This window comes from Lepidochelys kempii, chromosome 5 (assembly GCF_965140265.1).
Source record: "Lepidochelys kempii isolate rLepKem1 chromosome 5, rLepKem1.hap2, whole genome shotgun sequence".
NCBI classification, from domain to species: domain Eukaryota; kingdom Metazoa; phylum Chordata; order Testudines; family Cheloniidae; genus Lepidochelys; species Lepidochelys kempii.
In genome coordinates, this window is record NC_133260.1 from 128,679,496 (window position 1) to 128,954,720 (window position 275,225).

A 275,225-nucleotide genomic window follows, 5' to 3' on the forward strand; every position below is an offset into this window, starting at 1 on the left:
CCCCCCTGCCGCCATATCTTCCTTCACCACCACCACCCCTTTTTGCCACCGCCCCCTCCACCAACCTAGCTGACCATCAACACCTGCTACTCGCCCCTCGACGGGGCTGCTTGCTTCCTCGCCCACCACCATCCGGGACTGTTTCCAGCAGCGAGCAAGGACTGGAGTGAGCCCCACAAGCATTCGTGGGTGCACTCCCCCCTCCTTTGTTTGGACTTGGCCCCCCTCCCTCAGTTGCATTTGGGTGGGGGGGTCTCCCCATTACCCCCCAGCCCAGTTTTTTTTTCCTCCCTTCCTCCCATAGCTCCCCGGAAGAATCTTCCTTGGTTGTTTGCCTGCCCCACCCTGGCCCCATCCTAGGATCCTGGGTCTGTTAGTGTGCCTACCCTGCCCTAACCCTTCCAAGTTTGTCACTCTGCCCACCCCGCCCTTCCCTGGAGTTTGGTTCCCCCCTGCCTTTGTGCTCTACTTGCCCACCCTCAGTTGTTTGCTGTTCCCCCGACCCCCCCCGCCCCGCCCAACCCACAGTCTGGTGTGCCCATGTCCCTTTTCAGAGCGCTTGTGCCCCATTCCCCCCTTTTAAGTTGTCTATCCTGATCACTGCACCTCCCCTGACGCAATTGTAGTCCTTCCCCTTCCAAGTGCAGCCGGAGGAGCCGGCGCCCCGCCCTGCGCCCGTGATTGTCCCCCTCTCCTTTGTTGTCCCCGTGTCCTCCTGTGGTTAGCGCCCTCCTCCCCTGCCTGCAGCCAGCAGGGAGGAGTGGTTGCTTCTTCCCTTCCCCCGGTGCCCCCCTCCAGTTCCCCCCCTCGCCCACGCTGGTACCCTCCCTCCTGCATACAGTCTAGCGGGGGGAGTGGTTGGCCCTGTCCCACCTTTCCTACTCCCACTACCCTGTCTGTTGGGCCCTCCTCCCCTGCCTGCCGTCTAGTGGGGAGGAGTAGTTGTCCATTGTCCCACCCCAATTTAGGGCCTCCTCCTGCTTCTTTCCACCATGGCGGAGGACCCTGCCTCTGCCCCTGGTCCCGACCCTGTCCCTGCTCCTCCCCCCGCTGCTCCCATTGTTCCTCCCCTGCCACCACCCTTGCCCGCCCCAGCAGCTACCCTCTCGGCCACCACTAGCCTAGACTCCGCTGCTGCCATGGCTGCCCCTTCCACCGGCAAAAAGGGCCAGGGGAATAAAAAGGGCAAAGGCCCCACCCAGAAAACAAAACCTCCCGTTGGCGGGGCTGCCCTCCCTGCTGCGGCCCCGACATCTGCCGTGGCCCCTTCCTCCCCAGCCGTTCCCTCCACCGGCTCTGGGGACGCTCCATCCCAAGCCCCCAGAGCGTACACCCAGGTGGCTGTTGCCCCCCCCGCATGCCGCCACGACATCTGCCCCGACTGCCGCCTCCGGTACCGTTCCTGGTGGCTGGGGCCCCTTCCTCTCACTGACCAGGAGGCACGGCGTCCGCTGCCTCCTGGTGTCCGCCTCGTCCCACGTTGAAACGTACGTGCGGGCGTTGGCAAGGGTGGTAGGGCCCACGGCCATTGTGGCGGCCTCCAAGATGTACAGCAAGGTTGTGTTCTTCCTAGAGTCGGAGGCCACCGCTCAGGAGGCGGTAGAGAAGGGCATGGCGGTGGGGGGCGTGTTTGTTCCCTTAGAACCTTTGGAAGACTTGGGCGTATGGGTGGTATTGACCTCCGTCCCGCCCTTCCTGCCCAACATTGCCCTCTTGCCTGCTCTCTCCACCCTGGGGAAACCCATCTCCATCATCAGCCCTCTCCCACTGGGCTGCAAGGACCCCGCCTTCTGCCATGTTCTGTCCTTCCGCCGGCAGGTGCAGATTCAAGTGCCGCCGGCGACGAGTGGCAGGGTGGCGCTCGAGGGGTCCTTCTTGGTGCCCTATCAGGGGGCCCATTACCATGTCCACTATTCGACAGGGGAGGCTTGGTGCTTCCTCTGCCGGGCGATGGGGCACGTCCGGAGGGACTGCCCCCTGGCCCGGCCCAGAGGAACATCCGAGACCCCCGAGACCCGGGAGGGCGCCGGCCTGTCACCGCCGGCGACCCGGGCAACCCGGCTGCCACTGCCACTGCCCCTCCTCCCATGGAGGAGAGGGTGGCGAGACCTCTGCCAGCTGAGGGAGAGGGCTTGCCCCAGGGGGAGGTTTCCCTTCCTTCCGTTGTCCCACCCTTGCCGCCCCAAGCCCCGAAACGATCGCCCTTGCCCCCTGGCCCTGCCCCTGCTAACCGGCCCTCCACCTCCACTTTGGAGGGCTGGGTGCTCGTCCGGGGGAAGCGTAGTGCCCGTAAATCACGGGCTCAATCCCTCCCCTCTGACGAGGAGGGAGAGGAGGCCCCCCGAAAAATGCTGCAGAGGGCTGATGCTGTTACATCTTCTGCCGTGCCTCCGGATGGAGCTCAGCAGGGGACGCTGGCTACGGCAGCCATGGCAGCAGACGGAGGTGTCACCGCCCCCCTTGTTGAGTCCCCTCCTGAGAAGGCCTCTGCAGGAGTTCCCCCAGCCCCTTTGCCATCTGCGCCCCCCTGCTGTTGTCGATAGCAGAGCTATTACTGCCCTGGCTCCTGATGGGGAGGACTCTGGGGCCACGGGGACTGGATTTACCTCCATATTCGAGGAGATCAAGGCCCTGGGTCTGACCCTGGTCACCCAGGGGGAAGACAACCCCCAGTCAGCGGGCCTCAATCTGGGTGGTGGCTCAGTTCCACCACCCCCTCCTCCTTCTCCCTGCCTCTCACTCCCAACCGTAGCCCCCGCTCTGGTCCTGGGGGCACCCCTGGCTCTCCCTCTTTGTCCAGCCGCGGATGGCACCTCACCTGAGGCCGCTGGGCCCCTAGAGGCGACGGCCAATGCCGAGCGGTCAGGCCCCGAGCCTGTGGGCATGCCCTCTAGTGCCCAGACTCAGCGGTTGGCTTCCCCTCCGGAGGGGGGCCCCACAGAAGTTTCCATAGTGCCTGACGCCGTGGCTGCGGGTGACGTACTGTCCACAGCTCCCGTGCCCGGCATCAGCGAAGGCCCCTCTCTGACCCCTGTCACGTTGTCCCCCAATCCCGGCTGAGAGGAGCTGCACCCCGATAACCCGGCTACCAGGGATCATGAATCCATCGGTGTCCCCGTTCCTGTTCCTATCCCTGCTTCCGGCCCCCTTTCTGCCCTGGTCCCAATGTTGGCCCTTGTCCCTGATCCTGTCTCTTCTTCTGTTCTCGGCCCTGACCCCGCCCCTGCCCCGATCCTGTTTCCATCGCCAGTGAGTCGCTTGCCCCCTTCCCTGCCACCACCCATACTATTGCCGAGGCTGTCTCGTTTCCTCTGTCTACGGACAATCCTCAAGGGATAGTTTTCGTGTCCCCTCTTCCCAACATTATGGGGGCTGCACTATTCCCTCCGCCACCCCCTCCCGTGCCAGAGATGGGGACGGGCTGCCCGGCGCAACTGCGCCGAGGTTCTGCTCCATGCTTGCCTGTCTCTACAGGCCACGAAGATGTTTCAGGGGCCGCACTGGAGGATGACAGCGGGTTGGTTGCCGCATCCCCCTCTGCGCTGAGGGAAGAGCTGCGCCGTTTCCTGCAGGACACTTGTGGCTCAAAGGGGACTTCCATCATGTCCTCCAGGCTGTGAAGGGCCTTTTGGGGGAGGGGAGAGGGACCGGGAGGCAGGGCCTCGCGGCCTACCGGCAGGTCCGTAAATTCCGCAACTCCCTGATGACCTTTGGGGTTGAACATGGGTTGTTGCGGGGCCTGCTGGAGGCCGTTGATTCCCCTGCCCATGAGGATTCACCCCAGCCCTCACTATGAAGGATACCATCTTTGCCACGCTGAACACCAGGGGCTGTAGCGTGGGTCTCCGCAGGAGCCAGGTGCTCTCCTTTCTTCGGGAGGGGGGATACTCTGTGATCTTCCTGCAGGAGACCCACACAGCTCCAGCCGTTGAGGCTAGCTGGTGGCTGGAGTCGGGAGATGAGGTTTACTTTAGCCACCTCGGGGCCCGTTCAGCTGCGGTGGCCACCCTGTTCTCCCCCAAGCTACGGCCCGAGGTGCTGGGGGTAGCCGAGGTCGTGCCAGGTCGCCTGTTGCACGTCCGGGCTTGCGTGGAGGGGCTGAGAATAAACCTGGTCAATGTTTACGCCCCGAACGCAGGCCCGGAACGAGTGCGGTTCTATCGGCAGGCATCGGCCTTCCTCGGCACCCTGGATCCTCACGAGTGCCTGGTCCTGGGCAGGGACTTCAACACCACCCTCGAGGAGCGGGACCGCTCAGGAGTCGAGACATCCCAGGCAGCCGTGGGCGTCCTCAGGGAGATCGTGGATCATCACTCCCTGGTGGGCATCTGGTGCGACCACCACCCGGACGACGATGTTACCTTTACTTATGTCCGGGTGGAGGGGGATCGGTCTCGCCACACCCGGTTGTACCGTATTTATATCTCACGTTTCCATCTGGCACGAGCCTACACCTCCGGCATCCGGCCAGCCCCGTTCTCGGATCACCACTTGGTGACTGTGACAGCCTCTCTCAGTCCGGAGAGGCCGGGGCCGGCCTATTGGCATTTTAATAACAGCTTGTTGGAGAACGTGGGCTTCGTGGCGTCCTTCCGGGAGTTCTGGATGGCCTGGTGGGGGCAGCGGCATGCCTTTCCCTCGGCGAGGCAGTGGTGGGATGTGGGGAAGGTGCACGCATGGCTCTTCTGCCGCGACTTTGGAGAGAAGGCTTTGGTTTCTTTGACCATGGGATGGTGTTCCATGAAGGAGGAGTGCTGGGCAGAGACGGGCTCCATCTTACAAAGAGAGGGAAGAGCATCTTTGCCAGCAGGCTGGCTAACCTAGTGAGGAGGGCTTTAAACTAGGTTCACCGGAGGAAGGAGACCAAAGCCCTGAGGTAAGTGGGAAAGCGGGATACCGGGAGGAAGCACAGGCAGGAATGTCTGTGAGGGGAGGGCTCCTGCCTCATACTGGGAATGAGGGGCGATCAACAGGTTATCTCAAGTGCTTATATACGAATGCACAAAGCCTTGGAAACAAGCAGGGAGAACTGGAGGTCCTGGTGATGTCAAGGAACTATGACGTGATCGGAATAACAGAGACTTGGTGGGATAACTCACATGACTGGAGTACTGTCATGGATGGTTATAAACTGTTCAGGAAGGACAGGCAGGGCAGAAAGGGTGGAGGAGTAGCACTGTATGTCAGGGAGCAGTATGACTGCTCAGAGCTCCAGTACGAAACTGCAGAAAAACCTGAGTGTCTCTGGATTAAGTTTAGAAGTGTGTGCAACAAGAGTGATGTAGTGGTGGGAGTCTGCTATAGACCACCGGACCAGGGGGATGAGGTAGATGAGGCTTTCTTCCGGCAGCTCACGGAAGCTACTAGATCGCATGCCCTGATTCTCATGGGTGACTTGAATTTTCCTGATATCTGCTGGGAGAGCAATACAGCGGTGCATAGACAATCCAGGAAGTTTTTGGAAAGCGTAGGGGACAATTTCCTGGCGCAAGTGCTAGAGGAGCCAACTAGGGGGGACGCTTTTCTTGACCTGCTGCTCACTAATCCGGGTAGAATTAGTAGGGGAAGCAAAAGTGGATGGGAATCTGGGAGGCAGTGACCAGGAGTTGGTTGAGTTCAGGATCCTGACGCAGGGAAGAAAGGTAAGCAGCAGGATACGGACCCTGGACTTCAGGAAAGCAGACTTCGACTCCCTCAGGGAACGGATGGCCAGGATCCCCTGGGGGACTAACTTGAAGGGGAAAGGAGTCCAGGAGAGCTGGCTGTATTTCAAGGAATCCCTGTTGAGGTTACAGGGACAAACCATCCCAATGAGTCGAAAGAATAGTAAATATGGCAGGCGACCAGCTTGGCTTAATGGTGAAATCCTAGCGGATCTTAAACATAAAAAAGAAGCTTACAAGAAGTGGAACGTTGGACATATGACCAGGGAAGAGTACAAAAATATTGCTCGGGCATGTAGGAATGATATCAGGAGGGCCAAATCGCACCTGGAGCTGCAGCTAGCGAGAGATGTCAAGAGTAACAAGAAGGGTTTCTTCAGGTATGTTGGCAACAAGAAGAAAGCCAAGGAATGTGTGGGCCCCTTACTGAATGAGGGAGGCAACCTAGTGACAGAGGATGTGGAAAAAGCTAATGTACTCAATGCTTTTTTTGCCTCTGTTTTCACTAACAAGGTCAGCTCCCAGACTGCTGCGCTGGGCATCACAAAATGGGGAAGCGATGGCCAGCCCTCTGTGGAGATAGAGGTGGTTAGGGACTATTTAGAAAAGCTGGACGTGCACAAGTCCATGGGGCCGGACGAGTTGCATCCGAGAGTGCTGAAGGAATTGGCGGCTGTGATTGCAGAGCCATTGGCCATTATCTTTGAAAACTCGTGGCGAACCGGGGAAGTCCCGGATGACTGGAAAAAGGCTAATGTAGTGCCAATCTTTAAAAAAGGGAAGAAGGAGGATCCTGGGAACTACAGGCCAGTCAGCCTCACCTCAGTCCCTGGAAAAATCATGGAGCAGGTCCTCAAAGAATCAATCCTGAAGCACTTGCATGAGAGGAAAGTGATCAGGAACAGCCAGCATGGATTCACCAAGGGAAGGTCATGCCTGACTAATCTAATCGCCTTTTATGATGAGATTACTGGTTCTGTGGATGAAGGGAAAGCAGTGGATGTATTGTTTCTTGACTTTAGCAAAGCTTTTGACACGGTCTCCCACAGTATTCTTGTCAGCAAGTTAAGGAAGTATGGGCTGGATGAATGCACTATAAGGTGGGTAGAAAGCTGGCTAGATTGTCGGGCTCAACGGGTAGTGATCAATGGCTCCATGTCTAGTTGGCAGCCGGTATCAAGTGGAGTGCCCCAAGGGTCGGTCCTGGGGCCGGTTTTGTTCAATATCTTCATAAATGATCTGGAGGATGGTGTGGATTGCACTCTCAGCAAATTTGCGGATGATACTAAACTGGGAGGAGTGGTAGATACGCTGGAGGGGAGGGATAGGATACAGAAGGGCCTAGACAAATTGGAGGATTGGGCCAAAAGAAATCTGATGAGGTTCAATAAGGATAAGTGCAGGGTCCTGCACTTAGGACGGAAGAACCCAATGCACAGCTACAGACTAGGGACCGAATGGCTAGGCAGCAGTTCTGCGGAAAAGGACCTAGGGGTGACAGTGGACGAGAAGCTGGATATGAGTCAGCAGTGTGCCCTTGTTGCCAAGAAGGCCAATGGCATTTTGGGATGTATAAGTAGGGGCATAGCGAGCAGATCGAGGGACGTGATCGTTCCCCTCTATTCGACATTGGTGAGGCCTCATCTGGAGTACTGTGTCCAGTTTTGGGCTCCACACTTCAAGAAGGATGTGGATAAATTGGAGAGAGTCCAGCGAAGGGCAACAAAAATGATTCGGGGTCTGGAACACATGACTTATGAGGAGAGGCTGAGGGAGCTGGGATTGTTTAGCCTGCAGAAGAGAAGAATGAGGGGGGATTTGATAGCTGCTTTCAACTACCTGAAAGGGGGTTCCAAAGAGGATGGCTCTAGACTGTTCTCAATGGTAGCAGATGACAGAACGAGGAGTAATGGTCTCAAGTTGCAGTGGGGGAGGTTTAGATTGGATATTAGGAAAAACTTTTTCACTAAGAGGGTGGTGAAACACTGGAATGCGTTACCTAGGGAGGTGGTGACATCTCCTTCCTTAGAGGTTTTTAAGGTCAAGCTTGACAAAGCCCTGGCTGGGATGATTTAACTGGGAATTGGTCCTGCTTCGAGCAGGGGGTTGGACTAGATGACCTTCTGGGGTCCCTTCCAACCCTGATATTCTATGATTCTATGACTACACCTGGTGCACCACCCGGCGGAGGCATGCGGTGATAGGGCAGTTGGAGCGGGAGGTTTTAGAGCTAGAGAGGCGTCTCGCCTCCGGCCCCGAGGATCCACCCCTCCGCGCAGCGTACTGGGAGAAGTGGGAGGAGCTCCAGGCCCTGGAGGACCATCGAGCCCAGAGCGCTTTTGTTCGATCCCACATCCGCCTCCTTCGGGAGATGGATCGCGGCTCCTGCTTCTTCTATGCCCTGGAGAAAAGGAGGGGGGCCAAAAAGCACACCACCTGGCTCCTGGCAGAGGACGGGACCCCCCTCACGGATCCGGAGGAGATGCGTGGAAGGGCCAGGGCCTTCTACACTAACCTTTTCTCCCCGGATCTGACCGACGCCGATGCCCGCAGGGTGCTCTGGACCGAACTCCGGACTGTCAGCGCGGGCGACCGGGAGTGGCTGGAGCTGCCTCTCTCTGGTCAAGCTCTCGGAAGCCCTCCGTCGCATGCCCACTAACAAATCTCCAGGCATGGATGGGCTGACCGTGGAGTTCTACTGCGTGTTCTGGGACGTCCTCGGCCTGGACCTTGTCATCGTCTGGGCCGAGTCCTTGCAAAGCAGGGTCCTCCCTCTCTCGTGCAGGCGAGCTGTGCTCGCCTTATTGCCAAAGAAGGGGGACCGCCGCGATTTACGGAATTGGCGTCCCATCTCGCTCCTCAGCACAGACTATAAGGTCTCGCTGCGGCTGGGGTCCATGCTGGCAGACGTGATCCATCCCTACCAGACCTACACCGTCCCGGGCCGGACCATCTTTGACAACTTGTATTTGGTCCGGGACCTCTTGGAGATGGGGCGTAGGGATGGTCTGTCATTCGTCCTCCTGTCCCTGGACCAGGAGAAGGCGTTTGACAGGGTGGACCACGGGTATCTCCTGGGCACCCTGTGGGCGTTTGGCTTCGGGCCCCAGTTTGTGGGCTTTCTCCAAGTGCTGTACGCTGACGCGGAGTGTCTGGTCAGGCTCAACTGGACCCTGACCGAGCCAGGCAGCTTTGGGCGGGGAGTACAGCAAAGGTGCCCCCTCTCGGGCCAGCTGTACGCTCTGGCAATCGAGCCCTTCCTCCGTCTCCTCCGCCAGAGGTTGACGGGGTTGGTGCTTCGGGAGCTGGAGCTGCAGCTGGTCCTGTCGGCATACGCCGACAACGTGCTCCTTGTGGTCCAGGACCCGGACGACCTGGTGCGGGTGGAGGCCTGCCAGGCCATGTACTCGGCAGCCTCCTCTGCCTGGGTCAACTGGGTCAAGAGCTCTGGCCTGGTGGTCGGGGACAGGTGGCAGGCGAGCTCCCTCCCACCCGCGCTTCAAGCCATTCGGTGGAGCGCGGGTCTGTTGCTCTATATTGGCGTTTATTTATCAGCCACACATCCTTCTCCGCCGAAGAACTGGCAGGATTTGGAGGCCAGGGTGGGTGAGTGGTTGCGGAGATGGACAGGACTGTTCTGGTGTCTCTCCCTGCAAGGGAGGGCGCTGGTGCTGAACCAACTGGTGTCCATGCTCTGGCACTGTCTCAACACCCTGAGCCCGGCCCCGAGGATCCTGGCCAGGCTCCAGAGGATGGCTCTGGAGTTCTTCTGGCTGGGGCTGCACTGGGTCTCTGCAGGGGCTTTGAGTCTTCCCCTGGAGGAGGAAGGACAGGGCCTGGTTTGCTTGCTCCAGGCCCTGCAGAGGCTCCTTTATAGTGCAGGTAGTCCGGCGTGGAGTACGTTGACGCACGCCTTCCTCCGCCGCCTCCGAGGGCTCCAATATGACCGGCAGCTCTTTTTTCTCCATCTGAGAGGCCTTCCGCGAGACCTTTCCGAGCTGCCAGTCTTCTACCAGAACCTCCTCTGGACCTGGAAACTTTTTTCGGCGACCAGGTCATTTGTGGCCACCGAGGGAGTGGACCTCCTCGCGGAGCCCCTGCTATACAATCTCGATCTTCGAGTGCAGGTGGCAGAGTCTCCCGCAGTGTGTCGGAGGTTGGTCCTGGCAGAAACCACCAGAGTTGGAGACCTCCTGGACTACGACAGGGGGGATTGGGTGGAGCCCCGCGCGCTTGGACGCTGCATGGGGCTTTCCACCCTTCCGAACCTTAGGCGCGTACTCCGGGAGGTGAAGGCCGCCTTGTCACCCGATTCTCTCGCTTTCCTGCGGCGAACCCTGCGAGAGGGTGCTCCCCGCCCACCCCTCACCCCTTTCCCTCCGGACATTTTTCTCGGGCTCCTGTTCCACCAGCCCTCCCGACCTCCCCGCTCCCACACTCCGAGCTGGCTGCACACCCTGCAGCTGGTCCGGTTTCGAACCGCGCCCAGAAACCATCTGTACACACTCGTGCTCCATACCTTACATTTCCTCACCCTCATGTCCCGCCCCAACACCAAATAGCGGGACTATCTTCCACCTAAAGAGGGTGAGGAGCCCTGGTGGGCCAGCCTTTATTCCACCTTGGTCCCACGGCCCGCCGGGGACATTAGTTGACAGCTCCTTCATGGAGCCGTGAGCAAGGGCATGCACCTGGTGCCGTTCACCCCTACACCTGAGGCCTGCCCCTTTTGCGGCGTGAGGGAGAACCTGGCACACACCTGTCTTGAATGCGCCAGGCTGCAGCCCCTATTCCGGCTCTTCCAGAACCTCTTGTTGAGGTTCTGGCTGCACTTTTCCCCACACTTGTTCCTTTTCGCACACCCTGTCCGTGGCCACACAAAGTCGCGAGACCTCCTCGTCAACCTCCTCGTGGCTCTGGCCAAAGTCTCCGTCTACAGTACCTGGAGGAGGATGTTGGACGAGGGGGTGCTCTGTGACTGCGGGGCCTATTTCCGTTCCTCCCTAGTTTCACGCATCTGGGCAGAGTTCCACTGGGCAGCATCCGCTGGCTCCCTCGACAGCTTTGAGGAGCAGTGGGCACTATTCAGGGTTCTCTGCTCGGTGTCCTCATCCGGCATCCTTAATTGGAACCTTTGACCCTCACTCCTGTCCCTGTTTTTCATTAGTTGTCCCCCGTAATCAGTTGGTCCCTGGGTCCAGTGGTCCCTCCCGCTAGGCTGGGGGAGGGGCCTTTAACAGTGGGTGGGCTTGCACCCACCCACTTCCTGGGTTTTTCCAATACGATCCTGCTACAGGCAGTACCATACCATCCACCCTTACTTCTGCTGTGTTGCGAGCGGTGGCTCTGCCTTCAGAGCTGGGCTCCCGGCCAGCAACTGCCACTCTCCAGCCGCCCAGCTCTGAAGGCAGCGCCGCCGCCAGCAGCAGTGCAGAAGTAAGAGTAGCAATACCACAACCACCCCCTACAATAACCTTGCGACCCCCCACAACTCCTTTTTGGGCCAGGACCCCGACAATTACACCACTGTGAAATTTCAGACTTAAATAGCTGAAATCATGAAATTAATGATTTTTAAAATCCTAAGACCCTGAAATTGACCAAAATAGACTGTGAATTTGGTAGGGCCCTACCTATAGACTTTTAATTACACCACCATTGCAAAAGCTATTGTAAAGAGCTTGAATACAATTTGAGGACTTCAATAGCACAGATATAGATGTGAGGTTTTTTGGAGGAATGGTGGGTGAAATTCTGTGGCCCGCGTTGTGCAGGAGGTCAGACTAGATGATCATAATGGTCCCTTCTGACCTAAATATCTATGGATCTATGAATAGTTTTGGGCGTGGATTTTGATGATAGTGCATTTATCGCTGACAATGCATCCCACATGTCTAAAGCTTACCTTCAAGTGCTTCAGAGATTCCTGCCAAATTCGTTTATTTTATCTTTAGCCCTCACATAGTAGCTAGCCCAGGCTAGTGACATCTGGAGGCCCAATTTCCCAGACATTTAAGAAGCTAACAGGCAAAAGTTTTTAAAATTTTGAGCAGAAAATTGCATTTTAAAGAACATCCACAAAGGGCAGGTGAGGCTGTGGATTCAAATCCTCCTCTGAAATCGCCCTGTGAACCATTCCAGCGACTGCAGTGCTGAACCCTCATTGAATAAATAGTAGTCCTGCCTTACCAAGCCAAGCCTCCAACTGGGATGCTAGCTCTAGTGTGTAGTGCCCTGTGAAAGTGTGGCTAGAGCTGCAGCTCGCAGCTCTTCGTGTTTCCAAAATCACAACATGCCACGCCAAGGAAGTAGCCGTGGCCCTTGCGGAATATGATCTATTGCTCTGACCAGGGGGATTTCTAGGTTTCTTTGTAGCTTTCTTCTTTGCACAACCAATAAACCCCTTAGACATGCATAACGACTGGATGTCGGGAATCTGGGCCTGCAGCAGAGGCGGTCTCCAGGCAACGGCGCTTGAGCCTTCCCAAAAGTGGGGTGGGCCCTACCTCCCGAGGCCCCGCCCCCACCCCTCCTCTTCCCCTGGAGAGCCCAGGGCAGGTGGAGAGACCCAGGCTCCCCACAGCTGCCCATGTGACTCTCCACAACCGGGCTCCGGCCAGGGGGCGGGGCCTTGGAGCCTCAGGCCAGCCATGATAAGAGCCACGCGGACAGCTGTGGGGTACCGGGGTGGACCCTCCACCTGCCTGCGGTGCGGCAGGTCCAAGAGCAGCCCCTGGCCTGTATCCCCGCCCCCTTGGATCCTCCGCCCAGGGCAAGTGGAGGGTCCATGGCTCCCCACAGCTGCCTGTGCGGCTGTTACCATGGCCGTACTGCAGCTCCAAGGGCCCCCTGGCCAGAGCTGGGTCGATTTCAGAGCCACACAAGCAGCTGTGGTGAACCGGCATGGAGTCGCGGACCCTACACCTGCTTGGGGTGGGACATGGGCTGGGCACTGCTTTCAGTCCCCACACCGTGGGCAGGTGGAGGGTCTGTGCAGCTCCCACAACTGCCCGGGCACCCCGGCCAGGCCCCACGCTGGCCTCGCTGGGAGGTGGGGCCTCAGGGGGAAGAGGAGGGGAAAGGGGTGGGGTCCGCCCTGGCAAAAAGTGGACGGGCCATGTCCATCCACTTTCAAATCATGGGAGGGCTATGGCTCCCCCGGCCTCCCCAGTTCCAGCGCCACTGTCTCCAGGCTACTTAATGAGTGCTGCGGGCCTATAGTTAGCTCCATTGCCTGATTGGTTGGAAGAGTCACCAGACCAGCTCTCAAACCCAGCATCTGCTCAAAGCACTCACCCACGGCTGCAACAGCTCCTCTGCTTGCTTGTTCCCAGCCGTGCTCCTGCTGTGCCTCGCCGCAGGTAACAGGGTCCTGATCCTCAGCTCCTATTCCTGACTGCTGGCTTCAGCGCTGACCCTTGGCTCTGGCATCTGGCCTCTGACGTCAGCTGCGACTCCTCGGCTCCAACTCCTGCTCTGACCACTAGGCACAACCACCCACGTGCCAGTCACTGATGCCGGGGAACTCTGTAACTGGGAGGGGATTCTCTTTTACTTTCCCAGTGGAGAAGTGGGACACCAACATGAGCCCTCAGTTTTCCTTAGTCCCTTTACCTTTTTCCCCTGAGGATCCCTGACCAGGGTGTTTTCAAATCCATGTACAGACCCAACCGTGGATCCGACTGATGTGCTGGAAAGGGGGAAGCAGACAGTGCCAGGGAGTCTGAAATTGTCTCCAGCCTCTTTTTTGGCCACCATGTTTGGAACCAATATGCTTGTTCCATTTGGGGTACGACCCTCCGTAGGGGCTTTCCTATCACAAGGTCCTTTGGTTTTGGGGACAGAAGGAGGTTTCACCATGGAGGCCATGGGGTCTGAGGGTGTCCAGGTGTGCAGATGGGCTCTGTTAACAGAGGCTGCCCCCTGCAGGCTCCTGCCATGCTAAGAGATCAGCACTGATGGCTGCGGATCCGGCAGTACCATGATCTTGGCCTTTTCCCTGCTAGCAGAGCTCGGTACTTTGGGTGATCTCTTGTACTGTTTTTTAGCTCCTGAAGGAGCTGGGCAGTGCTTACAGTATCCTGAAGAATGTGAGAGAGGCTCTCACATCCACAGGAGCAGCTTTAATAGAATAGTGGGTGCCCTGGCTTGATATTTTTTTTTTAAACTAGGTCTACAACCTCTTGTGACCCCTACTTTAAACACTGGTGCTGAGGCAGGCTTATCCATATGTTCAAATCCTTTAGGCTTGAACCAGAGGGCTTGGCAGCTAAAGCTCCCTGGAAAAGCAGGTTTTAATGCCCCTTAGGAGCTCTTGAGGTGGAGGCACTGTGTGTCTGGGTGTAGCGCAGCAAGCTGGAGAATCTCTCCCCACTTCCCAAGCAAATCAGGCACCCAACATGGGTGTCTGAAGCAGGCAATGCAGCAGGCCAAGAGGCCCGCCTCTTAAATCCTGGCCAATTCCCTTTCAGCTCCATGGATCCGGGCTAGTACAGGGGAGCTGATCAAATCAATCAAGATATAAACATGAAACCCTCTGGAATGAGTCAGAGCCACCCAGCAAGGTTTCTGGTCCATCTGCAGCAGCAGCGGGAAGGGGCCCAGGTGGGCAGAGTAGCACACCCCCTTTTATAGCCTGTTCAGGAACAGCATAGGGAAGGCCAGGAGGGGGCAAGAGAGGAGGCCCACGAGCACTGCCATTAAACCCACCACTGCCAGCGGCCCCACCAGCACACCCTGTGAGCGGGACTGTGCAGAGGCCACCCGAAGAACAAATCAGTCTGCTGTAGGGGATGAGAGGGAGCAATGCTTTGCCAGTCAGTAGTGATCATAGCTTGCAGTGCTGATGTGGCACGTGGCGAAGGCCTGCATTACTCCCCCTGCCACCTGCAGGCCTCGCTCGTGGGGCTCCCTGGCATTGCAGCAGAGGAGTGCAGCGCTCTGTGTTTGCTTGGCTTTGCAGACTTTGGCTGACAGAACTTGCTGTGCTGGCTCCAGGCTGCAGAGCGGAGTGTTTCATCCGGGCTAGCACTAGGACCCCGTGGGGTGTGGAGAAGGGAGCAGAGAGGGAGTGGTTGTGGGAGCAGAAAAAGGAACTGCTTTATAAACTGGGCGGGCACTCCTCCTGCTGAACCAGGCAGGAAGGGAAAGGCAGGGACAGGCTCGCCCAAGGGCAGCTGTTGCACCCAGAAGAAAGCAGCCAGCATTTAGAGCGCCTGACAGGAAAGCAAGTGCTGTGCACTGAACAATGTGCCCAGGGTCTGCCCCTCACACCCTGTTGCTGCCTGGCCTCCCCCAAGAGAACCACCAGAGACAGGCGCTCTGACTGTTCCGAGGCGGGGAAAATGGATGAGGAAACAACAGGCGACTTGGAGACCTTGCTGGAAAAGCCAGAGCCGGCTGAGCTGAGGAAACCGGTGCTCTTCAGAACTTACAGGCGGCGATGGTTCCTGCTGGTGGTGGTCTGCCTGCTGAACTGCTCCAATGCCATGGTGAGTACTGGTGACACTGCCCTCAGCGCTTACACCTGTTTTCTTGTGGAATCCTGACATTCTGGTCCGGAACAAGCCTGCCTTTCTGTGACACTGGTGGGGAGAGAGCTCTGTCCCAACTAGCATCTGCAGCAGACGAGCTTCTAACAAACAAAGATTTGTCTTAATGCATGACCTGTGATAATAAATACACTGTGTCCTAAGCACCTGTCTAGGCAGCAGCCACTTAGGATTTGAAAAGAGCAGAAACTTTACTCAGTGTGATGAGCTAAAAGGCGTGGTAACCTTAGCCCAGGCCGAGAGATTTCACAGCAAAACTAAAATATGGAGGACACTATCTTCAAATGGATTTAACGACGAGGAAAAAATCTGATCTAAGCAGCCTGCCGAGGATTCCTTTGGGAACTTCCCTGGTCTCGTGTATTTACATAGTTTGTCTGGGAAGTTACAAAGAACTATTTTCCATGGCAACCTAACAGCAGCAAGCGTTAGACAAAACCGAGCTGGAAAATACGCTAACAGAGCTGGTATAAATTTAACGGGGTGCTTGGTTAATCATGCCTGATTTTTGTATGCTGCTTTTATTATTTTAAAGTGTTTGGAGAGCTTGGATGGGGTATTTGAATTGGAATCCTGCCACAAAGGCCTAGTTCACACTAGGAAATGCTTGTCAATACAGCTATAGATATAGCCTAGAGGCAGCTTGTTCCAGAAAAAGGGTGATTTGCCAGCATAGTTGATGCCAGTTCCCCAAATAAAATAAGCTGTATCACTGATATAACTGCATCTACACTAGGGGCTTTTGCTGGTATAAAAAAATTATATAAAAAAAAAATCACATCCCTAAACAACATTACTACACTAGCAAAAGTTTTAGTGTAGACCTGGCCAAAACCTTGTACCTTGGTCCAGGACTGGCCTTGGCAGACCTGTGGGGGGAAGCCAGGACTCTGTGTCCTTGGCTCACAGCAATGTTTCTTTCTCTGAGAAATTTCAGTCACATTGCAAGAGGAAATGAAAAACCTTAAATCATTTTAAAGTCAAACATCCTTGCCAATGTCTTGTCTGCAGTGATGTGAACATGGATGGCATCTTACTTCATACAAATAAGAACATAAGAATTGCCACATTGGGTCAGACCAATGGTCCATCAAGGCCAGTATCCTGTCTGCCGACAGTGGCCCATACCCAAACTTTGAGGGCGGTGTACAGAACAGGGCTGTTGGAGTGATCGACCTCTGTCTTCCCCTCCTCACTTCTGGCAGTCAGAAGTTTAGGGTCACCCATGGCTACCCCCATGGCCCTGCCCCTTCTACACGAGGCCCCACCCTCTGCAGCAGGAGCCCTGAACTTCCTCCCGTGGCCAGAGAAGTCCTGGGCTTGCTGGCTTGAACCTTCCCCCCCCAACCCCCTCGCCACCAGAGCAGCCCCTGGCTTGCCCCAATCCCGGGCCAGCTGGTTAGCAGCACCAGGTCAGTGTCCCACTGCAGAGCCTTCCCTGGCCTATTATCCCTGCCATCCATGGTGTCACCCAGAGTATGGGGTTGCATCCCTGACCATCTTGGCTAATAGCCATTGATGGACCTATCCTTCATGAACTTATCTAGTTCTGTTTTATGGAGTCAAAGCTCTTCAGCAAGGAACTCAAAAGTAAGAACTGAGCACACTAGAAGACCTAAACTTGCCATCAACCAAGTGCAAGTAACGAGCATCTTTTTGTCTTGAACATGCTATTTTCTTGCTTCTTTTCCAATCTGCATCACAACACTTCCTTTCTCACCAGCAAGATACAACATGGGACCCCCCGGAAGTCTGCTTGCCGTAAAGCAAAGTGGCTAGCAACAGAAATTACAAGATCACACCAGACTGAAATGGTGCAAATTCTATTAAATGGCATTAATGACACTTGCTACTTAAAGGAGCGGCTGTGCCCTAGGTACACTGAGTAGCTCCTCAGTCTGCAAAGACCTAGCAGGATTAGTAACGGAGGAAGGTGCTATTCAGCATGAGCAAGGGTGGCACAATCTAGCCCATAATGTTTTAAAGATAGAGTTGGAAATAGCTTGGCATCGGTGAATGGGCATTAGGCTTGGTTTCCTCACTGGCATAAAGCAACAGGCTCATCTAATTCTCAGAAAATGGACCAAATGTGCTTCCTTTAGAGCCTCTTATGAGCTGTTTGTTATGATCCAGGTTTAGAAAAATTGGATTTATTGGACAAAGCAGGCGTCTTTTCTGTAAGGGCTTGCCTGCCTTATAAGTACAATGGAGTTATTGTGTGTGCTTCAATGCTCTGATCTAATCCTGCCTTCAGACGGGATTGAATTCTGCCCTGGCAGCACCTTTCCACAACTGTCAGCTCTTGTGCGCTCACTCCCACTACCCTGCCCAAGTCTTGCAAACAGCTGTGCACATGAGCAACAATCCAAAGGGGCTACTCGTGGGCCTGTGTTTACAGGATTGGGGACCCTGTTTGTATAAGTGCATTCTCTGCATAGCTCTCCTATACTGCCTCAGCCACGGATCAAGTGGTTTTTGACATGCACGCAGAATGACACCAATAGAAACACTGCTAATGCCTGGGAGAATTAGCTGAACTGCGTTGCACAGATCCTGGGGCCCTGTTCACAGAGCAAAACCAGCATAATGAACACGAACACAAGCAGGCAGACAGGCAGTCCGGGGAGCTCAAAGAATATCAAGAGCTGGAGAAAGGATGCAAATTCCTTGTGAATGTTTTATTATAAAAGTTTTGCAAGACTTGTAATATTTGAAAATGGCTGCCCAGTCCTACTAAGCTGGCAAATAAAGAACTAAGCTTTAATCAATAAACAGGTACAACTTTTATTCAACCAGTGCCAGCAACAAACAATTGAGGTGCAGTTGGAAAGACTTAGAGCCTAAACTAATGAGGCCCAAAGTCAATGGGAGTATTTTCATTGGACTTTGGTGGTCAGGTTCTAAAAGCAAGGGGCCTGAAAAGTTACTTGTATGCTTAAGTGCTTGCAGCAGAACCAAGCTATAAACACCATACATTGGCTAACTGACAGCTTGCATGCATGGGCATGCAAATCATTCATAGATATTAGCAGGATTTAAATATGATATAAGAAGAGAGTGATTGGGAGAAATAGGATGAAATTAAGAAAGGGAAACTCTAGGTTAAATATCTTGAAAAACCTGACTGTTAGCTCTAAGACTGTGGAACAATCTGTCCAGGGAAATGATGGAAGCCCTGTTTTTTTGAGATCACAGCTCTAGCAAATACGTGGCAGGAAAGGGGATGGAGTAGATGTAGGAATGGAAGGTTTCTGGCCAATGGGAGCTGCGGAGCCAGCGCTCGGGGAGGGGGCAGCATGCAGAGCTTCCCTGGCCACCCCTGCACTGAGGGGCCGCAGGGACATGCCAGCCACGTCTGGGAGCCACGCAGAGCCAGGGCAGGCAGGGAGCCTGCCTTAGCCCCGCTGCACCGCCGACCGGACTTTTAATGGCCCAGTCACCAGTGCTGACCAGAGCTGCCAGGGTCCCTTTTCAACCTGGTGTTCCGGTCAAAAACCGGACATCTGGTAAACCTACTTCATGGCTATAAGGGACAGGGCATTGCCAGTCAGTCTTATATGACAGGGATAAATCTTGCATGCAGATCATGCATCCAAGTCATGAAATGGTCTACAAATGCAATAAAAAATAAGGTATTCAGAAGTTTAACAAATGTGGGCGGGGGGGCACTGAAGACACTCATCTGCGGCACCTTTTGGTCTAGGACCGGCCCTGATCAAAACTGTATGAATAATGGACACTTAAAATGGGTCCCCTCCACAAGTATGCAGATATAAGTCTGGGTTGGCTTTGTTCTTGGTCTCTTTCCCAGCCCCAGAGATTCTAACCTTCCTGCTGCCCAGTCAGTCTCTTTGCCACCCTCCCGACACTGGCCATGGCATGAATGAAACTCTCTCACACAATAAGTCCCCACGCCAAAGACTGAAACGTGGTAAAATGTGTGTTTTAATAAATCCGTAAGTGTAGAAACGCTGCGATCTTAAAACAGAAATAAAACCAGTGAGGAGAAAGGAAACCACACACACACACTGCCAATTCAGTCCCATTCGGTGCCAGTCTCAGATTGTCCTGCAGTGCTTATGTATCAATGATTACAACCTTGAAAAATCAAGATAGAATTATTGACCCTCCCAAAGGTGCTCTCTCTGCTCCAGCTGTCCACAGGGATCTCCAATGTGACAGGAAAAAAAAAGAAAGAAAGGTACTTAGGTACATGGTGTAATAAAGTGCCCATGCAGCTAAACACACTGGCACCAATTCCCCGTTGCTCTGCACCTTGTCACGTACAGCCGTGCACAGTGGCTGTGTGCCACTGACATTCTGCTCTCGTTGTGCTGTGCGCCCATTGTACAGGTGTGCAGAGTGGTGGGGAATCGGACTCACAACACTGACTTAGGACTGAGGCATAAGGAAAGCTCTTCTAGCAAAATGTCACAGATCTTATTACCCAGGCCTGTATGTGGTATCTCAATCAACTTAAGCCATAAAATTTGGTACTCTGCAAACTTGAAAATGTAGATATTGACCCAGTGAGTTTGGGAATTTTTAAAGTAAAACTACAATAATTTCTATAAGACCAATATACTGTAGGAATCAATGGGCTTATGAAGCTCCTTCCTTCCTTAGACTATGCAATAAATTGGCCTTAATTAAATTCCTTGCCCCACAAAAGCTTGTGACTGAAACAGCCACACTTGTAACCAGGCAACAAGTAAAAATGTATTGGGAGGGAATATTCTGGCTTCAGGAAAGGTTGTATAGAAATAAAGTTAGGGTGAAGCTAGCTATGTCTAGTTAGCTAATTCCTTTAAAAGGACCAGCCTAACTCCTCTGCCCTACACCCAACTGAGTCTTAAGTCAAAAGATCATGTAAGAAGTTTCACCTAGAACTCAAGCAGCAAACAGAAAAAGGGAGACCAAATCCAGAGCAGAAAGTCCATCCCCTGAGCCCTCCCAGGTCCTTGTGCCAGAGCTGTCGTTGCTCAGTTGAGGCCAGTATTGCTGACAGATGATTATAGGAGGAACATGAAACTCAGAGGTTATCAGTGTCTCTCCGGAGCTGGCCTGATTTCCACAGACATGGGTGTGGCCAGACCTCCTGATGTGATCTGACTCGTGAGCCTGGAGCAGGAGGAAGTTCCCACAGTGCTGTACAGTACTCCATAGCTGGACATAACGCCCCAAAGGGTCCACACCCTTCTTGTCTGGGTTATTCTAGATCGCATGCCCTGATTCTCATGGGTGACTTTAATTTTCCTGATATCTGCTGGGAGAGCAATACAGCGGTGCATAGACAATCCAGGAAGTTTTTGGAAAGCGTAGGGGACAATTTCCTGGCGCAAGTGCTAGAGGAGCCAACTAGGGGGGGTGCTTTTCTTGACCTGCTGCTCACAAACCGGGTAGAATTAGTGGGGGAAGCAAAAGTGGATGGGAATCTGGGAGGCAGTGACCATGAGTTGGTTGAGTTCAGGATCCTGACGCAGGGAACAAAGGTAAGCAGCAGGATACGGACCCTGGACTTCAGGAAAGCAGACTTCGACTCCCTCAGGGAACGGATGGCCAGGATCCCCTGGGGGACTAACTTGAAGGGGAAAGGAGTCCAGGAGAGCTGGCTGTATTTCAAGGAATCCCTGTTGAGGTTACAGGGACAAACCATCCCGATGAGTCGAAAGAATAGTAAATATGGCAGGCGACCAGCTTGGCTTAATGGTGAAATCCTAGCGGATCTTAAACATAAAAAAGAAGCTTACAAGAAGTGGAAGGTTGGACATATGACCAGGAAAGAGTATAAAAATATTGCTCGGGCATGTAGGAATGTTATCAGGAGGGCCAAATCGCACCTGGAGCTGCAGCTAGCCAGAGATGTCAAGAGTAACAAGAAGGGTTTCTTCAGGTATGTTGGCAACAAGAAGAAAGCCAAGGAATGTGTGGGCCCCTTACTGAATGAGGGAGGCAACCTAGTGACAGAGGATGTGGAAAAAGCTAATGTACTCAACGCTTTTTTTGCCTCTGTTTTCACTAACAAGGTCAGCTCCCAGACTGCTGCGCTGGGCATCACAAAATGCGGAAGAGATGGCCAGCCCTCTGTGGAGATAGAGGCGGTTAGGGACTATTTAGAAAAGCTGGACGTGCACAAGTCCATGGGGCCGGACGAGTTGCATCCGAGAGTGCTGAAGGAATTGGCGGCTGTGATTGCAGAGCCACTGGCCATTATCTTTGAAAACTCGTGGCGAACCGGGGAAGTCCCGGATGACTGGAAAAAGGCTAATGTAGTGCCAATCTTTAAAAAAGGGAAGAAGGAAGATCCTGGGAACTACAGGCCAGTCAGCCTCACCTCAGTCCCTGGAAAAATCATGGAGCAGGTCCTCAAAGAATCAATCCTGAAGCACTTGCATGAGAGGAAAGTGATCAGGAACAGCCAGCATGGATTCACCAAGGGAAGGTCATGCCTGACTAATCTAATCGCCTTTTATGATGAGATTACTGGTTCTGTGGATGAAGGGAAAGCAGTGGATGTATTGTTTCTTGACTTTAGCAAAGCTTTTGACACGGTCTCCCATAGTATTCTTGTCAACAAGTTAAGGAAGTATGGGCTGGATGAATGCACTATAAGGTGGGTAGAAAGCTGGCTAAATTGTCGGGCTCAACGGGTAGTGATCAATGGCTCCATGTCTAGTTGGCAGCCGGTATCAAGTGGAGTGCCCCAAGGGTCGGTCCTGGGGCCGGTTTTATTCAATATCTTCATAAATGATCTGGAGGATGTTGTGGATTGCACTCTCAGCAAATTTGCGGATGATACTAAACTGGGAGAAGTGGTAGATACGCTGGAGGGGAGGGATAGGATACAGAAGGACCTAGACCAATTGGAAGATTGGGCCAAAAGGAATCTGATGAGGTTCAATAAGGATAAGTGCAGGGTCCTGCACTTAGGACGGAAGAACCCAATGCACAGCTACAGACTAGGGACCGAATGGCTAGGCAGCAGTTCTGCAGAAAAGGACCTAGGGGTGACAGTGGACGAGAAGCTGGATATGAGTCAGCAGTGTGCCCTTGTTGCCAAGAAGGCCAACGGCATTTTGGGATGTATAAGTAGGGGCATAGCGAGCAGATCGAGGGACATGATCGTTCCCCTCTATTCGACATTGGTGAGGCCTCATCTGGAGTACTGTGTCCAGTTTTGGGCCCCACACTTCAAGAAGGATGTGGATAAATTGGAGAGAGTCCAGCGAAGGGCAACAAAAATGATTAGGGGACTGGAACACATGAGTTATGAGGAGAGGCTGAGGGAGCTGGGATTGTTTAGCCTGCAGAAGAGAAGAATGAGGGGGGATTTGATAGCTGCTTTCAACTACCTGAAAGGGGGTTCCAAAGAGGATGGCTCTAGACTGTTCTCAATGGTAGCAGATGACAGAACGAGGAGTAATGGTCTCAAGTTGCAGTGGGGGAGGTTTAGATTGGATATTAGGAAAAACTTTTTCACTAAGAGGGTGGTGAAACACTGGAATGCGTTACCTAGGGAGGTGGTAGAATCTCCTTCCTTAGAGGTTTTTAAGGTCAGGCTTGACAAAGCCCTGGCTGGGATGATTTAACTGGGAATTGGTCCTGCTTCGAGCAGGGGGTTGGACTAGATGACCTTCTGGGGTCCCTTCCAACCCTGATATTCTATGATTCTATGATTCTATGATTCTGTACAGCCACACACTTGCTATGTGGTTCTGACCCTGACCTCTGCAGAAAGATAGATCAGGGTTGATTCACCCCGAGGGGGTGGGGGTGAGCATCCACCCTCTTAACGCCAAGAGCGGGACAGATGACAGTGCTGGTTCCAGGGGGGGCAGTTCTAAATTCCAGCCAGGACTCCATAGCTCCCCTGCTGGTAGCAGGTGGCAGCTCTCTGTACCTTTGCGTCCGGAGCACCTCACTTGCTTTCTGGCTGCTTCAGCCAGCTCTGGCCTCCCAGTGTGGCTAGGGGTGAGTGAGCCCATTCTGGGAGGACATCCTGCCGACGGCAGAAGGCAAGGGGTGAAGCTGCACTGCAGAGACTCAAAAGTGCCCCAGAGTTAAGCTACTTGTTCGCTGCAGGCTAGGGGCCCAATTCTACTCCCAGTGCATGGTGCAAGTCTCACTGACTCCACTGGGATTGCACCTGCGTAACTGAGCAGAATCTGGCCCTCAGCCTCTGGTGAGAGAGAAGTTCTCTGCCAATGACCTCATCATACTAGTGAGGGAGGGAGGAGCTAGTTGACTTCATGCAGAAGGACTATGCGTGTATGGCTGAGTAAAACAATGCAGCCAGCCCTGCCCAGCTGGCTTTGAAGTCGGAACAGTTTCCTGTAAAGCCAAGCCCTGACTCTGGTGCACAGCATGGTGTTAGCATTTGAAAGCCTGCAGAAACAAACCACATTAGCTGTACAAGCTTCACAAACACATTGCCAGGTCATGCAATGATACCTCAGCCAGACAGCAGCAAGCTGATTTGCCTGGAGGCTTTAAGCCCTGGCTGGGATGATTTAGTTGGGGATTGGCCCTGCTTTGAGCAGGGGGTTGGACTAGATGACCTCCTGAGGTCCCTTCCAACCCTGATATTCTATGAATTGCCTACAATAGGTGCCCCTTTAAATGAATGCTGTAAAATGGCTTCGTGTCTAACCTCCTAATTTTGGCATGCTCACTAGTGTACCAATCAGTTAACATTTCTGACTGACCCTCCCAGCTGCCTGATGCTTGGGTGTCTTGGAGTTGGCTGAAAATGCTGTCCCTGTTGCAAAAGAAACATTCCTGTAATGTTTTTGAGAGGGCTCTAGCTAAATGTAAGTGTGAACTGTCAGCATGTGAGCAGTCCTCACGGTAGCTGGCTACTCAAGGAGGCAGAGAAGAGAAAAGATGGCCCCTCAGCCAGTGACTGCCTGGGTGGGGAAAGGCAGCATGAGAGGAAGGGGAAAGATAGTCCCGGGTGGGATTTCAGGCTACCTCAGAATGGATGGAGAGAAGGTGAGTCCTGAGTATGAAGTGGGGATTGCCAAGAAGATAGGGGGCCTACAGGGGGAACAAGGCAGGTGAAGCACCTCGGAGGTGGAGGAAGCAGAGACCTGCGGTCGCAGTGGGGGGGGGGGGACCCCCCTCCTGGCTCCAGCGTGGGAAGGGTCCTCGGGTGGTGGGCGGGGCCAGCTGGGGGCTAGCCTCCCCCAGCCGGCAGTTCACTCCCCACCCATGCTTCAGTCTAACCCAGTATGGCCGTTCTTATGTTCAGAATGTAGAAAAAGCAATGAGGAAAGCTTACGTCACAAACATTTTGAGTGTAAAATTAGCATGACTGGGGTTGAGTAGAAATCCAGTGCTTTGCAAGAGTGAACGTTGCACATGCAAATATAAACTCAGCTTGGACTCCCAGTTTCAGATCTTATTGTACTTTTCTGTAGAATAGAGGGGCCCAAACTGGACCATGCGGTTAGAATCCCTCTAATGCCGGGACGTTCCAAACCCAGTCCAAACTCTTCTGGGCTCAGGCACATCCATACGATTGATTCAAACACAAGACCCCAACAACTCAAATTGTGGGCAGAGTGCGGTTCTGGATTTCATCTAATTTGTTAGGCAGATATGATTTCCTACGAGAACCCAAGGGCTACGGAGTTACACTCTCAGAATGGCACAATTGGGGCAGGATATTCCAGGCTGCAAGGAAGAGGTAGGCGGATCCAAATTCCTAACAGCGTTGTTTTCCTGATGTGAATCACCTCACACAAGCCTAAAAGTGTTAATTCTCCCAAACACTGCAAAATATTTCCCTGTTTGTACTATCACAGTATAGTTCTAATTAAACATTTCTCTTGGCTAGCGAAGCAGCAGTTCTGGCCTCTTGACACTTGGCTCTTTCCTGAAGTGAGTCCCTCTAATCTAGCTGGCAATTTTAGCAATCACACTTCCTCTGAGGCGGGGGTCCTTTGCACAATTACTTTGATTATGGGAACAAGTGGAGCCATCTCAAACTCTCAGTTGTACAAAACAAAATTCCACCATGCATGTTTGTAGACCACAGTACATCTCATCTTCTGAGGCAGTTGCTGCTGGCACTTTGTTTCCCACACATCAGAAGCACTTTCTACAGAGTTGAATGCAGTGCCATACAGCGAAGCGATTCTTTAAGTAACAAGTTTTAAGGCAAGGATGCGCATACTGTGGCAACTTCAGAACATCTTATCATCTCCTTTAAAGCTGTAGCCATCCTAAATGTTTGTCTGATAATCCTCCTCCACAAAAGATGGACAGATGGATGCACACCCAAGCAACGTTGCTGTACTGCACATTTAAAAACCATTTGATTTTTCTGGTTCCACGGGTCCATGCAAATTATCTTCCTTTCAAAGTTTTTACATACTGTCATTTTTAAATTCATAGAATCATAGAATATCAGGGTTGGAAGGGACCCCAGAAGGTCATCTAGTCCAACCCCCTGCTCAAAGCAGGACCAATTCCCAGTTAAATCATCCCAGCCAGGGCTTTGTCAAGCCTGACCTTAAAAACCTCTAAGGAAGGAGATTCTACCACCTCCCTAGGTAACGCATTCCAGTGTTTCACCACCCTCTTAGTGAAAAAGCTTTTCCTAATATCCAATCTAAACCTCCCCCACTGCAACCTGAGACCATTACTCCTCGTTCTGTCAACTGCTACCATTGAGAACAGTCTAGAGCCATCCTCTTTGGAACCCCCTTTCAGGTAGTTGAAAGCAGCTATCAAATCCCCCCTCATTCTTCTCTTCTGCAGGCTAAACAATCCCAGCTCCCTCAGCCTCTCCTCATAACTCATGTGTTCCAGTCCCCTAATCATTTTTGTTGCCCTTCGCTGGACTCTCTCCAATTTATCCACATCCTTCTTGAAGTGTGGAGCCCAAAACTGGACACAGTACTCCAGATGAGGCCTCACCAATGTCGAATAGAGGGGAACGATCACGTCCCTCGATCTGCTCGCTATGCCCCTACTTATACATCCCAAAATGCCATTGGCCTTCTTGGCAACAAGGGCACACTGCTGACTCATATCCAGCTTCTCGACCACTGTCACCCCTAGGTCCTTTTCCGCAGAACTGCTGCCTAGCCATTCGGTCCCTAGTCTGTAGCTGTGCATTGGGTTCTTCCGTCCTAAGTGCAGGACCCTGCACTTATCCTTATTGAACCTCATCAGATTTCTTTTGGCCCAATCCTCCAATTTGTCTAGGTCCTTCTGTATCCTATCCCTCCCCTCCAGCGTATCTACCACTCCTCCCAGTTTAGTATCATCCGCAAATTTGCTGAGAGTGCAATCCACACCATCCTCCAGATCATTTATGAAGATATTGAACAAAACCGGCCCCAGGACCGACCCTTGGGGCACTCCACTTGATACCGGCTGCCAACTAGACATGGAGCCATTGATCACTACCCGTTGAGCCCGACAATCTAGCCAGCTTTCTACCCACCTTATAGTGCATTCATCCAGCACATACTTCTTTAACTTGCTGACAAGAATACTGTGGGAGACCGTGTCAAAAGCTTTGCTAAAGTCAAGAAACAATACATCCACTGCTTTCCCTTCATCCACAGAACCAGTAATCTCATCATAAAAGGCGATTAGATTAGTCAGGCATGACCTTCCCTTGGTGAATCCATGCTGGCTGTTCCTGATCACTTTCCTCTCATGCAAGTGCTTCAGGATTGATTCTTTGAGGACCTGCTCCATGATTTTTCCAGGGACTGAGGTGAGGCTGACTGGCCTGTAGTTCCCAGGATCTTCCTTCTTCCCTTTTTTAAAGATTGGCACTACATTAGCCTTTTTCCAGTCATCCGGGACTTCCCCGATTCGCCACGAGTTTTCAAAGATAATGGCCAATGGCTCTGCAATCACAGCCGCCAATTCCTTCAGCACTCTCGGATGCAACTCGTCCGGCCCCATGGACTTGTGCACGTCCAGCTTTTCTAAATAGTCCCTAACCACCTCTATCTCCACAGAGGGCTGGCCATCGCTTCCCCATTTTGTGATGCCCAGCGCAGCAGTCTGGGAGCTGACCTTGTTAGTGAAAACAGAGGCAAAAAAAGCATTGAGTACATTAGCTTTTTCCACATCCTCTGTCACTAGGTTGCCTCCCTCATTCAGTAAGGGGCCCACACATTCCTTGGCTTTCTTCTTGTTGCCAACATACCTGAAGAAACCCTTCTTGTTACTCTTGACATCTCTGGCTAGCTGCAGCTCCAGGTGCGATTTGGCCCTCCTGATAACGTTCCTACATGCCCGAGCAATATTTTTATACTCTTCCCTGGTCATATGTCCAACCTTCCACTTCTTGTAAGCTTCTTTTTTATGTTTAAGATCCGCTAGGATTTCACCATTAAGCCAAGCTGGTCGCCTGCCATATTTACTATTCTTTCGACTCATCGGGATGGTTTGTCCCTGTAACCTCAACAGGGATTCCTTGAAATACAGCCAGCTCTCCTGGACTGTATTTGTGTCAATGTTTCTATTGCAGTCAATGTTTCTATTGCAGACAATGTTTCTATTGTGTCAATGTTTCTATTGTGTCAATGTTTCTATTGCAGCTGTACTGGCAGCTCTTATAAGAAAGCTAGAATAAGATCCTATCTGCAGGGTCTTCCTTGCTGAAAAATAACTTGTTTTGGGCCTGTCTCTCTAGTCCAGGGGTGGGAAAACTATGGCCCGCGAGCTGGATCCGGCCCCTTGGGGCTTTGGATCTGGCCCGTGGGATTGCCCCCATGGTGTCACAGGCCCTGTGCCACTCTCAGAAGCGGCCGGCACCACGTCCCTGGGACCCCGAGGGGGAGGGGGTGGAGCAGAGGGCTCCGTGCGTTGCCTTTGCCTCCAGGCACCGGCTCCCGCAGCTCCCATTGGCCGGGAATGGGGAACCCCGGCCAATGGGAGCTTCGGGGGAGGTACCTGGAGGCATGGCAAGGGCAGCGCATGGAGCCCTGTGCCCCCCCTCCCCCAGGGGCCGCGCAGGGACGTGGTTCCGGCCACTTTTCGGGCGCGGTGTGGGGCCAGGGCAGGCAGGCAGGCAGCCTGCCCTGTCCCCAGTGCGCACCGCTGCCACCCGGGCAGTCTGCCCTGGCCCCAGTGTGCACCGCTGCCACCCCAGAGCCGCTTTAGATAAATTCCAGAGCCCAAACCCCTCCTGCACCCTGCCCCAAGCCCCCTGCCTGCACCTCGCACCCCTCCTGCATCCCAACTCCCTACCCTGCACCCCTGTGCACCCCAACTCCCTGCCCTGAGCCCCGTCACACCCTGCACCCCTGTGCACCCCAATCCCCTCCCCTGAGCTCCCTGTCACACCTGCACCCCTCTTGCACCCCTGCCCTGAGCCTCCTCCTGCACTCCGCACTCCTCCTGCACCCTAATTCCCTTCCCTGAGCCTCCTCATACACCCCGCACCCCACCTCTGCCCCAATCCCTTGCCCTGAGCCCGTTCCTGCACACCTCACCCACTCCCACATGTCGCACTCCCTCCCACACCCCAACGCCTTGTCCCGGCCCTGCATACAATTTCCCCACCCAGATGTGGCCCTCGGCCCAAAAAGTTTGCCCACTTCTGCTCTAGTCCCATGGCTGATGTGAACATCAGTTCCGCTGTCTGAGTTAGTGCATGTCAGGGGAGAAAAGTCTCAGCCTTTAAAAATACTTGCCTTGCATTTAAGAATATACTTTTAGCTTCCCGCTTTTAAATATAGGAACCTCTTGTTCTCCAAGTGCCTGGGCACAGGGGAGAGATGGCATATTTTGACCTGTCAGCAAGAGCGTCTTTGAACTAGTTTATTGCTCGTGTCAACAAAGAATGAGAAGCAACACACTCCGGGCGACCATGCATGGATGGGACTAAGACACGAACTCAAGCTCTGGCTCAGACACTGACTAACCATGTACCCTGGAGCTACACTCTAAAAGGCAGATTTTTATGGCTTGTCCACTAGTTCTGGGTGCCTTGGTCTGTGGGTCCCATCGTGCACAGCGAGCACCTGATGTTGAGGTAGATGAAAGCAGCAGGGTTCTCAACGTGTTTGAACAATCTGTCCCCTTTAAAGCATCAAGCTGAGCGCTCAGATGAGGCACCCAAAGCTCGTGGACCCTTCTTGTGTTGGCTTTCACCGCTGTCCGTTTCAATATGGAAATAACGCTCCTGATCTCACCGGGTGCTTGGGAAGGTTCTTAGGGGAATAGGCTACTCCGGTGCAGGAGGCAAGTGTAATGTGGTTTTTAGCACTCAGTGTAAGGGAGGGGCAAGCTCCTGCTTTCTGAATTGCTGAATGCTCCAGAGGAAATGCGTCCATGACTTCACTCACCAGCCAGTGGCTGCAGGGCTGTGCTGGGGAATAGGATGTTACACCTCTCCCAGGGGGCTGGAAACAGCAGCTGAGGTTAGCTCTGACTGAGACTGCTCTTCAAGGAAAACACTAATCTGTGCTCAAACCTGCTTATCAAATGTATCCGGAGCATATTGCACTGAAAGCTGAAGATTATCTTTAAGAGCTGCAGTAGCTTCAATCAAATTAAATGTGGCGACCCCCAAATTAACTGGTCAAAAGCCTGAGACTGAGAGAGTTCTATAATCTGTTAGGGTCTTGGTCCTGTCTCAGCTCAGGGGGCTGGACTAGATGACGTCTCAAGATCCCTTCCAGCCCGACATTTCTATGATTCTGTGCCATCTCTAGCTAAAATAGGCTTTGAATTGAAATGTTATGTGGGATGACTTCTCAGTGTTGACCAAGTGGTCTTGAAAAACATTGAAACAAAGTCTACGCAGGCATTTTGAAACTCAGACAATGCCCCACATGTTTCAGTGTGGTTGGATGCTTTCAGGGAAAAGTTGCTGGATATTGAAAGGTGCTGAGCACCTGATCGCAACAGGAATTCTGGGCACTCAGCAAAGCAGGCTGATGATCCAGGTGCCTCAAAGTCAGATTTGGGTGAAGAACTTCAGGCACCAAGTTTGGAGAAATAGATCATAGAATCATAGAATATCAGGGTTGGAAGGGACCCCAGAAGGTCATCTAGTCCAACCCCCTGCTCGAAGCAGGACCAATTCCCAGTTAAATCAACATGCTCTTATTCCTGTCATGGGAATGGAGGCGGAGATGGACTGACATGCTGGATGTAATGAACCCCATTATACTGATAGTCTGTAGTTACTCTTCTCAAATGGGTGAAAATTTTAAACTGTAAGCTACCAGAACTGTCTCTCACTAGCAGGGAAACGCTGTGTGAGACCAACTCTTCTCTGGCAGGGTAAGACTTCCGTTTAAACCAGTTGTTGACACCGATCTCATACGTGCAAATTATGTGAGAAAAAAAGCTCTCTTTTTAGGGCTTTGTAGCAACACCGGTATTTAAATTCACAAGACATTGTACTCTGAATGCAAACAAGCTGATGGGATCAAAAGGCACAGCGTGAGCACTCCATTAGCCTACCTAATAAAACACTATTCATATAAATTGCCTAACAAACTACGTTGTAGCTACCCAAAGAATCTTCATGAATTATGCTACCTCTACTTTTGGCGATGTGTAGCTACACGCTGCAGCAAAAAGCAAACTGCATCCACACTGCGGTGTGTAGCTACAAGTGTCAGTAATAAGCTCTGGCAGGGGGGAGGCAGCAGGACACTACACAGTTAAAAATAGCTGTGTAGACAGGCAGGCAAGGCTTGGGCAAGAAGAGAACCATATGTATGTATTCACATACATACCCACACCCTTCCGGTGTGTCTTTACTCACCTAAGATGTGCCTCACCATCTACATCACTACTTAAACCCCTGCTGAGGGGGGGAACAGGGGTCCCACCCGAGTGCATACTCTACATGCCACCAGAAGCGTGTGGTATACACATAGCTTTAGAAACCCCTTCAAAGGGCATATTTTGACGTCATTTGGATGTAAATGTTAAATCTCAAAATTGGGGTGTTTTTTAAGAAGGATCTTTGTATTATCCCAGTGGGGTATACAGATAATTCCATCAGTTCTGGTTTCTGCAGATATAGTGGGGGAGGTTTAGATTGGATATTAGGAAAAACTTTTTCACTAAGAGGGTGGTGAAACACTGGAATGCGTTACCTAGGGAGGTGGTAGAATCTCCTTCCTTAGAGGTTTTTAAGGTCAGGCTTGACAAAGCCCTGGCTGGGATGATTTAACTGGGAATTGGTCCTGCTTTGAGCAGGGGGTTGGACTAGATGACCTTCTGGGGTCCCTTCCAACCCTGATATTCTATGATTCTATGATTCTATGATCTGCTACTGACATAACAGGAAGGATCCTGTAGTTTGCTACAGTGCTTGGCCTGTGCCGCCTGCTAGACTTGCAGTTACAGGTAAATGGTGCTCATTGTGAAGATGAGATGCCCAAAAGGCTCTCAATCAATCACAAGGGGGTGCAGGAATTACTTGGTGAAATCATATGATGTGTGCTACACAGGAGGTCAGATTAGGATTATCATAGATGTGTCCCTTATGGCCTTAAATTTGGCATTATAATCAACAGTATTTTGCATTTTTAGAAAAGGAGTTCTTGTGGCACCTTAGAGACTAACAAATTTATTTGAGCATAAGCTTTCGTGAGCGACAGCTCACTTCATCGGATGCAAGTGAGCTGTAGTTCACGAAAGCTTATGCTCAAATAAATTTGTTAGTCTGTAAGGTGCCACAAGTACTCCTTTTCTTTCTGTGGATACAGACTAACATGGCTGCTACTCTGAAACTTGCATTTTTAAAGGAGACAATGATAGCGAAGAGCAGACTATAAATACCTCTTCCCTCATAATGGCTGGGTGTGTATAGTAGAATATCCAAGTAACATTCTTTGTAGCAAACTCCAGAGTGTCTCTCAACTTGCAGCTGTAATAAGTGGTTGAGGGCCAAATTCAGTCATGATAACTCGGGGAGGGGGGACTTACTTGTCTGTCTAATAGACTGTAGGCAATCTAATGGGGCCTGCTCAGCTTTCTTACAGTAACTCAGTGGGGTTACTCTAGGTTTACACCAGGGTAAATGACAAAACTTGGCTCAGGAAGTCCTAAGCTGGTGATGTAAATACCATAGAAAATGGGAATTACACAAGTTTAGGCTCCCTACCATCACCTCTGAATCTGACCCAAATGGTGATCGTCACCATGGGGGGGCACCTGCTCTGAAGAAGACTCAGTGTGGGACATGGTGGGGGCAATGGCAGACTGGCCCTGCAGTGGAGCGTCTGCATTCACGTACCATCCAGTGTCTGTGCTCCCACCCCTGACACTGAGGAGTGGGCTAGGAGCCATGAAAATGCTCATCACCGTGACAACAGCAGCAACAAAGATTCTGGCCTTTGCACTGGACTAGCAGGTGGATGGGGGCTGATTTCCAATGGGGGTGAAACTGCATCACCACCTGGTGTCCCTCCAAAGCACAAATCATGCAGGGATTGTACGGGGAAAAGCTCACCCTGGCAGACTGAGTGTTAACTCTTAACCTCTCTGTTCTGTTTTTGGCAGCTGTGGCTGACGTTTGCTCCAGTGGCTGACAAAACAGCAGCCTACTTCCACATCTCCATGGATACAATTAACTGGCTGTCCCTGGTGTACCTTCTCATATCTATCCCATTTGGACTGGTGGCAACCTGGATTCTCGACACCGTGGGACTCAAGTGTGCTGTAAGTTTAAATGAGAAGCTGCATTAACTAACTAAAGTTGGGGTTATTGTGTATTTTTGTATATGCAAGCATAATCTTTGCTAACTAATACTCAATGTACGTAGCAGCCTAAGTCATGACATTCTGACTAAATATTGTGTGAGATGAATGTACTTAAAACTATCCTTCCTACCTTGCAATGAATAGAATCTGGTCCAAGAGGAAATGAAGTGAGAAACAACAAGAAAAGAAAACAAAGTAGAGTGGAAATTATTGTCTGATACCTTCCCCTTTTTCTCTTTAGGACCACTAATTTACATTTCTCCCTGAACTTCACTTGTTTGTATTAACCAGGAAGTCTTTCCTGATAACTTGAAACTTCATCAAGTTACCATGAAGCATTCGGAGATGGTCTCTGCCCCGTACCAAACAAACTTTAGTCACACATGAACTCGATCAGAGTATTGAGACCAGATGCATTATGGAACCTGAACGTCTGTCTTTATTTCAGACATCCAACTGGGATTGGTTTTGTTGCTCATTTACCAGTGTCTTTTGAGGCCATAAGCTTCCTAAATTAGCCAGGACTAAACTTGCTTGTCATGTGAGAAAAGGTGGCTTCACACTACCTGAGGCTCAGCAGACCTGAGTGCATCTTTCAACACATGCAAGCCCCAGTCAGTTGATGGCTGTGGTGAGACTGTATGGAATGAAAGAGGAAAATAAAACGAGTGAGTATTTCCGATGGAACCACGATGCTGCCAGCACCTCTGCATGTGTCTGAAGGAGAGGGAAGGGATTAGGAGCCTGGGACATGTCAGATTGGTCACCTGGAGTCATGCCACATCCTAGAACTTAATTCCGTCTCCCTCAGTCTGCAGCTAAGTCAGCAAGTGACTCCAGTCCCTCTTTACGTGTTGTAGGTGATGCTTAGCGCTTGGCTGAACATGGTTGGAAGCGTCATCCGGACTTTCAGCGTCATCAGCTTCCTGAGTCTGGGATCCCTGACCTACATGTACCTGTTCATAGGACAGTGCCTCTGTGCTCTGGCCCAGCCACTTGTCATATTTTCTCCAACAAAACTAGCGGCCCTGTGGTTCCCAGATCACCAGAGAGCTACAGCAAATATGATCTCTTCAATGTGTAAGTAACAGCTACAAACATTCCGAGCTGGAGCGAGGTCACTCCATAGCAGAACCTTCCTGTGGTATACGTTGCCTATGGAGCTGTATTATAGGGACTGCGCAATGTGTAAGTGAACTAAAGCATCACAAAACCCCATGAAGTAGGCAGGTATCTCCACATTGCAGATGGAGAACAGGTCATATGACTTACTCATCACATGGAAAGTCTGGAGTAAAAACCCCAGACCTCACAGTCTCTTCCCTCTGCCTTAGCCACAAGACCATTTTCCTCCTGCAAATCCCGTGCAGGCTGCTACTAGCTCAAAATAGTCACCAAATCTTAACTCATAACTTGAACCCAGCTCCTCAAATAAGCAGGTGTCCAAATCACTACTGACTTGAACAGCTAGGTGCTTTGGCAGTGTAAGGGCTTGTCTACATGGCACCGCAATCTGGACTACAGGGCTATGAATTGTAGAGTGCTCTGAAGTGTTAACCTCTAATTGCCTCATGTAGATCCTGCTGGTGTGAACAGGGTCCTCCCACCTTGTAATTAATACACCTTGATTCTGTGAAGGAGGAAGATTAACTGCAGGAAAGGTTATGAATTCATATTCATATGAAACCATATTCATATGAAAAGGAAAATAAAAATAAAGAACCCAGAAGAAAGGAAACCGGATAACTTAATTTTCTCCCTAAATTTGAATAGTTAGTTTCCAAGGTGCTAGAAAAGGCTGTGAACAGAAACTAGTTCATCATAAAACATTACACCTAGAAACCATCCTTAGCTGTCGGTTTTTGCCATTTGCAGAGCTTACTTCTCTCCCGGCACAGTATTGCTACCGACAGCTCTCTCAGTTGCATGCAACAGCTAGTTAAAATCCTTAAAAATCGAAAGCATCCCTGCTATTCTCCTGTTGAATAAATGTGCACTGGAAAGGTACATACTACAATGAATATTGACTATCTAGCTGATAAATGTCAACATTCCTGAAAATCTTTGAGCATTTTTAAAATGTGGGATATACTCTGTGTAGTGTGTGACGAGTTCCTGTTATTTTTAATGGGATGTTGGAAAGTTCCTTTGTGATAGTTTGAAAAATAAATGGTTGTTTTTCTGTTTAAAAAAAAATCACCTGTGTATTGAGCTGTCAGATCTAGGTATTGTTCATTACCGGTAAGTATGAGAACAGTAAGTGTACCATGCAAGCACACCAGAATACGATAGCTTGCCCAACACCTGCTATTTCTGTTGGCTCCCCACTGGCCCTAATTAACCAGTCTAAACAGACTCTACTGTAGTCATGGAAAAAATTGAAACGGCATTGGAGGTAGCCTGGATTGTCTGGCTGAGCTGCAAGGTGCTTATAGAAGTCTATAAATTGTTCAAATTTGCAGTGAAAACCCGTCTCAGATCTGGTTCTTAAATCTGCTAGCTGTGTAGTTGGATAATTGTATTACACCTGTGAGGTGAAAGTGCAAGCGGGGTAAAGTACTATTAGATGTTCGGCTAGTGGCAATGACTGCGGAGACATGATGTTGTAATATACCGGTACGTTTGAAAGTGGGTCAGCTAGTACAGAGGTATGTTGTATTTTACTTGACAAAGGAAATGCGAGTCTGCACTGCATAGCGTATGGGCCTGTACTAGCACTGGGGGCGGTAGGTGAGAAGGAATGAAGAATTATTTAAAGACTAGGATGGATGTGTTTTTTTACCATGCTTAGGGGGAACAATTAAATCAAAAAGTTAAGGTGACACAAGAACAAATGGAGGTAAAGTGGCCAGGAATACCTTTAGGCTGGAAATTAGAAGGAGGCTTCTAACCATCAGAGGAGTGAGGTTCTGCAGGGCCAAACACCCCAACTAGCTTGAAGAGGGAAAGCTTGACAAGTTTATGAACAGGATGATAGGACAGGATTGCCTGCAGTAGCAGGGGACTGGACTTAATGACCTAGGAGATCCTGCCTAGTCTTATTTCCCTAGTTGAATTCCAGGTAAAATTTCTAGAAAAGGCTAAGACACTTAAGTATTTTTGTGAGTTTTACCCTCCAAATGTAACCTTACAGATGTCTTGTTCCTGATCCCCTCTGCCCCTCCCCCCCAGCCATGGTTTCATTTAAACTGAGGATGCTGTGAAATGGATGTCTCATGACATTTTGATAAATGTGGAACATTCTCTCAATTTATATAGAAAAACATTGTCTTTTTTATTTCAATCTAGCTAATCCTTTGGGAATTCTTACCGCTAACTTGCTGTCCCCTGCACTTGTGTCTGAAGAAAAAGATATACCACTGATGGTAAGCAAAAGCTGATTAATTAGTATGCAGCGTCATTTTGGTTTATATATTCAGTAGCATTGGAGTCAGGCAACCTGGTTACGTGTCTTTGCTTTGGGTTTCCTAGCTTGGACTGTACGTCATCCCTGCAGTCACAGCCTGCATCCTAGCCACGGTTGGTGTTCACGACAAGGTCCCTCCAACTCCACCATCAGCAAGCGCCACATATTCCACCTCGCAGCCATTTTTCACAGGCTTGAAAATGGTAAGTGTCATGCAGAGAAGTAAGCCCTGGAATCAAACATAGCATCCTAGAACTGTAGGGCAGGACATGACCTTGAGAGGTCACCATGTCCAGCCCTCTATGCTGAGGCAGGAGCAAGTGTACATGCTGCCTGGCTTCCATGGTGTCATTGTCACCCTCAGCTATCCTGTTGTTGTGGGCAGGCCAGCAGGTGGGCGGGTGCTGAGATTTGTTGCCCAAGTAACTGGAACCTATTTTTTTAAACCTACATTCTGAACTTTGCAGCTTCTGAGAAATAAACCATACATCATCCTGATGGTCTGTTTTGGAGCAGGGATTGGGATGTTCACCTGCTTTTCGACTCTTCTGGAACAGATCCTGTGTGTAAAGGGGTATTCAAATGTAAGGCCTTTTTGCATCTTACGCATTATTTGTTATACGGTTGAAATGAACCTCCACTAATTAGTGATCAAAACAAGATGAAGCCACTTGATGTGGTGCACTTGTCTAAACTAGCTTATCAGTGTCTGAGATGTACCAGACTAGCATACATCAAGGTACATCATCAGTCTTTAAATACGATACGTTATCTGATGTTTAATTCGTATCCTTGGTTGTGTCACCACTTGTGAATGAAACTCTTCTCTTGCTGGATTTTACTTTGTAAAATAAAGGCTTTTAATTGATTGTAGAGGGGTTAAATGCAGCTAAATGCAGTCCCTTATGATCCTCTCCCAATATGCAAATATGGGGCAAAGGCTCAGACAGAGGTGAGAGGGAACTGGAAACTCAAAGCAAGGTGGACTGGGTTATTTCATTGCCGCATGTGTCCTTAGCCAAATGCACATGAGCAGAGGTGGTCACCTCTCGGCTACATTTATACCCTCCAATAAACATCTCCCCCAAAGCCCTCTCTTGTGGCTCAGCCTTGTATTTGTCTCCAGCACCTCAGTTTGTGCAGCATGCAGTCTCCAACCCAGCATGGTCACAGCAAAACTCATAAGTGCTCCCTCCATTGCAGTAGGTGATCCCAGGGCAATGGGAAGAGGATGTGAGCTATGAGTCCTTCTCCCTCAATTCCAGGCATGTTTAAAGGGAAGTTCGGAAGGCTGTGCATGGAAGGCCATACTGGCCCTGCTGGCTAAGGCGGCCAGATGGAGAATAAACAATGGTGTTCTGCATAGCTAGGCAAATCATGACAAAGCACAGGAGGAATGAGATGAGGAAACTCAGAAGGGAGATAAGGTTGAGGAGCACAACACACACACATGGGTACCACTGTACGTGGTTCTCTGTTCCTCTGTATTCATGAAACGTTGCCCTGCAAGTCGCTGTCTAGTAAAAACAGAGTAATATCGAAAATGGGTTTTTTACCTTTTGAGGTACACGACCACCACTTAAAGAGGCTCCTATCACATTCACTTAGAAAGCAGTAGTACATGCTTAAGAGTAACAGTTGTTTGCTCTGGGGGAAATCAAGCTCCACCGTTCTATGTATACAACGTTAAAATGACCAGCCTAGATGCACTTACCCAGTCTGCTTTTATCCGCATATGGTCTTACTCCACTCCCGTCTCTACGGGATCTGAGCATTTCCTCCGGACACCTTTTGGGATTGTCACCACCTGGGCCAGTTGCTTGCTATTCTAGATGCGTGTCCTGGGGAGGTTTTCAATATTGGTATGGATACAAAGGAAAAGCACGTTAAATAGACTGGTGGCCCACAGCCTACTGTTCATAAACCTGTCCGTGTGGTTAAATATTGGTAATGTAACTAACTCTCACCTCCTAATAGTAGTTGCTCAGACACTCATTTCTATTCCCCTGTAGTTCTTTGCAGGCCTGAATGGTGCATTGTTCACTGTGTTTGGGTTACTTGGCGCCTTCCTTCTGGGACTGTACGTCGACAAGACCAGAAAATTTATAGAATCCACCAAGGTCTGTTTCTGCCTGACTGCACTAGCCAGCATCGCATTTGCAGTAGTAAGTTCTGCGTCACACTTCCTCTTGTCTGCAAAGATGTAGTTAAAGCCCATTTCTGCAGCTGTCTGATAAAACATTCAGTAACTCCCAGTGACTTCAATCCGCTACTAGGTCACTTTCACTGACGACAATTCTGTTTATTAGGAATAGGGTTCTTTGTTACAATATAACTTGGGGGATTGTTCCCAACGGATTGGGGCAGTTCAATGAACACCATTTCCAGAATCTGCCACTAACTCAGTGTGCAACCTTGGAACCGTTGCCTTGTCTTCTTCAATCTGGAGCAATGGGGTTAATTTATTTAATTCCCAGGAACGTTGTGAGCATTAATTAACATCGGGGCAGTGCCTTGTGAGCATAAAGCATTTGAATTGCTAAGTATCATTAAACACCTAATCCTGCCTGCTGGCTCTGACAGTGGCCAATACCAGATGACCAAGGAAGGCAGGGAACTCTGTGTAATGCATCTAACTGGGCAGCCCATCCCACAGAGACCAGGGTTAGGGGAAGTCATCTCCTGAACTCAGCTAGAGATCAGTTTAGGCCCTGACGCATGAGTGTTAATGGCTTTTATCCCAGGTAGCGCACAAGTCCATACATTCAAAGATGATGGAAATGTTTGCCAGAGACAGCAAAGCCCTCCTACATGTGGAATTGCTCCAAGGGGAATCGAGCACAGGACTGTAAAGTAGACATGGCAAGCGTCAGGCCATTTTTGTGGGTACGGCTGGTGGCAGGCTCTTAGTTCTTCGATGGACTGATACTAGAGCACTAGATCCATAGCTTCTTCTGTCTCTAAAATCTCAACATGCTCCACAAACATGACTGAAATATGCCTCACAATACCCCTGTGAGTCGAGTACCTTTATAACCCCACTGTAAAGAGAGGCACAGTGACTCGCCTGACATTGTACAAGATGTCTGTGGCCAAGCTTCATTAGACCCCCAGATCTCTCAGTTGATGCCTTCTCCACAGGCGGATCCCTCCTTCCCTGAGGGGGTGATAAACACAGCATCCATCTGCACTCAGGCAGTAGAACCTCAGAGTTACACACTGACCGGTCAACCCCACACCTCATTTGGAACCAGAAGCGCGCAATCAGGCAGCAGCAGAGACCAAAAAGAAATGGCAGATACAGTATTGTGTTAAACAAAGTACCAAAAAAAAATAAAGGGAAAGTAGCATTTTTTTCTGCATAGTAAAGTTTCAGAGCTGTGTTGAGTCACGGTTCAGTTGTAAACTTTTGAAAGAACAGCCATAAGATTTTGTTCAGAGTTATTAACATTTCAGTCTTACGAACAACCTCCATTCCTGAGGGGTTCTACTATATAGATACAGAACGGAAGTGATGCTGATCCAGAAGAAACAAAAAACCACTTCCTAATATTGTACTAAAATGTTGGGGACGGTGAACTACTTAAGCTACTTAGAGCAGAGTTAGGTCTTTTTGCCACGTGTTTGTACAGCACCTTGCCCAATGGGGCTCTTGCCCAAGGCTGGGGTTCCTAGATGCTGTGACAACACAAACACCTCTGTTAAAATATTGCCATCCAAATCCATTGGGTACTCTGACAGTTTTGATGGATATTGTGGATGCACAGAGTCTTGGCAGGTCCCTGTCTGCCCAGTGCTCGTAAATCAGCATGTCTGGGCAGGATAGGCCATGTGTTTGGAGCATTCTGGCTACAGACATGCCAAAGAGTCCACCTAGTGTCTTTCTCTGCCTCACAACTCTCTGCACAGCACTGTCTCAAGTAGCGTCTGGAGAGAAATGAGACGTGTCAGGACCAACTGTGCAGAGGAAAGAGAAGGCCCTCTCCCCTGGAACCACCTGACTTACCAATTTAGCTCTTTTTTCAGTGGCTGGACTGGGCTCTACTTTTTACCACTCGCTCTGAGCTGGGGTGAGCTTGTTCCACACTGAATTCATCAGAGCAGTTGATGGAATTGGTTTGGGGTTTTTCAAATGCCCCAGGGACACAGACAGAAAGAAACTGAACTTAAACCCTGGTAATTTTCTGAGCTCCCATCTCTCTGGAGGCCAAACTGAGCCTCCACTGGGTCATTGCCCCTGCACGAAACAAAAGCCTGACTTTCCAAAGTGCTGATTCCCCCCACACACACACACACTCACACACACACTGCCCCAGCTCCATTGACGTCAGTAGGAGCTGCGGGGGCCAAGCATACAAGAAAACGAATGTCTCCATCCCCTAACACACAGTTCCATGCAAATAGGTCACATTTGAGAGCTTTAGGGAAGGTGGGGAGGCCGCTAACAGAAATGGTAAATACCGTGGACTTCATATTGGTGACTGCCTGATGTTGACTCGAAGCACCCCGCAGACTTGCCATGCAGCTGTGCTGATGTAATGCCTTGCCACTCTCTCTCACTGCAGATGTCTCAGTTCAGGAATCAAGCCATTCCACTGGCTCTGATCAGCTCGCTGTTTGGGTTCTTTGGCTTTTCTATCTACCCCATTGCTATGGAGCTAGCGGTAGAATGCTCCTACCCCGTGGGAGAGGGAACATCCACAGGCTTCATTTTTGTTTCAAGGTAAGTCACCTAGTCAGACTCAACAGAAATGTATGGTTTCAGAGTAACAGCCGTGTTAGTCTGTATTCGCAAAAAGAAGAGGAGTACTTGTGGCACCTTAGAGACTAACCAATTTATTTGAGCATGAGCTTTCGTGAGCTACAGCTCACTTCATCGGATGCGTACTGTGGAAACTGCAGACCATGTAGTTCAGCCATCAACAGCAGCATCTTGCAGATAAAGAACAGCAGAGCGCTATGTTCTAGTCACATTACCAGTTTCTTCCACCTCCATTACCTACGACAATGAGTGAAGTCAATGCTGGTAGCAGCCAGCTGTCAGTATGTGGTCTGAGGTGGAAGGTAAAAGGATCCCAGCTGCTCTGAGAACGCTGGTTGATGCTGTACAGCTGATTCACTGCAACTGGCCGTGATAGTTTCATGTTGCTGGAGGGAGCTATTCAAAGGAGTCGCTGCAAAAGACAACTAGCTAGACGTAAAGAGAGCTGTGGGACTGGTGTATGGGAGGGGACAAAGAGAAAGTCCAGTGGGAGCTCAGGATCAGTCCCGCTCTGTGTGAAGTTCGGAAACAGCCTCTCTTAACAGCTAGCTTTGACACCTGTTGAGACAACACTGCCCCGTGCTTCAGTTTCTAGCCACTGGATCATGATGTACCTATCTCAGTCTAGCAGAGGGAGGCCTAACATGCCCCAATGACTGGAAGTTGAAGCTAAACAAATTCAGACTGGAAATATATCATACATTTGTAACAGTTTGGAACAATTTACCCGGGGGTGAAAGTAACTTAAAGGACTTACTGGTATGCCGGAGTCCTGAGCAGGGGGCGTGGCCTCAACCAGAAGAGGCGGGGCCTTTAAATACTCAGGGCCTTTAAATCAAGATTTAAAGGCCTCGGGGCTCCAGCTGTGGTAGCGGTGGCTGTGATCCCCTGGCCCCCAGAGCTACCAGCTGCAGAGGCGGCTGGGAGCCCCCTGGGCTCAGGGGCGATTTGAAGGGCCCAGGCCACCACTACCACAGCAGAGTCCCGGGCCCTTTAAATCGCCGACAGAGCCCCAGGGGCTCCCAGCTGCCACTGCTACCCCAGGGTTCAGGCGGATATTTAAAGGGCCTGGGGGTCCACTGCGGTAGCAGCGGCTGGAGCCCGGGGCCCTTTAAATCACTGCCGGAGCCTTGCCACTGCTACCCCAGGGCTCTGGCAGCGATGTAAAGGGCATGGGGCTCCGGCTGCCGAAGGGAGCCCCGGGCCCTTTAAATCACCAGCCTGGGGAAGTTGGTCTAGTCCGGCACGGCACACCAGCTCTTGCCGGTATGCCTTACTGGACCATACCGGCTTACTTTCACCTCTGAATTTACCAAAGGTCATGGTAGATTCTCCTTCACCAACCCTTTTAAAATCAGGATTGTATATTCTTCTAAAAAATCTGTTCTAGGAATTATTTTGGGGAAGTTCCTTTGCCTGTCATGCAGGAGGTCAGACTAGACAACCACTTCTGGTCTTGAAATCTACGAAGCTTTGAAAACCTACTTCCCCAGCAAAAAGAACAGATGATCCCTGAGCAGTGGGGAGAACTTCAAGGTGAAGCATAGAGGATGTTGCATATTGCTGTCCTACTGGCCCAGATTTGGTCAAAATGCTCCTCTGGGACAGACAGAAGTATGGTGGCATCCGTCATGAGTCAATCACACTTGGTCTTCCACTGGCTTAGATACCTATTTAATCAGTTAACGGGATTGGAACATTTCCTTCTACAGTCGCCTGGCTGTGTCTTGGGCAACGTGCTTTAGAGATAGGTTCTCCTTTAACGGGATGCAGTAGTGCTGAATTTACAATGGAGATTCTGACATTACTGCTCTGGGCTGTAGCCGGGGGTGCACTTGCCCACAGGCCAGGAGAAAGATTCAGGAAAACAAACACAGGGCACCCTCCAGAGTCTAAAGCAGGGATTACCAGACCTTTTCACAATTGGCCTCTCTGTTTGATTGGTTGTGTGGCTTGTTATGGCCCCACTCCAAGATGAGCAGGGTGGGAGCAAGTTTTTCTTCTGCTCAGTGGAGCAGTGGGGAAGAGAATTTTAAGCCTCTACCACTTGCCAAGCCACCACTTTTAACAGTCCAAAAGGGTGTGGTTTGACAGGAGGTGTGGTGGCAGCCGTGGCATCCTGTTATTCATACTCTAATGCATATCTCTGGGATGCAATCCTCCACACACTAGAAACACTGCCCTTTATGTAGGCTTGTGTGCTTGGTTAAGTGCTCGTGGTCTCTGCCTATTGTACATCTGTGTATAAAATTTTCAAAAGTACTACATTACTGGATGTTTGTTAATTGTATTCTTGTCTACACACGAGACAAAGGCTTAACCTAATAACTGCCTTTGGGTAGCTTCATCATACCAGACAAGGGGATGAAAGGCCCTTGGAGAATTAATCATAACTGTCCCCGTCCCCGCTTACAGATGAGAAGCTAGCTGTGCAAGGGGAGACTCCATCTGCCTGAGGGGTGGCCCTGCTTTGGCTATGGGACTGATGAATCAGGACTAGGAGATTAGCTCAATGATGGTTTGTCTCTGTGCAGTCAGATCCAAGGAGTGATCTTAATGCTTCTAGTGCAAGCCCTCACGGTGCAGATTTCCACGGCTCCATTCTCTACCTGTGACATTGAGGAAGGTGGAGCGTTAGACTGGACAGGTAAGTGCCCCCTTGTCTTAAAACGCATTGATGTGTATAACTGAGGGGTGTCCTACCCGATCCCCAGGCAGTCTATGACCAGAGTTCCTTACTGTGCCACGGAATGGATTCCTGTTGGAATATGCTTCATTACCATCCCTTGGGCTGACGCTGGGCTGGCCAACTGGGAGCCAGCAGCTATTTCTCACACCCCACTTGCTGGTGCTTTCCCTGCTGTCATTGCTATGACAGCAGTTTCCAGGTGGGAGGGTGGAATGAAAAGCCACGTCGGATGCCAATAATGTTGCTAAACAATCCAATTTAAACGGTTCCCTTCCTCCCACCCTGGAGAAGCCTGATCCCTTTTTGGAGCTTCATGTAACTGACTTGCAGTGCGTGCATGTCTCCAAACACTGCATGTCTCACGGGATCTCCAGCAGAACTCTGCAATTGCACAACTTGACAAAGCAGCAATACTAGGCACTACAAAACCGGGCAGCACGACACAGCCGTAACATGGTACAACAATGGAGACAATTCTGGGGGTGGGGGAGCTGGAACAGTGGAGTGAGGATGGAGGTGGCAAGGGGACGAGATGGGCTGGCCATGAGGCAGGGGCTAGCTGACCCACTATTAGCAACAGGAGCTGAGGGAGCTTCCTCAGAAGAAGAGCTATGGCGGTGCATTCTGCTGTGCTGCAATGGGGCATGAGCTCGTTTAGGAGCTGCAGAGCTGCTTAGGGAGCCCGGCTCTATGAAACCTTAGCCCTGCAACCCCTTTAGCTGATGCTGTTCCCAATGTGCCACTAACTCAGTCTTCATAATCTACTAGGATAGATAAACGCCATGTCCCCCAGTGCTGCAGCTGCATGGCTTGTCATGCCTGAACTTCCTAAAGAAACATGTGTGGACCTAGTGTCCCTCACCAGCTAGAAGTAGACAGGCAGCAGGAAGGAAAGCCTGTAGCAGATACTGGACCTGCCGGCAGTCCTACAGCAATGACACAAACAAGCATTAACACCAGAGCAGACAACAAAATCATCCAGGACTGCCTAATAGATTTTGCTTTTCCATCGCAGCATCACCTTCCTTAGATGCAAGTTGGGCATACGGCTGTTAGCTGCAGAGTGCATTTAGTTGAAAGCATAGTTGGCCTGTATATGCCAGCAAACTGTCCTTTCGTGTTACAGAACAAACTGCGTTAAAAGTGTGTTGCTTGGGTTGCAAAGTCAAGCAGGCCAAAGGTGGGGAATGCGAGATTTAGTTGCCCGTGTAACCTTAATTCTGCCCATCGGGTATCCATCCTGTGCATGAATGAGGCAGGGGTCCTGTAGGAAAAAGTGTGATCATGTAATTAGACTATTGTAATGCACACACACAAGGGGCAGAATTAAGGTTGCACAGGCAACCTTGATTCTAGCATTTCCTAATTTTTGAGTGCTTTAACTGCACCCTAATCAACTCCTTGTTCTTATAACAGTTTTTCTAATGTAATTTCCTAGTTTGTTTACCTTTTAAAAATATTCTGTGATGTGCAGCAGTTTTGCATCCCTGCCCATCCTGGCTAATGGGGGAGGGATAGCTCAGTGGTTTGAGCATTGGCCTGCTAAACCCAGGGTTGTGAGTTCAATCCTTGAAGGGGGCCATTTAGGGATCTGGAGCAAAAATTGGGGATTGGCCCAATTGGACCTCCTGAGGTCCCTTCCAACCCTGATATTCTGTGATTCTATGATTAATAGCCATTGATGGATGTATCCTCCATGCAAATGGAACAGTTCTTGGAGGGTGTTCCTGAGGAAATAGAAAGGTACATCCTAGATGGGAAACCCAAAACTGTAATCGAGGCGGGGGAGATTGGAGCCAAATGGGTGGAGGTGGCAGAGAAGAAAAAAACTGGTCGCAGTTGGAACGGATACCAGAAGGGACAACCTCTTACCAGGGGCTGCCCAAGGCCCCACCTACCCCCCAAGGAACCCTCCAGCCACCTTATCGTCCCGCCACACTGTTCTCCAGCAACCCACCTCGCCCCAGTGACCCGTCAGCTGGACGATGTTTTAAATGTAACGAGCCAGGGCATTTGGGCCCAACTGCCCCAAGAACCCCAACAGATTACAGTTCATTGCACCGGAATCACACCAAAGGTCCTCAGGCCCAGATACCTCCCAGATACCCTTGGAGCAGAGGGAAACTGTGAGTGTGGGCGGGAAGAAGGGCACCACATGGAGGGACACTGGAGCACAAGAGTCAGCTATCCATGCTTCCTTAGTGGACGCCAATTTAATCAACCCAGAGATCCAAGTGATGATTCAACCCTTCAAGTCCAACTCTTTCAATTTGCCTACAGCCAAGTTGCCTGTCCAGTACCAGGGCTGGTCAGGAACATGGACTTTTGCAGTCTATGATGATTATCCCATCCCCATGCTGTTGGGGGAAGACTTGGCCAATCATGTGAAGCGGGCCAAGAGGGTGGGAATGGTCACCTGCAGCCAGGCTAAACAAGCCATGACACCTAGCTCTGTTCATAGTGTTGCCGGCACCCAGTGCCAAGAGGCTAAACAACAGCTTGAGTTGGTTCGCTACCCGGTGTGCTACACCCAATAATCACAACGGGGTGGAGAAGCAGAAAAGTTTATTTGCAGCTGCAAAAAGGTATAGGGAGAATAGAATCTCAAATCCTGCACACAGAGCAGGAAGTTACACAGGCTTTTATACAACCTTTTTTCCAGCATACTTATCCAATAGCAAGCTGCTCCAAGTATCCATATAGCCAGCCAATCCAGTTCCCAGCTAGTTCCCTTGTTCTCTGTATCATTTGTTAAACTATACATAAAGCTGCTTTATTCAGCATTGTTCTCCCATATCTGCCCTGTTCGGCCTTGCTTACTTTCAGGCAGTCTGACTCTGCAACATATTGTTGCAGATCCTCAGCATAACTGCTGTGAGCGCCTCCAGGCCGGGGGGCCAAGGACACTAGGGCCTAGTACGCAGAGCTGCTGCGAGTGCCTCCAGGCAAGGGGGGGCCAAGGACACTTGGGCCTAGTGCGAAGGGGCTTCATCGACTCTTGTGGTCTTCCATCCCCTCGAGTTACCTAATGGCCATGCCCCAGTGTCCCCAACAACTTCCTCCTTTGAGAACACTCAACAACCTTGGCTCTGAGTTTTCTCAGTTGGGCTACTTATTTCTTTACAATACGACTTTGCATAAGCACTTTGTGATAGCCCTGAAGAGAATGACTTATTAACTTCTGCAAAAGGGCCCTAACACATGATACTGAACAGCATAATACCAGTAATACAAGCAATACAGGAAAGAGAAGTTTCAATAACAGGCTAAATAAACCACCAAGCCAAGACGACAAACCCCAGCCTGAAAACAAGATTTGCAACCAATCGCTCTCTGGGGCAGTATAGGCAACCTGTGCTCTGGCTCGGGCATGGGCCTCAGCCTTTACCACCTTTTCATAGATCTCATAACTGCTATCATTTACATATACACAACATCGGGGCCCGATGAGGGAACCAACCCCTCCTTGGGATGCCAAGAGATAGTCCAAAGCCAGCCTGTTTTGGAGGGAAAACGTCCTGAGCTGCTGTACCTCTTTCTTTAGGCCACTTTCTCAAGTACCATTTGCAGCCTTACAGTATAGCGGCCTATGCATGCCATGGCTGGCCCGGTAAACAGTGACACTATTCCCAGTACAGAGCACCCTACAAGCTTCTCGGTTGTGAGGGAATTCTTCATATTGCCCTCCAATGCCGTAGTCAGTCATTGCAGGGTCTTTTCTCGTGACTCAACAGAGGTGTCTCGGGCATTTCTAATCTTTCCTTTGGGCAGTGTGGCAGTTATTGACAGATGAGGAACTCCATGAGCTATATAACAGCTACCTGTCCAATTGGCTGGCAGCACCTTGTAAGCCTTTCGGCCACATACAAAATAGTGACCTTGTAGGGCCCAGTAAGGACTGTTTTTTTTAGAGGATTCCTGGGATATTTAAGGCTGCTTTGGCTGCTTTTCCAAACAGTTCATATGCCCCTAAGGGGGCATCCCATCCTCCTGATTGGGTACAAGTGGGGGCGTTTCTAATTGTGCCATTCAAATTACGCTCGCCATAGGGACCTGTAGTGGCTTGCTACATTGGAGATATTAACTGGACGGCAAGTTATATTTCCAAACCTTTCTTTTGTGGTAAGAGTATTTGTAAGAGTTTCCCTAAAAGGGGAGGAACCATTACACCCACACTGTTGGCCTCCCCATTTGGTCTTTATCCTATACCCATCAGCCCACTGTGTAATAACACAGGAGCTTTTTCCCACAGGACGACCACAGTGATCAGACTGGTTTCGGGTAAAACATAACACTCCCTCAGTGAGTACTGCAACTGAATACTCCTGGTCCTGATAGGTGGCTTGCTGTAAAAAAGTCTTATTCCAGAACGGCGAGTCCGTTCTTTCCTGCTCTTTGGTGGCAGCTAATTCTGCTAGGGTCAAGGGCAGCAAGTCAAGGGGCATTCCCGTTTTGGGGGACAGTGGAGTTGGAGCACATACCCAGCAATCAGTCTGGTTTGTTAAAGTAGCAACATGGTGTGCAAGCGAAACAAAGGAGTTATGCTTCCGATATGCACAGTTTGGAAATAACAATACAGAGAATAACAATGTTACCCAATTAATTATCACCAGAGTCTTTTCAACCCAGGGTCTCCAGTACCTGGGTGGGCCCATTTTAGCGTAAAGGTGCCTGCTATTTGTGTCTTTTAAACAGTAGCTTTAGCCCGAGATCATCACTAGATGAGGAGTCAGCAGGTTGACGGTCCACTGTTCTGCTGACGAGGGGGCAGGTACTGCCTTCAGACAAGAGTGATGGATCCAGTTCTTGTGTCCCTCGATCTTTGCCGCTTTATGGGAGATCAGCAGGATGGTATAGGGTCCTTTCCACTTTTCCTGGAGAGGCTCGTCTTTCCAGGTACAAACAAGCACAGAGTCACCGGGCTGTAAGGAGTGGATGGGAGAGTCCAAGGGGAGAGGCTGGGAATCCTTGGTATACCTGTGAAGAGAGAAGAGAACAGCAGACAGGGAACACATATACTGTGACAAAAAAACATTACCAAGCTCCCATTCCCCTGACAGAACCGGGATGCCATTCATAGGCCATGCCCTTCCAAACATAATTTCAAAGGGACTAAGCCCTAATCTACCCTTTGGGAGAACGCGGATACGAAGTAGGACAAGGGGCAAAGCATCAGGCCATTGCAGTGAGGCTTCTTGGTGCACTTTTGAGAGATGCCATTTAAGGGTCTGATTGATCCGCTCCACTACCCCACTGGCTTGCGGTCTCCAGGGCGTATGGAGTTTCCAGGGGATCTGTAAGGCATGTAAGATGCTTTGAATGATTTTTGACGTGAAGTGTGTCCCATTGTCAGATTCCATCCACAGGGGGAGTCCAAAGCGAGGAATGATCTCCTTAACAAACTTGGGGGCCACTGTTCTGGCAGTGCAATTACGGCATGGGAAGTTTTCTGGCCATCCGCTGAACTGATCCACTATGACAAGGAGATATTTGAATGCTTGGGTCCAGGGAAATTCAGTAAAGTCTATTTGCCACACTTGTCTGGGGCCCGGAGTGGGTTCTAGGGCAGCTGGTGGCACAGGATGTCCCGGTCGGGGGTTATTCTTTTGGCAGACTAAGCAGTCCGCTTGTACCTGGGCAGCCAGGGGTTGGAGTCCGGAAGTGATAAAGTATTTTCCCATTAGCTGGATAAGTGCTTCCCTGCCAGCATGAGTGGTTTGATGTAGTTTCTGCAGCACTGGCCGGATCAGGCCCTTTGGTAAGAGGACCTTCCTTTCTGGGGAATGGAGCCATCCCTCCTTTTCCCGGAGACCGAGTTTGTCAGTTAGCTGTCTCTCCTCCCCAGAGTACTGAGGGGTTGGAAGCTCCCCTACTGATGGGATAAGGGCATGCATATGGGCGTTCTCAGTCTGAGGGGATGGCAGGGTGGCAGCATGCTTAGCCTCTCTATCTGCCCGGGCGTTACCTCTGGCCACATCTTGATCCTCCCTTTGATGGGCTTTACAGTGTACCACCGCCGCTTCTGAGGGAAGTTGTACGGCTTCTGGGAGCTGGAGGATTTGGGGCCTGTACTTGACTGGGGAGCCTTGGGCTGTCAGCATTCCCCTTTGCTTCCATAGGCTAGCATGAGTATGCAGCACACCAAAAGCATACGTTGAATCAGTAAAAATGTTGACCCGCTTTCCTTTTGACAGTTCAAGTGCACGGGTCAGGGCTATTAGTTCGGCAATCTGGGCAGAGGTCCCAGCAGGCAAACCTTCAGCTTCCACAGTGTCATGGAGGGTCACAACAGCATAACCCTCCCTCCTTTGCCCAGTACTGCTACCATCAGTGTACCACTCATAATCTGCATTTGGGAGGGGTACATCCTTTAAATCCGGACAGCTGGAGTACTGGACATCTATGAGCTCTAAACAGTCATGTTTCTGTTCCTCTGTTTCTGGCAAGAGAGTGGCTGGGTTAAGGGAGGGGAAAGGCTGTAGGGTGACTTCAGAGTTCTCTAACAGCTTAGCCTGGTACCGAACAATCCGAGCCTGGGTGAGCCAAAGCCCTCCCTTTGCATCCAATAAGCCTTGGACCATATGGGGAGTATAGATTTGCATAACCCCTCCCAATGTTAGCTTCTCGGCTTCCTCAAGCACTAGGGCAGTAGCTGCGACCACCCGTAAACATGCCGGCCAACCCTTTGCAACCTGATCCAGTTGCTTAGAAAAATAAGCCACGGGATGTCTCCATGCTCCTAACAGCTGTGTGAGCTCTCCTAGGGCCACCCCCTTTCGTTCATGTACATACAACTGAAACAGCTTAGAGAGATCCGGCAGGCCCAGAGCCGGGGCTTCCATCAATTTTCTTTTCAGGATTTTAAATGCCCTGCCAGCCTCTGGGGTCCAACAGAAGGGGTCATGATCTGCTCCTTTTACACAGTCGTACAGGGGTTTAGTCCACAGTCCAAACTCTGGGATCCATATCCTGCAAAAGCCTGCCATACCCAGAAATGCCCTGAGCCACTTACAATTACTTGGGGTAGGAACTTGACAGATAGCTTCCTTTCCCTTTTTTTTTTTTTTTTTCGCTTGAACGCTGACGCTCCCCTTGCCTGTAACCTGATTCCTTTACCTCAGACAACAGAGTTCTCAGGAGGATATTACAGTTGTCCCAATCCAGCTTATGACTACTAAGGCACCCTTCAAAGACTGAAATAAACCTGCTTGGGTTCGTTGAGAATTCCCCAGCCTGTGTTTTAAAAGCTGCTAAGTCTATTGGATTGAATGGCACATGGGTGTAAACTTACATAGTGGTAGCCTGACGTCCGTCTGCCCCTGGGCAAGCCACAACAGTCTCTGTAAGCAAAGGATAGAGTCCCACCGAGGGGGCAATCTCTGTAACCCGAGGCATCCTACCCTTATAAGGTGGCGGTGTGGGGGCCGAAGGGGACACATGGGTGACTTTAATTTTCCTGATATCTGCTGGGAGAGCAGTACAGCGGTGCATAGACAATCCAGGAAGTTTTTGGAAAGCATAGGGGACAATTTCCTGGTGCAAGTGCTAGAGGAGCCAACTAGGGGGGGAGCTTTTCTTGACCTGCTGCTCACAAACCGGGAAGAATTAGTAGGGGAAGCAAAAGTGGATGGGAATCTGGGCGGCAGTGACCATGAGTTGGTTGAGTTCAGGATCCTGACACAGGGAAGAAAGGTAAGCAGCAGGATACGGACCCTGGACTTCAGGAAAGCAGACTTCGACTCCCTCAGGGAACGGATGGGTAGGATCCCGTGGGGGACTAACATGAAGGGGAAAGGAGTCCAGGAGAGCTGGCTGTATTTCAAGGAATCCCTGTTGAGGTTACAGGGACAAACCATCCCGATGTGTCGAAAGAATAGTAAGTATGGCAGGCGACCAGCTTGGCTTAACGGTGAAATCCTAGCAGATCTTAAGCATAAAAAAGAAGCTTACAAGAAGTGGAAGACTGGACATATGACCAGGGAAGAGTATAAAAATATTGCTCGGGCATGTAGGAATGAAATTAGGAGGGCCAAATCGCACCTGGAGCTGCAGCTAGCGAGAGATGTCAAGAGTAACAAGAAGAGTTTCTTCAGGTATGTTGGCAACAAGAAGAAAGCCAAGGAAAGTGTGGGCCCCTTAATGAATGAGGGAGGCAACCTAGTGACAGAGGAGGTGGAAAAAGCTAATGTACTCAATGCTCTTTTTGCCTCTGTCTTCACAAACAAGGTCAGCTCCCAGACTGCTGTGCTGGGCATCACAACATGGGGAATAGATGGCCAGCCCTCTGTGGAGAAAGAGGTGGTTAGGGACTATTTAGAAAAACTGGATGTGCACAAGTCCATGGGGCCGGATGAGTTGCATCCGAGAGTGCTAAAGGAACTGGCGGCTTTGATTGCAGAGCCATTGGCCATTATCTTTGAAAACTCGTGGCGAACGGGGGAAGTCCCGGATGACTGGAAAAAGGCTAATGTAATGCCAATCTTTAAAAAAGGGAAGAAGGAGCATCCTGGGAACTACAGGCCAGTAAGCCTCACCTCAGTCCCCGGAAAAATCATGGAGCAGGTCCTCAAAGAATCAATCCTGAAGCACTTACATGAGAGGAAAGTGATCAGGAACAGTCAGCATGGATTCACCAAGGGAAGGTCATGACTGACTAATCTAATCGCCTTCTATGATGAGATTACTGGTTCTGTGGATGAAGGGAAAGCAGTGGATGTATTGTTTCTTGACTTTAGCAAAGCTTTTGACACAGTCTCCCACAGTATTCTTGTCAGCAAGTTAAGGACGTATGGGCTGGATGAATATAAGGTGGGTAGAAAGCTGGCTAGATTGTCAGGCTCAACGGGTAGTGATCAATGGCTCCATGTCTAGTTGGAAGCCGGTGTCAAGTGGAGTGCCCCAGGGGTCGGTCCTGGGGCCGGTTTTGTTCAATATCTTCATAAATGATCTGGAGGATGGTGTGGATTGCACTCTCAGCAAATTTGCGGATGACACTAAACTGGGAGGAGTGGTAGATACGCTGGAGGGGAGGGATAGGATACAGAGGGACCTAGACAAATTGGAGGATTGGGCCAAAAGAAATCTGATGAGGTTCAATAAGGATAAGTGCAGGGTCCTGCACTTAGGACGGAAGAACCCAATGCACAGCTACAGACTAGGGACCGAATGGCTAGGCAGCAGTTCTGCGGAAAAGGACCTAGGGTGACAGTGGACGAGAAGCTGGATATGAACCAGCAGTGTGCCCTTGTTGCCAAGAAGGCCAATGGCATTTTGGGATGTATAAGTAGGGGCATAGCGAGCAGATCGAGGGACGTGATTGTTCCCCTCTATTCGACATTGGTGAGGCCTCATCTGGAGTACTGTGTCCAGTTTTGGGCTCCACACTACAAGAAGGATGTGGATAAATTGGAAAGAGTCCAGCGAAGGGCAACAAAAATGATTAGGGGTCTGGAACACATGAGTTATGAGGAGAGGCTGAGAGAACTGGGATTGCTTAGTCTGCAGAAGAGAAGAATGAGGGGGGATTTGACAGCTGCTTTCAACTACCTGAAAGGGGGTTCCAAAGAGGATGGTTCTAGACTATTCTCAGTGGTGGAAGAGGACAGGACAAGGAGTAATGGTCTCAAGTTGCAGTGGGGGAGGTTTAGGTTGGATATTAGGAAAAACTTTTTCACAAGGAGGGTGGTGAAACACTGGAATGCGTTGCCTAGGGAGGTAGTGGAATCTCTTTCCTTGGAGGTTTTTAAGGTCAGGCTTGACAGAGCCCTGGCTGGGATGATTTAGTTGGGTATGGGTCCTGCTTTTGGCCAGGGGGTTGGACTAGATGACCTCCTGAGGTCCCTTCCAACCCTGATATTCTATGATTCTATGCCATTACAGTGGGGGTGGGGGTCTGGGGACTAACATTAGCTACTACTGAACCAGTCGGAGTCAGATTACAGCTCTGCAGAATTACAGCTCTGTTCTATTTCTTAAAGCCATAAACACTTGTGCATACAAAAATTTCAATTCCATTTTCCCATTCACTGACAAAACAAAACTAATTGGAGGATCGTGTTGTAATTAATTGACCCTCCTGGTGGCCACCACTTCTGGTCCTCTAGTTGATATTGAGGCCAGTCAACTTTACAGAATCATTTTAATTGGCACTTAGTCATCGGATCTGCACCAAATACCTTCCAGTTTGCTTGAATGCATTTTAGGGGCATACACCGTGCCCTAACCCCCGAGCTCTGTCCCTGTCCCATACCTACAGGGTAACTCTGGGCGTCCCCAGGTTCCAACAGAGCATACAATCCGGATTTCAAAAGGTTCCTACCTTATGCAAGGGACCGGTTCTTCACCATCGTCCACAGCTGCTTCTCCACTATATGAATGCGTTGCACCGTTGTGCCCTCCGGGGTCGATCAAATCACGTCTCCTCCAAGGCTCCCGATGAACTCACCAGTGCGCGCTGGGCGTCGGTTCTCGCCGCAATCCTCGACCTCCAGGAGGGGTCCGGGCAAGGCTAAATAGCAGCCTCGTCGCCCACCCAAGGACGCCAAAAGCTGTTGCCGGTACCCAGTGCCAAGAGGCTAAACAACAGCTTGAGTTGGTTCGCTACCCGGTGTGCTACACCCAATAATCACAACGGGGTGGAGAAGCAGAAAAGTTTATTTGCAGCTGCAAAAAGGTACAGGGAGAATAGAATCTCAAATCCTGCACACAGAGCAGGAAGTTACACAGGCTTTTATACATCCTTTTTTCCAGCATACTTATCCAATAGCAAGCTGCTCCAAGTATCCATATAGCCAGCCAATCCAGTTCCCAGCTAGTTCCCTTGTTCTCTGTATCATTTGTTAAACTGTACATAAAGCTGCTTTATTCAGCATTGTTCTTCCATATCTGCTCTGTTCGGCCTTGCTTAGTTTCAAGCAAAAATCCTGGTATGATAAACATGCCAGAGAGCGTTCCTTCAAAGTAGGAAACCAGGTCATGGTCTTAAAGGCGCTCCAGGCCCATAAAATGGAAGCATCGTGGGAAGGGCATTCACGGTCCAGGACCGCCTGGGAGATGTTAATTATCTCATAGCATTCCCCACCTCCAATCGAAAGGATTCTCTAAAGCCCTTTTATTCCAGAGAATTAAAGGTTTGTCAGTTTACAGCCCAGGGAGGAGATGACGCTGAGTGGCCTGAAGGTGTCTACTATGAAGGGAAAAGTGCAGGTGGCATGGAAGAGGTGAACCTCTCCATGACCCTTGGGCGTATGCAGTGACAGCAGATCCAGGAGCTGTGCACTAGCTACGTGCCAAGGTTCTCAGCCACCCCAGGACTGACTGAACGGGCATACCACTCCATTGACACAGGTAATGCTCGCCCAATTAAAGTCCAACCTTACTGGGTGTCTCCTCAAGCTAAACTGCTATAGAACTGGAGATCCAGGATATGTTACAGATGGGTGTAATCCGCCCCTCTGGAAGTGCATGGGCATCTCCAGTGGTTCTAGTTCCCAAACCAGATGGGGAAATATGTTTTTGCGTGGACTACCGTAATCTAAATGCTGTAACTCACCCAGACAACTATCCAATGCCACGCACAGATGAACTATTAGAGAAACCCAATGCACAGCTACAGACTAGGGACCGAATGGCTAGGCAGCAGTTCTGCGGAAAAGGACCTAGGGGTGACAGTGGACGAGAAGCTGGATATGAGTCAGCAGTGTGCCCCTGTTGCCAAGAAGGCCAATGGCATTTTGGGATGTATAAGTAGGGGCATAGCGAGCAGATGGAGGGACGTGATCGTTCCCCTCTATTCGACATTGGTGAGGCCTCATCTGGAGTACTGTGTCCAGTTTTGGGCCCCACACTTCAAGAAGGATGTGGATAAATTGGAGAGAGTCCAGCGAAGGGCAACAAAAATGATTAGGGGACTGGAACACATGAGTTATGAGGAGAGGCTGAGGGAGCTGGGATTGTTTAGCCTGCAGAAGAGAAGAATGAGGGGGGATTTGATAGCTGCTTTCAACTACCTGAAAGGGGGTTCCAAAGAGGATGGCTCTAGACTGTTCTCAATGGTAGCAGATGACAGAACGAGGAGTAATGGTCTCAAGTTGCAGTGGGGGAGGTTTAGATTGGATATTAGGAAAAGCTTTTTCACTAAGAGGGTGGTGAAACACTGGAATGCGTTACCTAGGGAGGTGGTAGAATCTCCTTCCTTAGAGGTTTTTAAGGTCAGGCTTGACAAAGCCCTGGCTGGGATGATTTAACTGGAAATTGGTCCTGCTTTGAGCAGGGGGTTGGACTAGATGACCTTCTGGGGTCCCTTCCAACCCTGATATTCTATGATTCTATGATTCTAAACTGGGACGGGCCCAGTTCATCTCTACCTTGGACTTAACCAAGGGGTACTGGCAGGTACCGCTAGATGAATCTGCCAAGGAAAGGTCAGCCTTCACCACACATCTTGGGCTGTATGAATTTAATGTACTCCCTTTCGGGCTGCGAAATGCACCCGTCACCTTCCAAAGACTTGTAGATGGTCTCCTAGTGGGATTAGGAGAATATGCAGTCGCCTACCTTGACGATGTGGCCATATTTTCGGATTCCTGGGCAGAACACCTCTACAAAAGGTCTTTGAGCACATAAGGGAGGCAGGACTAACTGTTAAGGCTAAGAAGGGTCAAATAGGCCTAAACAGAGTGACTTACCTTGGACACCAGGTCGGTCAAGGAACTACCAACACCCTACAGGCCAAAGTGGATGCTATCCAAAAGTGGCCTGTCCCAAGGTCAAAGAAACAGGTTCAATCCTTCTTAGCCTTGGCCGGTTATTACAGGCGATTTGTACCGCAAAACAGCCAAATTGCCGCCCCATTAACAGACCTAACCAAAAAGAAACAGCCAAATGCCGTTTAGTGGACAGAAGAGTGTCAGAAGGCCTTTAACCATCTTAAAGCAACACTCATGTCTGACCCTGTACTAAGGGCCCCAGACTTTGACAAGCCGTTCCTAGAAACCACAGATGCATCCGAGCGTGGTGTGGGAGCAGTTTTAATGCAGGAAGGACCGGATCAAGAATTCCACCCTGTAGTTTTTCTCAGCAAAAAACTGTCTGAGAGGGAAAGCAACTGGTCAGTCAGTGAAAAAGAATGTTACGCCATTGTCTACGCTCTGGAAAAGCTACGCCCATATGTTTGGGGACGGCGTTTTCACCTGCAAACTGACCATGGTGCACTGAAGTGGCTTCACACCGTCAAAGAAAATAACAAAAAACTTCTTCGGTGGAGTTTAGCTCTCCAAGATTTTGATTTCAAGATACAACACATCTCAGGAGCTTCTAACAAAGTGGCTGATGCACTCTCCCATGAAAGTTTCCCAGAATCAACTGGTTAAAATCGTCCTTGAGATGTGGAAAATATTGTTAGTCTTTATGTACTTGGTAGTATATTTAGAGGTGCATGTGTCATATTAACTCTTTTTTCCAGGAAGAAATCCCAGCCAGCGTTTCACCCTAGGTGTGATTTGGGGGATGTGTCATAAATATAAAGGGAATGGTAAACCCCTTTAAAATCCCTCCTGGCCAGAGGAAAAATCCTCTCACCTGTAAAGGGTTAAGAAGCTAGGATAACCTCGCTGGCACCTGACCAAAATGACCAATGAGGAGACAAGATACTTTCAAAAGCTGGGGGCAGGAAAAAACAAAGGGTCAGTCTGGGTGATGCTTTTGCCACAGACAGAACAGGAATGGAGTCTTAGAACTTAGTAAGTAATCTAGCTAGATATGCGTTAGATTATGATTTCTTTAAATGTCTGAGAAATTAAGTTGTGCTGAATAGAATGAATATTCCTGTCTGTGTGTCTTTTTTGTAACTTAAGGTTTTGCCTAGAGGGATTCCCTATGTTTTGAATCTAATTACCCTGTAAGGTATCTACCATCCTGATTTTACAGAGGTGATTCTTTTTACTGTTTCGTCTATTAAAATGTTTCTTTTCAAGAACTGAATGCTTTTTTCATTGTTCTAAGATCCAAGGGTTTGGGTCTGTGGTCACCTATGCAAATTGGTGAGGATTTTTACCAAACCTTCCCCAGGAAGTGGGGTGCAAGGGTTGGGAGGATTTTGGGGGGAAAGACGTTTCCAAACAACATTTTCCCAATAAACCCAGATAAACGTTTGGTGGTGGCAGTGGAAGTCCAAGGGCAAAGGGTAAAATAGTTTGTACCTTGGGGAAGTTTTAACCTAAACTGGTAAAAGTAAGCTTGGGGGGTTTTCATACAGGTTCCCACATCTGTACCCTAGAGTTCAGAGTGGGGAAGGAACCTTGACAAGTGACGTTCACTTTCTAACGTGGTTATTTCTTTGTATACAGTTTCCACGCTGGTGATGGCTGGAGCATGCAGTGTTGTAGCCTGCTTCTATGTTATCTTCTTCCACTCCGACTACAAGAGACTCCATGCCGAAGCATCGAATGCCACCTCAGTCAACAAAATTGGAATAGAAGCAACAGCTCCTGAAGCCTAAAATGTCTTATTTACAACTGTACACTAGAATGCTGGGAAAAAAGGACTAATCTCTGTGGGAAAGGGCCAGTCACACCTGTGCATTCAGCTGGCACGCTGGGGCCCCAAGCCTGGTATGGATCTTATAGGTGCTACGACAATACAAATGCTACGCCAAGTTTGATGACAGAGGAGCTGGAGTGTTGTCTGTCCCTGTGGTTCTCCACCACAGCCCAAGCTGGGCTTTTAGGACAAGATGCAAGGGAGGGGGATTTGTGCTATTTGGATCTTGCTAAAGTGATTAAAAGAACCAAAGATGGATTGGACATCTACAGAGATAAGAATATTTAGTTGAAATAGTAATGCTGAAGTATTGCAAGGGAGATAAACCTCACGTTTCAGGAGTTAAGGCCATTGTTTAAATACTAGAGGTTGGGGTGAGAGAAGTGGGGAGTGGGGTGGGGCAGTTTGTCTGTACCTACACTGCATCTTCCTCTGAGGTATCTGCTGCTGGCCACTGCTAGAGACAGAACACTGGCCTCGAAGGACCATGGTTCTGATCAGTATGACAATTCTGATGGCTTGGGGTGACCTTTCATCAAGGGATGGGGGTAGTAAAAACTGGGCAGGTGGGTTTTATCTTTGCCTGCTGCTGGTTTGTTCAATGTTCTGTAAGCTCCGATGCTGGGCACAGCACATGCTTCTAAAATCACCTGCAGCATCTTTACCAGTAGACATGCGAGGGACAGCCCTGATATTTAAGCACCAAATGTAAAGGAGAATTGACCCTCCCCCCCGCTCCCGGAGAAGGAGAGATTAAGAGTCAGCGCATGTTACGAGACTGGGTTTTATACCACCCTCACTCCACCCACTCACCTGCCATATGGTTAGTGGTGCAGAATTCATTTCTAGCCTGTTGCTGAACCTTAACCTTAACACAAACCCTTGAGCGGATCACTGCGGACTATGTGGCTCTGGGAAGAAGGATAAAGGAGTTTGAGGCACAAGTGGTGTTCTCGTCCATCTTCCCCGTAGAAGGAAAAGGCTGGGATAGGGACCGTCAAATCGTGGAAGTCAACGAATGGCTACGCAGGTGGTGTTGGAGAGAAGGCTTTGGATTCTTTGACCATGGGATGGTGTTCCATGAAGGAGGAGTGCTGGGCAGAGACGGGCTCCACCTGACGAAGAGAGGGAAGAGCATCTTTGCGAGCAGGCTGGCTAACCTAGTGAGGAGGGCTTTAAACTAGGTTCACCAGGGGAAGGAGACCAAAGCCCTGAGGTAAGTGGGAAAGCGGGATACCGGGAGGAAGCACAGGCAGGAATGTCTGTGAGGGGAGGGCTCCTGCCTCATACTGAGAATGAGGGGCGATCAGCAGGTTATCTCAAGTGCTTATATATGAATGCACAAAGCCTTGGAAACAAGCAGGGAGACCTGGAGGTCCTGCTGATGTCAAGGAATTATGACGTGATTGGAATAACAGAGACTTGGTGGGATAACTCACATGACTGGAGTACTGTCATGGATGGTTATAAACTGTCCAGGAAGGACAGGCAGGGCAGAAAAGGTGGGGGAGTAGCACTGTATGTAAGGGAGCAGTATGACTGCTCAGTGCTCCGGTATGAAACTGCAGAAAAACGTGAGTGTCTCTGGATTAAGTTTAGAAGTGCGAGCAACAAGAGTGATGTAGTGGTGGGAGTCTGCTATAGACCACCGGACCAGGGGGATGAGGTGGATAAGGCTTTCTTCCGGCAGCTCGCAGAAGCTACTAGATCGCATGCCCTGGTTCTCATGGGTGACTTTAATCTTCCTGATATCTGCTGGGAGAGCAATACAGCGGTGCATAGACAATCCAGGAAGTTTTTGGAAAGCGTAGGGGACAATTTCCTGTGCAAGTGCTAGAGGAGCCAACTGCGGGGGGGAGCTTTTCCTGACCTGCTGCTCACAAACCGGGAAGAATTAGTAGGGGAAGCAAAAGTGGATGTGAATCTGGGAGGCAGTGACCATGAGTTGGTTGAGTTCAGGATCCTGACACAGGGAAGAAAGGTAGGCAGCAGGATACGGACCCTGGACTTCAGGAAAGCAGACTTCGACTCCCTCAGGGAATGGATGGGTAGGATCCCCTGGGGGACTAACATGAAGGAGAAAGGAGTCCAGGAGAGCTGGCTGTATTTCAAGGAATCCCTGTTGAGGTTACAGGGACAAACCATCCTGATGTGTCAAAAGAATAGTAAATATGGCAGACGACCAGCTTGGCTTAACGGTGAAATCCTAGCGGATCTTAAACATAAAAAAGAAGCTTACAAGAAGTGGAAGACTGGACATATGACCAGGGAAGAGTATAAAAATATTGCTCGGGCATGTAGGAATGAAATTAGGAGGGCCAAATCGCACCTGGAGCTGCAGCTAGTGAGAGATGTCAAGAGTAACAAGAAGGGTTTCTTCAGGTATGTTGGCAACAAAAAGAAAGCCAAGGAAAGTGTGGGCCCCTTAATGAATGAGGGAGGCAACCTAGTGACAGAGGAGGTGGAAAAAGCTAATGTACTCAATGCTTTTTTTGCCTGTCTTCACGAACAAGGTCAGCTCCCAGACTGCTGCACTGGGCATCACAACATGGGGAATAGATGGCCAGCCCTCTGTGGAGAAAGAGGTGGTTAGGGACTATTTAGAAAAGCTGGACGTGCACAAGTCCATGGGGCCGGATGAGTTGCATCCGAGAGTGCTAAAGGAATTGGTGGCTGTGATTGCAGAGCCGTTGGCCATTATCTTTGAAAAATCGTGGCGAACGGGGGAAGTCCCGGATGGCTGGAAAAAGGCTAATGTAGTGCCAATCTTTAAAAAAGGGAAGAAGGAGGATCCTGGGAACTACAGGCCAGTCAGCCTCACCTCAGTCCCTGGAAAAATCATGGAGCAGGTCCTCAAAGAATCAATCCTGAAGCACTTACATGAGAGGAAAGTGATCAGGAACAGTCAGCATGGATTCACCAAGGGAAGGTCATGCCTGACTAATCTAATCGCCTTCTATGATGAGATTACTGGTTCTGTGGATGAAGGGAAAGCAGTGGATGTATTGTTTCTTGACTTTAGCAAAGCTTTTGACACGGTCTCCCACAGTATTCTTGTCAGCAAGTTAAAGAAGTATGGGCTGGATGAATGCACTATAAGGTGGGTAGAAAGTTGGCTAGATTGTCAGGCTCAACAGGTAGTGATCAATGGCTCCATGTCTAGTTGGCAGCCGGTGTCAAGTGGAGCGTCCCAGGGGTCGGTCCTGGGGCCAGTTTTGTTCAATATCTTCATAAATGATCTGGAGGATGGTGTGGATTGCACTCTCAGCAAATTTGCGGATGATACTAAACTAGGAGGAGTGGTAGATACGCTGGAGGGCAGGGATAGGATACAGAGGGACCTAGACAAATTGGAGGATTGGGCCAAAAGAAATCTGATGAGGTTCAATAAGGATAAGTGCAGGGTCCTGCACTTAGGACGGAAGAACCCAATGCACAGCTACAGACTAAGGACCGAATGGCTAGGCAGCAGTTCTGCGGAAAAGGACCTAGGGGTGACAGTGGACGAGAAGCTGCATATGAGTCAGCAGTGTGCCCTTGTTGCCAAGAAGGCTAATGGCGTTTTGGGATGTATAAGTAGGGGCATAGTGAGCATATCGAGGGACGTGATTGTCCCCCTCTATTCGACATTGGTGAGGCCTCATCTGGAGTACTGTGTCCAGTTTTGGGCCCCACACTACAAGAAGGATGTGGATAAATTGGAGAGAGTCCAGCGAAGGGCAACAAAAATGATTAGGGGACTGGAACACATGACTTATGAGGAGAGGCTGAGGGAACTGGGATTGTTTAGTCTGCAGAAGAGAAGAATGAGAGGGGATTTGATAGCTGCTTTCAACTACCTGAGAGGTGGTTCCAGAGAGGATGGTTCTAGACTATTCTCAGTGGTAGAAGAGGACAGGACAAGGAGTAATGATCTCAAGTTGCAGTGGGGGAGGTTTAGGTTGGATATTAGGAAAAACTTTTTCACTAGGAGGGTGGTGAAACACTGGAATGCGTTACCTAGGGAGGTGGTAGAATCTCCTTCCTTAGAGGTTTTTAAGGTCAGGCTTGACAAAGCCCTGGCTGGGATGATTTAATTGGGGATTGGTCCTGCTTTGAGCAGGGGGTTGGACTAGATCACCTCCTGAGGTCCCTTCCAACCCTGATATTCTATGATTCTATGACCCATTTCTAATAGTTACAATTTAACAAGCAAAGGCACCTGTTGCCCTCCAAACACCGTGACCCTGGAGCAGGCCTGTGCTCACTGCCCAGGAGATGGTGAGGTTAAATGTGATGCACTAGCACTGTTGGACATGGCAGGAAAATGATGATTTAGCTCCTTCCCACAGCAGATGCTGCCCATGACACCTCTAAGAACCCCAAGGAGGGGCAAAGGCCAACCGTCAATGGGAACCTGCTGGAGGCCAGTAATGGTAACACAAGGGCGATTCACCCCTCGGCGGCCTAGACTAATGCACAGTGTCCCGGTCGAGCGCAGGGGCTGTAACAGACCTGCAAGTGCTGCCAGGAATGATTGAGGCCCAAGGACTAAAACTCTACCCATGGGAAATTGACATTTCCAGCACGGGACTCGGTCCAATTCGAAACAAAACAATTTTTTCAGCCTTTCCAGGGAAGAGGAAATTCCTAGGAATCTTCATTTTGGGACTATGGACAGGTGGTGTTTCCAAGAGGAAATATGCTCCCCAGGCCCAGTCAGCTGCTGAGTGAAATTAACACGATTCATATCAGTTTCGCTGATGCCCACCACCAACCAGCAGCTGCAAAATCATGTCCCTTTTACTCAGCAGCTGCCTGGCTTTGCAGGGGCTGCATTTCGGAGGCATCCTGAGCTGGGGCCACAGGGTGTGGACTCTGCAATCCCAACCCCAGGAATTCCTGGCTCCCAGCTTCAGGGAGGAAGCTTGGAAGCCTCGCAAGCCCAAGCTCAGGTGTGGCTCTCAGGGCCACCAAGCTCCCAGCGCCGCAGTGGGGAGTTTGGAGGCCCTACAGTCCCGAACTCCGGAGCAGCCTTGGAGCTGCAGACCCTGGAAGCCCGGGGTGTCCAGCAGCCTGCCAGGTGAGCTGGCAGGGAACCAGGGAGGTTTTGTTCCAAACTGCCACCTGTGGTTTGATGAATGTTAACTGAACCTGCCACATGCCTGTGAAACATTTTGGGTTAGACAGATCAGCATTTTCCTATGCAACCCTGTGCTGGCAGACAATTCCTGACCAGTTCTACAGAGGCCACAAGTTGCTGTCCAAGGGATGCCAATGACTCCGTCCCTGCCCCCTGCCATATCTCCATTGTAGCTGTCTGTGACCCAGGCACTATTTGCACTTTGGAAACAGCTAAGACGTGGTTGGGGAAACTTTTCCTTGCTGTAAAACTGCAGTCTCTTGGGAATGAGCCATGTGGTGTGTTGGCTGTAACACAAACACACATTAGAATGGAGGCAGGACCATTTCAGATTCCTTCTAGGAAGCAGAAGGGGTGTCTTAAAGTGACATTTGGGTTGTCTCCCAAGAGCCATGCACAGATGTTCTCATACCTGCAACCTGCATAGAAAGGAGGCCTGCTGCCTTTAAGACCCCGCTTCGCTCTCCCTACAACCAGGAGAGGTGATCCTCAGTGTAGATATGATGGGCAGGAGCAGAGGATTAGCTTCAAGCAGCATTATCTCTCCGCACAGTCCTCATTAACTATAAGAGAGCAGCCAAAGGGGAACCCAGTCAATAGCAACCAGGAGACTGCTGGATCCATGCTGCCAGGACATAGGGGGAGGGGTCCAGAGGGGCCAGGAGTCATCTGTGATTTATAAACTTAATGAGTGTAATGACTGCAGTGGACAGAAAACGGATTCCGACTTCTCTGCAGTGAACTGCAAGCAAAATGGTTTGTATCCAAGATACCTCCACAGCAACAGCACTGCAGTTCTTTGGCAAGGAGTTACAAATGAAGTTAAACTTTCCAAGTCTGAATAATTGTTCCCATGTATGACCTTTCAGTGCTAACATGCCACCTGGGGTGGTGCTTGTAAAAAGCTACTGGATAAAGTGCTGTAAATGACACTTGCAAATATTAGGATCAGTTTGTCCCACTCTCCAGTCCACTTACAGGAAAAAGGGACTTGATGTCCTTCAGGACTTAGTATTAAGTGAGTTTTAGCAATGCAGATTGTATACGGGCCTTTCTCCTATTGGAGGGAGCTAATTGTTCAAAAGCATGTATTATTTCGCTCTCGGTACACTGCAAACTAGATTAAACACATTTGCAACTCATTCTTTCTTCCTGCCTTCCAGGCATGTACTGTCACGAGAAATCTGACTGCGTCTGCAGTGGAATTTCTTCCTGGTTGGCTATAGTCTGTGTGAGTGAGGGTCAAACTTCAGGCAGTCTAGTATAGTTCAGTGTGTGAACTGATCAAGCCTGAGATTCAGCCAAGGATTAGGCTACACTGACACTTGTTGAGGACCAGGTGCACTGGTCACCTTCACAATCTCTTTTACTAGTTGATCACCATTTGTTAGTTTGTACTGTTACCCATTAGGCTGTCTACACTACAGATCTCACAGCAGCACAACTGTACGGCTGCAACTGCGCTGCTGTAAGGTCTCCTGTGTAGCCACTCTATGCCAGCAGGACCCCTGGCATACCTGGCATAACTAAACCACTCCCAATGAGCGGTGGTAGCTATGTCGGCAGGAGATGCTCTCCCAGCGAAATACCACTGTCCACATCAGTGCTTTTGTTGGTGAAACTTATGTCCATCAGGGAGGTGTTTTTTCACACCCCCAAGTGACAAAAATGCTGCTGACAAAAGTGCTAATATAGACAAAGCCTTACGTTCCCATTAGACTCTAAAATTCACAGAATGAAGGGGAGGAATTGTCTAAAGTAGAGGCTTAAGCGGATAACAGATTAAGATTCAAGGAGATAACTTCAAAGTACTTCAGAAGAACAGACTGTGAAGTTATCTGACAAGCAGACTTTAGTTTGTCAACTCTGCAACTGTGGCACTAAATGCCTAATAAAGTAGGACTGAATCGTGTCAGCCATTCCTCAATCCTGATCAAAATGCTCTCGGTACATGATTGGTTTGTATCTCTGCAAACTGCCCAATTTAATAGATGGTGCTTTTTAAAAATGACAACTGTGGCACCACTTATATGTATTTTGTACATGTGAGGGTGCACAAAATGAACTAATCAGAATAATTCTGTTACACTAGAGACGTATAATTAGTATAGTGTGAAAAACATGCATTTCAGGCTCTCGCTCTCTCTCTCTCTCTTTCTCAAATGCCTTGAACAGTTGGTGGCCAATTAATCCCAGGTAGACACCTGACTTCAACTGGTTGTGGCAGTAGGGAGAAATGCAGTGCAAGCAGGTGTATCCAGAATCAGCTGTCACAGTGCGGCCTGTGGGCCTGCATAAGACTGAGCCAGAAAGCACCAGCTTGATTTCCATAGAGCATTTTATAGGAGAATAGCAAGAGCAGACAAGAGGCTTTTACACTTTCTAACTAGCCAATGTGAAAGTGTGACCCAAGCCAATCAAGGATGCATTTGGCTTGTTTAAACGGTAAGTGTGAACGTTCTAAATGTGGGACAGGGCCATGGTGTTGTTTGTGTGATCATTTATCTGGACATCACAACAGTCTGTTAGTAGGACATTAGTGCAAACCTAAGCCATCAGCCCCTCATAGATTGCTAGGGAGCACACCCTGCCAAAAGAACTACTGAAGGGTGGTCATTTATCTAAAACAAAGTGTCAAGCATGAGGACCTGCAGCTGGGCCTGGGATTAGGTAACCAGCTGAAAGACCTAATTGAGCAGATCGCTGGATTGATTCAGCGGCATTGCCCCGACTGTTCTTAAGCCCAGCAGTAGCACTTGGCCAGTGGTTGCCCAATGCTGTGATTAATCCTTTCCCTGCTTTCTTCCCAGCCTTGCTTCAGTCCTCAGTCCTGCTTCGTTTCTGACTCTGGGTTCCTGACACCGGCTCTGACTCTTCGATCTCGATTCCGACTCCGACCACTAGGATGGATTGCTATTGCTCTAACCACTAGGCCAGAGTGCCCACACCCCAGTCTGTGACACACAGCCTGGCACAATTCCCTTCAATTCATGCATTCTATGAGTAGTAGTTCCTAGTGAATGAGAACTACTACTACTGTTATCTACTTACCTATTGCTCTGAACATAACATTTTGGGGATCACCCTGGCCAGTGAGGGATTCTGTCACCATCTGCCTTGTAACCTTGGATGTCTTAAAGCCATGCTGCTGTGGTTCAGTGCTCCGACACCAGTACCCACCCTGCAAGCAGGAGGTCCCACCCTGGATTCCAACAGCCTTGTTACTTCTTGCAGAGTGAGCTCAACAATCCCTTCCAGTCCCGAGTGCCCCCAAATCCGGCTCCCCATGTTCCTCACTACCAGACACTCATGACTTTTCCCTCTGGTTCGTCACTGCCAAACGTGTGAAACCCGTCCCAGGTTAGCAGTTCACTTTGGTGCATGGACTCCACAGTTTGCACAACAGAGGAACTGCTCAAGGTGCAAATGAACAAAACGAAATCGATTCAAAGATGAAACAACAAGAAAAAGCAAACACAGGCGAGGTGCACAGAAAATAAACAAAGACACAAGCTCAGGCTTTCCCCATTAGCTAAATTCCCTCGTCTAATACAAGTGACCTATTGCCTCTGGACAGGTTGTTCCCAGCGTGCCCATTTCCCTAAAGAGGATCCAGTGTTTCACAGAGAGCACCCCACTAAGATGCTGACCCTCAGTTTCTGGATACCCTTCAAATCCCTTCCCCATTAACAGGGTTTTTTCCCTTTTTTCTCAGACTCTGGCAATTCATGGTTGCACAGAGTAGGGTGTTTCCCACACAAGGGGTTTGTTTTCCAGTTCAAGTTGTTTAGATGTTTGCCCATTAACTGTGATGGTCCAACATTGTCATGTCCTGGCTGGACAATGTTAGATGCTAGGGAAAACACCCCTGCCTGATTGTCTCACCACCCATCTCTGAGGGGATGCTGCAGTTGCACTGTAGTTACAATTACAATGCTCTACACACATAACCCTGCATACCCAGGACCTGTACACACATCTCCTAATGACCAGCAAGTTCAGGACATTGCAAGCTTTCATAACAGACCTTATTTGACATATTTTGATACACAATAACATTGTCTACAACCTGTTGATTCAGTTGCTTATTTTGGGGGATTCACACCCCGCAGTAGCCCCTCAAGGTGTGTGGACCTTGACTGTCACACCTACCTAGTGAGTTGATGCTGGAGTCGTGGCCACTAGTCATGATAGAAGATTCACCTCTGTCCTCTCTTCTCTGGGCACAGCCTTGGCTACCTTGCTCTCCGACCCCTCAATAGGTTTAATCTCCGTATCATACTACTGTAAAGCTATGCTCCAGCAGAGACATCTGGAATTGGTTCCTTTTGTTCTATGGACCCATACTAATGGAGAGTGGTGTATTAATACCCTGAACTGCTTATTGAACAGGCACGGTCTGAGTTGTTTCACAGCCCATACTATGGCATAGCGCTCTTTTTAAATTACAGAGTAGTTCTGTTCAGAGGGAGACAGTTTTGGGCGCAGATACACAATAGGGTGGATTTTGGTCATCTTCCCTTGTCTGCATTAATATGGCTCTGAGACCTGTGCTGGATGCATCAACACACAATTCAAACGTTTTCTTGAAATCTTTGATAAAATCTGTTTCACTGCATCAAAACCTTTTTGACTGGCATCTGATCAGACTCCTTTTCTGTTTTTGCTTTCTAACACAGGCTTGTGATAGGAGCGACAGTGTCACTGAAACCTCCCACAGGCCAATTCACAATAGCTTCCACTTTCAGAGATTTGAGTGGACCTGACCTCCATCCACCCAGCCGAGGGATCTTTGGTGCCCCTACTGTACACTTTGGGTATGTCTAAATAGGTATAAGGAAGGTTTTGGTCATGAGTACGGCCCTACCAAATTCACAGCCATGAAAAACGCATCACAGACCATGAAATCTGGTCTCCCCCTGTGAAATCCAGTCTTTTGTGCTTTTACTTTATACTATACAAATTTCATGGGGGAGACCAGTGTTTCTCAAATTGGGGGTCCTGACCCAAAAGGGGGTCACAAGGTTATTTTAGGGGGGTTGCGGTATTGCCACCCTTACTTCTGCGCTGCCTTCAGAGCTGGGTGGCCAGAGCGCGACGGTGATTGGCTGGGTGCCCAGCTCTGCAGGCAGCAGTGCAGAAGTAAGGTGGCAATACCATACCAGGCCATCCTTACTTCTGCGCTGCTGACGACGGCGGCTCTGCCTTCAGAGATGGGCTCACAGCCAGCGGCCGCTGCTCTCCAGCTGCCCAGCTCTGAAGGCAGCACCGCCACCAGCTGCGTAGAAGTCAGGGTAGCAGCACCGCAATCTCCCCTACAACAACCTTGCAACACCCCGCCCCCCAGCTCCTTTATGGATCAGGCTCCCTACAATTGCAACACCATGAAATTTCAGATTTAAATAGCTGAAATAATGAAATTTACGATTTTTAAAATCCCATGACCATGAAATTGACCAAAATGGACCATGAATTTGGTAGGGCCCTTGTCATGAGGAAGTATCTATAGAAAATATTGTCCACCCAAGGTTTTAAGGTTTTGTCATTTTGAAGTGCAAGACCTTTAAAGCAATGAAGGATTTACATGTCACCAAATCAAAGGTGGTAGAACCATGGAAACGTTTGAAATTGAAAAATCCACAGCAGCAGCATCACAAGAGCTGCAAGCTATAATTGTGTGAAGAGAAAAGGAGGACTTGTGGCACCTTAGAGACTAACCAATTTATTTGAGCATGAGCTTTCGTGAGCTACAGATCACTTCATCGGATGCATCTTATGCTCAAATAAATTGGTTAGTCTCTAAGGTGCCACAAGTACTCCTTTTCTTTTTGCGGATACAGACTAACACGGCTGCTACTCTGAAATATTTTATTGTGCAAATAAATCAACAGCCTTTTGGCCATATTCAAAAAGCCATATTCAGAAAGCCATATTCAACTACACTAATGCTGTCATGATATTCCCTCCCGCCACCCCCAACCTTAGTTCTCCCACCGTGAGTCATTTGTCAAAGGTTTAAGATTTTAAAATTAACAAACTACTACAACCACCAACGATCTCATCGACATTCAGATTCAGTGTGGTTCTGGACACACATTATCTTACGTGTAAAAAATTTGATCAAAGCTGGGGATGCACCATAATATGCATATAAAAACTCCTTCCAAAAAGAAGCATCACTTAATCTTGAGTGAACAAAAGGGATGAGTTTGAAAATACTGTATAAGATTTTTCAAGCTGAGTGTAAATACCTAAAACAATTGTGTGAACCGAACTTTGAAAATCTGGACCCTTGTTAGAATTATCCACAAGGGAAAAATACCCGCAAATACCATCAAGTGTGCTAACAAATAAAGACAAAAGCAGCTAAACATTTTTAAGAAGTTGGCACAAAAGATATGCTGTAGGACAACAAAATAGCAATGTCTAAGTTGCAGAGAAAAATCGGGAACTAGCTAAATACTTAGGTGATCAACTATCAAACACCATGATCTGCAATACAGAAAGAGAGCAATTATTTTTATGGCACCCACCACAGCAGTATGTAGGTGTCACCACAGAAATTCAGGAAAGAAGCCAATAGCGCAGCATCAGAAAACAGTAGCCATAACGATGGCACATTAGGTAAGTTAATGGAGGACAGGTCCATCGATGGCTATTAGCCAAGATGCTCAGGGATGCAACCCCATCCTCTGGGTGCCCCTAGCCTCTGACTGCCAGAAGCTGAGAGTGAACAACAGGGATGGATCGCTCAATGATTGCCTGTTCTGTTCATTTCCCCTGAAGCACCTGGCACTGACCCCTGTTGGCAGACAGGACACTAGGCTAGATGGACCATTGGCCTGACCCTCTATGGCCATTCTTGTGTTATGTTGAACACTAGGTATTCTTGGACACTTGAACTGTAAAATGCTCATTCAAGCAGTGTCTGGAGAATGAGTGAAACAAAGCAAGTTTGTTTGCTCTTTGCAGAAACACATTTCACCATTTGTAACAAGAAATTTTTAACCACCACACACAGACACATCCAGGCTGTAACAGAAATTACCAATTATATTTGTCACAGACATAAATTCTAGTTATAGATCTCTGGTACTCACAAATTATACTTAGAATACAGAATTTCAATCAGTGCAAAATGTACAGTCAAAATTACACACAAAACCATATCGCAAAATATATACAGAATTATTCTAAGAACATAATCTGAGGACAAACTGATGTTTAAATATAAAAGAAAAAAGTCCACCTCTTTTTATTTTTTAGTTACTACATTTTAGGAACATTAATTCATAGAGACAGATTACCAGCACAGTGGTCTGCAAGGCAGAAAACTAGAAACTAGTTATACCATGAAAACCATCTTTTTTAAGATCAAACCACAAGTAAACATGTGTGATATGCTTTATTAGTTTGAGGCACACAACACAGAAATAGAATTCAACCTCATTAATGGCTACACTTTCTACAAATTGTTTCTAAGAATCATCAGGCAGAAGAACAGAGAATAAGCACTTCACACTAGCCGAATGGTCAGTTTAGCTTAGCTTGTCGGTGTAATCCACATGGCCCAACACGTTACAACATTCACAAGAAATGCCATAAGACATCATGAAGTACCTTGTTTTTAAAAACTTGTTAAAGAGCTAGTCCAATGAAATCAGCTGCTTGGACCACTTGGAAATGGAAAACACCACAATTTTTCAGCTAATGATAATTTACCACATAATGGAACTTTTGCGTACAGGAGGATAATCAAACTTTTCTATGGCTAACCAAAGAATTTGTGCTTCTCTGATTTTGATATCAAGATATCAGATCCCTCCACCACCCCCCAATCTCAATCTACAACTTCACCGAGGTATCTTACTGTTTGTGTCTCAGCCATTTCCAATTAAAATTTTTCTCTTAGCACTTTTGAAAAGCTGAAATGAGCCAACTACTTCTATGACACAGACCTCACAGGATTTTGCTTTAAAGGAGTTAGGTTTAGATTTTCCAAGCACCTATATTTGCTCACTTTTAATACTTACTCACTAATTTCTTTGGCACCTCTTGCTACTCCCTATTTGGCAAATTTAAAAGCATAAAGGGAGGAGAGCAATTGCGAGAGCAACATTTGCCTGACATAGGATTCTGTGTCCCTTACTGGTGTACACTTGGCCCAAGCGACAGCTGCCTTTGGAAGCAAAGGATGGCTGCATGGCACATTCACTTTAGGCAGACAGGGTAATAATTAGAATTGTCACAATTTTGTCCTTTCATCTGTAGGAATTCATAGATGGAAAGTTAAGCCTCTTAAACAGGTGTTTATATTGTGAATTGCTACAAGAGAAGCGTAAAAGGTCAAGGCGATTAGCACAATACAGCATAAATTGAAGATAAATTAAGCCACATCTTCTGAGAATAAGTTTCCTCTTAATAGATAAGCTAAACATAGAACAGAACTAAGGGTAGTGAAAATATCATTTCACTGCTCTATAAAGAAAAAATGCTTATCTGCTTTGAAATAGATTTTTAAATCATGATAATACACTTGTTTCAAGAGCTCATACCAACTTTTTCAACACTACTTAATTGTTTATAAAACCATCTTCTACATTATCAAAAATAAACTTGTCCTTTAGGAAGAAATGTTCAATCTAATACTTTTATCAGCACAAAGTCGGTTCTATCAGTTCATAGCAGAAAAGTGAAAATCCACACTTACATATTTCCAAAGAGTTACTTAAGAGCCCAAACTCAAAAGGCAACGATTCCACTCGTGGGCATGGGAAGTAGAAAGAACGCTTCCAAAATATAAACCAGTGCACTGTGTCAAAAGCGAACCAGGGTGCATACAATCAATAGTCACCAATCTGTAAACATCGAAACTGCTGGTCTAATCAGACATTTAGAAACAATTTTTAATAAGTTGTGTTTAAACCATTGCATTCCATGTAATGCCTTTACATTGGTCAGTGCCAAAGCACAGAGAGGTCAAAGAAGTGAAGGCCTTTCAGTTGGACTTCTTATCACACACCCTGTGTGTCAAATTAACTAGCTGTTAACATAATAAATAATCTCATGCATTATAAAAATGAGTCTATTAAACTAATTCATAGTTTATAATGGCCATAGCCAATTTATAATGGTTTAAAGTTTAAATGAACTTTCAGTCAGTTAGATATAAATATGTATTGCAAAAATGTTACAATCTCCTCTCCTTCCCTAACGGGGCATTAAAAGACAGTACAATAATTTCAGTGACATGGATGCTAGGGAATGGTACAATTACAAGAATAACTAGCATTTTAAATGGCATTCTACAGACTTCTTTGTATTTTAACCTGAAAGTGCATTTTAAGTCTGCAAAAAGGTTTTCCTTATTTACACTACAAACACAAAAAGGCAGTTCTGCCATACACTAAACAATGTCTGTTCCACATTTACTTGTTAAATGCAAAATGTGTGTAAAATAATGGAAACACACACAATATGGGATCTATGTTTGAAAATGAGCCAAAGTTCCCAATAGGAATCTGAGCCAGTTCAGTAGTAACTGAAGATCTTTGCATTTCATGGCTGTTGAAGGATGTAAGTGGAAATGAGTGGGTGGTCTCATACCCGCTGCTAGTGAACAGTCATTCAGATCAAACAGCACCATCAGAATTGGCACTAATTAGTCATCAGTTTCAGCAGAAGGGCTGAGAACAAAGGACATGAAGGAGGCACCCACAGAGTATGGCAGAGGCACACAGTCATTGTGGTGGCGGTGTGAAAGCAGCCTGTGTTGTAGACTGAAAAAATTTCTATTTCCAGGTCGTCATACTGCACTTTTCAAAAAAATATACAGCTGAATGATAAACAGGCTGCACAAAATACACAAAGCATCAGGCAACACTATGGTACATTTTAAAGCATTTGCACGGCTATAGCTTTATCGTTGTTAAACCTTACCATTTTCAACAATTTACCCCAGGTGTATACATTTGCTACAATGGTTTAATTTTGTTTTACATTAGGCAATGTTTAGCAATGACTCTACTCACACAACAATAGGTGGGCGACTGGGTAAAACACATATATGCATAAACACATCCACCATTCAAACATTCATCCAATAGTTAGGGTCTGGACTGAGTAGATAAAAATGCCACTTACACAATAAGCTTGTATAGGATATGAAGGATTAATGAGTAAATATCCGTAAGAGTTACTACTAAAAGATTTTCCTAGTTTTTTATTAAATGTATTACACATGAAGGGTTGTGGTTTAGTTTAATATCCAGGGCCTGATTTAAATCTACAGGAAGATATACAGAGGTAAAGCTAAAATATATGCCAATGCTGAATTCTAATCTCATTGCTGGATTTTATAACCAGTGAATCTTGTTGAAAAATGCAGGTTCCTTAGATCCATGAGGAAAGTGTTGGGAATCTTAATGACACAGTGTATCTCACGGACCAGCAAGAAGGAGCTCAACACATTGTCCAATGACAATCAGACCACTCATGTGTTATCAATAAGGATCGGAAGCAAATGATGTCAGAACGTAGTCACCCAGCTAAATCCACACGAGGATATACTGTGACCAGATATTCAATTCGCCCAGACGACGTGGTCATTTTTTGGCAAAATAAGTCACTGACCGTTCACAAAGATCAATTTAGATTAAGCATCACTAAGTAGAAGCTTATACTACTCTAAACCAGACCATAAGTGTTGGAATAATGTTGAGGGAATAAATTACAACCATAAAAGCCAGAAATTGTGAAGTTATGGCTAAAACTCAGAGCGGACATTTTATCCTTCCCCTGTACTATTCGATAACATACTTATCTATGACTGTATACCTTAAACATGCATTTTACCTGGGTTGGAAATTTGAGATATTGAATAGCACTTTTAGCGACCCCCTTCTCCTCCCCTACTGACAAGAGCTGGAAAGCCAGGAGGTAGAGGCCAAATGCAACTTTCCAAGTGGGAAGCAGGACAGGCAATACAAGTATGCCCCGAGGCTTGCAGAGGAGGTCATCAGAGAGGGGCCTCGACAAAGGATCAAGCCTGTGCTTGGGACAGCACAGTGTATGTCTCCCTATGAGCCCACAAGGACCACCCACAAGCATGACCCAGCCACACCAGGATTTCACCTCACTCCCAATATCATTTCTGAGCTCTCTGCACCACGTTTTCTAAACCACTCTAGCTTCAAATTTGTTAATGCTATTTTAAGCATTGGCTGGGGAACCACCGTAAGTTTATATAATTATCACATTTTACAACATTCTCCACTAAGAGCTGATAATGGTATGAACCATGCATTAAAACATCAAAATGTAATTATATTGCATTATCTCACTGGATTTACATAAAACCTAATTATCAGCTGTTACACATGTTTAACGTAACTTATAAGCAATGCCACCTTTCTGCAGGGAAGCCTCCAAGTAATTAATATGAATGCAAAGACTGTACATGATTAACCCTATCCCCACACACAGCAGGTGTAAGTTTGATGAAAACAAAACTACAGCTCTACAATTCCCTAAGCATCTTAGCCTTTTTAATACCTGAAATTGAAACAGCTTAAAAATGGTTACTCCAGAGAATTCTTCTCTGTTTTTAAATTGGTTTGCTTATTCTGTGTATATTCAGTTTTCCATTCCACTTGCCCAAAAATCTGTTGTGTGTTGAAAACATACAGAAGATATTTCAGAATCAGACAAAGAGACATTAAGCTTTAAAAAAAGTATCTATTTTCATTTCCAACGTGCCAATCACCAAACTGTCTAGATACCACATACATCAGACTTCATTTCTGCATGAGCAAGGACCAGAAGCTTCCATCACTTCTTCTATTAACACACAATCCCTATCAGTGTCCTCTCTGGTGGCTGCCTGCCAGGAAAGCACTATTGCACCAGACTATGGGAGGTATGCACAAAGAGATGGATCTTGCACTGTGCTCTAAGTGTGGAAAGAGTCTGGCATTTATAACAATCAGATGGCAGGAAATTCCACAGCCAAAACGTCTTCCACTTAAAATATGCTGTGCAAAGAGTTTCACCTTTGGGATTGTAAACCACACTATTTCAGATAACAGCCACTGCAAGGGGGCAGCGGGGGAGTGAGACAGGACTTAGCACATTATGATCTGTGAAAGTCAGGACTAGCAGCATGAAACAGATCCAGAGTATCAATTGGAGCCAGTGTAGGAATGGCGCACTGGTGAGACAGGCTCTCTGGTGTGGCCCGTGGAGGAGAGAGGTTTCTGTTTCTGCATGGTCTTTGCAGTCAACTCAGGTATTTGCATCTGCAGATGACAAAAACATTCATGTCCATAGCTAGGCTGCATCAAAGAGAACAGAACTGATCTCTCAACTACTTAAAAGAAGCTAAAAGCAGCATTCCTGGCCACTGTTGTGCCTTGGGTACCCATGAGCAGTGATGTATTTCCTTAGTCTGTTGACTTCACCCTGAGAGAGCAGAGAGCTTGAAATACAATGCTTTCCTCCTCCCACTATCAGCAGAAGTACCCACACTGAAGCTGAGCTCAAGCCGCTTGCTTTTCATGCACGTACCAATTTCCAAGTGCCGAAGTGGAGTTGATGCTGTGTTAGAAGAGGAAAGATGCACATGAAATATCTGCACCATCAGCATGCAGATATCTCACTCTCAACAGAAATCTTGTTCTGATGCTGAATAAGAGGGGATGGAGTCCTGTAGCACTCTTAAGGTCAAAACACGTGGGGAAAAGGAGCAGCTGTCCCATAAGTGAGTAAAAAGCATCTCTTGATGACGGATGGTAGAAACTGTTGTTCAATCAAACCGCATTTGCACTGAAGTTTCAGCTCTGTCCGTGGCAATAAGCGGATTATCAAAGCTGCTGCCATGCCTTAGCCACGTCTGAAGCATGACTAGAAGGTGTCTATAACACTGGTAGAAAACAACTGCTGCGGGCGTTGACTTGCAACCACTCGCTGAGGAGACCGTGAAAAGGAGATGGCTGGCAAGAACACTGGCATCAATTGCTTGCTAAACAAAGGCTGGGCTTTTGCACATTTCAGTCTACAGAATGCCATTCTGGAGGTAGCCCTCACGTGGGACATGGCTTCAAAGGTCCATTCCACAAGCAGCAACAGTAAGAGTCTTTTCAGAGCCTCTGCTTGAGTGATTGAGCCATGCTACCAGTACGGTCACCGTTTTTTTCTAATTTGTTGCCCCCCGAGCAGAGGTGGCTGTAATGTATTTCATCAGTTCTTTCTACAGCCAAGGGTAAGTGTGCCTTGTCGCCTGCTAATAGGACTCAGGTTCATGAGGACATAGCTGGGAGCAGTTCCATTGGTCAAGGACTTACCGTACACAATGCTGAAAGATATTAGTCACCTTTCCCTGTGTGGGGTAGAACTGTACAAATTCCTTCCACCACAATTGTTCTGCATCTTTCCACACTGCTGTTCAAGCCCATTCATTTCCACCTGACTTAGCTCACCAGAGAACCATGGTGAGCTGAGAGTGAAGCAAAGAGAAGGGGTGTTTAGAAAGGCCCATGCGGGAATGGCTGTTGACAACAGATGTAGTGTTCTACCAGATCTTCAGCACATTAGCCCTGGGGCTGGGCAGTATTCTCAAACATCCTGACCCATCAGTCTTCAGCAGGTGGGCAAGCAGTCAGATCACCTTTCTGGGAGGATTGGCATGCCCTAACCTGGGCTTACAACACACACTGGTCCAGCTAGATTACAGTACAGTCACTATGGCCCAGATCCTCAAATGTATTCAGGCTCCACTTTCACTGAAATCAATGTGAGTTAGGTGCCTAAATAGCTTTGAGAATCTGGGCCTACACCCCTTCTCCATGCCCCAAATGCTAAGCTACACTGGCAGCCTGCAAGAAAGAACCATGGCTAAACAGTTGCGGGAAGGCTGTTTTCAGAAGTATACTGGAAAATAGGCCTTTTGTTACTTTATTGCTAAATACTCAGTCATCTGAAGTCACAGCATTTTTTACAGCAACGACGTACATATTGCCAGACGTACAGTCTTATTGAACACACACTATGCATCATAAGAAAACTCAAGGAATTAAATTATTGTGTATTTCCATTTAATGTTAGCCTGCCTCTATGTTCACGTATCGTAGGCTATGTCTACACTACAAGCCAGGGGTGTGAATCCGCTGCTTGCGAATACATCTCACGGTAGCCCAATGAGAGCCAGTGCAGATATAAACAGTAGTGTAGCCATGGTAGCACAGGCAGCAGAGGCACGGCTTAGCTGTGCCAAGCACATGCCTGCCGATTTCAGGCTGGTTTGTACGTGGTGAAGTTCAGCCATGCCTCCACTACTACATACACTCACGCTAGCTTTCATCGAGCTAGCATAGGAGGGGAATCACGCCCCTTGTAGAGAAACAGCCTTAGTGAACTGATAATCAATGAAACAGTCGTTTTCAGCAGCTTTTTACCAGAATTAGTACCCATTCTTCAAGTCTCTGGAGCTCGTATGGAAAGTCATAGTCACAATACATTTACACATAGGGCATTTTTTTTTTAGAAATTGAATTTGAAACAAGACCAATGAGGACCTGTGGAGGTGTACGGAGTCACCAAAGGTAGAACACGCAGCGGGGGAGAAAAATAAGAGCCCAAGAAGTCTGTCATCTACATATATTACTGAGGCAAACTTTGCCCCCATTTAGTCAAGAGATAGCTGCTGAACTTTACCAGCCCTTCCACAGTGTTTGATGTCTGAAAGAGGCTAGACCATTTCATAACTGTTTAAAGCAGATTTTTGTCCCCATTTACTTTATCCTAGTAAACCATGTTGAAACTATCCTGTCTTAGCCATTTTGACTTGAGCGTTTCAGCACAGGTTTTCTCCTCTGCACACGGCACTCTTCATGTTGGGATCATTATCACGACAGTCATTCATCTCGAGTAACATGATCTCAAACTGCAACGCCTCAAATTGTGTTCTTTGGCCTTACCCAGGAAGGTCACAGTACAACAGCAAAGAGATGCAACCACTACTCTTCTGTTTTTTGGAAGACTGTTGTTCAGGGCTACTTTAACAGAACCTTGTGATGATTTCTCGATGGAAGATTATGTAAGAAAAAGGCAAGAAATTTCTTAACAAAATGAAAATTCTGCAAAACCAAGTGTGAAGAGCTCCATAGGGTAGATCTGTGTTATCTATTGGTACTGGGCAGTACTTTAGGGAAGGCTACCACAGGCAAACATTTCGAATGAAATTAGTGGTATACAAGTAGGTGTGCATCAGCCACCTAATGAGGCACAATCATTTAACAAAACAAGCAGAACACAGTACTATTACAATGGAATAAAGGGCAGGCTCATTAGGACCCCTTCTTTACCAAACCCCAGCACCCAGCTGTACAGTGCAGGCTCCTTTCATCGACAGCAGTTCTGCCGCTTCTGTTCTGGAAAGGTCCGCTCCATTTAACGTCCCACTTCAGTGACTGAGACACTATCCGTTCTTGTCTCTTTCAAGCTTCCAGGTTTTTTTGGCTTCTGTTTGGATTTTTTCAACATGTGGACCTTCAATAAAACATTTGTAGAGACGATAAACGAAAGCAACAAAACATCTCTTTATTCAAGCAAATTTAAGAAAGGTATGCTTAGGAATGAATAAAATATACATTAATGCTGCAACAGAAAAGCAATTTAATAAAGATACTACTAACTTAACTCTCACTTGTCTTTTTTAACCTCTTATAATTATATCACCCAAGACGACTAACAGAGTCAAGAAAAGCCTAATTTTTGATTTGCTTACTTTGTGCATTTCAGAGCAGTTTCTGTAGAGCGACTCCAAATTACAAAATGTGTATCTCTCTCTCTCGTGCAAGAAGGGAAGAGTTTTTAAACACTAATCCTCTTTACAAAAAAGGTTAATACTTTGAAAGAGGCAAGGCGGGTGAGGGAATATCTTTTATTGAAGCAACTTCTGTTGGTGAAAGAGACAAGCTTTTGAGCTACACAGGGCTCTTTTTTATCTGAAGAAGAGCTCTGTGTAGCTGCAAGTACTTTTCAAATAATAAAGGCACATTCTGCAAACGCCTCTTTTTTTTCCCCACGACAAAAGCTTGGCATTCAATGAGATTTCTGTAACTCTTTCTATAGCAACAGATTTCTGCAGTCGTTCTTAAAGGGGTCATTCAACAAACTTCTGTGGCAGGAACTTGTGTGTGTGAGAGTTATCAAATGCACTGACAGTGCAAACGAATCATTTGGCTGCTGCACTGTCAGCAGAAACTTTAATTCCTTGGATGGGGGACACTTTACTCACAACCCCCCAGCCGCTCCTCTCCTTCCCCTCCCATTGCTCATATGTCTCATTTCTCCACTTTCTTGCTACCTAAATTCTGTCCATGGATTCCTTGACCACTGAACAGGGAATGCACTGTCCCTCATACACCATGTTCCTGAATTGTCTGAATAACCCTGATCTGCTGCAACGCAAACAATGTAATTAGAACATGGCTCCCTGCTGTCTCATGCGAGGCTAAGCCACATTACCAAACACCCAGGGGACTGTTTTCTTAAACTTGATCTCTCAATACTGTAGTTTCGCTGGTGCAGACAGGCCCTTTAACTAATATATGTGAACTTCTTTGAATTTCATGGCGTAGATTCCATAACGTATATTCATCCAACAGTGATCACATTATGTTGATTAGTACCTTAAAAAAGAAATGCACTAAGAGGATGAGGAGCCAGACAAATAGTAGGAGATGAGTCAAACAAATGGCATGACAGACTAAGGAACAAAAACAAACAGGAGAAAACTTTAACGACAACCATTTACATTTTTCTAATGCAAAAAGGCAAACTGCCAAGGCAAGCTTACCTTTGGTCCTGCAACAGAAATGATAATCTGGCCTGGTGGCTGGATCCAGGGCTCTCCATCTACTTGAACAGGTATTGGTTTCAGAAGCGTAACACGAAAGTAAGATCCTTGGGCTATGCGAATCCCTGATCGCAGACCGCCTTGTACTTGACCCTATCAGAATATCAGAACTGCCATTATTTTCTAAAACTCTCTGGTATTTATTGGTACAAATAAGCCTTATAAAAGCAAGGACAGGTGCATATCATGCTTAAGACTTTTGCAGCGCTGGAGTACATCCTGGCCTCTTCCTGTCTGAGGTTTCTACCCCCTAGAAGATTCCAAAATTATGACCTGAAATTTTCAAAAGTAACACCTGCATTAACCCTATGCTGCAGTAAGGCCCTGATCCAGAAGGTGGCTCCAAGCCAATGGACCTCAACTTCATCTGAGCGCCACTGAAGTCAAAGGGACTCCCTGCTGCTGCCAACTTATTTGTAGGATTGGGGTCTACATTTATAAAGGAGTCCAAGTAATTGTTATCCTCAGCCTACCACATTTATTAGGATTTGTTCAAAAATATTTTTGTCTCAAAAGACACCTAAAAACCCATAGAAAATAATGAGATTTTAAATTAGTTAAAAATAAAGAATTTTAAAAATCATATACAGAATCAACTATATTATAATAAATTCAAATAAAGTCTAGTGCTAAGTGCTCTGCCATCATAGGATTTTGCTATCTTAAGGTAATAAATCATAGAATCATAGAATATCAGGGTTGGAAGGGACCTCAGGAGGTCATCTAGTCCAACCCCCTGCTCAAAGCAGGACCAATCTCCAAATAAATCATCCCAGCCAGGGCTTTGTCAAGCCTGACCTTAAAAACCTCTAAGGCAGGAGATTCCACCACCTCCCTAGATAACGTATTCCAGTGCTTCACCACCCTCCTAGTGAAAAAGGTTTTCCTAATATCCAACCTAAACCTCCCCCACTGCAATTTGACACCATTACTCCTCGTTCTGTCATCTACTACCACTAAGAACAGTCTAGATCCATCCTCTTTGGAACCCCCTTTCAGGTAGTTGAAGGCAGCTATCAAATCCCCCCTCATTCTTCTCTTCCACAGACTAAAATATCACAGTTCCCTCAGCCTCTCCTCATAAGTCATGTGTTCCAGTCCCCTAATCATTTTTGTTGCCCTCCACTGGACGCTTTCCAATTTTTCCACATCCTTCGTGTAGTGTGGGCCCAAAACTGGACACAGTACTCTAGATAAGGCCTCACCAATGTCGAATAGAGGGGAACGATCACGTCCCTCAATCTGCTGGCAATGCCCCTACTTATACATCCCAAAATGCCATTGGCCGCCTTGGCAACAAGGGCACACTGTTGACTCATATCCAGCTTCTCGTCCACTGTAACCCCCTAGGTCCTTTTCTGCAGAACTGCTGCCTAGCCGTTCGGTCCCCAGTCTGTAGCGGTGCATGGGATTCTTCCGTCCTAAGTGCAGGACTCTGCACTTGTCCTTGTTGAACCTCATCAGATTTATTTTGGCCCAATCCTCCAATTTGTCTAGGGCCCTCTGTATCCTATCCCTACCCTCCAGCGTATCTACCTCTCCTCCCAGTTTAGTGTCATCTGCAAACTTGCTGAGGGTGCAAGCCACGCCAGCCTCCAGATCATTAATGAAGATACTGAACAAAACCAGCCCCAAGACCGACCCTTGGGGCACTCCACTTGATACCGGCTGCCAGCTAGACATGGAGCCACTGATCACTACCTGTTGAGCCCGACAATCTAGCCAGCTTTCTATCCACCTTATAACCTTAAATGCCGCAGGTTATTTAATGTATTATGTTAGTAATTCCTTTTATCATTTTTCTCCTTATAATTTTATTGAGAAGCTTATGAACATTGTGGAATAAGTTTACAAGTTGAAAGGGGATGTAAAAGCAAACCTCCAATAAATGAGTTTCAAATTGGTAAGCTGCAACAATATATGTAGTACCAATGATCCACAGCCTAATAAAGCAACCAAGGAAGCAAAAAATGAAGCCATCTCTACCTATTCTAACTTCATTTTTTAAGTTATCAGCCTTTGAAATTTCATTCACCGTCCACTTCTATTTTGAAAGAGTGAAAACAAAAGCACCCGACTGCCCTAATCTATATCTCTCATTGTTTTGTGCAGCTAACATCTCTCTAAATTAAACAGTCCCATTCTTTATACGGACGTCTTTCAGGGCTTGATTCAAAGCCCTCTGAAATCACTGGGAGTATTTCCATTTACTTGAACAAGTGGTACAGCAGACCCCTCAATGCCTCTAAACCTTTTTACCATCCAGCTCCAGCTTCCCTCTATATATTGCTGAATTTGGGCACCTGAACAAGAATTTCCAGAGCAGGCTTCAAAAGCTGTCTAAGCCCACTCTCCAATGGCTATCACAGCCACTGCCCCACAGCATAACAGCCAACTACTTTTGTAATCTAACTTGACTAATATATTTTGTATTCTTACAATTCTTGGCATTTGTGTTCTGACTTTTAAGTGCTTCATTTTACAACCTAAAATTATTTTTTGAAGGTGTTTTGAGCAAAATATTTACCACAGGGCAAATTCACAGAGATGCTTAACATGGGTTAAATGAGGAGTCACTGTTTTCGCTTGCTCAGTACCCCCAAACAAACAAAAAGCAGGCTCAGCACTAACTTACCATGTGCACAACTCCAGTCACCCCCACAACTTCCAGTAAGCCATCATCGATTCTTGGTTTCTCAAATCGATTATCATGGTCAGATCCCCAGAGATCAGCTCCAGACCCCCAACTGGAACATAGCACACAAGCGTGGCCGCTGAGAGTATGTCGGAATCTGTCAAGACTCAAGCAGTATCCAAATATCTGATCGGTTAACAATTTAGGAAGCCATTCTGCTCTTCCACAGATTCTCCTTGAGTGGGGTTAGGGATTTCTCCTTTTCCACTTTACAAAACACGGCATTTGCTTTCCTAAAATTTGGTAACCTCTTGATAACACTGCTGTGGGGGAGGGAAGGGGGAAGAGGTGAAAGCAGTGGGGGAGGGCTAAGTAGGTTTTCAGCTGAGAAAAGTGGATAAGAGGGAAACAGCCTCATGTCATTTTGGGTTGCTGGAAACCACAGATTAAACCTGTGAAGTCTTAACTTTTATGATTACTACTCAGAAGGTTACCAGAGTTTTTGGTAATGTCAATATGTTTTTTCTTTCGGAAGACATGATATGTTGAAGGGAAGCTAAATACTGAGAAACTGCTCTATCAAATTATTACATTTAGGCTTCAAATAGCTTTGTAGAATTAAGCAAATCAAAATCATTCCCCTGAAATCCTGATGCCAGTGGGAAATTAATATAATTTTACTTCCTAGAAAAGGCTTGAATTTCCAGTAAGAATAGTATGTTTGCATCTCCAATACACAGCTACTGCTCAACAGTGGATATGATTTTTTTCCTTTTCTAGTTCTCTCAGGAATAAAAAAAAATAGATTTAAAAAGAAAGAAAATCTCTAACTCTTGAAGCCATGACCTAAATTAGAACAAAAAGTACAGCCAATTAACTTCTCTTAACAGAGAACCCTAATTAATAGAGCCTTTTAAGATAGTTGCCACAGTTAAATACTGTGGCACACATTTCAGTAACTAGTACACTATTTGTGCAAACAAAAAGAAAGCCTGCATGCAATGTGCGGGAGTTGGTAAAAGTTACTAGAAACAAATGTTATGAAATAGGAGTAGAGATAGCAAAGTGGTTCTCATTGCACTATAAAAACAAGGGTTAGTTTCTATGAACTCAGGCCAGGACTTTCAGAAGAACTGAAGCGAGTTATCTGTCAATCTCATACCAGTTGAGCAGCTAGCTGCCTTACGCACCTTTGAAAATCCCAGCCAAAAAAAGTAAAGAAAACCCCTTTCATCTAGTTCCATTGACCACAGAGATTTTGGTGAGTACAACAGGGTGTTTCATGTGTACCGACACAGACTCATTTCTCACAGTTTTACCTGGGGATATTAATGAAAATGAGTCCCTCGATACTTGGTAACTCAACTTCATGCTGGTCCACTTTAAGTTTTATATCTCTGTGAAGATTTCTGGTGTGACTTATCCTCTGCAGTCCAACTTTTACATATACTCCTTTGTTGTGAAACCTATGAACAGAATAGCACTCTGTCACTGCAAGGTTTGACACTATACTGTGGCACTGTTTTAATCATGCTCATTTAAGCTAACACTTTTCTTCTAATTTTGGAACACGTTAATTTAAAGTTTCCTTTAACTAAAATCACACTTAAGTCTTCTTGTTTTAATCAACAAATCAAGCTATTTCAGGTGATAAACTGTTACTTCATATAGATTTTAATGAATAGACAGAAAGATAATTTAGGAATTAGGCATAGAACACATGGAAACATATACAAGTAAATATTCAGAACTGCCTTTCAGAAGGCTTTCTGCTTGAAAATAATTTTATTTTAATCAAAATCTACTACTTTGAAAACTGAGTGTGAAAACACGGAATAATTAAAATTGGCACTGTGCCCATAAACCATCAAGAGTCTGGATAAACAGAGCGCTAAATAAGTCATTTGAAAATATAAACTGCCCAAGCTGAAGTGAGAAAAATTTCTAAATACTTATTATACTGATAACCCCCAACAATTCTGTGATGTAGCTACTTGCAAGTGTTCCAATTTTACAGCGAAAAAAACTGAGGACAAGGTTAATGCCTTGTTTACAATATTTTTAAATGTTATTTTAGCAAATACATTTTAATTAAGTGCTGTTTAAAATCAGGTTAGTAAAATGACAGCTATGGATAAGTCATCTGCAGGCATCTCTAGATCTAAACGCATGAGCCTCCACTGTTTGAACTAAAGGATCAGATCCACTAGCTTGAAGACAGTAGTAGTAGACAAACCCCTGTGGTACTCTAGTCACTAAATAGGTGCAAAGAACCACACTATGTTAGCAGGGATTACATCAGCTCCTCGGTCAGACAGCATCTTTAAAAACATTAGCTGGGTAGGGTGTGCTAACATATTTTAAATAGCACTTAATTAAAACATGTAACCCACCTCCCCACCCTCCATATTAGCTAACTATTTATTTGTTTAGGAATTTTTAACAGATTTACCATGCCATGCAAATATCACAGAGGAAATACTTTCCCCTAGTCTAGAGAAGGCTTAAAGGTGGCTTGGTAAATGCAGTAAGGGCGAAGTTGTGTTTTAATACTGTAGCTGGGAGAGATGAACTGTAAGCACCCCCATAGGCACACTCCATAGGACTCATACACAGAAAATAAAGCCTGAGACATCTGGCTGTCTCAGCGGGTAAATCCCTCCCCCTGAAGCTTTCTAGGAAAAAATGCCATGGAATAGCTGTGTCCAGCGGGGCCCTGGTGAACTAAGCAGGTAACACCTGAGAGTTACGTCGTGCTTCCTGCGGACTCAGGAAGACCTCGTGCATCAGTTCACATTTTCCAGGTTCTCGTCACAAGAAGGAGGGCTAGAAACATTGCATTTTAAAACAAAAGCTGGATTCTGCAGCACAATTCCATGGGGCCCTGTCAAAAGTCCCTTCACCAGGGAGCACCAGGGCTGTTATGCCACCACCTTAATACTCCTCCTCACACATTTCGGTTCTCTAGAGAGAGGACCAGAATGTCAGTTTTGCCTCCCAGATACAGGCAGGAGCAGAGCAACCACATCCGAGCAGCATGTACCTCAGGATCAGTAAACAGAACAACTGCACCTTGACGTGGCGGTGACCACAACCACCACTTTTTTAAAAAGTGGTCCAAGGTGACAGACCAGGTGCAGGGACTTACAGTTCATGAACATGGAAGCTCGATCAATAATTGAGTCGTTGATAACCTCCTTCGCATTTAAGTCCTTAGCTTGTTACCATGGTGACTGCCGTAATAAGTCTGTGACCCCAAAGCCCCTTTATGCCAACTGTTAAAGGACACACTCTGCACATCTCAGTCAGAATATTTAGCCAAACACCGTGTCTTGTTAAGTATCATGTAAAAACTGGTATCATGTGGGTCACTACTATCACTGTGTGATATATCTACGGGTGGCATGTAAAGAGTTGCGTGCGCATGCTGGGAATACTTTCCTAAAATATGCTTGGGGGGAAGAGTAGATAAACAAGTTTGCTCTTGACAAAGGAACGTTCGTTTGCCTGTGTCTGCAAAGTAAACTGAGCAATGAAAGTTACACTGACATACAAATCAACTGGGGGGCTGGGAAGTGACCAGGAAGAAACACACAGCAGGGGAGAAGAACTTATCTGGGGATACACATTTCGAAGGTTTACTAGACTATAAAAAGAAGGGGATAGAAGCCCTTATGTATACATCACTTAAGGAACAAAAGAGGCCAGAGCTCTTGGAATCTGTGAAAGGTGGATCCTTCAGCAATCTGGGTCGAAGACTCTGGGAACTGACTGTAGGTGAGAAATTGCCTGAGACCAGGACTGTGAACTGTTAAGTTGTAGACACTAGAAAGCATGTTTTTACTTTTGTTTTATTTGTACCCACACCTGTCTCTTTTTCTTTCTCTTAGTGCCACTTAAATCTATGCTCTTTATTAATAAACTTGTTTTACTATAAAACCATCCCCATGCTGTGTATAAAGGTAAAGAGCATATCCTCAGGGAGCCAACAGGCAGTTGTACGCTCTGTCTCTTTGGAGACAGCAGACTTAATAAATTCTGTGATTGCCAATGAGAGGGACTGGATATTGCAGAGACGTCTCTGGGGACCTCGGGAGCACCAGATGTAACCTGCAAGGCAAGGTTAAGACTGGCAGAGTCTCAGGGAGTTGACTGGTGAGGCTACCAAAACTGGTGTGTCATAGTTTAAGCCAAGGCAAAGTTCTCCTTTGGAAAGGCAACACAATGGCTTATAGTTCACGGCTCCCTGGGGAGTGTATTACACATACTAGAAACAAACAATTACAATTAGCATTGGCAGCTGCGCTTATAGGCAGGCGTATAAAACAAATTAATTTTGGCTTTATCAAATCCTTGATTAGTCATTATATACCCATTAACAACAATCTTAAGGTGATTTGTGACAAATCTATTTATGTCTGAAAGGCAGCAATAATGAAGTACTTCTGCTGAGTGGAGAAGATCACAACTCAGTTTTCCGTCAGAAAATGCCATTTCAACAAAATCCAAATTTTTCATTGAAACGTATCTATTTCAACCACATTTTTGAAGATGTTAAAACAGGACATTTTTGGAATTAAAGTTTCAATTTTTCATTTCAAAGGGACTTTTCATTTTGAAATGTATTTTAACATAAAAACCAATTAAAATAGAAAAACAAAATCTAAAGGACATTTCAGTTGACATGAGATGATTTTTTTTCTTCAAAATTTTGTTTTGCAAACACATCTGACATTTCTGGGGACAAAAATAGATTTTTGTGGGAACGAAAATCAGTTTTCCAAACAGATCTCCAAAGAACCGGCCAATCTCATTCTGTTTACACACGAATCTCATTCTGTTTGGGAATCTGTCCTTTTTCCTCTCATGTACAACTCTTAAACACGACACTAGAAGCTCCTATAGTGTCACCCATTACTAGACATTTGTAATTTGGTGCAGCATGATAAAAATCACCAGAAGAGACGGAATTGTAAATGTGCATGTGGCTACATTTCATCTAAAGCAAATAAATAAACGAGACATTAGCAGCTGCTCCAAATATTAATTCAGTATGCCTACAGCAAAAACACTTGGAGCCTATTCCTGTCTTTCCTTAGAACATTGCACATGAACTGCTATGTGCTTTTAGCTATATGAGGAGGAAAAACAGTCTCAAGGTACACAAAAGCTATTTAGAATGTCATTATGATTATACTCCCTACATTATAAACTCTGCTGACCAATTATAAGTCACTAGAAAGCTACTGCAATACTCCATGCCACACAAAACACAAACATGATTTTCCAAAAAAAAAAAGAAAAATGTTCAAAATGTATTACTGCATATAAGCAAGCAAACTTAAGTGCAACAGTCAAGTTCTTAAAGACCATCTGTACAAGTAGCCACACCAAATATGACTAAAAATATCTACCATTAAACATCAAAGAGAAACGTATGACATGTAAGACATCAGGCTTGCTCCTTTACTTATGAGTTTGACCTTTCAAAACAACCTCAAGTGTAAGTTAATCATAGAATCATAGAATATCAGGGTTGGAAGGGACCTCAGGAGGTCATCTAGTCCAACACCCTGCTCAAAAGCAGGACCCATACCCAATTAAATCATCCCAGCCAGGGCTTTGTCAAGCCTGACCTTAAAAATTAAAGCATTAATATATGCATAATGCTTGTGAGGCATTAATATATGCATAATGCTTGTGAGGCACAAAAAAAGCTTTAAAATTCTGTGAGAAGATACTTAAACCCTACCCCAAAACCAAGCACTATATTTTACCTGGACTGGGAAGTAAGACCAAGACCCCAATTCCAAACAGAATGCAACACTGTATTAGGAAGGACAATAGAAGAGAAAGCACGCAAAATAGAGTGCTCTGCATGGACACTCCATAGACATACAAACGCTTCAGAGTATTTTCAAGTCTAATGCCTTGATTCAGGCCAGCGTGTAAATCCATGTTTCATTTTAGGCATGCACTTAATGTTGTCCTGAATAGAGATGCTTTCCTGAATAGCGGTCTGTTGTGGGATCACACACTTATTCAATAGTAGCTAAAAGCATCTTGGATTTTCAAACTAGAGCTTTCTCATCTGATACTTTGGCCCAGATTTACTTTATCATATGGCTCTGTATCGAACGCATAATGCCAAAATTAAAATGCCCTGGGAAGCTGTGCACATATTTTAAACTCCAGATACGAGTATCATAGATATTTCATTTCTGAATACAAAATAGTGCAAAATCCTCACCAGAATACATCTGTGCAAAGTATATGTATGCAGTGGTTTTTTTGACTGATTTAAGGTTTCATTTTAAGAAGTTGGATTGGTATACCTAAATTTATCAATTAACTTTAATGAGAAGAAACATTCAGCAACAAACTTAACCAAGCAGTAAGTACAGCATGGTACATACAACATGTAAAGTTTATTTAAGATGATAATTCAAGTTTGTCTTGTATCAACCATTAGGAGGAATTTCCCTTTCTTCTCTACCCTTGAGGCCCCCTCACCCCCCACCGATATAGTGAACAACATATTCACACACATACACAATAACTCATGTAAGACAAATTGAACCACTGCCTCCCTTCACAGAGTATTGTTCATCTTCTGCACTCATTGAGACAGGGATCCTGTGGAAAAAATACTGTCATCTAGTATTGTACTGCTTACGTACAAAGAAAAAAGTTAAGGTTGCATCATTTCCTGACTTTTGAGTACTTCACTTTGCAACCTTGCTGTTCTTTTAATGTAGTTGGTTTTGTATGAACTATCTATATACATGTGTCTGTGTAACTTTACATTGTATTAATTACACAAACAAGGCTAAAATTATTTTCTCTGTGCACTGTTCTAGTTATACTTTATAGTCAATGCTTGTTATTTTCTGTTCTCAATCCAGAGGGTTGGAGAAGATTTAATTTTTTTTTTGTAAGTAATATAGTTCTTGAATGTATTACTCGTACGCAGTACATACAGTGTTAAGTGCTATTTTTCCCATGTACTTTGTAATGTATGAGAGCACGAACAGTAGATTTTCATTATCTTAACTCTTGAGAAAAATATACTGCTTGAGAATACTGATATCAAACTGTAATGGGGAGAGGACTGGATAATGTTTTACAGTATTGATAACTGGTTGCAGTATTTCTGAATATAAATAATTACGGTTTATTTAATCCATGAGTATGACTGTTTGTGCTGGTATCATAAAGACAAATCAAAGGATCTTTCAAGCACAATCAAAGATGGATAGAAAACAGTGGTGGATTGCGCTTACTGAAAGTGATGTTGAAGAATTGCTGAATTGACTAATTACATACAGAGGTTATTTCTTTTTCTTGGTGTTCTTAGAAGAGGGTTTTGTGGGGTTTTTGTTTGTTTTTTGTGTTTATGACCTCCCATGAAACAGACTGTAATAAATAAATAAAACAGATTGTGTTTTTTATATATATGTATACATAAAACAATATGTTCCATGGGAGGTCATAAATACACACACACACTCCAGTACAAAGTTGTACAAAGAAAATTCTGGACACTGAAAATTTGTAATGTGGATTTTTCCCTGCTTTATATTACTGTACATACTTCTACTAATGCCGCCAGCTGTCATATATCCTGGATCATTGATTTTAATATAAAAGCTATTGGAAAAGAAGTAAATTTCGAAACCATGACCAAGTGCTTCCCAAACATTGTACTTTTGATTGCCTCTAGCATGCTATTGTCTGTAAAAATCTGGCAAACTAGCACTCTTATCACATGGATCTGACTGTAACCTGATGTTTTGTTTTCCATTTTTGGAAGCACCATGTGACCGAGTACCCTCCCTGCATGCCCCCTTATGGGGGTGGGGCAGTGGTTCTGCCTCTGTCCTCAAGGTCTCCAACTGATCCCCGCGGCCTCTGGCGCCTTCCCGGTTGAGGTGACTTAGCCCTCTGACTAGATCCTGTAAAAGTTCCACCCCTGCTGGGGCTCGCCAAGTCCAAAACAAACAAAGAAATGTAAATTCTTCTGTCCCTGCTGGGCTCAATCCTTACCACACTCGTCAGCCCTGCCGCGCTCTGCAGAGTCCCAGAAAAGTGCACACTTCCCACCCCGCCAGGGCTCATGCAAGCCTAAGTCAGTTGCTGGCAGCCAAAGAAGGCAACCGGCTCCTGCCAGGCCAACCCTTCCATGGGGAGACTGACAGTCTGCTGGCTTTCTTGGTTCCTGGCCTCAGGCAGCCTGCTCTCCTGCAGTGAAAGCTGCAGATCTGCTCTGCCTCCTGCCAGGGTCTACCAGAGCTGGACTCTCCCTTTTTAGCACTTCCCTCAAAGCCTCATACTTGCTTCAGGCAGGGCTGTTTCACCTGCCCAAAAAAGCAGGCCATTAACTCTTTCCTGATGTGTGTGGTTTGTACACTACGTCACGCACCACTATTTGTGAACGCCTGTAGAGTTGTTATATCAGACGTAGACTCTGCATATGTGGTACTATGAACATTCAGTTCACAAAGATTTTTCCTGAGATTACCTGCTATTAAATTTGCCTGGTTCTTCTTCTCGAGCATGGTGAAAGCCCAAGGTCAATTCTGCATCAATTCCAAGGCCACAATAGTTGTTCATTTGTACAATCTGAAAAACAAAACAAAAATAGCATTATACTGTGGTATACCACTGAGACTCAGATGTACCACATCAGAGGGTCCCATATTGGTACTGAAAATTTTCAGTGAAATTGACATTTGCCGATTTTTCAAGTCACTGCACACAAAGCAATTAAGGAGTACATTTTCTCTCATAGATAGCCCCAGTACAAAACACAACATTAAAATGAAAATATGGTTGAGAGTATTTATCAGTAACTTCTGGGTGAAAAACACTGCAGGGATATAGTAATTATTCCTAAACCAAGCATTCCAAACCCAGGAAATCTGCAATTAATAAGGTTACATTTAAAAGAAACCCAAACAAGGTAAAGCATGGAAATGCACCTAAACAACCTTCGCTCGACCTAGTGCTACCATTTAATAACCATATGACTATGACCGAGAAATTGTACTGTTCGTTGTCCCAGATTAAACCAATTTCTAAAGACATTCGTTTTTTTCATATTTCCCTTCATGGTGTCACTATAGGGGAGAACTTGGCAAATTGTGTATGTGCGGAAGGAAGCATTAAACAGTATCACCATCACGGCTGTCACATCATGAAGCCTTTGTTTCTTTATCCTGAAAGATGTTCTAAACACACCAGACCAGAAGATGGAACCAGAGAACACCAACATTTTCACATCTGTGTCCTGAGCAACTCCTTTGGTGTGAACCTCATGTTTCTATTATTAAATCCTCCCCAGTGTGTCAGTTTCAACCACAGTATTTTTCCTCCTGGCACATACCCACACACTCTCTCTCTCTCTGCCTTCCATCTTTAGACAATTTAGACGGCCAGGACAAATCTACCCTTGCAACGCACTATTGTGACCAGAGTGGTAAGCTAACCACAATGACTTCACAGCCTGATTCTGCTTAAAAATCCCTGAGTGGCTAATAAAGTTACAAGCCACGTACTGAGCCTGGGGTGTTCCAGCAACTGAACTGCAAAGACAGAATCTCTATTTTTTGGTAATCATCTGCTATTCTTCTCTTTTTCTCTTATGTCTTGTTTTGTCTTAAAACAGAACCAGACTTTAAACAACGAGTCCCAGGATTACATCTGCAAACGACATTCTCCCTTTCCCAAACAAGGAGATCTGATGTCACGAGAGCCTGTCAAGCAAGATTTTCACTTAAAAGACACTATATGCAAACAGGGAAAGAGATAAGGTAGATGGTTAAATTAAAGTTTTACTGAACCTCACGCTAGTGATGTCTAGCAGAACTTTAATAAGTAACTTTCTGGATTGTTTAACAAAGTGTAAGGATTCCAGTTCCACTATAGAGGTCTGAAATGTAGCTTTGATCTTCCTTCAAAGAGCTTTCTCTCAACCGAACCTATTCTCGCCTGAGCTGGGAACCCATTCCTTCCCAACTTCTGAAAGCAGACACAACTACTGTTAACTGAGCACTTGTAATCAGTTACCGTCCCAGACAGACATGCTTTGTGCCAGAGAAATAATTAATATCTAAAATGTCCATAAAGAATATATTGTGTAACTAATCTCTGACTTCAAGTGTTTTAGAACTGTACTCAAAACAGCACATCAGGTTTACCTTTCTTCACCCGCAGATTTAGTGAATGAGCTAAGCCATATAGAATTATTATAGTAACACCCAAAGGTGTGTTGAAATAAAAGACAAATTACAAGCAGCTATGGTACACTATAATTTCATTCATCCTGTAATAAACCAATAGTTTCTAGAAAACAAAACCGTGAAATACCTTTGGAGGCTCAGGTTCCAAAATACCATTCTCTGCACTTTCAACAGCCTCCTGAGCATCTAAAAGGATGGTCCAGCGATCCATAAGTACATCATCAGCTTCATCTACAGATATCAGAACCGAGTAGGGATCTTCCCCACTATAACCAGCTCCCCAGCGAAGCACCCTGCCTAAATCATTACCTGGACAAGGAAAAAAGCAAACTGTTAACTTGTTTAATCAACCAACTGACAGTGTGAAAGATAAATGCCTTGTAATTTCTCCAACCGCAAGGGTACTAGTCAGACAGCGATCACAACTTCCCAGCAGTAAAACTGAACTGAAAATGTATATTTAACATACATGAAAAGCCTGTAAGTAAATGTTGTCTTTGCTGTTCTGTAAGTAAATTATTAAATATATCATGTACAGCTTTATGTAAGAGACACACAAAATAGGAATATTTATACAATATCACCTGAAAATTTCCTCTCACAATAATAAGGTCGGGAGACCTGTTATAAAGGGTGCACTGAGCTGTTAAATTTCAGCCTGCTTGCAAGCAGAAGCAGACGCAGACCAGTCCTCCAATGAAGTTTCTATTGCTTGAGACAACTTCTGCACCAACGATAATGCCATCTTATTTTCCTACACTAGAAGTTGGGATGATAATATTTTGCAAAGGAAAAGTTTCTCCTACTGAAGTGTATGGGAATAATTTCCCCAGATAAAATAATCCCAAAGCTTTGGATATCAATTTCCATCTGTACTCTAGATGTCCACTCTGTTTCCACAATGGGCCGGGGCCATGGTCCTTATAAACTGAAGAAAGGGAATTTTAAAGTAAACTCAGATAAAATTATGCTATTATTTTCTAGCATGCTGGTATCTTCAGATCCCCTACGATGGGCTTTTTACAGCACAGAACTACATGTAGCTCCCATTATCTTCGGTTAGGGTCTACCAAAAGGGTGGCTCTGCCTGGTTCACTCATGAGAGATTCCTTCAAACAATCTGATTCTCTGCATTCACTTGTTGAAGGAATGGAAGAACAGGCCATAGGACCTTGACATCTGCCAATCACTATGATAAGGAGAAATGCAGAGGGGCTTAAAAGAGTAGCTGGATAACAATTACATGAACTTAGGTCCATTGAAACACATCTCTGCATTCTCAATCGCCTCCTGCAGAGATTGGACCTTTTTTCTTTCTTTCTTTTTTTTTTTTTTGGAAGCACCACTTGTTCTTTTCCTTTATGGCCATCTTCATCTTCTGCCAACGTTCTCCCAAGATGAGACTTGTACCTAATGGTATCCATCCTTGCCTCAAAACCTATGATTGATTTCCCTGATGTCATGCCTGTCATGAATCCAAGATGCTCTAGAAATGGAAACGCTGTGTGGGGTTTATGCTCTCTCTCTATGCAGAGCCCTAAACAGCAAACTGTCTAGGGAAGGATAGGCATGAATGCCATCCTTCCCTGAAGTTGTTATTAACAGTACCATGGAAAAGACTCAGAGCGTGGGTCTGACTGAATGGCATTGATTGGAGCTGGAACAGGTGGTACCCTCGTACATAACAAGGGAATAGTTTGTGGGGTGGTAAATGGATCGATGGAAGATAATCTGCATACGGTTGTCTGAGTGAACTTGAGAACCTCCATTTTGAACTTTGGCTCCTTTAGGAACATGGTCAGATGTACGTCTGGGGGGAGAAAGCAGAAGGAGACTCCGCTGGTTGGAAGGCATGAGATGTGCTGTCCTGAGGTTGGGGGTTCCACGACCACCACTCCCAAGAGAAGGAGGCAGGTGGTGGTGGTCGGGGACTCTCTCCTCAGGGGGACTGAGTCATCTATCTGCCGCCCTGACCGGGAAAACAGAGAAGTCTGCTGCTTGCCAGGGGCTAAGATTTGCGATGTGACGGAGAGACTGCCGAGACTCATCAAGCCCTCGGATCGCTACCCCTTCCTGCTTCTCCACGTGGGCACCAATGATACTGCCAAGAATGACCTTGAGTGGATCACTGCGGACTACGTGGCTCTGGGAAGAAGAATAAAGGAGTTGGAGGCGCAAGTGGTGTTCTCGTCCATCCTCCCCGTGAAAGGAAAAGGCTGGGATAGGGACCATCAAATTGTGGAAGTCAACGAGTGGCTACGCAGGTGGTGTCGGAGAGAAGGCTTTGGATTCTTTGACCATTGGATGGTGTTCCATGAAGGAGGAGTGCTGGGCAGAGACGGGCTCCACCTAACGAAGAGAGGGAAGAGCATCTTTGCGAGCCGGCTGGCTAACCTAGTGAGGAGGGTTTTAAACTAGGTTCACCGGGGGAAGGAGACCAAAGCCTTGAGGTAAGTGAGCAAGCAGGATACCGGGAGGAAGCACAGGCAGGAACGTCTGTGAGGGGAGGGCTCCTACCTTATACTGAGAATGAGGGGCAATCAGCTTCTGAGAAAGCTACAGGTATTAGGGAACACATTTTTATAATCAAATACCAACACAAAGTTTCTTCGTAGTACAAACGCCATAATTATGAGCCCCAAGGGCCACAGGCTGGACACCCTTGCTCTATAGCATATAGAGTAATAAAATAATGGTTCAGGTTAAAATGATCAAATATATTTTCTCCTCCAGAGGCTTTTAAGGCCCAGCACCCTGGCTGGGATGATTTAGTTGGGGTTGGTCCTGCTTTGAGCCAGTGGTTGGACTAGATGACCTCCTGAGGTCTCTTCCAACCCTAATCTTCTATGAGTCTATGAGCAGGTTATCTCAAGTGCCTATATACAAATGCACAAAGCCTTGGAAACAAGCAGGGAGAACTGGAGGTCCTGCTGATGTCAAGGAATTATGACGTGATTGGAATAACAGAGACTTGGTGGGATAACTCACAGGACTGGAGTACTGTCATGGATGGTTATAAACTGTTCAGGAAGGACAGGCAGGGCAGAAAGGGTGGGGGAGTAGCACTGTATGTAAGGGAGCAGTATGACTGCTCAGAGCTCCGGTATGAAACTGCAGAAAAACCTGAGTGTCTCTGGATTAAGTTTAGAAGTGATGTAGTGGCGGGAGTCTGCTATAGACCACCAGACCAGGGGGATGAGGTGGATGAGGCTTTCTTCCGGCAACTCGCAGAAGCTACTAGATCGCACGGCCTGGTTCTCATGGGCGACCTTAATCATCCTGATATCTGCTGGGAGAGCACTACAGCGGTGCACAGACAATCCAGGAAGTTTTTGGAAAATGTAGGGGACAATTTCCTGGTGCAAGTGCTGGAGGAGCCAACTAGGGGGAGAGCTTTTCTTGACCTGCTGCTCACAAACCGGGAAGAATTAGTAGGGGAAGCTAAAGTGGATGGGAATCTGGGAGGCAGTGACCATGAGTTGGTCGAGTTCAGGATCCTGACACAGGGAAGAAAGAGAAGCAGCAGAATACGGACCCTGAACTTCAGGAAAGCAGACTTTGACTCCCTCAGGGAACTGATGGATAGGATCCCCTGGGGGAATAACATGAGGGGGAAAGGAGTCCAGGAGAGCTGGCTGTATTTCAAGGAATCCCTGTTGAGGTTACAGGGACAAACCATCCCGATGTGTCGAAAGAATAGTAAATATGGCAGGGGGACCAACTTTGCTTAACAGTGAAATCCTTGCGGATCTTAAACATAAAAAAGAAGCTTACAAGATGTGGAAGACTGGACATATGACCAGGGAAGAGTATAAAAATGTTGCTCGGGCATGTAGGAATGAAATCAGGAGGGCCAAATCACACCTGGAGCTGCAGCTAGCAAGAGATGTTAAGAGTAACAAGAAGGGTTTCTTCAGGTATGTTGGCAACAAGAAGAAAGCCAAGGAAAGTGTGGGCCCCTTAATGAATGAGGGAGGCAACCTAGTGACAGAGGAGGTGGAAAAAGCTAAATGTACTCAATGATTTTTTTGCCTCTGTCTTCAAGAACAAGGTCAGCTCCCAGACTGCTGTGCTGGGCAACACAGCATGGGGAGTAGGTGGCCAGCCCTCTGTGGAGAAAGAGGTGGTTTGGGACTATTTAGGAAAGCTTGACGTGCACAAGTCCATGGGGCCGGATGCGTTGCATCCGAGAGTGCTAAAGGAGTTGGCGGCTGTGATTGCAGAGCCATTGGCCATTATCTTTGAAAACTCGTGGCGATCAGGGGAAGTCCCAGACGACTGGAAAAAGGCTAATGTAGTGCCAATCTTTAAAAAAGGGAAGAAGGAGGATCCTGGGAACTACAGGCCAGTCAGCTTCACCTCAGTCCCTGGAAAAATCATGGAGCAGGTCCTCAAGGAATCAATCCTGAAGCACTTACGCGAGAGGAAAGTGATCAAGAACAGTCAGCATGGATTCACCAAGGGAGGTCATGCCTGACTAATCTAATTGCCTTCTATGATGAGATTACTGGTTCTGTGGATGAAGGGAAAGCAGTGGATGTATTGTTTCTTGACTTTAGCAAAGCTTTTGACACGGTCTCCCACAGTATTCTTGTCAGCAAGTTAAAGAAGTATGGGCTGGATGAATGCACTATAAGGCGGTTAGAAAGTTGGCTAGATTGTCGGGCTCAACGGGTAGTGATCAATGGCTCCATGTCTAGATGGCAGCCGGTATCAAGTGGAGTGCCCCAAGGGTTGGTCCTGGGGCCAGTTTTGTTCAATATCTTCATAAATGATCTGGAGGATGATGTGGATTGCACTCGCAGCAAATTTGCGGATGATACTAAACGAGGAGGAGTGGTAGATATGGTGGCAGGTAGGGATAGGATACAGAGGGACCTAGACAAATTGGAGGATTGGGCCAAAAGAAATCTGATGAGGTTCAACAAGGATAAGTGCAGGGTCCTGCACTTAGGACGGAAGAATCCAATGCACTGCTACAGACTAGGGACCGAATGGCTAGGCAGCAGTTCTGCGGAAAAGGACCTAGGGGTGACAGTGGACGAGAAGCTAGATATGAGTCAACAGTGTGCCCTTGTTGCCAAGAAGGCCAATGGCATTTTGGGATGTATAACTAGGGGCATAGCCAGCAGATCAAGGGACGTGATTGTTCCCCTCTATTCGACATTGGTGAGGCCTCACCTGGAGTACTGTGTCCAGTTTTGGGCCCCACACTACAAGAAGGATGTGGAAAAATTGGAGAGAGTCCAGCGAAGGGCAACAAAAATGATTAGCGTTCTGGAACATATGACTTATGAGGAGAGGCTGAGGGAACTGGGATTGTTTAGTCTGCAGAAGAGAAGAATGAGGGGGGATTTGATAGCTGCTTTCAACTACCTGAGAGGTGGTTTCAAAGAGGATGGTTCTAGACTATTCTCAGTGGTAGAAGAGGACAGGATAAGGAGTAATGGTCTCAAGTTGCAGTGGGGGAGGTTTAGGTTGGATATTAGGAAAAACTTTTTCACTAGGAGGGTGGTGAAACACTGGAATGCTTTACCTAGGGAGGTGGTAGAATCTCCTTCCTTAGAAGTTTTTAAGGTCAGGCTTGACAAAGCCCTGGCTGAGATGATTTAATTGGGGAGTGGTCCTGCTTTGAGCAGGGGGTTGGACTAGATGACCTCCTGAGGTCCCTTCCAACCCTGATATTCTATGATTCTATGATTCAGACAGAGCCTGGCTCTGTTTTTCTCCCCTTCTTTGAGGACAGAAAAAGGAACGGGAACACCACTCAGGTTCTTGCTACATGGGTTGCATTGTTCTGAGTGGGTCCAGCCATTTCCAGGTTGCTAGAGATTGGGAATGGGACAATAGCATGCCTGTGGATTCTTGCAAAGCTTCAAAGAGCAACAAAGCCGAGAGCAGCCATTTGCTTCCAAACTGAAAGAGCCTGGCACCAATTTGTGGGTCTAACTTCAAACAAAGGCTGGCTGTGAGGAGGTTGAGAACCTTGCCTCCACAATAGCATATGGGCATTCCTTTTAGTACAGCCCCTGGCAAAGCAGTACTCTCTCCTGCTGAATTTCAGAGACAGCTTCAATTTGCAGAATGACCCACATTCCTATCGTACCTGGCTGGGGCCAGAATCTAAATAGTTTTGATGACTCCATTACTACCTTATCCCTTGTATTTCTGAAAATATTCTCACACTGAAGTACTAAGAGCCTGGAACTGATATGCCTAAGCATCTAACTCAGTGTCCAAAGATTTGATGTCCAGAGAAGAGAACAGGATAATGCTGGGACATCAAATACCTGTGGCTTGACAGCCCAGCATGGCATAGCTGGTTAAAGTGAGGGCCTCTCGGAGTCCTGTGGCTTGACATCAGCCCTACAGGGGAAATCACCAAGGCCTATGGCATGACATACTATATGCTTGCATGAAAATTATTGTAACCCATTAGTCTAGGTAAAAACTGAAGGGTATCCCTAGAGGAGGGGGCCAAGGTGACCTCACACAGATGGGGCTCAGAGGGACAACTCCAGTTTGTCTACAGACAGAGCCACGTTCCCCAATAGGACACGCTATAAGGCAAGTGAGGGAGGATGCACAAGCCTCCCCTTTGGCTTTCTCAGCTTACCCGTCTCCCCAACCCACTGCAGGGTCACCAAATGCTGCAGCACTTCAAAAGAGACAGAGCTGAGGAGAAAAATTCCCCAAAAGGCAAATGCAGCCCTGGAACATGAATGGCATTTAGATGTCCAACTGTTAGTCAGAACTTTGAAACAAAAAGGGTGGGATTCTTCTTAGAAAACCTCTTAGCAGGAAAGGGGTGGGGTAGAGCCCCACACCTGGCATTAGGCAGACAAAGGAAAATGATGGAGATGGGGGACTCCCCAGCTGCCAGCAACTGTCATGTCTGTTTCTGTCCCCAAGCAGCAAGCACGCTGAAGTACCAAGTCTGTTGGCCTTAGCACAGTGGAGAAAGTGTTGGCTATGCTAGGTAGCCATGCTCTGCCTGAAACAGAGGAGCTAATGTTGTTGACAGCCATGCCTTATCTGTCAGCAATATGTTGCCACCCCACAGCGGTGAGGTAAATTCATTAGAATGTTCTACGTCCTGGTTACAGGCAGAATGTGGGACAAGGCATTTTGCATACAGTCACGCGCGATTCACCTATTTGTGAATTTAGTTCCCAACTGTATTTTGTTAGCACAGCTAAGCACATGCATTTCATGAAAGATTTTCTGCATCTAGATAAATTCATTACCATGAGATACTGGCTGTATACTGGGGAGGGGGGGGAGAGGGATAGCTCAGTGGTTTGAGCATTGGCCTGCTAAACCCAGGGTTGTGAGTTCAATCCTTGAGGGGGCCATTTAGGGATCTGAGGCAAAAATTAGGGATTAGTCCTGCTTTGAGCAGGGGGTTGGACTAGATGATCTCCTGAGGTCCCTTCCAACCCTGATATTCTATGATTACATGACATGAAACAACTGTTCCTTATGACTGCATGTGGACACAAACTCGGAATGAGCGACCATGTTGGCAAGGCATTGGCATAAAACAACTTGACAAAATAAAGTGATTTCATAATGGACACGGAGGGAAAAAGTAAGTTGTTAGGTACTGAAGATGACATGTCCCTTTATATGATAAATATTCCCCCCAGATGGGTGAAGAGAGACCAGATCTGTCTTTTAGTTCCTCATGCTGTCTGTTAATCCACGTTTCAGTGGTTAATTAATTTTCTGCACGCAATAGGTTGAAGATCCTAAGTTTTGTTCCTTTTTTCTTGATAAGCCTGTGAACTCATGCTGAGCTGATAAGCCATAGAATGAGTGTGGGAAAAATAAGAGTTAATCACTTGCATCTGATAAATTGTCTGAGTGCTATGGGAAGATTAATTTATTCTACTTTTCTCAATTCAGATTTCTAATTTCTCACTTTAAGTTTACATTAATGCTAATGAATTCCCCCCCCATCAATGCTTCTGACAGTGATCAAGAGAATTTATTATAAACTAATTAGTCTCAATACATTTCCAGCCTCACAGGTTCTCGATCAAATTAATCACATTTCAATGTGTTAAGGATGTACAAAAGTTTTCATGTCTAATTTTACTATAGAAGAATCCTGCCTATAACCATATTCAGTCAGTGAGACAGCCCCTAAATCAATGTGGAATAACTCTCAGGTGTATTCTACAGGTGGGGAGAAACACTCTGGCCTTTTCTTAGATGTAATTCTATAATAATCATAAGCGTGGGAGGACTGGAGAACCAGGCAGTCACTAGGGTAAGAGGGAATGGGACTGGTCACTTACTGGAGGGAGGGCTGTAGCATATGGGAAGGGAGGAAAACAGGGCGCTAACCTAGGTGAACAAGCAAGAGGATAGTGGCAGCAAGAGAAGGAGAGAGCAGCTGACACGCATCACTAGCAGGTAGAGAGAGAATTGATCCCACTATTGCACTGGGATTGCAAAGCAACTAGAGAGCTGCTGCCTCTGGTTAGGCCCTTAGGCAGCAGTCCGGGTGTTTCTGGAAACCCGAATACAGAAAATGAGATCATCTGGTTTATCTGGACTTCCACAGTGCTACGTTCATAACACTTCTGGTGACTCTTTGGGCGAGTGGTTCTCAACCTATTTACCACTGTGAGCCACATATGCAGCTCTCTTGTGTGTTATGTGCGCTGCATCCACACTATACACTGCCTGTATGGCCCTGAGGATGTCACATGGGCCGTAGCTGTGTGTTGATTGGGCTGCAAGTGGCCTGCGGGCTGAGAACCACTGCTTTGGCCAATGCTGTAAGCACCACTGATGGGTTCTGAACAGAGGATTGCTGCAACTTTAAAGCCCGTTGAGGCAGGATGGAAGAGTCAAAGAATAATACTGATTAAATGGTCTTAGCTGTTTCCCTCCTGGATGCATGCCGATTGCTTGAATATAACATAGGAAACTAAAACAAAATGTCATTCAGGCTACAAAGTCAGTCACAGGTGCCATGTTATGAGAACAATCAACACAAAGAAAAACTACTAAGTTTTGAGCATGCTTAATAGCTTCCCATTAACATTCCTCAAATCAACCCTATTCCATACTGTTATTTCTCACCTGTTCCTAAAGGTAAGATGGCTACAGAGGGCTCTGAACAGACAAGGGTGTGTCTGATTTCCTCCAGCGCACCCAGGACCCAACCAACCGTGCCATCGCCACCGCACACCAGCACTCGGAAATAGGGAACTTGAGAGAATGTATGAAATCTTCATTTAAAACAAAAGCATAAGAAATAATATTACACTGTAATGCAGAAAATTAATTAGGCCTTCCACAATATTCTCTTTAAAATAACACAGTAGAGTTCTTAGTAATTATTGCTTTTTCCTTCCCTCGCTTTAGAGTTTCGATTAAGAAAAGCTGATAAAATGGACAATAAAACTTAGAACTATCAGAGGAGTTTTCTGCCTAACAAACTTGAAATTATATTTCTCACTATTTTTCCCCATAGCCAAAGATGGTAGTTGAGTTCTCTCCCACAGGGAATTAACAAGACATAGACACAAAACAGTCTACATTTTTAAAATATGTCTATTTGTGTTTTCATTTACACATCTGTAATTCTGTTAATCACTTGAGATTTCTACCTGGTTTTAAATGGAAGTTTACAACACCATTGTCATTCATGCTGAATGCAATATTTGGTTATGCAGTGTGCATTTCCTTGTCCGCTGGCATATACTGCTAGGACTGCCAAAACCGGAAGGGGGTATTTCTGTACCACTATGGATTTGTAAAAAATGAGACTCTAAATAGGATACCATTTGCACAACACTTTTCAGCCCTACCAATCAAGGCACTTTACAATGGAGTTTAACTTTCTTCCCATTTTACAGATGGAAAACTGAGGCCCAAAGAGGTGAAGTGTCTTGCCCATAGTAACAGAGAAATACTGCAGCCAACAATAGGTTCAATGGTCATAACACTGACAGTCATGCTGTAGGAACTAGCCTAAATGAACCATGGCCCTGACAAAGTTAGAAGACCAGTATTGCTTATTTTTTACTGCCTTTTCATTATGGACTGTTGAACCCACTTGCACTGGATGAAGGTAAAATAATAAAGTTAACCTTCTGAGAGTTTTATTTCAAGGCACTGGAGTCAATTTAGGTAGTACAAAAATAAACAATGTAGTAGGATTTAAAAAAAAACATGTTTTTCCATTATAATAAGCAGGCAATAGTATTACTCATTGGTGACTAAACTGTGTTTTTAAAAGAACGGTAACACATTGCTTTTGTTTTTCCCATCACATTGTTTCTTGCGTCTTAGAAATGGGGTTACCATTTCTGAATGATCAGCTCTTCTTAAATTTCTGCAACTGTAGACAAATTCCAAGAGCAGAAAGAAACATTTATTACACCTTTCTATTACCTGACGTTAAGAATGGTTGGAAATAGTGGCAAAAATTACGACTTGACAGCAGTGTTGCTCAAAGCCCTCTCTTTCCTCCCTTCCTTCTCCATCAATTGTGTTAACCACCAGTAGTTATTTGCATTATGGTGATGTGAACATGCTCCCATCAGGATCTGGACCTTACTGTGCTAGCACTGATAAACACATCAGAAACAATTCTGTCCTCTCCTCTTTCTGAAACATGAACGTTTTCCATTTGTTTTTAAAATAAGGACCACTATTTCTAAGAGCGGCCCTGCAGTATAATTCTCAGACATGCAATACAGGAGTAAATAAAATGAGTTGGAGGAAATTTTAGTGTGTGTGTGTGTGTGTGTGTGTGTGTGTGTGTGTGTGTGTGTGTGTGTGTGTGTGTGTGTGTGTGTGTGTGTGTGTGTGTGTGTGTGTGTGTGTGTGTGTGTGTGTGTGTGTGTGAGAGAGAGAGAGAGAGAGAGAGAGAGAGAGAGAGAGAGAGAGTGAGTGAGAGATCTAACAAGTATCAGTAAATTACAATTTTGGTGATACTATTCCATTAACTAAAGAACTACTTTGATAAAAGATTTACCCAGGCAGTGGACCTCCATTAGTGAGTTCAAAAACCTGATGAGGATTTAGCAGTTTTCTAAAACTGTAGAGTAGATCTCGGCCTTTCAGACCTCCACTTTTGGGATTCACAAACACAAGTAGTGGACAGCAGTTCTGTGGTAGCTTGGTATGCTGGAAGATGCAAAGAGGTGTTAGAACAAATGTGTACATGTTAGATTATTACAGTATTCCAAGAATATCCACTCAGTCCTTTAGTAAAAACCCCACAATCAACAGGTAATAGTGTAGCTTGAGTGCATATTTGATTTTGCCTTTTGGAACAGTGAAGTATAGTTAGTTTGGCCATGTGGTAAAAATTAAGACATTACATGACAATATTTCCAAGGTATGCATATCAGGATCAGTTTCTATTGACTTTAAAAGAACCATTTCAATAATCTGATTCCATTGGATTCAAACAGCAAAGCCTATCCACTGGGGCTATAAATACTCCCCCCCCCCCCCCCAAAAAAAGTCATAAATGGCCCTGTATGGAGCCTGAAGGCCTGTCTAGGAAAACAGCAATTGCCAGACTGGATCACAGTCGTGATCCAACTAATACAGCATCCTGTCTCCAAGAGTGGTCTGTGCCAGATGCTTCAGAGGAAGGTGCAAGAAACCTGAACTGGGTGGAGCTAGGGAATGACCTACCAAACAGGAAATATTTTTCCTCAGCCCCATCAGTGACAGACTGGCTCGTGCCATGAAGCATGAGGTTTATTATCCCATACAAATTCGGGGGATTTTTTGGGGTTTTTTCCCCTTGATAATGTAACTGTTACATTAGGCTCCAGGCCTCTCTTGCCACGAAGCCCATGGAGCCTCCGCTGCCTGTCAGTGTAGTCTTGAAACGTAAAGGTCTGTCACACTGTTGCCCTGGATTTGAGGGGAGTGTATACCCCAGAATGCGATCAAGCTAATTGCGACCATATTATGTGCATTCAGCCACCCTGAGTTAATGAAATAGAACACCACATAGTTAAGAGTTAATTTGGAGACAAGCATTTAGAAGCAAGGTCATATCTAGCTAGCAGTTTCTGCTAATCAAAATGGGAGGAGGAAACAGACAAGTAAATAACTGAGACTGAAAACTTGGTGGTTGGAAAACCTTGAGTCTAGAAGCCTCTGATATTAAAAGTTTATTGAAAGTTAGAAAAGTGATGACACAGTAGGGGTCATTAAGGCCTCTGTGTTTTGTAGAAGTTAGTTCTAAAGGATTAGCTAATTGAGTGTACTTTGGAGGAGTCCTCTGAAGCCATCTTAAGAGATGTTTTTTCTTAACACCCTTTCTCCCTGGTTGGTGAGCAACTGGCAATACCGTTCCAGATGTTAGGTAAATATCTGGGATGTTCTAAACCTACCGCTTATGTCTGTGTGTGTTTAAATCTAATAAACTGCAGTGTTAGATAGAGTACATTTACTTGCATGAATCTTATCAGACAGAATTGCTGTGTTCCTGTTGATTTATTCCTAACACCGCCTGGAGTGAAATAGTTAAGTTGCCCCGGTTGGGGGTTGACAACCCCAGGTAACAGCACCAAATAGTAATCCAGGAAAACAGAGGGGGCATGACGCATGCCACTAAAATCTACCCTTCTGATTCTGACCCTTGAAAGCCTGAACAGTCATGACTAAAAAGGTCCAGTGATCCTGATCCCCACAAAAGCCAAGTGCCATCGCACAAGCTATCAAATCACTACTATGAACAGAATTTAATAATAAACACTGGGGAAGTTTTAAATGAGCCCTGATCTGCCTCTCTCTGACTTTGTCAGTACCCCTACACCTAACCACTGAAAGGAACGGACTGGAGTAGCTGGGGCCACATCTCTCTTATAACCTCAGCCTCAAGTATTCAGTGCTGTGAGCGTGTGGTCACGTGACCTCATCTGGCACTACTTTCACCAGAGCTCCCAAAGCTCAGAGGGGCGGGGGTGGGTATCCTTCCAGAAACCACCCCGAAAGAAGAACACTTCCCTGCATTGTGGGCGCTGGACCCACTAGGCCGTTTCTGGGATAAGGTAAACATATTGTGCAGAAGCAGCACACAGGGCTTCACTGGAAGTCGGTAAGGAACAGATGCCAGAAGTATGGTATTGGATCTCTTTTAAAGCTGTTCTCAAACGATTGGACGAACATCAGGAAATGCCAAGCTCCCCTCTTTTTGTTTCCTGCAGCCAGGCATTACAGAAGAACGGCCTCCATAGAGATACAAAGAAAAGGTGCTTCTTTATTTCTCTATCAGGCATTTTCAAGTGAGAGTCTCCAAACCCAAGTGTTGGTGGTGACCCTTTATCCATGGCCAGGGGCATTCACCAGCGGGAGAGCATTCGGAGAACAGCAGTTTGGCAAGAGGCTGGAAGGAACGATTTATGAGGAAAAATAAAAAGAACTAAAATATCAGTAGTTCGGCTAAGCAGTGATTAAGGGGATCATGATGACAGACTACAAACATTGAAGGGTATCTACACCTAGGAAGGGGAGAAACTAGTGCCCACATAATATGGGGATTGTTCCCTACTTGTCGTTACAATGGAGTGTAACTAAGGGTAACGAGATAAAACCAAGATATGGAAGATGTAAGCTGAATATGAGGAAATACTTCCTGATACAGAGATATGTTTGCCAAGATTTTCACAAGCGAATAATGACTTTGGGTGTCCCAATTTTTGAGTTCCTAACCTGAGATATCTTACAGGTGCTGGTTTTCAGAAAGCACAGAGCACCTGCACTCTGAAAATCAGGCCTTTTAAGATGTCTCAAATCACTTATCACTATGAAAATGTTTGTCTTTAGCATATTAGTCTCCAAAGAGATCCTCCGGGCCATAGCCCCTTTCACTTGGGACTTGGAAAAGTAGAATGGACAAAACGCTGGAAACACTGCTACAGTAAAAATCTTGCACTGGCAGGGAGAGAGCTTTTCTACCTACAGCTTCTAAGGTTCTAGTGGGTAATAAGAGAAAACAGCCAACTTGAGCTGTAACAGTTTGAGAGTTTATGCTATAAATATGCAAATAAGGACAATTTAGGCTATCAAAGTTTAAAAACAGATACAAGACTTAAAAGTCTGGGAGCATTATCCAGCTGCTTATCTGGGGCAGCAAATGGCAAAATTACTTCTCTTCGTCCCAGAAGTCATGTATGACAATACTATTGGGTACATCGTGAAAATTGGTTAGCTTTGAATGTAAGCGGAGCAGACAGGGAAAGGTTCCCACTTTACAGAACAACAATGAAGCTAACTAAGAAATGCTGTGAGGGAGAAAAGAAAAGAGATGTCAAAGGATTATATGTGAATACACAGGAATCTGTCATATTTTATCAATACTCCAGCTAAGGGTTCAGGAAGGATGCATTGTCAAAGCTTCATTTTCAGTCTTTTAAAACTTTCTCCACAAGATGGGTTGGTTTTTGTTTTTTTGGAGGGGGTGGGAAGGGCTCTGATAGTTCTGACGTTTGGTCTCAAGCCCAGAAAAAATTAAAAAATAATCTTAAAAATGTATTTTGCTGCTTGACTTATCCAAATGTGAGGGGAAAGCTTTGACAAGTGTTAAAAGGATATTTCAGACACTTTCTCTGCTTTATAGCTGAAAACTTTAAAACACTACAAACTAGTCAAGTACCTCATGTCGAATGATGATGAGAACTTTTGCTTTTAATTTTTCTTCTCAAGAAATCTGTTTTTAAAATATATTGTGGGCATTTAAAAACAGCGTCAGAAGCATGTGTTTTCTATTATTTCCCTTAATTTTAGAGATCAATACAGAATTTGGTTTTAAATGTGCTCATTCAAACATTTCCTGAAAGCCTGCTTGAAAGTCCACCGAAACAGGTGTCTTACCACTGATTGCTATGAGCTTCAGATCAAGTCCTACATGCTTAATCAAAAACACGTTTACAGTTTGGAAAGGACCTTGCAATCTTGCTTAAACAGAGATGATATAATCATGTACCCTCTATCAAACTTTTCTTTAATGTTTCTACTTATACACAAAATGCTTTTTTATAAACAGAAAAAACATTGGTACAATACATTAAATAAGAAGACAATAACGATAAAAGTACATATATTTGCACATCATGGGGTGAAAAATTCTGCATTACAGGAAGTCGCAGGGACAGCGGCTGTACTACAAAAAGGAATTATAAGTGGTAATATGACAGCTAGAGAGTGAATTATTTTTTTGATTGTCCTACCACCTTTGGATGCATGCTTACCTTGCTCAAGAGGATTCCTCATTACCACTGGTAATTCTTTATCAGATACTAATTTGGAGCTCAATTCTACAGAAATGCTTAAATAGCAGAATCCTGTAAGGGAAGAAACTTTAAGTGTGTTCGGCATAATGCTTAATTTGTTCTTAATCCTACAATTTGCAGTAAAGTTAAGCAGGACAGTGCCAAACTCCTATTTGTAAGAGACAAAGCAGCTTCATTTAGAAGACTGTTCTCCTTTGCGTGGGGACTAAATAATTCCGTGCAAACTGGTTACCCTGGTCAGTACAGGGAAGAACAGCTTCACCAGCTTCTAAGAGGTACGTGTCTCCTTTTGTTATTGGTGCAGATGACTGTGCACTGGTCATGCTGGCATTGCAGAATTTTTTTTAATCTCCTAGTGAAGGCCAAACGGGAAAATATGAATACGATTCGTTACTTTGTAGAATGGAATGTGTGACTCACACAGTCTTGTGTAGGATAGTTTTTTCTTTATCCTGACTTTGGTATGATGATTGAAAAGTGAAATCTGCAGAGGGGTTTTGCATTGGCTGGTTTTTAGTCAGAAATTTATTCCTTATCCCCCAAAGATAGCTGGAGGGGCATGATTTACATGCTGTGGCCGACACCACAAGTTGTTTTATTTGTCAGGATTAGTAGGCTGTAGTTTTGTGCTGTGACAGAGTTGTTATTCATCCTAATCCCATTTCTGCTGAATAGCAGGCACAGCCATGTCTGGTGGCAGCAGAATGGAATGCTTAAACAGTAAATGAATATAAAGTGTTCTGTGCTGCAAACTGTATCCATTTTTTCCAGTGGGAGCAGTTTTTACCCAGGAGATGCAGACCAGAAAACGCAGCTCTGCAATCAAAGAAGGCATTTACGCATGTATGCTCTGCAGCAGCTCTGTGTGAAAGGTACTTAGGATTCCCAGAGTTTGGATCCCCATCTCCCTGAGTCCAGGTAAGAGGGGTAGTCTTAGCATATTGTAACTTTCACGTAATTCTTTATACTTACAGGTCAGTAACACCAGGGCCTGACAAGAGGCTGTGTACAGGTTTGTATATATTTTTGTAATGTTGCAATGGGATGGGGGGGCTAGAATGGACCCGCTGCAATAATTTGACTATGAGGGGAGTTATTACTGCCTCTGCTCTCCAGGATGGCCAAATTCTGCTGGTGAACACATTTGTCTAAACATTTACCACAATTTATGACTCAACACATATTTTTAGGTCAAACTGGCTGCTATTCATTTTATTTCCTTGCCTAGGATCACACTTCAGCCACGATTCCTTATCCCCTCTCTAAATTTGTTTTTTAAAGAATTATTTGTCAACACAACAAAATCATATTCAACTAGTTTAAGATTTTAGTTTGCACGCAGGTCCAGCAATTCGGGGTTCAGGTATTCATAGCACAAGGGAAAATAATCCCATTTAAAGCGACAGAAACTGAATTTGATATTTGTTGATTATCCTTATTATTAACATGTATACTTCAGTCGTACCTACAAAGCCCCATCAGGAGCGGGGCCTAAGCGCTGTGCAAACATAAGATGCTACTGCCACTATAGCGCCCTGTAAAAACCTGGCCTTGAGATGGACTGCTGATGTCTTCTCATTTGCTCAGAATTTATTGGAGAGACTAACAATAGACACTGACTACAGACATAGAAATAGCTGCAGTGCTGAGGATGTCAACACATCTCTGGAAAGAGGATGTGTTATATCATTTGTATGCCCTCTGATGGCTCTGCAGAAAATGATCATGCCACATTTTTTTAATCTAGGTCCTACATCAATTATGCTGTTTTAAAATAACCTCACTGAACTGCTTTCCCCCACCTCACCCCAATAGCTCATTCGAACCTGAAAGCTATTACAAATTAAAAACATTTTTAGGAATATTTATTTGGTGGCATAAAGAGGATAACATGCTGTCCTTTTCAAATCAATTGATATTTTCTGAGATTACTTGCAGATTGGAGCAGAAAAGTTATTGGTCAATCAGTACAGTTTAGGAATAAAACACTTCCGTAGAGTCACAGATTTTAAGACCAGAACAGGATCATCTATTCTAACCTCCTGCACAACACAGGCCAGGGAATTTAACCAAATGATTCCTGCTTCTAGCCCACAACTTCTGCTTGAGCACATCTTTTAGAAAGACAACCAATCCTCTTTTAAAGACTTCAAGTGATGAAGAATTCACCAGATCACTTCATTAAGCATACTTCACTGAAGTTTATTCAATTAAGGATATTAAACTGTAACAAAGTAAATGACTTATGTCATAACTTTACCATAGAACTCTCACTTTGCCTGGCTTAAAAAGCACAGCATTGAGTTAACTCTCTTCCATTTCTCTTTCAGGCAGGGCCCTTTAAAAAAACCTCTCCAGAGCCGATCCTAAGTACCAGTCAGAGGTGCCACAAAACAGCACATGATGCATCTTCCTCTCAGGAAAAGCGTCTAGCCTTCTGCATTGCCAGCCTCTATTGCCTGGCCAGGGAAGAGCAAAGAAACAGACTCTTTGCAAGGTGACATATTTCAATGGCTTTAACGAAAGATTGCAGCTTCATCTTAACCTACTTTTTGTACTATTTACTGGAATGCTAGAGAGGTCAGCTAATGAGTACAGATTAACTTAGTATGCAATTACAGTTTAAATATTTGTTGATGTGATTAGTTCTAGATATAAAAAAGAAGGTGATTTCACCTGCAATCAGAGCTCGGAATGACCTCTGCATGTTTACAGCCATTGGCAGGCTGCACAGTCAGCCATCCCATGAGTAAGAACATGTAGAGGTCACTCAAAGGAGGAACAAGGTGTATGTCTACAACGCAATTAGACACCCGCAGCTGGCCCCTGCCAGCAGACCCAGGCTCATGGGGCTTAGGCTAACGGGCTGTTTAATTGCGGTGTAGATGTTTAGGCTTGGGCTGCAGCCCAAGCTCTGGGACCCCCCACCGTGCAGTGTCCTAGAGCCCAGACTTACCCTAAGATTCCTTGGCCCTCTTGTTCCTCCCTCAGGAGGGAGAGGGTGACCAGACTCCTCCTGGGAGGCAGCCCAACAATACAGTATACAGGATATAAGTTGGTAAACATGCATGTGCACTCCCTCCCCTCCCCCAAACAAGGGAATTCAGCCACTCAGCAAAGGCGAGATCAACCAAGAGTAGGCGGGTCTATCCCAGAACTACCAAGGTTAAACACTGAAGTAACTTTGGTATAGATGCTACAGCAAATTGCTATTCAAAGTAAAGGGATTCCATTAAATTTTAGCGATAGTGGAAAGAATATAGGGAAAAGAATTAAAATAGCTTTTCGCTCCTTTATAGCTTTGTAACTACACTCACATCACCGTTCAGCACTTCACGATCAGTATCAATGAAACAAGCAGCCATTCATACACAGATGCACATCAGGGAAAGAAAATGCAGGCTCTCTCTCTATTCTTTATCATAATGTTTACAAAAGCTCAATTTCAGTCTATTTTTGTCCACCCGTCCCTTCAAAGACTGAACAATTTTCCCTCCTCTCTCTCCGAATAGAGCCTGGCTTTTTCTTACACAGGATGTAACCTAAAGATCTTACCAGAACTTCGGGAATCACAGTGGCAGTAAGCTGTTTGTCATTGACCATTGTATCTTTAGCTAGCATATATATTCTTTCAGCTTCAGAAAAACAAGACATTTCAAGTACAACAGCACCTGTAACAAATGTATTTAAGTGATTCTTTAGTTGCAAATAAACTATCTTAATATGAAGTTAGGGTAAGGGGAAAAAAAAGATTACCATGAAAGAAAATTGTTTTATGGTACTTAAGAAAATATAAGAAAGTCATCCACTACAATAAACTGGTTACCAATAATGCAAAGTACTATTTGTATTTAATTCAAAAACCGATCAACACAGAAAACAAAGGGAAAACCAAACCAAACCACCCGGGAACATTATTGAGAAAGACCTGCACTAAGTAGCGCTGGGCAAAACTGCCGGGGTGTTACAAAAATCAGAGTGGTCAGAGAAATCATATAAAAGGAGCTTCATTATCTGAGCCAGTTGGGAAAAAATCCATCTAGTAGGGGGAAAATATTCAGGCAAAAGAAATCAGATATTTAGTGCGAACGAAATATTGGAACCAATAATGCCAAACAAAACGAGGAAGGACCATGGATAACAGGTTAGATAGGAGCTTGCAATATAGTATAGTGGCTAAAAGGAAACAAAAATATCAATGGAATTTTGGCTGTTTCCTAAGAACCATCATACCATGGTCCAGGAAGGTATGATTCCCAGCTAGGGCTTCGCACGCTGTTGGTGAGAGTCGCAGAAATAGAAAAATATTAAAGGAACCGAACAGACTTCAAACAGCAATAAAAATGATTACATGGATTAATTCATGGGCAGAGATCTCTGTAAAACACATACATGTAAACTGGATTTAAAATAAACTCTGGGTAAGAGGAGGATCATAATCTACAATTCTTTTCCATGCTGCAAATACAAATAAGGAAAAGGAGTTGTTCAAAAACATCCCAGGGGGTTCCAATGGCCTTTATGAGGAAAAACATCAGTGTTTACCAGCCACACAGGGATATAGCTGGTACATCAGCAGGAAACACAGGCTTTTTGGTATGGATTAATGGAATGCAACTGGGCAAAGGAGTATCTAAACAGGATATCAGGAACATTTTCTGAAGATTATTCCCAAATTAAGTCACAGACGCCTCACTAATGCAGTCATTTGAAATTGAGACTGGACAATGCATTTGAAAATAAGCTTTTATGAATCATCATTTGTTGGAAGATGGATAAAAGATAAAGAAAGTCTTTTCTATTTCATTGCTGATGATACTAAGAATACAGATGTGTAGCGGTCAGGTTGCAGCACTCCTGGTGCTAAATATTCTAGTGGTTTTGGAGGTGTTTCTTACTTCCCCAATTTCCTTCACACCAGGATGAAATAAACCTCATTCTTTAACACCAGTAGCAAAGCAACATCTCAAAAAAAAACCATGTGTGTTCAGTGGAAGAGTATCTAAAAAACGAAAGTAAGAATTTTCCAAAGGTAACAGATTAGCCTCATCACCTCCAGTGTACTTATTAAAACCAAAATGCTGGATCTATGAAACACTGACCTTGAAATTTCATTTTGTTAAGTTTAACAACAGAAACAAATTCTAATATCTTATTTTTTAAAAGAACAAAATGAGAATAGGATATACAGTATTGCCTGCAACAACTGACTCTTTTAGCTGCTCAGAATTACCATTCAAAACTCACTTTTAACAGACAGAACTTCATCACATTCATATGAGGCATGAAGCCACCTTATGAAAAAGAAGGTTCTAATAAAATATATTGGGGCTTATATAAATATGCTACTATGTTTTACATCTGATTTTTAAAGACTTTTTGTTGAGATAAGATCTCTAATACATTCATTCATCTTCGAGCTTTTAGCATGTGACTGAATTTCGGAGGTTGGTATGTTTTTACAATAGTGAACTCAGTTTAAACGTTAGAGGCTTACCTTGCATTGAGTAAACATGACTCAAAGAAAGCAGATTTGCTGCAAAGATTAGAAGAGAATGTACTTCAGACTTGGGTAGATGAACAGTAAATATTAAAAGCACTGATTTCAAATCAAAAACTTTTAAAATCGCAAAAAACAAACAGCATCCCCAACTAACACTTTCTCTCTTCCAAAGTCACGTTAAACTTTGGTGGTTGTTTTTTAAACTTTGTACAAGTAGAAGACACATTCCCCATGGTGTTTAACTTTGAAAAGTAAAAGCTACATGAGACTACGAAAAGATACATTTGTTTACTGTAGAAAGGTACAAAGTGAATTTTCAGTAGCATAGAGTATATTAGTTGTAATAAAGACAAAACTGTTAAATGTACTCACCCCTTTTCACTTCTGAATTAAATTGTGTTTCCACAATTTGAATTCATATGTCTTGTCTGCCATATGACAGGTACCGTTAATGTATCTGTTAACGTCACTAAATTTACCTTCTTAACGGAAGTTAAATCCCAAGTAGTATTCTTGGGGAACGAATAATATAATCTTACATATTCTTTGATAAAAAAAAAAAAACCTGACTTTCAGCTGGTTACTTTCAGAGAGAATGCACTCATTTAGAATTCACCTGTGTTGTTTAAACAGAAAGTAATAGTACTTTTAGAAAAATGGCTAAAAAGGTCAGTGTAACCAAGTATATATAAAGGCGACCCAAATGCCTTACTAACTATCCTCTTAAACAAAAAGCAAGCTGTCACATACATTTTTATTTCTTACACAGAACTGTCAGCATGTTAAGATACATAGAGCCCTGCGCAGATACAAAATTTGTATCCGCATCATAGCCCCAAAAATGACCCGCAGATATAAAGTGGATATCTGTGGATTTGCAGAGCTCTAAAGATAAAACCAGAGGGAAAATGTCACTATTTCAGATAAAATGTAACAAGAAAAAAAATGGTGATCTTTGCAAGACTACATTTGCCAACAAAGAGGTCACAAACATACATAAGCAAAATTGGAAGAGAAGGAACACAATTTTATTATAGCATGTTATTCTATACATAGGAATAGACAGTGAAATTAAGGATTTGTAGTACAAAGATAACACTATTTGACTTACTTTTGATAGCTAAGTCATCCTTGAGGATGTTAGTGTATTCTTCAGCAGAGAGTTGAGGTGGCAAGCCACCCACAAACAAATTTACCCGCACGACAGATTTATTATTTTCTACAATGTAAAATCTTGTTTGAGTCATCTGACGTATTGAAGTCTAGAATAAAGAAATCAGAACTAATCATGCTACAACACGTTATATAGTAGGAGAAAACACACAATGTCATAAAAAAAAATCGATGTAGCTCTGAAGCAATGCCAGTCACAACCAGAACTTTGTGCTCGGAAAGAATGACAAATTACAAAACCTTATGCTCCAAAACCTGACTGTTCTGTTTATGAGCCTATATAGATGCTATAGCTCCTCAGTTTAATGAAAATTAAAATTATCCAGAAATTGAGAAAAAAAATTCCCCCGACAAATCAGATTGATTATTTCTTTATTTGTTTACCTTTCTTATGTCTTTAAGTCTGCTAAGGATCATCTCCTGGTCATCCAGCACCATTCGCTGCACTAGAGAAATAAAAGCAATGATAGTGTTTTTCTTTAAAAAGTCTGAATTATTACATAACTCAAATAAAAAGCAAAAGCAAATAAAAATGACTATTTTAGGGAAATTAATGCCTTGACCTATGTTTTACCACTTTCTTTAATATTAAATACAAGTAGAAATATGAAAACACAAGCTACAAGGCATATTCAGCAGCAAAACTCTGAAGAGGCTTTAAATTGCACTACTGTTAATTTGCACAAAGCTTTTAAGTACCCTTCTGGACCCACACCCTTAAAATATATATTTATTTTAAGGATAGTAACATTTTGCAGCAAGCAGATGACTGGGAAAAACATGATTCATCCTGACAGATAAAGAAGAAAACACTAACCACGACATTTTAATACATTACCATTGTGGCAAACAGATGCACGGGTTATGCATGACCCTAAACAATAGCCCTTTTGCTCTACTGCTGCAAAACCAAATCATCAGCAAAAGGAACATACAAAACATAAACCCCATTCCCAGGGCTCTGTGATGAAATAATTTGACAAAGTCTTTGATTTTTGATTAAATAATTCATTATGGTTATAAAGGAAACAAGGGAAGGTTACAATCACATGTTAAAACTCTACTTAAGTATTTCTGTGGCCTACATCACAAGAGTATTCGAGTGCTTCACACGCTTTAATTTATCCTGCCACTGTACAGATTGGGAACTGGAATATGGAGTGTGAGAAACACGTTGGGCAAGTCACTTAGGGTCCGTCTCCACTGAAAATAAAAGGTGTGTTTCAAACTCTGGTTCGCTAACTCTGGTAATACAGCAGTAAAGACAGCACCTCCGCTTCTAACTCGGGTTAAAAGCACGAGTTCAATCCCAGGCACCCCTTGCTGTATCTCTATGCAGCAAAGCGACGCATGGGCTGGCTTCTCAGAGCTTGCTTGACTCCAGCTAGTGCAACTAGTGAGAGCAGTGAAGGCAGTGAATCGTGGGCTTCAGCTCAGGCTAGTGAGCCAAGTGCATAGCCAGGATCCATGCCGGGCTGGTACTACATGCACTGAAGCCAGCACTGGGATGTCTTCACTACTATTGCTAGCTACCCACACAAGCTGGATTCAAGATAGCTTGGGTAGGCTAGGCCATGCGCAGCTCTGTAGACCTAACCCTAGGGGCTTTAACTCGAGCTGCTAACCTGAATGCTGTGTCTTCCCTGCTACTTTAATCCACATTAAGAACACCTTTTTTTGCAGTGTAGACACATCCTTAGCTCCTTGCTCAACCACAGAGTTCCTGCAGGACTGGGCTGAACCCAGATCGAGAGTCCCAGTCTAGCTTCTCCACCACCAGGCCGTCCCTTCAACCAGAGCAACACAGCCACTACAGGGACCCGAGCATCCGGCCCTACGTGTTCCTGAAAGGTGCTTTGATATCCCTGAACTCAGATTCTTGTTTTATTCATGGAATAGATACAGCAGCACCCAAAAGCTTCTCTGCACTGGATCACTGTGTGTGATCTGCTTTAATAACAAAAAGTTATTGACCCCAATTAAATAACAGCTGCCATCAAAGGGTATCTCCCAAAAAAACAGTCCTTTTCATCAGTGGGTTAGTATGCATCAGAAAACAAGACAGCTAGGTGAAATTTCTCATGCAAATAATTTTTTCCACTAAAAAAATGCAGATTAGTGTCAACCAAAACAATTAACAAATTCAGGTCAGTTTTGGCAAATTGTTTCAGTCAAATAAAAATTTTCAGTAACTTCTATACAGTTTGTTTCAGCATTTCTGAAATATGTTTCAACTTTTCGTTTTGGAATTTCACTATTTTCTTTAAAAAAATTAAAGCCTTCAAAAACAAAACTTTCAACCCAAAACTATTTTTTCAACTTTTGCTTTTCGTCGGGGGGCAGGGAAAAAAAACAAAACAAAACTCCATTTTGGTTCAACTTGAACTGATTTCTGCCCTCCCCCCGCTGTGATTTTTTGGTTTGGCCACTAACCTGAAAAATCTCATATTTGCACATCTCTTCGGAAAACACAACCTTGACATATGCTTTCTTTTAGTACAAAGAAGGAAGAGTAAAGTACTATACAAAAAATCTATGGTGACAATTTAAAAAAAAAGGCATTTCTGATTCAATATTTCAACATTTTTCAGCATAATTATACACCAAGTATCTATCAGTTATTGAGGGATCAACTGTAAAAATTAAATATGGATGCATTAAAATTAAAATACATAAATGCATACTACAGGACTCAACTATGGAAAAGCAAATAACTCTTGATTTACCTTGCTTACTGCCCATAAGTACTTCTAGAAGTTTGAAATTCTGGAGGCATTCCGTCTGCCAAGAGACAACACATTTAGATGTACGTTGTAATAGGTGATACATTTGCCATAGTTTTGTATTCTTTTAGTAGTTACATTATAATATTAACAGGCACAAGAAAATTAAATACCTTAAATTAAATTGAGACCCAAGCTGGGTGAGGCAATATCTTTTACTGGACCGCTTCTTTTGGTGGAAGAGGGAAGCTTTCAAGCTCCACAGAGCTCTTCTTCAGGTCAAAGCCTCAAGAAGAGCTCTGTGGAGCTCAAAAGTTTGTCTTTTTCTACCAACAGAAGAAAACCACAATGGAAGATACTGAATTGTACTTTTCCTTCTCTGGAAAAACCTTCCCTTTCCATTTCCATTGTCTCTCCCACACAAAGCCTCAAACTTCCCCATTTCTTAGCTAACCAACGCAACCCATAAATCAACTGGAGAGAGAGCTGCTGAACAGCACAGTTAACTCTCCCCGCTCAGCAGCTGGTGGGGCTATTAACACATATCCACACAGATGATCTTGCCAAAGGGAGCAGAAAGGGAAATGGAACACAGCTCTCCCAAATGGCAATGAGAACACTGGCCTATCAGGCCAACCAGTGGAAGTAGACTTCACTAACAAGGTATATTAATTATTTAACAGCTATTGACACCACAGATCCATACTCTTGGGAGCAAAACACTACTGCATGAACATGGGACTGTTTAAAGTCTTGACACATTAGGACGGGGGAGGAGGAGGAATCTTATCTACATACCCCTTAGTCCTTGCCTAGAATCATTCATTCAGAATAGAAGAGAAACACCCCATACTACTCACTTCAGACACACACACCAGAATGGGCAGCTAAAAACCTGAATATCAGATTAAAACAGCTGGTATCCTTACTATTAAAGAATTTAATAATATGATTGTCCAACACTGCCCTAGATACATCTGCTACACGGGACTGGTGAAAGCATACATTCAGTGTTACCATTACTCTAGTGGAATAGCTCATGAGACTTTGGGGACATGATACCTTTCTAACAGGTCTTGACTAGGAAGTGACAAAATCCCTAACTAAAATCCCTAGGTTCACTTTTTTTTATTAATTGAGGCTGAGGGCATTTGGAATCTCTCAAAGAAAGACTTCAACATCCACAAGCTTTGGATAATCATCGATCACCAGTTGATGTACAAATGTATCTGCTCTGCTGGATACGAGAAACATTGTACAGGAGGAGCTTTCACATAAGTCAGAATTCCCCCTGCTAAGATGACAGACATTCCTGCCCATAGAAACGTACATGCCACATGTACATAGTGTTTCTAAGTAGCCAAACCAAGAGCTATGTAGAGAGCTATCTCAGAGGATGCATTAGTGTGAATTCCCCACAGTTTCATCAGCTCCAGGGGATGTGATAGCAGCTGCTAACCAGAGAACTACACACTACTGTGAAGGAATTGAGCTTTTGGAAACTAGTAAAGCTGTCAGAATTTTCATTCTAGCTCCAGGACTGCATATTTCCACCAAATAATCACTGAAATGTTGGGCTAGAATGGACCTTGAGAAGTCATCTAGTCCAGCCCCCTGCAGAGAGGCAGGACCAAGTAAACCTAGACCATCCCTGACAAGTCTTTGTCCAAACTGTTCTTAAAAACCTCCAGTGACTTCTTTAAAACACAGCAACACTGTGGGGAAAAAGGGAATTACACTTCAAGACGACGTCAATTGCACACCAATTCCTCACTAGGACAGATCTGATAAAAAAGACAAGAGGGACAGGGAAGCAGATGCAGCGTTGAAGTCGCTGGGCCAACAATTCAATCTCTCAGGGGAAAGAGATTACACATTTTAGTCACACCATCATCGGTTCTATACTAGAAGAGATGTAACGTTAATCTCTAAATCCTTAATGAAGCAGACAAGATTTGCAGAAACTGGCAATATTATATGGTCAGATCATGAACCAGTGGGAGTAATATTTGATAGCTGGGATGGACAGTCAGCAAAAGATAGTTACTCTCTAATTAAATATGGGCTACTTTTGCGGCCGATAAAAATCTCTATACCTCAGATACTCCAGGCTCTGAAGTTATTTGGAAATATCCTGAAGTAGCAGGCTTGCCAAAGATAAGCAAAATTGATAAAGAAACTTTAGATTAAAAAAATAACAGAAGAAGAAATCCTAGAGGCAACAGAAAGTAAGAAAAGTGCTAAAACTCTAGGACCCAATGGCTCTCCAGCTGAATATTACAAGATATTTGAGGAGGCATTCATGGGTCCCTTGAGAAGCACCTAGGGGAGGAACTTCCAGAAACTATGAAAGAAGCTTCTGTGGTGGTTCTCCCTAACAATGGAAAAGACTTTACATTCTGCACTTCCTATACTGCCATATCACTGTTAAAAGATACAATTCCCTTGTTATCATTAGACAGAGAAAGCTTTTGATAGAATAGAATGGAACATTTTGTTTCACATCCTGTCCCAAATGGACTTTGGCCTCCAGTTCCTTTAATGGACAATGCTCTTCACACCAGCCCAAAAGCAGCTTTGCGAGTTAATGGGGTTAAATCCCTGCTTTCAATTGCACAGAGAGACTAGGCAGGGATGTCCATTGTCTCCTTTATTTTTTGCACTGGCTATCAAGCCTTTTGCCCAGAGGATAAGGGACAATGGATCGATCACAGGAATAAATTTTGCAGGACCACATCAGAAAACAGCACAGTGTAAACACTGTTAGCCTACCAGAATTTTACATAAATCCTTTAGCAAAGGCTATTCTATGGGTTTGGAACAGAACTAGAGGCAAAATAATTTCATTTCCCTCGCCAACACCACCCATTGCAAATAATCCGGATCTTAACCCAAATAGAGAACACAGAGAGCTTCAAACATTGAGCATGCTATGGAAAACACCCGGTTGGCCAGCTATTTGTTAAAGCAACTCTTAACTTATTTAGAGATCAAAACTAACTTTAACTGGCCCCCTCTCCCTGGTACCAGTTCTTTCAAGTCAGGCATTATGGTTCTTAACTGTCTAGTTTATACAGAAAGCGAACTTTAATAGATGTGATAGCAACTGGACAATTAGAAAACAAAAAAATTATAACGGACTTATATCAATCTTTGTAAACAGTGTTCCTAACAAAATTTCAGAGACAGAGCTTTCTGCATTGTGGTCTTTTTCTGAGACCCAGAGGTGTCCAAAACGCATATTGGACTTTTCACCTTCTGATCAGAACCCTGAAGAGGTACCATCTCCAAGGGGCTTCACAGCCAAACCTTCTTGAAACAGTAGGGCTTTCAGCCTGCTCTGGAACTCCTTGCATACTCTTGAATCATAGAATATGAGGGTTGGAAGGGACCTCAGGAGGTCATCTAGTCCAACCCCCTGCTCAAAGCAGGACCAATCCCCAACTAAATCATCCCAGTCAGGGCTTTGTCAAGCCTGACCTTAAAAACTTCTAAGGAAGGAGATTCCACCACCTCCCTAGGTAACGCATTCCAGTGCTTCACCACCCTCCTAGTGAAAATGTTTTTCCTAATATCCAACCTAAACCTCCCCCACTGCAACTTGAGACCATTACTCCTTGTCCTGTCATCAGCTACCACTGAGAATAGTCTAGATCCATCCTCTTTGGAATCCCCTTTCAGGTAGTTGAAAGCAGCTATCAAATCCCCCCTCATTCTTCTCTTCCGCAGACTAAACAATCCCAGTTCCCTCAGCCTCTCCTCATAAGTCATGTGTTCCAGTCCCCTAATCATTTTTGTTGCCCTCCACTGGACTCTGTCCAATATTTCCACATCCTTCTTGTAGTGTGGGGCCCAAAACTGGACACAGTACTCCAGATGAGGCCTCACCAATGTCGAATAGAGGGGAACAATCACATCCCTCGATCTACTGGCAATGCCCCTTCTTATACATCCCAAAATGCCATTGGCCTTCGTGGCAACAAGGGCACACTGTTGACTCATATCCAGCTTCTCGTCCACTGTAACCCCTAGGTCCTTTTCTGCAGAACTGCTGCTGAGCCATTTGGTCCCTAGTCTGTAGAGGTGCATGGGATTCTTCCGTCCTAAGTGCAGCACTCTGCACTTGTCCTTGTTGAACCTCATCAGATTTCTTTTGGCCCAATCCTCTAATTTGTCTAAGGCCCTCTGTATCCTATCCCGACCCTCCAGCATATCTACCTCTCCTCCCAGTTTAGTGTCATCTGCAAATTTGCTGAGGGTGCAATCCACACCATCCTCCAGATCATTTATGAAGATATCGAACAAAACCGGCCCGAGGACTGACCCTTGGGGCACTCTACTTGATACCGGCTGCCAACTAGACATGGAGCCACTGATCACTACCCGTTGAGCCTGACAATCTAGCCAACTTTCTATCCACCTTAGAGTCCATTCATCCAGCCCATACTACTTTAACTTGCTGACAAGAATACTGTGGGAGACCATGTCAAAAGCTTTGCTAAAGTCAAGGAACAACACGCCCACTGCTTTCCCCTCATCCACAGAGCCAGTTATCTCTTCATAGAAGGCAATTAGATTAGTCAGGCATGACCTTCCCTTGGTGAATCCATACTGACTGTTCTTGATCACTTTCCTCTCCTCTAAGTGCTTCAGAATTGATTCCTTGAGGACCTGCTCCATGATTTTTCCGGGGACTGAAGTGAGGCTGACTGGCCTGTAGTTCCCAGGATCCTCCTCCTTCCCTTTTTTAAAGATGGGCACTACATTAGCCTTTTTCCAGGCGTCCGGGACTTCCCCCAATCGTCATGAGTTTTCAAAGATAATGGCCAATGGCTCTGCAATCACAGCTGCCAGCTTCTTTAGCACTCTCGGATGCAGCGCACCCGGCCCCATGAACTTGTGCTTGTCCAGCTTTTCTAAATAGTCCCGAACCACTTCTTTCTCCACAGGGGGCTGGTCACCTCCTCCCCATGCTGTGCTGCCCAGTGCAGTAGTCTGGGAGCTGACCTTGTTCATGAAGACAGAGACAAACAAAAGCATTGAGTACATTAGCTTTTTCCACCTCCTCTGTCACTAGGTTGCCTCCCTCATTCAGTAAGGGGCCCACACTTTCCTTGACTTTCTTCTTGTTGCTAACATACCTGAAGAAACCCTTGTTGTTACTCTTAACATTTCCTGCTAGCTGCAACTCCAGGTGTGATTTGGCCTTCCTGATTTCACTCCTGCATGCCCAAGCAATATTTTTATACTCTTCCCTGGTCATTTGTCCAATCTTCCACTTCTTGTAAGCTTCTTTTTTGTGTTCAAGAGCAGCAAGGATTTCACTGTTAAGCCAAGCTGGTCGCCTGCCATATTTACTATTCTTTTTCCACATGGGGATGGTTTGTCCTTGCAATCTCCATAAGGATTCTTTAAAATACAGCCAGCTCTCCTGGACTCCTTTCCCCCTCATGTTATTCTCCCAGGGGATCCTGCCCATCAGTTCCCTGAGGGGGTCAAAGTCTGCTTTTCTGAAGTCCAGGGTCCATATTCTGCTGCTCTCCTTTCTTCCCTGTGTCAGGATCCTGAACTCGACCATCTCATGGTCACTGCCTCCCAGGTTCCCATCCATTTTAGCTTCCCCTACTAATTCTTCCCGGTTTGTGAGCAGCAGGTCAAGAAGAGCTCTGCCCCTAGTTGGTTCCTTCAGCACTTGCACCAGGAAATTGTCCCCTACACTTTCCAAAAACTTCCTGGATTGTCTGTGCACCGCTGTATTGCTCTCCCAGCAGATATCAGGGTGATTGAAGTCTCCCATGAGAACCAGGGCCTGCGATCTAGTAACTTCTGTGAGTTGCCGGAAGAAAGCCTCGTCCACCTCATCCCCCTATCCGGTTGTCTATAGCAGACTCCCACCACGACATCACCCTTGTTGCTCACACTTCTAAACTTAATCCAGAGACTCTCAGGTTTTTCTGCAGTTTCATACTGGAGCTCTGAGCAGTCATACTACTCCCTTACATACAATGCAACTCTCCCACCTTTTCTGCCCTGCCTGTCCTCTTGGGTTGAATGTGCTGCAGACAGAGCATCGCGAAGTACAGCAGCACTCAACAAACAGCTATTATGGGCAGCCATGCTAGGAAGTCTGCTGGACAAGAGTTGCACCTTTGAAAGCCTGGTCTCTTCAACTTCAGGTCTGCCATGGAACCAGTAATGGGAATCAAACAGTTCTCTCTAAACTATACTAAAAATAAAACTTGACTTAACAGTTAACTTATCCTAAGTCTAACATAAACTATGAAACAGTAAACTAAGGCACCACGGTCTTCTAAGTGAAGGAGCTGGCTCCAAAGGAACCCAATAGGTGTACGTCCATTTGTTGCTGTGGATGGAAGATGCTAAGGCAGCTGAGGGTACTGCATCCCATTTTATCATCTTGCCCTTGGCACATTCAGGAATGCAGATGGGAAGGACAGGAGAGATGCATGAGTGCGTCAACAGGCCCTACTATGAGAAGGTTCCACCATGTGACCTGCACTAGCCAGCACATCCCACGAGCTGGACAATGCAGAAGACACCTCAAACAAGAATGCAAGGTTTTCTCCCGTTCCAGCAGGACTTGGTCTTGCATATCAGCCTGATTTCAATATTCAAGAGATACACAAGCACAAAAGACATATGCTCTAGATTGAGAATTCTCCTCTTTGTATGTGTAAATTTGCTTGGCCTGTAAGAAATGGACGAGGCTTTCAGTATAGAGCTATTCGGTCTGTTGTATTATGCAGTGCGGTAGCCATGTCAGAAAGCTTGTCTCTCTCACCAAAAGAAGTTGGTCCAATAAAAGATATCACCCTACCCACCTTGTTTGTCTGTTTTATTATGTTCAGGTAATGTTTTATCCCCAATTTTGGCACTATGCAAGGCAGGAGTTATAATTCGCTGAGCATTAAGACTATTTAGTACAGGGAAAGTCATACATAAAGTTTTTGTAAAGTATGCTTTTTCTTTTGAATGAACTGTTTGGATAGTTCATACAAGGCACAAAGAAATGGTAATGAGCTTTATATCGCTTACCTGCCGTCCTAATTGCAGGAGAACTTCTTTAATTACTGTCTCGGTGGTGCTTTCCTTATCTATTCGTAGGGAGATATATGCCATTCCCACTCTAGACAAAAAAAATCTTTAAAATTAAAATCACTTATGCAGTTGGATTAGCTCAGGAAATTGTACCAGGATCCAAAGAGCTTCCCTCTAAGATCCCAGTTACAATTCAGCCCCATTCAGTAAAAAACTTGTTACCAGCTTATAAAATTCAGCTGTCCACAAGCCTCAGTCCCACTCACACTGGACAGGTGGGAACCCACTATCCCGGAGACCAGTCACTGAAGCCTCAATACTGCTGGTGACTTCACACATGTAGGCCTATATGAAGGCCCACTGAAACCCATGGGCCTCTGACTGTGCAGCCTCACTTGCAGGACCGTGGAGTAAAATTTTTGTCAATACAATTGGGACCAAGTTGGCAATCTCAGCAGTAAGGACAGATACACAACTCATGAAACAATTCGGGAACCTTTGGGATGAAAGGTGCAACTATAAAATGAAAGTGACTATAAACTGATCAGTCTTATTTCACTGTGGAGGGTGCATAAAATGCAAAACAGTTTCAGTAGTAAAAAACAAGTAAGGTTTAAAAAAAACCTGTTTTAATCATCTAACCTATTACTAACATGGAAAAGAATGTAACATACATATCTTTATCTTAATGTTCCCTTTAAAAATATGAAGTTCTCACAAGAAAGCTTCTGCTCATCATTTGTATATGGATACAATTTGCTTAAAAAGTTATGTCTCCTTGGATTAATACGTGCTACAACTAAACAAAGATGCCCGATCATGCACAGGCACCTGTTGACTCTTAAACATGCACGACTGGGGGCTAAATCATGTAATAGTTAATGTCAGAGTCTAGAAATGAAGAAAAATGAAAGCTAAAAAAATAAATATCTGTTATACCAACAGAGATCCTTGAAATGTAGTGGATTTTGTCCTCCTTTACCCTCATGCAACTTTAAAGACTGCAAAACATTTTCCTGGCCACAACAGAAGGCAAAATTGTCTGACCAGAGTAACCTTGCAAAAAGAAGGAAAGCACTCACTTCAGCCAACCAGGATAAATTCTTATTATTTCGTGATCCTTAGGTTTGGCTCTGATGATCCAAGCTTCGGGAACCACCTCTCTGAACACTGGACCTGGGTTGGTTTCTTCAGTGGCATCATTCCTGTTGATGATGTCATCAGAAAACAAGGTCTGCTGAGAAAATGTCTGGAGCTCATAGTGCTGTTGATCATCATTTACGTAGTATGCCCTCAGCGCTGCCTCCTACAACACCACAGAAAATAGAGTGATTTGCCCTCCTCTGAAAATGTGCACTGATGTACGGTTGGGACACAGTTATGAAATTCAGTCAGTTCACTTACTCTAAAAGAGTCTTTTAAAGGAGCATAAAAACAGCTGATAGGCCACTATAGAAAATAAGCATATAGTTTCACAATGAAGTTTTAGTGATATAAAACACAAGAGGAAATTTCTCACCAGAATCCCAATATATAGCTTTTGATGGTGCCCGGAGTATTTTTGTCTAGCTATTGATTTATCATTTTAATATAAATGTAGTGAGATGCAATAGAGACACAGCTTCAGGATTCATTCTTGTACGGAGAGGTAAGTTATACTTCTCTGTGCTATGGGGCATACAGCTGCCTGCCTTTGATCCAGGTTTAAATCAAAGAGACCACTTTAAGCCCTGGATGCGCTAATCATCCCTGCTTCACAGTCACTCCATTCCCCAGGTCCACATCACCCTCTTTGGGGCTCTCCTGGCCAGGTAAAGACACTCCACCTGCAGCAGAGAGAACTTTGTAGCCTTCCTGTGCCATTACAGCCCAGTTCCAAAACTGGAGACCCTCTATCACAGCCCGCATCATCTTCAGCCACCACAGACCCTGGAGCGAATATGTCCCAGGATGGCACTTTTTGTGGACTAGGAATTCTTTTTAATTTGGGAGAAGACAACAGCCAAAATAATTATGCTTGAAAAATACCAAGCAATCCTAAATAGCAAACATTTTTTGCACTGCATATTATCTTTAGATATGGATCATCAACAGTAATTTTCAAAATTTCAGTTAATTTTGAGCACATTATCAATGCAGAAGAGGGTATATAATGCAGAAGAGGGTATATAATAACCGTTATTTATTGACTGAAGCTGAAAAACATTGGTAATATTCTATATAGGTTCCTACCCTGCATCTATCAGAGTGCTTTTAAGGAAGAGCTCCTATCATTCTGTCTTTTCCCTCATTCGGCAGAGTGTTGGGTTTTTATTCAACAGCAATTTTAGTACGCCTCGTTTGATAAACAGAAAAATGGATATAAGTAGCAGTCTTGAAAGATCGTTTGTTTCATGTATGTGTAACCCTCTGGTGACTTTCCAGACTGAAGTTAAAATAATTAAATACTATATATTTAGAGAGAAAAATAGGGGGCTTGTTAGTAACCCTGGTATACTAGCCAATATCCCAGCTATCACTAAAACCACATTTGAATGTTCGACAGGATAGGTGAGTTACAGCTTAACACATAACGGTTGCTGCATACATCTATGAAGTCTCTGCAGTCTGCACATCTAACCTCAGTACCTCATAAAATGGTCGGAAGTACCAGGAATATCAACAGTGCTAGATAGAACCAAATTATGTTCTAATATTCTAGCTAAGGTACAAGCAGGTTTTGTCATCGTCGTTGTGAGATGCATTACATTTGTAAATCATTGTATGTTGGGATAGCTGGAAGCCAACATAATCTATCAGACAACAACGTTATCCATTTGAGAGTCTCTTACCACAACCTCTTCACTTTTTGCAATCCTTGGAACGGAAATCAGTCTAAATTGATTGCGTTTTACTGCATCATTACCATCAAATATCTTTAATGTTTGTTTACCTAAAGAAAACAAATATTTACGTTACCACAACAACATTTAATATATTCATGTCACAATAAGAAGTGCGTACGCAACTAGTGGACAATGCAACTTACAAAAATCTGTTTTTAACCAGTTTTAAAGAGTAACATTTATTTGCATTTTCTTAAGTTTACTTTTATTTTCCTGCTGTTAGGCTAAAATGTAACTTAACAAGAGGAAAATGAACTAAAAATTTCTTTCAAATGGCAATTTCACAATCAGTTTTCATCCAAGTATTTTGTCCATGATTTTCTAATTATTTCCCCCTTAATTTCTAATCTTTACCAATTCAGCAACCTGGAACCCAAAACAACAGACTGATGCGTCAGAACAGTTGTGGCAAGTCTGATGACTATGATTTGGAGAACAAAACATTGTTTAAAATAACCAGTATCTACAAGCCAATTACATGTCAAAGGGAAAATTTAAAATTGCCCCACATATTTTTAAAAATTAAATGTTTTCCTGATCTGCATTATATTTTAAATCTAAAATCTTCAATAAAAACTGCAACAAATCATGAACTATAAGTAGACAGCAAACTAATACCTCCCAAATGGCGATGAATGAAGGCTTTTGGTTTCAGCCCTCCACAAAATGGAGGTAGTAGTGGAATCTGGTACACTCCACTGAACATTTTTTTAAAATATTAGTTAATTACACAAATTTAAAACAAATTCTAACTCTGCACACAAATCTTACAGAACGTTTGGGGGTTTTTTAAGCCGGTGTAAGACCACCAATCCAACAGAGTCATCTTGCCACCTGCAACATGGGGGTCAAATTTGTTTCATTAATAAGGGGCTACAATCTGAGGAACACCTTTCACTCTTCTGATCCCATTACTACAGAAGAGGTGTGAGGAGTAGGGGGGTAGTTATATTTAGTCCCCTCCACAGTCTCCAATGAACAGAGAAGTCCAGCAATATATCATGGCTGTTACCCAGTTTCCTGCACAAAAGACAAACCGTTTTTGCTCTAGAGGTGTGATTAACAGTTTGAACTCTAGGTCACTCTTCACTGGCAACGTTGGGAGCACTCTCAAACAAATCCGATGTCATAACCAACCCCTCCTCATGCATTCAGCACACACTGATATGGTCACAAACACAGCACAACCTTTAAGGAATGTGGGCAAATACCTTTTACCATTAAGCTAATAAAAGCCTGAAAGATAATCCTTTTTGTACCTTGATATGAGGCATGTGAAGAATGAATCCTGAGCTCAACAGAAATAAATGTATGTGCACTTAATTATGCTGGTTTGCAACTTCTTCCCTCACTTGGAATTAGTTCAGAGTATGACAGCAAGGACTCAAGGGGTTTTGCCCGCAAATAATCTTGATATCTATGTTCCATTTATTGTGTTAACCCATCAGAATTTCCCACAAAAAGAGGACAGCAGATGAGATGGGTGGACATGGACGAGTAAAATGAAAAACTAGCTACTGCAAAAACAAGGTATAGAAGCGCAGAAACCTATAGAGATATCCAGCCCAACTCATCTCTTTAATCAGGCACCCAGACACTACAATGATGGGCAAACCATCAACACCGACAATAAATATGCAGCCAGGGCACTTCAATATCTTGCTGCAAGCTTTCAGAGCCATCTGAGACATGGAAACAGCATCTCCTATGGATCATCTCTGCTTCTACTATATATTCTGTCACCACGATTAACAGGCCTGGCTTGGAACAAATGGTCCATACCAAATTACGCTCATAACGAACAGAATCTTTCCAAACAAAAGGCCTATATTTCTATGGCCCTTGCCCTTGGCCTATTGTCCTGCAATAGGAAGTGCAAGACTTCTATTTCCTTTCCACTTTTCTTAAGAGGTAAAGCCCACACATTGTAAAGGTACTGACAGAGATTTGGGGTGGGGAAGAGGGCAGGAAGGTATTTGTTAGTTTTCCCCCTCCTCTATGATTTTGCTTCTCCATTGCTTCCCCCACCCCCATCATAACACAAAAGTTATGGCCTGTTAAGGTACTGCCAGCGTCTTTTGGGCATGACTCCCAGAATTGTATAACTTCATACCTGCAGGTGAAGGCGTCCAGACAGCACTATGAACAAGTTCCACTCAGTGTGGAAGTGATAAGCAATACGGACGTAAGTCTGGTTCTCAGGCCCAGCAACTCACTCTCTTCTGGTATTCATGATGGCAATATTGTACAAAATGGGTGCAAGAGCCAAGATCTTGTCTATATTACATTTTTACAAGGTATGTGTTATAGCCACGAGCTTTTATGCACAAGTGGCTGCAAGTGTCCTGTTTATTCTCCTCGTTACAACAGTGGCTACAACAGCTATGAAAGAAACCAGACGTGGAGATAAAAATTCTCCAACTCTGTGTGATGACAAGCAAGGAGAGCTGGGCTGTATTAAACAGCAGAGATACTAGCCTTGCACAGAAGGCTCCCATGAGGTGGGGGGAGGGGGAGTGGGATGCTTTAGTTTGTTGAAAAGTGTTTACTTCAATTGGCCTTTTACTCAACACTTTCTTCTTCAGGGTCACCCTGCTACTTCCCCCTCACTCATGCTACTTCCATCATATGGATCTTCCCTCTTGCCATACTATGGCAGTATGGATGCTGCTCCTTTTGCGGCCCATCAATGTTGCCCTGAGCATTGGTCCTTCAGGAGCTGAGCACAGGACACGGGTAGGAGCTTGTGACCTAAGGCTCTGAACTGTGATTCACCACAACCAGATCACCATGCCAGCAGCTCAGGGGGAAAGACCCATTTTAAAGTAGAGCTCCAAACTCCCCCAAACACAAGCACCCAAGGGCTTCTACTGTACACTCTGCAGCATGTACAAGAGGAACATTTAATTACTCAGCAGGAGCTTAGTCAAAGCAGCTGTCAGGAGTAATTAAGGATCACTACAATATAAGACAATACAATAAGTGCTCAAATTTTGCCTCTCTTACGTGGATGTTTTACAACCACCTTAAGCTACTGTACACACGCATCATCACTACTGTGTTCTGATTTTCCGTGACAAGGGAGAAATGTACTGAATTTATTTTAGGGTTTTTGGATACCATGGAGATCGGTCCAGTCCTGAAGCAGGGTGGGCAGAGCATAGATAGACAGCTCTGCACTGCTTAAGGCTGTAGTAAGACTGATGAAAGGGTAAAGATGTCAAGTTTAGGAAATGCCTCCTTCAACTAAAGGATTCCCACTATTCACCATAAGCCTGAAGAAGTCTCTCCCTGTGGGGAAAAAGGAAGAAAGAGGAGAAGAAAACCTTTTAGGAATCACAACACTGAAAATTCTGCAGCCAAAGGCTGTATCCGTGGCCCCCTGTTCAAGTGCTGTCACCTCTATAGTGCTGTTCACTTCAGCCCTTTCCACTGCACTCAGAGAGCACGTAGCGCGATCTGGAACAAAAAGGCCTCAGCTACGTTTGAAGCCACTGCTGGAGAGGAAATGGGTACAAGGTAGCGTAGCAAATAAGGGGTGGAAAGGCGGGTGCTTACAGAAGGAAAAAAGAGTAACTATAACGCTCAACTCAAAGACATCTTGAACCAACCTACCAATTCAGCCATCTGCATTACAAACAATGCTTACAGAAGCAGCAGCGAGAGCTATACCTTACCGGTCTCCACCTTCCCCGATTTTGCCAAAGATTTCATTCCTGTCTATTGCCACAGTGGAATGAACTTTGGAAGCAGACCTCAAGTTTCTTCTTTCCTATAGGAATGCTTTAAAAATAGGTATCTAAAGAGCAATCTTATAGAAGCCTCACAGTGCCTAAGATCATTTTAAGAAACACACGATCTAGATATAGTCTATTGACTGACAACATTAAGAGAGCCCAAATTCTTTTTCCAGAAGCTGGCTTGGGGATATAATGATAGGTGGTAAAGATTGGAAGTGTCCTCAGATAAATGGAAATCCTTATGTATTTATTTGGCATAATCCATCTTAAAAGGTCTGTTGATTGAGTCTGGTATTACAATCTGATGAAAGACTGTGTCTGCTTTACTTCACTTCAGCTGCTGGGAATGAACTCATGCAAGGCCACTTAACTAGGATTATGCAGAATGCCCTTTGATCTAATAAGAACTAGAATGTCTGTCCAGATTCAAGTCAGCACAGTGAAGTTCTTTCAACAGGACTTTTTTTTTTAAATGTTACACTTTTTAGAGTAGGACATACAATTTTTTTTATTTATTTTTTTTTTTTTGGTGGTAACGACTGTATTCTAAGAGAAAGATTTGTATATGATTACACAACTCTTCCTCTAGATTGACAATCAGGTCCACATTCTGAAATGAACCCCACACTTTTCATTCTGATGCTAATGCTCAAAGCAGTCGTTATTAAAATTAGTCATCTAGGTATGACACCCCTTCTTTGGTCAGCATCTTATTACCACAACTCGTCATTTGTACAAATATTTCTATTCTGAGCTGTGTGTAAACCCACCACAAAGGGGTCATTATATAAATAATGACAGGTTTCAGAGTAGCAGCCGTGTTAGTCTGTATTCACAAAAAGAAAAGGAGTACTTGTGGCACCTTAGAGACTAACCAATTTATTTGAGCATAAGCTTTCGTGAGCTACAGCTCACTTCATCAGATGCATTCAGTGGAAGATATAGTGGGGAGATTTATATACACAGAGAACTTGAAACAATGGGTGTTACCATACACACTGTGATGAGAGGGATCACTTAAGATGAGCTAATACCAGCAGGAGAGCGGGGTGGGAGGAGAAAACCTTTTGTAGTGATAATCAAGGTGGGCCATTTCCAGCAGTTGACAAGACTGTCCGAGGAACAGTGTGTGTGTGGGGGGGAAATAAACATGGGGAAATAGTTTTACTTTGTGTAATAACCCATCCACTCCCAGTCTCTATTCAAGCCTAAGTTAACAGCAACCACATACCACACAACAGAACCACTAACCCAGGAACCTATCCTTGCAATAAAGCCTGTTGCCAACTGTGTCCACATATCTATTCAGGGGACACCATCATAGGGCCTAATCACATCAGCCACACTATCAGAGGCTCGTTCACCTGCACATCTACCAATGTGATATATGCCATCATGTGCCAGCAATGCCCCTCTGCCATGTACATTGGTCAAACTGGATAGTCTCTACGTAAAAGAATAAATGGAGACATATCAGATATCAAGAATTATAACATTCATAAACTAGTCGGAGAACACTTCAGTCTCTCTGGTCACTCGATTACAGACCTAAAAGTCGCAATATTACAACAAAAAGACTTCAAAAACAGACTCCAATGAGAGACTGCTGAATTGGAATTAATTTGCAAAATGGATACAATTAATTTAGGCTTGAATAGAGACTGGGAGTGGATGGGTCATTACACAAAGTAAAACTATTTCCCCATGTTTATTCCCCTCCCCCCCACTGTTCCTCAGAGGTTCTTGTCAACTGCTGGAAGTGGCCCACCTTGATTATCACGACAAAAGGTTCCCCCACCCCTCTCTCCTGCTGATATTAGTTCATCTTAAGTGATCACTCTCCTTACAGTGTGTATGGTAACACCCATTGTTTCATGTTCTCTGTGTATATAAATCTCCCCACTGTATTTTCCACTGAATGCACCCGATGAAGTGAGCTGTAGCTCACGAAAGCTCATGCTCAAATAAATTGGTTAGTCTCTAAGGTGCCACAAGTACTACTCCTTTTCTTATTATATAAATAATTTGCATACAACTTGTCTGACTTCTTTTTTTTTTGGAAAAGATATTTAAATATTTGTAATTTATGTTAGATAAGGCTCTATTTATGTTAGTAGCCTCTCCAATTCTCATTGTTAAAGGAAAAGGCTAGGGAGATCAATTGTGAAATGAAGTTGGCATATAGCTTAACCTAAAAGCTTCTTCTTTCTACTATGTAACTAATTATAAGATGATTTCTGATAACAGTTATCAACTGATGTATCATACAAATGGCTCCTTGCAACAGATTTTTTTTCACCTCCTCAAGTCTTTAGTCCTCAAGTCGTCTCTTCTTACAACTAAATCATAGTTTCACCTTTTGAAAGGGGCTTTTATCTTTCCCATCAATGGGTTCTTTCAGAGCTGTTCAATTTATAGAGCAAAACTGGTTTGGTTTTGTTGTTTTTTAAGCAGGAAGCTACTGCAAGGTCAGTGTTAGGTACTTGTTTACCAAACCATGAAACCTGATTCAGAAACACTGAGTTTCTTTGGGGACAGGATATGTAATACTTGGTGAAACCAAAACAGATTTCCTCATATTCTGAGAGTTTTGTGAAACTCTCAGAAACTTTTTACTTTTCAAAAATCTTAAGCACAGCTTGAAAAATATATCTATCAATGATGAGTGGGAAGCTTTTCCCTGGCAAGCACAGGAGCCTAATCTGACAGTATCAGCTGAATTTAAGGTTTTGAAAAACAAGAAAATCTTCCAAATCCAAACGGAGTGCAAACCAACTGCAGTGCTGTCTTCCTTACCCTGGCTGCTCCCCTACCTGGATTTCTACTGCTCTCAGCTGCGCCAAGCAGCAGCAAAGAGAAATTAGCAAGATTCTGGTCAGTTTCATTGCTGCCACTCAAAACCCAGTTGGGTAGCTATGAAACTGACATGAATCATGTAAATGTCATGCTGTTGTTCCTTCGAAAAACCAACCTCTTTCCCCATGTCATCCTGGTTCTCTGAATATATCACTGGTCGTTTCATCAGTACTGGGGTCTCACCTTCTTACCATGAGACAGGCTGAAACTTCAGCTCTAAGGGATTTTGGGACCACAAGGCTGTGAAAGCTGCCAGTCTTTCACACAGTGGCTACATGCTCACCCTGAGCCTTAACAGCTGTTCATGGAACTTTTTCACACATCTGCCATGAGCTCCACTGCAGATTCCAACCACAGCAGCATCTGATCCACTTTCCTCTGTTCACCTCTAGCTTCAGGGGACACGGATCATAGGCTTTGAATCCGTCTGAGCAGTGCCCCAGAGGAATAAGCTGCACCCATGACTACCTCTGAAGCACTGTAATGAGCTCAAACGTCTTCTTCAAAAAAGCCTGGACTTGTCTGTGGAGCAGAGTGAAACCCCACCTTTGAGATCTATTCTCTCCTTTGCCACTCTGGAAAGTGCAACACCCACTCGCAGATCCTCAGTAAACACCTCCGTTTCTCTGTCAACAGATTCAGCACTTGCCCAAGCAGGGTGCAGAGCCAACTGATCCGGGCATGTCCACTCTCACATCACAATGTCCTACCCCATGACCTGGAGGTTGGGGACCACCGGACAAACAGGCTGCAGTCTTGATGGGCAACAGATGGGGGCAAAGGCCCACTTTGCCCCTTTTTTCTTGGATATGATCCTTTAGGCCCTCCCACCCCCACAATGAAGGGAAGGGAGAGAATATTCCTTGGCAGCTGCCCCAGTGTTGTCCTCTTGGTTACTCCCCGGGAAACCTGTGGGTGTCAGATATGCTAAGTCCCACAACAGGCAGTAAGCAGCTCCCTGGGGACAGCTACGAAGTATGGGTGTCCCAGTGCAAGGGGAATTTCTGGGGTCACAAGCTCCTCTTTTCCCTTCAGTCCTCTGCATCTGCCAGCAAAAGTAATGATCTTTCCACCTGTTGGAAATACCAACAATAAGCTTACACAGAGAGCAAGCCCCCTGTGTACAGGGGATGACACCTCCAAACACATTTTGCATACTATCCCCATCTGCTGCCAGGGACAAATTATACCTAAGCATCTGGACTGGCATACGGGATCAAAGAGAATCTGCAAACAGGACAGACTGAGTGAAAGTGCGATGGCAGTCTTAATTTATTAATTCATTAAACCAAATCATAAAAACCGTAAAGCTAAAATAAAATCAATCAATCAAAGACGACAGCGTGTGATGCTCAGAATGTCTTTATTCCTTTTCAAAAGTCACACACTGACAATCCAGACAGAGGAGGTGGTTTGAGCTTTGCATCACACTAAAGCCATCAACCTGGCTGAAGCTCTACTCTGCACAACAGCATCTTTCAAAAGATGTTTGTTACTCTTAAGTGTCAATGGGAAGTAGCCTCGGGAAGAATGGCCCAGTGCCTAACACGATACACTGTAAATCCCAGTCTGTAATGAACACCCTTTGAGAATAATCACCACAGAGTTTTACCTGTTGTTTGGGCAGCAGGGGGTTCTCATCACCAGCCGTGACCGACAGAAGACTTAAATGAACAAAAACATCAGGGCCTGATCATGCAAGCTGCATGTACCCTCAACCTGCCTTGATTTCTGGCACACAACCAAAGGCAGAGTCTCTAACATCTTTATGTTCTGGGATCCCTGCAGATCCAGGAACTAAGAGCTCAACATAAATAATTTTTATTTTGAGAATTATGGAGCTCTCTCTTCTGGGGATTTGTTACATCCGTACGATATCATCCAAACAGTAGTATTTCCATCCTCTAAATCGCCAGTTATGAAGAAATATTAGCAATGATGGATAATTAAAGCCTGTTTTGTTGTTTGTTTGCCAGATTAGGACTGTGATTCTTTATGTTCAGCATCATTTTCAAACACGGCCTCAGCTAAGAACAATGTGCGTTGTCTCTAGGAACACAGAAATTGACATCCTGGGTATCCCGTCTCCAGTTATACTGTATAGTTTAACAGGTACAACCATCTGTGGGAACAACTCTTTTCAGGTTAGCTTAAACCCCTTCCCAAAAGACATGAGCTAAACACAGAAAAGGGCCTCACACCAGAATAAAAGGCTTTCATGACGGAATAAGAGTAACCACACAGGGATTACGTTCTATTGGTTAAAATTCACACTTTAGCTTATACCAATATAACTTTCCTGTGTAGACAAGCCTGTAGATGCTGCTTTATGCCCTGAAGCGTGAGGGTTCAGATCTCTTCCCAAACTCTTTTAAAAAATATTTACTATTGTAACTAGATATCTGTGCTACCCATCTAAAATATCCTAATTACCCCTGATAAGTTCTTGGCCTCAATAATATCTTGTTACAATAAGTTCCACAGTTTAATAATGCATTGTCTTAAAAAGCCTCTATCCGTTTTAATTTTTCTCTCTATCAATTTCATTTAATGTCCCCCTGTTCTCACATTATGAGAAAGGATGAACCAAAGATCCTAATGTAACTTTGTTTATAAACCATTCTTTATTTTATACACTTTTTATCATGGTTCTCGTTTGTTCGTTCTCTAACGAAAATAGCGTGTCATACAAACCAAAGTTGGCCAGACATCCTTTCACATCCTAAAAAATATCCTGTGTGTTATTTTTCACTGCCCTTTTTTTTTTTTTTTTTTAAACAGACCTGTATCTGTGAGGTAAACTGAAAAAAACACAACAGCTACATCTTTTCTGGAAGATAAATAGCAGGCTAGCTACCATAATTGTAAAGGTGACCACCCTTTCTAGTATCATGTTCCCTTGCACAGTAAAAGTCTGTGCACTCTGAAAGAAGAGCTTGACTTGAAACAGTGATGCAACAAATTTAAAGATCCCTCCTGCAAAGTCAATGAGTGGATCTCTCGACCCCTTGGGCTACATACAGCAGGGGGCAGGATCAGCTGTAGGAGGAGTAAAGCCTTACTACCTGGTATCAGTTACATTAATATCTGAAAGTGTCAAAACAATGATTAATCAATACTTCCCACTGAGCACAATGCCTTCGTTTTCAATAGAAGCATTAGAATTTCTCTCCTTCTAACACAGTGATCATCAAAAATCATGGCATGAAAGAGAGCCAGTTATACTGGAACATCTGTATCAATTTATGTTGTGTTAATATATAGTAAGGGGAAGCAATTCATTTTAGTACAACCACTTTATTTAAACCACAGGATTAAAGATTCTTTGCGTTAGTCTTTGAAAATGTACAGCGTGTTCCTGTTCTCCCAAGTTTTACTGATTGACACTGTAGAGAAATATGTGTAAGGAAAAACAACGTTTAGAATCTCTTTTTGAGCACAATGTCTTCATCTTCTTGGTCAGTCCGTATAAAATAAGGCGTATTGGATTAAAAGTGTCAACCAAGCCATCTGAGATACCAGGATAGACATCTCACTCCCTTTGACAGCCACTGATGGAGAAATACCAGCCTCAGTCAGTAAGACATAGAAGTAAAAACAGGTGCTGGCACATAAAGGATTATTTCGCTTTGCTATTTGAAAAGCTGCCCACTGGAAAATGTGCAAGTTTATTTGACAAACCACAGCTGGTCACAATCTGATCCTACAATATGGAAGTATGTGGGGTGTCATAAATTCCTCATAGTCATCCAGAGAGAGTGAAGTTTAAACCCTATTTTAAAATAAAGGGGACGTACTAAACACATTTGAGCACACTGTCAGAACTATGCTAAGTATTGATCTGGAATGGCCCTTGTCACATGGCAATTTCCTCAATAGTCTTAGATCTTGAAAGAACATGAAGGGGACACGGAAGGTTCTTTCTTTCTTTCCTTTTTCTTCAATCTACTTTTTCGTACTAGAGCCATTTATGCAACCACATCATGAAAAATGTGAAGATATGCTGGTTTTAGTCATTTATTCCACTTCCTTTTATTTTGTTTTAATAAACTGTGATTGACTACACTAGTCAAGAAAATGAGATTAATAATAGCTAATATCAAACACAGAGCAGTCAATGGGTACAAAAACTGTACTACGCACTTGCAAATGGACTTCAATCCTGACAAACAAACACCACTATCTTTATTCTTACTGGGCCTCACCTGAGCAGAGGGTAGACCTCATTTTACTTATGTCCTTGGTAAGATTTGAACCCAAGTAGCCACGGATGAAAGGCTAGTGCTTTAAAGAAATGTACTGCCTGCCCTCCAAATCTATCACTTAACATTACCGGATCATTAAATACAAACACATGATTTCTCAACTGCTATTGTGAGAGATGCCTAGCTGTGACTTACAGAGAATACTATTTATAGAAAGCAATTAACTCCAGTGATACTGACCTGTGGAAAACACCTGGAGAGAAGGTTGACTGCAATGATCTAATGAATACCATCACCTCTTTTCACTAAAATGCTGAAGTGGATTTCACAGAAGGGCCTATCCATTATCACTTCATATACATAAAGATGTGCTGACCCAATATTGAATACACAAGATCTGTAATTACCATTAGAATGTAATTGTCTGACCAAAGTGAAGCTTTATTTAGGAGTAATATTCTTCATAAGGAAAAGCAGGTTAAGCTAATATAATAAAGGCTGTGTTGAGCCAATATTCCCAATTTACTAAAATTCGACTTACTTGAATCTGTTGAAATCACTGACCCTTGTGTTAAGCCATCAACATCCTCATCTTCATCTGTGGAAAGAAAAGTTTCAAGGAGAAGGTTACCTTTTAATTGCACAAAATAATAGTTGAATCTTATTTTAAAATAGTTTAATGGAAGTAACAAAGACAACAAAAGTCACAGGGGGCGCATACACTACAGCAACAACCACATTTCCTCTTCCAATTCTTAGCTTTTTAAAACTGAAATCACTACCACAACATCCCAATGAATGTAGCAGTGTAACATACACTGACAATAAGAATTAACATGTAACTACTGTGTGGGTTATAGCCTCAAATTCTCTCTCACTGATTGTCTCAGTATTACTATTTGCAAATTTCATCAACCTGTCATGTCTGCCTATAAATTAAAAATATACTTTCTGATCATAAGTTTTAAACTATGACATTGTAACAGGAATCAGAGTATTAAATGGTGTCCGATCAGATCTATCGATTTAATAAAAATAATTCTAGAACTGAATAGTTGCAAATAACACAAGATTTTGTTTGTCCAGCTCTAGAAGAGAAAACTTGAGTTGATTTATTACTTAAAACTGGGAGTCAAAGTATTAGATGATATTTGTAGTTTATATATTCAAATGTTTAATGTTGGCAAAATAATTAAGAGGAAATTACTGACCTTTGATTGTGCTTCTCTGAAGGTATCATCCTGACTGAAATCTCACTCCTGTGTCTCGCTTCTCTAGTGCAAGACGGATGGAACTTCCTCTTGACAGATTTCGTTCTCCAAGAGCAGCAATAGCAAGGTGGAACACAAGCCAGACCACCATACTGATAGACATGTGGCCTCCACACAGTTTAACTGCTGCCCTTGGAAACCTCCAATCAATTACTGACTGTGATTGGCCAAAAATAAAAAAAAATTAAAAAAAAAAAGTCAGCCAATAAAAAAATGATTGAAAATCTGACTCAAGAAGAGATGAAAAAAAATCAAGGCCCCCCCAAACACCGCTTCAACAAAGATAAACCTCCAGGATTTGAGGAAAGGTGGGTGAGTGAGTGAGAGAGAATCCTGATATAATGAAATCTTCAAAGATGCAGAATTACAGGTCAGTAATTTTCCCTTCTCTAAAACTACCATTTACCAGAATTCTCACTACTGGAGAGTAAACAACTTGACAGATCTTTCAGTGAAGAGTTATAGTAATGTTGCAACAAGTAAAAAAAACAAGTTCCAGTCTATTTAACTCTCCCTTGTTCCTCCTCCTCCTATTTATGTTTATGTAGGTCTTTTCCTATTTTATTACTGTAACCCCCACCCAAATCTGTTATGTCTTTATAGGATTGTGTGGTCTTGCAGCTTTGACAAATTGTAAGATTACATAATTCTCTTTAAGATCCCATGAAGCATGTGGCATTTTGGAACGTATACAAGCTATAAGTCATTTGCCTTTTTGGCCTTTCCATTGTTTGGTTTTATTATATAAAAATCAATACAAAATTAATCACCATACCAAAAGGCTAATGCCAACAGTGTTACCAGCAATGGTGTTTTGGAGATTATGGTTTTTAAATAAAGGAGAGATCCGACATTTGCCCGTCACCACCATAAGTAACAACAATAGCATCCTGCACGATTAATTAGAACCAAAACTCGAAAAACTGTATAGCATCAATACAGGACAACTCCAAAGAAACAAAACAGAGCTTAGACTTTCTCTCTTGGAAAGGAATTCTGGAACATGGAGACCCTAAAAGAGAATTCCTTCTGGACTCCAAGCAAAAACGCTTTGTGAAAGCACAGAGAGTGCAACGAGCCTGCCTTATGTATATCTGGGATGGAAATATCCTTTGCTGTGATCAAGCCTTGACAGGCCAGCCACATCACAGCCATGCAAAAAGCTAACAGTTAGAAAGGGCTGCTTATCAAGTCGGTGCAAAATGAAAAAGTGTGATGGTCTTTCTAAGGCATTAGTCAGCTCTAGTTAAAGATCTATGGACCTCTGAACCTCAAGGATTTAGAGGAGATGAGCATTCAGGCATTGGAAACAGACTAGAGAGAATAGGGTCATTAAGGTGGAACTTGATCACCTCTAGAGAAGAGCCTCAAATGAGTTTATAGCAACAGCTTATCCTTAGGCGATTTGGTATAGACAGGAAGGAATGCTTTCAGGGCCTGAGGCTTGCTCACTCAGATACAGTCGCTACCACCACTGAAATGGCCATTCACGTAAGAAATTAAAACTCCTAGGAACCAGGTGGTTCAAAAGGAGCTTTCCAGACTGAAAGGAAACAAGAGGGATGGAAGGAGAGACATCCCCACAGTCACCAACAACAGCCTGCAAATACCACTCTCCCCTGGAGGAAAAGAGTTGGGAATAGCTCCCTGCGCCCACTACTTGCCACAGCCCCTACACCGGTCTGTCCTCAAGTCCAGTGGGAGCGGAGCTGGCATCTATACCCCGTGCTCCTGGGCCTGCAACCCACGCCAAGGGAAATGAGCAGGAAGGCTCTGCACTGTCAACAAGGAGTTTGCACAGGATTTTATATAATGTTTAAGCAATTTAATATCTACCCTCGTATATCAAACTGTGTTGGCAGGTACTTTCCTACTGGGGGCCAGGCAGCAGGCTCCGGAGCTGGGATGCACTGTGACACCATGGTCTCAAATGATGATATGAGGCCAGAGACTCATTCTGAGGGGAGCCGCTTTTACCATGTAAAACTGTGTTGAAAACCACTCTTGCCTGGGCCAATATGGTGCTGTTATGATAACTGAAATTCCGTCACTCTTGAGCTTTGAACAGACCTTGATACAAGAGGTGTCAATGGAAAAAGATATAGCACCATCCTCTGTCAGCAAATGGGGAAGGTATCTTTTAGTAGTAGTAATAAAAGACTGGAAGATTCTTGTTTAGGTCGGAGGTGATGCAACTCACCTCCAGCATCCCACACTGGAGGAAGGGGTGAACCGAGCAGCCACTCCCCAATCCAGAAGACATTCAGAAGGATGCAACACAGATCAACTCAAGCTGACTGTGATCATGTGGTCTTTACTTGCTAGGTCTAGGATGAGGAGGAATAACTTGTGAGAAAATGCCCACTCCGGCCTCCCAAAGGCTTTCCCAATACACAGATTGCCCATTTGACTCAGGACCTCCTTTTGGAATACTAGGTCTCTGACCACCCTTAGCAGATACATGACTGACCTTATCAGAGTAACTGGTGAATGGCTACTGCTGGAGAGGCCAAATTCCCTTGGTGTAGAGTTCCACTGTGTGAGCTCCCTAGACTATACAGGAGATAGCCATGGCCACTACAAGTTACGGAGGTGGTTTTTGGAATTCCTCATTAAAAACTGTTCCTGGACAGTCACCACGTCAGACTTGCCCAGAGGGTCTCTGTTATTCAGGGGCAATGTAAAAAGTCCCTGTATTGCTTGTGCTTCCTCTGGTGTCTCAGCTCCAGAGAGGTTAAACTCAATGTGGAGATGTGCTACAGGTGTTGGCCAGGAGAGCCAGCATTTGCAACATGGGGTGAGTTGCTGCCTCCTGGTTCTGACCATTGCACCCCATTAGACGGGTGATGCATCACACCTGACCCCTGGCAGGAAGGCTGGACATGAGCTGGGTAGCAGGGCTCGTACACATTCCAATGGTCAGTCTGCGGTGAGTTGAGGTTTTGGCTGAGTTACCGCAAACTCTGGTGACTCCCACACTCCAGTGGTGACACAAGCTGATTTGACACCCAGCTGAATGAGGTCCTCCATCACCAACCAAATGAAGGAAACACTTCACTGCCAGCCTGGCAGAGTGGCCCCAACTATTCCCAAGCATTTAATGACCATCCTTCCCTGAAGGCTAAACAAGGAACTAGCAGTGCGGCTCTCCTGTAACAAAACAGACATCAACAGGGCCTGAGAAATGCCCATAATATGCACACGAGCCTTAGAAAGACCCACAGCACATAGCCAGTCCCCCTTCTCTAGGGAAGGCAGCTCCCAGAGTGACCATCTTGAATTTTTCCTTGACCAAATAGGCAGCTCCCAGCCTCCTCAGTCAGGAAGGTCCTGACCAGCTACCGTGGCTGTACACACCCAGGATGCTTTCACAAACCCTTTAGTCCTTGGTGCTCACTGACAGGGAGCGTGGGACCATTCCATGACTGGTGTTAATGCAGAGTGCTCTGCTCAGTGGGGTACTGAGTTGATGCAAAAGCCAGCTTCCAAAGCAGATTCCTTAGCCTTCCTGGAAGAAGGGATCTGAGAGACGAGTTAAAGGTCCAAAAGTGCAGAGTGACAACTGTCTCCTTGGCACTCAACGATGACACTTCCACCTGCTCCCCAAACACGTTATCTCCAGTGGAGGGTAGGACCTGGGAGTTGTGCTCAGGGCTGTGGGAAGAGCTCTGACCATAGAGGTGCCACAGCCCAAAGGCAGGCAGCAGAATGCTGCATTCCAGGGTGAAGAGCACCAAGACAATGCCCTGAGCCTCACACACTGACAGGAAAGTACCATCAAGGCACTGAAGTGTTCAGAGAAAAACAGGGGCCGACTCGCTGACCAAAATGCTTCCAGCAAAAGCCCTCCCATGGCCATTGTTCCGGAGAGCCAGGCCTGACTGAATGGCAGGCACTCTACTGCCGTGCTTCAGAAAGTCTGGGGAGAAGAACTGAAGCAGCAATGGCAGAAGCATAGCTCCTTTGCTGACCAGCCAAGAAGAAATGTCTGGTGAGGTCCAAGGCAGCTGTTCAAGTTAGCAGGCGGCACGCAACCTGAGAGGGGAGGGTGACTGGCTGGCTGGCTCTCAACAGCACAACCGCCGCCTCAGTGATCAAAACTCTTTCGAAGCCTGGGGAGCTCTACCAATCTCATGCTAGGGAGCAGAGACCCAGGAGAGAGAATCCTGGCAGCTGGGTGGTATCTCTACAGAAGAGACTTTTCAGAGCCTGACTATATATCCTTTGTCTACATGGGCTGGAGCTGCAAAACATGGATCTGAATTTCAAACAGCCCAAAGTTTGTGTTTTGGTTTCACTTAGGAGAGTTGAAGGAATCATCCATAAAGTTCATATCCAAGTTCAGTTACTACTAACACCTGCCCCCTGCCAAAGGAAAGCGGCTTTCAGGTCTGGTGCTGTGGTGGGGGCCTCACTGTTGGTTGTTGGATGTTCTGCTTTCTGCGCTTTGAATATGCAGATTTAATTACATGAAATGTACTCTGTTAAAATGTACTCAGGCAACTTGAATTTGGGTAATGCAACTTCGTATGATGAGCATATATAATCCTAAGTATTAAAATGGAGAAAACCTTTGTCTGTCACTTAATGTAACAAAGCTAGTGACTAGAAGCGGCAATTGTTAACATACTAGTCTTTCCTACACAGAGATCTGGGTTCAAATTTCACTTAAAGATTGTTTAAGGATGCAAATAAGGAACAATGAATATTAAACTTGTGGTTTGTTTTTTTAAATGATGTATGAAGGCATCCTGAAAGGATGACCTCACAAGAGGAAAAATTACGGAATATTGAACTATAGGATTTTTAATCAGACAGTTTTAAAGTCTGGTTTTTGTTCATCCCAATTTAATGACTAACATTTTTGAGAATGGAAGACTTTGTTAAAGATTAAATGCCTAATAATATTCATCGTCTGAGACCCTGAGCAAGCCCTCCAGCAAAACCAGGGAGGTCCAGAGTAAACATTCCTGATATTTCTAAAATAAAAAACAAGTAGGAAAAAACCATTAAAACCACTCAATTTTCCAGCACTTTATGTACATCATAAAAAAGCAACAAAGGGTACAAAACCAGTTATTAAAAACCACACATTTGCAGGTCACTTTAAGTCATAAGTGAAACTAGGTTGGATGGTCTTTACCAGTTGTGTTTCACTGCATGGTTTTTGTAATATAGATAAATGTCCACTAAAAACTAGCTTGTCTCTGCTCAAGAGAGGCTCCAATAGTTGAGAGAGTGTAGGTCAGGATTGAGGTCCATTACCAGACACGCTGGGGTTATATTACAGCTTGTGCATGTATTACAGATGACTCTCGCTAGTGATAGCTATTAAATATCTATCTTCATGAGTACCAAAATACGCTCAAATGTTCAACACCACCACAGTAAACTAACGTCCAGCTTCTCAGGAAGCTCTCAAGGAAACAAGTTTCTAACATTTTAACCTCCCAAGACTGGCAAAGTTTGGTGTATTTATCTTCCCTTTCATTCTTAACGTACAAAAATAATTTCTAAGAAAAAAAGATAAGTTTACATTTGGGATGTTTGAAATTTAAAGCACAAAAAGAAACAAGGCAAAGGCATAAGAAAAGGCTTGCTCCTGAAAACTAAAGTAAATAAGTAATACATACACTAGGTGGCAGCAAAACGTTATCCTACAAATTAAATCCCTTCCACTTGGAAAGGGCAAATGTTTAATTACAAACAGGGAAAGCAAAATATTTCAACTAATAAAAAAAACCTAACATGAGTTGCTAAATAAAAGTAACATTTATATCAATGATTGCTTATATCATCCGCATCAGCATCCTAGTTAGTCAAACAAGACTCTGGTCTACAGTTTCCACAATATACACTACAACTGTTAAGTTACTAAATGTATGTGAGGTGGAGGGTAAGAAATGTTTGATCAAAAAAGGTGCTTAAAATGAAGTTTCTTTGCCCCCCCGCCCTCCCCTTGCATATGGGAATTTATTTTTCCTATAAATGCAGAAGTGATATACTGCTGCTTCAGCTCTGGAATAATAGAAGCTACAGGTTAAGACATGATTTTGCTCACAAAAAAAACTGGTCCTCTCCCTCACAAAAAATGTCCTATGTTTGTAAATATACAATCATATTATGTGCAAGTCAGAACTAAACCTTCTTTAGAACATGTTATAGCAAGAAAACCATATTTATAGTCAAACTCAGTAGAATTGATGCCAAATAGTCAAGCAGAAACATGAATTCAGGCTTGGTATTCTATACAGCAGGCTCTGTATTTAGGATCCATATCAGGTAGCAGAAGCAGCAGCCTTAGCTAGTAACAGATTAATATTACATCCTCAAAAAAGACATACTACATGATCAACAACCTTAAAAGATTCAGTTTAATATTGACGTAAAACACAGTAACTCCACATATTCAGCACTTTATTGGATACCATTTTCAAAATCTTTACCTGGTTCTGTTTGCAGGCTCTCTGATATTCGAAAACAGTGCATTTTGCTGAAATTGCGAGAAACTAAACGCACACAATTCGGAGGAAGAATCATATTTCTTAATCTTCCAAAAGTACATTCTGGTGGTACAATAATGTAGCAAGAAGCATGAGCCTATAAACAGAAACATCATTAAACACTTGTCAAACCTCAGACATTAAACTTGTAAAAAAAATTAACTCACTATAACAAAATAGGCAGTGGCCTTGCAAACCATGCTGGAACAAATTCATACTTACTGTAAATTGGTCCATCTCCTGTGAGATGAATGGAGTTGCATCGACTTATATCAGGTTTGATTTTAACTCACTATATTTTTATTAAAAAGAAAAGGAGTACTTGTGGCACCTTAGAGACTAACCAATTTATTTGAGCATGAGCTTTCGTGAGCTACAGCTCACCGATGAAGTGAGCTGTAGCTCACGAAAGCTCATGCTCAAATAAATTGGTTAGTCTCTAAGGTGCCACAAGTACTCCTTTTCTTTTTGCGAATACAGACTAACACGGCTGTTACTCTGAAACCTATATTTTTATTGACATAACAGTGAGAATTCTTAACATGTGACAACACTTTTTAAAATATTAAAACCATATTCTACTGAAATCTAAAGTTTTACATACATTGACGTAAAGGAACAATAGTAAGATTGTTCTGCATCTGAACCATAGATTTTGCATTCTAGTGGTATTCACAAGTGGGAAGATGATCAAAACATGGACAATTGTGTTATAAAAAATAAGTTATCCAGTAGGGAGTCGGGGCTGCGATTTCTTCCTGGGGTTTTAGTTGTTAAATTCAGGAATTGTCCTTTCTGAAGCTTATGTCATCAGCCCAGACCCTTGAGTAAATTTCTGCCTTGCATTTATTCTACAGACCATCTATTATCCTTGGAATCAGGTTATGGTAAATACATATGACAAACTGATGAACAAAGCCAATAAAAGAAGTTCGCAAAAAAAAATAAAAAAAATTTAAAGAAAAAATAGTGATGTGTAATTTCAGTTATTTGTTTTTAAAAGTATTTTTGAATATCTAAATAATTCAAATAAAATATACCTGAAACACTGAATAATTGTTTAGCCTTAAGATAGAGGTAAGTTTGCTATTGTAAGTTTTAAGACTGAGTGTGGTAATTCAAAAATACTTTTGTTTTTAATTATTAAATTTATTTTTCATTTCCTATCCCCTAATGCTTTGTGTGTTATTTCTAGGCACTGTTTCTGCATTTCACCCTCTTGGTGACTAATGATGTATTCAGTGACCCCTATCTACACAGTAGGCTCTATATCAGTTTTAAGTCTATAACAAGTTTTGGCTCTCTTCTGAATAAGAGAGAGCATATAAAGGTAGGATACTTTTATGTTGTATGGGAATAAAACATTAGCAGTACAAAAGGATGACCACAAAATCAAATACACGTTCAGAAATGTTGGGAACAATCTCCAGGGTTCAAAAACATTCCATGCTGAAAGGGAACACCAGCAGGTTAGGAGGAGGGATTCTATGTAATCAGCATAAATTTTTGTTTCTTTTGTGACAAAGTTCCTACTCTACCTTGGGTCTTGCGCTTATTAGCGGATTTGCTCGCCTTGGAGCTTCACGGCAGCCCTCAGCTTGGCCTTTTTTCTGAACCCACAGTCCAGGTTGACTCCTCCTGTGTCTGACCAGGAGTTGGGAGGATTTGGGGGGAACACGGGCCTACCCTCTACTCCGGGTTCCAGCCCAGGGCCCTGTGGAATGCAGCTGTCTAGAGTGCCTCCTGGAACAGCTGTGCAACAGCTGTGCAACAGCTACAACTCCCTGGGCTACTTCCCCATGGCCTCCTCCCAACACCTGCTTTATCCTCACCATAGGAACTTCCTCCTGGTGTCTGATAATGCTTGTGCACCTCAGTCCTCTAACAGTCCGTGTTCTCACTCTCAGCTCCTAGTGCCTCTTGCTCCCAGCTCCTCACATTCACACCACAAACTGAAGTGAGCTCCTTTTTAAAACCCAGGTGCCCTGATTAGCCTGCCTTAATTGATTCTAGCAGCTTCTTGATTGGCTGCAGGTGTTCTAATCAGCCTGTCTTAATTATCTCCAGAAGGTTCCTGATTGTTCTGGAACCTTCCCTGTTACCTTACCCAGGGAAAAGGGACCTACTCAGCCTGGGGCTAATATATCTGCCTTCTATTACACTCCTATAGCCATCTAGCCCGACCCTCTCACACTTTTTACAATTCACATCAATAATACAAGCACTAACTGGTAATATACCGAATGTGTGAGAACCACAAGACAAGAAATGGAATAGCAGCCGTGTACTGAACGAAGAAGCATCAGTTAACTATGCAGTGTTAGTACCCCCAAAGAATCCTGTTAAGACACAGCATTAAGAATTCCTTAATTTTATCCACTTATTTTAAAATTCCTCCACTTTGGAGACTAAAGGAAACAAATCCCAAACTTACTTTCGCTCTGATTTATTGAGTGTCATCTAACAAATGACTGACTTACGAGGAGAGGCTGAGGGAACTGGGATTGTTTAGTCTACAGAAGAGAAGAATGAGGGGAGATTTGATAACTGCTTTTAACTACCTGAAAGGTGGTTCCAAAGAGGATGGATCTGGACTATTCTCAGTGGTAGCGGATGACAGGACAAGGAGTAATGGTCTCAAGTTGCAGTGGGGGAGATTTAGGTTGGATATTAGGAAAAACTTTTTCACTAGGAGGGTGGTGAAAGACTGGAATGGGTTACCTAGGGAGGTGGTGGAATCTCCTTCCTTATAAGTTTTTAAGGTCAGGCTTGACAAAGCCCTGGCTGGGATGATTTAATTGGGGATCGGTCCTGCTTTGAGCAGGGGGTTGGACTAGATGACCTCCTGGAGGTCCCTTCCAACCCTGATATTCTATGACTTATTCATGGCCAGTTTTAAATATATAAAATTAACAAAGCTTTTATTTCCACAGTATGCCCAATGACGCTTACATACCAGAATGCCACACCACTCACACCTCATGCCAGACAGCACCTCTGAAGAACCACAGGTTTTCTTGCAGACCTCACAACGAGCACTGGACGAGAGATTTCCCTCCCTCCAATGATGATGATATGTATCCTGAGAAAATGGATCAATCGACTGTATTATGGTAAACACAACCAGGTCCCTACATTATTAATTTAAAATTAACCCTAAAGGCTTCAGGAAAAACATCACAGAACGTTGCACATATTTAATGTAATTAATATATACAATATTTAAGTATTTTCCTATTGAAATATGGAGTAAGCAAGTTTGCAGCAGGCCATTAAAATCCCACAGAAAATCAAGGAAAAAGAAGTCTCACTGGCCCGTTTTCCTGAGCATTGTAATGTTTAGCTCTGTAATAAATGCATCAACATAAGGAACAATATTTGGCACTTACATAGCACTTTCCATCTTCACTGCCCATTACAAATCTTAGTTTTCAAAATATTCAGAGAGATTAGAATTAGCATTTTACGGATTAAGATATTGAGCAGCAAACGTTAAACATTTTGCCTGAGACATAAGCAGCCAGCCTGAGGAATGGGTTTAGAGATCTCAGAAATGTGTGGCTTCTATAATAACTCTCTGTGTCCTTGGAGTGTGTCACGTTGCTCAAAAGCTCAAATGCAGAAAAACCACAGGAAAACGATAAAAGACAAAAACCTCACATCACTTGTGGGTAAACACTTTTCACAATTCACTTTATCACTCTGTGTCTGCCCTATCAGTCCTCATCCTCAAAGGAAACCTGCACAATCCTTTCAAAAGACGAGCCGGGAAGCTTAAATTCATAACTTTGCTGAACACTCAATATCATGGATTGAACAGAGACAGTGTAGTTATGACTTATTACAACAATCTGTAACCCACTAACAGTCCGCCCCCATCTTCCTTTCCTCCCCTGACTGCAGGGATGTTAACAGGCCGTTTCCCCTGGAGTGGTCCCTTGAAATATTTTTGTTAATAAATTTGTTAGTCTCTAAGGTGTAACAAGTACTCCTTGTTCTTTTTGAAATATGTGATCACTACTTACGCTAAACAATCTGTTCCACCTTGTATTTAGCTGTGACACTCGTGAGTACATTTCCCAGACCGGAAGAAGAGCTCTGTGTAAGCTCGAAAGCTTGTCTCTCTCACCAACAGATGTTGGTCCAATAAAGATATCACCTCACTCACCTTGTCTCTAATATCTTGAGGCCGACATGGCTACAACACTGCATACAGAAATATTAATTTTTATTTCATGTTCTACAAACAGTCCACAATGTATTATTCTTACACTAAAGTTATACACAGCAAATTACTTTGCATTTGATCTTTGGCACCTATAGCTACTACAATAACGTGCCCTTTCAAAATGCTTGGTCAGTCTTTAGTACGAGAGATAGAAGGCCAAAAATTTTAAAGAGTGGTGCTAAAAGCTACGGTACAACTAACACCACATTTAGGCCTGAATTTCAGAAGTGCTCAGCGTTCAGCAGTAACTCTCTACTTCCATGGAAGCTGCTGGTTGCTCGGCACTTCTGAAAATCAGGCCTCAATATCCACTTAACTACCAGAATTTTCAGCAGCCATCTTTTAAAGTTTTGGCCATGAAATCTGAGGTACAACAGGGAGAAGTGCAACAGCTATACAATCATTTTCCCCCTTCACAAAGAGGACACTACAATTTAGAAATGATGCATCAGTATGAAGGGCACATTGTATTTTGATGGTAATTCTATTCGTTCTGCCAACAGGCTTGTACTGTTTAGCATTACAGTTTCTCTAAAAAAGGTTCACATCATAAGAAGCAAAAAAAAAAAAAAAATACTCCGGAGAGAAGAGGGAATTTCCATTTCCCCATCACCAGAGCGGTCTTTTGTTTTTTAAATAAAGACCGAGATTTTCTGAACGCTCCTGGATATGTTCAACTTGAGCTCCACTGAGCATGTCTAAAATTCAGCAGCAACAACCTGCTCTCCATTGGACAAATGTCAGTAACACATTAGAAAACAAAAAGTAACATCAGTTCACAATAAAATCCAATAATATACAGGATGTATTTTTCTGTTCCTTATAGATAAGGAACATATCTACCAAACCCATGTCACTCACACAGTAAACCACACAACAGAAACTGGAGGAGGATGTTATTGCGGGAGGGAGGGGAATCAGGTTTGTTTTACATTGAAAGTAACTGATTGTACTTCATGCTCTGTTCTAGCCACACAAGTTAACACTCACATGATCCTGATGCCCATCTTGATGGCACTGACGACAATCGCTACAAGCAAATGGGACACAATCCGTATGCACGTGTAGTTCACACACTGAAAGTAAAAAAATTAAACAGGAAATGTCTAACATCCAGGTTTGTTTTACTTTTCCTATCTCCCCACATAGCATTTCTTATGCCTTTTACTGTTCAGCAAATACAAGACATTTATCTGTATTATGGTGTGTGTTATTCAATTTACTTTGCATTTAATTGATGCAACTATTATTTAACTGAAAAAGCAAGTATGTAGGAAGGCAAAACTAATTTTGCGCTTAAGTGATTTAATTATTTCTTCTAATAAAGTAAGATAAGAACAATTGGCTGGCTTATTATAAGGATGTCTATAGTCTGATTCAAAGAAACCAGTCCTCTTCCCTACCATAATCACCTCTCTCACCTTAAACTGGAAATTTTGCTTTAACAAAATGAGAAAGAGTTCAGGAGATCCCCATTAATAGGAAGGGCAACTTTCCCTATTTTCTATTGCTGAAAAATAACAAAGTCCTAAACACAGAAGAGTGATAGCCAGCCAAGACACACCCCAAACAAAAATTACACAGGGACAAATGGCCATGAACCTATTTGGAAGAAGAAGAAAAAGAAAAGAAAATTAGCTACAATCTAAGTTGTAAATAGAACTGTTCTTTAAAAGTGACTGTTCTGGGCGGACAGCAACATTTGTCTCTTCAAATAAATCAAGAACATGAATCTCAGGATTCCACCAAGCCTGCAAACCACCTCTTTCTGTAGCATTCAAGGAATCCATTGTTCCAACCACCTCACACAACTCTGACGAGTATTCCAGATCTGACACAGGAGGTCAGCCCCGCTGACAGCCATTAACAATGACAGTCATGCTTTTACGAGAATCATCAAGTTACCCATTCTGTAAGCTTAATTTTAAAAGTGCTCTATAAGTTGTAAGAAATAAAGTCAATAAGCACATTCTAGCTAATTATAGCCCTACACACTGCTGTGGATGTAATTCTCCATTGCACATAAGCAAAGACTGTCTTTGTTTAAATCTACGGGAGAAGCAATATTGTTTTTCTTTCCTGAAAAGAATCCTTCTGAAAACTGCTATAACAAGGTAGTAAGTATGAGATCCCTAAATAGATTAAATACTTCTTAACTTGACTACAAATCTACCCCAAAAATTACCTGGTAAAAAAAGATATTGTGCAGTTCCAGGGTTGTTATTTGTCAACTATTTTTAAAAAAAAATACACATTTGATAAGGAAAATGTTGACAGTTTTGTAAATTCAACCTGGGCTTAGAGACAAGCTGAGTTCTTTCCAGCCACACATCCAGTAATAAAGTTTCTGCAAACCAAATAATGATTTCAGCGAGGTTACACAAGAGTAGCTGATTGGAGCGTAGCAACAATTCTGCTGTTGGTACACTTGGTAGAGTACAATCTGCAGCTCACGCAGCAAAGCTATGTTGGCTCTGCAGTACTAATAGGAGTAAAAGCTGGAACGCGCATTGCAGTTTGGATATGGATATTGGATATACCTCCAAATACCGAAAAGAATGAATTTGTTGAGTAGGATGGGGACAGTTTAGAGACAGCCACTTTCCTAAAAGAAATGGTCTTTAAAAAGCAAGATGTGCTAAATGTGTCAACTTCAGCCCAGGAGCTTAGGGTCAGAACTGAGCAGTCTTTATGGGCTCTTTCATAAAGCATACTTTGATTGTTTAGTTTACAACTGAAGGACAGTATCTGCAGAAAGGTAGAGGAACTGGTCTATCAAATACAAAGTCATCAAATCAAAACTCATCTCAAGCTCTAAGTGCCCCTCTGTCAACATTTCCATTTCTTTGAACTAGTCAATATGAAGACCATCAAAAGAGAACACAAGTTTTATCACCCAATTAAAAAGAGTATTTAAAACTAACTTTATAAAGCTTTTTTCTGATCCCTGATGCTGCTTACAAGGGTCTTCAGAATGGGCCCAAGACTATCCAACATAACTCCAGGTTCATCCCTATTGCCTCCATGCATGCTCAAACCTATTGTCTCTTCAGTTTCAGCTCTCCTGCCATGCATACAGGGGAACACTAGAGCAGGGATAAAATTTTCAGCAGTGCCTTACCAACTGCCAATGACTTCCATTTTTGAAATGGACATGTCATTCATGAACGGCACAGCCATGCGGGAGTTAGGCAGGTTGCCCCAAACAAGTGCCAATGAAGCCTTCAGACCAACATGTATTATGTTACTGATTACGTTATGATTATAATTATGTTATGATTACTGGTTCTGTGGATGAAGGGAAAGCAGTGGATGTATTGTTTCTTGACTTTAGCAAAGCTTTTGACACGGTCTCCCATAGTATTCTTGTCAGCAAGTTAAGGAAGTATGGGCTGGATGAATGCACTATAAGGTGGGTAGAAAGCTGGCTAAATTGTCGGGCTCAACGGGTAGTGATCAATGGCTCCATGTCTAGTTGGCAGCCGGTATCAAGTGGAGTGCCCCAAGGGTCGGTCCTGGGGCCGGTTTTATTCAATATCTTCATAAATGATCTGGAGGATGGTGTGGATTGCACTCTCAGCAAATTTGCGGATGATACTAAACTGGGAGGAGTGGTAGATACGCTGGAGGGGAGGGATAGGATACAGAAGGACCTAGACCAATTGGAAGATTGGGCCAAAAGGAATCTGATGAGGTTCAATAAGGATAAGTGCAGGGTCCTGCACTTAGGACGGAAGAACCCAATGCACAGCTACAGACTAGGGACCGAATGGCTAGGCAGCAGTTCTGCAGAAAAGGACCTAGGGGTGACAGTGGACGAGAAGCTGGATATGAGTCAGCAGTGTGCCCTTGTTGCCAAGAAGGCCAATGGCATTTTGGGATGTATAAGTAGGGGCATAGCAAGCAGATCGAGGGACGTGATCGTTCCCCTCTATTCGACATTGGTGAGGCCTCATCTGGAATACTGTGTCCAGTTTTGGGCCCCACACTTCAAGAAGGATGTGGATAAATTGGAGAGAGTCCAGCGAAGGGCAACAAAAATGATTAGGGGACTGGAACACATGAGTTATGAGGAGAGGCTGAGGGAGCTGGGATTGTTTAGCCTGCAGAAGAGAAGAATGAGGGGGGATTTGATAGCTGCTTTCAACTACCTGAAAGGGGGTTCCAAAGAGGATGGCTCTAGACTGTTCTCAAGGGTAGCAGATGACAGAACAAGGAGTAATGGTCTCAAGTTGCAGTGGGGGAGGTTTAGTTTGGATATTAGGAAAAACTTTTTCACTAAGAGGGTGGTGAAACACTGGAATGCGTTACCTAGGGAGGTGGTAGAATCTCCTTCCTTAGAGGTTTTTAAGGTCAGGCTTGACAAAGCCCTGGCTGGGATGATTTAACTGGGAATTGGTCCTGCTTCGAGCAGGGGGTTGGACTAGATGACCTTCTGGGGTCCCTTCCAACCCTGATATTCTATGATTCTATGATTCTATGTTTACGGCACTTTTTACAGAAAAGCTACTTTGGAACATTTTTAGAGTACAATTATTTTTACTGATACTATTTTCATGTCCCTTTAGGTGCCCTAACTACCATCAACAGACAGTGACAGAGAAGTGAGAATATGTTAAAAGCAGTCTAAAATAGCTTTTCTGTCAAAATTGTTGGTATTTATTTAAGTCCCAGTATTTCAAAAGCCTTCAGGGATAGGTGTTTGTGCTACACACTAACAGAAAGCTCAGAATCACATTTCTCCAAGGGGAGGAGGCTTGCTTTTGGGCCTGTCACTGACCCGCAGCAGCATCAACAATAATTCAAGGACCAGAGTAAAATCAGGGGATGGAATCCACATTTGGTGAAGAGACTTATGTCTGCATGTATTTTTGTTCCTTGTTTTTAAGGTAACTGTTTGAAGGTGCTTGGTAGTTTGCAATGTTGGTTCAGACACAAAGATTATTGGACAGAACACAAATGAAGCAGTCCAGAGAACTAATTAAGTAGAGTTTATCTCATGAATGCAAAAAGAAAGGAATTTATGTCAGGGTTATCATTAGCATATATTATATATCTTTAGATATACACATATATCTATTTTTATATGACACACATGACTGTGCATATACACATTTTAAATTACCTTCACATCGAAAAGCAAGGGACTCTAACTGCTTTCTGCATACGGTGCAAAACTTTTTTTTGTAATGTCCCGGAGGTCCAAAACAATGTGCAACTGGAACCTGTCAATGAAAATATACAGGGTAAATCTTTAACAATCACTGTCAATGACTATTAAGAAGAATTCTAAATCATTGAAAGTTCCTTTATATACTATATGCTGCAATACATGACTTTATACTATGTGCACACACAGAAGTGAGGAGAAACACAAATTGAAAACAAATACACTAGTTTTATTATAAACACCCAGGCATCTTGAAATTTAAAAAGTGAAACAAGAAAAGGGTGGCACTCATGATGTTTTATTATTGAAATAGCACCCGAAGGCTCCAATTATTATCAGGGTCCCACACAGAGACATGGTCCTTGCCCTTAAGAGTATTTGAACAGACAAGACGAACACAAACAATATACAAGAAAAATGCCAAAAGATGCATATATATCCAGTGAATAATCATTTTTAAAATTAAAGATTTTCTTCCACCCCACTATGCTCCATGTCTTTTGGCCCATCTCAGTCCCATTGCCAAAGAAGGCCATGTCTACACTACGAAAGTACTCCAATTTTACAGAAGTTGATTTTTGGGAACAGATTGTATAAAGTCGAGTGCATGCGCCCACACTAAGCACAGTAATTCAACGGTGTGCATCCACAGTACTGTGGCAAGTGTCAACGTTCTGAGCAGTACACTGGGGGTAGCTATCCCACAGTTCCCGGAGTCCCCGCTGCTCATTGGAATTCTGGGCTGATCTCCCAATGCCTGATGGGGCCAAAAGTTTGTCACAGGTGGTTCTGGGTAAATGTCGTCAGTCAACCCTCCCTCCCTCCGTGAAAGCACAGCAGACAATCGTTTCGCGCCCTTTTCCCTGGATTGCCCAAGCAGACGCCATAGCACAGTAAGCATGGAGCCCGTTCAGCTCACTGCAGCAGTTATGACCATTGTAAACACCCCGTGCATTATCGTGCAGTTTATGCAGAACCAGCACCTGAAAAACCAGGCGAGGAGGCGACGGAAGCACGGTGATGAGGACATGAACACAGATTTCTCTAAAACCACGGTCCCCAGCAATTTGGAGATCATGGTACTACTGGGACAGGCTCATGCTGTGGAATGCCGATTCTGGGCCCGGGAAACAAGCACAGAGTGGTGGGACCGCATAGTGTTTCAGGTTTGGGATGATTCCCAGTGGGTTCGAAACTTTCACATGCGTAAGGGCACTTTCATGGAACTTTGTGACTTGCTTTCCCCTGCCCTGAAGCGCAAGAATACCAAGATGAGACCAGCCCCCACAGTTCACAAGCGAGTGGCAATAGCCCTGTGGAAGCTTGCAACGCCAGACAGCTACCAGTCAGCCGGTAATCAATTTGGAGTGGGCATATCTACTGTGGGGGTTGCTGTGATGCAAGTAGCCAATGCAATCATTGAGCTGCTGCTACCAAAGGTAGTGACTCTGGGAAATGTGCAGGTCATACTAGATGGCTTTGCTGCAATGGGATTCCCTAACTATGGTGGGTCTATAGACGAAACCCATATCCCTATCTTGGGACCGGACCACCAGCGCAGCCAGTACATAAACCACAAGGGATACTTTTCAGTGGTGCTGCAAGCACTGGTGGATCACAAGGGACGTTTCACCAACTTCAACGTGGGATGGACAGGAAAGGTTCACGACGCTCGCGTCTTCAGGAACTCTGGTCTGTTTAAATGGCTGCAGGAAGGGATTTACTTCCAAGACCAGAAAATAACCGTTGGGGATGTTGAAATGCCTATAGTTATCCTTGGGGACCCAGCCTACTGCTTAATGTCCTGGCTCATGAAGCCGTATACAGGCACCCTGGACAGTAGTTAGGAACTGTTCAACTATAGGCTGAGCAAGTGCAGAATGGTGGTAGAGTGTGCATTTGGAAGTTTAAAAGGTCGCTGGCACAGTTTACTGGCTCGCTCAGACCTCAGCAAAACCAATATTCCCATTGTTATTGCTGCTTGCTGTGTGCTCCACAATCTCTGAGAGAGTAAAGGGGAGACATTTATGGCGGGGTGGGAGATAGATGCAAATCGCCTGGCTGCTGAATACGCGCAGCCAGACACCAGGGCGGTTAGAAGAGCACAGCAGGAAGTGCTGCGCATCAGAGAAGCTTTGAAAACCAGTTTCATGACTGGTCAGGGTACTGTATGACACTTCTGTTTGTTTCTCCTTGATCAAAACCCACCCCCCCTTTGTTGTCTCTAAATTCCCTGTAAGCCACCCACTCTCCCCATTTCGATCAAAGCTTGCTTGCAAAGGAAATAAAGTCACTATCGTTTAAAAAACATGTATTCTTTATTAATTGATTATAAAAATAGGGAGATAACTCACAAGGTAGCCCGGGTAGGGTGTGGGAGGAGGGAAGGAAAAGGCCACTTTAAAACTTCTTGAATGACAGCCTTCTGTTGTTTGGGCTGTCCACTGGGGTGGAGTGGTTGTGTGCCCGGAGCCTTCTCCCCCCTCCCCCCGGTGTTCTTGGGCATCTGGGTGAGGAGGCTATTGAACCTGGGGAGGAGAGAGTGCGGTTAAACAGGGGTTGCAGCAGCAGTCTGTGATCCTGCTGCCGTTCATGAACCTCCACCAGACGCCAGAGCATGTCTGTTTGATCCCGCAGTAGCCACAGCGTTGCCTCATGCCTCCTCCGATCTTCCTGCCACCACCTCTCCTCACGTTCATCAGCCACTTTCCTGTACTCTGCTACTGTGTCCCTTCACACATTCTGCTGAGCTCTGTCAGTGCCGGACGACTGCATGAGCTCAGAGAACTTTTCATCACGTGTACGTTTTTTTTGCCACCTTATATGAGATAGCCTTTGGGAGGAAGGAGGGAGGCTTGAAACATTTGCAGCTGTTGGAGGAAAAAAAGGGAGTGAAGTATTTTAAAAGACACATTTTACAGAACAATGGCTATACTCTTTCATGGTGAACAACACTATTCACATTACATAGCACATGTGATTTTGGTACACGGTCACATTTTGCATCTTATATTGAGTGCCTGTGGCTTTGGTGTTAGAGATCACAAACGCAGTGCCAGGCAACAGAATTCGGCTTGCAGGCAGCCATGGTAAGCTATAGTCTTTCGGCTTCTGCAACCTTCATAACAGCAGCGCCCTCCTCTCCCATACCAAGCAAAGCACGTTGAGTTGGCCATTTAGTGCTGCAGTTTTCCTATTAACATGCAGCAGCAGAAACCAAACTAACCCCTCCCTCAATTCTCTGGGATGATCGCTTTACCCCTCCCCCCACCGCATGGCTGGTATCAGGGAAGATGCCTGCTAGCCAAATGCGAACAGCTCAGCACCAGTGGGCCCCCCCCGCACACACACACGCACACACACACACACACACACACACACACACAACATGGTTAACTGCAGGGAGGATTTCTTTTCAGCCACAGGCAAACAGCCCAGTAGGAACAGGCACCTCTGAATGTCTCCTTAATTAAATTCCCCTATTTTAACAAGGTTACCATGAAAGATATCACTCTTCTGAGGATAACAGAGAGATAAAGAATGGATGTTGCTTGAATGCCAGCAAACATCAGGACCAAACACTGCCAGGCTTTGTCATGCAATGATACCAGATTACTTGCTACTAGCATGGCGTGGTAAAGTGTCCTACCATGGAGAAACAGAATAAGGCTGCTCTCCCCAGAAACCTTCTGCAAAGGCTTTTAGAGTACCTCCAGGAGAGCTTCATGGAGATGTCCCTGGCAGAGTTCCGCTCCATCCCCAGACACATTAGCAGACTTTTCCAGTAGCTGTACTGGCCACGAATCCATCCCAAGTCCTCAGGGCTACTTAATCATTAAAAAATGCTTGCTTTTATAACATGTCTTATATTTTAAAAGGTACACTCACCAGAGGTCCCTTCTCCGGCTTCGTTGGGTTGGGAGGGTATTTCAGTCAGGGTGATAAAAAAGATCCTGGCTGTCGGGGAGAACAATGCGCTGTGTGCTCTCCTCAAGCTTCTCCTCCTCATCTTCCCCGTCCGCAAAATCCTCAGGCATGGTGGAGAGTACCCCATCATTGGAGTCCACGGACAGGGGTAGTGGTGGCGGCCCCCCCTAGAATTGCATGCAGCTCAGCGTAGAAGCGGCATGTCTGGGGCTCTGTCCTGGAGCATCCGTTTGATTCTTTGGTTTTCTGGTACACTTGTCTGAGCTCCTTAAGTTTCACGCGGCACTGTGTTGCGTCCCTGCTGTAGCCTCTGTCCCTCATGGCCTCAGAGATTTTTTTGAAATGTTTTGGCATTTCGTCTTTTGGAACATAGTTCTGATAGCACGGATTCTTCTCCCCATACAGCGATCAGAACCAGTACCTCCCATTCGGTCCATGCTGGAGCTCTTTTTCGATTCTAGGACTGCATGGTCACCTGTGCTGATGAGCTCTGCATGGTCACCTGTGCTGATGAGCTCGCCTGGCCAAACAGGAAATGAGATTCAAAAGCACAGGCTTTTCCTGTACACCTGGCCAGTGCATCCGAGTTCAGAGTGCTGTCCAGAGCAGTCACAATGGTGCACTGTGGGATAGCTCCCGGAGGCCAATACCTTCGAATTGCATCCACACTAACTCTAATTCGAAACGGCAATGTCGATTTCAGCACTAATCCCCTTGTTGGGGAGGAGTACAGAAATCGGTTTTAAGAGCCCTTTATGTAGAAAAAAATGGTTTTGTTGTGTGGACCGGTGCAGGGTTAATTCGATTTAACGCTGCTAAAGCCAAAATAAACTCATAGCGTAGATCAGGCTGAACTGACCAAGGGTGTCCTCTCCACATGGCCCTCCCAAGGCACAAACTGACAATTACCCAAAAGAACAACTTAACCTTGCAAAGCCTGGACAGCAAAGACACCCATGCCAAACTGCAGCAGTTACAACAATAGCCTGAATATCCCTTATTACAGCGAGGTGGAAGATGACCAGATTGTGTAAATTACTGTGCTGAATCACAAGGATGGATGTATTAGTATTATTGCGACACTGGGAGCCAAATCTGTGGCTTGGCTCAAAGAGGAATTGCTCATCTTCCCAATGGACAGTGGTATCTCAAGATTCTGTTGCTATGGACAGCACTAACAGGTTTAACAAAACATTTTTAGTGCCGCTATACTCTTCTCATAAAGTAATGCAACAAAAATCTAATGATTTCTCTCACATATTGATGATTGCTGCTAGATTGGGAAGTGCAGGACCAATGGAAAAAAGCACATGTGGAATTCCATCTTCCAATACAGTACGAAAAATGCCCCAACTTAGAGTCTTTTAACACTACATCTCCCTATTTATAACACAGCCTGGATCTAGTAACAACAACTACAGCTGAATCTTTGGACTGGATCTTTCTTCAGGTGCAATGATGCTTCCAAAAAACCAACAACAGACAGGAATAAGAACATAAGAACGGTGATACTGGGTCAGACAAAAGGTCCATCTAGCCCAGTATTCTGTCTTCCAACAGTAGCCAATCCCAGGTGCCCCAGAGGGAATGAACAGAACAGGTAATCATCAAGTGACCCATCCCCTGTCTCCCATTTCCAGCTTCTGGCAAACAGAGGGTAGGGACTTCATCCCTGCCCATCCTGGCTAATATCCATTGATGGACCTATCCTCCATGGATTTATCTAATTCTTTTTTGAACACTGTTATAGTCTTGGTCTTCACAACATCCTCTGGCAAGGAGTTTCACAGGTTGATTGTGCATTGTGGGAAGAAATACTTCCTTTTGTTTGTTTTAAACCTGCTGCCTATTAATTTCATTTGGTGACCCCTAATTCTTGTGTTATGAGAAGGAGTAAATAACACTTCCTTATTTACTTTCTCCACACCAGTCATGATGTCATAGACCTCAATCATATCCCTTCCAAGCTGAAAAGTCCCAGTCTTATTAATCTCTCCTCATATGGAAGCTATTCCATACCCCTTATAATTTTTATGCCTTTTTCTGAGCCTTTTCCAATTCCAAAATATCTTTTCTGAGATGGGGTGACCACATCTGCACACAGAATTCAAGATGTGGGCGTACCATGGATTTATATAGAGGCAATATGATATTTTCTGTTTTATTATCTATCCCTTTCCTATTTAAGGATTCCCAACATTCTGTTAGCTTTTTTGACTCCCGCTGCACACTGAGTGGATGTTTTCAGAGAACTAACCACATTGACTCCAAGATCTCTTTCTTGAGTGCTCCAGCTAATTTAGACCCCATCATTTTATATGTATAGTTGGGATTATGTTTTCCAATGTGCTTTACTTTGCATTTATCAACACTGAATTTCATCTGCCGTTGTGTTGCCCAGTCACCCAGTTTTGTGAGAGCCTTTTGTAACTCCTCACAGTCTGCTTGGGACTTAACTATCTTGAGTAGTTTCGTATCATCTGTAAATTTTGCCAACTTTACCCCTTTTTCCAGATCATTTCTGAATATGTTGAACGGTACTTGTCCCAGTACAGATCCCTGTGGGACACCACTATTTATGAATGAAAAGTAAAACCATGAAATGGAAAATTTTAAAGGATTATTTATGTATTTAATCCACACCCAAGACACACTAGTATTTGAAGTAGCATATTCCTGTCACATTAGTACACTCATACAATAAGCCAGAAGTACAAATGTCTCTTTTAGACTTTAGAATTCAAATGACTGGTGTCACAAAGTTCAGGTATAATTTAGGTTAACTGCATTTTAAAATTTCAAATTTACAATTTTATATTACACAGTCTGCCTCTTGAATGGAGTAATCCACGTACCCTTCATGACAAGCTACGACATCACATCATTTATCATCATCTACGGCTCCATGACAATTAGCCTTGTCACATTTCTGATAAGAACTATCTGAAGTACATTTGGAACAACATTTCACTACAATATTGCATAATAAAAATCATTTCCAGTAAAAATGTGTTAACAGCAGCTTTTAGATGATACTTGAGATCACACAAATACCACATTTCCATTCTCACTCAAGCAGACAATCCCACAGAATTATTTAGCAGGATCTGACTGTTCCTTGAGTATTAGGATTTTCCTGTATTTGCTAGCAGCATCTGAAATTGATCAGAATCACATCATCCAGTCAGCTTCTAAAGGAAGCTCTAGTATACCAGAACACAGGCATGATTATGCTAAGCAATTCTATTCCGGAAATGTTCATGACAAAGTAAATGAAACAAAGGTTTGTCAGTCGCAGGATGGGGAAAGAGATCCCAGGTGACTGGATGGGTGCAGAATGATGGGACAGAGACTGACACATAAATGAAACAAGGGATAGTGAAATGAAAAACTAAAAGTAAATTTTTTTTTTTTAAATTGGCTGAGCAGATTCCTAACATGAATTGTTGATCTACTAATCTGAATTAATTCTGATGGACAAAAGGGGGAAAGAAGATGATGATGAAAGGATTCCCTCCCTAAAGGCAAAAATACAACTAAAACACTGTACTTAAACATATTCCCAGGTATATTAAAATAGGAAAACATTAACGCTAAAGTTATAACCACAGACGCATAAATGTCAATATAATTCCCATGGCAAACATAACTCACAGCCCTGCGTATATGCACTAGTTTTTAAATTTTCTATTAAGACATAAAATGGCACTTTGGTCAAGTTACATTGATTCCTATAAATATACATATATACACTATAATTTAAAGTTTCCTAATATGCATGTGTAACATCTCAACCACAAGACTGTATTCACATTAGAGCTGGTCAAAAATTTTCAGACGGAACACTTTTCTGACAGAAAGTGTTGATTTGACGGAAGCCAAATGTTCTGTAGCAAAAGAGAATCATAGAAATGTTGGGCTGGAAGGGACCTCAGGAGGTCATCTAGTCCAGCCCCCTGTGCTGAGGAAGGACCAAGTAAACCTAGACCATCCCTGACAAGTGTTTGTCCAGCCTGTTCTTAAAAACCTCCAATTATGTGATTCCACAACCTCCCTTGGAAGCTTGTTCCAGAGCTTAACTATCCTTAGAGTTAGGAAGTGTAATAGATAGTGTTAAGTCTCCCTTTGCTGCAGATTAGGCCCATCACTTCTCGTCCTCACTTCAGGACAATCCCTTACCATGGAAGGTCTGGTGATGAGTTTGTAGTCCAAGTCCTGAAATAGTACTCATTTTGAAATGAGATTAAGTAGCTGTATTAATATTGTGCATTAAAAGCACGTGAGATGGCTTACATGGTCACAAAGAGTTGTAATTTCTTGGTTCTCATCAATTACTGAGCTCCTTTTGCAGTCCGATGACACTAAAATCAATCTGTACAGAACGATATAGAAACTTTATCCAAGAAATGCCATTAAAAATGTCTAAGTGCCAATATAGTACTGACCAAACATCTATTGACACAAAGGACAGTGTTAGTGCTTATTTCAATTTATACCCTGAAATGCCCTTGAATACCCAGTTCACTTATGAAGAGAGTATTCCCTAATTCTTCATTTCAGCATTTTGTTTCCAGCCATAACTCATGAAGACATCTGAGCACTGCCCTTTGGATACGGTCTTGCTGTATTACTTACTATATCATATAGAAATGTAGTGTACAGTATAAACAAACTGCTTTTACCATCATCAAATGGCTCTGCTTTCAATAATCTTCAAAGGCCTTTTGTTGCCACCACTATAAACACTATCCTTTACAATGATTAAACTTATTTTCTTCTACATTTATAGATTTACTGACCATGGCACTTCTAAATTATGTTAAAAATTCTTCCTATCAGGTGGCTTAGATGCAGAATACTGTTCAGAAAGTGAAATCAAGAGTATTGTGTACATAGAAACATTAACAGGTATTTGTGGTACGGGGATGACTATTCTGTTTTCAGCTATCTATAGCAGCTGTACTTGCCTTTTCTAATTCTGCTAGGGATTTTCCAATTCTCTTAACCTTTGCTCTACAGATAAGCTCCCAACAATGCCACGCATAATTGCTTCTGGCCCACAAAACACTCACAAAAGTATATACCCAGTCAAAAGACTTAAGGCTTTGAAAGCATTCTCCCTGGGAGAACAATGTGTTATTGGAATGTTTGCTTTTAAAAAATTAACATTACATTAGACTGTAAGCTCTTCAGGGCAGGGCAATTCAGTGCCGTGAAACTGGGGACAGGAAAAATCAAAAAATCTTTCCACTTGTTTGCAAAGCACTTGACACAATGGGGCCCTATTCCGGTTTGGTGCCATGGGGAGCTGCTATGATACACTATTAAATAATGAAAAAACAAAGTATGTTCAGAAGTCTGAAAATTCTCAGCTAACATTCGAACAACTGATTTACCATGGTTGCCGTAATCCAAACCACTATCTGCTTTCAAAACAGACTTCCGTTAGCTGCCACATGAAGAAAGTTAATTCTGCCTTCCTATGTATATTTATTCCACAGGTATGGAATTTGCTTGAGTGATATCGAGGGACTTTCTTCCTGAAGGAAAGGCCATCTGGCCTCACTCTTGTTTAAGGAACTTGGTTTTCACCTGTGAGTGCTGAAAGTCATCGCATCATCATGACAGCCAGTCCTCAGCCCGCCAGCAGGGAGATCTAATTACCAGCACCACAAAAACATGCAAGATCCTGTATTGTAGTCCCTTCTCTTGTGTTATCTTCTGCCATGTGATTTCTTTCTTTCTTCCTAGCCTATCTCACTCCTGGCTTTTCACTGAATCCTGAAGTCAACTATACTGCAGTCATCCAAGCCTGCCTTGTCTAAGGAGAAAGGATCCAACCAGATGACAGCCCTGACAGGATCATAACTAACCAGAGTCAAAGCAGCAGGTGTCTTGGTCGACTAGCCAGCCAAAGCATCCACTCGTAATAACCAGAGATCCAGTGTTCCAGAAATATCGGCCAAAGCCATATTTCACCCATCTTTTCTACCCTGTCTCTCCTCCACCTTTAGTCTGCCTTCTTATTAAGAACAGGATAAGTAGATGCCCTTCACATCAGGACAGAGTAAAATTAACCTTTGCCTTTTCTTCAAATAAAGGCTGTTCTGAAAATAAGAGACTGATAGTTTGACACCAAAAGGAGAGAGACTTTGATAAGGTTTAACTAAGTCTGTTTTGCATAACCACTCAACCACAGTTTCAATATAAATGCTTGTTTTAATTTCATGTTCTTTCTCATGTTTAATCAATAAACTTTCAATATGAATGAATACTTTTGGATGTTTGCTCAGTAACTGAGTAAAACCAAGGGCTCTGTTTAAAAATAACCCTGAACCCACCTATTGCTATTTAATGTTGGACAGTGAAAGAGTTCATGAACACCTTTAACTCTTTAGGCCTTTAAGATCATTATCAACACAACATGTCTTTAACAGAGGGAAAGGACTTTGAAATATTACATATATGCAGAGTGGATGAATCAACATTACTTGAAATAATCTTAATCTTCAGAATTTTCCTGACTTTTAAAGGGCTTGATCTCATAACAAAAACAAAAAAACCTAACAACCGGCAGAAGTCTACTTTTTCCAACTTCTCCTCCACCGTGCAATTTCTTCTTTCAGACAATTTCTCATTTGTTATAGCAAGGGCACTACCAAATTCACATCTGTGAAAAATGCGTCACGAACTGTGAAATCTGGTCTTTTGAGTACTTTTACCCTATACTATATAGATTTATTTCTCAAACTGGGGGTCCTGACGCAAAAGAGGGTTATGGGGGGGTTTGGAAAGTTATTTTTGGGGGGTTGCGGTATTGCTACCCTTACTTCTGTGCTGACTTCAGAGCTGGGTGGCCGGACAGTGGCAACTGCTGGCCAAGCGCCCAGCTCTGAAGGCAGCGCCCTGCCAGCAGCAGCACAGAAGTAAAGGTGGCAATACCAGACCATACCATCCTTACTTCTGCCCTGCTGTGAGCTGGGTAGGACTCCTACAGTTATGACACTGTGAATTTTCAGATTTAAATAGCTGAAATCATGAAATTTATTATTTTTTAAAACCTATGACCGTGAAATTGACCAATATGGACTGTGAATTTGGTAGGGCCCTAGTTAAAGAGTTTTATTTTTCACCCCAGGATTAGTTACCTTTATAGTCCCTTGTGAAAGATCTGAAGGTCTTTTGAACAGCCAAATAAGTCACTTCAGCTGCTTCTCCTTTATCCACTATTTTGTTGAGATGCTCAATAAAATTCTAGTTTACTGTTAGGGTACAAAATACCTGAACAAGATCTCGATCACATCATGCTCAACTAGGTGTTTTAGAATGGTCTTTAATTAATACTTCAACCAATATACCTGATAATGAAGTAACACTCACTGGTCTAATTCCCAGAATAATCCCCTAGTGCCCTTTTTAAAAAATAGGTAAGTTTGCTATCCTCCAGTCTAGAAGCTGATTTTAATACATGATATCTTTACATATTTAAACAGATTAGCCACAGGAATGGAAGACGTCTAAATCCCCAGGACTCCTTTGAAAATCATAACACACTCACTCCCAGTTTCTTCAGAACTCTTGGATGAATGCAGTCCAGTCCCTGCGACTATCTGAAGAAGAGCTCTGTGTAGCATGAAAGCTTGTCTCTTTTACCAAAAGAAATTGGTCCAATGTGGTCCAATAAAAGATATTACCTCACCCACCTTGTCTCTTTGCTATTCAATTTATTATTAAATCTCAATTCATCATTTTATTCCAGTATTTCTTATTTTGACATTTCAGTCTCTGTTAGTGCCTCATCTGGAAAGACTAAAAGTCTGGAGTAGATGTCAAGTCCACATCCTATGTGTGGGAGATTATTTCAGAGAAATAACGTAGCTTCTCTACAACATTCACATCTGCCTTGATTGCTCCCTTGATACTGTGGTTGTCCAGGGGACACCTTCCTGCTTCTAATATACCTCAAGAATTCCCTGGGTTTTGATTTTTTTTTTAATTTTTTTTATTTTGGTATTTTTCAGTTTTCTCTCCAAATTTTCTTTGCTTTCCTTACATTTTACCAGCCACCACTGTTGTTTTCTAGTGACTTCACTTGGTCTGGATTTTTATTTTTTGAAAAGTAGGTTTAGTTTGAATAACCTCTAATCTTGTATTTTAACTATACTGGGTTTTAGCTTGCCTTCCTGCTTTCTTTTTGGTTAGGAGTTCATGCACCTTCTGTGACTGCTATTTATTTGTTTTTATAAATTGGTCTAAAGAACACAAGTAGTCTCTATGCTGAGTAACAATGCTAATTTCACCACTTTATTGGGACAAGAAGAATGAGAGTTAAAAGCAATTTCTGGTAAAAAGTCCAAAGTCTTTCACATACAACTTTTGTAATCAAGCAAGTATCTCTGTTAGAATTAACATTACAAAGGGGAGGGAACATATCAGAGGACCGGAAACAGATTAACACAGTTCAAATTAGCTAATATAGCCAATACCCAAAATTTCTATTGTGGCTGATGCAAGGGAAGCAGTATGAATCTGTACATTACTTCACTGTATCAGAAGCAAATGTATTCCTACAGCTGACCCAATTTGTCTGACATGTGTCATACACAACAACAGATTAGATCCACTGTTGGTGGCAGTTCTCAAGGGCAGCCTTGCAATTGGAAAGCTTATTGTCAATTTCATGCAGTCTGAATACACAGGTCCCCTTAGGCCCTAGGGTACTTCTGTAGAAGAAAACTTTTTTGTATGAGTCATACTTCTACTTGGAAGAGTTTTCTGCTGTCAAGACCTGCTGGAGACTGTTCCTTTTTGCAACATCAAAAGCAAACCTGATAACTGAGAATAAAAGAAAAGGAGTACTTGTGGCACCTTAGACACTAGCATATGCTCAAATAAATTGGTTAGTCTCTAAGGTGCCAAAAGTACTCCTTTTCTTTTTGCGAATAGACTAACACGGCTGCTACTCTGAAACCTGAGAATAAAAGGACACCTCACCTTTATTACCACTATGGAAATCAATGCTTTTATGGATCCTATTAAGGGAAGAAAATACAAAAACAAGAATAGAAAATGAAATGACAACCTTCCCCTATATCAGGGGTCAGCAACCTTTCAGAAGTGGTGTGCCAAGTCTTCATTTATTCACTGTAATTTAAGTTTCGTGTGCCAGTAATACATTTTAACGTTTTTAGAAGGTCTCTCTCTCTAAGTCTGTATTATATAACTAAACTATTGTTCTATGTAAAGTAAAAAAGGTTTTTAAAATGTTTAAGAAGCTTCATTTAAAATTAAATTAAAATGCAGATCTTATCAGTTTAGTGTGATCCTTGCCCTTGCTTTTCCTTACTGGAGTTTTCCAATGTCCCCAGGCAGGCAGCGGGCTGAGTGAGGCTGGCGGACAGGACCCCAGCTGGCAAGGGGCCGGTGGCCGGAACCCCAGAACGGAAGCGAGTTGAGTGGGGCCAGCAGCTGGTATACCAGGCCGGCAGCAGGCTGAGATGGGCAAGCGGAACCCCAGACTGGCAGTGGGCTGAGCGGGGCCGGCAGCCAGGACTCCGGCTGGCAAGGGTACAGCAGACAGAACCCCAGGGCAGCAGCAGAGTGCCACTGAAAATCAGCTTGCCATAGGTTGTTGACCTCTGATCTATACTATTTCTGAATGTGAAAGATTGTGGATTCAAAGCTAGTATGTTAATTCTCTTGACAGGCTATAGCTTATATCAAGTTTACAAGAGTTTAGATGGAGTGTTCTCCTGCCTAGAGAGGACGGACATGGGGGCTTGAAGGAGGAGATGAAGAATTTGGACCAGCAAAAACATTTAGAACATTCAAAAAATTGTATCGGTTTAAGTTTCCTGTGCTTATAATGTAAGAAAAAAAGTGCACTGTGCCCGGCTTTGTTGGTAGCTCAACAATTAGTCACATCATATCTCCCACCCTTTTGTGAGGCTCCAGGCAATTGTCCTGGGGGAACAATGCAGCTCACAAAACCCAGGAGGAACCGCAAGAGATCTACAGGCAGATCTTCTCAGTCAAGGGGGCACATCTGTCAAACAAAACAACCTTCCAGACAAGACTGGATTAGTCTGGAGCCTGATCACTTCAAGGATATGCTGCAAGACCCCCTTGGCTTGAACAAAACTTTCACACTATAGCCAAAGAAACAAACAGGGGAGGAGCAGAAACAACAGAGTCAAAAACTTGTACACCCAAGTATACCCAGGAAAAGGAGAAGAGCAGAAATCTCATGAAGTCCACTACAGGGGACCTCACCTTGCAGTCCTAATTTTCCAGAGAAGCACTTAGGCAGTACAACAATTGGCACTAGATGAAGTCCTCAGACTGATGCATCTTGAACATGATTGTTACATGTTCAAGTTTACGGAAAAAAAATAGTATTTAAAAAAAATAAAAAGTTTAGTGTTGGTATTTTAACCTACATATTTGCTAATCTTCAAATGATTGACTAAAATTAAATAACTTTCAATTAAAATTTTAAATAAATTAATAATTAAGTAGCGTGGCTAATTGCCGGCACTACTTTGATGGGTCTCACGCTTTCTCTTCTTGGGGAGGGTTCAGGGCACCATTTCTCGCCCCTGAACTGGGGTATTAACTGCCCCACTAGTGTCCTAGAGGAGGGGAGTGGAGAGGGAGGGACCCAGGCCCACCCTCTGTTCTGGGTCCCAGCCCAGGGGCTCTAGGGATAGCAGTAAACCTCTTGAACTAGCGGTTCCTTCCCCTGGGCTACTTCCCTCTCCTGCCCTTCAGCTTGTGGGGCTTCCTCCCTCCCTCTGCACATACCAGGTGTCCCTTTACCTAGGATCTTGGTCTTCTTAGCCCACTGCAGCACTTCTCTAAACTCTCCTCTGCTTCCCTCCAAACTGCTCCTTAAATCTGCAAATGCTCCTTCTGCCACATCAGTCCACTCTACTATCTCGGCGCCGCGAGCCTTTATTAAATCCATCAATGGCCCTGCTTTTGTGGCAAAATGAGGGATGAATCTCCAATAGTATCCTACTATCCCTAGAAATGCTCGGACCTGCTTTTTGCAGACTGGTCGAGGTCAACCTTGTATTGCCTCCACTTTGTTCCATTGGGGTTTCACCTAACCTCTCCCTACTACATACCTGAGGTATCTGGCCTCAGCTAGTCCTATCACACATTTGAGAGGGTTGGCAGTGAGGCCGGCCTTCTGCAGGACGTCTAGCACCGCTTCTACTTTTCCGAGGTGTGTTTCCCAGTCAGGGCTATGGATGACTATGTCATCTAGATAGGCGGCGGCATACTTGGCGTGGGGTCACAGCTATTTGTCCATAAGTCGTTGGAAAGTTGCAGGGGCCCCATGGAGTCCGAAAGGGAGAACAGTGTATTGGAACAGGCCATCGGGTGTAGAGAAGGCAGTCTATTCCTTGGCATTCTCAGCCAGGGGAATTTGCCAATATCCTTTGGTCAGGTCTAGAGTGGTTAGGTATCGGGCCTTGCCTAACTGATCAACTAGCTCGTCAATGCGTGGTATCGGATAGGCATTGAATTGGGATACTTCATTCTACTTCCGGAAGTCATTGCAAAACCTCAGGTGCCGTCAGTCTTGGGGACTAGGACGATAGGGCTGGACCACTGGCTGTGGGATTCTTCAATAACCCCGAGTTCCAGCATCTTCTTCACTTCTGTCCTAATTTCTTCCCTTTTAGCTTCCGGTATTCGGTACGGTCTTATCGTCACCCTTACTCCGGGACTGGTGACAATATGATGTTGGACCAGTGTTGTACGGCCCGGCTGTGTACAGAACACGTCCTGGAGCATATCAATGACCTCTGTTCGTTGTTCTGGAGTTAACTCAGAAGGTATCTTCACCTGCACCTGTGGGTCATCTGTCTGGGGTGGAGCTCCCCGAATGACCAGGCATGTCTCTCGGTCACGCCAGGGCTTCAGTAAGTTGATGTGGTAGATTTGCTCTGGCCTTCGGCAGTCTGGTTGTCTGACCTTATAGTCCACCTCCCCAATGGCTTCCACTATCTCATATGGTCCATGCCAGCTGTCTAGGAGTTCGCTTTCTGCTGTTGGTACTAGCACCATTACCCGTTCCCCCGGCTGAGATCTCCGTACTTTTGCCCGACGGTTGTAATATGTCCACTGGGCCTCTTCTGCTTTTTCCAAATGTTCTCATACTATAGGAGTTACTCGAGTTATTCGCTCTCTCATCCGTGTCACGTGCTCAGTGACATTCTTTCCTGGGTTGGGTTGTTCTTCCCAATCTTCCTTGGCAATATCTAATATTCCACGAGGGTGGCGTCCGTATAGTAGTTCAAAGGGAGAGAAACCGGTGGACGCCTGGGGGACTTCCCATATAGCAAACATTAGATACAGTAGAAGGGTACCCCAGTCTTTTCCATCCTGTGCTACCACCTTCCGGATCGTACTTTTAAGGGTACAGTTAAACCACTCAGCCAGTCCATCTGTTTGTGGGTGGTAGACTGAGGTCTGTATGGCCTGGATGCGGAGTAGGGTACACAAGTCTTTCATTAATTTTGACATGAACGGGGTTCCTTGGTCTGTCAGGATCTCCTTAGGGATGCCCACTCTGGCAAAAACCTGGAGTAGTTCTTTTGCTACTGCCTTGGATGTGGGGTTTCTTAAAGGAATGGCTTCTGGATACCACGTGGCATAGTCAAGTTTCGGTGGCCCCGTGCCAATCTTTCCAGTGGGCCCACTATGTCCATTGCTATCCTCTCGAAAGGGACTTCAATAATAGGCAAAGGTACTAATGGGGTCCGCAAGTGAGGTCGGAGGCTATGCAACTGGCATTCAGGGCAGGAGGCACAACAGCGCTGGACCTCTGCACGTATTCCTGGCCAATAAAATCTTCTTACGACTCTATCCAGTGTCTTGTCTATTCCTAGATGTCCCCCAAATAGATGGACTGTGAGCTAACTCTAGTACTGCCCTTGTGTGTTTCCGTGGGACTAAGAGTTGTTCTACTTCTTCCCCTCGTATTTGCGCTATCCTGTACAACAGACTGCGTCTGAGCACATAATATGGCCTTGGGCCTTTGGTCTTTCCTTCCACGGGTACGCCATTTACCTCCACTACCTCCTCCCTCACATTCGCATATAGCCAGTCATTGGCTTGGTCCTGCCCGAAATTCTCACATGCAGTACCAATCTGACCTAATTCCAGGGGGCCTGTTTCTACTCCGCCCCCTGGGTTGCCCCTACTTGGGCTAGGAACCGCCTCCGAGTCCTCACTGACCTGAATTATCTCCTGGCCTCCTGAACAGGTTCGCCTACCAACAAGGGAGGTTTTCTGGTTCTCTGCTAGAATCCTGGTCCCTATTCTTTTATCTGCCCTCCTTTCTCGCCTAGATTTTTGGGGTTTTCCAGGGGATGAGAATAACTCCAGGGCAAATTCGGCAAACATTGGGGTGAGGCTATCTGTAGGTGCCCCCGTCTCAACCCGGGCGTTGCTACCCTCCTCTGGCTCTACTGGGGGGAGTAAGCGCTCAAACCCAGGGAAGTCCCTACAAATTAAGACAGGGTAGGGGAGCCTGGGAACCACCCTGCAGTCACCCTGGTAGTATTCCCCTGGATCTCAATCCGTACCGGGATTGTGGGGTAGAAATTTACAGTGCCATGAACGCACGTTACCCCTGTGTTTTTGGCCCAGGTTAGTTGGTCTTGCCCCACCAACTTCCCCGAGACCAGCGTGACAGCACTCCCGCAATCTACTAATGCTATGGTTTCAATTCCATTCATTTTTCTGATCTTGTATACCCACGCAAGGTCATTGCAACCCTTATCAGGCCAATTAGGCCACATTGCTCCCTGTGATCCCCCAGATTACATTGCATAGGCTCTTTCCTGTTGGGGCACTGGGCTGCTATATGCCCCAATTCCCCACACTCATAACACCACCCCCTTATTCCAGTTGCCGCCCTCTGCCTGGGGCTATTTGGCCAACCCCCCCAGCACTCTCTTCCCAAACCCCCAGGTTCCTTCTTAGCCTCGGGCCATTCCTCAGTGTATTTCCTCCCAGTTATGGTTCTCCTGGAGTTCTCGACAGTCCGGGGCCTTGGGTTTGGGACTTGCTTCCTGGTTTGCCGTGTCTCACCCTCTGGGCTCTGGAACAGTTCACGGGCTGCCAGCTGTCTTTCCACAAGGGAGACCAACTCATCATAGGTGGAGGGGTCATTCTGGCCAACCCAAGCCCGGAGGCCTGGTGGTAGCCCCCTCATATACCGGTCCAGTACCAGGAGTTCCATCATCTTCTCAGAGCTGAGGGCCTCAAGGCGCAGCCATTTCCGGGTCAGGTGGATCAGATCAAACAATTGCGATCGGGGTGTCTTGTCCTCCGTATACTGCCACTCATAGAACCTCTGGGCTCGCAAAGCCATCATTACTCCAGCTCTGGCCAGGATCTCTGCCTTCAGCTGGGGGTAATCTGCTGCAGTCTCCACGGCCATATCATAGTAGACCTTCTGGGCCTCCCCACACAGGAACGGGGCGAGGATACCAGATCACTGATCTCGGGGCCAGGCCTCCCACAGGGCTGCTCTTTCAAAAGCCAGGAGGTATGCCTCCACATCATCCTCCCGTGTCATTTTCTGTAGGCAGTGGCTGGCCCATATGGTCCAGGTCCCGTCATAGTTGCAGTTCAGCTCTATAAGGGTCTTCTTCTGGTTCACCAGCTCTTGCAGCAGGGCTTGGTCCTGGGCAGCCTGACTCATCAACAGACGATTAGTCTCCTGCTGCATCCGAGTCGCCTCCTGTTAGGCGGTTGCTTGGACCCAGGTAGCCTCCTGCTGGGCTGCGGTGGCTTGTATTAGGCCCTTGACCATGTCGTCCATCTTAGGAATGGGAAGGTTTTGGCTAACCCTGGTTTAAGTCCCCAGCGCGTAGATCCCACTGCTAACACCACGTGTGGCAAATTGCTGGCACTACTATGATGGGTCTCGAGCTCTCTCTTCTTGGGTAGGGTTCAGGGCACCATTTCTCGCCCCTGAACTGGGGTATTAATTGCCCCACTAGTGTCCTAGAGGAGGGGAGTGGAGAGGGAGAGACCCAGGCCTGCCCTCTACTCTGGGTCCCAGCCCAGGGGCCCTAGGGATAGCGGTAAACCGCTTGAACTAGCGGTTCCTTCCCTTGGGCTACTTCCCTCTCCTGCCCTTCAGCTTGTGGGGCTTCCTGCCCTCCCTCTGCACAAACCAGGTGTCCCTTTACCTAGGGTCTTGGTCTTCTTAGCCCACCGCAGCACTTCTCCAAACTCTCCTCTGCTTCCCTCCAAACTGCTCTCTGCTCCAACACCAATCCACTCTGCTTCAACTCCTTCAAACTGCTCTCTGCTCCAACACCAATCCACTCTGTTTCAACTCCTCCCCTTCTGATTGAAGCAGGAGGGTTTTTATCAGGTGACTCGGTTCAGATGCTCTAATTGGCTTCAGGTGCTTTAATTAATCCATAGCAAACTTTCTTCCCTCTATACGGAATAAGGCTCCCTTCTAACACTCTCCTGCTGCCCTCTGGCAATGCTGTATCACAGTAGTAATATTAATAAGTTGATAATTTAACTTTCAACTAAGAATTAACTTTATTTGTTACAGAATAATTAAATTCACAATCATAAGCCCACAACAGAAGTTTTGACTGTTGTTACAACCTACAACACGAGACCTTCCATCAACACGTATTGCTAAAATTGACACAAATGAAAAATCTCCTAACTGAAAACCTGTCCAGCTTTTGTGAAAGTCAAAATTAAAAAAAAAAGGGGGGGGGGGAAGAAGTGCAGAAGGTGGGGGCCCGCAAGGATTCAAAAAAATAATACTGGTCACTCCGGGCTGGTATTAAACTTCCAAGGTTACAGCTTTTCTCTGACCTTGGCTTGATAAATGCTGCCACCACCCAAATGCAAAAACCCTCTTGGAACCAGGAAGGAGCACTTGGGAATTCCTCCCTGTGGGGTGCCCTCAAGCCCTTTCACTGCCCTCTGGGGAAGAGCTGAGAAAGAAAACAAAAGGAAACAAGTATTGACCCTGCATTGCATAAGAGAAACTGAAGATTTCCTGGACAGATGTCAGGATATGTTTCCACAGGCACAATGTTCTGAAGATTCAGAGCAGGCTGTGCAGCGGGGACAGAAAGACGGTGAAGAAATTTGGCAGCATGTGACCTCCAGAAGAAGCAGCAGCAAAGCAGATACAGGTAAGCAACTGTTTTCATAAAATCATAGAATATCAGGGTTGGAAGGGACCTCAGGAGGTCATCTAGTCCAACCCCCTGCTCAAAGCAGGACCAATCCCCAATTAAATCATCCCAGTCAGGGCTTTGTCAAGCCTGACCTTAAAAACCTCTAAGGAAGGAGATTCTACCACCTCCCTAGGTAAAGCATTCCAGTGTTTCACCACCCTCCTAGTGAAAAAGTTTCTCCTAATATCCAACCTAAACCTCCCCCACTGCAACTTGAGACCATTACTCCTTGTCCTGTCCTCTTCTACCACTGAGAATAGTCTAGAACCATCCTCTCTGGAACCACCTCTTAGGTAATTGAAAGCAGCTATCAAATCCCCCCTCATTCTTCTCTTCTGCAGACTAAACAATCCCAGTTCCCTCAGCCTCTCCTCATAAGTCATGTGTTCCAGACCCCTAATCATTTTTCTTGCCCTTCGCTGGACTCTCTCCGATTTATCCACATCCTTCTTGTAGTGTGGGAACCAAAACTGGACACAGTACTCCAGATGAGGCCTCACCAATGTCAAATAGAGGGGAACGATCACGTCCCTCAATCTGCTCGCTATGCCCCTACTTATACATCCCAAAATGCCATTAGCCTTCTTGGCAACAAGGGCACACTGCTGACTCATATCCAGCTTCTCGTCCACTGTCACCCCTAGGTCCTTTTCCGCAGAACTGCTGCCTAGCCATTCGGTCCCTAGTCTGTAGCAGTGCATTGGGTTCTTCCGTCCTAAGTGCAGGACCCTGCATTTATCCTTATTGAACCTCATCAGATTTCTTTTGGCCCAATCCTCCAATTTGTCTAGGTCCCTCTGTATCCTATCCCTGCCCTCCAGCGTATCTACCACTCCTCCTAGTTTAGTATCATCCGCAAATTTGCTGAGAGTGCAATCCACACCATCCTCCAGATCATTTATGAAGATATTGAACAAAACCGGCCCCAGGACCGACCCTTGGGGCACTCCACTTGATACCGGCTGCCATCTAGACATGGAGCTATTGATCACTACCCGTTGAGCCCGACAATCTAGCCAACTTTCTACCCACCTTATGGTGCATTCATCCAGCCCATACTTCTTTAACTTGCTGACAAGAATACTGTGGGAGACCATGTCAAAAGCTTTGCTAAAGTCAAGAAACAATACATCCACTGCTTTCCCTTCATCCACAGAACCAGTAATCTCATCATAGAAGGCGATTAGATTAGTCAGGCATGACCTTGCCTTGGTGAATCCATGCTGACTGTTCCCGATCACTTTCCTTTCATGTAAGTGCTTCAGGATTGATTCCTTGAGGACCTGCTCCATGATTTTTCCAGGGACTGAGGTGAGGCTGACTGGCCTGTAGTTCCCAGGATCCTCCTTCTTCCCTTTTTTAAAGATGGGCACTACATTAGCCTTTTTCCAGTCATCCGGGACTTCCCCTGTTCGCCACGAGTTTTCAAAGATAATGGCCAATGGCTCTGCAATCACAGCCGCCAATTCCTTTAGCACTCTCAGATGCAACTCGTCCGGCCCCATGGACTTGTGCACGTCCAGCTTTTCTAAATAGTCCCTAACCACCTCTTTCTCCACAGAGGGCTGGCCATCTACTCCCCATGTTGTGATGCCCAGTGCAGCAGTCTGGGAGCTGACTTTCTTCTCTCCACAGGTACTAATGTTTTCATGTTCTCTCCACAGGTACTAATGCGGAGAGTGGACTAGATGATACATCTGAGGGAAGGGAACAGAAGGAGACTCCGCCGATTGGAAGGCATGAGTTGGGGGTTCCACGACCACCATTCCCAAGAGGAGGAGGCAGGTGGTGGCAGTCGGGGACTCTCTCCTCAGGGGGACTGAGTCATCTATCTGACGCTCCAACCGGGAAAACTGAGAAGTCTGTTGCTTGCCAGGAGCTAGGATTCACGATGTGACGGAGAGACTGCCGAGACTCATCAAGCCCTCGGATCGCTACCCCTTCCTGCTTCTCCACGTGGGCACCAATGATACTGCCAAGAATGACCTTGAGTGGATCACTGCGACTACGTTGCTCTGGGAAGAAGGATAAATGAGTTTGAGGCGCAAGTGGTGTTCTTGTCCATCCTCCCAGAAGAGGCCTGGGTAGAGACCATCGAATTGTGGAAGTCAACAAATGGCAATGCAGGTGGTGTTGGAGAGAAGGCTTTGGATTCTTGGACCAATGGATGGTGTTCCAAGAAGGAGGAGTGCTAGGCAGAGACTGGCTCCACCTAACGAAGAGAGGGAAGAGCTTCTTTGTGAGCTGGCTGCCTAACCTAGTGAGGAGGGCTTTTAACTAGTTGACCGGGGGAAGGAGATCAAAGCCCTGAGATAAGTGGGGACGTGGGATACAGGGAGGAAGCACGAGCAGGAAAGCACGAGAGGGGAGGGCTCCTGCCTCATACTAAGAAAGCAGGACAAACAGCAAGTTATCTCAAGTGCCTATACACAAATGCAAGAAGCCTGGGAAACAAGCAGGGAGAACTGGAAGTCCTGGCACAGTCAAGGAATTATGATGTGATTGGAATAACAGAGACTTGGTGGGATAACTCACATGACTGGAGTACTGTCATGGATGGATATAAACTGTTCAGGAAGGACAGGCAGGGCAGAAAAGGTGGGGAAGTTGCATTGTATGTAAGAGAGCAGTATGACTGCTCAGAGCTCCAGTATAAAACTGCAGAAAAACCTGAGTGTCTCTGGATTAAATTTAGAAGTGTGAGCAACAAAGGTGATGTCGTGGTGGGAGTCTGCTATAGACCACCAGACCAGGGGGATGAGGTGGACGAGGCTTTCTTCCGGCAACTCACGGAAGTTACTAGATCGCATGCCCTGGTTCTCATGGGAGACTTCAATCACCCTGATATCTGCTGGGAGAGCAACACAGCAGTGCACAGACAATCCAGGAAGTTTTTGGAAAGTGTAGGGGACAATTTCCTGGTGCAAGTGCTGAAGGAACCAACTAGGGGCAGAGCTCTTCTTGACCTGCTGCTCACAAACAGGGAAGAATTAGTAGGGGAAGCTAAAGTGGATGGGAACCTGGGAGGCAGTGACCATGAGATGATCGAGTTCAGGATCTTGACACAAGGAAGAAAGGAGAGCAGCAGAATACGGACCCCTGACTTCAGAAAAGCAGACTTTGACTCCCTCAAGGAACTGATGGGCAGGATCCCCTGGGAGAATAACATGAGGGGGAAAGGAGTCCAGGAGAGCTGGCTGTATTTTAAAGAATCCTTATGGAGGTTGCAAGGACAAACCATCCCCATGTGGAGAAAGAATAGTAAATATGGCAGGCGACCAGCTTGGCTTAACAGTGAAATCCTTGCTGATCTTGAACACAAAAAAGAAGCTTACAAGAAGTGGAAGATTGGACAAATGACCAGGGAAGAGTATAAAAATATTACTTGGGCATGCAGGAGTGAAATCAGGAAGGCCAAATCATACCTGGAGTTGCAGCTAGCAGGAGATGTTAAGAGTAACAAGACGGGTTTCTTCAGGTATGTTAGCAACAAGAAGAAAGTCAAGGAAAGTGTGGGCCCCTTACTGAATGAGGGAGGCAACCTAGTGACAGAGGAGGTGGAAAAAGCTAATGTACTCAATGCTTTTTTTGTCTCTGTCTTCACGAACAAGGTCAGCTCCCAGACTACTATACTGGGGTGCACAGCATAGGGAGGAGGTGACCAGCCCCCTGTGGAGAAAGAAGTGGTTCGGGACTATTTAGAAAAGCTGGACCAGCACAAGTCCATGGGGCCGGATGCGCTGCATCCGAGAGTGCTAAAGGAGTTGGCGAATGTGATTGCAGAGCCATTGGCCATTATCTTTGAAAACTCATGGTGATCCGGGCAAGTCCCAGACAACTGGAAAAAGGCTAATGTAGTGCCCATCTTTAAAAAAAGGGAAGAAGGGGGATCCTGGGAACTACAGGCCAGTCAGCCTCACCTCAGTCCCTGGAAAAATCATGGAGCAGGTCCTCAAGGAATCAATTTTGAAGCACTTAGAGGAGAGGAAAGTGATCAGGAACAGTCAGCATGGATTCACTAAAGGAAAGTCATGCCTGACTAATCTAATTGCCCTCTATGAAGAGATAACTGGCTCTGTGGATGAGGGGAAAGCAGTGGGCGTGTTGTTCCTTGACTTTAGCAAAGCTTTTGACATGGTCTCCCACAGTATTCTTGCCAGCAAGTTAAAGAAGTATGGGCTGGATGAATGGACTATAAGGTGGATAGAAAGCTGGCTAAATTGTCAGGCTCAATGGGTAGTGATCAATGGCTCCATGTCTAGTTGGCAGCCAGTATCAAGCGGAGTGCCCCAAGAGTCGGTTTTGTTCAATATCTTCGTTAATGATCTGGAGGATCGTGTGGATTGCACTCTCAGCAAGTTTGCAGATGACACTAAACTGGGAGGAGAGGTAGATACGCTGGAGGGCAGGGATAGGATACAGAGGGCCCTAGACAAATGGAGGATTGGGCCAAAAGAAATCTGATGAGGTTCAACAAGGACAAGTGCAGAGTCCTGCACTTAGGACGGAAGAATCCCATGCACCGCTACAGACTACGGACCGAATGGCTAGGCAGCAGTTCTGCAGAAAAGAACCTAGGGGTTACAGTGGACGAGAAGCTGGATATGAGTCAACAGTGTGTCCTTGTTGCCAAGAAGGCCAATGGCGTTTTGGGATGTATATGTAGGGGCACTGCCAGCAGATTGAGGGACGTGATTGTTCCCCTCTCTTCAACACTGGTGAGGCCTCATCTGGAGTACTGTGTCCAGTTTTGGGTCCTACACTACAAGAAGGATGTGGAAAAATTGTAAAACGTCCAGCAGGGGGCAACAAAAATGATTAGGGGACTGGAACACGTGACTTATGAGGAGAGGCTGAGGGAACTGGGATTGTTTAGTCTACAGAAGAGAAGAATGAGGGGGGATTTAATAGCTGCTTTCAACTACCTGAAAGGGGGTTCCAAAAAGGATGGCTCTAGACTGTTCTCAGTGGTAGCAGATGACAGGACAAGGAATAATGGTCTCAAGTTGCAGTGGGGCAGGTTTAGGTTGGATATTAGGAAAAAAATTTTCAGTAGGAGGGTGGTAAAGCACTGGAATGCGTTACCTAGGGAGCTGGTGGAATCTCCTTCCTTAGAAGTTTTTAAGTTCTGGCTTGACAAAGCCCTGACTGGGATGATTTAGTTGGGGATTGGTCCTGCTTTGAGCAGGGGGTTGGACTAGATGACCTCCTGAGGTCCCTTCCAACCCTGATATTCTATGATTCTATGAAATTAGCTGTTGCTAATTGAACAATTTATGCACAAACCTCTTAAGACACCAAAAATCCAATCCTGTTCTTAAAAAAGGTAAATTTTATTAAAAACAAAAAGAAAAAAAATACATCTGGAGCTTAGGCTTTTGCTAGTTTTTAAAAGAGCAATTCCAAATATTAAGTACCCAAAATTGCTTTCTTGGGGGTTCAGCTTAAAGATTACAAGGAAACAAAAGCATCATTGTTTAGCACAGAGGAGTCCACAAGCCTTTCAGAAATAAAATAACCTAATCGCGTCTTTCTAAACATTTCTGATCCACTTACACATCTGGGGTTTCAAATAAGTGGGTTTGAGGTATGAATTGATGTTTTATCATACCTGGTTTTAAAGCTGCTTACAGCATGTCAAGGTTCCTCCCCCACTCTGAACTCTAGGGTACAGATGTGGGGACCTGCATGAAAACCTCCTAAGCTTACTTTTACCAGCTTAGGTTAAAACTTCCCCAAGGTACAAATTAATTTTATCCTTTGTCCTTGGAATATTCACTGCAACCACCAAACTCTAACTGGGTTTACTGGGAAACGTAGTTTGGACACGTCTTTCCCCCCAAAATCCTCCCAACCCTTGTACCCCACTTCCTGGGGAAGGTTTGGTAAAAATCCTCACCAATTTGCATAGGTGACCACAGACCCAAACCCTTGGATCTGAGAACAATGAAAAAGCATTCAGTTTTCTTACAAGAAGACTTTTAATAGAAATAAAAGTAAATAGAAGTAAAGGAATCACCTCTGTAAAATCAGGATGGTAGATACCTTACAGGGTAATTAGATTCAAAACATAGAGAATCCCTCTAGGCAAAACCTTAAGTTACAAAAAAGACACACAGACAGAAATAGTCATTCTATTCAGCACAATTCTTTTCTCAGCCATTTAAAGAAATCATAATCTAACACATACCTAGCTAGATTACTTACTAAAAGTTCTAAGACTCCATTCCTGTTCTATCCCCGGCAAAAACAGCATATAGACAGACACAGACCCTTTGTTTCTCTCCCTCCTCCCAGCTTTTGAAAGTATCTTGTCTCCTCATTGGTCATTTTGGTCACGTGCCAGCGAGGTTACCTTTAGCTTCTTAACCCTTTGCAGGTGAGAGGATTTTTCCTCTGGCCAGGAGGGATTTTAAAGGGGTTTACCCTTCCCTTTATATTTATGACACGCCCCCCAAGTCTCAGCTAGGGTGAAACGCTGGCTGGGATTTCTTCCTGGAGCTCTAGGAAAAACAGAGTTAATAAGACACATGCATCTCTAAATATACTACCAAGTACATAAAGACTAACAATATTTTCCACATCTCAAGGACGATTTTAACCAGTTGATTCTGGGAAACTTTCACAGGAGAGTGCATCAGCCACTTTGTTAGAAGCTCCTGAGATGTATTGGATGTCGAAATCAAAATCTTGGAGAGCTAAACTCCACCGAAGAAGTTTTTTGTTATTTTCTTTGACGGTGTGAAGCCACTTCAGTGCACCACGGTCGGTTTGCAGGTGGAAACGCCGTCCCCAAACATATGGGCGTAGCTTTTCCAGAGCGTAGACAATGGCGTAACATTCTTTTTCACTGACTGACCAGTTGCTTTCCCTCTCAGACAGTTTTTTGCTGAGAAACACTACAGGGTGGAATTCTTGATCAGGTCCTTTCTGCATTAAAACTGCTCCCACACCGCGCTCGGACGCCTCTGTGGTTACTAGGAACGGCTTGTCAAAGTCTGGGGCCCTTAGTACAGGGTCAAACATGAGTGTCACTTTAAGCTTGTTAAAGGCCTTCTGACACTTTTCGGTCCACTGAACGGCATTTGGCTGTTTCTTTTTGGTTAAGTCTGTCACTGGGGCGGTGATTTGGCTGTATTGCGGTACAAATTGCCTGTAATAACCAGCCAAGCCTAAGAAGGATTGAACCTGTTTCTTTGACTTTGGGACAGGCCACTTTTGCATAGCATCCACTTTGGCCTGTAGGGGGCTGATAGTTTCTTGACCCACCTGGTATCCAAGGTAAGTCACTCTGTTTAGGCCTAGTTGACACTTCTTAGCCCTAACAGTTAGTCCTGCCTCCCTTATGCACTCAAGGACTTTTTGTAAATGTTCCAGGTGGTCTGCCCAAGAATCCGAAAATATGGCCACATCGTCAAGGTAGATGACTGCATATTCTCCTAATCCCACTACGAGACCATCTACAAGTCTTTGGAAGGTAGCGGGTGCATTTCGCAGCCCGAAAGGGAGTACATTAAATTCATACAGCCCGAGATGTGTGGTGAAGGCTGACCTTTCCTTGGCAGATTCATCTAGCGGTACCTGTCAGTACCCCTTGGTTAAGTCCAAGGTAGAGATGAACTGGGCCCGTCCCAGTTTCTCTAATAGTTCATCTGTGCATGGCATTGGATAGTTGTCTGGACGAGTTACAGCATTTAGCTTATGGTAGTTCACGCAAAAACATATTTCCCCATCTGGTTTGGGAACTAGAACCACTGGAGATGCCCATGCACTTCCAGAGGGGCGGATTACACCCATCTGTAACATATCCTGGATCTCCCGTTCTATAGCAGTTTTAGCTTGAGGAGACACCCGGTAAGGTTGGACTTTAATTGGGCGAGCATTACCTGTGTCAATGGAGTGGTATGCCCGTTCAGTCAGTCCTGGGGTGGCTGAGAACGTTGGCGCGTAGCTAGCGCACAGCTCCTGGATCTGCTGTCGCTGCATACGCCCAAGGGTCATGGAGAGGTTCACCTCTTCCATGCCACCTGAACTTTTCCCTTCGTAGTAGACACTTTCAGGCCACTCAGCGTCGTCTCCTCCCTGGGCTGTAAACTGACAAACCTTTAATTCTCTGGAATAAAAGGGCTTTAGAGAATTAATATGGTACACCTTAGGCTTTCGGTTGGAGGTGGGGAATGCTATGAGATAATTAACAGCTCCCAGACGCTCCTGGACCGTGAATGGCCCTTCCCACGATGCTTCCATTTTATGGGCCTGGAGTGCCTTTAAGGCCATGACCTGGTCCCCTACTTTGAAGGAACGCTCTCTGGCATGTTTATCGTACCAGGCTTTTTGCTCTTTTTGAGCATCCTGTAAGTTTTCTTTAGCAAGGGCTAAAGAGGTTCGGAGGCTGTTTTGTAGGTTGGTTACAAAGTCCAGAATGTTAGTTCCTGGAGAAGGTGTAAATCCCTCCCATTGCTGCTTCACCAACTGTAATGGCCCCTTAACCTCACGGCCATATACAAGTTCAAATGGGGAAAACCCTAAACTGGGGTGTGGTACAGCTCTGTAGGCAAAGAGCAACTGCTGCAACACTAGGTCCCAATCATTGGAATGCTCATTTACGAATTTACATATCACGGCCCCCAAAGTTCCATTAAACTTCTCCACCATGCCATTTGTTTGATGGTGGTAAGGAGTGGCAACCAAGTGATTTACCCCATGAGCTTCCCAAAGGTTTTTCATAGTTCCTGCCAGGAAATTAGTCCCTGCATCTGTGAGGATGTCGGAGGGCCAACCTACCCTGGCAAAAATGTCTGCTAGTGCCTGGCATACACTTTTAGCCCTGGTGTTGCTTAGAGCTACTGCTTCCGGCCATCGGGTGGCAAAATCCATGAAAGTCAATATGTACTGCTTTCCTCTGGGTGTCTTTTTCGGAAAAGGACCCAGAATATCCACAGCTACTCGCTGAAATGGAACTTCAATGACGGGGAGTGGCTGGAGAAGGGCTTTGACCTGGTCTTGGGGTTTTCCCACTCTTTGGCATACTTCACAAGACCGGACATAGGTAGAAACATCCTTGCCCATTCCCTCCCAGTGGAATGACCCCCCCAAATGGTCTTTGGTCCTGTTCACCCCAGCATGGCCACTAGGGTGATCATGGGCTAAGCTCAAGAGCTTGGCCCGGTATTTAGTTGGAACTACCAACTGTCTCTGAGGATGCCAGTCTTCCTGGTGTCCACCAGAAAGAGTTTCCTTGTATAAAAGTCCTCTTTCTACAACAAACCTGGATCGATTAGAAGAGCTGAGAGGCGGTGGGTTGCTCCGTGCCGCCGTCCAAGCTCTCTGGAGGCTTTCATCTGCTTCCTGTTCGGTCTGGAACTGTTCCCTTGAGGCTGGAGACATCAGTTCCTCATTGGATTGTGGACCTAGGCTTGGTCCCTCTGGAAGCGATGTAGGGGATGGGGCTGTTTCCGTTGACTGTGAACCACTTTCCGCTGGTGCACTATGTTAGGATTCAGGCTCCGCCTGAGCCTCTTGTGTAGGGTTATCGGCTGCTGCCAGTTCAGGTTCGGTGGGGCCCTCTGGTGTTGAGGTTGCAAGTACTGGATTCAGTGCTGGCAATGGGTCTGGTGTTGGTTGTTCCGCTGGTTCCGGTTCTGGGACTGGTTCCATCTGGGTCTCTGGGACTGGATCCACTACTGCTGTTGCAGATATTGGCCTGGGGTCTGGGTCCATCACCTCTGACTGGGTCCTGATAGAAGTTTCTGGAACAGAGCTAGGCCTCACGGCTTGTTTAGCCTGGCTACGGGTGACCATTCCCACCCTCTTGGCCCGCTTCACATGATTGGCCAAGTCTTCTGCCAACAGCATGGGGATGGGATAATCATCATAGACTGCAAAAGTCCACGTTCCTGACCAGCCCTGGTACTGGACAGGCAACTTGGCTGTAGGCAAATTGAAAGAGTTGGACTTGAAGGGTTGAATCATCACTTGGATCTCTGGGTTGATTAAATTGGGGTCCACTAAGGAAGCATGAATAGCTGACACTTGTGCTCCGGTGTCCCTCCATGCGGTGACCTTCTTCCCGCCCACACTCAGTTTCCCTCCGCTCCAAGGGTATCTGGGAGGTATCTGGGCCTGCGGACCTCTGGTGTGATCCCGATGCAATGAACTGTAATCTGTTGGGGTTCTTGGGGCAGTTGGCCTTTACATGCCCTGGCTCGTTACGTTTAAAACATCGTCCAGCTGATGGGTCACTGGGGCGAGGTGGGTTGCTGGAGAACAGGGTGGTGGGATGATAAGGTGTCTGGAGGGTTCTTTGGGAGGTAGGTGGGGCTTTGGGCTGCCCCTGGTAATAGGGTGTGGTCTGGGGTTGTCCCTTCTGGTCTCCGCTCCAACTGCGACCAGTTTTCTTCTTCTCTGCCACCTCCACCCATCTGGCTCCAATCTCTCCTGCCTTGATTACAGTTTTGGGCTTCCCATCTAGGATGTATCTTTCTATTTCCTCAGGAACCCCCTCTAAGAATTGTTCCATTTGCATTAGGAAGGGCAAATTTACTGGAGAGTCAACACTTGCTCCTGATATCCAGGCATCCCAATATGGTAGGCATGTCAGGTAAATGACACGTCCGGTTTCCACCTTAGGGCTCTGAACCTCCGACGAGAATGCTCGGGTGTTATCCCCATTCTGACTCTTGCCTTGGATTTAAACAGTTCATACTTGTTCATGTGTTCTTTAGGCATTTCAGCCGCCACCTCAGCTAAGGGTCCACTGAGCTGCAGCCTCAGCTCTACCATGTATTGGTCTGTAGAGATGCTGTACCCAAGGCAGGCCCTTTCAAAGTTTTCTAAGAAGGCCTCAGTATCATCGCCTGCCTTGTAGGTGGGGAACTTTCTGGGATGGGAAGTGGTACCTGGAGAAGGATTGCTAGGGTTTGTTGGTATATTCTGCTGAGCCTTTACCTTCTCCATCTCCAGTGCATGCCTCCTCTCTTTTTCCTTCTCCTCCTCCACATGCCTCCTCTCTTTTTCCTTCTCCTCCTTCTCCAGCCGCATGAGTTCCATCTTTCTTTCATGTTCCTTTTGTTTTTCCTCAGCCTGAAATCTGGCTAATTCCAGCTTTTGTTGAGCCATGGATTTTGTCATCCTAACCTCTCTGTTTTTAACCAACTTTACACCCGAGGTTTAGAAATAAACAAACAAAACTTGGCTGTAAAAGTTTGCTGTACTGGAATAGAATACCTATTCTCTGATAGTGATTGTCAGCTTACAGAAAAAGACAATTCCCTTTGTCTCTGCTCTGGCTCCAAATCAAAGCAAAAAACCTCCAACTACTTGGAAACCTGCTTACCAGCAGCCCAAAGGAAAAAAAATTCCTTTTCAAACTTGTGCTCCTTGTAAAAAAATCAAAATCCTAAAAAAAAAAAAGCCTCTGCCACTTTTGTCTCCAGGCAAATGGGTAGAACACCCCCCTTTTTTACTTTTAGGAAAAAAAAAAAACTTCTGGTTTACCAAGATTGTGAATTTCCCTGCAGGAGGTTAAGTACCCTGCCTCCAGGCAAAGAAAACCTGCAATTCATAAAGATAATCCCCTTTTGTCTCTCTTCTGGCCCCAAAGCAGAGAAAAAACAAGCTGCTTTCCAGCAGCTCCAAAGGAAAAAAAAATTTCCTTTTTAAAATCTGTATTTCTCGTTCAAAAAATCTCAAATTGATCTCAAAATGATTTCAGGTTAATCCCACCACTCTGCCACCATGTCAAGGCTCCTCCCCCACTCTGAACTCTAGGGTACAGATGTGGGGACCTGCATGAAAACCTCCTAAGCTTACTTTTACCAGCTTAGGTTAAACCTTCCCCAAGGTACAAATTAATTTTATCTTTTGTCCTTGGAATTTCCACTGCCACCACCAAACTTTAACTGGGTTTACTGGGAAATGTAGTTTGGACATGTCTTACCCCCCCCAAAATCCTCCCAACCCTTGTACCCCACTTCCTGGGGAAGGTTTGGTAAAAATCCTCACCAATTTGCATAGGTGACCACAGACCCAAACCCTTGGATCTGAGAACAATGAAAAAGCATTCAGTTTTCTTACAAGAAGACTTTTAATAGAAATAAAAGTAAATAGAAGTAAAGGAATCACCTCTGTAAAATCAGGATGGTAGATACCTTACAGGGTAATTAGATTCAAAACATAGAGAATCCCTCTAGGCAAAACCTTAAGTTACAAAAAAGACACACAGACAGAAATAGTCATTCTATTCAGCACAATTCTTTTCTCAGCCATTTAAAGAAATCATAATCTAACACATACCTAGCTAGATTACTTACTAAAAGTTCTAAGACTCCATTCCTGTTCTGTCCCCGGCAAAAACAGCATATAGACAGACACAGACCCTTTGTTTCTCTCCCTCCTCCCAGCTTTTGAAAGTATCTTGTCTCCTCATTGGTCATTTTGGTCAGGTGCCAGCGAGGTTACCTTTAGCTTCTTAACCCTTTACAGGTGAGAGGATTTTTCCTCTGGCCAGGAGGGATTTTAAAGGGTTTTACCCTTCCTTTTATATTTATGACACAGCATAACTTCAACCCTGTCCTGCTCTGTCCCTTCTCTCCGGAGAACAACCACAGACACAAAGGAAAAGCGTCTTTTCCAATTTTAAGAAGTTCTAGCCCTCCTACTGGCTCTTTTGGTCAGGTGCCCTTTTCTTTACCTGCGGGACTTTGTTAATTCTTTACAGGTAAAGCAAGCAGAGAACAGCCACCAAGAGGCTGTTATAGCTACTGGCTGGCTGGATGGATGTCCATAAAAGGGAGCTACCCCCACCCCTTCATTTATCACAGGGAGAATATATAAACTTTCCTTTTTTAAATCCATGAGTGCTGAAGTCTCTCATCTCATACCCAAATATGTTTATGTGAGAGGGAGAGAAGAGTTTTATAACCAGTGTCACTATTTGTGATTCATACCTGTCATAGAATCATAGAATATCAGGGTTGGAAGGGACTTCAGGAGGTCACCCAGTCCAACCCCCTGCTCAAAGCAGGACCCATCCCCAATTTTTGCCCCAAGATCCCTAAACAGCCCCCTCAAGGATTGAACTCACAACCCTGGGGTTAGCAGGCCAATGCTCAAACCACTGAGCTATCCCTCCCCTCCCTGTCCACCTATTTCCCGGCCTCTGAACTCACAAATACATACACACACACAAAAAATTTACCATTTAAAAAAAACCAAAATGGAGTTCTCTCATTTCCACCTCTAAAAATCACCTGTCTCTCACAGGAATAATGTTTGATGCCAGCTGATTTCTAGAACAAAGAAACAAGACGTGCAATCATACTAACCAGTCTAATCTTCAAAGCTCAGGAGGGCTGGGCTATGTCAGTACTTGGGTGGGACACTTCCAAGGAATGATTTTGATGATTCAACAGGTACTACTCAGCTCACTGAGCTGTAACTGAACCAGAGCCCCTATTACAGGGCACTGTGACACTGAAAATGTCACCGCTCAGAAGGTGAGCTATAAAACAAAGCTGGGATCATTTTAAGGTTCTATTGCACCTCATTAGAGAGCTCATGATCCTGGCCAAGATCAAAGTTAGTAACTAGCTGCTCTGTTCAACTTCAGATCATCCTGAGTTATATTTAAATACCCCTTCACACACACCCACTTCCCCGGGGCACCAGGCCCCAGCAGACGCCGACCCTCCCCAGCTACAGGAACTGCAAGCAGCACCACAGCACTCTGGGCAGCAGAAGCAGATCCCAGTAGCGGGCAGCAACTCCTGAAAACAGAAGTGAGGGAAGGCTGAGGCACCTTCAGACAGGTAATGTCAGGAGACGGCATTCTCCACTGGGATTCTGGACACTGTTTTCTACCTTCTGATAGGCTGTTTGCCCCAACCTCCTCCCACCCCTCACTCTCACCCAGTCCCTCCACCACTAGCCTCACTTTCTCTGCCTTCCACGCTCCTCTCCATCTTTCCATCCCTCGTTTCCCCAAGCTATACCTGTCCCGACATTCTTCCCTCTATCTAACTGTAACATGTTTGTATCTGAAGTCTTGGAAGTTATCAAATGCCTGATTTTGATAAACCTTAGTAAGTGATTGAGCACTCTTAGGCACTTTCTTAAAATCTGAGGCAAACAGTAACAGTGATGACGATGCTATTTGGACTTTCACCCCTTTGGTGGAACTCACTCGTGTGAAGCTCCTAATGCCGAGGCAAAATGCTACAGTGGTGAAGACTAGATAAAGAAGCATGGAACTGTAACCACTAACCATGGAATGTTTAATGCAGAACAGATTATCAATAGTTTTAAATGGGGATTAACCCCCCCTCCCCATTTTCACTTCTTCCAGCACCTTATGAGCAATACAACAACTGACAAATACAACCAATCACTTGTACATAGCTGGAGCCAATGGGGAAAAAAAAAGAATCAGGTCAACAGACAAGGTCAACCACCTGCTTATGAAGTCACAGACCCCTGGAAAGCTGCACTGATGCTTCCCCGCCACTCTGTCACCTGATCTGTAACCGGGGCATTAAATCTGTCATTTGTGAAAAAGAAACTTAAATAATGTAAGCTTTCCCAGGGTTCAAAGGGATATGGTCTCTGGAAGGAAAGTTAGATTTCTACCTACTGGGAGCAAATGTTGCTCAGTAAATCACAATTCATGGGCAGGGGAGAAGGAGATGCTACATTCACCAGTTTCAGTGGAAACAGGATCAGTTATTAAACATCCACCCAAGACACTAATAGTCTGAGGTAATAGTAGTGACATCTCTTCCGCAAGACAGTCAACAGCAAATTCTGGTCTCTGGGCAACATTTTAGGGGAACTATAATCTTGATTTCCCAGTATCTGAATCAGCAAGAAAAAAATTAAGACCAATATCACACATGCAAGCAAACAATAACTAATACGTTCTAAACAAATTACTATACAGAAAATTTATAAAAGCCTTAATATAGATTTGCAGTTCTACTTCAGTATATGTGCAATCAAGAACTGTAGAGGGGGTCTATCTCTGCACGCTTTTGTATAGATACCCTAGTTGGCACAAAATTAATACAATATTGTTGGACTATGACAGATTCGAGTCCACATACAACTCCAGAAATATAAATCTTGGGTAACAATTGCATTAAATACAACTAATTCAGAAAAGACTACAAATACCTAACTTTTCTAAAAGCAAACATTTATCATAGAAAACACGTAAAAACTAAAAAATTTCTCTATATGGTCACACTCTGTTAAATCAACACAAAAAATTCAAATATTTCTATGTCCAGGCAAAGCTTACACAACACATAACGTCACCTACATAACTAGGATGAAATACACAGTGAGGATGTGTAGTGTTTACCACTAAGCACAATACAGTTAGTTTTTTAAACATCTCAGACAGTACAAAGAGTAATTTTCTTTTAAATGACAATAGCAGAGATACTTAACAGCCCCACAACACACAGAACTAAAACAGAAACACCCCACGAACAGTAAAAATGGATGCTTGGCAAGTTGGACTCTCTACAAAAACAGGTTTTGAAATACCATGGCCTGATTCCAGTCTGAAACACTGAGTCCAAGCAAAAACCAACTTTGTAAGGCATCCTTGCAAATCTCCTAGTCAGAAACTAATCTGAGACTAGCTGCAATCATGACATGGTTGAGACTGTATGAGCTTTTACTTGATCCTGGAAAGCAAGCTCTGTTTAGGTATGAAAATTTCCATGAGACAATCATTGAAAAATGGTTCTCTGACAGTTTGATTTAACAACAAATGAAACACTGTCACAGATGGACTTTAAAGTATGTTCCAGATAAAATCCAAGAGATTAAAAATGTAATTTATGTCATAAGCTTAATATTAATACATGAGGAGAAAATGACAAGAAAAATACCCTCTTAACACCACTTCATACATCAGAGCTTTCCATAAAGAACCACATGTAAATAATCTGAATGGATGGTGACTGATGCAAAAATAAAATTTCCACACATATTACAAACCATCATTAGTTGTTTTGCTTTGTTATGTTTTTAAATTAAGAGCGAAGTTCAATATTTACTTCATATAGACTGCACACAAAACAAGATCTCCCACATGGCAGCCTTAACCCTGGCCCGCTGAGCAAGTGAACAGAACTCAGATACCCAAATCAAGAAAACAAGAACATAAGAAAGGCCAGACTGGGTCAGACCGAAGGTCCAGCTAGCCCTTCTTCCAACAGTGGCCAATGCCAGGTGTCCCAGAGGGAATGAACAGAACAGATAATCATCAAGTGATCCTTTCCCCTGTCACTCATTCCCAGCATCTGGCAAACAGAGGCTAGGGACACAATCTCTGCCCATCCTGGCTAATAGCCATTGATGGACCTATCCTCCATGAACTTATCTAGTTCTTTTTTGAACCCTGTTATAGTCTTGGCCTTCACAACATCCTCTGGCAAAGAGTTCCACAGGTTGACTGCATTGTGTGAAGAAACTGTTCGGTTTACTTCTGGACTATCTTAAATTTTATATAGCACCTTTCGACATGAAGGCTCCTCAACCCTTTATAATTCTGTTCAGCAACACTGACAGGTGGACAATTCGGAGTGTGGAAAGCTGCCGATTGTTACAAGGCATGCTGCACAACTGTAGGTGTAGGAGAGGATGATCTAAAGTTAAATAAAATATGCTATTGTATGTATTTTGATTGTTTAAGCAAAAATAAAACATCAGATAAAATATATAACAATATACATTTGAGAAAAGTGAGGAAAACAACCTGCACCCAGACAAAAATAAAAACAACTAGACTGTAATATCAAACAGATTTTAACATTAATACATTCAGACTGATGGTTTTCAACACAAAATTAAGAAGAATTGATATTTTAAATCACACACCAAATTTAAATGAACGAATGAATACTTGGTCAGTCACACATTTCCAAAAAAGATGATCATTTCTCTCTCTCTCTCAGAACTTGAACTAGTTAAATGTTACTTCATTGATCTATGACCCTCTCCAAACTTACTCACAAACTTATTCATATGTCATGATGTAGCTGACCCAGTCGTTGACTTACCGAGCTGTAATATCTGCCTCTTTGCAGAGGGTGACATGAACAACAAAATAAATAAAGCATGCAGCCTTAGAAATAGTGTCTATTGTTGCAGCCACAAGCCCATACATCTAAAACAACAGGATCTGGAGCAGTACTTTCCAGCCCAGGGGCCATGATCCACAAGTAGGTTCACCAGGAGTGCCTGGTAAGTCATGTCCCAGGAGCTGAACGAAAAAGTAGCAAAATCTGATGGACGCTAGGATCCAGAAGTTGTGAATGAAGAAGACAGGTGAGCTCTTCTTGCCATCCTTTTCCTGTTGCCTCTGCCCACCCTACCCAGCCACTCTTATCAAGCACCCAGATCCACACATCCTCCACCAAAAATAGCCACAGCCTCTTGCCATGACCCCACCCGCAGCATCCTAGTCCATTCATATTCTCATGTTCTAGGTCACATGCAGTGTAAAAACATACCCAAGAAAAAGTTTAAATCAGACAGAATGGGTGGGTTTTAATGACATTATATATAAGAACTTGCAGTACACATCCGAGATATCAGTATAAGATGACACTGGTTCTCCATCTAAATGTTCCCAAAACTATCTGATTATTTTCTCTGTTATACCTGTATCAACATCCCTTTGATTCACTGAGATTGTTTTAATGACAGATGTCTCTAACTGTTCCAGGTTTTCCATATTTAAAGCTTTCGCACCACTTTACACTTTTTTCACCAGGCATTTTACTGCCCCCATTTCCCTCTTCCTCCGGCTCCACAATACCTTTTTGGGCCTTTCTTCTTTAGTATTTAAATTGAATCCAATTTTTGTGTGTGTATTCATACTTATGTTCTGCAGGAACATGTTCCTGAGAGAGACATCATGTGTGAAAGAATCATGCTGTAGTACCAAAATTATAAAGCACCCAGCTACGGTTCCAAAGCCGCGTATGCCTCCACATAAGGATTTAGAAATATTACCACCAAGTTAAAACGTAAAAAAACAAAAAAAACCCACAACAAAAAAATCAGAAAGTGTACGTAAGAACAGTCATACTGGGTGAGACCAAAGGTCCATCTAGCCCAGTATCCAGTCTTCTGACAGGGGCCAATGCCAGGTGCCCCAGAGGCAATGAACAGAACAGGTAATCATCAAGTGATCCATGACCCAATCCCAGCTTCTGGCAAACAGAGGCTAGGGACATCATCACTGCTCATCCTGTCTAATAGCCTCCAGGAACTTATCTAGTTCTTTTTTTTAACCCTGTTATAGTCTTGGTCTCCACACCATCCTCTGGCAAAGAGTTCCACAGGTTGATTGTGCATTGTGAGAAGAAATACTTCCTTCTCTTTGTTTTATACCTGCTACCTACTGATTTCATTTGGTGACCCCTAGTTCTTGTGTTATGAGAAGGAGTAAATAACACTTCCTTATTTACTTTCTCCACACCAGTCATGATTTTATAGACCTCTACCATATCCCGCCCCCCTTAGTCATCTCTTTTCCAAGCTGAAGAGTCCTCATCTTCTTAATCAATCCTCATATGGAAGCCCTTCCATACCCCTAATCATTTTTATTGCCCTTTTCTGAACCTTTTCCAATTCCAATATATCTTTTTTGAGATGGAGCAACCAGATATTCACACACAGTGTTCAAGATGTGGACATACCATGAATTTATATAGAGACAATATGATATTTTCTGTCTGAATTCACCGCTACAATTAAGACCCAAAAAAGAGCATATATGAACAAAAATGTTAAGATGCACCAACCTACAGAAGTCAAAAACAGCTCTTTCATTCAACACCAAAGGCTTATCACCCTCTACTGAAATGTAATTGCTGTAAAAAATGTGGTAATGTCCAGAAACCTTGCTCAGAAAACCATGTATAAGAGTGTATTGTACTTATGCACCTCATCTGAATCAGTTACCACATTCAAGTATGACAATTCTTCCAGGTAATGACACACCATTAAACCACTTTAGTAATCTTTAAGGAAAGCAAAACAGCATTTTTCAAGGCAGTTTGTGCATAACCACCTGTTCCAGGCAGGTTCAGAAGGGCTTAGATTTAAAACTTTTGTCATGGAAAGGATGTAAGAGTTTGAACCAATGAATAACATATTTAGCTTATATTAAAATCATTACATTAATGAGCCAGTCTATTTTTTTAAATTAATTTACTAATGAGAAAGATATAGCAAATAAACTCAAGCCACTGGCTAGGTAAAGTATATCATAACACATGCCAACTCACCCTTACGAGACTCGGCGCAATACACGAGCATGGTATCTTCACATGCTTGAGGCACTTTTCATGAGACATAAAGTTGCAAACTGTGGAAATAAAACATGCATGTTTCAGAAACGTGGGACTTTTTTTTTTTCCAAAGCAGATCAAATATATTCAAGAACTACTTTCTAAACTGTACTATTACTAACGTCTCTGGGTTTGAGACTGAGGAAGAGGAACAGAGTTCACCCTATCCCTGTATTACCCATTCTCCTCTTCCCAGCTGTCCCACAAGCCATGTCTCCCCCCCATCAACGCCACTCTGGGGGTCTGCTACCCCAAGCAGCTTTAACTACAGGGAGCTACCTACAGCCAGAATCGGCCCTAGGACATGGCCCAAGTGGGCGGGCTGTGTACAGAGTGATTCTTCCCCCTACAATTCATGACATGGAGGAGGAATATATGGTAGATAAACATGGCATCAAACCCACTGGAGCAGTGGAGAAAGAGAAGACAAAGCACAGGCTGCTTAGAGAATTGAAAATGAATTGCAATTTTTATTGCAGAAGTCATTAGTAACACTTACGTAAATTTTGCTAAAATCAATAAATATATTATTAATAACTACAAAGGGCTGGAAAATTGTTTCACTATCTTGGTTTTCATGCTCAGGAAAAAACATCATAACTGCATAGGTGAAGTGTTTAGTTCAAGCAACAGTACGCATCTCAACTCCTGGAGTAGGAATCTCTGGAAGGAGTTTTGTGATGGGTGACTGTTGGTCTGGGACCAAATCAGGAGTTAATACTTTAATACAAAGTTTCAGAAGTACAAAGTTTTAAGGAAAGCTCATTGAGAACTGTTTGGGGAAAAGGACACACTGTCCTGACGATGTGAGACTCTTTATAGAACGCTTATTGCTGAACAATAAAATTAATCATGATCTACTAAGAGGGATACTGTTGAATAAAAAATAAACTCCCTGCCATTCATTATCTGTATAAAGAAAAGGAGTACTTGTGTCACCTTAGAGACTAACAAATTTATTTGAGCATAAGCTTTCGTGAGCTACAGCTCACTTCATCAGATACATTCAGTGGAAAATACAGTGGGGAGATTTATATACATAGAGAACATGAAACAATGGGTGTTATCATACACACTGTGACGAGAGTGATCAGGTAAGGGTAGCTATTCCAGCAGAAGAGGCAATGCCCCTACGTATACATCCCAAAATGCCATTGGCCTTCTTGGCAACAAGGGCACACTGTTGACTCATATCCAGCTTCTCGTCCACTGTAACCCCTAGGTCCTTTTCTGCAGAACTGCTGCCGAGCCATTCGGTCCCTAGTCTGTAGCGGTGCATTGGATTCTTCCATCCTAAGTGCAGGACTCTGCACTTGTCCTTGTTGAACCTCATCAGATTTCTTTTGGCCCAATCCTCCAATTTGTCTAGGTCCCTCTGTATCCTATCCCTACCCTCCAGTGTATCTACCTCTCCTCCCAGTTTAGTGTCAGTATAGTACCTCTCCTCCCAGTTTAGATAGGTTCCTGGGTTAGTGGCTCTGTTGTGTGGTTGCTGGTGAGTATTTGCTTCAGGTTGGGGGGCTGTCTGTAAGCAAGGACTGGCCTGTCTCCCAAGATCTGTGAGAGTGATGCGTCGTCCTTCAGGATAGGTTGTAGATCCTTGATGATATGTTGGAGAGGTTTTAGTTGGGGGCTGAAGGTGATGGCTAGTGGCGTTCTGTTATTTTCTTTGTTGGGCCTGTCCTGTAGTAGGTGACTTCTGGGAACTCTTCTGGCTCTGTCAATCTGTTTCTTCACTTCCGCAGGTGGGTATTGTAGTTGTAAGAACGTTGATAGAGATCTTGTAGGTATTTGTCTCTGTCTGAGGGGTTGGAGTAAATGCAGTTGTATCGTAGAGCTTGGCTGTAGACAATGAATCGTGTGGTGCAGTCTGGATGAAAGCTGGAGGCATGTAGGTAGGAATAGTGGTCAGTAGGTTTCCAGTATAGGGCGGTGTTTATGTGACCATCGCTTATTAGCACCGTAGTGTCCAGGAAGTGGATCTCTTGTGTGGACTGGTCCAGGCTGAGGTTGATGGTAGGATGGTAATTGTTGAAATCATGGTGGAATTCCTCAAGGGCTTCTTTTCCATGGGTCCAGATGATGATGATGTCATCAATATAGCGCAAGTAGAATAGGGGCATTAGGGGACGAGAGCTGAGGAAGCGTTGTTCTAAGTCAGCCATAAAAATGTTGGCATACTGTGGGGCCATGCGGGTAGTGTCACTAGCTGGGATTACATAGGAATTATCGCATCAGCCAGTTAATGATACACAGAGCTCACTGTATTCAGAATCAGACAGTGGCAGCTGGATCATGAGGATGAACATACTACTGTAAGTTTCCAGAACTTGACAAACCACACGGATGCAGACATTTCAGAGCGTTGATGACTTTGAGAGACGTTAACAGCAGAACTAGGTTACTCACAATATCCGTAACTGGAACTATCTAGACAAAATGCCTTCACAGACCCCTGCTTTTGGAGTTCTCTCTCTCACCACATGGTATCTAGTGTGGGATAAGACCCCACAACTGATATAAATCCATTAAAATAGTCTATACAATTCACTTATGCCAATTGCCACCAAATCTATCTATCTGACTAGCAAGATGTTGGTCTGTCTTCTCATTCAATTCCTCAGCTTGCTTGAGCAAGGGCAGAACGTTGCATCAAAGTCACCACCCAAAGACTAGTGAGCCGCAAGACTCTCCTGTACAGAGAGGTAGCAGCCATTCACAGAAGACAAACTGCAAAACCAACATCCCAAATCAGATACACCATTTCCAAACTACACACCAAGCTGAATACATGATTTACTGAGCCCCACATAGTTCCTCTACAAATTTCAGAGAGTAATTATTTACGGAGGGAAAGCAGAGAAGATAGGGGGAGGGATAGCTCAGTGGTTTGAGCATTGGTCTGCTAAACCCAGGGTTGTGAGTTCAATCCTTGAGGGGGGCCATTTAGGGATCTGGGGCAAAAATTGGGGATTGGTCCTGCTTTGAGCAGGGGATTGGACTAGATGACCTCCTGAGGTCCCTTTCAACCCTGATATTCTATGATAACCTAGCTCTGATAAGATAAGCCTTGAGATCTTCTAATATTTGCCGCTCTCAATTCATCTAGACAATCTACACAAAGATAGATTTCTTCTCAGCTCATCGGCAACACAAAGTGGGAAAACAGCTTACAAAAATCATTTTCACCTAAAAAATGAGTATCCAGTTGGGTAAAAGCGTTGGGCAAGGAGTATCGTGGAGCACAGGGGAATGCACAGAGATGTTGTTAAGGAATAACTCCAACAACAGAAATCTTAGGCAAGGACAAAGTTCCATCTTAGCATTTTTTCATAATGATAAAAGGTGAGTCAGACATAAGCACCTGCAGTTTACTGATCTGGCTCAGGGGAGTACAAGCAAAAATGGCCAGTCTCAGGAACAAAAGTTAACAAGTGTAAAATTTCAGAAAGAGGATTACTGCTTTTACTGGGAAGCAAATTAAGGAAGCCCAGAGACTGCAAGAACTATCACCAGAGAATCTGCGGGGAGCTGGCAGCAATCACTATGCTGAGGTCACTCAATAGTTCCATAATAAAAGATTCGTTTAACCATTTTTTGTGAAGCTCTCCTATGTCCATTGTTTGCACACTGCCTTGGAATTCAGCAGGGAGAAAAGCTCTGACAGCAACAGTGCCTCTTCTTTGTCTCACACAACTCCACTCAGGTTTAGCCAAGGCATGAACTGCTAAAAGTCACCACTTCCCTTTCCTGTCCTGTTCCTCAGGAAAATTTTGGCAGCCTACCAAAACAACAACTGACTATAAGAAAAGGAGTACTTGTGGCACCTTAGAGACTAACCAATTTATTTGAGCATAAGCTTTCGTGAGCTACAGCTCACTTCATCGGATACATACTGTGGAAAGTATAGAAGATCTTTTTATACGCACAAAGCATGAAAAAATGGGTGTTTACCACTACAAAAGGTTTTCTCTCCCCCCACCCCACTCTCCTGCTGGTAATAGCTTATCTAAAGTTATCACTCTCCTTACAATGTGTATGATAATCAAGTTGGGCCATTTCCAGCACAAATCCAGGGTTTAACAAGAACGTCAGGGGGAGGGAGGGGAGGAAAAAACAAGGGGAAATAGGTTACCTTGCATAATGACTTAGCCACTCCCAGAGTGATCACTTTAGATAAGCTATTACCAGCAGGAGAGTGGGGTGGGGGGAGAGAAAATCTTTTGTAGTGGTAAACACCCATTTTTTCATGCTTTGTGTGTAAAAAAAGATCTTCTATACTTTCCACAGTATGCATCCAATGAAGTGAGCTGTAGCTCACAAAAGCTTATGCTCAAATAAATTGGTTCGTCTCTAAGGTGCCACAAGTCCTCCTTTTCTTTTTGCGAATACAGACTAACACGGCTGTTACTCTGGAACAACTGACGATGGATATCCTAAAATGTTGGGTCCAAGCTCCCAACTGAGCAGCAGCACCACAAGCTGCTCTAGAACCAGGGCCTGCTCTTGGCACCAGCAAAACAAGCAGGTGCTTGGGGCGGCACATTTCTAGGGGTGGCATTCCGGCGCCGGCCATGCTGCCCCTAGAAATGTGCCCCCGCTGCCCCAGCTCACCTCCGCTCCGCCTCCACCTGCTCCCCTGAGCGCGCCTCTGACGCTCCGCTTCTCCCCCCTCCCTCCCAGGCTTGCTGTTTGCTTGCAGCTTACACAGAGAGAGAAATATAAACCCAGCCATGCAGTGCCAGCTCCATGACGTAAGAAGCAGGAGTTAAACAGAAGACAAGGACGGAAGAGGTTTTGTGTTTCCATTAAAACAGCACGTGCTAGCTGGATATCTAATGCACCAAACCATTCAGTCTGGTAAAGTGAAGCATCTTAACTCCTGGAGTAGGAATCTGTGGAAGGAGTTTTGTGATGGGTGATTGTTATCTATGGGACCAAATCAGGAGTCATTATTTTGAATACAAAGTCTCAGAAGCACAAAATTTTAGGGAAAGCTCATTGAGAAACTGTTTGGGAAAAGGACACGCTGTCCTGACAATTTGAGACTATTTATAGAGATGCTTATTGTTGAACATTAAAATTGATCAGGAGCTACTAAGAGGGATACAGCAGGGAGTGCAACAGCAATGTCTTATTTTTCTAAACCATTTTGAACACACAGTTTTTAATATATTAATAGATTATGTTTGGGAAGTAAAAATTTTCAGTGGCGTAATCTGTTCAAACAATATTTTAACTATTACTTCAAGTTCCTAAGGGAAAAAAAGACTATGAAGTATTTGTGTTTTCTTACCTTAATTTATCAGATTTTGCCAAATTTTTCAGAAGCCTGAAACTAAAGACCTACATCCCTGTTCAAGCTTCACCAAGTCACCCAATATTCAGAGATGCTGAGCACCCATAATTTCCACTGACATCACTGACAATCCGTGGCCAGTGAAAAAAACATTAGACACCCTCTCTAAGCACCTAAATATAGATTTAGGTGGTGTGATAGACCCAGGCCAGTTCGGTACAGCAGGGAAGCCTTATTGGGATCCACTGCTAAAGGATCCCCAACCAGCCTAAGAGGGGGGTCCACAGGACTTGGAAAACCAAATAATTACAGGGGACAACTAATGAAATAACAGGGACAGGAGTGGGGTCAAAGAGTCAAACGAAGGGAACCAGATGGAGACACCGAGCAGAGAACCCCGGACAGTGCCCACTGCTCCTCGAAGGCGTCAAAGGAGTCAGTGGACGCCGCCCAGAGGAACTCTGCCCGGAGGTGTGAATGCACGGAGGATCGGAAATACGCCCCACAGCCACAGGAGACTCCATCGGCCAACCTCCTCACCCTGGTTTTATAGATGGCCACTTTAGCCAGGGCCAGGAAAAGGCTGACAAGGAGGTCCCGTGACTTAGTGGGGCCACAGATAGGGAGTCCATAGATAAGGAGGTGAGAGGAAAAGTGCAACCAAAATCATAAAAAAGGGTTTGTGAGGAGCCGGAATAGGGACTTCAGCCTGGCGCACTCCAGGTATACGTGCACCAGGGTTTCCCTCACACCGCAAAAGGGGCAGGTGTCTGGGATAGGGGTGAACCGCGCCAAGTACACGCCCGTGCTCACGGCCCTGTGAAGGAGTCGCCAACTGATATCCCCGGTGGGCCTCGGGACCAGGGTGGAATATAGGCTGGCCCTCCAGGGCTCCTCACCCTCTAGAGGTAGCAGGAGGTCCCGCCACTTTGTGTTGGGGTGGGACACGAGGGTGAGGACGTGATGGGTGTGGCGCACGAGCGTGTATAGATGTTTCCTTGGCGCGGCCTGGAAACAGATCAGCTGCAGCTCATGTAGCCGGCTTACGGTGAAGAGGCAGGGGGGTCAGTCAGGTCCACGGGGCAGGGGCCCGATGAAAAGGTCCGGAGGGCCTGGGGTGGAGGGTGGGCGGGGCGCGCCCTCTCACAGGACCCGGTCAAGGTAAATCCGAGCAGCGGGCAAAGCGGTCCTCACCTCCTGAAGTACGCACCAGGCAGTACGAGGTCTGGAGAGCCCCATGCGCTGAGCGAGCATCAGGGGATCCAGCCAGTCTCCCCGGTTGTAGTCCAGGAGGTCTCCGACTCTGGTGACTTCTGCCAGGACCAACCTCTAGTGCACCGAGGGGGACTCCGCCACCTGCACACAGAGCTGGGGGTTGTGTAGCAGGGGCTCCGAGCGGAGATCTGCCCCCGCGGACCTGGTCGCTGTGAACAGTTTCCAGGTCCGGAGGAAGTCCCCGTAGAAGACCGGCAGCCCAGAGAGGTCTCGCAGAAGAACTCTCGGATGGAGATAAAGGAGCTGCCAGGCATATTGGAGCCCTCGGAAGCGGTGCAGGAAGGCGTGCACCAGTACGCTCCACGCCAGACTACCTGCACCTAAAGGAGCCTCTACAGGGCGTGGAGGTGGAAGACATAGACCTGAGTGTGGAGACACTTCAGGCCCTGCCCTCCCTCCTCAAGGGGTAGATGGAGAACCCCTGCAGAGACCCAGTGCAGTCCTGACCAGAAGAACTCCAGAATCCATGTCCAGAGGTTGGCCAGGAAACCCGGGGCTGGGACCAGGGTGTTGAGCAGGTACCAGAGCATGAACAGGACTAGTTGATTAAGCATCAGTGCCCTCCCTCGAAGGGAGAGGCACTGGAGTAGTCCTGTCCATTTCCGGAGCCGCTCTATCACCCTGCCCTCTAAACCATGCCAGTTCTCCGGCGGAGACGGATGCGTGGCAGAAAGATAAACGCCGAGATAGAGCAGGGGACTCGCACTCCACCGGATGGCCTGAAGCGAGGGAGCTCGCCTACCACCGGTCCCCTTCCACTAGGCCAGAGCTCTTGACCCAGTTGACCCGGGCGGAGGAGGCTGCCGAATAGATGGCCTGGCAAGCCTCCACCTGCACCAAGTCACCCAAGTCCTGGACCACGAGGAGCACATCGTTGGCGTATGCCGACAGGACCAGCCGCAGCTCCGGCTCCCTCAGCACCAACCCCGTCAACCTCCTACGGAGGAGACAGAAAAAGGGATCGATCGCCAAAGCATACAGCTGGCCCGAGAGGGACCACCCCTGTCATACTCCTCGCCCGAAGCTGACTGGTTCGGTCAGGGTCCAGTTGAGCCTGACCACACACTCTGCGGAGGCGTACAGAGTTCGCTCTGTGCGTACAGAGTTCTGTACAGAGTACAGAACCTGGAGAAAACCCACAAACTGGGGTCCGAAGCCCAGTGCTCACAGAGTGCTCAGGAGATACCCATGGTCCACACTGTCAAATGCCTTCTTCTGATCCAGGGACAGGAGGGTGAATGACAGACCATCCCTACATCCGAGTTCCACGAGGTCCAAGACCAGATACAGGTTGTTGAACATGGTGCGGCCCAGGACGGTATAGGTCTGGTCTGGGTGGACCATGTCCGCCAGCATGGACCCTAGCCGCAGTGAGATGGCTTTCGCTACGACTTTGTAGTCTGTGCTGAGGAGCAAGACGGGACGCCAATTTCGTAAATCGCGGAGGTCCCCCTTCTACGCCAATAAGGCGAGCACGGCTTGTCTGCACAAAAGAGGGAGGACTCCACTCTACAAAGACTCGGCCCAGACGGTGACTAGGTCTGGGCCCAGGATGTCCCAGAACATGCGTTAGAACTCCACGGTCAGCCCGTCCATGCCTGGAGATTTATTGGTGGGCATGCAGTGGAGGGCTTCCGAGAACTCAGCCAGAGTGAGAGGCAGCTGTAGCCGGTCTCGGTCACCCACACTGACCGTAGGGAGCTCATCCCAGAGCACTCTGCAAGCGTTAGGATCGGTCAGATCTGGGCAGAAAAGGCCTGCGTAGAAGGCCCTGGCCCTCCCGCACATCTCCACTGGATCCGTGAGGGGGGTGCCGTCCTCTGCTAGAAGGCAGGTGACGTGCTTCTTGGCCCCCCTCTTTTTCTCCAGGGCGTAGAAGAAACTGGAGTGGCGATCCATCTCCCGAAGTAGGCGGATGTGGGATCGAACAAAGGCACCCTGGGCCCAATGGTCCTCGAGGGCCCAGAGCGCCTCCCGCTTCTCCTGGCATGCCGCACAGAGGGATGTATCCTCGGGGCTGGCAGCCAGAAGCCTCTCCAGCTCTAAGACCTCCCGTTCCAACTGCCCTATCAGCTGGCGCCCCAGGTGTAGTCACAGCAGAAGAGCCAGGCGCGCACCTTCCCCAGGTCCCACCACCACCACACCAACGGAAAGGCACGCCGCTGCCCTCGCCAGGCCAGCCAGAACTCCCAGAAGGATGCCACGAAGCCCACATCCTCCAACAAACTGTTGTTGAAATGCCCATAGGCCGGCCCCGGCCTCTCTGCGCAGAGAGAGGCCGTCACGGTGGCTAAATGATGATCAGAGAACGGGGCCAGCCGGATGCTGGAGGAGTGGGCCTATGAGACGTGGAAACGTGATAAATAGATGTGGTCCAACCGGGAGTGGCAAGACCGATGGGCCTCCACCCAGACAAAGGTGAAAGTTGAGATATCGTCCGGGTGGTGGTCGCACCAGACGACCACCAGGGAGTGATGTTTGACTATCTCCCGGACGTCCGCAGCAGCCAGGCACTGCTCAGTCCCCGAGCGGTCCCGATCCTTGAGGGTGGCGTTAAAGTCCCCGCCCAGGACCAGGCACTCGTGAGGATCCAAAGTGCCGAGGAAGGTAGACGCCTGCTGATAGAAACGCAGCCGCTCCGGGCCTGATGTCAGAGCATAGACATTGACGAGGTTGACCACGAGCCCCTCCATGGGGACCTGGAGGTGCGGCAGGCAGCCCGGCACAGCCTCGACGACCCCCAGCACCTCAGGCCGTAGGTCGGGAGAGAACAGAGTCGCCACTCCAGCCGTACAAACTGTGAGATGGCTAAAGTAGACCCTGTCCCCCCATTCCAGCCACCAGCTGTCTTCGGCGGCCGGTTCTGTATGGGTCTCCTGCAGGAAAACCACAGAGTACCCCCTCCCGAAGGAAGGAGAGTACCTGCGGAGACTCATCCTACAGCCCCGGGTGTTCAATGTTGTGATGGTGAGAGGTGCCATGAGGAGGGCTGGAGGGGATCCTCGCCGGCAGGTTCGCTCACGGCCCCCATCGGGCTGCGCAGCAAACTGTGACCTACCCCATAAGTGAGTAAGAAGTCACAGAAGAGGCGGACCCCATGAGGGCCCTTCGGGCCTGGAGGATTTGATGGAAGTCCCCCCATTGCTGGAGAGCAAGCTGTACCTTGTTACAGGAGCCACAGACGTCCTCAAGGAACTCCCGCAGCTCCTCTCGCAGCATATGGGGAGCCGGGGTCACTAGCCCCCGGCTATCCTCCAGAGCGGCCTTTGACACAGCCCTGTGGCCTACCGAGATGGGCAGGCAAGGGGAGGACCCCCAACATGGCGCCCGATGGGCTGGCACCACGCAGCCACCCTCAAACTCTGGCTCAATTGGGGGCAGCAGAGGGAATATAGCAGCCCCTGGTGAGTCAGGACAGGGAAATACAGAGGCCGCTCCCTGGGGGCTATCCTCTGGGAGTGAGGAGATGACGGCCCCGGGGGCAGCAATGGTATCACAGGAGGTGAAGGGGATAGGGACGGGGTTGGCATCAAGGGCAGGGCAGGGGTCAGGAGCAGAGTCAGGGAGACGGGCAGAGGCAGGATCCTGGGCCCCAGTTGCCAGGCCACTGGGAAGCGGCCCCTCTCGGACAGGCTCAGGGATTTGGGGGGTGGGAAGGGGGCCCTCTGTGGTGCCGGGCTCTGGCTCCATGTCCGGCGTAGCAGCCGTGGCATCGAAAGATGGACAGTCTTCAGTGGGGTCCCCGCCCGGGAAGGAGGTCGGGTTGCCCCACACCTACGAGGGACACCCCATGGGGCTCGGGTCCTGGCCACGTGGCACTGGCCATCGCCTCAGCGGCCATCAGCAGGGTGCCACCTGCGGCCAGGCAGATGAAAGAGCCCAGGGGACCCTTGGAGGCAGAAGCAAAAGCAGAAGCAGCAGTTGGGGGGGGAGCATGGAGAAGGGGGGGCTAGGATGAGGTCGCTCTGCTCAAGGCCCTCTGGCAGAGGGTCGTCCTCCCCCAGGGTGACCAGGGTCAGACCCAGGGCCTTGATCTCCTCGTAGATGGAAGGGAGATCTCCTTCCACCACCCTGGAGTTCTCCCCGCCAGCGCCCGAAGCGACGCTCACCTTGGGGCTCACAGGGGCTCCAGAGGTTAACAGGGCAGGGGCTCCATCGGGGGCCTCTGAGGGAAGGGACTCCAATGGAGGGGCGGTACTGCCTTCCCATGCTGCCACATCTTTCCCAGCCGGCACCTGTGGATGGAACGAACCCGCGGGCAAGGCAGAAGGCTCAGCATCGATGCCCCCCTTCCTGGTCTTCTGGGGGGCTTCCGCATCAGTGGAAAGGAGCGGAGCTCGAGTCTTCCGCTTGCCCCGCTTTCCCTGTACTAGGGCCCAGCCCTCCATGGCATCATCTGGGGGCTGGCTAACAGGAGTCGGGGGGCAGGGATGATGGCTCAGGGACTTCGGGAGGCAGCAGTGGGGCGGCATGAGGGAGGGAAGATCCCCTCTGGGGCGGGCCCTCTCCCACGCTCGGCAGTATCCCCGCCGCATCCTCCTCTATGGACCCTGCCGGATTGCAAGCAGCGGAGGCGGGGCTCTCCCACTCTTCTGGGCCCCCTGGGGGAAGTACCCCTTGGGCCCAAGTGGGAGCAGTGGTGGACTGAAGAGGAGGAGGGGCAGCTCCGGGCGCCAGGCAGCCAGGGGCAACAGCGATGATGGAGCCGGCGTCCTGCCGGGGCTCAGGGGTCCCAGATGCCTCTCCTTGCCAGGCCAAGGGGCAGTCCCTCCGGATGTGCCCCATCACCCGGCAGAGGTAGCACCGGGCCTCCCCCATAGAGTAATGCACCCGGTAACGGGCCCACTGGTAGGGGACCAGGAAGGACCCCTCGAGCGCCTCTCCGCCACGCGCTGCCAGCGGCAGTTGAAGCTGCACTTGCTGGCGGAACGGGAGAACGTGATGGAGGGCGGGGTCCTTACAGCCCAGTGGGAGAGGGCTGACCATGGAGATGGCGTTTTTTTAGGGTAGAGAGGGCAGGTAAGAGGGTGGCACTGGGACGAAAGGGAGGGAGAGAGGTCAGGACCAGACGGACGCCCAGGTCTTCCAGGGCTCCAGGGGGTCAAACACGCCCCCCACTGCCAGGCCCTTCTCCACTGCTTCCTGGGCAGCGGCCTCCAATGCTAGGAAGAAGACGACCTTGCCATACATTTTGGAGGCCACCACGATGGCCGTGGTCCCCACCACCCTCGCCAACTCCCGCACGTAGGTCTCCATGTGGAGCGAGACGGGCACCAGGAGGCAACAGACACCGTGTGTCCTGGTCATGGTGGGAAAGGGGCACCGGCCGCTATAGCTGGTCGCGGAGGCGGTGGGAGGCAGAGATGACATAGCAGCAGGCAGGGGAGCTGCCGCCACCTGGGCGCACGCCCTGGGGGCCAGAGGAGGGGCACCCGCAGAGCTAGTGGAGGGAGCAGCGGGGAGGGATGCCGCGGCCGGTGGTGGGGCTGCGGCAGTGGGGGCAGTCCCTGCCATGGAGGGCCTGGTCTTTTTACTGGGGCCCTTCCCCCCGATTGGGGGGGCTCCCCCAGAATCTGAGGGGGCGAGGGATGTGGCAACAGCAGAGGTCACCCCGGTGCCTGCCGTTGCTGGCGCCCCAGCGGGGGCGGTGGCAATTGGTTTGGCAGCGGCAGTTGAGGCAGAGGCTTGGTGCGGGTGACAGAGGGACAGGCGGGGGAGGGGCAGCTGGGGCTGTTGGAGGGGCCCCACTCACCATGTCCCCTGCCATAATGAGCAGGGAGGGAGGGGAAAACACCAGAGAGAGGTGGGGAAAGGCGAAGCAGGTCAAACACTCCTCCCTGCTAGGCTGCAGGCAGGGGAGGAAGGTGCCAAAAGGGGTGGGCTGGACGGGGGGGCCATCAAGGGCTTGTGGGGGGCAGTCACCGACTCAGGATGGGAATCCGGCTCCTCTAGCTGCACTAGGGGAGGGGAGTTATAACAACGTTGTGGGGGTGCAGTGAAATAGGGGAAGGGCACAAGAGGGGAAGGGCACAAGCGCATGGGAGCGGGTATGGGCGGATGAGGGAAGGGGCTAATCAGGGCAGAGGAACCGCATCGGGAGGGAAAACAAACAGGCTAGAGGTCAGACAGGGAACCAACGGGCTAGCTTCAGAGGCCGGGGTGCAAACAAACAAAAGCTGCAGAGGGAAAAGGGCGGGGCAGGCAAACACAGTGAAGCTAGTGGGGGGAGGTGGGGTTGGGGCAAAGGCTGCAAGGGGCAAAATGGGGCAGGTAGCAAGGGACAAAGCTGGGGGCTTGCTGAAGGGTCCAGTCCAAGGGACAGGGTGGGGTGGCACATGCACTTGCACAAAAAAGTCAGTGCGGCTGGCTGCTGCTTCAGGCCCAAAAGGTGGTGAAGGGGCAGCAGGCCAACCAAGCAGTGGAGTCCCAGAGGCAGGAGCTGAAGGCAGATGGTAAGTGTCCACTGGGGGTGGTGGAGGGGGCAGCGATGATGGGGGGGACACACAGATGGACTAGGGGCAGGCTTTACACCACACCAACTGTGTCCCTACAAACACAGTCAAAACCCCCACCACAAGAGCACAGTTCAAGTTACTCAGTCTTAAGGCCCTCTCCACAGTGGTCTGCAGGGTCCCTGGGCACTCCCCCAGCAGCAAATGGCCTCTTCTTCTCCTCGGGGCTCCAGCAGCTCCAAGCAGCAAAGGCAGCAGCAGCTCCAAGCAGCAGTCCGGTAGCCAGGCAGGCAGAAAGGACCCCTCACAGGTGGTGGTGTCCACAGCAGCAACAGCCGGGGCTGGGGTCCCTCACTCCCCCTCCTCTGAGGAGCGGGCCAGCAGCCACCCCCCCCCGGGGCTGTAGCTGGAGCAGTAGCAAGCAAGGGGGGGGCGAGGCTCCAGCAGCTATCCAGCAACCAGATAGCAGAGAAGAGAGTGGTGGTGGTGTCCAGCCCAGCCAGGGGAGCAGCTGGAGCAGTAGCAGCAGCAGCAAGAGCCCAAGGCCCAGCAGCAGGAGCAGCAGTCTCCCTCCTCCCTCCAGGCCAGTCGGGTTCAACAGAGGAGCCTTATTGGGATCCAGGAAGTGGGCGGGTGAAGCTCGCCCACTGCTAAAGGATCCCCCCTCAGCCTAAGGGGGAGATCCACAGGACCTGGGAAAACAAATAATTACGGGGGACAACTAATGAACAACAGGGACGGTAGTACGGTCAAAGGGTCAAACGAAGGGAACCGGATGGGGACACCGAGCAGAGAACCCCGGACAGCACCCACCGCTCCTCAAAGGCGTCAAGGGAGTCGGTGGGCGCTACCCAAAGGAACTCCGCCCGGAGGCGTGAACGGACAGAGGATCGGAAATAGGCCCCGCAGTCGCAGGAGACTCCATCGGCCAACCTCCTCACCCTGGTTTTATAGATGGCCACTTTAGCCAGGGCCAGGAGGAGGTTGACCAGGAGGTCCCGTGACTTAGTGGGGCCACGGACAGGGAGTGCATAGATAAAGAGGTGAGGAGAAAAGTGCAACCAAAACCTTAACAAAATATTCGTGAGGAGCCAGAATAGGGGCTGCAACCTGGCACACTCCAAATAGACGTGCGCCAGGGTTTCCCTCACACCGCAAAAGGGGCAGGTGTCCAGGATTGGGGTGAACCGCGCTAAGTACTTGCCCGTGCTCACGGCCCCGTGAAGGAGCCACCAACTGATATCCCCAGCGGGCCTCGGGACTAAGGTGGAATAGTGGCTGGCCCACCGGGGCTCCTCACCCTCTAGAGGTGGCAGGAGGTCCCGCCGCTTTGCGTCAGGGCGGGATGCGAGGGTGAGGACATGAAGGGTGTGGAGCACGAGCGTGTAGAGATGTTGTTTTGGCGCGGTCTGGAACCAGACCGGCTGCAGCTCGCACAGCCGGCTCACGGTGAAGGGGCGGGGGGGTCAGTCAGGTCCACGGGGCAGGGGCCCGATGAAAAGGTCCGCAGGGCCTGGGATGGAGGGTGGGCGGGGCACGCCCTCTCGCAGTACCTGGTTGAGGTAAACCCGAGCAGCGGGCGGCAAAGTGGCCCTCACCTCCTGAAGTACACGCAGGGCAGTACAAGGTCTGGAGAGCCCCATGCGCTGAGCGAGGGTCTGGGGATCCAGCCGTCTCCCCGGTCGTAGTCCAGGAGGCTCCGACTTTGGTGACTTCTGCCAGGACCAATCTCTGGCGCACTGACGGGGACTCCGCCGCCTGCACACGGAGCTGGGGGTTGTGTAGCAGGGGCTCCAAGAGGAGATCTTCCCCCACGGTGGCCGCTATGGACCTGGTCGCTGCGAACAGTTTCCAGGTCCGGAGGAGGTCCTGGTAGAAGACCGGCAGCCCGGAGAGGTTTCGCAGAAGACCCCTCGGATGGAGATAAAGGAGCTGCCGGTCATATCGGAGCCCTCGGAGGCGGCGCAGGAAGGCGTGCGCCAATATGCTCCACGCCGGACTACCTGCACCATAAAGGAGCCTCTACAGGGCCTGGAGGCGGAAGACATGGACCTGAGTGTGGAGACACTTCAGGCCCTGCCCTCCCTCCTCCAGGAGCAGATGGAGAACCCCTGCAGAGACCCAGTGCAGTCCTGACCAGAAGAACTCCAGAATCAATTTCCGGAGGTTGGCCAGGAAATCCGGGGCCGGAACCAGGGTGTTGAGCTGGTACTAGAGCATGGACAGGACTAGTTGATTGAGCACCAGCGCCCGCCCTTGAAAGGACAGACACCGGAGCAGTCCTGTCCATCTCCGGAGCCGTTCTACCACCCTGCCCTCTAAACCGTGCCAGTTCTCCGGCGGAGACGGATGCGTGGCAGAAAGGTAAACGCCGAGATAGAGCAGAGGACCCGCGCTCTACCAGATGGCTTGAAGCGCGGGTGGGAGGGAGCTCGCCTGCCGCCAGTCCCCTACCACCAAGCCAGAGCTCTTGACCCAGTTGACCCGGACGGAGGAGGCTGCCGAGTACACAGCCTGGCAAGCCTCCACCCGCGCCAAGTCACCCGGGTCCTGGACCATAAGGAATACATCGTCGGTGTATGCCGACAGGACCAGCCACAGCTCCGGCTCCCGTAGCGCCAACCCCGTCAACCTCCTGCGGAGGAGACAGAGGAAGGGTTCGATCGCCAGAGCGTACAACTGCCCCGAGAGGGGGCACCCCTGCCGTACTCCTCGCCCGAAGCTGACCGGTTCGGTCAGGGTCCAGTTGAGCCTGACCACACACTCTGCGGAGGCGTACAGCACCTGGAGAAAACCCACAAACTGGGGACTCAAGACAAACGCTCGCAGAGTGCCCAGGAAATACCCATGATCCACCCTGTCGAACGCCTTCTCCTGATCCAGGGACAGGAGGGCGAACGACAGACCGTCCCTACACCCGAGTTCCAAAAGGTCCCGGACCAGATATAGGTTGTCGAAGATGGTGCGGCCCGGGACGGCGTAGGTCTGGTCTGGGTGGATCACGTCCGCCAGCACGGACCCTAGCCGCAGCGAGATGGCTTTCGCTACGACCTTGTAGTCCGTGCTGAGGAGCAAGACAGGAAGTCAATTTCATAAATCGCAGAGGTCCCCCTTCTTTGGCAATAAGGCGAGCACGGCTTGCCTGCACAAAAGAGGGAGGACCCCGCTCTGCAAAGACTCGGCCCAGACAGTAACTAAGTCTGGGCCGAGGACGTCCCAGAACGCGCGGTAGAACTCCACGGTCAGCCCGTCCATGCCTGGAGATTTATTGGTGGGCATGCGGCGAAGGGCTTCCAAGAACTCGGCCAGAGTGAGAGGCAGCTCTAGCCGGTCTCGGTCGCCCGCGCTGACCATCGGGAGTTCGTCCCAGAGCACTCTGCAAGCGTTAGGATCGGTCAGATCCAGGGAGAAAAGGCCTGCATAGAAGGCCCTGGCCCTCCCGCACATCTCCGCCGGATCCGTGAGGGGGGTGCCGTCCTCTGCGAGGAGGCAGGTGACGTGCTTCTTGGCCCCCCTCTTTTTCTCCAGGGCGTAGAAGAAGCAGGAGCCATGATCCATCTCCCGAAGGAGACGGATGTGGGATCGAACAAAACTACCCCGGGCCTGATGGTCCTCGAGGGCTCGGAGCTCCTCCCGCTTCTCCCGACACGCCCCGCAGAGGGATGGATCCTCGGGGCTGACAGCCACACGCCTCTCCAGCTCTAAGACCTCCCGTTCCAACTGCCCTATTGCCGCATCCCTCCATCAGCTGGCGCCCCGGGTGTAGTCACGGCAGAAGAGCCGGGCACGCACCTTCCCTAGGTCCCACCACCGCCGCGTCGTGGGAAAGGCACGCTGCTGCCCTCACCAGGCCAACCAGAACTCCCGGAAGGACGCCACGAAGCCCATGTCCTCCAACAAGCTGTTATTAAAATGCCAATAGGCCAGCCCCGGCCTCTCTGCACAGAGAGAGACCGTCACGGTGGCCAGGTGATGATCGGAGAATGGGGCCGGCCGGATGCTGGAGGAGTGGGCCTGTGAAAGATGGAAACGTGATAAATAGATGCGGTCCAACCGGGAGTAGCGCGACCGACGGGCCTCCACCCGGACAAACTTGAACGTCGATACGTCGTCCAGGTGGTGGTCGCGCCAGACGTCCACCAGGGAGTGATGGTCGACACTCTCCCAGAGGACGTCCGCGGCGGCCGGGCACTGCTCGGTCCCCGAGCGGTCCCGCTCCTCGAGGGTCGTATTGAAGTCCCCACCCAGGACCAGGCACTCATGAGGATCCAGAGTGCCGAGGAAGGCGGACGCCTGCTGAAAGAAACGTAGCCGCTCCGGGCCTGATGTGGGGCATACACGTTGACAAGATTGACCACGAGCCCCTCCAAATGGACCCGGAGGTACAGCAGGTGGCCCAGCACAGCCTCGGCGACCCCCAGCACCTCAGGCCGTAGGTCGGAGGAGAACAGGGTCGCCACTCCAGCCGTACGAACCGTGAGATGGCTAAAGTAGAATCATAGAATCATAGAATATCAGGGTTGGAAGGGACCTCAGGAGGTCATCTAGTCCAACCCCCTGCTCAAAGCAGGACCAATCCCCAATTAAATCATCCCAGTCAGGGCTTTGTCAAGCCTGACCTTAAAAACTTCTAAGGAAGGAGATTCTACCACCTCCCTAGGTAACACATTCCAGTGTTTCACCACCCTCCTAGTGAAAAAGTTTCTCCTAATATCCAACCTAAACCTCCCCCACTGCAACTTGAGACCATTACTCCTTGTCCTGTCCTCTTCTACCACTGAGAATAGTCTAGAACCATCCTCTCTGGAACCACCTCTCAGGTAGTTGAAAGCAGCTATCAAATCCCCCCTCATTCTTCTCTTCTGCAGACTAAACAATCCCAGTTCCCTCAGCCTCTCCTCATAACTCATGTGTTCCAGACCCCTAATCATTTTTCTTGCCCTTCGCTAGACTCTTTCCAGTTTATCCACATCCTTCTTGTAGTGTGGGGCCCAAAACGGGACACAGTACTCCAGGTGAGGCCTCACCAATGTCGAATAGAGGGGGACGCTGACGTCCGTCGATCTGCTCGCTATGCCCCTACTTATACATCCCAAAATGCCATTGGCCTTCTTGGCAACAAGGGCACACTGCTGACTCATATCCAGCTTCTCGTCCACTGTCACCCCTAGGTCCTTTTCCGCAGAACTGCTGCCTAGCCATTCGGTCCCTAGTCTGTAGCTGTGCATTGGGTTCTTCCGTCCTAAGTGCAGGACCCTGCATTATCCTTATTGAACCTCATCAGATTTCTTTTGGCCCAATCCTCCAATTTGTCTAGGTCCCTCTGTATCCTATCCCTACCCTCCAGCGTATCTACCACTCCACGAGGGAGCAAAGGTAGCAGTTAGGGGAAGGGGACATGGGGAAGGCGGGGCCGGGGTGAGGTCACTCAGATCGAGGCCCGCTAGCAGAGGGTCGTCCTCCCCCTGGGTGACTGGGGTCAGATGGCTCAGGGACTGTGGGAGGCAGCAGAGGGGCGGAATAAGGGAGGAAAGAGTCCCCCTGGGGCGGGCCCTCTCCCACGCTTGGCGGTATCCCTGCCGCACCCTCCTCTGGGGGCCCCACCGAATTGCAGGCACCAGAGGCGGGGCTCTCCCGCTCGTCTGGGCGTGCTGGGGGGGAGCGCCCCTTGGGCCCGAGCGGGAGCAGTGATGGACTGAGTGGGAGGAGGGGTGGCTTCGGGCGCCAGGCAGCCAGGGGTGCCGGCGATGACGGGGCCAGTGCCTGCCGGGGCTCGGGGGTCCCGGATGCCTCTCCTTGCCGGGCCAAGGGGCAGTCCCTCCGGACGTGCCCCATCGCCCAGCAGAGGTAGCACCGGGCCTCCCCCGTGGAATAATGCACCCTGTAGTGGGCCCCCTGGTAGGGGATCAAAAAGGACACCTCAAGCGCCTCTCCGTCACGCTCCGCCGGCGGCAGTTGCAGCTGCACTTGCCGGTGGAACGAGAGGACGTGACGGAGGGCAGGGTCCTTGCAGCCCAAGGAGAGAGGGCTCAAAACAGAGATGGGCTTCCCCAGGGTAGAGAGGGCAGGTAACAGGGCAGCACTGCGAAAGAAGGGAGGGATGGAAGTCAGGACCAGGCGGACACCCAGGTCGTCCAGCGGATCGAGGGGGACAAACACGCCCCCCACCGCCAGGCCCTTCTCCACCGCCTCCTGGGCGGCGGCCTCCGATGCCAGGAAGAAGACCACCTTCCCGTACATTTTGGAGGCCGCCACAATGGCCGTGGGCCCCATCGCCCTCGCCAACGCCCGCACGTAGGTCTCCACGTGGGGCGAAGCGGGCACCAGGAGGCAACGGACACCGTGCTTCCTGGTCATGGTGGGAAAGAGGCCCCGGCCGCTATAGCTGGTAGCGGAGGCGGCGGGCAGGAAAGATGACGTAACGGTAGGCGGGGGGGCTGCCGCCACCTGGGCATACACCCTGGGGGCCGGGGGAGGGACACCCGCAGAGCTGGTGGAAGGAGCAGCAGGGTGGGAGGCTGCGGCCGGTGGCGGGGCCGCGGCAGTGAGGGCAGTCCCTGCCATGGAGGGCCTGGACTTTTTGGCAGGGCCCTTCCCCTTCTTCCTACCCTGGCCCTTCCCGCCGGCTGGGGGGGCTACCCCAGAATCTAAGGGGGGGGACGTGGCAGGAACGGAGGTCACCCCGGTGCCCGCCGCTGCCGGCGCCCCAGTGGGGGCGGTGACAAGTGGTTTGGCAGCGGCGGCTGAGGTAGAGGCTTGGGGGGGGTGACGGAGGGGCAGGCGGGGGAGGGGTATCTAGGGCTGCTGGAGGGGCCCCACCCGTCGGATCCCCTGCCATAATGATCAGGGAGGGAGGGAGGGAAGGACACCAGAAAGAGGAGGGGAAAGGGGAGGCAGGTCAACCACTCCTCCCCGCTAGGCTGCAGGCAGGGGAGGAGGGTGCCAAAGGGGATGGGCTGGACGGGGGGCTTTCGAGGGCTTGTGGGGGACAGTCACCGACTCAGAGTAGAAAACCGGCTCCTCTAGCTGCACTAGGGGAGGGGGGTCATAACAACATTCGGGGAGTGCAGTGAGATCGGGGCAAACTCAAACAGGGGAAGGACACAAGCGCATGGGAGTGGGCATGGGCGCACTGAATAAGGGGCCAATCAGGGCAGGGCTATCACATGGGGAGGGGGGAGAACCAGGCTGGAGGCAGGACACGGAACCTAGGGGCTGACTTCAGAGGCAAGGGCGGGGCAAACAAGCAAGGGCTGCAGAGGGAGAAGGGCGGGGCAGGCAAACAAACTGAAGCCAGCGAGGTGTTGGGGTAAAGGGGAGGGCAAAAAGGCTGCAAGGGGCAAAATGGGGCAGGGAGCCAGGGACAAAGCTGGGGGTTGCTGAAGGGGGTCAGTCCAGGATGGGGCGAGGGGGGGCACGTGCGCCCACAGGCGCTTGCAAAAGAGTCAGTGCGGCCTGGCTGCTGCTGCAGGCCCAAAAGGTGGTGAAAGGGGGCGGCAGGCCAAGCGAGCAGCGGAGTCCCAGAAGCAGGAGCTTGAGGCAGATGGTAAGTGTCCACTGGGGGTGGTGGAGGGGGCAGCTCCAATGGTGGGGGGGGTTGGGGGGGGCACACTGATGGACTAGGGGGCAGGCTCCACGCCACACTCCCTGTGTCCCCACAAACACAGTCAGGACCCCCACCACAAAAGCACAGTCCAAAAGTTACTCAGCTTTCAAGCCCCCTCCACAGTGGTCTGCAGAGTCCTTGTGCGCTCCCCCAGCAGCAAATGGCCTCGTCCCCTCCCCCTTCGGGGTCCGGCAGCTCTCGGGCAGCAGCAAAGGCAACAGCAGCAGCTCCAGGCAGCAGCCTGGTGGCCAGGCAGGCAGAGAGGACCCCTCACAGGTGGTGTTGATGGTGGTGTCCACAGCAGCGGTAGCAGCAACGGCTGGGGTAGGGGTCCCTCACTCCCCCCCTCTGGGGCGCGGGCCAGCAGCTCCCCCCCCCCAATGGGGCTGTAGTTGGAGTAGTAACAACAGCAGCACCCCAGGGTGGGTGGGTGGGGGAGTCCAGCAGCTAGCCAGCAACCAGGTAGCAGAGAAGGGGGGTGGGTGGATGGCATCCGGCCCGGGGAGCAGCTGGAGCAGGGGCAGTGGCGGCAGCAGCAAGGGCCCAAGGCCCAGCAGCAGGAGCAGCAGTCTCCCTCCTCCCTCTAAGCCAGTCGGGTTCAACAGAGGAGCAGAAGGCCAATATACTGGCCACTGGATTAACAGTTTTCTGTTCCCTGACTGACCAGAGCAGGGGCTGTTCCAGGCTAATGAGAACACCTGATTCCAATTAACCTGCAAAGAGTTAGGTGAGGCCATTAAGCTAATGTGACCACCTGACTCTAATTAAGGCCCCTCTGATAATATAAAAAGGGCTCACTCCAGTCAGGCAGAGAGGAGCGGAAGTGCAGCTGAAGGGCTGGTTAATGAAGACATCCGCAAATCATTGGTAATGGAGCCTTAAGGTTAGGGTGAAGAAGGGAGAAGCAGGAGAGCTGTGGGGAAGTGGCCCAGGGAAATATAGCAACTCTGGCAGTGAAAGGTTGGCTGCCAACAGCTGCTACCATTAGGGTCCCTGGGCTGGAACCCGGAGTAGAGGACGGGCCCGGGTTCCCCCCAACCCACCACTATAGAAACACCTCCTGGGAGGGGAAAACAGGCCCCTGTCAGGATAGGAGGCTAAAGTGTTTTGGCATGAGGCCGTAGGAGCAACAGAGACTGTGGGAATTCTCTCACCAACCTCCATTGCTGGCTTATGATGAAAAGGGCTCAGTAGACTGTATCCCTGGCCCGAGAGAGAGAGAGGGGCTGCGTGGAGGGTTGCAGTGAGCCTCTGAAGCTAGCATAAACCCCCTGGAAGCGCGGGACCCATGGGAACAAGGTCGGAGCTCTGCCACAGTGGGTAATAGCAACCATGTTTGAAAATCTGGGCTATTTTCTGTAAGTACCAACATGACTTAGGCATTTCACAGGATGACAAAGGAACATGTGGCTATCAGAAGCTAAAAAGAAAAGGAGGACTTGTGGCACCTTAGAGACTAACAAATTTATTAGAACATAAGCTTTCATGAGCTACAGCTCACTTCAATGGATGCATATCAGAAGCTTGGGGCACTTATGGTTTGTAACTGACCCGATTTCCCCCCCCCGCCCCGGTCCACCCTTTTGTCTCATACTGGGCACCATTGCAACACAGGGACAGGGCCTGAGATGTGGTAAAGGTATGGGACATGAGAGGGAAGGAGAAACTGAGGGAGTGGCCATGTATCTACAGTATCAGTGGCTTGTCAGAACTACTCTGTTTGCCAAGAAATCAACTGTACTCTGTGTTTGCCCTTGAGTCAGGAAGGAGGGAGATGCCAGGGGGAACTGTTGTGTGTTATTGCAGAGCTGTGGTAAGCCTTCTAGCGAAACAAACTATTTATAAGCTCGACTGTGCCACACTTGCTCACATCCTATCGCATTTCCTCCCAGCCCTGAAGGCAGAGTTCAAGGCTGGTTCCAAAAAGGAAACCTAGCCAGGCAGATCAGAGACCCATCCTATATTATGCAAGCAGTGTATCTGATTCACATGCAAATAGAAGGCAGAGTCAGAGCCACTTATGATACTAAGAAATAAAGCAAACCCCTTCTCTCACCTATGCCCCACAATGCGCTTTGGCAACCAAAGACTTTAATACTAAGATTAAGCTCTTTGGCAAAGAGACTGTTTCTACCTCTCCATTTGAAAGCAGCTAGCACAATGAGGCCTCAACCAGGACTACTGTCTCTGGCTGCTACAACATTAACAACTAATCATAAATTGGGATTTCTACAGAAGCATGCAGAAATGCCTTTGTCCCCTACCTGAGCTATTCCACACAATTCCATTTCTTTTTTTGTTTATCTTTTCTGAGCTCTTCTTGCATTTGCCAATCACCCAGAACAACTGCTCTCTAGGTATTCGGCAGGAGCAGGCTCAATGAACGGCAGCCGAAAAGTTAAGACATCAATGGATTTATTTTCTAATTCAAACATGATTAATTTATGACATGGAGCCAATGCACTATGGCCCAACCCCTGTACCATTTATTTTGCCACTGATTTCAGTGGAAGCTGGAGTGGGCTTTATGGACTTGATCTAACTGGAGTAAATGGAAGTACTCTCATGCACTTCAAAATGGGTTTTGAATCAGATCCTCTGGTCCCAATTCAGGGAAGCTCAAGCGGGTTTAAGCACATGCTCAAGTGCTTTCTTGAATCCTGGCCAAACATTGATATGAACATCACAAGTTCTATACACTCCTCTGAAGCTCCGGAGACAGGATTCTGGGCTAGATGGACCATTGGTCATAGAATCATAGAATATCAGGGTTGGAAGGGACCCCAGAAGGTCATCTAGTCCAACCCCCTGCTCAAAGCAGGACCAATTCCCAGTTAAATCATCCCAGCCAGGGCTTTGTCAAGCCTGACCTTAAAAACCTCTAAGGAAGGAGATTCTACCACCTCCCTAGGTAACGCATTCCAGTGTTTCACCACCCTCTTAGTGAAAAAGTTTTTCCTAATATCCAATCTAAACCTCCCCCACTGCAACTTGAGACCATTACTCCTCGTTCTGTCATCTGCTACCATTGAGAACAGTCTAGAGCCATCCTCTTTGGAACCCCCTTTCAGGTAGTTGAAAGCAGCTATCAAATCCCCCCTCATTCTTCTCTTCTGCAGGCTAAACAATCCCAGCTCCCTCAGCCTCTCCTCATAACTCATGTGTTCCAGTCCCCTAATCATTTTTGTTGCCCTTCGCTGGACTCTCTCCAATTTATCCACATCCTTCTTGAAGTGTGGGGCCCAAAACTGGACACAGTACTCCAGATGAGGCCTCACCAATGTCGAATAGAGGGGAACGATCACGTCCCTCGATCTGCTCGCTATGCCCCTACTTATACATCCCAAAATGCCATTGGCCTTCTTGGCAACAAGGGCACACTGCTGACTCATATCCAGCTTCTCGTCCACTGTCACCCCTAGGTCCTTTTCTGCAGAACCGCTGCCTAGCCATTCGGTCCCTAGTCTGTAGCTGTGCATTGGGTTCTTCCGTCCTAAGTGCAGGACCCTGCACTTATCCTTATTGAACCTCATCAGATTCCTTTTGGCCCAATCTTCCAATTGGTCTAGGTCCTTCTGTATCCTATCCCTCCCCTCCAGCGTATCTACCACTCCTCCCGGTCTGAGCCAGTATGGCTGTTCCTAGATTCACCATCTTGGATGACACAGCAGGGACTGAACTGGGACCCTCCAGACGAAAAGTATGAGCTGCTACGGCTTGAACTAAAGAGAAAAGCCTCTGAAATGGGTGACTGTACAGCATATACTTTATGGACTGGCACACAGGGGGAGCTGTAACACCCTCACCAGTGGGTTACATGAACTTATTAGAAATAGCCATTTCAGCGCTTGTCACAGACTCGGCACCAAAGAAACTCAATCTCCAGCATGAAGTGATTACAGTAGAACCCACTAATTTTCATGAATAACTGGGCCACCTGTTGTGAATGATTGGATTTTGTGTTTTAGCAAGCAGCATACCCCTCATTGACTTCCGCTTTGCTCATCTGCATACCCCATAAATTTCACTAGGGGGAAAAAAAAACCCACAGGTCTCTCCCAACCACTTTTCAAAAATGATAGAATGACAGATTAACAAAGGGAATTCTGGGATACCCTATCCTTGCTTTTACTATTAATTTGCAAAATTCAGTCACTAACAGCTCCCCAGTCATTAGTGCAAATAGTAATGTTCTTCTGTAAATGAGCAAAGAATTGAAGTATAATGCATCACAGAATGTACTTTGTTCATTTATTCTGGCAATGGCAGTTTTGTTTTATTTATACCAATATACTAACACATGTTCTGTAAAATATCTTGTAAAAGTCAAGGACTGCTTTCTGAGGCAAAGACTTCTTACAAGTCTAATAGTGCCTAGCCCACAATATGAAACCTCTCTACCATTCTAATATCAAACATGCAAAGGTGGGAAGACCTGCAATGTTTATCTGGATCATAACATCAAAGGATTAGCAAAGTCCTGCAGTACAGAGTATTTCTAGCATACAAGTTAAACATTAAAGGTCTTTTTCAAGTCTGATGGCATATGAAAGCACCAAGGGCCTCACTCTCAGTTGTCCCGCACAATACGCAGACATTTACGGCAGTGAAAGTGGATTTAATATACCACCAAAATCAGAATGGCAGCATTTTCACCCACTTTCACTGGCATCAATAACTACAGAAGGTTCAGAGCAACACAGAATCAGGCCCTATGGTTTTACTCTGGTTTTTCACATATGATCACCAGAGAAATTGTCAAAAAATGAATCCTTATATAGTATCTTTGGATCCATTTTGCTTAAATTACAGGGACAACAAAAAACAACATAAGGAAAAGGCTAAATTTCAGGTCACGCCATCACTTACAGCCCCCAGCTAAAACCTCTCCACCACATTAGCAACGATCTACAACCTATCCTGGAAAATGATCCCTCACTCTCACAGACCTTGGGAGGCAGGCCAGTCCTCGCTTATGGACAGCCCCCCAACCTGAAGCAAATACTCTCCAGCAACTACACACCACACCACAGAAACACTAACTCAGGAACTAATCCCTGTAGCAAACCACGTTGCCTACTCTGTCCCCATATCTACTCTAGCGACACCATCAGAGGACCCAGCCACATCAGCCACACCATCAGAGGCTCATTCTCCTGCATGTCTACTAATGTGATATACGCCATCATGTGCCAGCTATGCCCCTCTGCCATGTACGCTGGCCAAACCGGACAGTCCCTACATAAAAGAATAAATGGACACAAATCGGACATCAGGAATGGTAACATACAAAGCCAGTGGGAGAACACTTCCATCTTCCTGGACATTTTATAACAGATTTAAAAGTAGCCATCCTTCAACAAAATCCTTCAAAAACAGACTTCAAAGAGAAACTGCAGAGCTACAATTCATTTGCAAATTTAACACCATTAATTTGGGCTTGAATAGGGACTGGGAATGGCTGGCTCACTACAAAAGCAGCTTTGCCTCTCCTGGAATTGACACCTCCTCATCAATTATTGGGAGTGGACCACATCCACCCTGATCAAATTGGCCCTGTCAACACTGGTTCTCCACTTGTAAGGTAACTCCCTTCTCTTCGTGTGCCATTATATAACGCTTGCATCTGTAATTTTCACTCCATGCATCTGAAGAAGTGGGTTTTTTACCCACAAAAGCTTATGCCCAAATAAATCTGTTAGTCTTCAAGGTTCCTTGTTGTTTTCATGTTCATATGACAATGCACCCTAGTGTTGGTGAGCAGGGGCCATGTTCCTGCCATATCCTCTCCCAAAGTCACATAACCCAACGAACCAAAGACAACTGCAAATGGAATAGACCAATAAAATACATTACACTCAAACTTGTGATCGCAAAACAGAAGATAATCTTGAATGTTATTTTTGATTCAATGACTGCCTAAAAGTGTTCTAGGTACCATCTAAACATAAAACAACCCCATCCACTGTCCCAAGGAACCTGCATTCTCAGTAAGCCAATTTATAGCGAACATTTATAGATGAAGGAACGGGGTTATTTATTGTATTTTAAGAAATTTAATCCAGATTTAAATCTCTTTTTGATGCTTGCCTCCACACTTAACCACTGCCTGTTTTGTTTTGTTTTTTGGTCTCCTTCATAAATCTAGCTTGCTGTGAAATGTAACACTACACTCACATATATTTTAATAGGTTTTAATCTAACCTTCACCTTTCCTATGTAATGTATTCTAATCCTTTACTGTTTACATTTAACCATTGCATATTCCTACTGTATACGTAAATTTTAAGCTTTAGCTTTGTTTTCACTTTAACCCTATTCAAATCATTTTAACCTTTAAAAGCCCATTTCCTATTACAACATGTTCATAAATCCACAAGCTTCCATATAAGGCAGCCCTCATTTATTCATCGTATGGCAATCTTCTGCCCACCCTCCTGGCAGGAATCAGCAATAAATGCAGTCCTGTTTGCTTCTGAACACCATCTGCTCTGGTCAAGCCCTTCCTTTTCCATCTGCACAAACCCCATCAACTACAGAGAACAGTTTACTGAAACAAAACGTGCTAATGGCCAGAGGGTAGGAGCAGGCTCCTGAAGCAAAGGAAATATGCCTTTTATAGGGTGAGCCCAGCAGTTGTGGGACAGAAGGAAGCTCCCGACGTACAGTGACTATAGGACACGTTGGGAAGGCAGGGAGAAGAGGCAGCGTTCCCTGAAGTCTGGGTCCAGGAGAGGGGCAAAGAGATAAAGCATGGAATACAACTTTAAGAGGAATAATGCATAAATGCTTAACATTTGCATCACTGCGATTGTTTTGGACGTATTCTGGACACGTGCTAAGGCCCCAGTCCCATCCTGTCATTTGTACGGGTGCAGCACCTGGATGACAATGCAGGACTGGAGCGTTTGCTTCAAAAAAGCAGATGTATGCAAGTGTCCATGCGCTTCAATTTTAGCGGCAGGAATTAATTTTTAAGTGCATCAACAAGGCCTTAAATCTGTTACAGTAGGTCATCAAATCTGAGAGCAAGTTAGCTAAAAAATACAGAACTTCACAAGAAGTCACAATCACTATATGAATCTGTTTCAACATATTCTGCTACAGCATAATGAAATTTAAGAAATTCACTTACAACATCACATAGTATAGTATATAGCATTAGCGTATACTAAAATATTATAAACTTTAAAAGCAAACATAAAATAATCTACAGATGAAGGGCCAGATGCTCAGATTGTATAAACCAGCATACCTCCATTAACTTCAGCGATTGGGTGGCCAACTTTCTAATCGCACAAAACTGAACACCCTAGCCCCTGCCTTCACCAAGACCCCGCCCCTGCCCCACCCCTTCTCCAAGGCCCCGCCCCTGCTCACTCCATCCCCTCTCTGTCCGTCACTCCCTCTCCCCCACCCTCACTCCCTTTCACCAGGCTGGGGCAGAGGGTTGGGGTGTGGGAGGGGGTGAGGGCTCCAGGGTGGGGCCAGAAATGAGGTGTTCAGGTGCAGGAGGGAACTCTGGGTTGGGGCCAAGGGTTTGGGGTGCCAGAGATGGTGCAGGCTCTGGAGTGGGGCCAGGGATGAGTGGCTTGGGGTGCAAGGGGGGGTGTAGGGAGGGAGTTAGGGTGCAGGAGGGAACTCAGGGCTGGGGCAGGGGGTTGTGATGCGGGCTCTGTGAAGAAGTTAGGGTGCAGAAGGGGGTTCCGACCTGGGGCAGGAGTTTGGGGTGCAGGCTCCTGCCAGGCAGAACTTACCTCAGGCAGCTCCCGGAAGTGGCTGGCATGTCTGGCTCATAGGTGCAGGGGCAGCCACAGGGGCTCCACACGTTGCCCGTACCCCCAGGCATTGCCCCAGCAGCTCCCATTGGCCACGGTTCCCAATGGGAGTGGAGACGGCACTTGGGGGAGGGGCAGCGTGTGGAGCCTCCGTGGCCACCCTACGTGTAGGAGCTGGACATGCCAGCCACTTGCGGGAGCCACAGGGAGCCTGCCTTAGTCCCACTGCATCGCTGACCGGACTTTTAACGGCCCAGTGAGCAGTGCTGACTGGAGCTGCCATGGTCCCTTTTTGACCGGGCATTCCAGTTGAAAACCGGTCACCTGACAACCCTGTTCAGGAAAGCTATAACAATCTACACCAGCTGAGAATCTGACACAGTGTTTCTATTTGGACTCAACACAATAAATCGTAAGAAGCACCATGTCACTGCAACTCTTCTATATTTGTATTTATCAACATGAAAAAAACATTGAAATACAGTATGCACCAGAAAACATTTCCAGTACTTCCTGCCAAGCTGACCTGATAAAAGATGACAGGAAATTCTAACAGTACATCCAAAGACAGAAATATTTCTTTTACTGAGACATAATTATGGCAACTCTTGTGTTTTGTGTATCACCAGCCCAAATAAACCATTAAGAATATAGGGCAAGCGAAAGGCATTTCAATTTGCACCATACTACTGCAGCTGTTCCTAAACCTACCGCCTTTATGAGAACTGATATTTTTTAAAGTAGAAACTAAATATTTCTTTAAAATGATACAGTGCCCTCCTGCTCCAGACAGCCAAGCTTCAGAATGTTGCAAACTCAGCAAACATCATTCAATAACAAACCCCCCGATGTAAATCAATGATACGATCCAAATTGAGTCCCACATGGGGCACCTCTGAGGAGATGGCTGATGTGGAGGGAAATGATGGGGACCTTGCCAGTGGAAAAGAAGGGATGCCTTTTAAATATATTAAATACGAAAACTCAAAAATGGGGTTCAAACCCATTTGTGACTCACACCAACCAGAAATGAACCTAAGCACAAAGTGATCTAAGAAGACTGGCAGCTTCTCTAGTTTGGTGGGTTTAATGTCCACTTTGATAATAGGAGAATGTGTGCCGATTGGGCCACAAGCAGCGAACCACTGTGCTATCAAACAATAGTCTGAAGCTGGCACATTTGCAATAACATTTGAAGACAAAACGCCCTGTGCACGCAGATGAGCCAGTAGAATTTATTTCAAAGGAAACTTTGAGTTTCAGATTTGCCAGCTTAAAATGAAAGCAGCTTTAACTATTTCTACAAAAGCACTTGAAGTTTTGCATGCGGTCTCCCTTCTTGTAGGAAAATCAGAGAAGCCGTACACAATTGCAGACAGTCTGATTCTGCCTGCCCCTGGAGCGCTTGCAGAAAAACCATGCTTGATTAAAAAAAAAGCTTCCGATTCTCTTAAGAAAGTACACTGATCAAATGACATTGTGTGTTGTTGAATTAAAGAAATGGCTGAGGATATTGTCTCTCAACTTGCAGAGAAACTTAAAATGGCAGAAACATTTGCCCTTCAGCTTGATGAGTCCGTGAATATGAGTGGAGATGCTCAGCTGATTGCTTACATTCGATACCCTGAAACCACTCATATCAACGAGCATGGACTATTTTGAAAAAGTATAAAGGCAAACTCAACCGGAGAAGACACTTTTAAACTAACTGACTTTTTTTTTCTGATCATTATATGAGTTTGAATTTATGCAAATTCCTCTGCACTGACGGAGACTGCTGCAATGACCGGGAGAGTAAGGCTAGGATCAGGAAAGAAAGTCCTGCCTTGCAGTGGGTGCACTGTAACATATACAGGGAGGCATTTGCTTCAAAAAAAGATGAGTTCTGAGCTGCATGAAGTTTTAAATGAGTCTGTCAAAACAGTCAACTTTCTCAAGTCCAGGTCACTCAATGCTCACCAGTTTCGCATTCTTTGTGAAGAGATGGGGTCAGAACATCAGCAACTGTTGCTTCACACAGAGGTTAGCTGGCTTTCAAGAGCAAAAGTACTAGACAGACTGTTTGTATCACGCACACAGGTTCACAAACATTTCTTTCTGATCATTCATCCCCTCTTCGCCTCTGTCTTTGACCATACTGTGTGGTTAGCTCACAGATATATTTAGCAAGCTGAATGATCTACATTTGTCCTGATGCAAGGCCATGACACTGACACTCAATCTCTATGACAAAGTGAATGCTTTTATTGAGAAAACTGAATTCGGGAAGTCCAAATGTGGAGACAAAGACTTGATCCGTTTTTCACTGCTTCGTGCGTATGTCACTGATGTCTGCATAGGAGAAATTGAGCAGACCAAAATTAAAGGAATAGTATCATAGAATCATAGAATATCAGGGTTGGAAAGGACCTCAGGAGGTCATCTAGTCCAACCCCCTGCTGAAAGCAGGACCAATCCCCAACTAAATCATCCCCTCCTATGAAAATACGTGTCCTTCAAGTCGAGGGCGGCATACCAGTCTCCTGGATCCAGTGAGCGATAATGGAGGTTAGCGAGACCATGCGAAACTTGAGTTAATAATAGAAGATTATTTACTTGACATCTGAGATCAAGTCATATTTCCCCAACATTCAACACAACTCGACTGGGTAAGAAACGCATTCATTTTGTCAGATGTTAGCAGCAGTAACCTCTCTGCCAGTCAGCAAGAACATCTTCTTGAGCTATCTTCAGATCGTAGTCTGCAAATGAAGTTTAATGCCTCTGCACCAGTGGTTCTCAACCTATTTACCACTGTGGGCCGTATCCAATACTACCTGTATGGCCCTGAGGATGTCACATGGGTCGCAGCTCTGTGCTGATTGGGCCGCAGCTCTGTGCTGATTGGGCCGCAGGGGGCCTGCAGGTTGAGAACCACTGCTTCACAGTAACCCAGTTCTGATGTTTAGTACAGAAAGAGCACACCAGCCTTGGGAGCCAGGCTTTGGAAGTTCTGTTACCTTTTGAGTCAACGTATCTTTGTGAAGTCTTGTCTTCTGCTACGACTGCCCTCAAGACAGACTAGGAACACACAGTGTGGAGAAAAACTTAGTTGTTGCTGTTGCTTCACCATTCACAAGTGAAAAAACAGGCTCTCAAGTATCACACTGAAATGTGAGTATGATGTTTATAGTCCAGTGGATTTATTTTATAATTATATGGTAAAAATGAGAAAGTCAGCAATTTTTCAGTACTAGTGTGCTCTGACACTTTTGTATTATGTCTGATTGTGTAAGCAAGTAGTTTTCAAGTGAGGTGAAACTTGGGGGTACACAAGACAAATCAGACTCCAGAAAGGGGTACAGTAGTCTGGAAAGGTTGAGAACCACTGGACTAGATGACCCTTGTGGTCCCTTCTAACTGTATGGTTCTATGTTTCTAAAACAAAAAGAGAAATTATAGCAATTAGCCTGGGTGCCAATTGAGGGGAATATCATCAACTTGTAGCTGCTGCAAAATACTTAGTTACCGAAGGGAAGGGGGATCTAAAAGGACAAACATCTGTAAATGGATTCAGTAACAGAGAAATCTAACAAAGTTCCTGAGCAAACAAACTTCCATGCTGTTGTGCAAGGTGACACCAACATACGATCGACAACAGATAATCTCGTTCTTTAATCAGTGGAAAGTATGATAGAGTAAAATGCATGCACCAGGAACAGTGAGACAGAGCAGCACAGTTCAATCAAAAGAAAGCACTGAAAAGGATGATTCTCACGTTTTTGCTAACAGTATTTGGCTTAGATTGTCTCCTTCCCCAACCCCATCCTAGCATGCTCCCTCTGTTCAGAGGTTTCATTGTTATGAGCAGATGATCTGGTACAAAACATTGAATGTGTTGTATGTTAATTTTACAGCTCAGTCGGTTTTACAACTTTATTTCTTGAGTTGTTCGTTTCTTTCTACTCTAGAATTTTCTCTTCCCGTGGGAATTGGCTCTGGAGCACCAAGGATAATGATAATTGGAACCTAACTGCTTTGATGAGAAAAGCTGGGGACCAGATCAGCTAGAAGTGGCAAAACAGGTGGATTTTCTTAAAACATGAGACGGCCAACAGATTGCCTTATATGGGCTGGAGCTTTCAGGCTAATGGATATGGGGATATTTATGGATAACTTCACAAAGTAATGTTTTCTTTCCACTGGGTGCATGGGGGATTAACTTTTACATTTGTCATATAGCTCTGATCTCTTTATATTGTACTAGCCTTGCCAGCGCGCAGTTACATTCAGCTATTTTCCACAAAGAAGGAAAAAAGCAAATGCTCTGGATAAAACAAAAGACTCTAATTTCAGGCACCTCACAGGGCTCCCTTCAGCCTGACAATGGGGACTAGCCTCAAGGTGTCTCTACCTAAACTGCGTTTTAGCAACTATTTGGGCTGTCCCAAGGAGTGTTCTCTTCCCACCCATAGTATTCCCTCCACTGCCCCTTGACTTTGGTCTCTTGGGATTTTATAATCCTTAGGAGTCTGATAGGCCTTCGGTGCTGTCAATTTTCCATCTTAGGGAAGTACCACCACATTTGATTTCAGGCTTTTGCCACAAGTCTGCAACTGTCCCTTTAAAAATGTTCCTACAAGGTCAGCCGCCATCTTTTTAGAAGGGTTTTCAGGTGAGTGCCAGCAACTTCTGCGGAAATTAGCCTTCATCAAATAAAAGCAAAAAACAATCTAAGTTACTGTGAATACGTAATAGGAACAGAACAGAACCTCATGCAGTGTTGTCTTCCTAAGTCCACAGATAGCTTCAGTGCCTCTGCTTCTGCTCAGAGCTTTCCCAAGCTACAACAGAGAGAAAAATGACCCATCTTATCACTTTTTTACAGTTGCTGTTCAGAACCCTGAGGACAGCACGGAAACTTACCCAACTGCGCTAAGTTACATTTTTCTGCTGCTGGGGTAAGCTCAGAGCAGCACAAAAGGCTGTCACTGATGCTATTCATTGGTGAGAATAATCCAAGAGAGGGGGGCTGGGGAAGGGTGTGTGCAGGGGAAACATTCCCCTTCCAGTTGCCAGAAAGCAGAGCCGCAGTTGAGTACTGGAGATGCACAGCTCTATCGCTGCAGCCAGATACCTGAGGGATGTCAAAGTAATGGAGATGCCACCATCCCAACTCCTAGCAACCAGGGAGCTCTTGAGCAGGTTTGGGAAGCAGAAAAAGTGCTCCTTCTCCCCTCCAATAGCAAGAAGGAGGTTGAGGAAATAGTTTTGGGTTTACCCAGATACACAAAAAGCACATTTGTAAAATACTCATGTTCTACAAACCCCTTTCCCTCTTGGCGTTCTCCTGTCCTGCTACCTAACGCACCAATGTGGAGCTTCACGTTTAAAATGGAAGGCCATACAAGCACAACCATGGTCTTTCCAAAATCCACCTACTGCCTCTTGGAAGGTCAGACTCACAATATTGCAAACTTCTCAACAGTGTATGCACCAGAAAGCAATACATTTAAGGGGGTGGTCGTACATCTACACAAAGTTGTCAGTGAGAAGGCATTATTGTTTCCCTTTCAGACACTTTTGCTAGAAAAAATACAGCAGGAAATCAAATGATATTGAACTGACAGTCAAGCAAGTGCAATAACGTACTTGAACAGTGATTCATAAAAGCAGAATTCAGTTATAGTAAGCTGGCTTGACTTGTTAAAGCCTCAAAAAGGCCACAGGGCATGCTGAGAATCACCATTTCCATTATGATTTAGGATTTACTCATTTCAAGGTATCAAAAATAAATTTCTCTTGCTTTGATGTTTTCCATGATGCAACACCACCAGGACAGACAAATGGATGAGTCTTCATCTGTCAGTCAGCCCAGTTGTATCCAATCCAGATCAGGTTTTTCATGTCTCGCTCCTCCTCACAACTTGCAGGCAAGATTCCCAGTTAAGAACCTCCAGAGCTAGAGAGAATATATGGCTAATCTACACTAGGTTTGCTAGCTAGGTCCATACTAAGCCTGCATATTACAGGAAACAATTAGTCAGGTATGAGCATTCCTTTTGCCATGGTATAACTGACACCAGTTTGGACAAATAGGCCTCTCCTTTTTACTTCCAAAAATTGGAGGGCAACACAGTGTATCCCAGGTACTTTGTAGTCCTCAAAAGCTGAGGAGATCAGAGGCTGATTCTAGATTTAAAATGACTGAATTGGTTTGACAGATAACAAAATTTAACAATGGTGTCTTCATTCATTTCTTGTGGCCATAGATCTGTGAGACTGTTAGTATCCATTGATTTGTAGGACACTTGTCTTCCCATTCTCCTATGTTTTAAGCCTATCAGAGTTTCATTAGATTTTCTTCTGGACAGCTGCATTTTTAGCTCATTGCATTTGCTCTTCAATTTGCCCTTGGCCCTGTGGTTGTGGGTTGCAGTAGTCACATTAGGTGTCTGCCTAATTCTCTACCTGGATGATGATGGGCTAGGCTGGACTCAGGTGTTCCAGGACCCTGATGATGCTCAATGATTTTGGCATGGTGGTAAATTGTGAAAAGAGATGCATCTTCCTTCAGATATTGTTCTGCGAGTGGTTGTAAACATGCCAGGTAAGCCATTCTCTGCCCCTGCCCCCAGCAATCCTCAAGCTAGGGGCTGTGATTAATCTCTGCTGGTCCAGGGCTCAGAATCCATCCAGTTATGTAGAACCTTGCTGGAAGGCCTGGCATTGTGCCAGGACTCTGTCCCATGGGCTGGGTTCTCAACCATTCCGATCTCTGTTACCTTCCCCCTGTGTTGGGATCTCTCTCTCTCTCCTTTTTACTTCAGACTCGTTGGATATTTCTGTTGTACATGGGTGGATATGTCAGAGCTCCTTCTCACCAGCTCTTTCACTTTGCTTCCCTACGAGCCTCAGACGGCTAGTGAACTTTTCCACTAGAAAAGGGCCATATGTCCCAGTACAGACCCATCGGGGACACCACTGTTTATCTCTCTCCATTCTGAGAATTGACCATTTATTCCTACCCTTTGTTTCCTATCTTTTAACCAGTTACCAATCCATGAGAGGCCCTTCCCTCTTATCCCACGGCTGCTTACTTTGCTTAAGAGCCTTTGGTGAAGGACCTTGTCAAAGTCTTTCTGAACATCTAAGTACACTGGATTAATAAGACTTAAGCACACACTTGAATGGGATGTTCCATAATTACAGTTAAGTCAATGAGACTATTCACAGTGCATGAAGTTAAGGATATATATAAAATCCTATTTTTCAAGTAAAGAACATATTTGCTCCTATCAACAACAAAAAAAAACAGCTTTTAATGAAAAATACAGGAAAGCTTCAATTTTGTTTCCATCAAAGCTCAAGGCATTTGCTAATACAGGAGCGATTTTGGAGTAAAAAGGAGAGAGAGAGAGAGAGAGAGAGAGAGAGAGAGAAAGAAACAGAATGACAGAGGACAAAGGCAGCAAGGACACCAAGATATATTTTTCTTAAATGTATTGAAGGGTATTTTTAACCTTATGCTCCTGCCTAGTTTTGCAAAAGGAGCAGGATTTCACTGGGGAGGTTTTATAGGATCAGCTACCCTGGGGAACTTGAGGCACTGGCTAACTCCTTTTCATCACCATTCACAAGAGAGACTACAGTTATATAAATTAATGGCACAGAAACCAGAGCAGGAATTATTTCATTAGTTTTTATGCCCTTGGGAAACCTCTCTTCACAAATCCTTACAAACATAAGGGGATGAGTGCTACATTTTAGCTGGAGTTTTATTTCTGAATCTCTTAAACTATCACTTCAGTTAAATAGAGCTAATACATTAGGACCTAAAACCTAATATAATGTCCCCCACCTTACCCCACCACCATGACAAAAACACTAAGCAATCCACTTGTTCTTGGCTTACCTGCATTTCTCTGCATCCCTAGCTCTTTATTTTGGTACCTCTCTCAGCCTGTCCCTGTCCATCTGCATTTAACCGCACAGTAGGGTTCATGCAACTACCCACTGTTGTGGTAAATTCTGAATGCCTCACACAATCTACAATAAGCAAGCACTTCAGGCATGCATTAAATGAAGATGTGGTGGCCTTAAGTCAAAGTTCTCAATTTTTGTGGTTTTAAACGTTAAACAAAGTTATTTTTATACAGCAAGTGATGTGTTTAACATTAACTAATACCACACAAGTGTTATTTAGAATGGAACAAACAAGATGACTAACATCAGCATAAAGGGCATTTATAATGCTGAACATAAATACAAATGGATCACTCTCAGACCACGTTCCAACAGAAAGGAATTCTCTCACTCTAGTCAGGGGGAGAGGGGGAGAACTAGAAGCAAAACAAAAAGGAGATTATGATCTAGTGAGCGGTGCTGTAACTTGGTGGGATTATTTTCATAACTGCAGTGTTAACAGAGAGTGATATAATTTACAAAGAAGAGAGAAGGGGGTAGCACTTCATTGAAAGCCATTTGCAGTCCATTACAATTCAGCTAAAAATGTGTAGTAGTACCCAAAGGTGTTTCCACACACAGCCCCACCCTCAACAAACATACAATCTAAAAAGACAAGAGACAAAAGATGGGGCAAAGGGAGACAATATAAAAACAAAGTGATCAAGGAGATGGTAACATACATTATTTAGTAGCTTGTTGTTTTGGGGTTTCTATATATAGTTTTGTATAGAATACTTCCATCTACAGAACTGAGGTTATTCAGGAAGTACAGGTCAATTGATAAGTAGATAACTCAGTGATATCGTTTCCTGTAGGAGTTGTGAAAGAAGTGGGTTTGCAGGAGGGAGAGCAGTGTCTTTGCGAACCAGCTCAGGAAGGCCATGTCATGAGTAGAGGACAGCATGAAAGACCATAGTGTGATGAAGGAGGCAAAACTGAGACTGACACAAGGTCACAGCAGTGAGGGACAGAGTTATGTAAGGCTCAGCATAGTCATACAGGGAAAATTCAAGGTAAGGGGTGAGAAAGGAAGAAGCTGCCTTAAAATGGAATGACTCCAGAGATAATTTCAGAAGAGGATCTGGATTTTTGAGTGCCTGGATAGAGCCCTGCAAATCCATGGATGCCCGCTTTATATCCATGAGCCCTTTCTGCAGATCAGATGCGGATACAAATTTGACTTTGCGTGTGGAGATGGCTGGAGCAATAAATGAAAACAGTATGGATGGCTGATCATTTTGAGATGGAATAACCAAAAAGAGCAAGAGAAGAAAAAAGGATGAACATGGGGTAATGTTGTCCAAAAACTGACCAGTGGGAAAACAAGATAACAGTCTATGTCTAAGGATAAGAAATTAAGCACAAAAGTAGAAACCTCCATAGGCATATCTGCTACATACTACCAGGACTAGAGAAGAACATTAACAAAAAGGCCCTGAATCAACTGTTGAGAACTCTAAATAACAAGATACTCTACTCAGATGGCATTTGCTGCTGGGTAACTGATACAACCAACATGCAAAAAAGATTCCTATTTTCTGTAATAGTTGTCAATAGGGAATTGTCACTGAACAGATGCGTTTCTTGTGGGGTTCCACAGGGATCTGTATTATACCCAATGCTATTCAACAGCTTCATCTATGATCTGGAAGTAAATATAAATCACTGCTTACAAAATTTGAAAACAAAAAAAAAAAATCACACAAAAATTGGCCAAGTAGTAAATAATGAGGAGGATAGGCAATCAAACAGAACAATTTGGATCAGTTGGTATCCTAAGCCCATTCAAACAAAACATGTTTTAATACAACCAGATGTCAGGTCAAACGTCTACGAACAAGGAATGCAGGTGATATCTACAGAATGGGGGACTGCCCTCTGCAAAGCAGCAACTCCTATGTCCCACTTTATTATACATACCCAATAGCTTCATATTTACGGTTCCTATCTTTACATCCAATGCGTGGAATTTTGGGTCCAGCAGGTTTGAATGGCTTCCATCTTAGAGGTGTAAGCATTCCCTGTGTATGGTTTTAGTTGCTTAAATGGGTCTAGAAAATTCAAGCTGCCTGTGGGATGGAAACAGATGGCTTCAAAAACAAGACATGTCTCAGACTGTACTTTGGTTTTGCCCATTTGTAGCTTTTATTTTTAGTTGAAACATGCACCAGATATGTGCCAAAGCTTGCCAGCCACAGAGAGATTTTCTAGGGCTCTGTAATTGTGAATGTTAAACCTTCCTTTCTGGAGCTATCTCAGCACATTTGCTTTTCTCACGACTAAGCTATGCCCCCACGTGGGAAATTTCAAGTGCTTGTCCCCAGGAGGAAATTAGCTAGGGATCTGAAGTCTGATTAGGCTGTTCAACAAGACATCTTTGCTTACTTCCTTTCTCCTAGCACCACATCTGCACGTCTGAGGAAACAAACGCCCTGTTAGTCTAGCTCCCAGCTCTAAACTAAACCACACACCCTTCCTGAGTAGGTTCCAGTTACACACAGAAGTTGAGAAGTAGTCAGACTTCAACCAAAAGATGCATGGAATGTGCGTCTCTGGGTTGCTATAGAGATGCTGTGTAGACATCTCCAAATTCAAGTGTAGCAACAGAACACACACGACAGACATATCAGATCAGAACCACAAAAGGTTCTCAAGGAAAAGCCTTTTTACAGCTGTGTTACCTAGCTTTGTTTATGTTATAAATTTCTACTTTCAGTCCAAAGTTTACATCCTATTTTGGAAGGATCCCATGTTTTCAGACATCATAAAGGCAGATCAAAAGACAAACAAGCACTACGGGAGTTGTGCTTCTATGAAGTTTTCTTAGAGTCATTTTGGGTGATCTGCTTAGAATACAAAGCCTGAATACATGAAATATAGATTAATTTCTACAGTATCATTGCACTTGCAGTAGCTGCTGTCCAAATAAAATGAATGCAGTATTTGTCCAAAAAAACACACAGATTTTAACCATGACACCTACGTTCATACACTGTAAGCTACCACTAAAAAGTTTAGTGAAATACTTGTGCACCCAAAAATACAACCATGAAATTACATTTGATTTTTAAGCCAATGTCTTTTTCCTCCTCTAAAGCTCATTTATCATATTCTTTAACCTAAAAAAAGTGTTTATTTTCAAATTTGGTTAAAATAAACCAAATTGAACTCAAGTTAGTATTACAGTGATTTGCAGCAATGGACGTATCTGAGATCCACACAAACCTATAGCTCCTCTACCTCTAAATGTTGATTATTTTCAAGCCAATAAAAGAGGTTTGGTGCTATTATGAAGACAAGGCACTGCAGAGGAAAATATTTGGGGTCGGAAGAAATCTTCAAAAACTCTTAACTATAAAATATAAACAGTAAATATTTAATTGGTTGTACTTTGCATTGCTGGTAAGAAATACATATACTGCAATTCTGACCCCGTTCATTACATATGCAAGACTTTACATATTAAGAAAGGTTTCAGAGTAGCCGCCGTGTTAGTCTGTATTCGCAAAAAGAAAAGGAGTACTTGTGGCACCTTAGAGACTAACAAATTCATTTGAGCATAAGCTTTCGTGAGCTACAGATCACTTCATCGGATGCATTCAGTGGAAAATATTTATATACATAGAGAACATGAAACAATGGGTGTTACTATACACACTGTAACCAGAGTGATTACTTAAGGTAAGCTATTACCGGGGGGGGGGGGGCAGGAGGGCAGCCTTTTGCAGTGATAATCAAGGTGGGCCATTTCCAGCAGTTCACAAGAACGTCTGAGGAACGGTGGGGGATAAACATGGGGAAATAGTTTTACTTTGTGTGATGGTACTCTTCTGGCTCTGTCAACCGCATTTGCTCCAACCCCTCAGACAGAGACAAACACCTACAAGATCTCTATCAAGCATTCTTACAACTACAGTACCCACCTGCTGAAGTGAAGAAACAGATTGACAGAGCTCGAAGAGTACCCAGAAGTCACCTACTACAGGACAGGCCCAACAAAGAAAATAACAGCACGCCACTAGCCATCACCTTCAGCCCCCAACTAAAACCTCTCCAATGCATCATCAAGGATCTACAACCTATCCTGAAGGACGACCCATCACTCTCACAGATCTTGGGAGACAGGCCAGTCCTTGCTTACAGACAGCCCCCCAACATGAAGCAAATACTCACCAGCAACCACACAACAGAACCACTAACCCAGGAACCTATCCTTGCAACAAAGCCCGCTGCCAACTGTGTCCACATATCTATTCAGGGGACACCATCATAGGGCCTAATCACATCAACCACACTATCAGAGGCTCGTTCACCTGCACATCTACCAATGTAATATATGCCATCATGTGCCACCAATGCCCCTCTGCCATGTACATTGGTCAAACTGGATAGTCTCTACGTAAAAGAATAAATGGACACAAATCAGACGTCAAGAATTAGAACATTCAAAAATCAGTTGGAGAACACTTCAATCTCTCTGGTCACTCGATTACAGACCTAAAAGTGGCAATACTTCAACAAAAAAACTTCAGAAACAGACTCCAATGAGAGACTGCTGAATTGGAATTAATTTGCAAACTGGATACAATTAACTTAGGCTTGAATAGAGACTAGGAGTGGATGGGTCATTACACAAAGTAAAACTATTGCCCCATGTTTATCCCCCACCCCCCACTGTTTCTCAGACGTTCTTGTGAACTGCTGAAGATGGCCCACCTTGATTATCACGACAAAAGGTCGTTCCCCCCTCCTGCTCTCCTGCTGGTAATAGCTCACCTTAAGGGATCGCTCTGGTTACAGTGTGTATAGTAACACCCATTGTTTCATGTTCTCTATGTATATAAATCTCCCCACTGTATTTTCCACTGAATGCATCCGATGAAGTGAGCTATAGCTCACGAAAGCTTATACTCAAATAAATTTGTTAGTCTCTAAGGTGCCACAAGTACTCCTTTTCATATTAAGAAAGATTCTTGATTTTTTTTGAAGGGACTGTCAAGGTTCCTTCCCCACTCTGAACTCTAGGGTACAGATGTGGAGACCTGCATGAAAAACCCTTAAGCTTATTTTTACCAGCTTAAGTTAAAACTTCCCCTTACCTTTTGCCCTTGGCCTTTATTGCTGCCACCACCAAGCGTCTAACTAATATATAACAGGGAAAGAGCCCGCTTGGAAACGTCTTTCCCCCCAAAATCCTCCCAAACCCTCTTTCCTGGGGAAGGCTTGATAAACATCCTCCCCAGTTTGCATCGGTGAAAACAGACCCAAACCCTTGGATCTTAAGAACAATGAAAAAGCAATCAGGTTCTTAAAAGAAAAATTTTAATTGAAGAAAAAGTAAAAGAATCACCTCTGTAAAATCAGGATGGTAAATATCTTACAGGGTAATCAGATTCAAAACACAGAGAATCCCTCTAGGCAAAGCCTTAAGTTACAAAAAGACACAAAAACAGGAATATACATTCCATTCAGCACAGCTTATTTTATCAGCCATTTAAACAAAACAGAATCTAATGCATACCTAGCTAGATTACTTACTAAGTTCTAAGACTCCATTCCTTTTCTGTTCCCGGCAAAAGCATCACACAAACAGCTTTGAAAGTATCTTGTCTCCTCATTGGTCATTTTGGTCAGGTGCCAGCAAGGTTATCCTAGCTTCTTAACCCTTTACAGGTGAAAGGGTTTTTCCTCTGGCCAGGAGGGATTTAAAGGTGTTTACCCTTCCCTTTATATTTATGACAGGGACAAAATGAAAAAACAGTAGACGTCTTAAACTATGTCTCCCTCCACACCTCTGACAAGTCAGTCAAAGGAGTTTGTCATAAACATTAATGACTGTTCAGGCTTTGTAGAGTGTGGACCAATAAGTCCTGTACGTAAGGGTCTGAATATTATTTGTCTGCTTGGACAAGATAAAAACAACCACAGAGACAACCTCCCTTAGCTGCAAAAGTTACAAATTCAGTGAGAAACCCAGTGGACAATGTATGTGTAGCATGTGATTTTCAAAGAGTTATACTTCTGTCAGATAATTAAATTTCAACCCCTAGCCCTTTAGACTATAAAGATGCTCCAAATACAAAAGGTAGAAGAACTGCATTTGGATTTATAAAAGGAAAAGTGTATTCTTTTTAAATACTCAAACACACCACCACTAATTTTGCTCAAACTTAAAAAATAATAAATAAAAAGTACTTTTGAACAGAAACCAAGTATATAGAACTTCATCACAGAGGGTAAAAGTTTCAGAAAACTGTGAGCAGCTGAAAATGGGGAGTTAGAATAGAAACCACTACACAATCTTACGCACTGTAAACTCATTAAAGTTAGGAAACAGCTTCTGATTTTTAGGAATACACTAAATTCATCTAACCACAAATTCATCCAACGATGGCTTTTTATACATACACTCACTATCAGGCCGATTGTCCTGAAGTTTGCAATTTTATCCTTACTGGGTTTGTTTGGGTTGAGTTGATCAAAAGCGGAGTTGATCAAGTTCCTTCTCCGTACATTAACAAAAACAATGTATTAAGTAGAGGATTACTGAGCACGAGTCAGCTAAAAACATTCAAGAAATTTCACCAGTAATCACTGAACACTTTGACAATTTTTTGCATTATATGACTAGCTAGAAAGCTGCAAGTATATTAATCAAATACCAGTAAAATGCATCTAATAATATATCTGAATTATTTTTCTTATGATTTGCTCAGTAATAAATTATTTGGAAAAAATCTAATCAAAAACTGATAAAGTTATTGTTAAATACAGTGGCGTTTGAACAACAAACTACTATTTTATTCTTTTAAACTGAAGGCATGTGGGATATGACAGCATACTTTTTCCCCCCTTGGCTAGCAGAGGCTAAGTCTTCAGACTGATGTGTGTCAAGTGCAACGTTGAAATTCTGCTGGACTTTCTTTTAAGCAAAAGATTAAATAATACACACCTCTTAAGGGCACAACCGATATGCCATTGGTCAATTAGGACCGGGAAACCATACAGGAAGATTTGGATGACCTTGTAAACTGGAGTAATAGTAATAGGGTGAAATTTAATAGTGAGAAGTGTAAGATTATGCATTTAGGGATTAATATCAAGAATTTTAGTTATAAGCTGGGGACGCCTCAATTAGAAGTAATGGAGGAGGAGAAGGACCTTGGAGTATTGGTTGATCATAGGATGACTATGAGCCGCCAATGTGATATAGCCGTGAAAAAATCTAATGCGGTCTTGGGATGCATCAGGCGAGGCATTTCCAGTAGAGATAAGGAGGTGTTAGTACCGTTATACAAGGCACTGGTGAGACCTCACCTGGAATACTGTGTGCAGTTCTGGTCTCCCATGTTTAAGAAGGATGAATTCAAACTGGAACAGGTACAGAGAAGGGCTACTAAGATGATCCGAGGAAAGGAAAACCTGTCTTATGAAAGGAGACTCAAGGAGCTTGGCTTGTTTAGCCTAGCTAAAAGAAGGTTGAGGGGAGATATGATTGCTCTCTATAAATATATCAGAGAGATAAATACCGGAGAGGGAGAGGAATTATTTAAGCTCAGTACCAATGTGGACACAAGAACAAATGGATATAAACTGGTCATTGGGAAGTTTAGACTTGAAATTAGACAAAGGTTTCTAACCATCAAAGGAGTGAAGTTTTGGAATAGCCCTCCAAGGGAAGCAGTGGGGGCAAAAGACCTATCTGGCTTTAAGATTAAACTGGATAAGTTTATGGAGGAGATGGTATGATGGGATAACATGATTTTGGTAATTAATTGATCTTTAAATATTCATGGTAAATAGGCCCAAAGGCCTGTGATGAGATGTTAGATGGGGTGGGATCTGAGTTACTACAGAAAATTCTTTCCTGGATATCTGGCTGGTGAATCTTGCCCATATGCTCAGGGTTTAGCTGATCGCCATATTTGGGATCGGGAAGGAATTTTCCTCCAGGGCAGATTGGAAGAGGCCCTGGAGGTTTTTCGCCTTCCTCTGTAGCATGGGGCACAGGTCACTTGCTGGAGGATTCTCTGCTCCTTGAAGTCTTTAAACCACGATTTGAGGACTTCAATAGCTCAGACATAGGTGAGAGGTTTATCGCAGGAGTGGGTGGGTGAGATTCTGTGGCCTGCGTTGTGCAGGAGGTCGAACTAGATGATCATAATGGTCCCGTCTGACCTTAGTATCTATGAATTACACAATGGTATTGATAAATACTATTCAGGATTTCTAACCTGCCAGACTTCACAGATGACCGTAATACCAGATTATTAGTGCAGTTTTCAAATTAAGGTATAGTACATTAAGTATACTGCCGCACATGTGTATCAAATCTTTGAGCAGTAGTTCACATCCAAGCCCCCACAACAGGTTATTTCTCTCTTTTTTTTTTTTTCCTATATTTTTCAGTGCAGAATGAAATCAACAATATGGACTAAAGCCTTCCTGTTCTTCTCACACATTGACACATCAAAGCGGTCTGAAACTCAGAAGTGCAAAACAGGCAGCTGAACATTTTCATAATTCCAAGAGAAAGACTGATTTAAAATTATTATCTAGCAAAACCTTCCAGTACAAGACAGTATAAATAAATCAAGTTCTAGAAAAGTTAAAGTTTTCTCCTTGGTTGTAAATATTAAGTAATAAACTTGCTTTCTTATAATTCTATTTTCCTGACAAAATACAACCTTTTATGGACTGCAGTGTTATTTCTAACTCAAAGTATGTTTTTTAAATAAAAGTTTGAATCATATGGAAGTGCACAACTTTAAGACAACAATTTCCATTCTCACAAGACTGTCCCTCACCAGGTAAAAGAACACAGAGGCTTCTGCTGAATTCTACTTGATCCTTCTTTCACCCCAGAGCGCCCAGTAAACCATACTAGCTGTCATAAATACTAAGGCTGCACAATTGTTATCCAAGGCCTGCTTTATTTTGTAAGAAACTACATTTTTGTTTATAGTTTCACAGCCCTCGATATCTCAAAAATGAAGCCCAGAGCCCCCCTGATTTGCCATCTCTCAAATGCAGAGATTCAGCTCACAAGGCTATGAGACTACAGGTCAGTTACTTCTCCCACACAAACACAATATAACAACCCAAAGCCACAATTCTAAGTTTTCTTTACCTTAATGCAGTGGGAAGGAGGGGTTGTCTAAAAGCCCTCTTAGCTATTGTAATATTGGTCTGTAAAATCAGCTACTAGCTTTGGGGAATGAGAGGAGAAAAAGATAGAAGATAAAACTGCAAGGCTGCCACAAACAAACAGAAGATATTTTTTGAAAGAGGATGGAACAGAGAAGAGCATCCCAAACTTTTTTTTTTAAATGATGCAAGTCTTTGTCGTATATTGCACTAAAACAAGCTGGGTTTTATGTCCTTTTCTGCCATCTGTCTATGAAGAACTCTCTTATCGATGTTGGTCATGGACAGCTTCCCAAGGAACCCAATAGGTGTTCCTCTCTAGTTTTAGGATTTTTTTAAGCCACACAAGTTCTAGGTACATTTATCTGAACATTAGGTGCAGCTGTAAGGTTCCTAGAAAGTTGCCCACACAGTGCCACATTTGGGAACCTTTTCTGTAGAGCCACACATCCATGCTTAGCAAAAGGCAAATGCTGAACAATACCCCCCAAATTACAAGATTGCTCAACTATACCAGATTTCGGAGTACATCATTCATTGTGGACAGGAAGTGACCTTTTTCCCATAGCAATAGGACACACTCATTGTTACTGAACATGGATATGAGCAAGGCTGAATCATGACAATGTTGCTATAGCATTTAACGGGGTAGAACTCACAATTTTTAAGGTCAGGATGATCATGTCATCTGACCACCTGCAGGGCACAGGCCAGAGAATTTCCCAGTGACCTTTCCTTCCCATCAAGCTTGTAACTTCTGGTTGAGCCTGGGCAGGCACTTTGGGAAAATCAATCCAGATGGGGCGCTCACACATTTTAAAGGCTAGACACCAGAACCTTACCAAGTTATAACTGACACAAGAAATCACCCAAACAGCAAGGATTTCAAATAACTTGCAGAGACGCCCAGCCCCAAATCAGGTGTATAAAGAGGCATACTCTTGCAAGAGATGCTGTGAGACGTGAATCAACACAGAGAAAGAGTGTGAGAAATGGAACAGACCCCAATTTGAAGTGGACAGGCTGAAGTCCTGGGAAGGGTGTGAGGGAGCAGCCCTCTGCCCCCATAAGACACTCACAGATGAGGACTCCAGACAAGTGGGCGAAAAGGCAGGCTCAACCAACAATGTGAGACACACACATATGACCTGGCTGGGGAGAACTCTTACCCTGGTGCTGGTAGCCCTCCAGCCCTAGTGAAGGTCAGTCGCCTCAGGCAGGGGTATGGTGGTGCCCTGGGGAGGGGTTTCTTACCCTGGCACTGGCAGCTCACTAGACCTAGGTGGCATATGCAGGGGTAATCCCAGGCAGGGAAGGGGTACAGGAGGTGCTCTGGGCACAGGGGCTGCGAGCCCCGGGCAAGGTGTGTAGGGGTACCCCCTGGCAGGGGGTGTCCCAGGGAAGGGTCTCTTACCCTCACACTGGTAGTCTGCCAGCCCTGGGCACAATGTTCAGGGGTAGCCCCGGCAAGGGGTGTTCTGGGCAGTAGCACTGCCAGCCCTGGGCAGGGTGGCTAGGGGTATCCCAGATAGGGGGTGTCCTGCGGAACGTAAATAGGGGAACCCACCGGCAGGGGTGCCTAGGGGAAGGACGCACAGGGGGTAGGACCAGGGGAAGGTGGGTAGGGGGTGTCCTGGGCACGGTCCCTTACCCTCACACTGCTAGCCTGGAGCAGGGTGCATAGGGGTTAGCCCCGGCAGGGGGTGTCCCAGGGAAGGTAGATAGGGGAATCTGCAGGCTGGGGGTGTCCCAGGGCAGGGCACACGGGGGCTAGCTGGAGAAGGGGGGGAGCCCCGGGCAGTCCCTTACCCTCGTACTGGTAGCCCGCCAGCCCCGGGCAGGGTGTGTAGGGGTACCTGCCGGCAGGGGCTGTCCCAGGGAAGGCACAGGGGGATAGCCCCAGGCAGAGTGTGTAGGCGTAGCCCCGGCAGGGAGTACCCCAGGGAAGGTGGACAGGGGGAATCTGCGGGCTGGGGGTGTCCCGGGGCAGGGCGCACGGGGGGTAGCCCAGGGGAAGGGGGAGCCCCAGGCGGTCCCTTACCCTCGCACTGGTAGCCCGCCAGCCCCCAGATGAAGTCGGTGCAGCAGTGGCAGAAGGTGGGCTTCGTCAGGGTCACCCTGCGGAAGCCGTGCCCGGGCGCGCCGAACGGAGCCGGCGGCGGCTGCGAGCGGCTCCTGCCACCCAGCTGGGGGCTGGAGGCCGGGCTGCCCCCGCGGCTGCCGAGCAGGGCGCGGGCTCCGACCGCCATGGCCCCGCAGCCCGGGCCGGCCGGGTCCGCTCCCTCCTCCCGCGGGGCAGCGGGGCGGTCCCTGCGCCGCCGGGCCCCGGCCCCCGAGGCAGCTACGCGCCGCGCTTCCGCCCGGCTGGGGAGTGAGGGGGCGGCGCTTCGCACGCAGCGCCCAGCCGCAGAGCCGCTCGCCTCCCCCGGGCCCGGGCCGAGCCGCTCGCCTCCGCCCTGGGCCGGGCTGCCCCGCTCGCCTCCCTGCTCTGCGTCCCCAGTGGGCGCGGACAAGCCTGGGCGGACCAGCCGGAGCCGCAGCCCTGCAGGGAGAGAGCTGCTGCGGGAGCCCGTCTGTCTCTCTCCCCTCCTAGCCCGGGGGCTCTCCGGGCTTCGCCACCCGGGGACCCCCCGCCAGCCAGCCTTGGGCCATGTGGGCAACGTGGGGTCAGGCCCGGGGGGAGCTTGGTGCGCAAAGCAAAGGGGTTGGGGGGGGGCTGCCGCACCAAACTCCCCGCGGGCCTGACCCCACGTTGCCCACATGGCCCAAGGCTGGCTGGCGGGGGTCCCCGGGTGGCGAAGCCGGGAGAAGAGGTTTCCCTCATATTCGGGGTTCACAGTTTGGTTCAATGGCTCTCAGCCCCCCCCCCCCCCCCAGTCCAGCTCCCCTGCTCCCAGGATTTTGTCTCTTAATCATCTTTTGCCCCCACTCCCCAGCCGTTCCCTGGGCAGCAAGCCAGGCCTGCCCCAGCACAGGGGCTGGCCGCGTGCCAGGGCCTTGCACTGAACTAACCCCAAGGGCCGGGCAGCTGCAGGAAACCCGAGGGGTTCTGCTGGGTGGGCGCTGCAATCAGAAAGTGAGAAGTGGCAGTTGGGGTGGGCGGTGTTGTTCCTTTGATGCCCTTCAAAAGCTCTTGTGTTTGGCTGGAAGGAGGAGCGTGTGCCGGGTGTCACCACAAGCAAAGCTGTCTAGGGGGCATGGTTCATATGAAGATGCAAAGGGCAGCGGTAGGTGTAGGCCAGGGCTTACCGAGCCTTTCCTCCCCGGAGAGGATGGCTGAGAAAAGACCAACAGTGTTTCCATGGGGGTGGTTCTAACTACTAGAGCAGCTCCGACAACCAAACCGGGAGAAGATGCTGATGTGATTCCAAGGAGCGTAGAAAGGCCACACCGTCCTTCCTGAGCATCTCACGCTGTTTGGAACAGGTAGAGAGAGACCAGGTGGGCGAGGTCCTGTCGTGTAATGGGCCGACTTCGGGTGGTGAGAGAGACAAGCTTTCGAGCTTACTTCAGCTTTAGGAAGAAGAGCTCTGTGTGGCTCCAAGGCTTGTCTCTATCTCCAAGAGAAGTAGGTCCAATAAAAGATATTCCCTCCCCCAACTTGTCTCTCTATCCTGGACCCACACAGCTACAACACTGCATGAAACAGCTAGAGGGGAGGCAACCACCTCCCGCTCAGAGACTGCTGCTCTAGGTTGATAACCAACCACCCTTTTGATTTCCTCATTGGCTCCATTCATTTCTTTTCCCCTCCTCCTCGGGGAAAAAAGGAGCTGGCTAAGTAGTGTCCTGCAAACAGGCTGTGCTGGTTTAAAAGGGAGTGTTGCTCGCTGAAATAAATGTTAAGCCTTCTGCATTGTAATTCTTGGCAAGAGACACATTTTCAGAGGTTGCTAAAGAGAGCATCTATTTCCTTGGGGAGAGATTCTTGTCAGGTTTAAATTACCTAAATAAAGAGCGATTTGAAAATGAATATCGGGAAAATAAACTGTCTGATGGTGAGATCAGTTATGTGAAGGAATGATTTCCCATGAGAAAACGGTGGAAGCCCCAGCACCCAGGCAGTCTAAAAATAAAATAGACAATGTACTAGAAATTGTGAGTAAGAATCCTCTGTTGGCTAGGGGCACAGAAGAAATCCTCCGCTATACCAGCTCTTTCCTTGTTCAATTTCTGTTACCTTCATAGAGGTTAGGAGGTTCTTCAACCCGGAGCTGGCTGAAGATGTAATAATCACAGAGCCAACCAAATACAGATCCCACCCACTACGAAATACATGATGCACCAAGGAAAGAAAAGGAACCGCCATAACCTGGCTCGTTAAAAAGCCACCTAGTGGTGAAACTGTGGCATTAAGATTGATAAAGTCGGAAGAGTTGCAAGATTTATAGTTTGCTGAATCTGATGGCAGTGTAATCATTCCCTATCTGCCAACGTCCTTAACTGTAAAAGGAATCACTTGTAAATTGGCACATTTTCATATATTTGCATAAATTCAGACAAGCCACTAGCAGCATGTTCTGTCCAATTTTAAAGTTATACTGTAACCTTCTTAACTTGAAGATATAAGTGCATTGTTTGTAATTGCCAAAAGTGAGAATATGGCATATAATTACTTTTTCTGCTATTTGTAGAAAGTAATATACAAAGACCCCCCAAACAGGATCAAAAGCCTGCAGAGTGTTAAAAACTATACACATAGTGAGAGAAAATCCCTGACCTTTCACCTAATTTTAAAATAATTGTAAGTGATGTCTCTCTTGGGGAGAGGTAGGGGTTTACACTTTGGTGACATTTGAACCATACTGAATCAGATCAACAGTCCATCCGGTCCAGCATCCTGTATTTGACAGTGGCAAATACCAGCTGCTTTGAAAGAAGAAACCCTGAAGCGGACAATTATAGAATAACCTGGTCCCAGGAAAAGTTTGTGCCTAACTTCAAATAGTTACTTTGGGATATGCCCTACAGCATGAGATTTAATGTCCTTCCAAAATGTTATCAATTATAACTTTGGACATTTGTATTATCCATATAAACACTGAATCCATTTTTTAATCCTACTAAGCTCTTGGCCTTAACACAGTGATTCCCAAATTTTAACAACCTGTGAACCCCTTTCAATAAAATGTCAAGTCTCACGAACCCCCTCCGAAAAATTAATATTTCCAGGGATTTTCTCCTTTACCTGAGTATAAATTATAAAGGCAGTGATCCTGGAAATATAAAATTTGTTTTTATGACATGCTTATTGCACACTATTTATTATTATTTATCATTACAGTATTTTTATTATATTATGAAAACAGCAACACTCTTCCAAGATCTCACTTTCGTAGCTTGTATCACTTTGAATAAGCCTGTTATAAGACAAGGCTCCTATGTTTCATCAAGGAGTATCAGATGTGAAACAGCATGGAGATATTTAAGAAGCCAACACAAAGAGTTCCTCCTACACAAGCATTCAGGTCTTGAGCAGTCTGGGCAAACAACTCACATTACAACAAAGCTTAAACTTGTTCTTCATAATAATTTTAAAAACAATACTAGCTGCCTATTGAATTTTAAAAACAGCAACGAATATCCACCTCCCTTTCCATTTCTTATAAGGAGTCTTGAAGTTTAAATCTCCTCAGTGTGATAGATATGCTTGCTTTGATCTGCTTAGCTCTTGGAAGTCCAGGGGCTTCCTGCTGGCCCCGTGCTGTCCGGGATCCCTAGGGACAGCTCTCTCCGCCATTAGGGAATTTTTTCCTGAGAACCCCCTGTAACATTTTGTGAACCCCAGTTTGGGAACCACAGCCTTAACACTACCTTGCACCAATGAGTTCAAGTCTAATTGTGCATTGTATGGAAAGGTATTTTCTTTTCGGTTTTGAATTGGCGATCTTTCAGTTTCATTGAAAGTCACCTCATTCTGGTGTGATCAGAAATGGAGAATAGACACTTCTTCTCCATACCATTTTTTAATTTGTACACTTTGATCATATTCCCTCATATTTGTCTCCTTCTTCTGCTAAACTGGCCCAATTTTTAAAATCTCTCTTCAAATGCAAGTGTTTCCAGTTCCCTCTTCATTTTCATCATCTGCCACTGAAACTTCCTGTGTCTCATCCATCCTTATTGAGAAGAATGATCAGAACTGAACACAGTATCATTGTAGATGGGGGCTATACCCGTGATTTATATAATAGCATAATTTTTCCCACATTATTTTCTCAGTCCTTAGGCATCCTCACTTTCTCTGTTTCTGGACCTCAACTGCACATTGACTAGAGATAGTCACTGAGCTGTCCATTAGGATACCCAGCTCTTTTATTTGAGTTTATAGTTAATTTAGGATCTAGTCAGATATTTGAGCAGTTCAGGTGATTGCTTTCAATAAGCATTAATTACTTGGTAGTTGTTAACAGGTACTTGTATATGGCATCATGTGGCTCATTAACTTAGGTGACTAAAGTTACTCAGTCTTCTTGGGTCTTTACTAATCTCATTTGTTCCACCTGCAAGTTGCCACCTCACTTCTCACCCCTTTTCCAAATCATTAATATATTAACCATCAGTACAGCACTCTGGGGCTCCTACTGAACTGGTACAAAGAGTTTACAGTCTATATCCAGTATTGGGCCTGTTCTCTTTGATCCTAAGAATCCTTGGGTTGAAAAGGAACAACTGCTTTTTGGTAGTACTTAATTGACCCCCCCAGAATATCTAAAGAAAAGGCAGAAGCATAAAGCCATTCTGAGCAGCTCCTACAACATGGTTTAGAAAAGCTGCTTCTGGTACATAGAAAGGGATGGGACCTAAAACAATGCAGTCTGATTTTTTCCCCCTTAAAAAAATGTTTGTTCTCAGATCAGAGGGAACCCGATGAACAATCCCAAGGTAACTCCCAGAAAGTTGTTTTCCAACCATTCATATCTGAATGGCATTAATACAAGAAAACGTTTAAAACAATGGGCCAGATGCACAACTGATTTAGAGCAGCATAGCTCCATTAACTGCACCAACTTTAACTTTACCCCAGCTGAGGACCTGGCCCACAATATAGGGTCTCTAGCTTTACATATTCTAAATTAGGAGAGAAGACGTAAATTAAAGACTCCTTCTCAGCAGTGTTATTGGATTTTATTTTATTTATGAAACACCCACCAATTAGTCCCAGCTTTACTATGCAGTTTGCTTGCCCTGACTCTGCCAGCAGCCCTTTACCCAGAAGTCACCACTTCAAACCCAAGGCAGTTTGTTAGTGTCTGAGAGCTGACATTTGATGGCAGGTCCATAGCTTGCAACAGTTTTAGATCAGATTGGACCTATCAATATCCATTTAATTAGAGTTCATCCTACTCTTTGTGGTGAATTCACACTTGTCCCTTCTTGGGATGTTCATGCTCAGGCACAAGGTCTAAATCCCTCCATTCCCAACATTAAACAAGGCCATTAACCTCTCCCCTACGGCCAAGGCCTTCTTCATACTGCAGCTTCCAGGGCCTTGTCCCAGCTTGGTCTCCAAAGCCTTCTGGGGGAGTTTTCTGCCTCAGCTGCCCATCATGAGTGTGATGCAAGCACCTCTCCCCTCCCAGCACCTGTCCAGCTGCATGGAACCTCACAAATCCTCGGTTCTCCTGTTAAGCCACATATTCCCCATGGGACAGAAACACTGCTGCTGAAGCCACTTTGAAAAACTCTTCCATGCATTCAAAAGCAGGTCACACCCTACTGCTTTACAGGGTCATCAAGAGAGGACCTTGCCTCACTTATTAGCAGGGGGGAAGGAAGCTAAAAATACATCCTGTTTTCTAAGTCTGTATGTTTATCAAGTTTATTTTAATTAAACCTTCATGCTGCAGTTAAAGCACATTATACATCAATGCAGGGTAAGCACAGAGTTCCCTTAGTTCAGGGGTTCTCAAACTGGGGGTTGGGACCCCTCAGGGGGTCACAAGGTTATTACATGGGGGGTCACGAGCTATCAGCCTCCACCCCAAACCCCGCTTTACCTCCAGCATTTATAATTGTGTTAAATATATTTTAAAAAGTGTTTTTAATTTATATGGGGGAACGTTCACTCAGAGGCTTGCTATGTGAACAGGGTCACCAGTATAAAAGTTTGAGAACCATTGCCTTAGTTTTTTACGTCTGATGTTCCACTCGGATTTATAAGCAGTTCAGACACAGGTGCTGCATATATTGTAGAGGTCCGCCAGAATCCCAAACATTTCTCCTCTTATCTCTGGGAAACCAACTTAACCCAACAGGATGGCAGTTTCCTTGTGCAATTTGCTAGTGACCTTCTGCAGGATAGTCAGTCATCACTGGCAGCAACTATCAGAGACCGCAGCAGTTGAAGTGTGACTTAATTTCAGCTGTATTTCAAGGGCAAAATCTAAGACCTTTGAGAAAATCTCTGTTAAAGGACTATCACCAGCTGTCAGTGTTACACATCTGATAGTAAACTAGAAGGATCTGACACCAGTTGCAAATTCAGAGCTGGCCAGGTTTACATGTGCAGGTTGGATTCATACCCAAAAAGTATTCTAGAACAGAGTGGGGGTGGGTAACTATGCCTATCTTCTTTAACAAAGGGAAGTTTTCCTTTACAAGAGGGACATATCATTATTAGCATTAAAATAACGGCATTTAAGCCTTTTCTTCCCCCTTCCCCCAAAGAGTCCTCCTCACTCTTAGGGCTAAGCCCTGGTCTACACTAGGACTTTAGGTCGAATTTAGCAACGTTAAATCGATTTAAACCTGCACCCGTCCACACAGTGAAGCCCTTTATTTCGACTTAAAGGGCTCTTAAAATCGATTTCCTTACTCCACCCCTGACAAGTGGATTAGCGCTTAAATCGACGTTCCCGGCTCGAATTTGGGGTACTGTGGACACAATTCGATGGTATTGGCCTCCGGGAGCTATCCCAGAGTGCTCCATTCTGACCGCTCTGGACAGCACTCTCAACTCAGATGCACTGGCCAGGGAGACAGGAAAAGAACCGCAAACTTTTGAATCTCATTTCCTGTTTGGCCAGCGTGGCAAGCTGCAGGTGACCATGCAGAGCTCATCAGCACAGGTGACCATGATGGAGTCCCAGAATCGCAAAAGAGCTCCAGCATGGACCGAACGGGAGGTACGGGATCTGATCCCTGTTTGGGGAGAGGAATCCGTGCTATCAGAACTCCGTTCCAGTTTTCGAAATGCCAAAACCTTTGTGAAAATCTCCCAGGGCATGAAGGACAGAGGCCATAACAGGGACCCGAAGCAGTGCCGCGTGAAACTGAAGGAGCTGAGGCAAGCCTACCAGAAAACCAGAGAGGCGAACAGCCGCTCTGGGTCAGAGCCCCAAACATGCCGCTTCTATGATGAGCTGCATGCCATTTTAGGGGGTTCAGCCACCACTACCCCAGCCATGTTGTTTGACTCCTTCAATGGAGATGGAGGCAATACGGAAGCAGGTTTTGGGGACAAAGAAGATGATGATGAGGAGGAGGTTGTAGATAGCTCACAGCAAGCAAGCGGAGAAACCGGTTTTCCCGACAGCCAGGAACTGTTTCTCACCCTAGACCTGGAGCCAGTACCCCCCGAACCCACCCAAGGCTGCCTCCTGGACCCAGGAGGCGGAGAAGGGACCTCTGGTGAGTGTACCTTTTAAAATGCTATACATGGTTTAAAAGCAAGCATGTGAAAGGATTACTTTGCCCTGGCATTTGCGGTTCTCCTAGATGTAGTCCTAAAGCCTTTGCAAAAGGTTTCTGGGGAGGGCAGCCTTATTTCGTCCTTCATGGTAGGACACTTTACCACTCCAGGCCAGTAACACGTACTCGGGAATCACTGTAGAACAAAGCATTGCAGTGTATGTTTGCTGGCATTCAAACAACATCCGTTCTTTATCTCTCTGTGTTATCCTCAGGAGAGTGAGATATAATTCATGGTCACCTGGTTGAAATAGAGTGCTTTTCTTCAGGGACACTCAGAGGTGCCCGTTCCTGCTGGGCTGTTTGCCTGTGGCTGAACAGAAATGTTCCCCGCTGTTAGCCACAGGGAGGGGGGAAGGTTGAGGGGGTAGTCACGCGGTGGGAGGAGGCAAAATGCGACCTTGTAACGAAAGCACATGTGCTATGTATGTAATGTTAACAGCAAGGTTTACCCTGAAAGAGTGTAGCGACTGTTTTATAAAATGTGTCTTTTTAAATACCGCTGTCCCTTTTTTTTTCTCCACCAGCTGCATGTGTTTCAATGATCACAGGATCTTCTCCTTCCCAGAGGCTAGTGAAGCTTATAAAGAAAAAAAAACGCACTCGCGATGAAATGTTCTCCGAGCTCATGCTGTCCTCCCACACTGACAGAGCACAGACGAATGCGTGGAGGCAAATAATGTCAGAGTGCAGGAAAGCACAAAATGACCGGGAGGAGAGGTGGAGGGCTGAAGAGAGTAAGTGGCGGGCTGAAGACAGGGCTGAAGCTCAAATGTGGCGGCAGCGTGATGAGAGGAGGCAGGATTCAATGCTGAGGCTGCTGCAGGACCAAACCAGAATGCTCCAGTGTATGGTTGAGCTGCAGCAAAGGCAGCTGGAGGACAGACTGCCACTGCTGCCCCTCTGTAACCAACCGCCCTCCTCCCCAAGTTCCATAGCCTCCACACCCAGACGCCCAAGAACGCGGTGGGGGGGCCTCCGGCCAACCAGCCACTCCACCACAGAGGATTGCCCAAAAAAAAGAAGGCTGTCATTCAATAAATTTTAAAGTTGTAAACTTTTAAAGTGCTGTGCTTAAAGTGCTGTGTGGCATTTTCCTTCCCTCCTCCACCACCCCTCCTGGGCTACCTTGGTAGTCATCTCCCTATTTGTGTGATGAATGAATAACGAATGCATGACTGTGAAGCAGCAATGACTTTATTGCCTCTGCAAGCGGTGATTAAAGGGAGTTGGGGAGGGTGGTTAGCTTACAGGGAAGTAGAGTGAACCAAGGGGCGGGGGGTTTCATCAAGGAGAAACAAACAGAACTTTCACACCGTAGCCTGGCCAGTCATGAAACTGGTTTTCAAAGCTTCTCTGATGCGTACCGCGCCCTCCTGTGCTCTTCTAACCGCCCTGGTGTCTGGCTGCGCGTAACCAGCAGCTAGGCGATTTGCCTCAGCCTCCCACCCCACCATAAACGTCTCCCCCTTACTCTCACAGATATTGTGGAGCACACAGCAAGCAGTAATAACAGTGGGAATATTGGTTTCGCTGAGGTCTAAGCGAGTCAGTAAACTGCGCCAGCGCGCCTTTAAACGTCCAAATGCACATTCTACCACCATTCTGCACTTGCTCAGCCTGTAGTTGAACAGCTCCTGACTACTGTCCAGGCTGCCTGTGTACGGCTTCATGAGCCATGGCATTAAGGGGTAGGCTGGGTCCCCAAGGATACATATAGGCATTTCAACATCCCCAACAGTTATTTTCTGGTCTGGGAATAAAGTCCCTTCCTGCAGCTTTTGAAACAGACCAGAGTTCCTGAAGATGTGAGCGTCATGTACCTTTCCCGGCCATCCCACATTGATGTTGGTGAAACGTCCCTTGTGATCCACCAGAGCTTGCAGCACTATCGAAAAGTACCCCTTGCGGTTTATGTACTCGGCAGCTTGGTGCTCCGGTGCCAAGATAGGGATATGGGTTCCGTCTATAGCCCCACCACAGTTAGGGAATCCCATTGCAGCAAAGCCATCCACTATGACCTGCACATTTCCCAGGGTCACTACCCTTGATATCAGCAGATCTTTGATTGCATGAGCTACTTGCATCACAGCAGCCCCCACAGTAGATTTGCCGACTCCAAATTGATTCCCAACTGACCGGTAGCTGTCTGGCGTTGCAAGCTTCCACAGGGCTATCGCCACTCGCTTCTCAACTGTGAGGGCTGCTCTCATCCTGGTATTCATGCGCTTCAGGGCAGGGGAAAGCAAGTCACAAAGTTCCATTAAAGTGCCCTTACGCATGCGAAAGTTTCGCAGCCACTGGGAATCGTCCCAGACCTGCAACACTATGCGGTCCCACCAGTCTGTGCTTGTTTCCCGAGCCCAGAATCGGCGTTCCACAGCATGAACCTGCCCCATTAGCACCATGATGCATGCATTGTCAGGTCCCATGCTTTCAGAGAAATCTGTGTCCATGTCCTGATCACTCACGGGACCGCGCTGACGTCGCCTCCTCGCCCGGTATCGCGTTGCCATGTTCTGGTGCTGCATATACTGCTGGATAATGCGTGTGGTGGTTGATGTGCTCCTAATTGCCAAAATGAGCTCAGCGGCCTCCATGCTTGCCTTGGTATGGCGTCCGCACAGAAAAAAGGTGCGGAACGATTGTCTGCCGTTGCTCTGATGGAGGGAGGGGCGACTGACGACACGGCTTACAGGGTTGGCTTCAGGGAGCTAAAATCAACAAAGGGTGTGCCTGTACATCAAGGAGTATTTCAGGCAGGACTGCACAGAGGGTTCCAATAAGAAATGGTGCACCTAAGTTATCGTTGTTATTGGAACAAGGAGGTTAGCCTGGCCTCTGATTGATACATGGCTAGATTTACCTCGCTGCACCTTCTCTGTGAGTGACTGCAGTGTGATCTAGACAGGGGAGGAGGAAAATGAGTACAAAACAAATCTGGTCTATTTCTTGTTCTGACCCACTCCATCTATCTTTTACATCTTTGGCTGGCAGCAGACGGTGCAGAAGGACTGCATGCCATCCACATCTCATGGCTGCTTGGCAGAAGATGGTACAGTACGACTGCTAGCCATCTTCATCTCTTGCCTGCCTGGCATAAGATGGTACAATACGACTGCTAGCAATCCTCATCTCTTGCCTGCCTGGCAGAAGATGGTACAGTACGACTGCTAGCAGTCCGTATCGCCTGCCCGCTCACCATAAGATGGTTCAATAGGACTGCAGGACTAAAGAGAATGACCTGGTCAAGTCACTCCAAATTTAGTCCCTGCGCCCATGTCTGCCCAGGCGCTCCCAGCCGACGTGGCCAGGAGCACCTCGGACACGACGAGGACGACTACCAATCGTATTGCACCGTCTGCTGCCAGAAGGCAATGGGTTGCTGCTACTGTGCAGCAAAGCCGTACCGCGTCTGCCAGCACCCAGGAGACGTAGGGTGACGGTTACCTGAGCTGGCTCCATGCTTGCCGTGGTATGGTGTCTGCACAGGTAACTCATGAAAAAAGGCGCGAAATGATTGTCTGCCCTTGCTTTCACAGAGGGAGGGAACGGGGGCCTGACGACACGTACCCAGAACCACCCGCGACAATGTTTTAGCCCCATCAGAGTGCTCCATTGTGAGTGCTCTGGACAGCACTCTCAGATGCCCGATTGTTTGCCATTGCTCTGACGCTGGGAGGGGCGCTTACAGGGTTGGCTTCAGGGAGCTAAAATCAACAAAGGGGGTGTCTTTACATCAAGGAGTATTTCAGGCAGGACTTCACGGAGGGTTCCAATAAGAAATGGTGCACCTAAGTTATTGTCGTTATTGGAACAAGAAGGTTAGCCTGGCCTCTGATTGATACATGGCTAGATTTACCTCGCTGCACCTTCTCTGTAAGTGACTGCAGTGTGATCTAGAAGAATGAGTCCTCTAGACAGGGGAGGGGGGGAAGCAAATCTGGTCTATTTCTTATTTTGATCCACTCCATCTATCTTTTACATCTTTGGCTGGCAGCAGACGGTGCAGAAGGACTGCATGCCATCCACATCTCATGGCTGCTCGGCAGAAGATGGTACAGTACGACTGCTAGCAGTCCGTATCGCCTGCCCGCTCACCATAAGACGGTTCAATAGGACTGACTGCAGGACTAAAGAGAATGACCTGCTCAAGTCACTCCAAATTTAGTCCCTGCGCCCATGTCTGCCCAGGCGCTCCTGATCGACCTCACAGAGGCGACCAGGAGCACCTCAGACATGACGATGACAGCTACCAGTCGTACTGTACCGTCTGCTGCCACAAGGCAAGGGGTTGCTGCTCCTGTGTAGCAATGCCGTACCGCGTCTGCCAGCACCCAGGAGACATAGGGTGACGGTTACCTGAGCGGGCTCCATGCTTGCCGTGGTATGGCGTCTGCACAGGTAACTCAGGAAAAAAGGCGCGAAATGATTGTCTGCCCTTGCTTTCACGGGGGGAGGGAGGGAACGGGGGCCTGACGATATGTACCCAGAACCACCCACGACAATGTTTTAGCCCCATCAGGCATTGGGATATCAACCCAGAATTCCAATGGGCAGCGGAGACTGCGGGAACTGTGGGATAGCTACCCACAGTGCAACGCTCCGGAAGTCGACGCTTGCCTCGGTACTGTGGAAGAGCTCCGCCGAGTTAATGCACTTAATGCACTTAGAGCATTTTCTGTGGGGACACACACACTCGAATATATAAAAGCGATTTCTAAAAAACCAACTTCTATAAATTCGACCTAATTTCGTAGTGTAGACATATTTGAGCCAAAGCCTGAATGAACTCTAACTTGCCTACTGTGACTAAGCCTCTAAGAGAACAGGCAGCTGTAAAGCTGCAGGAAGAAATGCAAGGAAATGATCGAACAAGTATCAGTACAGATGGAAGTGTAGCCAGATACAGACTGTTAGTCTTGAATGATGACCTAATCACAACATGTAAGGTGGCTGTCTTTGGACCAGACATACCTTATTATAGATACAATGCTGCACTGAGGGCAGTGTGAAGCCACAACCTCCTTATGGGAACTCAGATCACTTTCTAGAGCTCCACAGGACAGAGGTCCCACTCACTGAGCAGGGTACTGTTTGCTCATCTTGCCTCTCCCCACCCATGTTTGAGTTGCCAATAGGTCAGGGGATACTTGCAGCTAAGAAGAAATAGCATAACAAGAAAGGAAAGCTATCTAAGTCCTTCCCACTGTGCACCCTTGGCAATAAGAGGCAGTGCTATGCACCAATTGACCTTCTAGTAGCGTGAATGGTTTTGCTTGCTGTTTCACATAGGGATCAACCATGCTGCTGAGCTGGGTTTGCTCTAGAAACATACTGAGACAGTTCCTGACTGCCAATTAACTAGCAAAACTGAATTTAAGATGATGGGTTGGGTCATGCCATTTGAGGAGGACATGCTCCAGAAATTCCAGTCTCTGGGGGGAAAAATTGCTTCAATGGCCAGTTTTTCCACTTAACTCTGCTCTAGGACTGACTTCAGATGACTGAGTAGCAGCAATAATTAAAGCATATTATTATCATCCTAAAAACATCAGGTCTGTGTGTGACAGTCTGTATTCCTACGTTCACCCTTTTTACAAAACTATCATGGATTTTGTACAAAGTATGCCTTGTGAGGTATCATTTGAAAATTCATAATGTGCTGATCATCATTTTCCTGGTAAAATGTGTGGCAACAGTGTGTAGCATAATGTAAAGTTAAGAGTCTACTTTATGATGTTGCTTAGACATATTCTAAATCTAAGGAAACAGCCACAATCCAGTTCCTCAGAGACAAAAGACAAACTGATGCCTCACCCAGGTGGCAATGAAATCATATGGACCATTACCTGGTCAAGCAGCCCTTCTTTCACAGGAAAAAGGGTGTAATTGAGAAATTTACATTTTGTTAACAAACAGCTGGAGGTTCCTATCTCCACAGGCTGGTTGTCTCCTGAACCTCAGCTGGAGATGATTTTCAAAGAAAAAGAGAGCTATAAGAAAGGAGAACAAAGACCCCAAAATACTTCTCCTTTCATTTCTACTCACAGCATCAACATCACCTGAAGGACAAGAAAATTAACATTGAACTGGGGGAGAGGTCCTGGGTGAAGGGCTTCCAGCAAGTACAACTGCTAGAGAGAAACCTTTTCTTTGTTTGGTATTAGTTTGTGTTTTACCTTTTATTTCTGGGTGACCTGGGGAAAGTCACACCATGACAATTCAGTTCAGATCTGAAAACCATGGTGTCTGTTTCCCTATGGGAGTTGGGACTAATTTTCTCCTTACATTGGACAAACATAAGAAACGCCATACACTTAACTGCATGTTTTTCACTGACTGGACAGAAAGAGTATGCTGCCCACTCCCTTTTGACTGGTGCATGCCCTGACATACAGCTCAGAGATGCCCTAAAGACAAAGGCACCCTGCCCCTTGCTTGACTGCCACTATAGTCTTTCCACCCTACTAGAATGCTTTGGGTCCCTACAGGGAGGATTCTTTGGAACCCCTGAGACTAGGCCATTGAATTGACTCCTGAAAACTCCAGCATAGATTGCAGTTACTGGGGAGTAAGTACAGGGGGTTCCCCCTGCCCATGTTTTAATCATGGAATCTAGACATGGCAAAGGCCAGTGGTCTGTTCCTAGGGTGTATTCTTCAGTGTCTAGTCTAGTCAAATTGTATATTGAGTTATAATTTAAGTGATGGGGCTTCCACCAGCTCCCTTGACTGACAATTTAATAGGTGTCTTCTCCTTTCTTCCACCTCAAATCCCCCAGAAAAGAAGGAATTTTGTGTTGATCGAGGAACTAACACTGAATAGGCTTCCATGAAGTCAGTATCACTGACATCTGAAGGAAGCAATGTCAGGGACTACAAAACCTCTCAGTGATAGATTGGCCGGGGACAGGGAGATATTTTTTTGTTTCAACTCACAATAAAAAGTGTCATACTGAGATAAGAACAGGCATGTGTCTAAAAAAGTCAATTTTTCTATGCCTTGGCAAGATCACTGGAGCAGGGCAAAGCTGTAAGAGAGCCGGTCAGACAATTTACTTAGATCATTTGAGAGTTACATTTACAAGTATGAACAATTAGCCTTCAAGAGTCTGGTGAAATTGCAGTTTCTGCTGTACTTCCCCTTTTCCAGTCTTGGCTTCGGAGACTTGAATTTAATAAGTCAGGAATATGCTGGTTTGACTTCTTGTGCTTCGTATTTGCTTCCATCTTGCTGAGTTCTTGATCTATGCAGCTGGTATTCAAACCCCGCCCCCCGCAACACACACACACACTTACTTTTCCAGATGGAATTGATAGTCTAGCAACTAGGAAGGATTTGAATAATTGGGGCCTGATAAATCAGGATTCCAATGTATTATTGCCATTTTACAGATAGGTAAAGTGACTTGCCCACTCGAGTGTAGCAGAATCAGGATCGGAAGTCAGATCTTTCAACTTCCTCAAGCCATCCTTGTACTCACACTACTATGACCATGGAATCCAGTCATGTCACTCTTTCATAGAAAGGCTGACTTGTAAACACGTTTAACAACTAACTGGCAGCAGATAAATCAGTGTAGCACCTGTGTGTTTGTTCGCCACTTACTAGCAAAGGAGAAATTTTGTCCTGTGCAACAGACAGCGAGGAGGCCTTTCAAACTACTCTGCATTGTACAGTTGCTATAGCAGCTATAAACAGCTACCCCAGAACTTCTCCTTCCTTTTGGTTCTACTTAAGCCACCATTGAAGTGGGGCGGGGATCAAATGTAAGCAAAATAAAACTCTTTTAAAGTGCCATGACAGTGTCGTTCAGTAATACATTTCCTGGTACTGATGTCCTGGCAAAGGCTGGCTTTTCATTCATTTTTAGTCATCTTAGGGAATTCTCTCTAGCTGGGATCTACCATACCAATTTGCAAGTTGGGATTGTTTGTGAAGTTTGAAGAGAACTGTTTGGGTTCTGGGGGGGAAAAATTTTAAACAAAAAATGTGCTTCCTCCTGGTAACAAAACCAGGTTAAATTTTAGACATCATACTCTGACACATTCCTATTGTTACATCACCTTCCATAAGCATCTAGTGTTTAGGTCTGATTCTCTGCTGCTTTACACCTTCAGCCGTCACACATATGTATGATAGGTGTAAAAGGCTGCCAAACTCAGAATCTTCCCAGTACATCTTTAAACTACTTGGCACAGGTGTGACTACACAAAGTGTAAGGCAATGCATAATCAGGCTCTTTATCTCTGAATATCCAAAGCCATTCTAAATGCCAAACACCTGCTCTCCCAGCAACCAAACCTTCCCAGATTTTCTGCACCATCTCTCCAGCCTCCTGCCTCAGGGACGTGCCACAGCCCAAGTTGACAAACCCTCTCAGATCCCCTATTTAGAAGCATCACCCTGCCTCAGAAGCCAAACCTCTAACCTCCAGTGAGGCAGGCTAAATTCCCCTCCCATCTCCTTTTCAATTTTGTCACCTGCCCCCTTTGTCACGCCCCACTTCCAGCTGTCAATCTTTCATATTCCCTCAACTCAGTTGCTAAGTGCTCATTCTAGCCTCCAAACTTAACCAACTGACTCCTACCTCTCCGAGGTGGGATGTGCTCTCCTGGTACAGTTGTTAAATTTAACACAAGTCTTAACTATTTCCTGATTTTTTTTTTGCTTGTTTTCTCACCATTTGTATTAAGTAACATGTTTCAACATTATAGACTCAGACTTTAAGGTCAGAAGGGACAATCATTTAGTTTGACCTCCTGCACACTGCAGAACCTCACCCACCCACTCATATAATAGACCCCTAACCTCTCACTGAGTTACTGAAGTCCTCAAATCATGATTTAAAGACTTCAAGTTACAGAGAAGCCACCATTTACACTCATTTAAACCTGCAAGTGACCCATGTCCCATGCTGCAGAGGAAGGCAAAAGACCCCCAGTGTCTGCCAGTCTGACCTGGGGGGAAATTCACTCCTGACCCCTAATATGATCAGTTAGACCTTGAGCATGTGGGCAAGACCCACCAGCCAGACACCTGGGAAAGAATTCTCTGAAGTAACTCAGAGCCCTCCCCATCTAGTGTCCCATCACTGGCTCTTGGAGATATTTGCTACTAGTAGCTGCAGATTACAGAGAGCTTAACTCCACCTCTCTTTGTAATACAAATCATTACAAGACATCTACTCCCCACCCCCCAAGACCTTCAGCCTTGCCATCATCTTAATATAATGAAACCTTTTTCTTGACATCACTGAGCATTGGACTGATAGCCTGCTGGACGAAGAGGTATTCAGCTCTGCAAAGGAAGGGAGTGGGCAGGGCTGAGGTTTGCAGTCACCAGGGAATGTTGGGTGGGTTCAGGGACCTGCAAACCTTCTACACTGCCCCACTACAGCCCAGCTGAAGACTTGGATGTGGTAAGGGGGCAAACATATTTATGCTGAGTTCAGCTAATCAATTCAGCTAGCACTAGGTTCTTTGGCCACCAGCTGAGAAGCACAGTGGTGGCTGATAAACATGGTATTGACTCTCAAGTAGAACTGGGGAAATCATTGATTTTTTGGTTTGTGGCAGTTCTGAAAAGTTGAAAAAGAAACTGGGTGGGGGTTGAACCAGATTTGACTTTTTTGGTGGAGCAAAGAAGTCTGTTTTGTGTCTGTGCTCTAACAGAGATTTGAACCTTAATCTCAGGTGACTATTCTAGCCCCTGGGCTACAGCTAAGGAGGCTGAGAGTGGGAGGGCAGTGGCAACACCATATTAACATTCATTTTGAGCATTGCCAGCTTTCAGTCCTTAGAAGAACATGGTTTAGGGTAATGCATTGTAAACTATTCATTTGTTTGTGCACCGCCAACATTGTTTGTTTTATTGACTCTAAGGTCACCTGACTTGGGTGGTTATTGGTAACAAAACCTTGCATTCTGGGTTATTACATCAGAAAAGTTATGACAATCTTGGCAACACATTTCTTACACTGCAGCTGAGTTTGAAGCTGGAGAGGGGAAAAAAACAATTATTACAGATCTGTAATCTAAGATGCCCATAACGCTACCCCAATTAACTGAGACTGTTCTTTCTTATGATTCCAACTACATACCAGAGTAAGAGTTTAATATTTATCCCTCTAACACTGATAGCTAGTGCTGTGCAGCTTCATTAATTAATACAATCTTGTTATGTTATTAATAAATCTAACTCGATATCCTCTTACTAGTTTGTCTGTAGAGGGAATAATAATATTTTCCAAAGCACAAGCTCTCAGTACTACATTAGAAGAAGATGAGAATTCAAATATAGTTTCTCAGTGGCATAGCTGGTTTTTCTTGGTAATTTTGAAGATCTATGAAGTTTTTAGTAGGAGTAGGAGAAGTCATTAACTCCAGTATTGTGAAATGATGTTTGTGCAAATATTGGGTCAAGTTTTCCCTTTGGACAATTGGACAATTCCCTTTGCTTCCAGGGCAGTTGTGTGTTTATTGAAGCCAAGGGCTGAATTTGATCCCTTTTAATATTTGTTCTCTGCTTACAGATATCTTGTTCAAAAGTATTTAAGGTCCTGACACAATGTGGAAAGATTCCCTTTGATTTCGCTAGGATTTGGATCAGGCCCATAGATACTGAACATACTAATATGCATGGTCTCTGTGTAATTCAGAGGTGTTTGTACATTGAGATAGCAACTGCTTGCCATTCTGCTGTTAAGATCTTCTTGCATGATGATGTTGGGTTTGGAGCCCACCTCCGAGGATACTGCTTGTGAGTTACCTAGAATGGAATTGACATGAACAAGCACTCGAAGAAGAAAAACGGTTACCTAGCTTTTGTAACTGTGTTCTTGGAGATGTGCTGCTCATGTCCACCTCCTCCCCTTCCTGCCCCTCAGTCAGAGGTGCCAGCAAGAAGGAACTGAGAGGGTGTAGGGAGCAATGCCTGATATACCGACGCTCAAGGGGGAGCAGCAGCCGACCCTATGGATACCACTAAGGCAAAAGTCTCCAACTGTGCATGTGGGTGAGCACACACCTAGAATGAATCAACCTGATCAAGCACTCAAAGTAGAATATGGAGATGCAGTCCCATAACGGAAAAGTTTCCACATCTGGTTATGGTCACAAAGCAATTTGAGTTCCTGGAGGACAAATACTTGAGTTGCCAGAAGAAATACTAATTGTGAAATCTTTCCTTGGGCAACTGGACTAGACTTAAGAATACCTGACAGAATGCCCAAAGATCGTGCCCCCCAGGATCTGGCCTAAGGAACTGTCTCTGAAAATAGGTGAAGCAGTCCAGGAACTCTAGATGAGTAAAGATCCAGTCAGCATGCCCAGACATTACTTAGAACGGGTGGGCCATTAACAAGTCATCTGTGGCCTCCCTATCACCAGCTGGCCAGAGATAATAGACTGATGGAAAAGCAAGGAACAGGAGAGAAGTCAAAAATAGTATTGCCGGGACTACCACTGAAGTGTTGCGGAGTGTAGGGAGCATGAGTGGCACAAGCAAATCGGCAGATAGGGACAAGCTTCCTTGTAAGATAATGAAAAATCCTAAAAGTGGGGTCCCGGGGCGGGGGGGGAAGGGGCAAATTCTGCTGACTCATTTAGGGAGGCCAGTGGAAGGAGCGATGAAATACTGGTAGAATGGTGGCTAGGCCAGGTTGCACCAAGCTGCATGTAAATGAGCTGAGAGGAGAACAGAACCAGTGCACTTACATCTGTAAAAATCTGGCATGCCCTACCTTTTCAGTGTTTGATTCTGTAACTGCTAACATTTTTAATGCAGTTTTTTGTTGGCTTTTTTTGGACTTTTTGAAAAAGGCAACATTCTGCTGAGTATAGGGATGGTCTAGATCAAGGGTGGGCAATAATTTTCACAGCGGGGCCACTCCATGAATTTTGGTAAGTCGTCACGAGCCCCCCATGTCTACTAAATTAATGGAGGGGATGCGGGGTCTGGGAGGGAGTTTGCACTAGCCTGGAGCTCCCTCTTGTACCCAGAGTGTTGGGGTGCAGGAGAGGGTGAGGGGTGTGGGCTCTGGGAGGGAGTCTCTGTGTGCCCCTTGGGGAGAGCGGGGGCAGCAGGTCTCAGTGCACTGACCGTGCCTGCAAGCATTCACGCCCCCCCCCAGCTCTCATTTGATGTTGCTGAAAGATTTAAACAGAATGAGACTTTGGGGACTGGAATGTTCAAAATTGGCCAAAAAAACCACACAAGGTGAAAGCAGCCATTGAAATAGCTGACCTATATAGCATATCAGAAAACACTACATGAGAAGCACCTAGGACTTCCTGAACACAGCTGCAATAGTTCACATTTTTAGAGACCACCTTTTTTTGCTTAAATGTCTTCCAGTCCAATAGTTATTCATCCAGCCCAAAGTACTTCATGGCACATCTGGCAATATTGGTGAATGCAGCCAACAGTTAAAGCAAAGTATTACAAACCAGACAAAGGAATTTGCTTTTAAGAAGTGCCTCCCCATTTCACTGAGTTTGGTGAAAGAAAACAATTATTTTTTGAAGGAAATAAGTTTCTTGCTGACACCCCTGTCTTTTTTTAACTGATTTTGGTAAAGTTTGGTCATATACAAGAGACACAAAACAGACTAGATATTCCTTTAGTAGGCAGTTTGGCTTGAACAGGATCTAAAAGGTCTGGATTGTTCGTATCAACTGATACAGTGACATGGAGGGATGTACCACTATGCAAAATAAGCAGAATTGGTACCAATGATCAGGTATAATATTTCAGGCTCAAAAGTCTGCTAGTAGCTGAGGTTTCAAAATCCCTTTCTATCTTCACCTCAAGACTCCAGGATCCTTGACAAAGACTTCCCTTATTAAGGATCCTAATCCTGCACCCATTAAAACCAACAGGAAATTTGCCATTGACTTCAGGGTTCTGGATCACACACACTAATACAGAAAAATACAGATACAGATTATAGCAATGCTCTTGTTCCATCCATTTCCCAAAATAATTTTAAAAGCGTACTCAATTTAGTGGCAGATTTTAGACTTCCACATATGGCCAACTGTGATTTGGGAAAGGAGGCTCTCACCCCCGCAACGTGCCATTTTGTTTAGTGGGAACTTGGTATGCTCCCTCAACAGCAGGGTACTCAGCAGTGTTATCTTCTGCACCCGTAGAAGAAGAGTTGACTGTAGGGGTACTCCTTCACTCTCCCTCTGTACAGGTATGACAGTTGACCCAGGCAAGCAACTAGAAAACAGTGTGCACACATGCACATAGTAACACCTGTGATAAGTATGTTACCTTTTCACTGGCATTTGTTATCAGCACAAGGATAAAGCATGAAAATATGTAGCTTTTAATGTGTACTATATATGGCTCAAGGGGCAAGAAGCAGTAACATGACACAATTTTAATGTATGAAATTCTGAGCCAATGCTAGCTTGACAACATCCCTTAAAGTTAAAATGAAGCAACAAGATTTCAATTGACACTAGATATAAAGTTCAGTACAGTTTCAAACACATCCAAGCCATTTCTTATTGCTCCTTGTAGCTATCAGCTGTAGGAACTACTGTCTTGTTGTTCTTTCAGGATACTTCCCTGCAACTAATGGCAACCAGTTTGCACAAAGACGTTACATCTATGATGGCAACCCTGGAAGCACTTTTGCCATCCAGACAATAGAAGAAATCAAAGCAGAGATAAACACACAGAAATCGAGGAAGTTCACAAAGCTTAACAAAAACAGAGTTGTCACAGTCCAAGCTCTACAGCTCACCACAACTCCCTGCAAAACCAAGGGGAACAATTAAGGTATCAGTTTTTAAACATCTATGACAAAGGTACTTAACAAGTAGAGGAAAATGCCAATGTCAACATGCTTATCCAATAGCAAATATTTGGTGTTTTCCTCTTTTTCCTTTCTGAATTACCATCTCCTGCACAGCAGCGTGGTGTCAGAACAGATAGGAACTACTAGTTTTTACTGGCCAGCTGCCAGGGTCCCTGGGTGCTGAGCAAGGCAACCCAATGCCTTGCATTCCACAACCCCTTTGAAAACCACTGATCTACACTGAACAAGAGTAAGTAGAAATTACTGAACACTCTAAAGATCACATATTATAAAAGCTTCTCACATCCAGGAACACCTCTAATTCTGTTCACACTCACCACTGACTTCCAAAGGGGCAGATTCAGACCCGTTGTTTTATACTATCTACAGTACTACTAGAGGTTAGCCACCACAGCTGGAGAAAGAATCCCATTACCCATAATGTTTCTAGTGTTTTTCACCTCCAGGTCACTGGTTTAAATTTGGCCCTGGTTGGTAATGACCTGAAGTTCATAGAATCATAGAATATCAGGGTTGGAAGGGACCTCAGGAGGTCATCTAGTCCAACCCCCTGCTCAGAAGCAGGACCAATCCCCAATTAAATCATCCCCAATCCCCAATTAAATAAGTTGCTACAGTCTAGTGGCTTTTGGCAGCCCAATGTAGACAGATTTGTTCCCTTTCAGTTCTTAGTAGGTCAGTCAGCCCCACAAGACAATACCATCACTACTGGCACTGGTTAGTACCTTTATTGGCTTCCCCTCACATGGAGGCCAAGGAGCAAACTGACATGGAGACTGAGTTACCCTCTTATCCCTGGAGTTGGGCCTTCCAGGTCAAGATCAAGGCTCTTGCTTTGCTTGCTTTGCTACTGTCCCTGAGGTACATGTTCTGTGGGGACCAAACTAACATCCAAAGTAATAATTCAAAACATCCATACCAACAGGTAAAGCCTGCCCTTCCCCAACTTACAAGCACAGAGGGCCCTAGAAGCAGTAGAAGCTGGAGTGGTTCCATCTTTCTAGCACGATATTGAGAGCCTTGACCGGAGACTATACCCTGATACCCAGTGCACACTGAGTGAAGGGTGGAGCTGCACCACCACAATGGCCAACACACATAGCCCTTCCCTTTCCTGCCTGGGTGAAAGCCCACTAGGCTACTTTAGCAAACATGTGGGAGCTCTGCTGCTATTCTGTGGCCTGGTAAAGATGCCTTTGAATCCTCATTCTCCAGCAGATCTCCACTCATCACAACCTGTGTACAATGATGCCTGCACACACAAGTGAGGATTTGACACTCAGAGATGGAGGGGCTGGCTGCTTTATCTAAGAGAACTTCTGCAAGCAGCACAGAGGCAATTTACTAGCTGAGGGAAGACTCATGACCTTTGATGTAGAAGTGAATCTGACAAACTGTTGCATTTCCTCAGGACATGTACACCAGCATTAACTGGACAAGTATGTAATGCCTGCTCAGTAAATGCACGATTTGTATTGCCTTCCAAAGTAACTTTATCACTGCAATATCTTGCCACCAAGGGCTGGAAGTCAAATGATTTGAGGTCTCTTCCTATTCCTATTACAGATGTCCTGGGTGGCCTGGACCAAGTCACTTTACTACCCTGTGTCTCAATAGTCATATCTGTAAAATACTTCCTATTTCAACAGGCAAAGGAAGTATCAGGTGAGACGTTTGTGCAAAGCACTTTGAGATCCTATGATGGAAGGCACTGTAGAAAGTACCAATTGTTCAGCATCATTTCAAGAACTTCAGCTGCATCCAATGCCAACCCCTCATCAGGTACTTTCCTAACATAGATGAAGCTATTTAATTAGGATATCTTACATAAAATCAGTTATCCCCCACCCCCCATCCCAGCCTTTTTTGCCTAAGAAATAGCTACGCCTCAGGATCTGTGAGCAGATGGTTGTAGGAGAAAGCTTGCTTTTCCTCTGTGGGACATAGTGACAGTGTTTTAAATCCATCGCATGATTTAGAAGCTCTTACACTCTTGTTCCTCATTTAGAACACTAGATTTGGACTTTAATAAAAGCTTTGTTGGGTGTGTGTGTGTCGGGGTGGGTTTAAATAAAATTAGATAGTCCTCTTAACTAGACTGCAAATATTGCTGCGCACAGGAGTTAGTGGGTTGCAAGGAGAGGAAAGTAGTTTGCTTTACATTCTGAAAGCTTCAGAAATGAAGCCTAGTAACAAGTTTAAAATAGTGCAGTTGAGTTCTGTGGCTATTGGACTCAGTTCCCTTGTGCACCTAGGAGAGGGGACAATAACTAAAGGCCACTTTGACAGAAAGCAAATGGAGACAAACTGAAGTCCACATTGCTCTTAAAACGGATGGCAGGATTGTGAACCCAAGGCCTTTCCTACAGGCCCAAAACACCTGACTGTTGAAATGACAGACTGGACTTCTACATAGAGTGCTTCCACAGATGTGCACAGGCTGAAATTGTGAACAAACAGCATAATTTCCCCCATAACCTCAGCCGTACATAATGCAACGCCATCCACAGCCTCAGAAACAACTCTGACGTTATAATCAAAGGGGCTGACAAAGGAGGTGTTGTAGTCATCGTGAACAGGGCAGATTATGAACGGCAGATTATGAACAGGAGATTGCCAGGCAACTCTCCAACACCACATTCTACAGGCCACTATCCTCCGGTCCCACTGAGGTGTACCAAAAGAAACTACACCATCTGCTCAAGAAACTCCCTGCTATAGCACAGGAACAAATCTACACAGACACACCCCCAGAGACCAGACCAGGGGTATTCTATCTGCTACCTAAGATTCATAAACTTGGAAATCCTGGATGCCCCGTCGTCTCAGGCATTGGCACACTGACAGCAGGATTATCTGGCCATTTGGACTCTCTCCTCAGTGTAACCAGCACTCCTAGCTATCTTCGAGACACGATCGACTTCCTGAGGAAACTACAATGCATTGGTGATCTTCCTGAAAACACTATCCTGGCCACCATGGATGTAGAAGCTCTGTACACTAATATTCCACAGGAGGATGGACTACAAGCTGTCAGGAACAGTATCCCTGATGAGGCCACGGCACACCTGGTGGCTGAGCTTTGTGACTTTGTCCTCACCCACAACCATTTCAGATTTGGGGACAACTTATACCTTCAAGTCAGTGGCACTGCTATGGGTACCCGCATGGCCCCACAGTATGCCAACATTTTTATGGCTGACTTAGAATTCTTCCTCAGCTCTCATCCCCTAGAAGCCCTCCTCTACTTGTGCTACATTGATGACATCTTTATCATCTGGACCCATGGAAAAGAAGCCCTTGAGGAACTCCACCATGATTTCACCAATTTCCACCCCACCATCAACCTCAGCCTGGACCAGTCCACACAAGAGATCTACTTCCTGGACAAATAAGTGATGGTCACAAACACCACCCTATACTGGAAACCTACCAACCGCTATACTTACCTACATGCCTCCAGCTTCCATCCAGGACACATCACACGATCCATTGTCTACAGCCAAGCCCTAAGATACAACTGCATTTGCTCCAATCCCTCAGACAGAAACACCTACAAGATCTTTATCAAGCATTCTTAAAACTACAATACCCACCTGAAGAAGTGAGGAAACAGATTGACAGAGCGAGACAGGTACCCAGAAGTCCCCTACTACAGGACAGGCCCAACAAGGAAAATAACAGAACACCACTGGCCATCATGTACAGCCCTGAGCTAAAACCTCTCCAGCACATCATCAACAATCTACAACCTATCCTGGAAAATGATCCCCCACTCTCACAGGCCTTGGGAGGCTGGCCAATCCTTGGTTTCAGACTGCCCCTCAACCTGAAGCAAATACTCACCAGCAACTACACACCACAGAAACACTAACCCAGGAACCAATCCCTGTAACAAACCCCGTTGCCTACTCTGTCCCCATATCTACTCTAGCAACACCATCATAGGATCCAGCCACACCATCAGGGGCTCATTCACCTGTACATCTACTAATGTGATACATGCCATCATGTGCCAGCAATGCCCCTCTGCCATGTACATTGGCCAAACTGGACAGTCCCTACGTAAAAGAATAAATGGACACAAATCAGACATCAGGAATGATAACATACAAAAGCCAGTAGGAAAACACTTCAATCTTGCAGGGCATTCAATAACAGTTTTAAAAGTAGCCATCCTTCTCCAAAAAAACTTGAAAAACAGACTTCAAAGAGAAACTGCAGAGCTACAATTTATTTGCAAACTTAACACCATTAATTTGGGCTTGAATAGGGACTGGGAGTGGCTGGCTCACTACAAAAGCAATTTTCCCTCTCTTGGTATTGACACCTCCTCCCCAATTATTGGGAGTGGACCACATCCACCCTGACTGAATTGGCCTTGTTAACACTGGTTCTCCACTTGTAAGGTAATTCCTTTCTCTTCATGTACCAGTATATTTATGCCTGTACCCAGGGTGGATAAAAATCAATGATTTTTTTAAATCAAATTCTTTTATTTAAATTGGAATTTTTTGATGAAGTTTTTGGAGGAAAAAACCTATCTAAAGATAAAGATATATCTTTGAGCTGTAATGTCTCATCATGGAATAGAGATTATACATTTTAATTCTATAGTATGGACAATATATTCATGTAATGTTTTTAAGAAAAGTTTTGTAAATGAGTTCAAATAGTTCATGGATTAGGGACCCAATCTTATGAGGTTAATCTTTCCATCTACCCAATGGGATGCAGTGCTCACTCTAAAAGACACCATCAGAGATGCTTAGGGTATGTCTACACTATGGAATAAGGTCGAATTTATAGAAGTCGGTTTTTTAGAAATCGGTTTTATATATTCGAGTGTGTGTGTCCCCACAGAAAATGCTCTAAGTGCATTAAGTACATTAACTCGGCGGAGCGCTTCCACAGTACAGAGGCTAGAGTCAACTTCCGGAGCGTTGCACTGTGGATAGCTATCCCACAGTTCCCGCAGTCTCTGCTGCCCATTGTAATTCTGGGTTGAGATCCCAATGCCTGATGAGGCTAAAACATTGTCGCGGGTGGTTCTAGGTACATATCGTCAGGCCCCCGTTCCCTCCCTCCCTCCGTGAAAGCAAGGGCAGACAATCGTTTCGCGCCTTTTTTCCTGAGTTACCTGTGCAGACGCCATACCACGGCAAGCATGGAGCCCGCTCAGGTAACCGTCACCCTATGACTCCTGGGTGCTGGCAGATGCGGTACGGCTTTGCTACACAGTAGCAGCAACCTCTTGTCCTGTGGCAGCAGACGGTACAGTACTACTGGTAGCCGTCATCGTCATGTCCGAGGTGCTCCTGGCCACGTCGGCTGGGAGCGCCTGGACAGACATGGGTACAGGGACTAAATTTGGAGTGACTTGACCAGGTCATTCTCTTTAGTCCTGCAGTCAGTCCTATTGAACCGTCTTATGGTGAGCAGGCAGGCGATACGGATTGCTAGCAGTCGTACTGTACCATCTTCTGCCAGGCAGGCAAGAGATGAGGATTGCTAGCAGTCGTACTGTACCATCTTCTGCCGAGCAGCCATGAGATGTGGATGGCATGCAGTCCTTCTGCACCGTCTGCTGCCAGCCAAAGATGTAAAAGATAGATGGAGTGGATCAAAACAAGAAATAGACCAGATTTGTTTTGTACTCATTTGCTTCCCCCCCTCCCCTGTCTAGGGGACTCATTCCTCTAGGTCACACTGCAGTCACTCACTGAGAAGGTGCAGTGAGGTAAATCTAGCCATGTATCAATCAGAGGCCAGGCTAACCTCCTTGTTCCAATAAGAACAATAACTTCGGTGCACCATTTCTTATTGGAACCCTCCGTGAAGTCCTGCCTGAAATACTCCTTGATGTAAAGACACCCCCTTTGTTAATTTTAGCTCCCTGAAGCCAACCCTGTAAGCCGGGTCGTCAGTCGCCCCTCCCTCCGTCAGAGCAACGGCAGACAATCGTTCCGCACCTTTTTTCTGTGCGGATGCCATACCAAGGCAAGCATGGAGGCCGCTCAGCTCACTTTGGCAATTAGGAGCACATTAAACACCACACGCATTATCCAGCATATATGCAGCACCAGAACCTGGCAAAGCGATACCGGGCGACGAGGCGATGTCAGCGCGGTCACGTGAGTGATCAGGACATGGACACAGATTTCTCTGAAAGCATGGGCCCTGCCAATGCATGCATCATGGTGCTAATGGGGCAGGTTCATGCTGTGGAACGCCGATTCTGGGCTCGGGAAACAAGCACAGACTGGTGGGACCGCAAAGTGTTGCAGGTCTGGGACGATTCCCAGTGGCTGCGAAACTTTCACATGCGTAAGGGCACTTTCATGGAACTTTGTGACTTGCTTTCCCCTGCCCTGAAGCGCATGAATACCAAGATGAGAGCAGCCCTCACAGTTGAGAAGCGAGTGGCGATAGCCCTGTGGAAGCTTGCAATGCCAGACAGCTACCGGTCAGTTGGGAATCAATTTGGAATGGGCAAATCTACTGTGGGGGCTGCTGTGATGTAAGTAGCCCACGCAATCAAAGATCTGCTGATATCAAGGGTAGTGACCCTGGGAAATGTGCAGGTCATAGTGGATGGCTTTGCTGCAATGAGATTCCCTAACTGTGGTGGGGCCATAGACGGAACCCATATCCCTATCTTGGCACCGGAGCACCAAGCCGCCGAGTACATAAACCGTAAGGGGTACTTTTCGATAGTGCTGCAAGCTCTGGTGGATCACAAGGGACATTTCACCAACATCAACATGGGATGGCCGGGAAAGGTACATGACGCTCGCATCTTCAGGAACTCTGGTCTGTTTCAAAAGCTGCAGGAAGGGACTTTATTCCCAGACCAGAAAATAACTGTTGGGGATGTTGAAATGCCTATATGTATCCTTGGGGACCCAGCCTACCCCTTAATGCCATGGCTCATGAAGCCGTACACAGGCAGCCTGGACAGTAGTCAGGAGCTGTTCAACTACAGGCTGAGCAAGCGCAGAATGGTGGTAGAATGTGCATTTGGACGTTTAAAGGCACGCTGGCGCAGTTTACTGACTCGCTTAGACCTCAGCGAAACCAATATTCCCACTATTATTACTGCTTGCTGTGTGCTCCACAATATCTGTGAGAGTAAGGGGGAGACGTTTATGGCGGGGTGGGAGGTTGAGGCAAATCGCCTGGCTGCTGGTTACGCGCAGCCAGACACCAGGGCAGTTAGAAGAGCACAGGAGGGCACGGTACGCATCAGAGAAGCTTTGAAAACCAGTTTCATGACTGGCCAGGCTACGGTGTGAAAGTTCTGTTTGTTTCTCCTTGATGAAACCCCCCGCCCCTTGGTTCACTCTACTTCCCTGTAAGCTAACCACCCGCCCCTCCTCCCGTCAATCACCGCTTGCAGAGGCAATAAAGTCATTATTGCTTCACATTCATGCATTCTTTATTCATTTATCACACAAATAGGGGGATGACTACCAAGGTAGCCCAGGAGGGGTGGTGGAGGAGGGAAGGAAAATGCCACACAGCACTTTAAGCACAGCACTTTAAAAGTTTACAACTTTAAAATTTATTGAATGACAGCCTTCTTTTTTTTGGGCAATCCTCTGTGGTGGGGTGGATGGTTGGCCGGAGGCCCACCCACCGTGTTCTTGGGCATCTGGGTGTGGAGGCTATGGAACTTGGGGAGGAGGGTGGTTGGTTACTCAGGGGCTGCAGTGGCAGTCTGTGCTCCAGCTGCCTTTGCTGCAGCTCAACCATACACTGGAGCATACTGGTTTGGTCCGCCAACAGCCTCAGCATTGAATCCTGCCTCCTCTCATCACGCTGCCGCCACATTTGAGCTTCAGCCCTCTCTTCAGACCGCCACTTACTCTCTTCAGCCCGCCACCTCTCCTCCCGGTCATTTTGTGCTTTCCTGCACTCTGACATTATTTGCCTCCATGCATTCGTCTGTGCTCTGTCAGTGTGGGAGGACAGCATGAGCTTGGAGAACATTTCATCGCGAGTGCGGTTTTTTTTCTTTCTAAGCTTCACTAGCCTCTGGGAAGGAGAAGATCCTGTGATCATTGAAACACATGCAGCTGGTGGAGAAAAAAAAGGGACAGCGGTATTTAAAAAGACACATTTTATAAAACAGTGGCTACACTCTTTCAGGGTAATCCTTGCTGTTAACATTACATACATAGCACATGTGCTTTCGTTACAAGGTCGCATTTTGCCTCCCCCCACCGCGTGGCTACCCCCCAACTCTCCCCCCTCTCTGTGGCTAACAGCGGGGAACATTTCTGTTTAGCCACAGGCAAACAGCCCAGCAGGAATGGTCTCCTCTGAGTGTCCCCTGAAGAAAAGCACTCTATTTCAACCAGGTGACCATGAATTATATCTCACTCTCCTGAGGATAACACAGAGAGATAAAGAACGGATGTTGTTTGAATGCCAGCAAACATACACTGCAATGCTTTGTTCTACAATGATTCCCGAGTACGTGTTACTGGCCTGGAGTGGTAAAGTGTCCTACCATTAAGGACACAATAAGGCTGCCCTCCCCAGAAACCTTTTGCAAAGGCTTTAGGAGTACATCTAGGAGAACCGCGAATGCCAGGGCAAAGTAATCCTTTCACATGCTTGCTTTTAAACCATGTATAGTATTTTAAAAGGTACACTCACCAGAGGTCCCTTCTCCGCCTCCTGGGTCCAGGAGGCAGCCTTGGGTGGGTTCGGGGGGTACTGGCTCCAGGTCCAGGGTGAGAAACTGTTCCTGGCTGTCGGGAAAACCGGTTTCTCCGCTTGCTTGCTGTGAGCTATCTACAACCTCATCATCATGTTCTTTGTCCCCAAAACCTGCTTCCGTATTGCCTCCATCTCCATTGAAGGGGTCAAACAACACGGCTGGGGTAGTGGTGGCTGAACCCCCTAAAATGGCATGCAGCTCATCATAGAAGCGGCATGTTTGGGGCTCTGACCCGGAGCGGCCGTTCGTGTCTCTGGTTTTCTGGTAGGCTTGCCTCAGCTCCTTCAGTTTGACGTGGCACTGCTTCGGGTCCCTGTTATGGCCTCTGTCCTTCATGCCCTGGGAGATTTTCACAAAGGTTTTGGCATTTCGAAAACTGGAACGGAATTCTGATAGCATGGATTCCTCTCCCCAAACAGCAATCAGATCCCGTACCTCCCGTTCGGTCCATGCTGGAGCTCTTTTGCGATTCTGGGACTCCATCATGGTCACCTGTGCTGATGAGCTCTGCATGGTCACCTGCAGCTTGCCACGCTGGCCAAACAGGAAATGAGATTTAAAAGTTTGCGGTTCTTTTCCTGTCTACCTGGCCAGTGCATCTGAGTTGAGAGTGCTGTCCAGAGCGGTCAGAATGGAGCACTCTGGGATAGCTCCCGGAGGCCAATACCATCGAATTGTGTCCACAGTACCCCAAATTCGAGCCGGCAAGGTCGATTTAAGCGCTAATCTACTTGTCAGGGGTGGAGTAAGGAAATCGATTTTAAGAGCCCTTTAAGTCGAAATAAAGGGCTTCATTGTGTGAACGGGTGCAGGTTTACATCGATTTAACGCTGCTAAATTCGACCTAAAGTCCTAGTGTAAGTTTTGCAGTTCTCAAACTGTGGATTTGTGTCTGCAGAGATAACATGCTTGTTAACAGCAAAAATGGGTTTTAAATAAATAAAGAAGAGGTGAGAAATAACAGACCTCAACCCTATTGTGTCTCTGCAAATTTGTGTACACAGAGTCAATCCCTTATCTCTCTCTAAAAGTGCAAAGTTTCAAAAAGTTCAATGAATAGAAGATTGTTGGGGGTGGAATAGATCTGGACTAGAAGTCTGGAGATAAATAAATGTTAGAAAGGAGGGACAGGCAGTAGAAACAAAAGTGAAACTGTTTGAGCAGCATATTCCAGAAGTCTTGAGGTCTTTCTGAGTGTAGCCTTCATTGATTGGAGATCTACCATACCATTCTCTCACTAGAAGGGAAAACCTACAATGGCAACAGGCTGTATAAGGGACCCAGTTTGGGAATATTTTAATGAAGTTCCAATATTTTAATGAAGTTGCCTGTGGGTAAGACAGGCAAGTGTGCAAAATGCAAACAGTGCAACAAAGAAATGCAAGGCCTGGTTGCCCCAATGAAACAACATCATGAGAATTGTCCCTTCTCAGGAGGAAGCTGCGTTAAAGATGATGAAAGAAACATGTCTGAATATGCAGGATCTTCAGGTTAGTAAACTTTTTTATTTCATACTTCTTTCTTAAGGACTGCCTGTCTTCCTTCCTTCTGGACTATTCTGGAATTCTCATATTTGAGCAAAAAATATAGTTGTTACTCTATGGTACTATCATTTAGATGCAGTTGTGATTAAAAAATAAATAGCTGAAATAGGCAGATCTTTCTTTTACAATTTCACCTTTAAAGTAGTACTGAGTGTCAGTGAATGCAATGAGTAATACTAAATTAGCAGTATGGCAGTAATAATTAAATAACTGTATTGACTTATTTTGTTTAGGAGAATCCATCCTCAATCCATACAGGATTCTGAAGACTATCCACCTTCAAGATTACCATCACTTTCTATAGTTTTAGAGTTATCTGCCAATGATAGTGTTTCAGTTACATTACGTATGTCACATAATCACATAATGTCAGTATATCACCTGTAGCCAAAAAAAACCAAACAAACTCCATCATCCAAAAACAACCATAGATAAGATAAGAACCAGCAGATTACAAAAAGAGGTAATTGATGGAAAAAATTGCCCGGTTTGTTTATGCAACAAACTCTCCTGTCTGTATGATTGAGAACCTGTATTTCATTAACAAGGTTCAGTC

The 275,225-nt window shown here is 45.8% G+C and overlaps 2 protein-coding genes across 8 annotated transcripts; one reads left to right on the forward strand and one right to left on the reverse strand.

Annotated features, from left to right (window-relative positions):
• The first annotated feature begins 14,784 nt into the window (after positions 1 to 14,784).
• On the forward strand, positions 14,785 to 68,053 carry SLC49A3 (solute carrier family 49 member 3). Of its 4 annotated transcripts, XR_012159155.1 has the most exons (11): positions 14,785 to 15,154; positions 32,717 to 32,875; positions 33,778 to 33,997; positions 36,206 to 36,282; positions 36,389 to 36,526; positions 36,791 to 36,907; positions 38,336 to 38,488; positions 40,889 to 41,046; positions 43,620 to 43,732; positions 58,120 to 59,528; positions 66,245 to 68,053. XR_012159155.1 is itself a non-coding variant. In XM_073345799.1 (10 exons), exons 1-10 carry the CDS (start codon positions 15,008 to 15,010, stop codon positions 58,269 to 58,271), a joined length of 1,434 nt encoding a protein of 477 aa, XP_073201900.1. In that variant the 5' UTR covers positions 14,785 to 15,007; the 3' UTR covers positions 58,272 to 61,205. The 4 variants fall into 4 exon arrangements, 3 of the variants coding, with proteins under 3 accessions (XP_073201900.1, XP_073201902.1, XP_073201901.1); XM_073345799.1 differs by lacking the exon at positions 66,245 to 68,053 and having other exon boundaries at positions 58,120 to 61,205; XM_073345801.1 differs by lacking the exon at positions 66,245 to 68,053 and having other exon boundaries at positions 43,652 to 43,732; positions 58,120 to 58,205.
• Positions 68,054 to 70,469: 2,416 nt separating this feature from the next.
• Positions 70,470 to 243,185, reverse strand: DGKQ (diacylglycerol kinase theta). 4 transcript variants are annotated; one of them, XM_073345803.1, is made up of 24 exons: positions 242,909 to 242,959; positions 233,641 to 233,789; positions 195,301 to 195,380; positions 155,778 to 155,877; positions 151,643 to 151,728; positions 149,381 to 149,506; positions 146,368 to 146,521; positions 139,192 to 139,248; positions 127,796 to 127,896; positions 126,047 to 126,270; positions 124,962 to 125,052; positions 117,909 to 117,963; positions 115,567 to 115,628; positions 115,121 to 115,271; positions 114,004 to 114,042; positions 112,062 to 112,177; positions 104,225 to 104,376; positions 102,322 to 102,470; positions 93,353 to 93,534; positions 91,506 to 91,606; positions 84,304 to 84,450; positions 82,985 to 83,096; positions 80,290 to 80,442; positions 70,470 to 78,977 (listed from the first exon to the last, which is right to left on the reverse strand). In XM_073345803.1, exons 2-24 carry the CDS (start codon positions 233,651 to 233,653, stop codon positions 78,879 to 78,881), a joined length of 2,550 nt encoding a protein of 849 aa, XP_073201904.1. In that variant the 5' UTR covers positions 233,654 to 233,789; positions 242,909 to 242,959; the 3' UTR covers positions 70,470 to 78,878. The 4 variants fall into 4 exon arrangements, with proteins under 4 accessions (XP_073201904.1, XP_073201903.1, XP_073201905.1 ...); XM_073345802.1 differs by lacking the exon at positions 233,641 to 233,789 and having other exon boundaries at positions 242,909 to 243,185; XM_073345804.1 differs by lacking the exons at positions 233,641 to 233,789; positions 242,909 to 242,959 and adding an exon at positions 242,037 to 242,103.
• Positions 243,186 to 275,225: the final 32,040 nt, after the last annotated feature.

Excerpts from the sequence above, each read along its gene's own strand:
- SLC49A3 (XM_073345799.1), top strand. The coding sequence starts at position 15,008 with ATGGATGAGGAAACAACAGGCGACTTGGAGACCTTGCTGGAAAAGCCA. Across the intron at positions 36,527-36,790 it reads TTTTCACAGGCTTGAAAATG|CTTCTGAGAAATAAACCATA; the intron begins GTAAGTGTCATG and ends TGAACTTTGCAG. Across the intron at positions 41,047-43,619 it reads GGCTTCATTTTTGTTTCAAG|TCAGATCCAAGGAGTGATCT; the intron begins GTAAGTCACCTA and ends GTCTCTGTGCAG.
- DGKQ (XM_073345802.1), bottom strand. The coding sequence starts at position 243,116 with ATGGCGGTCGGAGCCCGCGCCCTGCTCGGCAGCCGCGGGGGCAGCCCG. Across the intron at positions 84,451-91,505 it reads CCAGGCAAATTTAATAGCAG|GTTTCACAACAAAGGAGTAT; the intron begins GTAATCTCAGGA and ends TTCTGTTCATAG. Across the intron at positions 83,097-84,303 it reads ATTTTCATTAATATCCCCAG|TTGGGGGTCTGGAGCTGATC; the intron begins GTAAAACTGTGA and ends GCTATGTTCCAG.